The sequence below is a fragment of the Staurois parvus genome, unplaced genomic scaffold, assembly GCF_062004578.1.
Source record: "Staurois parvus isolate SC_StPar_1 unplaced genomic scaffold, SC_StPar_1.0 ptg001432l, whole genome shotgun sequence".
NCBI lineage: Eukaryota > Metazoa > Chordata > Amphibia > Anura > Ranidae > Staurois > Staurois parvus.
In genome coordinates, this window is record NW_028319228.1 from 7,257,189 (window position 1) to 7,545,546 (window position 288,358).

At 42.2% G+C, this 288,358-nt stretch overlaps 1 protein-coding gene across 1 annotated transcript; it reads right to left on the minus strand.

Moving 5' to 3' along the window:
• Nucleotides 1–68,622: 68,622 nt before the first annotated feature.
• On the minus strand, nt 68,623–190,543 carry LOC149436040 (protein FAM240B-like). The gene is made up of 3 exons (XM_089662153.1): nt 190,406–190,543; nt 102,530–102,702; nt 68,623–69,992 (listed from the first exon to the last, which is right to left on the minus strand). The coding sequence occupies exons 2-3, from the start codon at nt 102,667–102,669 to the stop codon at nt 69,905–69,907; spliced, it is 228 nt and encodes a 75-aa protein (XP_089518279.1). The 5' UTR covers nt 102,670–102,702; nt 190,406–190,543; the 3' UTR covers nt 68,623–69,904.
• Nucleotides 190,544–288,358: the final 97,815 nt, after the last annotated feature.

The following is a 288,358-nucleotide window of genomic DNA, read 5'->3' on the forward strand; positions in this document are numbered from 1 at the left end:
TCTATGTTGCACACCATGTGTGCCGTCTGCTAGTTGCTCTACCTCTGCAGACCCTGTTCACATTCCTGCTGCTTCACACTTCACACCAGATGTGTTGTTTGCACCAGACACTTCCAGAATATATACATGAATCAAAGGTGACTGTTGATGATGTCTTTTTGGTTCTCTTGTTGGTCTCCCAGTGCATCCAGGGATATCTCATATCTGTAAGACCTCCAAAACAAAGAAAAACTAGAGCTGAATAAAAGCCTCTCGAAAGCTGCAGGTGCTTTAAGTGAGCTTTGTCATAGACTTTTATAGCGGCTTTGAAGATGCATTAAAACACTATGAAAGGGACATGGGATATAATTTTTTAAGCAAAGCATACACAATGTGTGAACAGGACTGTAAGCTAACCATTTTATTTAGTGACAGGGGTTTTTATTGGCTTTCAGAATGCTTTAAAAAAGGGTGTCCAATGCCACATTTTGAAGCAAGTGTAAATGAGCCCTAAGTGTCTAGTTCTAAAACAAAAGGTAGATGCATATTGGGTGAAAATGGATTATGGCAGACACATACTGAATCTTCTAAATGTTTAATATAGTACTTATTTTTGAAGGTGCATAGTTTATAAGGTAAAAAAAAAAGGCACAGGTTTATCCAGTTTACCCTGTGTGTGTGTGTATGCCTGTGTGATTTTTATTCTCTAGCAATTCCCCTAGCCCTGTATATTCTGGTTCCTGAGGAAGACATCTAAAAGTTTTTTTAAGTTTTATAGGGCTGTCAGCTTTATTATTGCTTCATAATTTATTGCTGGCTGAACGAAAAAAAACTGAGCCATGTATGGCCAGCTTAACTGTCTTGTTCTGGTGGCAACAGTGGGATCTGAAAGTGTACACTGGTGACCAAAATGTCATCCTCTGGATGAATCATAAGTTCCACCTGAAGATGCTATCTGTCTATCTCAGTGTCCCTCACTGAGGAGAATTGCCCTCTTTATTTGTCCTGTTGACCATTGAAACAGAAAGCGAAGGGAAATCAAAATGTTACTGAACAAGAGGTGAGGGGAAGTATTCCAACATGGACTCTGCTACTGCTGACAACTGAGAAGTTATCCACTCGTAGAGATTTTCTCTCTCCAAGATAGGAAGTGAAGGGAATCTCCCTAACAGAACACAAACCATACTCCATCAAAAACAAAAAAGTTACATACTGTACATTTCAAGATCAACCCTAAAACCGGATTTAACACTTAAACCTCTAAATCCTGACATAACCCTAAACTTACACATAATATAACCCTTTTTATTAGGATAACAGCTGCAGATCTGCACTTAAAATGTCTTGTGCTAAAAGACAAGATAACACTGAAAGCTCTTGGTCCTACACCCAAAACTACCTGCTCTGAGCTATTTTATTTCACTGCTACATTAAGCACAAAACATACCCTAGATCATGGGTAGACATTCTTTCAGAGGTTGAGATCTACCTGGACAACATGGAGGAAATCAAAGATTTTTAAAGGTCCCCAGGGGAAGGGGGACCTTTAAAAACATAACTATCAAGCTTCCAATAAAAACACAACTTAGTTACTTGTGCCCCCCCCACTCTCACTAGTGTCTTCTACTCCCCTTTACATCATCCCCCTCACAGTAGTGTCCTTTGCCCCACCCCCCACAGTAGTCCCCCACTCCCCCACAGTAGTGACCTCTGCCAAAGCAGTCTCCTTCCCCACTTCATATCACCCCCCACTATAGTGTCATCTACTCTTCATAGCAGTGTCCTCTGCCCCCTCTCCACCCCACAGTAGGGTTCTCTGCTCCTCTATAGCAGTATCCTGTGCCCCCCCCAATGCAGTGTCTTCTGTCCCCCTTCACATCACCCCCTCAACTGTAGTGTCCTCTGGTCCCAAAATAGCAGTGTCCTTTGTCCCTTTCACATCACCCTCCCCCAATGTAGTGTCCTCTGCACCCCCATAGCAGTGTTCTCTGCCCCCTCATAGCAGTGTCCTTTGTCCCCTTCACACACCCCCACTGTGGTGTCCTCTGAACTCCCCAATGCAGTGTCCTCTGTCCCCTACATCCCCTCCTCCACTGCAGTGTCCTATGTCGCCTTCACACAAGTGTGTAGGTAGCACTCTCCTACCTTACACTGGTGTATAGTAGAGCAAACAGCAGGAAGTATGATACTACTGGATAGAAAGCAGAGGCAGGAGCTGCCAGAGTTAACTTTTTACATTAACAAGCTGGTGATTGGTTGCTAGGACAACCCGACAACCAATTACCTGCTGGTTAATGTGAAAAGTTAACTCCAGCAGCTCATGTTCCTTGCCCTCTATCCAGTACTGTTACTCTTCCCTCTCTCCACTTTGCAGTGAACAGTAGTGCAGCAGAGGCTGGAGGAAGGACTGTCGGCTGCCCGCGGTCAATGGGTCAATTGCAATCGATGACTTGCCAACCCCAGCCTTAAATATATTAAATTCAAAACTTTTTTAGCTTTGAATGAAATGTGGAAGGGTTAGAACATCTTTCAAGTTTTATTGCTGAAGAGAAAGACAAAATGATAAAGATACCACCATGGGGGTGGCTTCTTCAAGACAAAGGGATTCCAAAGCTATTCAAGGCAGAAGAGAAAGAGTGGACTTAGAAGTTCCTTGGCTTGTAGGAGCCACCTACCTAGAGTTTTACACCTATAGGTGAAACATTCAGTGCTTTGGTGTTCTTGCACATCTGTCTTCTGTGAGCAAGTTTTTTTGTTTTGCTGTCAGTTTTCCTGTTGGAGAGTTACCCTCTCTCTTTGTTTTGGTGACCATCACCTCTGGTAAAGAAAATAAAGGGAAGGCCAAAATACACAGGGACCAAAGCTGAGTCGAATACTTCCAAAGGGGAAACCCGTTTTGATGGTAGCTGGCTAAGAAAGAATATCTCCTAGCTTTAATGAGCTTACTTCTTGCTATATTGTTAGTTCAGGAGGTAAAAGGGAAATGTCGCTAATAGGATACAACAAAAAATATTCCCTACTCTATTCAAGACTAAGAAAAAATATATACATACACTTTACAATTTTGTGTTAATATTACAATAGCTGAGAAAACCTATGTGCTCTTCAAATATCTACCGAGATTAGGAGAGATTTCATTTTTTAACTTTCTCTTCTTCATGGGTATTTGCAACAAGCATACATTTGTTGTTCTGTTAAAATGTCAAGTGCCTAATTTAAAGATGTAACTGGCATGTTTGTATTCCCCTGATTTATTTTGAACATAACCAATCTGTTTATAAGCTCACCAATCAAAGGGTATTGGTCAACAACGCCAATGGAGTTCAATCTATATTCATTCTCTGCTATCAGCATGAAGTCTACAGAGGAATTTCTTCCACTTGGATAAGGTCAGAAAGGGCATATTATCCCAGAAAAGGTTGTTTTGATTTGAGTAAGGTCATGGCAACTTTATTTAAAGAGACAACTGTGTAACAAATCTTTTTCTCTCAATTTATATCAATTGTATATGCTTAATCCGATTTACAGCATGCTGTGCTATTTATAGTAAATCAAATTTACACTATTGAATGTTTTATATCTATCATCATCATTAACATGACCTTTTTATATGTGTTGGTTGAACTTATGATATTATATTTGTTATAGGATACTTGGACTTGTCTGTGGATTGATATTTTGTTTCCCTAACCATTTGCCACTGAAACAATTTTTTTCATTTTTCACACACGTTAAAATCTTAATTTTAAATAAAAAAATTACTTAAACCTACAAACAATTATAATTACATTTTATTATAATAAAAAATGTTAGTTACAAATGTTTCACACAATACTTGTGCAATTGCATAGATTATCAAATCTATATTATTAGGAAAAAATACACTAAATTCATTTTATTGCAATGAACACAATTCAATCCCCATTTGTTGCACAAAATAAAAGATGAAGTTTTGTTGAGTAAATAGATACAAATGTCAGGCTTCAAAACTGTGTGTGCCCACAAAACAGCAAACATTATTAATAGGTGACACCTTTAAAGCCTTTATTGCCCATCAGTTTAGAGTTAACCATAAATCAGGGACCTCTTTTCTCTTACTTTAGCTTTCACAGCAATACCAAATATGTGTTGCACAATTCTCATTCAATTATCTGGGCAATTATGTACACGTTTTTATCTGGGTATATATGCAATGCGTCAGAAGTGCTATTATGTTTTTAAATTATTTATTTTAAAAATGTATTATAGTTTCAATTTTTAAACACTTTTTTTCAACTTAACTTTATTGCTATTAAAAGAGGGCTATCATTGGGTAGGTGGAAGGTACACTTTATGGATCAGGGATCTATTAGACCCCTAAAGTCTCCCCTGTCAGCTGCTCTAACCATACTAGTACAGACTACAGACTGTGCTTGATCCCCTGTTGACCGGACCTTGCAGGTGGGATTTTGATGACTCTGAACACAGAAATGCTCAGAGCTGAGAGCTACTGGGTTCACATTCAGGAACAGACACCAGGAACAGATGTTTCTCAGTGTTCTCCCACTCACCATCTAGATGCTCTTTTTTGCTGTCCAAGGCTCCCTGGAGGAGTTTTGTGAGGGAAAATGGAACAGCCATTTTATATATCAAACATTTAGTTTTGATTAGGTGAATATATATTGAATGTATATTCTGTTATTAGAAGTCTTATTGTTTAACAGCTGTATTTCTTGTGTTAGAATGTGATTTACACCTCCAGCTGGAAAGATTGCTATCTAAAGGGACTAGTGGAAGTAATATGCTTGTGTGAATCTCCACCAGAAACCAGAATGTAACTTCAAAGCAGCCAGATAGCTAGTTTCCCACCCATCTTAGAACATATAAATTGTATTATCTTTTCAAGGCATTTTTACAGCATTACTTTGAATCCACACTATGTATTTGTTTTGCTCTCCCTGTATGTAGCACTAGCTACATGCTTGTATAATAAACATCTACTTTTCAATCTGGCTTTAACAGTCAAAATGTTACTGAAACCCATGAGTTTTGGGTTTCCCCGTCAGTTTGAAACCCTGGAACTATAAAGAGGGCATGAGCGCAGATAAGGGGAAGAGATGTGGACGTCACTATGAGATGCCTAGGTCACCTACACAAAGAGGCCCAAAGTTTGCTGAACTAAACAGAAACAAGCTCATGACTGCTATCGCTAGTAGCTTGTTTTAAATCCTTCAAATTATGGGCATATGAGATACACTCAAAGAGCTCAAAGGGTTAAGAGACCATTAGTCTGATTGGATACAACAAACTGGATGAATTTATGGATTTTACAAATTGTTACCCTGTACCATACCTGAATGTAACTTACCAATTTATATATTGTAGACTGATTACCTACCCAATACTCTTCATGTTGAATGTACTTTAACAAAACACAGAGTTGCTGCTCATTGAGTCTCTGCCCACCTTTGCCAAATTTGGGATCAATATTAGAAAAATATGTATCTGTTATATTACTTACCATAAGATACTTGTAGAACAGTTCTGTAGAGACTTGGATGCTTTGTTTTGTTGAGATTCTGTTGGTATATATGAGTTGTGGAAACTTGACTCTATGGCATATGCTTTAGATTTTGCTAGAGTGGTGATTGGTTTTAAACTCTGTTAGGTTTTTATTTCTGTTTGTATCCTCACCAGGGAGATTCAGCCTTTCGATTTGTCCTGGTGACCACTGTCACTAGAACTGAAAGTAAGACAAAATCCAAAATTTTAATCTTTTACCAGAACAAGTATAGAGGGGAAAATTTCCAATGGAGACATGTGTTTTAGTTAAAACTGCATGGCAGGGCATTTCCCTCTCTTTGGAAATATTTCCTCTGACTTCATGTTTTGTCTACAGGGCAGGAAGTGAAGGTAATTCTCCTCAAGAGGACACAGATGGCTAAAAACTGACCTGGTTTTACATGTTTTATCAAAAGTATACAGATTATAGAAAATATCCTTTAGGGATCACAAAAAGCACATTCCCAGACCTTGTTCCCCTAAAATGAAAACCAAAATCTCATATGTTTTAGTAACAACAGTTACAGTCATATACAACTCTAGTGAGTTTACTGTTGACTATTATAATTTATCATATGGGGTTAATTTACTAAAACTGGAGTGAAAAATCTGGTGCAGCTCTGCATAGAAACCAATCAGCTTTCAGGTTATATTGTTAAAGCTTAATTAAACAAGCTGAAGTTAGAAGCTGATTGGCTACCATGCACAGCTGCACCAGATTCTTAGTTAGTTTTAGTAAATCTCTTCCTATGTGTTTTTTCTGCTTGTTTATAATCATTTCTAGTAAAGAAGACAGTTTTCCTGGATGCTTACAGTTCTGTTGCCTTTTAAATTTTACAGCTTCTAAAGTATTCTGAATGATGTATTCTGAATTAATTATGTTACCATATAAAGGTGTGTTTGTGAGAAGTATTCTTCCTTCATCAATTTGCTTTCGTTTTTGAAACTAATCGTAAAGGGTCACTAGTCATGAATTACAAAAAGGTTTTAGCATTTATCAAAAGTATAAATAATTAACAAAGCAAATGCATACTCATTTCTATGAAAATCTCCCACATTCTTCACATTTCTCAGTGTAGTGACAACATTTGATAATATCAAAATACAAAACATTTCTTTCATCTTGTATAGAGCAGGGAATGGTTATGTAGCCCCTTCAGAGACATTTACTATGCTGCATGTTGTTTTGATGTTCAGTCAGACCTGCTTTATTTAGAAAAGCTAATGTTTTCACCTACTATGTAGCAAAGATTTGTATCATTTCACACAAAGTGTCTTTCTGCCAATACAAGCCAATTTTTTCCTAAGCATCTTGCCAGCAATTGATCCTAAAGCAGGCCTTGCGATAAAATGCAAGGTATGCTCAATATTGTTGGACCACTTCCTCCATACTAAATAGCAATGACAAAAAAACTGTAGGGGAAAAGTATAAAATATGCTTACCTCTGCCTTCTGCCCATGGAGCCAAAGCGTGAATGATGTCATCATCTTTCCAGCATGATATTCCAGGGAATATGGAGTATCTCAGATCTTGTCAGAAGATACTTCTGCACTGTGCTGGAGCATAATCTGGTAATTTGTAGTATTCATCATTTCCTGGTTTCTCACTAGAAGGTTTGTGATATCACCTCCAGATATTTAGAAGAATATTCATTATATTCTTTGCTTCTCTATCAGCTAATGCTCTCTTTTGCTCTTGGTATATAGGGGTGCCCTAGACATCCTCATGTATAGTGCAGGATTGCTAGGATGGGGGATGCACAACTTATCAATTTTTTTTTATTGCTGAGTGATTTCAGATTTAGGTAGGCGTTGGTTATTACTGCAAGGTTCTCTTTGTTGGCGTTTAGACAATGTCAAAATGTCCATCGTGATTCAGAAATATGAGATAGTGGCATACTTTGGCACAGTGGCTAAATGGTTAGCACTTCCACCTGGCAGTACTAGGGTTGTTGGATTGAATCCCAACCACGGCACCACCTGCCTGGAGTTTGCATGTCCTCCCTGTGCCTGAGTGGGTTTCTTCTGGGTACTCTGGTTTCCTCCCACACTCCAAAGACATACTGGTAGGTTAATTGGATCCTGTCTAAATTGGCCCTAGTATGTGTATGTATGAATGTGAGTTAAGGACCTTAGATTGTACGTCCTTTGAGGGTTATGGACTGATGTGAATGTACAATATATATGTAAAGGCGCTGCATAAATTGATGGCTCTATATAAGTACCTGAAATAAATAAATAAATGAGATTGATACTGAAAAAAACTGACGTGTGCCAGTCTGCATGGAGAATGACATCAGAGGGTGGAGAGTTCTGCAGGGGCAGTCTAGGAAGAAGAATGACAGAGGAGACATATTCGAGAGCTGTAAGTTCGGAGTCTGTCACTTTGCCCAGAGATGATGGCAGAGCTGCAGCTGAGCAGAGTAGAAAAACATGTAGAAAAATCTGCAGTAAGACAAGAAGCAGATTTTACCAAGGCTGTAGATTGTGCATCCCTGTCCAATACGTTCAATACATCTACTGTATGGGATTCTTTAAATCAGTCATCTCTGATGCCTGTTGGATTGGAGGAGAATTACATTTCTAGCGATTTTAAGGGGCAACGTTTAGATCAGTTGCTCTGTGCTAAGTGGCACCAGAACAGGAGGGAAGTTAGATTCTGAGACAAGTGTATCTTTAAAGCAGAATTAGAGTGGAAGACTTTCCTGCCATCGCTCCAATTCTCCATTGATATGAGCTGTCCTTTGCCATTCCACTGCTTCTTCCAAGTTCCAGGCTCTACTCTTTGACAATTGGTCGCCCACTTCTAGTGTAACTCCTGTGCACATGTATTACATCATAGATTACATCGTGCTAATCACCCAAATGCTGCCAAACTGACATCTAGGATTAGTCTATTTTGTTTTTCTGCTTGTTAGGGCAAACAAATTTAATTCTGTCTTGCAGGAGTAAAGTCTTGCAGTCAAGAGAATCTGTTTTTGGATCTGCCCAGGGTTCTGCTACATCACATTTAAATTCACAGTTATAGGGGGCCTCTGCCAAGATACACCAATTTTCAACTGGTAGAGTGTTGCGAATTTAGAAGTGAGAACCTGGGGTTTAAAAGGGTCTCATTATGGACTTTATTTACCAAGTTATTAGTAAGCACTATTACTTTTTAGTTAGCTTGCTAAACAGAATTACTAACCATTCTTTCAAAGTTATTTACTTATATGAATGCAGCATGTTTTATGCTAATTTGATGCCTTATTTATTAATCTTCTTACAATTTCTGCTGGCAAAATAAAGCCAGGGTATGCCTGTTGCACTGCCCTTCTTGTGTGTTCTACTGGAAGTTCTAGGTTATAAGATTGCATGGAGAGAACTCAGTATATTCACAAACAGCACCTACAGGTGCCCTAAAGTCAAAGCCTCATCAGATTTGTTTTTCCCATCTGTGCCTAATTCAGGATACGCTATTTATCTTCACTTCCTGCCCGGTAGACATAACAGGAGGTCAGGGGATATCTTAAAGTGAGGTACATTTTTCCACTCTATTTCTGTTCTGCTGACATCTCAAAATGTAGTTCACTGTGTGACAATGGTGACAATAAAAATCTTACAGGGGTTCTAGCTTCTTACCACTTTATTTAAATAAATAAACAAACAAACAAACAAACAAAAAAACTGTTGGGTTTGATTACACTGTAAAGCAGACCTTCCAGTGAAAAGCAAGATCCAATTTTTCTGTCTGGTCCTCCTTGTGCTTCATAAATTACCTACCATTAGTAGGTGTAAAATGTATTTGTAAAAAAAAGTTAGATTCCTAGTTACCACACCACTTCTTCTGCCTGTAGCACCTAGGTGAGCATAACATGATTCCTTCAGGTAGGTCCAGGGGAATACAGAGCAGCCAAAATCTTGCGAGAAGATGCTCTTGCATTCAACTGGAGTGTCTTCTCATGAGCATTTGACTGCTTTTCTTTCCCCAGAAATCTTCTTTGACAGTGGTATATTTAGGGGGTGTGGTCTGCACCCAGGAGTGTATGTACTAGGGGAGGAGTCTGTACTGAAGGGGTGTCCACACTTATCTGTACTGGGGGTGTCTGTACTTTGGGAACTGTAGTGAAGAGGGTCTGTACTGTACACTCTCTGTACTGGGGGAGTCTGTACTACCAGGTCTGTACTGGGGGTGCTGTATTAGGGGGTCTGTACTGGAGGTGTTTCTACTGGGGGTGTGTACTTAGAGGCATTTGTACTGGGTTATCTGTACAGGGTCTGTATTTGGAGGGTCTGTACAGGGGGGTCTTTATTGGGTTTGTTCATACTTGGGAGTGTGTATACTGGGGGGTATCAGTACCAGAAGTGTCTGTACTGGGGGGGGAGGGTGTCTGCACTTAGGAGGTCTGTACTGGGGGCTGTCTGTACTGAGGGTTTTGTAGTGAGGGGGCCTGTACTGGGGGAGCCTTTATTAGAAGGTTTGAATTGGGAGTCTGAATTGGGTTGTCTGTACTGGGTTGTGCAAATTCTGGGTGGCTCTACTGGGGGCTGAACTGAGGGGACCTGTACTAAGGGGGTCTGTACTAAAGGAGTCTGTAGTGAGGGTGTGTACTGGTTGGTGACTGTACCAGGGGATCTGAAAGGGGAGTCTGTTTTCGGGGTCTGTACTGGTGGCTGTCTGTATTGGGGGGCTCTACTAGGTTGTCTGGACTGGGGGGTCTGTATTGGGGTGTCTGTACTGGGGTGTTTGTACTGAGGGGTGACTGTACTCGGGGGTTTGTACCAGAGGGTCTGTACTGGGGGGTGTCTGCATTAGGGGTGTCAATACTGGAGCATGTCAGTAGTGAGGAGGCTGTACTGAGGGGGTATGTACTGGGGACTGTCTGTACTGTGGGGTCTGTACAGGGGGAGTCTGTATTAAGAGGGTCTGTACTATGAGGGTCTGTACTGAGGGTTGACTGTACTGTGAGGTATGTACTGGGGGGGGGGGGGGTGTTTGTATTGGCAGGGTCTGTATTGGGGGGATAGTTCTGGGGCAGCTCTACTGGGTGGTGTCTGTACTGAAGGGGGCTGTAATGGAGTGCCTGTGCTGTCTGGGTCTGGATAGGGTGTCTGTACTAGAAGATGAATACTTAGGGGGTCTGTATGGGGGATTGCACTGGGGCTGTCTGTACTGAGGGTGTCTGTACTGAGGGGTGATTTTACTGGGAACATCTGTAAAAGGGGTGTCTACTAGGGTGTCTGTATTTGAGATGTCTGTACTGGGGGGGTGTCTGTTCTAAGGGGGGTGTCTGAATGGAGGAGTCTATACTGGAAGTGTTTTTACTGTTAGTATCTGTATTGGGTGTCTTACTGATGGGGATCTATACCGTGGGGTTTGTACTGAGGAAGTTTGTACTGGGAGGTCTGTACTGGGGGGTGTCTGTACTTGGGCTCTCTGAGAGGTGTCTGTATTGAGAAGGACTGTACTGGGAGATGTTTGTACCAGGGGTACCTGTACTGAGGGGTGACTGTACTGGAGGATCTCTCAGGCTGCGATGGAGGTTTTCTATTGGGGAGGGTTTGTATTGGGGGGGGTGTCTGTTAGGCTCGAAAGGGTAGGTAGTCTGTTAGGCTGGAAGGATGTCTGGAGAGGACTGGGGGGTACACAGGGGCTAAGGGGGGAGTCTGTACTGGGGAAAGTCTATACTGAGGGGGTCTGCACTGCATTGAGGGGTTAGGCTGGGAAGTGGGATGTGTACTGAGGTGATGGGCTAGAATGGGGGTATTCAGGGCTGGGGGGGGAAGATCAGTACTGGGAGGAGATTGAAGTTGTTGATATAAGATTTGTACTGTGGGAGATATGGGCTGGGGGCGGTCGAATTTGTACTGTCAGGAGGTAATTTTTGGTTGTACTTTGTGCATTGGTCTGTTCATTCCACACTCTTGAACCCCTCAATCTATACATTATGAACTCCTGATAGTTTAGATGCCAATACTGAGGCATATGTGAATGAATTAGGCTCACCTTTCATTTAAATGCACGCCATCCATTCTTATAGCTCTTTCATTGATGGAAGCTATAGTACAGCTTCTATAAATGGAGGAGGCAGTGGAAAGGGCAGTCATAGTTGGCACTCTTGGTGAGTGTTTGTGACAGGTCCCTCAGTTCTAATTAACCCCCACAGCACCAGAAGATTACCTCTGCAAGAGTGGTAGGAAGGTGTCAGAGGACTTCGGATTTGAACAATTCATAGCCATCAGCAAAAGGAACACTTTGCATTAACTGTAAGTACAGTCTCTTGGACTAATTCAAAAAAATGTTTTGACTAAATTTAGGCTTTAAAGAAAGGAAACCATCCTTCCAGCCACGTCCTCTGGGTTGTCACTGAGCTGCTGTAAGCCAAAAATGAATGGGTGGATGCAAAGCGTGACAATGCTAGGTAATCGCCTTGTCATCAATTAGAGGAAGTGGGTCAAAAAGTCTTCAGCTCCAGGAGTGACAGGTATATTTCTTACCATGCTTGCCATCTGTTGAACAAGAAAAATACATATTTCATATTGGACAGAGGTTTATTGTGTGCTAGATTTAAGTTTAATTCTACTTTAATTATGTGTCAAAATATTGTGATGCTATTTGAACCTCAGTGGTGCACAGTTATGTGAAAGCAAATTATATGATTTTATTAATCGTTATTGAAATTACCACTGTATATTCTACAGCAGGAAAAACAGTAAAAAAGGTAGAGTGACTTATTTTGAATTTGAGACTCTTTCCCTTGTTACAGAAAAAGTTAATGAGAATTTCTGACCTAATGAGGCTAGAATGATAGCTTGTTATAGCAAGTCCATTAGCAAGGTATTGCAAATCACAGACATTTTAGCATAATATCTTCAATAAATGTTTTTTCTTTTTAATAATTGGCTAAACATATACTAGGTGTCTGCTCATTTATTGCTATATCTGTTTAGATATTTCTAGGCCAGAATAATTTGACTAAATTGTTATGTAAATGTTCATACCTTGGTCACAGTAAACTAGTAGATAGACCTTATGAAGAACTTATTCGCAGGATTTGCAGTTTTGTTTATTTTTAAATTTCTTTGTGAATTTCTGAATTACTCCATTCAAACAATTTTTATTTAAAATCCTGCCTTCCCCCTGAAAAAGCCGTATTAATGGTTTATACACACATGCAATTATTTGTTTCTTAGCGCCTATGTGTAGCTACTCCTCCTCTATACATCAAAGCTGAACATAGTAGAGTGGGCTCTTCCATAGTTCTGCTTTATGTATTATGTGCTGAAGTGCAGAGGGACAATGTATTAATACCATATCTCAGGGTGTTAAATCAGGGATGGCATACTAGCTATTTCAGCAAAGTACGGAAGCTACAAACTCGAAAAAAGTAAACCAAAGAATAGTCCAGTGAAGTGAATTGGAAGTGGGTTAATCAATAAGACATTATTACAAATGCACAGGCACTGCCAGCTCTGCTATACAGTATATATTTGTCAATGTCATTGTAAAGGACCATGCAGGTGTATATGCTTAGAGTATATATATATATATATATATATATATATATATATATATAAGCGAGGAGTTCTTTGGACTGTGCTTTAATTATAAAACAAAAAACAAAACTATGTATATATGGTGTTAGTCAACCGGTTGGCAATTGTGAGTGGAAGAGCAACATTGTGATATAGCAAAACATGTTTGTGCTATGGTAAAAAGAAAAAAATTGTTTCTTTACTGGATAGCAATAATAAAATATATCTGTCAGTTCCTAAATAGTGCTGACTATATGTAAAAACTGCAAGGCAAGCTCCAAATCACACCTACATGCAGATTTACATGCATTCTTCTGAAGCCTAGGTGGCCATCCTACTTGTCTGCTGTTACTGGCAAACCTCATTGCTTCCTGGCAATGTTAAATGCTGACCCTGCCCACTCCCACCTTTTTCACATTCCTATTGGCCCAAAACCATAGCGGATGGCCTTAATGGCCAATAGGAAAATGCAGAAAATTGACTTAACAATATTTTTTATTCGTTGTGGGATATTTGAAAGCGACAGGCCTTTGGAAAATGTTACACATATTGAGATCTAGAAGATTTTTATTAACTTCTTATTTACCACAAAGATATATTTCAGACTGCGCATCACATTAACAAATATTGGTTGTAAATGCTGAATATTAAGCCAAGTGCTTTCAAAAGTATGAAACCCAAAATATTATTATGTTATTAGTAGTGCTTTAGTTGCACACAAAAACCTGAATGCTTGTTTGTTTGTTTTTTCACATGGTGGCAGTTGTTATTTTGTGAAGAACGTATACAGACTACTGAGATTCCTTGAGCAGTTGAGAATTGTCTGGACCATACCTTTGGTTTACTTTGGTAGTTAGAAACTCCAGCTCAAAATCTTATAATATAAACCTAATTTCAGCTATGATATAGCTGATGGTTTCTTAAAATTGGACAATAATAAATATCTTCCTTGTACTGTAGGGTTCAAAATGGATGATTATTAGCGCTTTCAACAACTCCTCAATTTCACAAAATCTAATCAAACTAGCTCAGTAAAGTGGAATGAATAACATAATAAGAATGCGTTTTGCATATTGAAAGTGTGAAACACACAATGCATTCAGCTGCAAACACATACTATAGCTCCTAATGTAATGCAAGCTAGAACCAGCCTGGTGGTTTGATTTTCATTCAACTGTCTTGAGATTATCTTTAATTAAACTCACAGTGTTTGCTTATTAAGCACTTTTAATTCCAGGGGCATTGGGTACAGGGGCGGACTGACAACTCATGGGGCCCCTGGGCAATAGGGGTTCATGGGGCCCCTGTGTCCTTGCCCAAACTCAAAAAAGCCTATAAAAAAGGTACCAGGGGCATCTCATGGGGCCCCCTACTGACCCCGGGCCCTCGGGTAGTGCCCGAGTTTCCAAATGGATTTATTTAATCATCGAAGGACACAAATTTGAATAATTTTGCACAGACTTTTATTTTTATATATATATATATTTTTTTTTATCACCAATTTGGATATATATTTTTTCAATTCATTTATTCAATATTATCAACACATGTTTGGGTATTGATTGGCATTACAATCATGTATGGTTACACATAAGAGATCATGCAGCTATTAGAGATTTAATGCAAATACAGTTTTTATACTATATATAGGTAATAGGTCTTGATAGAGAGCAGCATCTATATTTTCTTCATTTATAGAAACAGTTCAACACTTTCAGAAAGGAAGATTTATTACTAAAAGGGTCAAACAGGTGCAATAAAAATATTTACAGAGAAGATGTAACTAACTTATATATATATATATATATATATATATATATATATATATATATATATACACAAAGAACCCTAGCACAGCAAAGAGATATCAGAGAGAAAGGGAAGAGTTAAAGTACTTGCCCAAAGTCCTGGGTCAGCAGATCCAAGTTGCAGAGCAGAAGCAGGATTTGATCTGCATATGTCACGATGGAAAGATAGGAGATGTCTTCAACTTACTTACTGAGGCCTGCTAGCCTGTTTTTAAAATGTCCCAGCAGGGGGGTGGCTCTGAGTAACTGACCAATACTCTGTTTAGGGAGGGATTGTCGGGAGGAACCCTAAATTAGAACCAACATCTTTTATAATTCATATTCTGGTCTATAACTTCTCAGCTGCACGAGCGATAGTCCCCTCGCGGGTATATTATTACACAGACAAGTCTGAGGATTATTTAGATATGAATTATGAAATTATATGCTGCATGGTTCATGAGATCTATGTTTCTGCTTCCCTGAGCGTGTGAGACAAGTTGAGTGACGTATTAAACGATTCGCCTGCTCATCGTCCATCCGATGATGTCCGGCTTTTATGTATGTCTCTCATATTCCAAGATATGAGACATAGGATAAAAATTGATTTGAGGAATGTTCATTTAATTCTGCCACCTACGCTGCTAGGTTTTATGAGGTTAAAACCTCTTTCAATTCCTGGGAAAGCTGCCTTATCTCTGTTACGAGGTGAGAAATTACACAGGTTCTTGGGCAGAGAGGCTCTGTCTCTCTTGGGAACGCTAGCCTTATCCTGGCCTAGGTGAGAAAGGCTACACTTTTGCAGACTGCTCGGCACCGAACTAGGGATGCCTTGCCCTGCCATTGACCCATAACCAGCACACACACATCTGTCACTGTGCCTCTCAGGAAAGGAGGGGGGGAAGGAGAAGGATAAGGAGGAAGATGGAGATGCCTACAAAATGGTTGCACTGCGTCAATCTCTGATGCGCAAGTTTGCAACACTTGCCTGTCTTTTGCTTGCTGGACCTTTGACTAAGTGGACATTTGATAAGTGGAGTTCAAAAACCGGAGTTGGAAACAGGAGATTATAACAGGAGTTTAACAGGAGTCTACTAACCTGTAAGTGACAACTGATATTTCCTGTTAATATTGTAACTGGGATATGAGTGCTAGCAGGGTTGAAGGTTTTGTGCCATGCACAGTGTGCCACATGTATGCAGCAATAGAGCAACAGCTCCAGGATGTATAGTGCTGCGACAGATGTGAGCGGGTTGCCCTTCTGGAAACTAGCGTTAGAGATCTGGAGGAGCAAGTTGTAACACTGGGCAGAACCGACAACCTTGAAAGGGGTCTTCTGCTCTCGGAAAAGGTAGCTAATGGGATTGATGTGGAGGGCGGAGGAACTAATCGGGATTATCAGGTAGGAAGATGGGTTACTGTAATGAGAGGGAGTGGTAGGGACTCACAGAACAGGAAGGCTGGCCCTGGGTTTGTGCACCCAAACAGATTTGCCAAGTTAGGTTAAGATGTGGGGGTGGCAAGCTCAGGGGTGGCAGCCCTGGATGTCACTCCTATCCCTAACAGCCGGGAGGGCAGACCATCTATGAGGGGTGTTGAGGGTAGTACAGGAAGGCCTAGATAGCTGGTGGTAGTAAAGGATTCTATAATCAGAAGGACTCATAGAATAATTTGTTGCCAGGATCGCCTCAACCGAATGGTTTGCTGTCTCCCTGGTGCCAGGGTTCAGCATGTGGTGGACCGGGTTGATAAATGACTGTCTTGGTTTAAGTTGGAACCAATAACAGAATACATGGAAGGTGGAGGCTCCTTAAGAATCAATTTAAAGAACTAGGCTGCAAGTTGAAGGAAAGGACCTCCAAGGTGATATTCTCAGAAATATTACCTGTGCCATGCGCAACTCAGGAAAGACAGGAGGAGATTAGAGAACTCAATGCATGGCTGAAGACCTGGTGTAAGAGTGAAGGATTTGGGTTTCTAGAGCACTGGGCTGACTTTTCATTGGGGTGCAACTTATATGGGTGTCTGCTGTGCAAGGGAAGAGGTTTATGGGAAGGCTGGAGGAGTATTTAACCCCTTCACGCCTAAGGGTAAAACAAATCTAAATGCCTAAGCACAACTTTGCAAAGTTGACATGTGTTAGTAAAACCATACATATCATCACAACTACTTTGTACATCCAGGTGAATTATACCTTGCTTTTTTCAGGACAAATTGGGCTTTCATTTGGTTGTAAATGGTAATGAATATCTCCTGATTTTTTTTTATTGTCAAAGGAAAACTAGCCCAAAATAGTAAAAAAAAAATCTTTTTTTTTTATTTAGCAGTGTGTTTCTTGTTACTACCATAACCTACCACCAAAGAACAACCCAAAATAACTTTTACAGCTCTTGACGATTGCAGCAATACCATATATGTGCATGTTATTTGTTGTTTGTACCCATAGTACAGCCCAGAAACAATAGTGCGCATTTTGTTTTTTGTTTTTTTACCGAAAACACACTGACACCAATTTTTTTTTATCCTGACCTTTGACCCTGACCTTTTGACGTTTGACCCTGACCTTGACCCAAACACTTACCCTGGCACTGAACTAGATCAAACCTTGATCTAGGTATTTTTTCTTTTATTTTTTAATATTTATTTATTTATCTTTTTTTTTTTACAAACATTTTTTTCCCCTCTATGCCAGGAGTTAGAGAGACACAATATATCTCTCTCCTCCATTCATAGAGATAAAAAAACAAGGGGGTCGGGCTGTACAGAGGCTGATCACTGTGATAGCCAATTAGAGGCTATCACAGTGATCATGTGACCCGGAATCGGGAGCCCCGGGTCCCAATCGTTAGAACGAGACCCAGTGCTCTCAGTGACACAGTGTGACATAGTGGTCATTGTGCTTGGAGCACACGTGCGGCGTGCTCCCAGCACAAAGACAGGTACGCAAGTATACGGCCCCATGGAAAAAAGCCCAGTTCTGTGAGGACGCATATTTGTGTTACGTCGGCATCAAAGGGTTAAACTAGGATCGAGGGGGTTGGAGAATTAGATTATAACGGGGTAGACAGATCAGACAGGACTCAGTACTTATTGGTGGGTGGAATGGGGAAAGATAGGGGGAAGGCTATGGCAGATAAGAAGGTTACAAAACAACCAGTGGTACCATTTGTATGAAAATAAAAAATATTGAAAATACGTGTGAACAAGGTGTCAATGCATTAAAGTGTTTGTTCACCAATGCCAGAAGTCTGCCAAGCAAAATAGATGAGTTGGAAGCTTTGGAATATGAAGCGAATTATGATTATGGTATTGCTGAATCTTGGCTTCATTCTTCACATGACTGGGCCATTAATATTCCTGGCTATGTTCTCTTTCGGAGAGACGAGGTAAATAGGAAAGGTGGTGGTGTCTGTCTATACGTGAGAAGTGATCTCAGAGCGAGTGTGAAAGGGGACCTAGTTGATGGAGAGTGTGATGAGGCTGAAGTGTTATGGGTGGAACTGCAAATGAGGGTGCATACTACAAAGGTAATCATTGCAGTTTGTTATAGGCCTCCCAGTGTTAACCTCCCTGGCGGTATTCCGGAGCGTAGCTCGGGGTTAGCTTTCAGTACCAGAAGCGGTAACCCCAAGCTAAACTCGGGATTACCCTGCAGCATTGCTCAGGGATCCCTCTTGCACTTACCTTGTCCTGCGCTCCCGCGATGTCCCCCCTGCAGCATCCCCGGCCATCTCCTCTAGCTGATGCCGGCATCTGTCTTCCGGGTTCTGGTCCCTGTGAGCGTCGGGACGTACGGGACATACGGGGGATGGAACCGGAGTGAAACTTAAAAATGTTAAAAAGTGACATTCACTAAATACACTAAAATCACATATTAAAACATTACTGTATCAAACCATTTCACATACATTTTGTCCCTAGTGCTTTGTCCTGTGCTCTGCCTGCATTTTCACTGTTCTTTCTGCCCTGAAACTGAGAAACGCCTATGGCGTCCAAAAAGCGTCCCTTTAGGTCAAAAGCGGTTTTAGACCAGATAGAAAACAGCGATAGTAAATTAGAAGCACTTGCAGAATTGAGTGATAATGATTTGTGGGGAAATTCGTCATCAGACACTGAAAACGATTTTGCGACTGAGCTCAGTGATGTGCAAACTTGGCGCTCTATTTCAAATTTCAGTGTTTTTGGTTTGATTATATTATTGAATTAAATTTATTATTATTATATTATTATTTTTTTATGATTATTTATTATACTATAATTTATGTTTTCGTGTTTCAAATTTTATCATTTTACTAGACTCTTGTTCAGACAGATTTCAGTGAGTTATTCCTAAAAATTACAGACCTACAATAAAAAACGAAATATTTCCATGCAAAAAAAGTACCGCTTTGAGTACAGAAATACTGACATAATCAGACCGCTAGGGAGGTTAATGAAGAGGTGGAGAATCAGCTCCTTGCACAGATTGAAAGGGCTGCAAGGGCTAGGACAGTGATAATAATGGGGAATTTTAACTACCCGGAAATTGACTGCAGTAATGGTACTGCAGGAACAGTTAAAGGACAAAAATTTTGAAACCTACTACAGGACAATTTTATGGTACAGTTCATAGAGGCCCCTACTAGGAATGATGATCTGCTGGACCTGGTAATCTCAAACAATGCAGAGCTTATTACAAATGTCCATATAAAAGAACATCTGGGTAGCAGTGACTATAACATGATTTCATTTATTGCTAGCTATAAACAGCGAACACATACGAGAAAAAAAAAAACTAAATTTTAAGAGAGCTAATTTTCCAAGGCTGAGAGCTGCTCTCCAAGACTTAGACTGGGAGGGAATATTGGCATCAATGAACACAACACAGAAATGGGAGTTCTTCAAAAAGACTGTATGTGAACACAGTGTGAAATATATTCCCATGGGCAACAAGTTTAAAAGGCTAAAAATCAAACCTATGTGGCTTACGGCCAAAGTTAAAAAAGCTATAGATAATAGGAAAAGAGCTTTTATGAAATATAAAAATGAAGGAACGCTATCATCGTTTAAACATTACAAAGAATGTAACAGAATATGCAAAAAGGAAATAAAGGCTGCAAAAATTGAAAACAAACGACAGATTGCAAAAGATATCAGGACCAACCCCCAAAAATTCTTCAAATATGTTATTAGTAAAAAGGTTCGGTCCGAGCGTGTAGGTCCTTTACAAAATAATCTAGAGTGGGTGACTGGGTACAAAGAGAAGGCAAATTTGTTAAATACCTTCTTCAGCTCTGTGTATACAAAGGAGCATGGGGGAGCTCTTGTCCTCAATGGGCTCAGTATTGACACAGCTCCAGATGATCCACATTGACTCACAATTGATATTATCCAATAATATTTAGACAGAATAAAGGTGAATAAAGCACCTGGACTGGATGGCATACACCCATGGGTCTTTAAAGAATTGAGTTCTGTCATTTCAAAGCCATCGTTTCTAATTTTTATAGACTCTTTAATGATTGGCATAGTACCACTGGATTGGAATAAGGCCAATATGGTGCCAATATTTAAAAAGGGGTCAAAATTATGGACCTGTTAGTTTAACTTCTATAGTTGGGAAGATACTGGAGAGTTTAATAAAAGACTACATAGATGAGTTCTTGCTGGAAAATTTTAAGTAACAGACAGCATGGATTCATGAAAGACAGAAGTTGTCAAACAAATCTGATTTCTTTTTATGAGGAGGTGAGCAAAACCTTGGACAGAGGGGTTGCGGTGGACTTGGTATACTTGGATTTTACAAAAGCGTTTGACACAGTTCCCCACACAGGCTATTGTGTAAGGTAAAGTCTACGGGCTTGGAAAAATCTGTATGTAAATGGATAGAAAACTGGTTAAAAGATCGTATTCAGAGAGTAGTGGTTAATGATTCATACTCTGAATGGTCTAGGGTTGTCAGTGGTGTACCCCAAGGTTCAGTGTTGGGACCCTTACTTTATAGTATATTTATAAACGATATAGGGTCTGGGATTAAAAATACCATTTCAGTCTTTGCAGATGACACCAAGCTGTGCAGTGGAATAATGTCCTTACAGGATGTCTTCAACTTACAAGCTGACCTCAATGCACTGTCTAATTGGGCAACTATGTGGCAAATGAGGTTTAATGTTGATAAATGTAAGGTTATGCACTTGGGGGCTAAGAATATGCATGCATCATACATAGTAGGGGGAATACAACTGGGGGAATCAATGGTGGAGAAGGATCTGGGGGTTCTGGCAGATCACAAGCTTAATAATGGCATGCAATGCCAAGCTGCAGTTTCTAAAGCGAGCAAAATCCTCTCTTGCATTAAAGTATAGACTCCAGAGAGAGAGATATAATTTTACCCCTGTACAAATAATTAGTAAGACCTTATCTGGAATATGCATTTCAGTTTTGAGCACCAATTCACAAAAAGAACATTGGGGAACTGGAGAAAGTACAGAGAAGGGCAACCAAACCTATAAGAGACAGCTCAGCTATGAGGAAAGATTAGAGGAGCTGAATTTATTCTCTCATGAGGTCATCACAGAGGACAAGGGGGCACGCTTTACATCTGGAGGAAAAGAAATTTAATCTCCAAACTCGGAAAGGTTTCTTCAAAGTGAGAGATGTGAAAATGTGGAATAGACTCCCTCAAGAGTTGGTTCTGGCCAGCTTAGTGGATTGCTTTAATAAAGGCCTAGATTCTTTCTTAGATACACAGAATTTAATGGAATACTAACATTTATAGGTAAAGTTGATCCAGGGAATATCCGATTGCCTCTCGGGGATCAGGAAGAATTTTTTTCCCCTGCAGGAGGAAACTGCATCATTGTTTGCTGGGGTTTTTTTTGCCTTCCTCTGGATCAACTGTGGGTATAGTATTCTAACTTTTTTTTTTAATGGTTGAACTGGATAGACTTTTGTCTTTTTTCAGCCAGACTAACTATGTAACTATGATTATTGCTAGCGACAATAGCCGCTGGCAATATTCGCATTAAAAATCCAACAGGTTGGTTGTACCCAGGTCATACAACAAGTGAATTGGGTACAATCAGCCTGCCCGTAGATAGCTCGAATCTCGACCGGTCCCTGCTGAACAGTCCAAGATTCGAGCCATCTATGGCTGGTTTAATTGTCCAGTTAGCTGATATATAATTTAATTAACTGAACAAAGCTTGTTTGTGTTGTGGCAAGATGTTACCTTCATATTACAGGTATTTACAGGCCTGAAAAGACTGTTAGGGAAAGGTGAAAACTGCTGCACTGGCCATTATATATTTGAACTATAAAACAAATGCTTCATCAAACTCCATGTGAGTTCAAAATCTTATAATAAAATATACATATAACTCCCTATGGTAGATTAGTGTGTAATGTGTAATTTAGAAAATGCTAAATGGTAGGTCATAGTTAAATGTATCAGTTGCCTACAAATTCTTGCCCGATACTAAGTTGGGATGGATTTCCCTTGTCTTAAATTGGAGTCTTGATGTTTTTAGTTATACTTCTACTACACACAGAAAATAAATGAATTGGTGTTAAGAAGTGGCTGATAGAACAGATTTATGTCACTCCATATTCTGTGTTTTACTGGTTGCTCGAAATGAATATGGAATCCAATGTCTGAAACATTTTCAGTTGTAAATTATTTCTGCAAAAGAAACTCATTCTTACAAAGATTTAAACAAAGTTGACAAATTGGAACTTCTTGGTCATTCCTAATGCACAGCAATGTTGCCCTGAATTGCTGTTGACTAATGTGACAGTGAGCAGAGTGGATCCTGTCCACTTAATACCACTACAGCTGTCCACATCTAGATTAACTAGCATCAATTGATGACAAGTACATTTTTCTAACACATTACCAAAGTGTGTTAGCTTAAATCTTTTAGGTGAGGCAGTAAGAGAAAGTAGCAGGCAATCTTTGAAATTTATGGACAGCTAGAGAAAAGGTCAGACAGGTTAGGGTGTAAATCAGGTTTACTGCAGAAAAGATGGTAATAGGGCACTTAGTCAATAAAGGCATGGTTTAGGTCTAAATCTGTCCAAGGCATTTTATTAGCAAATGGTCTCCAGAGTTTAATAAATAGATACAAGATTACAAAACGGTGAATACATAGTGCACATACCGGCATATAGTGAGGCTTTAACCAGCAATTGCTTTCCATTTGAATGCCGGTAATGTGAAGGTGAAATGTTCAAGCCTTTTAGTTTTTTGAAAATATATATTTATATCATCAACTACATTTTTGCACTTTGTGATATGACCTAAACATTTCAAAATACATGTGACTAATCTGAAGATATGTGAGCTTTTTTAATTATGTAAAACCTTTTATTTACCCCTAAGACAACCATCTCTAAAATGTAGCCCATTAAATGGCTTTAAAAAAAAAAGATCCAGTGAAGGTTTACTGTATAACTCTAAAAGGCACTTTCAACATTAAAAAAATCTCTTTACTGTGAAAGTTATTCTCTGTAGTGTGAATTACTCCAAGACTAAATTCCCATTAGCTTCCTGCATTTGGTTTTTTTAAAGGCAGGAGACATTATCTTGGAAGCATACAATAATTACATTCAAAGTACTATTCCCATGCTATGTGAAAAATACTGTGACTGATGTACATACAATAAATCAACCTGTGTTTGTCTACAATATAAGAGACCTAGAGCTGCTGCTGTCTGAAAAGGGTGGACCCTTCATATACCATAACACATACAGTTTAACAGTGCTGCTTTTATATTACATAAAACACAACTCCTATCCACATGCTTAAAAGTTCAATAAAGTGAAATCAGTGCAGTCCATAGATGGCCAAAGTTCAGTCCAACAACAAAAGTGCAACCGTGCAAATGACTTTTGGTTGGTGCAGGGATTGTGCTGCACTCCCCTCCTTTGTATCCCCACTCACTGACTGGTGTGGACGCTTATTGCCAAGAGTCAATACCGCTTGGATAAAGAACGTTTCTAAATGTGGATTCTCCTTTCTTCCATTTCTCCAGTACTTACATGAATTTGACCAGTTGACCAACACCTGGGAATTCGGTGGAGTACTGGAGAAATTAAAGAAAGGAGAATTCAGATTTAGCAAAGTTCTTTATCCAAGCAGTATTGACTCTTGGCAGTAAGAGTCCACACCAGTTGGTGAGTGGGGATACAAAGGAGGGGAGCACAGCACAATCCCTGCACCAACCAAAAGTCCTTTGCACGGTTGCACTTTTGTTATTGGACTGAACTTTGGCCATCTATGGACTGCACTGATTTCACCTTATTGAACTTTTAAGCATGTGGATAGGAGTTGTGGTTTATGTAATATAAGAGCAGCACTGTTAAACTGTATGCATACATAAATTACATGCTTCCCAGATCAAGTTCTACAGAGTTTAAATGTACGTACGTTTACACCTTTTCTGACATGTACAGAGTACCTCATCTGCCCCTGGATTCATAGAATTCTATTTTTTTTATACGTAGCTAAGCTAAATTCAACTAAATGCAAAGTGTGAATTATATAATTAAAAAGCAATATTGGCAATTATGTGTTTTAGAAATGTCCTATAAAAAACATATAAAAGGATGCATGCCATCATCAGTGTGAATGAGGCCTTAGACTTCCAATGATCTTTGCAGTCACCTCTAAGGTAGCTGGGGGACATGGCACTGCTTGCCTTTATTTTTTTGGATGCAAAGACTTACTTAACAAAATCTTGTGGATCACAAAGAGGTCTGTTTATACAAAATTTGCATAGCTATTAGTACAGCAAGACTGCATATACATTTGTTCTGTGCTGGTTAACCAGCTGTTTTGAGAACGGGGCAAAATTGAATATTCTTCTGCTGTTGTTCTCTTCCTTTGTTGTGATTTCCAATCCTGAGTTTGCAATGGTTTGAAAAAAATTAGCACAACTTGCAAACACAAAATTATGCTAATTCATTATCCAAAGGCAAAATATGTGTCCATATAACATCTTTGATTATGATACAACATTAAGCTATTCCTAATTAAAAAGCAGTTTCACATCAACAAAGAAAAATAGAATATATTTAAGTTGAAAGAAAGTACCATTTGTGAGTTCTGATAGGCTCTGAGATTTATAGATAACTATTATGTAAAATCTATTTTTCAAAACTCATCTTGCTCAATCTATCATTTCCTTCATAAATGCACATTTTTCTGATGATATGGACAGCTAAAATGAGGGCACTTTGCTTTTATTGCTAAATAACTGTTTAGACAGAGTGAACTGTAGACAAAGAAATATAGCAAACCGTGGTAAGGCCACGAGTCTGTAAAATTTTTCTTTTTGGTTTAATAATGTCAGAACGGTCTTTTCTTTCAATAGTTCATTTACCACCTAATGATGCCAATTCATCCTTTGTCAGAAAAAAAATGATCTATCCTTGCAATTTTCCTTTCATACGCTCTAACAGTTCCCTGACAAAAGTTTTTGTGCTGGCTGAATATACGGCTAGCACTTCTCTTCAGGGAAGCACCCAGACCAAATGTCTTCGACAGCTGGACAAAATCTCCAAAGCTTTTAAATATTGCTCTTTGACATTAAGAACTCAGGAGCAGGATTACCAAGAGGCAAAGATGTAAGTAGTTATTAAGAATATGAGAAATGTCACTGGTGTAGAAAATCTGGAAAACCCCTTCTTTTTATGGTTGTTTCACACTTTGTTGAAACTCAGTGGTGGAATCTCTTTGAAGATCTGCTTTTCTTTTAAATGCCAATAGAAGATTTATAAGTTGCTTACTGTATTAAGTTAAAGCTGAACTCCAGACAAACAGATAAATAAAGCAGATGAAATACATATAAAAGACTTGTCTTACCAGTCTACGAATTTGTATTTCTTTTCATCTAGTCTTGAGATTTACACTGTTTTGCCCCACAGCACATCCCTGTTTGGTAGGAGAAGACACCTGATCTTTCTTTGCTGCAGTTTTCCCTTTACTTACAGACCTCCTTCCCACCCTGTGATGGGACAGTAAATGGAGAAGCAGCAAACTGATGAGTTTATGTCTCTCTCATTCTGCTCTCTCCTCCTGTAAGCATACTATTTGTACTACAGCACACTTGATTGTTTCCTTGTGCTGTGTGTCCCCCACTTTGTACAGGGATGGCAAGAAGCTGATTCCAAGTTAAAGTGGTTCTAAAGGCAGAAGAGGCAGCATCCCCTAGCTCTCCTTTATACTTACCGGAGCCCCATCTTGATCCAGTGATGTGCATGAGAGCTTGGTCTCTCTCAGATCTCTCTTCTCATTGGCTCACTCAGAAGCAAGCCTGCTCGAGTACCCCCATAGCAAGAGGCTTGCTGTAGGAGGCACTCAGCTGGGGGGCCAGGACCACCAGCGGGGGACCCCAAAAGAAGAGGATTAGGGCTGCTCTGTGCAAAACCATTGCACAGAGCAAGTATGTATAACATGCTTGTTATAAAAAAAAAATCAATCTTTATAATTACTTTATATTCAGGTACCTACACTGTCTGCAATTAAAGAAAATACATAATTTGTACATTGAGTCCAGTTTTAACTTTTCTTTTAACCTATTTGTGCTTAAAGTGTTACTAAACCCACAACAGTAAAATCAGTCTGCATATGCAGTAAAGCATGCTTGTTATGCTGTGGAACCTTTTGGGGTTAATCCTCTGCATTGTGCAAAAAGGCAGTTTGATCCTGTCTTCTCTGCTCCTCCTCTTGTTTAAATGTCCATGTCTTATCTTCTGACAGACTGACTGACGATGCTCCATATATGGTGGACCTGTCCGGTAACCCATCGTCTATGGACCAGAGTCTATAACCTTATTTACTCTGTCATGCATATCAACCTCAAGAAAGACCCCACTGAAGCATTGCTTTTTAAATCCCTTACCTTGTAAAACTCGAACACTGATTTGTTTTTTTTTTTCATGGCTACTAAACAAACTATAGCGCATTCTTGGAAATCCCCTAAAAAAACTAAAAAAACAAACAGTGGTGTTGGAAGATAACCATGACAAGTTTCTTTCTGTCTGGCAACCCTGGGTGGACTATCATCCAGTCTCCTGTTTCACCGCGAGATTGACCAATCTCTAACATACAGGGTAATGCTCCCCCTGCTCCCCTTTGTGGGGGAAAAGTGCTTTTACGCTCTTCATTGGTGAATTCCTTTTCTTTCCCTAGTCTGTATCCCCCTACCCTTTCCCCCCCTTCTTCTCCATTTCATTTTTATGTTTCCTTCCGAGTTGTTGGGATCTCCCTCTTCCCATCTTCCTCCGCTTTTCTTTCGCTATACTTTACTCACTTCTTCTCTCTTTTCTTGACTAGTTTAACTGCTAAGGCCCCTGAGGCCACTTTTCGATGTCATTGTACGTCACACCTCCCTATCCTTCTTAATTTTTTCTAAAGATTACGGAATTGACCCTCACCCACCCCCCCTTTCCCTTTTTTTTTTTCTTCCTCCTCTGGGGTGAATCACTGATGGGTTCTTGATGGGAGACATCTTGGCACTCATGTTCTATGACTCTACAGTGGTTACTTATTGTAGACTATCAGGTTTTGCTATACTTCTGGCTGTATGCTAGGTGTATCTTAAAGTTTTTACTCTGAATGACCGTATATCAAGCTTCTTTCTGTTACATGGACCCCTGCATGGGTCATATTTGTTCTTATGAAACTGTGCGTAGACTTCTTTTCTTTTCAATGATTGTTCTATTATGTATCACATACATTCCTATAATCTGTTGATTTATTCAATACATTTTTTTGGTGCTAGAAAGAAAACTCCTACAAACTTTGACCAGTGCTCTGCTGAACACTGATAGAAGTCACAAGACTGCTCTAACTGCTGATGAGAAAAGGTATTTAGCAGTTTATATTTGCTGAAATAATTGCACTTCCATGTTCTGTGTACTGTGGGAGACCAGATATAGTGAATGCAGGGTCCTGGGTTAATAACACTTTAAAGAGCATGTGCCCTTATATTACTTGATGTAAAGTTGAACTCTATGCAGATATTAAGAAACACTACTAAATACAGTTATGAGAACATATTTATGGTTGACATTTAGAATCATATATTAATTTCCACATTGTATTAAATTGTTTTAGCCTACTTCTATTAATATAAATGATTTTGAAGTTTGTAAACTTCTGTGAAGATTCCAAACATTTATGTCCTTGAATTCAGTGATACATATTAGCTGTGCTCTGTTGATAGGCATTGCTGTGTCACATATTGCACAGAGGCTGCCTTCTGTGCCACAGAGGTGCTGAGAGGAGGAGTTTCATGGGCGGAGTCAGTACAGGAATCACAACTTGCAGACAGAAAAGTACCATGGGATATGTACTCCTTAGAAATTGAAAGTGAACAGCAGTGGAAAAGCTGCAAAGCAGCAGACAGCCATCACTCACGATCTGAAAGGAAATTCTTTATGTAGACTTGGATTGGATTGTCAAAAATAACTATTGCTTGTACTGTTATTACACTGTGGATGTTATAAAATGAAAGTGCATGCTGTGGCCACGGATCTTCTTTAAAATAATTAAATGGGTTTTAAATGCAATGAGTATAAATACTTGCATTTATCTTGATTTCAGCTACATACAATTTGCCCTACAGCTGAAGACTGTCAGAGGAAGGGGCAATAGTTGTGGCCACATGGATGTTGTGCATTCACATGTGCTGAGAAGGAATGTGCTAACAGATGGAGAGCAGGGACATGACCTCATCTGTCTTGTTGCTCATTTATTGTTAAATTACAGGTTGGGAGGTGACCTAACATCCACATGATGGACTTTCTGTTCAATAATCCCTACAGCACAACAGGCAGCCTCTGATAGGCCCCCTTTAGCATAACATGACACAATATAACACATTAAAGTGGAACTTTAACTGTAAGTAAACCCTGCCTCTGCAGCTTCCCCTCCTGGTATTTAAAAAGAAAAGAAATCCCTTTTCTGTAGTCTTCTTGTTAGTCTGGTGATGTCATGACAATTTCCTCTTCTTCTTCCAGTAGCATGCAAAGAGAGGGGAAGGCATTCCTCCAAGATTGCGTTGTGTTCACTTAATGGACATCACTTTGTCTTGTACTATAAGCGAACTGTGCAGAATGTTCCTTTTCTTCCATACAGGAGGAGGAGATAATTAAATATTAAAAAAAGAATAATAATAAAAGTGTGATTCTACTTTAGGGCTAACTTCTTATGGATCTCAATCTCTGTAACTAACATTAAAGTGGTTGTAAAGACAGAAGGTTCTTTTTTAGCTTTATGCATTCTGTGCATTAAGGTAAAAAACCTTCTGTGTTCAGCCCCCATTATACTTGCCTGAGCCCCATCTTGATCCAGCAATGAGCACAAGAGCAGCAGCTTTCTCAGCTCCCTCTCTCTCCTCACTGGACAGGGAGGCAGCAGTGGCTGCCATTGGCTCCTGCTTCTATCACAGTCAGTGAGGAAGGGGGGGGGCAGAGCCAGCCCTGTGTGTCAATAGACACGCAGAGCCTGCTCGGGAGCAAGCATGAAAGTGTGCCCCCATTACTAGTGGCTTGCTAAGGGGGCACTTGACATGGGGGAGGGGCCAGAAGCCCTGGCAGGGGACCTGAGAAGAAGAGGATCAGGGCTGCTCTGTGCAAAACCATTGCTCAGAGAAGGTAAGTATAACATGTTTGTTATTTTAAAAAAAACTTGAACATTTACAATCACTTTTACAAATAACAGTAGCCACCAACACCTTTGATTGTTTTTTTTTAAATTGTGTCCATGGTTCCAGAAAGCCAGTGGACCTGGGTAAACCTCAACTTTACCATGAATGTGATGCTCCAACAGTTATTGCATCTTTTTATCAACTTGTTCAAAATGTGTTTTTAATTTTGTCCTTGTCTTTATTAGGTCTATTTCCCTTCACAGAGGTGACAGAGGCTCTAACCCTTCCCAACTCAATTAAAATTACAATAAGAAAAAATATTAATCCAGAGGTAGATTTTTATGTCAGTTACACATGTTAGCAGACAAGAAAGCTTTGTTTAAAGGAACACAGAGTTTGAAGATTAGAGAGACATAGGGTGATTGTCATTACATCCAGTCAATTTCTGCTGAATTGGGGAATAACTGACCAATATTGGAAAAAGCATTGGAAACCTTCAGCTGACAAGAAATATCAAATGGCTGGGATGATTCAGTTTTTTTGGCTGTCCTCATTTGGCTGGCAATGAGGTGTCACCCCACAACCTCCAGAAACATATTAACATGATGTGAATGGAATGATTTGCTATGCAATCATATATTTGCCATTCAGAGCACTTGATCGCCATCATCATACAGCATTAAGCTGGTATTAGATGTGCTTGCTGCAATGTAATGTTACCTAAGTATACCCAGAATTATTTTATAACTGTGTGTGGAAGAGGAAGTTGATTTGGGGCTCATTCACAATACACAGCACCTACCACATAATGCATACTTTCCAACTTTAGAACTTAAGAATGAGAGACACATTAGAGAGGCCCCAACCCGTGGTGCACACTGTGCATCACACCAAAAAATGGGTGTGGTTAAATTACATTTTTGTGGTTTAATTACATTTAACTACCCCAGTACTGGGCACTTTTACCCCCTTCCTGCCCAGGTCAATTTTCTGGTTTCAGCGCTATCACATTTTTGAATTACAATTGTGCGGTCATTGCGCTGTCATTTAGCTTTGGGGTTTCACACAAATAGAGCTTTCTTTTGGTGGCATTTATCACTACTGAATTGTTTATTTTTTGCACTATAGATGAAAAAAGACCAAAAATTTTGAAAAAAAAATGCACTTTTCTTTTTTTATGTTATAACATTTTGCAAATAAATAATCTTTCTTCAAAAATTTAGGCCAAAATATATTCTGCTACATTTCTTTGGTGAAAATAACCCAAATCTGTGTTTATTATTTAGTTGGTAGGAAAGTTATAGAGTCCACAAAATGGTATACATCTGAAAATTGATCTATTCTGATGTACTTTTTTATTTTTTTTACTCCTTTGACCAGAGCAATACAATGTTATGAGAGTAACATTGTACTACTCTGGGCAAGTGATCAGGATTTTTTTTGGTACACATTATGATTGCGTATACCAGTGAATTTCACTGGTATAAACTATTATTTTTACTGAATGAAACTGATTCATTCAGTAGTTATTGTTGTGATTAGCTGTGATTGGTCACAGCTGGTCACATGGTACAGATGGGCTGTGATTGGCTCTTTCTGTATCATGTGATAACTGTGATCACAGCTAGAAACACATTTATAAGCAATGAAAGACATGAAAGGAAGCCATTCATTGTTTACAACTGTCATGATTGGTCACAGGAGTCACATGGTGCCAGCAGCAGGTCAGTATCGTGTGTCCAGTGGACACAGCCGGTGACAGATTGTGTCGGTGTATGATCTTGGGAGGGCATCATATGACGTCCACCCAGGATAATAGGTATCCCGCTTGGTTGTCATATTACAATAGGCCGGGCAGGAAGGTGTTAATATTGGCCACAGTTTAAACAATTCAGATTCATCACAATAAAGAAGTTTGGATAATAAATTAATCAACAGTAGACACTGCCCCCTTTTTCTCTGTATACACTGCACCCTTTGTAAATATTACCTGTGTTTTCCACTGCAATACTGTCCCTCCCAGCATACTGCCCCCCTTTCCCTCTGTACACTTTTACCTCTGCACACACCCCCATGCCCATTGCCCCCTGCATACGTTGGGGATTAAAGTGGAAGAAAAGCTTAACTATAACTATTCTTAAAATTTTCCCTCCCCTTCTCCTATCTATCCTGCATAAGATGTGTGTACTATTTTTACCTATTTTCTATTAGCTCCAGTCATGTGATTCTGTGTAATGGTTCAACGGCTGTTAATTCCAGGAAATGTGACATCACCCAAAGACTTCGGTGACCCAGCTATTGTTGGTGCTCCCTCCTTTTCCCTGCAGTAGCTCACATTTTTTTATACAGGTTAGGTCAGATAGGTAGGAAGAGGAAGGGAATATTGTAGTTTTAAGAGTAGTTATATTCAGGGCTGCTGTTAGAAACCATGGGGCCCCATACAGCCAACCTGACAGCCCCCCCCACAAAAAAAAAAACAAAAGCAAAAACAAAAACACAGTCATGAATGCACACAGTGAGTGATCTGTACTGATCACTTATTTTGTTCATTCAGGAAAGGAAGGGGTTGGTAAATTACATAGTTATATACAGTAGCTACATAGTCTGGCTGAAAAAAGACAAAAGTCCACCCAGTTCATATGACATATTTACTGAACCCCACTCTCCATCCTGAAGGATCCTATTGTGTGCTTGCAGCTGTCAGTGGGAAGGAGAGGAGGGAAGCCAGCAGCACTGTGGCAGGGGCACACAGGGGTTCTGGGCAGCAGAGAGAAACATATGGTGCACAGAAGGGGTGATTGGGTGCAGCGGGAGGCAATTACTGGAACCAATCCCCTGTATGGCTCTCTCTGCAGCAGCTGAAAGCCAGAAGAGGAGAAGAAGCCAGCTTTCTGCTGCTGCAGGGAGAGATATACAGGGGATTGGTTGCAGTAATTGCCCCCCCTGCCATGCCAATAACCCTCCCTGCCCACATCCGATTCACCCAGCTGCCTGGGTCCCCCTTCTGGCTTGGACCCCATACAGGAGGACTGTTGGTACCCCCTTATCCCGGTTATGTTTAGTTTTTTTTTTCCAATTTAAGGTTAATAGGAGGGGGCATTGTGACCTTTCACCCCTTTTCCATTCCTGAAGAACATTACTCCTGTCACCCCTTTCCCATCCCTGCAGAACATCGCTGGTAAAGCATAGAAGTTGTGGCTCTATCCTGCACTTCGGCAGCTGGACTATGCATAGCCAGGAGATGCTCCCTCATCGATGTGCCCTCCGCAACAAGTGGCCTTAAGTGGGAGTGTGGGACAATAGGATTTTGTTGAAATCCCAGGACAGTGCTGCAGAATCCAGGATGGTTGGGAGGTACAGTACTGTGAAAATGTATTTGCCCACTTCCTGATATTTTGTATTTTTTTGCATATTTGTTGCACCTTAATGATTCAGATCATCAAACACATTTTAATATTACACAAAGATAACCTGAATAAATACAAAATGCAGTCTTGAAATTATTACTTTATTTCTTAAGGGGAAAATGCTGTCCAAACCTGCCTGGCCCTATGTGAAAAAGTGATTGCCCCCCCCCCCTCATTCTAAATCATGCATGAACTGTGATTAACCACATTTTTTGGAATTCTGGATTACACTTGCCACATCCAGGCTTGATTACTACCAGACCTGTTGAATAAAAAAATCACTTACATAGAAGCTGTCTGACAAAGTGAAGCATGGTAAAAAACTCAAAAATCAACACATCATGCCACAATCTAAAGAAGTTCAAGAACAGATGAGAAACAAAGTAATTGACATCAGTCTGGAAAGGATTACAAAGCCATTTCTAAGGCTTTGGGACTCCAGTGAAACACCGTGAGAGCCATTATGCATGAATGGAGAAAATTTAGAACAGTGGTGAACCAGTGGCAACTCATCCAGGAGGTTATAAAAGAACCAAGAACAACATCTAAAGATCTGCAAGCCTCGCTTGCCTCGGTTAAAGTCAGTGTTCATGATTCACCAATAAGAAAGAGACTGGGCAAAAATAGCATCCATGGGAGAGTTCCAAGGCAAAAGCCACGACTAACCAAAAAGAACACATAGGCTCATCTCACATTTGTCAAAAACATCTTGATTATCCCCAAGACATTTGGGAAAAAATTCTGTGGACTGATGAGACAAAAGTTGAACTTTTTGGAAGATGTACGTCCTGTTACATCTGGCGTAAAACTGAGAGTGACAAATGAGGCTTACAGCACCACTCAAAGCCAGGGATGGAAAATAATCCTGCCAGAATGCAGATGGTGGAAGCCAGCGTCCTGACATTGATTCAGGGGAATGAAGATTGAGGAGACAGATGCCGCATCAACCTCCCCAGTGTGTTGTTGGCCTCAGCTACCACTCCAGCCATGCCCCCTGACACGTTTCACCCCATTTACCAGGGCTTGGTTGGTTTCTCCCAGTCTACCAGGGCTTGGTCACAGTAAAACTAACACAGCATTTCATAAAAAGAACAACATACCAACAGGCAAACGTGGTGGTAGTGTGATGGTCTGGGGCTGCTTTGCAGATTCATAATGCCATAATTGATGGAACCATGAATTCTGCACTAATATTAACATTTTAAGTGTGACAAATATGCAAACAAATTAGGAAGGGGCAAAAATGTTTTCACAGTACCATGTGCATATGTGTGTGTGCTGATGTGCTGCAACTTTTATGGTAATTCTTTGTGCTGCAGTGTGTTGGATGTGTCGTAATGCACTATACAAGAATAGAACATGTCCTATTTTTCTTCAGTGCACACCAATTCAATGTGCTGGAGTGAACTGAAGCCATTATACATAACGCAAATTACATTGTTTTTATACTGGGACTGCGCTGGACATTGATGACAGAGAAAATAGAAAAAAAAGAACCTGTCAAGAGCCCAGCTTGCCTTTTCCAGGAATTGGCAGTTCCATTCAATGACCATAGTGACATCCTGTGTACCTCAGTAGTCCCGGCAGGAGGCTATCAGATAGTTAGGCACAGTCCCAATTTATATTTTGTAGGAAGCAGCGGTACCCTACCTTTAAATAATTAGAATGAACAACTGAACTATTGACCTTACAAGGAAAGGAAAGTAATATAGAAATGTGAATAATTATCAAGGAAAATATAAAAATGTATTCTTTTTAACATTGTGCACATAGCTGAATAGGTGAGTCATTTTGTATCAATACTGCCATTTGCCCTATAGATCCTTTTCTCAATTTTCCCAGATAAAGGAAAGTACTTTTTTTTTCCCTGATATACGTATAGGCTAGATTTTCACCTTACCATGTGCATTCACATGCATTTTTACATACAATATTAACAATTATGCATTTCATGTGCTACCATTTGTCATCAAAAGCCCTTAAAATGCAAGCAATTGTGAAAATTGACAATGTGCATCTATGACATTGCAGAGAGTTGATAAATAACCCATCCCACTATCATCCAAGCATCTCGTGTTGGATTTATCTGGCCAACATGCTGAAAGCTTAAGGCCTTGTTCACATGGGCATACTTAAGAGAATACCTGTCTATGTTCAGGGGCATGCACACACCCACACCCACAGATGTCAAAATGGGGCAGTGGCTGTGTCCATGCAGTCAGTGTCCTAATTGACATGAATGGGAATGCTTGCACAGGGATGCACGTGAATGAGGCCTAAAAAGAAGGTAGCAATTCAAACCAGTATTTCTATCAATTATCCAGCAAAATTAGGGGGATTCTCTATTTTAATTTTTTTTCTTAGGGCTTGTTCACATGTGCATCAACACTCAGTGTTTAAGTGGCATTCATGAAGGATTTTTAAAGTCTCAAAAACACCCTTCAATGTCTGCCATGAATAATACAAGGGGCCCCACATAGTGCAGTAAACACAGGAGCAATAGCATTGTGTTGTGGTGAAAATTAAGCAGCATGTCGCTTTCATGGGGTATCAACACTTATCAACCACCTATAGCATTTACAGAGTGTTAGTGAAGCATTTATAAAGTGTTAGCTGGCTGCTGGGGAAGAGGCAGTGGAAGTTTGTGTATCCAAGAATGCACTGGGAAATAGAGAACTAGAACAGAGCAGCTGCAGCCACTTCCTGTTTGTACAGAACAGCTGTATGGTAACACCAATTGCTTCTGTGTGCAGGCAAAGGCATCAAGTCAGCCAGCAATACTGACAGTGGATGCAAATGGAGAAACAGAAAAAGGGCGCACCGACCTAGTGCATTATCGTTTAAAATATTTATTGAAGAAATAAAGTAAGTATCATACTCACAATAGACATAAAAACACAGGCATGTCAAACTGAACAAGATGTATGATCCAAACAACATCTGAGTCCATAAGATGGAACCCTGGATGACCAACTGGCTAACGCGTTTCGAGGACACAACCTCTTTCTCAGAGCCAACACTACAGGAGTCTGCACTTCTCTTTATATAAGTTACAACATGTGTGATCCACTGCCTTGTAGCTGAATGATAGACTGTGGGTTGAGATGAGATGATGGTGGGATGAGATGTTCATAGTGGTATATAACATGTGGGGCTGAAGCGCACGCCAACATGCGCAACCCACTACCACATTGCAGGACTCTGACAAACAAACCGAGGTCAGCTGGACATGGAGAGGCTCTCATGTGTCCTGGCTGTCAGATTCAGTAAGGGCCTTAAACGAATATTTTAAACGATAATGCACTAGGTCGGTGTGCCCTTTTTCTGTTTCTCCATTTGCATCCAGTGTATTTGGACCACCCCGGTCTGAGGGCAGCAAGCAGTGCATGATCCAGAAAATTCCAGAACACTCCTATTGGGTCTACTGAGTCTTTTCCTAGCGCAGGAGAAAAGTGTTTGTTGTGTTGGATTAGCAATACTGACAGTGCCAGGCAGGAGCAGAGGGATTGAGAATTACGGTCAGTGGCAAAGCTTTCATGTCAAGCCAAGTGTTAACCACTTCCTGTCTGGACACTTTCACCCCCTTCCTGTCCAGGCCAATTTTCAGCTTTCAGCGATATCACACTTTGAATGACAATTGCGCGGTCATGCAACACTGTACCCATATGAAATTTTTTGCATTTTTTGAGACAGATAAAGCTTTATTTTGGTGGTATTTATTCACCACTGGAATTTTTATTTTTTTTTGCTATATAAATGAAAAAGTACAAAAATGTTGAAAAAAAGTGTTTTTCTTATAAAATTTTGCACATAAATAAAATTTAATCATAAATATTAGCCAAACTTTATTCAGTTATCTTTTTAGTAAAAAAAAAATAACCCAAATTAGTTTATAACCAAAAATTATAATTGAAAAAAATTTTTTTTAACATTTTTATTTTATTATATTATTATTTATGTTTTTTTCTTTTTTTTTTACATACTGTCACCCTAGCAGTACAGTGTCACTGATTGCTTTTACACCCATAAAGGATGTAAAAGCAATAATTTCTCCTTCTCACTGGCTGCATTCTTGCAGCCATTGAGAAATGCTGTGTGAGCTGTGATTGGTCACAGCTTGTCACATGGTACTAGGCTGTTGTGAATAGCCTTGTACCATGTGACCTCTGTGATCATTCACAGATTTCAAATGTAGTAAGTAGAGATGAGCGAAGAAATGAAAAATTCGATTCGACTGATTCGGCGAATTCGTGGACAATATTCGATTCGAGTCGAATAAATTCGCTGTGAATTTAACTTAAAAAAGGGTGTTTCTAGGCTTCAGAGAGACTTAATATTAGTGCAGAACACTGTACCTTTAATTTAAATGCCCTTGGAGTCTGCTGGGGAAGAGAAATAATACTGTCAGTCAGTATGACATGCAGATGAGTGCCGTCGATCTTAGAATCACCGCACACTTCACTCATTTGGGCAGTCACGGGGCCAAAACCAGAGTGTGGAGCCACAGTGTGGCGGTGGAGGCAGCAGCAATGGGAGGCCATACAGCACCCTATGACAAAAATGGAAACCACCAGCAGTGTGAGGAGACCTGAAAGTGGCACATGGCAGAGTGTGGCGATAGAGACAGCAGCAATGGGAGGCCGTACAGGGACCCATGACACACTCTGGACCTGGCAGCAGCATGAGGAGGCGGTACAGGGGCCCATGACAGATTACGGGCCTGGCAGCAGCATGAGGAGTCGGTACAGGGGCCCATGGCAGATTACGGGCCTGGCAGCAGCAATGGGAGGCCGTACAGGGACCCATGACACACTCTGGACCTGGCAGCAGCATGGGGAGGCGGTACAGGGGCCCATGACAGATTACGGGCCTGGCAGCAGCATGAGGAGTCGGTACGGGGGCCCATGACACACTCTGGACCTGGCAGCAGCATGAGGAGGCGGTACAGGGGCGCATGACAGATTACGAGCCTGGCAGCAGCAACTTGGACAGGAGGACGTTCAGCTTCTGCACCGTCGGGTGCGTGCTCGCAAACTGTTGTCTCTTGGAAACGGATTCCAAGAAAGACTGCTGACGGAATCCGTGAAGAGGAGTAGCAGGAGAAGGAGCATCTGAACGAGCGGAATATGCCAACAAGCGACAACAGTGGCCCATGACAGATTACGGGCCTGGCAGCAGCATGAGGAGTCGGTACGGGGGCCCATGGCAGATTACGGGCCTGGCAGCAGCTATGGGAGGCCCGTAATCTGCCAGCACCCTATGACAAAAAATGGAACCCACCAGCAGTGTGAGGAGACCTGAAAGTGGCACATGGCAGAGTGTGGCGATGGAGACAGCAGCAATGGGAGGCCGTACAGGGACCCATGAGAGACTCTGGACCTGGCAGCAGCATGAGGAGGCGGTATAGGGGCCCATGGCAGATTAGGGGCCTGGCAGCAGCTATGGGAGGCCCGTAATCTGCCAGCACCCTATGACAAAAAATGGAACACACCAGCAGTGTGAGGAGACCTGAAAGTGGCACATGGCAGAGTGTGGCGATGGAGGCAGCAGCAATGGGAGGCCGTACAGGGACCCATGAGAGACTCTGGACTTGGCAGCAGCATGAGGAGGCGGTATAGGGGCCCATGGCAGATTAGGGGCCTGGCAGCAGCTATGGGAGGCCCGTAATCTGCCAGCACCCTATGACAAAAAATGGAACACACCAGCAGTGTGAGGAGACCTGAAAGTGGCACATGTTTGGGGCATGATTCATGGCGGATTTAGTCAGTTGTGTCAGGAACTGGTGGTTTGAAATCCAGACTAATCCACGCCTGATTCATTTTCACAAACGTGAGTCTCTCCACACTTTGGGTGGACAGTCGTGTCCTCCGCGGAGTTGCAATACCTCCTGCCGCACTAAACACGCGCTCCGATGCCACGCTACTGGCCGGGCATGACAGCCTTTCAAGGGCAAATTCAGCTAGTTGGGGCCAAAGGTCAAGTTTCGTTGCCCAGTAGTCAAGGGGATTGTCTACCTCGGTTGGCAGGGTGCTGTCCAAGTAGGCCTAAGCCTGTTGTTTGAGGTCCTGCTCCAGGTCCACCTGATGCTGCTGCTGCTGCTGCGGCTGGTTAGTAGTTTCCTCACTGCGCTGGTGAAGAAAGCTACTCATCATCGACTGCAGACTGAGGCAGCCGCTGCTGGTGGAGCTGCCACTGCTCCTACCACCCCACCCCTCCCCTGCTGCCATGGCAGCGGAACACGAGCGCACAGGGCCCACAGTGTCTGAGGATGGACGTTGGCGCAGACAGGCAGAGACCAGCTGACTACATAGGTGTTTTTTATAGTACGTTATTTTGGCCTCCCTCTCAGCAGGTGTGAAAAAGGCCACCATTTTTGAACGGTAGCGAGGGTCCAACAAGGTGGACAGCCAAAAGTCATCCCTCTGTCTGATGGTTATTATTCGGCTGTCGCTACGCAAGCAAGCGAGCATGCTATGGGCCATTTGTGCCAAGGAATGCGAGGGACTCCCTGCCTCCATCTCCACAGCATACTGCCACGGTGCGTCTGGGTCCTCTGTCTCCTCTTCCTCCTCCTCTACCAGATGCTCCTGCTCCTCCACTCCTGTCCGCTGAGTGGAAAAACCACCCATTTCACTCAATAATTCCTGAGCACCAATGTCCTCCTCTACCTCCTCCTCTTCTTCCAGTCCTGCCCCCACAGGGGCCATGTGGCGTTGAGATCTGTGCGCCACGTCTACCGCACCCTGACCAGCCATTGTTAACAGCATTTGTTCCAGGACGTGCAACAGAGGAATGACGTCGTTCATCCCATAGTCCTGCCGACTCACGAATAGCGTGGCCTCCTCAAAGGGCCTGAGCAAGCGCAGGTGTCACGCATGAGCTGCCAATGGCTGACATCTAAGTTACACAGGGAGTACCTTTATCTGCTTTTAACATCAGGAAATCTGTGATGGCCTTTTGCTGTTCGTAAAGGCGGTCTAACATATGTAGGGTTGAATTCCACGTTGTTGCAACGTCACAGCATGAGGAGTCGGTATAGGGGCCCATGGCAGATTAGGGGCCTGGCAGCAGTTATGGGAGGCCCATAATCTGCCAGCACCCTATGACAAAAAATGGAACACACCAGCAGTGTGAGGAGACCTGAAAGTGGCACATGGCAGAGTGTGGCGATGGAGACAGCAGCAATGGGAGGCCGTACAGGGACCCATGAGAGACTCTGGACCTGGCAGCAGCATGAGGAGGCGGTATATAGGGGCCTACGGCAGATTAGGGGCCTGGCAGCAGCTATAGGAGGCCCGTAATCTGCCAGCACCCTATGTCAAAAAATTCAACACACCAGCAGTGTGTGAGGAGACCTGAAAGTGGCACATGGCAGAGTGTGGCGATGGAGACAGCAGCAATGGGAGGCCGTACAGGGACCCATGACAGACTCTGGACTTGGCAGCAGCATGAGGAGGCGGTATATAGGGGCTTATGGCAGATTAGGGGCCTGGCAGCAGCTATAGGAGGCCCGTAATCTGCCAGCACCCTATGTCAAAAAATTCAACACACCAGCAGTGTGAGGAGACCTGAAAGTGGCACATGGCAGAGTGTGGCGATGGAGACAGCAGCAATGGGAGGCCGTACAGGGACCCATGACAGACTCTGAACTTGGCAGCAGCATGAGGAGGCGGTATATAGGGGCCCATGGCAGATTAGGGGCCTGGCAGCAGCTATAGGAGGCCCGTAATCTGCCAGCACCCTATGTCAAAAAATTTAACACACCAGCAGTGTGAAGAGACCTGAAAGTGGCACATGGCAGCAGAGTGTGGCGATGGAGACAGCAGCAATGGGAGGCCGTACAGGGACCCATGAGAGACTCTAGACTTGGCAGCAGCATGAGGAGGCGGTATATAGGGGCCCATGGCAGATTAGGGGCCTGGCAGCAGCTATGTGAGGCCCGTAATCTGCCTGCACCCTATGTCAAAAAATTAAACACACCAGCAGTGTGAAGAGACCTGAAAGTGGCACATGGCATGAGAGACTCTGGACCTGGCAGCAGCAGGAGGAGGCGGTATAGGGGCCCATGGCTGATTAGGGGCCTGGCAGCAGCTATGTGAGGCCCGTTATCTTGCAGCACCCTATGTCAAAAAATTTAACACACCAGCAGTGTGAAGAGACCTGAAAGTGGCACATGGCAGCAGAGTGTGGCGATGGAGACAGCAGCAATGGGAGGCCGTACAGGGACCCATGAGAGACTCTAGACTTGGCAGCAGCATGAGGAGGCGGTATATAGGGGCCCATGGCAGATTAGGGGCCTGGCAGCAGCTATGTGAGGCCCGTAATCTGCCTGCACCCTATGTCAAAAAATTTAACACACCAGCAGTGTGAAGAGACCTGAAAGTGGCACATGGCAGCAGAGTGTGGCGATGGAGACAGCAGCAATGGGAGGCCGTACAGGGACCCATGAGAGACTCTAGACTTGGCAGCAGCATGAGGAGGCGGTATATAGGGGCCCATGGCAGATTAGGGGCCTGGCAGCAGCTATGTGAGGCCCGTAATCTGCCTGCACCCTATGTCAAAAAATTTAACACACCAGCAGTGTGAAGAGACCTGAAAGTGGCACATGGCAGCAGAGTGTGGCGATGGAGACAGCAGCAATGGGAGGCCGTACAGGGACCCATGAGAGACTCTAGACTTGGCAGCAGCATGAGGAGGCGGTATATAGGGGCCCATGGCAGATTAGGGGCCTGGCAGCAGCTATGTGAGGCCCGTAATCTGCCTGCACCCTATGTCAAAAAATTTAACACACCAGCAGTGTGAAGAGACCTGAAAGTGGCACATGGCAGCAGAGTGTGGCGATGGAGACAGCAGCAATGGGAGGCCGTACAGGGACCCATGAGAGACTCTAGACTTGGCAGCAGCATGAGGAGGCGGTATATAGGGGCCCATGGCAGATTAGGGGCCTGGCAGCAGCTATGTGAGGCCCGTAATCTGCCTGCACCCTATGTCAAAAAATTTAACACACCAGCAGTGTGAAGAGACCTGAAAGTGGCACATGGCAGCAGAGTGTGGCGATGGAGACAGCAGCAATGGGAGGCCGTACAGGGACCCATGAGAGACTCTAGACTTGGCAGCAGCATGAGGAGGCGGTATATAGGGGCCCATGGCAGATTAGGGGCCTGGCAGCAGCTATGTGAGGCCCGTAATCTGCCTGCACCCTATGTCAAAAAATTTAACACACCAGCAGTGTGAAGAGACCTGAAAGTGGCACATGGCAGCAGAGTGTGGCGATGGAGACAGCAGCAATGGGAGGCCGTACAGGGACCATGACAGACTCTGGACTTGGCAGCAGCATGAGGAGGCGGTATATAGGGGCCCATGGCAGATTAGGGGCCTGGCAGCAGCTATGTGAGGCCCGTAATCTGCCTGCACCCTATGTCAAAAAATTCAACACACCAGCAGTGTGAGGAGACCTGAAAGTGGCACATGGCAGAGTGTGGCGATGGAGACAGCAGCAATGGGAGGCCGTACAGGGACCCATGACAGACTCTGAACTTGGCAGCAGCATGAGGAGGCGGTATATAGGGGCCCATGGCAGATTAGGGGCCTGGCAGCAGCTATAGGAGGCCCGTAATCTGCCAGCACCCTATGTCAAAAAATTTAACACACCAGCAGTGTGAAGAGACCTGAAAGTGGCACATGGCAGCAGAGTGTGGCGATGGAGACAGCAGCAATGGGAGGCCGTACAGGGACCCATGAGAGACTCTAGACTTGGCAGCAGCATGAGGAGGCGGTATATAGGGGCCCATGGCAGATTAGGGGCCTGGCAGCAGCTATGTGAGGCCCGTAATCTGCCTGCACCCTATGTCAAAAAATTTAACACACCAGCAGTGTGAAGAGACCTGAAAGTGGCACATGGCAGCAGAGTGTGGCGATGGAGACAGCAGCAATGGGAGGCCGTACAGGGACCATGACAGACTCTGGACTTGGCAGCAGCATGAGGAGGCGGTATATAGGGGCCCATGGCAGATTAGGGGCCTGGCAGCAGCTATGTGAGGCCCGTTATCTTGCAGCACCCTATGTCAAAAAATTTAACACACCAGCAGTGTGAAGAGACCTGAAAGTGGCACATGGCAGCAGAGTGTGGCGATGGAGACAGCAGCAATGGGAGGCCGTACAGGGACCCATGAGAGACTCTGGACCTGGCAGCAGCAGGAGGAGGCGGTATATAGGGGCCCATGGCAGATTAGGGGCCTGGCAGCAGCTATGTGAGGCCCGTAATCTGCCTGCACCCTATGTCAAAAAATTTAACACACCAGCAGTGTGAAGAGACCTGAAAGTGGCACATGGCAGCAGAGTGTGGCGATGGAGACAGCAGCAATGGGAGGCCGTACAGGGACCCATGACAGACTCTGAACTTGGCAGCAGCATGAGGAGGCGGTATATAGGGGCCCATGGCAGATTAGGGGCCTGGCAGCAGCTATGTGAGGCCCGTTATCTTGCAGCACCCTATGTCAAAAAATTTAACACACCAGCAGTGTGAAGAGACCTGAAAGTGGCACATGGCAGCAGAGTGTGGCGATGGAGACAGCAGCAATGGGAGGCCGTACAGGGACCATGACAGACTCTGGACTTGGCAGCAGCATGAGGAGGCGGTATATAGGGGCCCATGGCAGATTAGGGGCCTGGCAGCAGCTATGTGAGGCCCGTTATCTTGCAGCACCCTATGTCAAAAAATTTAACACACCAGCAGTGTGAAGAGACCTGAAAGTGGCACATGGCAGCAGAGTGTGGCGATGGAGACAGCAGCAATGGGAGGCCGTACAGGGACCCATGAGAGACTCTGGACCTGGCAGCAGCAGGAGGAGGCGGTATATAGGGGCCCATGGCAGATTAGGGGCCTGGCAGCAGCTATGTGAGGCCCGTAATCTGCCTGCACCCTATGTCAAAAAATTTAACACACCAGCAGTGTGAAGAGACCTGAAAGTGGCACATGGCAGCAGAGTGTGGCGATGGAGACAGCAGCAATGGGAGGCCGTACAGGGACCCATGACAGACTCTGAACTTGGCAGCAGCATGAGGAGGCGGTATATAGGGGCCCATGGCAGATTAGGGGCCTGGCAGCAGCTATAGGAGGCCCGTAATCTGCCAGCACCCTATGTCAAAAAATTTAACACACCAGCAGTGTGAAGAGACCTGAAAGTGGCACATGGCAGCAGAGTGTGGCGATGGAGACAGCAGCAATGGGAGGCCGTACAGGGACCATGACAGACTCTGGACTTGGCAGCAGCATGAGGAGGCGGTATATAGGGGCCCATGGCAGATTAGGGGCCTGGCAGCAGCTATGTGAGGCCCGTTATCTTGCAGCACCCTATGTCAAAAAATTTTACACACCAGCAGTGTGAAGAGACCTGAAAGTGGCACATGGCAGCAGAGTGTGGCGATGGAGACAGCAGCAATGGGAGGCCGTACAGGGACCCATGAGAGACTCTGGACCTGGCAGCAGCAGGAGGAGGCGGTATATAGGGGCCCATGGCAGATTAGGGGCCTGGCAGCAGCTATGTGAGGCCCGTTATCTTGCAGCACCCTATGTCAAAAAATTTTACACACCAGCAGTGTGAAGAGACCTGAAAGTGGCACATGGCAGCAGAGTGTGGCGATGGAGACAGCAGCAATGGGAGGCCGTACAGGGACCCATGAGAGACTCTGGACCTGGCAGCAGCAGGAGGAGGCGGTATATAGGGGCCCATGGCAGATTAGGGGCCTGGCAGCAGCTATGTGAGGCCCGTAATCTGCCTGCACCCTATGTCAAAAAATTTAACACACCAGCAGTGTGAAGAGACCTGAAAGTGGCACATGGCAGCAGAGTGTGGCGATGGAGACAGCAGCAATGGGAGGCCGTACAGGGACCCATGAGAGACTCTGGACCTGGCAGCAGCAGGAGGAGGCGGTATATAGGGGCCCATGGCAGATTAGGGGCCTGGCAGCAGCTATGTGAGGCCCGTAATCTGCCTGCACCCTATGTCAAAAAATTTAACACACCAGCAGTGTGAAGAGACCTGAAAGTGGCACATGGCAGCAGAGTGTGGCGATGGAGACAGCAGCAATGGGAGGCCGTACAGGGACCATGACAGACTCTGGACTTGGCAGCAGCATGAGGAGGCGGTATATAGGGGCCCATGGCAGATTAGGGGCCTGGCAGCAGCTATGTGAGGCCCGTTATCTTGCAGCACCCTATGTCAAAAAATTTAACACACCAGCAGTGTGAAGAGACCTGAAAGTGGCACATGGCAGCAGAGTGTGGCGATGGAGACAGCAGCAATGGGAGGCCGTACAGGGACCCATGAGAGACTCTGGACCTGGCAGCAGCAGGAGGAGGCGGTATATAGGGGCCCATGGCAGATTAGGGGCCTGGCAGCAGCTATGTGAGGCCCGTAATCTGCCTGCACCCTATGTCAAAAAATTTAACACACCAGCAGTGTGAAGAGACCTGAAAGTGGCACATGGCAGCAGAGTGTGGCGATGGAGACAGCAGCAATGGGAGGCCGTACAGGGACCCATGACAGACTCTGAACTTGGCAGCAGCATGAGGAGGCGGTATATAGGGGCCCATGGCAGATTAGGGGCCTGGCAGCAGCTATGTGAGGCCCGTTATCTTGCAGCACCCTATGTCAAAAAATTTAACACACCAGCAGTGTGAAGAGACCTGAAAGTGGCACATGGCAGCAGAGTGTGGCGATGGAGACAGCAGCAATGGGAGGCCGTACAGGGACCATGACAGACTCTGGACTTGGCAGCAGCATGAGGAGGCGGTATATAGGGGCCCATGGCAGATTAGGGGCCTGGCAGCAGCTATGTGAGGCCCGTTATCTTGCAGCACCCTATGTCAAAAAATTTAACACACCAGCAGTGTGAAGAGACCTGAAAGTGGCACATGGCAGCAGAGTGTGGCGATGGAGACAGCAGCAATGGGAGGCCGTACAGGGACCCATGAGAGACTCTGGACCTGGCAGCAGCAGGAGGAGGCGGTATATAGGGGCCCATGGCAGATTAGGGGCCTGGCAGCAGCTATGTGAGGCCCGTAATCTGCCTGCACCCTATGTCAAAAAATTTAACACACCAGCAGTGTGAAGAGACCTGAAAGTGGCACATGGCAGCAGAGTGTGGCGATGGAGACAGCAGCAATGGGAGGCCGTACAGGGACCCATGACAGACTCTGAACTTGGCAGCAGCATGAGGAGGCGGTATATAGGGGCCCATGGCAGATTAGGGGCCTGGCAGCAGCTATAGGAGGCCCGTAATCTGCCAGCACCCTATGTCAAAAAATTTAACACACCAGCAGTGTGAAGAGACCTGAAAGTGGCACATGGCAGCAGAGTGTGGCGATGGAGACAGCAGCAATGGGAGGCCGTACAGGGACCATGACAGACTCTGGACTTGGCAGCAGCATGAGGAGGCGGTATATAGGGGCCCATGGCAGATTAGGGGCCTGGCAGCAGCTATGTGAGGCCCGTTATCTTGCAGCACCCTATGTCAAAAAATTTTACACACCAGCAGTGTGAAGAGACCTGAAAGTGGCACATGGCAGCAGAGTGTGGCGATGGAGACAGCAGCAATGGGAGGCCGTACAGGGACCCATGAGAGACTCTGGACCTGGCAGCAGCAGGAGGAGGCGGTATATAGGGGCCCATGGCAGATTAGGGGCCTGGCAGCAGCTATGTGAGGCCCGTAATCTGCCTGCACCCTATGTCAAAAAATTTAACACACCAGCAGTGTGAAGAGACCTGAAAGTGGCACATGGCAGCAGAGTGTGGCGATGGAGACAGCAGCAATGGGAGGCCGTACAGGGACCCATGAGAGACTCTGGACCTGGCAGCAGCAGGAGGAGGCGGTATATAGGGGCCCATGGCAGATTAGGGGCCTGGCAGCAGCTATGTGAGGCCCGTAATCTGCCTGCACCCTATGTCAAAAAATTTAACACACCAGCAGTGTGAAGAGACCTGAAAGTGGCACATGGCAGCAGAGTGTGGCGATGGAGACAGCAGCAATGGGAGGCCGTACAGGGACCATGACAGACTCTGGACTTGGCAGCAGCATGAGGAGGCGGTATATAGGGGCCCATGGCAGATTAGGGGCCTGGCAGCAGCTATGTGAGGCCCGTTATCTTGCAGCACCCTATGTCAAAAAATTTAACACACCAGCAGTGTGAAGAGACCTGAAAGTGGCACATGGCAGCAGAGTGTGGCGATGGAGACAGCAGCAATGGGAGGCCGTACAGGGACCCATGAGAGACTCTGGACCTGGCAGCAGCAGGAGGAGGCGGTATATAGGGGCCCATGGCAGATTAGGGGCCTGGCAGCAGCTATGTGAGGCCCGTAATCTGCCTGCACCCTATGTCAAAAAATTAAACACACCAGCAGTGTGAAGAGACCTGAAAGTGGCACATGGCAGCAGAGTGTGGCGATGGAGACAGCAGCAATGGGAGGCCGTACAGGGACCCATGACAGACTCTGAACTTGGCAGCAGCATGAGGAGGCGGTATATAGGGGCCCATGGCAGATTAGGGGCCTGGCAGCAGCTATAGGAGGCCCGTAATCTGCCAGCACCCTATGTCAAAAAATTTAACACACCAGCAGTGTGAAGAGACCTGAAAGTGGCACATGGCAGCAGAGTGTGGCGATGGAGACAGCAGCAATGGGAGGCCGTACAGGGACCATGACAGACTCTGGACTTGGCAGCAGCATGAGGAGGCGGTATATAGGGGCCCATGGCAGATTAGGGGCCTGGCAGCAGCTATGTGAGGCCCGTTATCTTGCAGCACCCTATGTCAAAAAATTTTACACACCAGCAGTGTGAAGAGACCTGAAAGTGGCACATGGCAGCAGAGTGTGGCGATGGAGACAGCAGCAATGGGAGGCCGTACAGGGACCCATGAGAGACTCTGGACCTGGCAGCAGCAGGAGGAGGTGGTATATAGGGGCCCATGGCAGATTAGGGGCCTGGCAGCAGCTATGTGAGGCCCGTTATCTTGCAGCACCCTATGTCAAAAAATTTAACACACCAGCAGTGTGAAGAGACCTGAAAGTGGCACATGGCAGCAGAGTGTGGCGATGGAGACAGCAGCAATGGGAGGCCGTACAGGGACCCATGAGAGACTCTGGACCTGGCAGCAGCATGAGGAGGCGGTATATTGGGGCCCATGGCAGATTAGGGGCCTGGCAGCAGCTATGTGAGGCCCGTTATCTTGCAGCACCCTATGTCAAAAAATTTTACACACCAGCAGTGTGAAGAGACCTGAAAGTGGCACATGGCAGCAGAGTGTGGCGATGGAGACAGCAGCAATGGGAGGCCGTACAGGGACCCATGAGAGACTCTGGACCTGGCAGCAGCAGGAGGAGGTGGTATATAGGGGCCCATGGCAGATTAGGGGCCTGGCAGCAGCTATGTGAGGCCCGTAATCTGCCTGCACCCTATGTCAAAAAATTTAACACACCAGCAGTGTGAAGAGACCTGAAAGTGGCACATGGCAGCAGAGTGTGGCGATGGAGACAGCAGCAATGGGAGGCCGTACAGGGACCCATGAGAGACTCTGGACCTGGCAGCAGCAGGAGGAGGCGGTATATAGGGGCCTATGGCAGATTAGGGGCCTGGCAGCAGCTATAGGAGGCCCGTAATCTGCCAGCACCCTATGTCAAAAAATTCAACACACCAGCAGTGTGAGGAGACCTGAAAGTGGCACATGTTTGAGGCATGATTCATGGCGGATTTAGTCAGTTGTGTCAGGAACTGGTGGTTTGAAATCCAGACTAATCCACGCCTGATTCATTTTCACAAACGTCAGTCTCTCCACACTTTGGGTGGACAGTCGTGTCCTCCGCGGAGTTACAATACCTCCTGCCGCACTAAACACGCGCTCCGATGCCACGCTACTGGCCGGGCATGACAGCCTTTCAAGGGCAAATTCAGCTAGTTGGGGCCAAAGGTCAAGTTTCGTTGCCCAGTAGTCAAGGGGATTGTCTACCTCGGTTGGCAGGGTGCTGTCCAAGTAGGCCCAAGCCTGTTGTTTGAGCTCCTGCTCCAGGTCCACCTGATGCTGCTGCTGCTGCTGCGGCTGGTTAGTAGTTTCCTCACTGCGCTGGTGAAGAAAGCTACTCATCATCGACTGCAGACTGAGGCAGCCGCTGCTGGTGGAGCTGCCACTGCTCCTACCACCCCACCCCTCCCCTGCTGCCATGCCAGCGGAACGCGAGCGCACAGGGCCCACAGTGTCTGAGGATGGACGTTGGCGCACAAAGGCAGAGACCAACTGACTACATAGGTGGTTTTTATAGTACGTAATTTTGGCCTCCCTCTCAGCAGGTGTGAAAAAGGCCACCATTTTGGACCGGTAGCGAGGGTCCAACAAGGTGGACAGCCAAAAGTCATCCCTCTGTCTGATGGTTATTATTCGGCTGTCGCTACGCAAGCAACCGAGCATGCTATGGGCCATTTGTGCCAAGGAATGCGAGGGACTCCCTGCCTCCATCTCCACAGCATACTGCCACGGTGCGTCTGGGTCCTCTGTCTCCTCCTCCTCCTCCTCTACCAGATGCTCCTGCTCCTCCACTCCTGTCCGCTGAGTGGAAAAACCACCCATTTCACTCAATAATTCCTGAGCACAAATGTCCTCCTCTACCTCCTCCTCTTCTTCCTGTCCTGCCCCCACAGGGGTCATGTGGCGTTGAGATCTGTGCGCCACGTCTACCGCACCCTGACCAGCCATTGTTAACAGCATTTGTTCCAGGACGTGCAACAGAGGAATGACGTCGTTCATCCCATAGTCCTGCCGACTCACGAATAGCGTGGCCTCCTCAAAGGGCCTGAGCAAGCGGCAGGTGTCACGCATGAGCTGCCAATGGCTGACATCTAAGTTACACAGGGGAGTACCTTTATCCGCTTGTAACATCAGGAAATCGGTGATGGCCTTTCGCTGCTCGTAAAGGCGGTCTAACATGTGTAGGGTTGAATTCCACCTTGTTGCAACGTCGCAGATCAGGCGATGCTGTGGAATTCCGTTCTGCCGCTGCAGCTCAATGAGGGTGTTCTTTGCGGTGTAGGAATGGCTGAAATGCATGCACAGTTTACGTGACATTTTAAGGATGTCTTGCAGTGGGATGGTGGATTTTAGGAACCGCTTGACAACCAGATTGAACACGTGAGCCATGCATGGCGCATGGCACAACCTTCCTTGACGCAGAGCAGACACCATGTTCTTTCCGTTGTCAGTCAACATGGTTCCGATTTTTAGTTTGCGCGGAGACAGCCATCTGTCGATTTCTCTGTTCATTACACTCAGCAGTTCCTCCCCTGTGTGACTACGTTCGCCAAGGCATACCAGGTGCAGCACAGCGTGACACCGTTGCGCCCTGCACATGTGATATGCCGGTCGGGTAATGGGACTTGGCACGGGGGTGGCGGCTGAGGACACGGCGGAAAAAGAGGTGGTAGAGGCGGACATGCTTGCTGGACCAAGGACGTGCAAACGTGGAGGCAAAAGCGTCGTGACCTGTCCAAGTTGCTGGTGCGGCTGTGCCGGCACCACGTTCACCCAGTGGGCCGTAAATGACATGTACTGTCCCTGACCGTAGTTACAGCTCCACACGTCGGCGCTGCCGTGCACTTTGGCAGAGACCGACATGCTCAAAGACTGGCCCACCATCTCTTCTACATGTGAATGCAGGGCTGGCACTGCCTTTTGGGCAAAGAAATGACGGCTTGGCACTCTCCACCGCGGCGCGGCACAAGCCATCATTTCTCGGAAAGGTGCTGAGTCCACCAGTTGGAAAGGGAGGGACTGCAGCACCAGCAACTTGGACAGGAGGACGTTCAGCTTTTGCACCGTCGGGTGCGTGCTCGCAAACTGTTGTCTCTTGGATACGGATTCCAAGAAAGACTGTTGACGGAATCCGAGAAGAGGAGTAGCAGGAGAAGGAGCATCTGAACGAGCGGAAGATGCCAATGAGCGACAACTCCCCTCAGCAGAGGTGTTGGAGCCTTGACTGGCTGATAGAGGGCGATTGACGACGTCGGGTGACGGAGCAAGTAACGGAGCGGGTGATGGAGCGGGGGCTGGGGCAGGCAGAACCGCCGTATGTTTATCACGGTTTTCCCAGGCCACCGAATGGTGACGCTGCATATGCTGACGCAACGCTGTAGTCCCAACATGGGCCCCCTGGCCACGCTTGCATTTCTGGCCACATAGTCGACATACGGCTACGTTTACTTCCTCGGGCGGCTTGAGGAAAAATTGCCACACCACCGAGTAGGAAACTTTGCCCCCGCTACTCTTCACTGGCTGACTGCTACTTCCTCCGTGCGCACCGGCACCACTACTGGCCGTGGTGGTAGGCTGCAGTGGAGCTGGTGCTCTACTCCGTGGACGTTTGGCTCCACTGACACTGATGCGACCCTGCTGCTGTCTCCTGGGCAACCCACCGACTGTTTTGCTCGCTGCCAAGCTGCCACCCTCTTCTCCTGATGATGCGGAAGAAATTGCCTGATGACGACGAGGCTGCCAAGTGCGATCAACCTCCTCATCATCAAGTAGGGTCTCCGCCTCACTACTAGCCCCCTCGGCTGCGTCTGGGTCAGGAGACAGACCTGTCTCTAGACCGGCTACCGAGCCACTCTCCTCGCCAGTACTTGTTCGCTTGGCTGCTGAAAAGGCCGATGTCTCCCCCCGTTCCTGACCGCCCTCTGTTAGCTCTTCCTCACTGTACAGTGGGGCTGAGCCCACAGCATGCGATACTTCGCTTGGTGAGGGAACAGCAAAGGACAGGGGCAGGTAGAGGACACGTGATTTCAGTGGGCTTGGTCCCGGGCCATGCCAACTAACGGTTGTGTCTGACGTACCCACCGACCGTTGGCTGTAGGTGTCAGAGGTGACCTGGGAAGAGGAAGACGACCGAGCCAACCAATCAATGACGGCAGGGTTGTCGGTGGAGACACGACCGCTGGATGACACCGGGAGCACTGGCCTCTGGCTGCGAATACTGCTGCCTCGACCCCTTCCTCTGCTGCCACGTCTGCTCGCTCCTAAAACATTGCCTCCTCTGCCACTCCTCTGCATGTTGTCTGACATACTATTTAATTCAACGATTAGGTGTCCCTGAGTAACAATTCTCTGGCACTCAGTAACAATTCTGTCTGTCCCTGAGTATGAATTCTGTGGCCCTGAGTAACAATTGTGTGTCTGTGCAAGTAACAATTCTGTGTCTGTGCAAGTAACAATTTTGTGTCTGTGAGAGTAACAATTCTCTGGCACTCAGTAACAATTCTGTCTGTCCCTGAGTAACAATTCTCTGGCACTCAGTAACAATTCTGTCTGTCCCTGAGTAACAATTCTGTCTGTCCCTGAGTATGAATTCTGTGGCCCTGAGTAAGAATTCTCTGGCACTCAGTAACAATTCTGTCTGTCCCTGAGTATGAATTCTGTGGCCCTGAGTAACAATTGTGTGTCTGTGCAAGTAACAATTCTGTGTCTGTGCAAGTAACAATTTTGTGTCTGTGAGAGTAACAATTCTCTGGCACTCAGTAACAATTCTGTCTGTCCCTGAGTAACAATTCTCTGGCACTCAGTAACAATTCTGTCTGTCCCTGAGTATGAATTCTGTGGCCCTGAGTAACAATTCTGTCTCTGTGCGAGTAACAATTCTGTGTCTGTGCAAGTAACAATTTTGTGTCTGTGAGAGTAACAATTCTCTGGCACTCAGTAACAATTCTGTCTGTCCCTGAGTAACAATTCTCTGGCACTCAGTAACAATTCTGTCTGTCCCTGAGTAACAATTCTCTGGCACTCAGTAACAATTCTGTCTGTCCCTGAGTAACAATTCTCTGGCACTCAGTAACAATTGTGTGTCTGTGCAAGTAACAATTCTGTGTCTGTGCAAGTAACAATTTTGTGTCTGTGAGAGTAACAATTCTCTGGCACTCAGTAACAATTCTGTCTGTCCCTGAGTAACAATTCTCTGGCACTCAGTAACAATTCTGTCTGTCCCTGAGTATGAATTCTGTGGCCCTGAGTAACAATTCTGTCTCTGTGCGAGTAACAATTCTGTGTCTGTGCAAGTAACAATTTTGTGTCTGTGAGAGTAACAATTCTCTGGCACTCAGTAACAATTCTGTCTGTCCCTGAGTAACAATTCTCTGGCACTCAGTAACAATTCTGTCTGTCCCTGAGTAACAATTCTCTGGCACTCAGTAACAATTCTGTCTGTCCCTGAGTAACAATTCTCTGGCACTCAGTAACAATTGTGTGTCTGTGCAAGTAACAATTCTGTGTCTGTGCAAGTAACAATTTTGTGTCTGTGAGAGTAACAATTCTCTGGCACTCAGTAACAATTCTGTCTGTCCCTGAGTAACAATTCTCTGGCACTCAGTAACAATTCTGTCTGTCCCTGAGTATGAATTCTGTGGCCCTGAGTAACAATTCTGTCTCTGTGCGAGTAACAATTCTGTGTCTGTGCAAGTAACAATTTTGTGTCTGTGAGAGTAACAATTCTCTGGCACTCAGTAACAATTCTGTCTGTCCCTGAGTAACAATTCTCTGGCACTCAGTAACAATTCTGTCTGTCCCTGAGTAACAATTCTCTGGCACTCAGTAACAATTCTGTCTGTCCCTGAGTAACAATTCTCTGGCACTCAGTAACAATTGTGTGTCTGTGCAAGTAACAATTCTGTGTCTGTGCAAGTAACAATTTTGTGTCTGTGAGAGTAACAATTCTCTGGCACTCAGTAACAATTCTGTCTGTCCCTGAGTAACAATTCTCTGGCACTCAGTAACAATTCTGTCTGTCCCTGAGTATGAATTCTGTGGCCCTGAGTAACAATTCTGTCTCTGTGCGAGTAACAATTCTGTGTCTGTGCAAGTAACAATTTTGTGTCTGTGAGAGTAACAATTCTCTGGCACTCAGTAACAATTCTGTCTGTCCCTGAGTAACAATTCTATGGCACTCAGTAACAATTCTGTCTTCCCTGAGTAACAATTCTCTGGCACTCAGTAACAATTCTGTCTGTCCCTGAGTATGAATTCTGTGGCCCTGAGTAACAATTCTGTCTCTGTGCGAGTAACAATTCTGTGTCTGTGCAAGTAACAATTTTGTGTCTGTGAGAGTAACAATTCTCTGGCACTCAGTAACAATTCTGTCTGTCCCTGAGTAACAATTCTCTGGCACTCAGTAACAATTCTGTCTGTCCCTGAGTAACAATTCTCTGGCACTCAGTAACAATTGTGTGTCTGTGCAAGTAACAATTCTGTGTCTGTGCAAGTAACAATTTTGTGTCTGTGAGAGTAACAATTCTCTGGCACTCAGTAACAATTCTGTCTGTCCCTGAGTAACAATTCTCTGGCACTCAGTAACAATTCTGTCTGTCCCTGAGTATGAATTCTGTGGCCCTGAGTAACAATTCTGTCTCTGTGCGAGTAACAATTCTGTGTCTGTGCAAGTAACAATTTTGTGTCTGTGAGAGTAACAATTCTCTGGCACTCAGTAACAATTCTGTCTGTCCCTGAGTAACAATTCTCTGGCACTCAGTAACAATTCTGTCTGTCCCTGAGTAACAATTCTCTGGCACTCAGTAACAATTCTGTCTGTCCCTGAGTAACAATTCTCTGGCACTCAGTAACAATTGTGTGTCTGTGCAAGTAACAATTCTGTGTCTGTGCAAGTAACAATTTTGTGTCTGTGAGAGTAACAATTCTCTGGCACTCAGTAACAATTCTGTCTGTCCCTGAGTAACAATTCTCTGGCACTCAGTAACAATTCTGTCTGTCCCTGAGTATGAATTCTGTGGCCCTGAGTAACAATTGTGTGTCTGTGCAAGTAACAATTCTGTGTCTGTGCAAGTAACAATTTTGTGTCTGTGAGAGTAACAATTCTCTGGCACTCAGTAACAATTCTGTCTGTCCCTGAGTAACAATTCTCTGGCACTCAGTAACAATTCTGTCTGTCCCTGAGTAACAATTCTGTCTGTCCCTGAGTATGAATTCTGTGGACCTGAGTAAGAATTCTCTGGCACTCAGTAACAATTCTGTCTGTCCCTGAGTATGAATTCTGTGGCCCTGAGTAACAATTGTGTGTCTGTGCAAGTAACAATTCTGTGTCTGTGCAAGTAACAATTTTGTGTCTGTGAGAGTAACAATTCTCTGGCACTCAGTAACAATTCTGTCTGTCCCTGAGTAACAATTCTCTGGCACTCAGTAACAATTCTGTCTGTCCCTGAGTAACAATTCTCTGGCACTCAGTAACAATTCTGTCTGTCCCTGAGTAACAATTCTGTCTGTCCCTGAGAATGAATTCTGTGGCCCTGAGTAAGAATTCTCTGGCACTCAGTAACAATTCTGTCTGTCCCTGAGTAACAATTCTCTGGCACTCAGTAACAATTCTGTCTGTCCCTGAGTAAAAATTCTGTGGCCCTAATAACGTTTCTGTGGCCCTAAGTAACAATTCTCTGGCACTGAGTAACAATTCTGTCTGTCCCTGAGTATGAATTCTGTGGCCCTAACTAGCGTTTCTTTGTCCCTAAAGAACGATTCTGTGGCCCTCATTAACAAGTCTGTGTCCCTGAGTAATGGTTCTCTGTCCCTAAGTAACTTCTCTCTGTCCCCAAGTATTGTTTCTGTGGCCCTAACTCTGTCCCTGTCCCTAGTACAGAGCGGTCTGCCTCTGTTCAATGACTGCAGGCAAATGAAGATTTCCAAAATGGCCGCTATATATACCTCGACCATTACACAGTGCTGGCTGGCTGGCTGCTGATTGGCTGATGCGATCACATGTCGTTGAGGAATGCATTATGGGGCAGCGCGCCTTGTCTGCGCGCCTTCCCCGACATCCCCGCTCCGTCGCCGCACATGTCAGCCGCCATTTTCGGAAAAATTTCGATTCGCGCGTCCGAATTAGGCTGTTTTTCGGATTCGGCACGAATCGAAATTTTTCCGAAATTCGACTCGAATTCCACTTCGGATACTTCGATTCGCTCATCTCTAGTAGTAAGCAATGATGTCAGAAGTGACATCTTGCTTACTACTCTGCATGTGATCACTGATTCGCCAATCAGTTATCACATGATCGGGACCTCGCACAGAGGTCCCGTACGATGATCGGTGTTCCACTGTGTCCGGAGGACACAGCAGGCACCGGATCGCGGTGCTCCGCACTCCCAGGGAGTGCGCACAGCTTGAAAATGCGGGTGCCGTTTATGAATGGCAACCCGCCCTTGGACTGCCACCGTCCTGCCCTTTATAAACAGCGACCGGATGGGAAGTGGTTAAAGAGAACAAAGTATACAAATCCATGATACAGAGACATTACAAAAATGCCTGCTATCTTACAACAACCACACCTCAAAGTGGATCATTTCCCCTGCATCACTTCCCCTTTAAGCGCTTCTCCCTAGAAAAGCAACACTTTTTATAACGCATTTTTTATGCTTTCTCAACGCTTCAAAAAAAACAACCAAAAAAAGCATCAAAAACATGTCATAAATGCTATGAGCATTGCTTCATTGGCGAGACACTCATGGAATGTTGTTCACATTAGTGCTTAATTTTATGCGGCTCACTTTGTATTTGCCACTATTGTCAATTTATTTATTGATGCACTAGTGCCTTTGTTTTATCATATTTTAGTGCTGCATTTCACAGTATTTTATATTTGAGGATATAGGGGTTCATCCTTTCATGTCAGCTGCTTTGTGTTCCACCGTGCGCTCGCTTGTTCTGTTTTTTACGACATACCAGGAAGTGCTCTGGTATATTTTAGGAGGAATGTAGGATAAAAAGTAAATTTTTTTAGGGTACTGCTTAAGCACAACTGACAGCTAGGAAAATAATTAACTAGACCACATGTTCTAATATAGGAAGGGTACCTTGCCAAGAGAGACTCCCCCTGGCAAAGTAACTTGTCTCCATATTGATGAGGAAAAAGGCCTCTTCCCCACAACGCTGACTTGGTGGTAAAAAATAAAGGGCCCCAATGTCAGGGAAGTGGTTTAAAAATGAAGATGCGCGTTTAAGGGATATAGTAAATAAGGGGGAGTTGCACACGTTTCAAGATTTAAAAAAGAAAAAAGACTTATTTGTTGTATTAGATGTATTAGATGTAATGAAATATTATCAATTAGGGCATTTTGTTTCAAAGCTTCCCCAGCCTTTGAGGATGCTGGAGGATATGCTCCCATTTGATAAAATGCTGAGCTCTGACAGAGCTCCAAAGCATATTACTTCTAAGGTAATATAAGATCCTTATGGAATTGATGGGTGCGGCCCCCCCAGCTGTTCTTAGAGAAATGGAAAATGGAGCAGGGAATGAAAATAAGTGAACAGCAGAAAAATAAAATGTATAAATTGACACACAGGGCAATGAGCACTGTTGAAATGAATTATAAATGTTTAACCAGATGGTGTTTTACACCGAGTGTGGCACATAGACAGCGAAGAGATGTATCACCGTTGTATTGGAAGGGATGCGGATTAAAGGGAACTATGGCACATATATGGTGGGATTGTCCTAAAATACAGCTGTTTTGGCAGGATAGTCATACAAGAGATTTTGGAGATCACTATGCAGAAACAGCCATTGGGATGTCTGTTCTATGGGTCAGAAATACCATTGAAACAATACAAAAACAGTATATTATATAATTTAATTGGTGCGGCCAAGGGACTTATCCCCAAATTCTGGCAGGTACAGGAGCCTCCAGCATTGAGGGACTGGATTGAGAGAGATGACTATATAAATAAGATGAAAGTCCTATGTCATATAGATGAAGATGAAATGGAAAAGTTTAGAAAGGAATGGGTTAACTGATATGATTTTAAGACATCTAAAAAATATCTGTATGCGGTGGGAGCTCCAATCAGATTGATGTAGGAGAACTGAACTGAAGATCAAGAAATGTATAGGAAGAGAGGATTAAAGTAAAGCGATATAGTTATGCACAGGAAAGGATGGAAAGAGTTGGACAGAATTACATGGAGCCGGGAAAATTGGGGGGGTGTGGTGGGATTTGGGGGGTGGGAGGGAGGGTGGTTACGGTGGGGAAATGTGGGAGAATGGTTCATATTTCTTATGTGACAATGATGAAAGTGTATTGTTTTAAGTATTGGAAAAGAATAAAATATTCAATAAAAGATATAATAAAAAAAAATAAAAATACAAAAAAAATAAGGGGCCCTAGATACCACCCCCATAGAACCCTTACTTATTCACAGAAAAATTTGTAACACACATACTTTTTGAAGTTCTTTAAAAATTGGAAAAGGCCTTAAAAAAGTCACATTATATAAATAATGTGCCATGATGTCAACCACATTACCCAGTGATGCAGATATTTGTCACACCTATCAACCTGCTGAAAAAAAGAACCCGCTGACGCTTCCAATACTGTTGCTTATTTTAAATAGGCCCCACCACTAAATATAAACATAGCGGTGGGGTCTCCTGGGTAATGTAATTGACCAAATATGGCCATAATATTTGGTCAATAACATCATGAGGGCTGGTATCTAGGAGTCTGCTTATTTTTTTATGGCGTTTCCAGAGTCCAATAATCCCCATCCACAGATCCTCGCAATCACTGGATCAGGGTTGTGAGAAGAAGGCAGGAGCGGAGTTGGCCTGGCATGGCTGCTTAGATAATTGTCTGGTATGAATTTTGGGGGAACCCTGGGCTTCTTTCTTGTTTTTTGTGCGGGGTGTAATGATTGTGCGCAATAGAGACATGAAACCTGTACGTGACCGCCATTTTTGTTTTTCATGAGCAATGATCTTCCTCCCCTCCTCCTCCTGAAAACTTGAATTTGTAGCTGTAATTTTTAATCAACGTCAAAAGAACCTCTTATCTTAATTAAAAAACAGAGCTGTCTAGGCTGTAAACAGATAATTAGTCTTGGCAGGATGTCTGTTTCCACGAACCATGGAAAACTTTTCTCTGCCCTATTGTAAAACAATAATAACTCAGTTAAGCAGTCACACATGACCTGTAAGACCATTAAAGCTCTAGGAGTGCAGAGCGTGTCATAAAACATCTATTCCACATGTAACAATTCCATATACAATTCATAGAATTCAACAAGAACAGGGCATATTAATATTAGGCATATATTTGAATGGGGAATATCATACCGAACAAATCAAGGTCATACATGACTATGTTAGCACATAGGAAAGGGGAGAAAGCAGACTCCTCCCCAGGGGCTTCCCTAGGGTAGGTATCACCTGGTGCGATAACACTTGGTGACACCCCCTCCAATGATCCCCGCAGAATGGATCAGATCTGCGGATTGAGCATAATGGATCGGACTCCAATCCATTATGCTCCCCAATCCGCAGAACCGATCCATCCTCCGGGGATCGTTGACTTGCTTTACAATTTACCATTTTGTGGAGCGGGTCCGGTGTCACCCCGTATAGGTTGCATGCTGACGATCCCCGCAGAATGGATTGGATCTGCGGATTGAGCATAATGGATTGGACTCCAATCCATTATGCTCCCCAATCCGCAGAACCGATCTATTCTGTGGGGATTGTCAGCATGCAACCTATACGGGGTGGTCCTTTGTCAAGAGTTGGTGAGAAGGGGTCTGGCACCGTGTTTGTCACACGGGGTTCACCCTTAAAATGCATGTCAGGCCAGAAAGGTCTGATACAGAATTTATGAGGACCCCACACTATGCATATATATTTTTGCATGGCATCCCTGCTAAAATCCATGCTAGACCGATGGGGGGGCCCCACATGTCTTTTTTCCCACTCACATGTGGGAAAAAAGACATTCACCTAATATTCACCTGTCAGCAGGTCCCCTTTAACAAGGTGACTACACTTACACATTGGGTAACATCAGAATAAATACAACATATATGTAACAACCAACTAGCTCTAGGAGCCCACCAGCCACTCTGCAGCGCTCCACCACTACCCAGATTAAAAACATGTAGACAATATGGCCAAAGCAAAAAGAAAATGCATGGTAGGTATTTTCATAAACATTATACCCAAGTAGTCCTGTGACTTTGAAAGGTGGAACTGCAGGGCTATGAAACAGAACACCTCAAAGCACTTTGTCCACATGCTGATGAGGACAAGGGCCTCTTTCCCACAACCCTGGCCCTGTGGTTGTGGGGGTGTGGGGGGGGGGTAACTTCTCAAAATCTTGAAGCCCCCTTTGACAAGGGGGCCCCCAGATCCTGGCCTCCCTTTGTTAATGACAATCTATTTATTTAAAAATGTCCAATGTACTGTAGATCTATTGTCAATCATGATGAGTGTTGGCCACTAACAGAAAAATAAACACCGCCCACCACTTGCCAAATGACAGAGCTGCTTCCCCTGCTCTGCTAAGTAAACAAAGAGGTCGGCTACCAGGTGATGTCATGGCATAAGGTCCCTCTGAGAGCTTGCCCTATGTTGTCATGGGAGCCAGTCATCTAGTGATGTCACTGATGGCCCCCATTATTTAAAAACAGACTTTTTAAAGACTGCCTTTTATTTTTTTTTTCTTTTGCCATTTTTTACTTAATAGCATGGGCTTCAAGATTCTGATAAGTTATCCTCTGTTGTGGGGAAAAGGCCATTATCCTCATCAACACATCAACATGTGGACAATGTGCTTTTGGGGGACTCGCTCAAAGCTATCCCACCCTCCAAGCTAAGGCTTCTGGCCTGGTATAGTTCAGGGGGTGGGGGTACTCACTTGTCTCCCCCCTTTCCTAACCTGGTAAGGATTTGGGGGGGTGGCACATAGTTTTTTTTTTTGAAAGGTCCCTTTCAAAATGCATATCAGACCCAAAGGACCTGGTACAGATTGGGGTGACCCTCACACTGTTTTTTGTTAATGGCTGCTATTTTATTTACATGCTTCTGTCAGCTGACAGCAGGGTTGACTCATCGTTATTAGGAAGCTGGCGAGTGCTGGCTCCTAACAACCAAAACCCAGGAAACTTTCACAAAAAAACCCATGGTTGTTAGGACTCAGACGGGTGCCAGCGTCTAACAATCAAAACCCAGGAAAAATAGGGGGAAAAATACACTGGAACACATTCAATACACCTCAAAAACCCATAAGAACATTGCATGCAGAAACATGAACCAGCCCTTAGGATTAAACATTAAAATAACATTTTATTTATTAAACATAAAAAACACATTACAGCATACTACTAAAACCACATATCCAGCAACCTGATTGCCCCATATTGTGCAAACAATATTTAAGCTGTTGTCCAGTGGACCTTTATAAGTAGTGCAACTGCTTGTAAAAAGCCAGTTTGGCAGTAAAAGAGGGGTACTTTCAAACACACACAGTATGAGTTTTGAAAAATGCATTAGGGAAAGTGATTGAAGTGGAAACAAAAATCTGGTTATATCAAGAAGCAGATTGCTCTACAGAATTTATTAATTGGGGTGTCTCATAGGAATGACTGTTAGACCCCTAAGGAAAAAGATTTGTGAGCATCAATATGATGTTGTATTGGGTCATTTGTGTTCAGTTATTGGCTGACATTTTAATTCACAGTAGAGGTGCACCAAGATAAATGTTTTTGGAACTGATGTCTTTGAAACTGTATGGCGTCGTAAAGGTACAAAAAAACAAACGGTGCCTACAGTGAAACATGGTGGTGGCAATGTTCTTTTGTGGGTCTGCATGAATGATTATGGTGTCGGGGAGCTGCATTTTATTGATGATATCATGAATTCACAGATGCTCTGCTCCTATATTAAAAGAGAAGATGCTACCATCACTCTGTGCCCTTGGTTGTTGTGCACTTTTCCAACATGACAATGATCCAAAACACACATCTAAGGCCACTGTTGCATTTCTGAAGAACAGTGTGAAAGTGATTCAGTGGCCAAGTATGTCTCCTGATCTGAACCTAATCAAGCACCTATGGGGAATTCTGAAGAGACAAGTTGAGCGTCACTCTCTATCCAGCATCCAGGCTCTAAGAAGTAGTTCTTCAAGAATGGAAAAAAATGGATGTTGCAATATGTCACCAACTTGTTCATTCCATGCCTAGAAGACTTGGTGCTGTCCTTACAAATCATGGAGGTCATACAAAATACTAGATGTAGTGTTTTTGTTGTGGGGTGCATTAAAACTGAAGATTTTTAATCTGTTATTAACCTTACTTTCATGTAATGAGCTAAACAAATGTTCTATCAAACTCTGTTTTGTCAGAATTTTGGAAATTGTTCTTGTGTTCATTGAGATATTGATTAACCACTAGCCTACAGGGCACTTATACCCCCTTCCTGCCCAGGCCAATTTCCAGCTTTCAGCGCTGTCACACTTTGAATTACAATTGCGCGGTCATGCAACACTATACCCATATGAAATTTTTATCATTTTTTTGAGACAGATAGAGCTTTCTTTTGGTGGTATTTAATCACCTCTGGGATTTTTATTTTTTCTTAAACAAACCAAAAACCGCTGAAATTTAAAAAAAAAAACGTTTTTTCTTAGTTTTTGTTATACAATTTTGTAAATAAGTGATTTTTCTCCTTCACTGATGAGCGCTAATGAGTCTGCAGTGATGGGCACTGATAGGCTGCACTGATGGACACTGATAGGTGGCGCTGATGGGCACTGATGAGGAGGCACTGGTAGGTTGCACTGATGGGCATTGACAGGAATCACTGATGGGCACTGAAAGGCAGCACTGACTGGCACTGATAGGCGGCACTGGCTGGCACTGATAGGCGACACTGACTGGTATGCACTGATATGTGGCATTGATGTGGCACTGATGGGCACTGGCACGTGGCACTGACTGCTGGCACTGATGGACACTGACAGGTGGCACTTCTGGGGCCACACTGATCATCAGGGCACACTGATCATCAGTGCCCTGATGATCAGTGTACATGTCCCCTCCGCAGAAAGCCGATAAACTGCATTTCCGTGTTTACATGTGATCAGCTGTGATTGGACACAGCTGATCACATGACCGAGCAGACATCTTCAGCTCTTTCCGTGATCTGCTGTGTCCGAGGGACACAGTGCGCGCTGAGAATGGAAGGACGTCATATGATGTCCTATCAGAACGAGAGAACCACCTTGAGCCCATCATTGTACTATATGGCAGGCGGAAGGTGGTTAAAATCTTACTTTTCAAAAGGGTGTACTCATTTATGCTGAGCTCTGTATATAGCCTATTACCTAAAATTAACTATAGTTTTAATTGCTGTACTTTGTTACCTAGGAGCTGGCTGGACAATATTTTCCACACTAGTGTACCAGAGGCCTTATTCACTTATTTCATATATGTTTTTCCACCTTCAGAACAGAAACTTAATAATCTATTCAGTGTACAGTGCCAGCAACAATGTTAAAAAACAATGTTAAAATATTCCGTATGCAGAGAATGAGTGGTTTTCAGTGTGTTTGCTTTTCTGACAGATCCATTTCTCAAAGCTGTCAGCTGCTTCTCACAAACTAGAAGGGTCATTAGTCCAAGTAAAATATTACTTTGGTTTATTTGCTGCAAACATCATCTAGCACAAAACGCTACTTATGTATATAAATGTCACCTTTCATAACTTTTTTTAAGGAGTTATATCTTTATAAAAGTATAAATTACTTTGTTTGTACTGAGTTAATGTGTGTGTTCATTAATAAAGCTGACAGTACACTATGGTACTATGGTAGTTATAGCAATGTAACTATGAAAGCAGATCAGCAGGTCCGTAGAAAAGTTTAAAGCTTCTGGATATTAAATTCACATTTTAGAATTTTAGAATGTCTGTATATTATGGTGACTATATATATATATATATATATATATATATACAGAGAGAGAGAGAGAGAGATAGATAGATAGATAGATAGATAGATAGATATCTATATATATAGAGATATATATATAGATATTTATTTATATTTTTTTTTTCTTAAAGGGGGTTTGTAGTCTTTTTAATGTATTCTAGAAAGATGTGTTTACGTGTAACTGCACTTTTTGTGCATTCACAGTTATTGTTTGAACCCCCGCACCTTCAGATCTATCTGCCAGTCTTATATTCACTTGTCCCAAATTCAGATGCTTGTCAAATTTCTTGTGTTAACAAGTAGAGGTAATACCAAAAATTAGCACTGCTGAGAAATAATGATTGACAGGTTTAGAGGGTTTTGTTTAGAGGGTTACATTTAGAGTTTTAAGGCTTGAGGGTTACGTTTAGAGTGAGGAAAAATGATGCTGTGATTATTACGAGTTAGAGTACGGTTACGTTAAGGGCTAGTTTTCAAAAATAGAATGAGGAAAAACAATGTAATAAACCTTAAATAAAATAAAGACATCTTATTTCTTCAGTATCCATTTTTTTATTCTGTTTCTTATCTTCTGGATCTAGGGTGACAATGCTCTGTGAGTGGCTGCCTAAACAGAAACAGCATCATTACCCTAGAATTCATTCTCCATGTGGATGCAAAGTTGACATACTAATGCACAGCATGCCACATTGCAGTCCACAGTGAGCATAAAGGCTCATAAGTAGTACACATCATTGGAGAGATGTATACCATTGCTTATGGTTCAAGTGCACAAACCAGAAGTGAAGAAGAGGAGTGAAATTTATGAGCATACATAGTAAGCATGGATTCCTAATGCTAAAGCAAGGTAGTTATTGTGAAAAAGTAATGAAAAATAATAGGAAGAATGTCTAGTAGATAAGAGAGTGTATATCGGGGTAGCAAATTATACACATTAGGGGGAAATAAGTATTACATTAAAAGGTTAAATCAACTTTAGAGCTTAGATAAGAAAAGTTAAGTTTAAGGGGTAGTCTCATTGGTAGGTTAAGGTTAGTACATGTGGAAAACTAAATATGTTTAACTTTCTCAAGCCTATTTTCCTGTACCGACCACTTCCAGTATTAAATTCTCAATGCTGAAAGCAAATGAACATATTTCAGCATAGCAGTGACTGCTTCTCATGTTGGCCAGAGACATTTGAATAAGCTGAAAATCAAGCGGTGTCTTATGAGATTCCAACAATTCATCAATAAGTACTGACACTCATATCCACCATACAAAGTAGTGATCTCTGTGGTAGCTTTTTTTTATTTTGTTTATTCATTTATTTGATGCTGACAGTTGTTTCCACAGTACTTTTACAGAAAGCATCAAACCATTTACTATGCTCTTGAAGGAGCTTACAATCTAATGCCCTACGACAATCATACTCATGCAGACAGTAGTGCCAGTTTGGGAAGAAAACAATTGACCTACAAGTTATTTGTGGGTAGAAATACAAACAAAAAAACACATTTCCTACATGTAGTAACCTTGGTGGGAATCAAAACCAGAATAAGGTGTTGCAAGGCAAAAACGCTAAAATGTAAGCATTGTGCCATGTCAACATGCCTTCGTAATGTATTTAACCACTTGTCTAGTGGGCACTTTTACCCCCTTCATGTCCAGGCCAATTTTCAGTTTTCAGTGCTGTTGCACTTTGAATGACAATTGCGCAGTCATGCAACACTGTACCGATATAAAATTGTTATCATTTCTTTGACACAAATAGAGCTTTATTTTGGTGGTATTTAATCACCGCTGGGTGTTTTATACACTATATACAAAAAAAAACAAAAAAATGTAAAAAATAAAGTTTTTCTTTGTTTATATTATAAAATTTAGCAAATAGGTAATTTTTTTCCTTCACTGATGTGCGTTGATGAGGCTGTACTGATAAATGGCTCTGATGGGCACTGATGGGCAGCATGGATGAGGTGGCACGGATAGGCAGCACTGATAGGTGGCACTGATGAGTTGGCACTGATGATGCTGCACTGATATGCAGCAATGATGGGCACTGATAAGCGGCACTGATGGGCACTGATATGCAGCACTAATGGGCACTGTGGGGTAGTGATCTGTAGGACACTGCGATCACAGAGATTGCTGGGGGGCATGCGGGAGGGCTCGTTCTGGGAGGGCGTCATATGAACTAGACAACCGCTTTGTAGCCGTCATTCGGCTATAGCGCAGTTGGCAAGAGGTTAGGAACTTTATAAATTATTGTATTCCATCATCCAATCATGTGTAAAAAAAAATCCTGCTTTTTATCTTTGCATGTGATTGGATATTCTTTGCAAATTTAATTTTCACCACATTCACAAAGCTAAGGGAAAATTTCCTTGCAAAGTGAACTGTCTATTTGCCTTTAGAAACTGAACCTCAATATTTGTGGTTGGCTGTACATACACATTACATATGTATAACTCCACAATTTTACAATTTTATTTTTTTAAAGAATAGTCCTGCAGTTATGCATTATAGTTTAAACAGTTGCCTGTGTTTAAAGCCTAATTGAACCATTTTTTATTATAATACAGTCAGGCTGCATAAACAGTAAAGAATGTGTCTGTGTTTTTTATTTATTTATTTTTTAAAACTAGCTTGCTGCAGGCTTTGTTAAAATTGCATGTCGGCCGTATTCTGAAGAACTGCACAGTACACTGGAGATCTGGACCACTGCTTCTCAACACGCCCCCTGCACTCTCCTTGAACAGCTTTATTGATTGGAGTACTGTACTTGGGGTGTGTCGGAATGCTGACACTGCTCTCTGTTGAGCAGTGGTACATTAGTTGTGTTTAGTCAGCTGGTATATGTCATTTCAAATCTGTAGCACATTAAAAAAATAAAAAATAAAACAGATACATTCTATACTGCTAATACAGCCTAAATGCATTACAGTAATATTGAACAAATAGTTCAGTTGGGCTTTAAAGGATTAGTTCACTTAAAAAAAAAATGCACATTTTTTTGCAGGTAAACAAAATATGCATTTACTGATTAGTTTTTTTAGGAGCCTGGAAAGCCTTGCAGCAGTGGTCAGCAGATCACTGGTGTCATGCAGGACTCCTGCAGATTGTCAGCTTGAGCTGTAAGCCCATACATTGGAATGGTAGGCATTTTCACACCGACAGAATCAGTGGTCTAGCACAGTACTCAACAGTGCTGTGGTAGTTCATTGAGAACTACAAGCTGACAGCCACAAAGGCTGTCAAGACATATAATTTCTCATTCAGGGAACTCTTTTTTTAAAATTGTGACAGCTAGCGGGGGGAGAAGATCCCCCTGCTTTTTGTCACAACAGGGGATCGGGGGATATGGGGGCCCAGTATTACAGTAACATGTTACATGTTACACCCTGAATATGGGTGTAACATGTTATGAAAGTTGAATTTATCCTTTAATTAATTTAATAAAAAAGGTACAAAGATTGCTGATATGCAGTAACTCACACTGCTCAAAAAAAAATTAAAGGAACACTTTTTAATCAGAGTATAACATCAAGTCAATTAAACTCCTGGGATATCGATCTGATGAGCTAAGTAGAATAGGGGGTTGTTAATCAGTTTCAGCTACTTTGGTGTTAATGAAATTAAGAACAGGTGCACTAGATGGGCAACAATGAGACGACCCCCAAAACAGGAATGGTTTTACAGGTGGAGGCCACTGACATTTTTTTCCCTACTCATCTTTTCTGTTTTTCACTATTTTGCATTTGGCTAGGGTCAGCATCACTACTGGTAACATGAGGCTATACCTGGACCCTACAGAGCTTGCACAGGCAGTCCAACTCCTCCAGGATGGCACATCAATACGTGCCTTTTGCCAGAATGTTTGCTGTGTCTCCCAGCACAGTCTCAAGAGCATGGAGGAGATTCCAGGGGACAGGCAGTTACTTTAGGAGAGCTGGACAGGAACCGTAGAAGGTCCTTAACCCATCAGCAGGACCGGTATCTGCTTCTTTGTGCAAGGAGGAACAGGATGAGCACTGCCAGAGCCCTACAAAATTACCTCCTGCAGGCCACTGGTGTCAATGTCTCTGACCAAACAATCAGAAACAGACTTCATGAGGGTGGCCTGAGGGCCCGACGTCCTCTAGTGGGCCCTGTGCTCACTACCCGGTACCATAGAGCTTGATTGGCATTTGCCATTGAACACCAGAATTGGCAGATCCACCACTGGCACCCTGTGTTTTTCACAGATGAAAGCAGGTTCACCCTGAGAACACGTGACAGACGTGAAAGGGTCTGCGAAAGCTGTGGAGAATGTTATGCTGCCTGTAACATTGTTCAGCATGACCGTTTTGGTGGTGGGTCAGCGATGGTCTGGGGAGGTATATCCATGGAGGGATGCACAGACCTCTACAGGCTAGACAATGGCACCCTGACTGCCATTATGTATCAGGATAAATTCCTTGGACCCATTGTCAGACCCTACGCTGGTGCAGTGGGTCCTGAGTTCCTCCTGGTGTACGACAATGCCCGGTCTCATGTGGCAAGAGTATGCAGGCAGTTCCTGGAGGATGAAGGAATTGATACCATTGAATGGCCCCCATGCTTGCGTGACCTAAATCCAATAGAACACCTCTGGGATATCATGTTTCGGTCCATCCAACACCGCCAGGTTGCAGCTCAGACTGTCCAGGAGTTCAGTGATGCCCTGTCCAGATCAGGGAGGAAATACCCCAGGACACCATCCATCGTCTCATTAGGAGCATGCCCCGACATTGTCAGGCATGCATACAAGCACGTGGGGGCCATACAAGCTACTGAGTACCATTTTGAGTTGCTACAATGAAATTTAAGCAAAATGGACTAGCCTGCTGCATAATGTTTTCACAATTGCATGATTTTCGGGGTGTCTATGAATTCAGTCCTCTCTCTTATGTTCCTAACACATTACCCAGTCCATACCAGTATAGATATCCAGCATGATATTTCTGTATTTCTTCCCATTGAGATCTGATGTGTTTCAAAGTGTTCCTTTGATTTTTTTTTAGCAATGTATTTGAAAAACTTGTATCTATCAACCCAAATGTTAAAACTATTTTAATATTCATAATTTATAATTTGTTATGCCAACAGTTCCTTTGGATATGGTTTCCAGAGTTTATGTGCTAATCACTAATTAGTGACAGCCTAAACTGTACGTTAGCAATACATTTGTCCTTGGTGGAGGTACTTTGGCTCAAGATCTTTACAGGAATCCGTACATCTGTCCTTTTAATTTAATTAAGTCCAGTTTGGTGGTCTCCTATTTATAATTTCAGAAGATTTAATAATCCAGTTCAGAGCTGGTTTATCTCACATTATTATTATCTGACACTATTTATGTAGCATTAATTTCTGTCCATTAAGCTCATTAGGATGTGTGCAATAAATATACTGCTTGCACAGTGTTTTATGTGTTACAAGGGTTGTTGGTTGACCTCCTTGCATGCAAGCCATGCCCTGACTCAGTCGACCTGCACAATTCCCACTGCTGTTCTAGCAGCAAATAATATGCTGTCTTGAGCCTTATTATACATGATTTATGAAGGGAAAAATCAAGGGGGAGACATATAAAGCAAAATGCTATTTTTTCAAAATACCACGCAAGGAAATTGTGAGAGCTCTGTGTACACAAGCAGTGAATTTTAGCATTCTGCCCAGAAAACAATACAATAACCTTTGTAATAAAAGAGCATACTATGATTTTAGACACATCAAATGTTTGTTATTTATCATCCAAGCACATAACGGCTTTTAAACAGACCCCATTTGGGGCACACAATTTTTAAATTACCCAGTCGTTTAGTAATAAGGATAGTGATGGTGGCTGTTTAACCAATTCAATAAATTTTACCATCTTCATACGACTGTACTGCATTTTGTATCATAAATCATATTGAATTCTTCCCATGGAACACATTTGTTAAAAAAAATAGCCATTCTTCGAAAACATTCATAGTAAAGAAAAAGTGCCAGGAAACTGGTAAAATATATACTGACTTTCAAACATTTTCAATAGCAAATTAGTAGACAAACCTCTTCTATATATTGTTTCTGATACGTTAGCTCAAGTTGAGTTGCAGTGCTATAAAAAAAGGTAAACTTTAATTGCCTGTATACTGGCCTTTAGCTAATGATCCCATTTGCAAGAAGCTACTAAGTACGCATGTTGTAATTATTCAGTATTTATGCTGCAAAAGCTGTTATAATTGCAAGACAAGTAAACAAAGGACGATGGTTTCACACATTTGCCTTATTGCTTTGATTCTGGCTTCTCATCATTTCAATTCTTCTTTTCTCCAGCCTTTCTGCCCATTCATTTCGGAGCCTACAAATAAATAATAATTAAATAACTTGTAAGGAACCTGGGATTATATATGTACAACATGCATACATATATACAATGAGCCCAATGGATACAATATGCAAGACATGGAAAACGAAATGCTACCCAAAGAAACTAATAAGCTTTTATTAACACATATTATACAATTATTATGAAATCAACCAGCTGGTTGGTTGGTTGGTTGGTTGCTTTTTAATAGATGTTTACCTTCTTTTTCCTTTACTTCCTTTTCTTTGAAGTATGCAGTCTCTATTGTCTTAAAGAGGAACTCAAGGCAGGTATTAAATAGCACTAGTATATTTAACTGTGAAAATATATTTTTACATACGACTATTATAGGTACATTGATCTTTATTGGATTAGGCCTCTGCCAGCTGTTCCACAGCATCGTTCGATGTAGAATTGGGAGCAGAGGCTATGACTCATCGTCCTATTACTGTTCTTTTATCCAAGCAGCAGGCTGTAGGCAGGGATGTGACACCACTGTATTACCTAATGATCAGCATTATATGAATCAAAGAATTAGATGGACAGAGTTTCAAATCCTTTGGCAGGTAAGACTGTGCTCATATGTATATTTCAGCTGTGTATTTAGCAGTTTGCCTTGAATGCAGTTTTAAATAATGCAGTGAAGGGTTCTAGTCCTCAGACTGCTAATACGTAGGATAGAGCTGTATAGAATAAACATTTCATAACCACAGTTTGCTTAGCCATAGATTTTACATCTCTCCAGAGGTTACCTTCAGTGTAAAATGTCAAAACATTTTATTAGACCTGTAGCTCTACCCCTTTAAGGGTTGCTTAGTAATTATTTTGGGATCCCTGTCAATCTGAACCTCTTGTTGCAAGCCCAGCCTCTGCTAATACCACTGTGCTCCCAGGACCAAAGTAAATCAAAACTGTAAAATGGACTCACACACAAGTTAATGTAAACCAATATGAAGTTTATATTGGAATCAAAGGTAACCTGGTCAAAAAGAAAAAAATTACATTGATATATGCAGCAAATATAACCATTCTTGGTAATTGTGAGCAAAAGTAATGACATTCACCTTCAAGGAACAATAATGTTAGCAGGCCTGCATTCAGAAGTAAACCACTGTCTCTGATCTGAGGGAACTATTGAATCCCCAGTGAGCAGAGAACAACAAACAAGAAACAGGTAAGCTTGTGACGATTGTGGCGTCAGACCCCAGCCCTCCTCACCAAACTCGTGACCAAAGAACTAGCCAATCTAAAATCGCGCTGTCACATGCGTAATAATGCCATGCCCAGCTGCACCCTGCACAAAGATTTTCCAGCTAATGGACCACAATCTGTGTACCTGCAGCCTGGAAGCAATTGTTACTGAGTCAGGTTAATTACGCAATTAACCCTTCACACTGCCACCACCTCCTTTTTGTACAGAGAAAGACGAAACTCGGCAATATCAGCAATAACACTATGATGTTTGAATAATCGTTTGTATACACAATGTCACTGCAGACAGATGTATGCAGACGTTTTAAAACACACAGTAGCGCTCTTCAGAGGCAGGGATTCTTAGTTTGCATTAAAGAGCTTTAGAAACACTTTCAGAAAGTAAGATTTATTACTAAAAGGTCAAAAGGGTGCAATAAAAATATTTACAGAAAAAGATGTAGCCAATATATATATATATAAATATACAGAGAGCAATAACACAGCAAAGAGATAACAGAAAGAAGTTTAGAGAGATAAAGTACTTGCCGTCAGCCTTGGTTTAGCAGATCAAGTTTCATGAACAAAAGGGCCTTTATCTCCCAAAGTTGGTTCCGATGTTAAAAGGGAGAATTCTTCAACTTAGCTCAATGCAGCTTAGCTTTCTGCTCCAAGCATAACAGCTTTTCTAGGCACTCAGCAGGGTGTCTCCTTGGAGCAGAGAACCAATCGCCTCATTTGGGGAGGGTGTTGCGGGCAGAGCCCCCAGCTAGAACCAAAATCCCTCCCCATTTATATCATGATCCATAACTTACCCCCCGTGCATGTAGCCGCATAGCCACTAGTAGATTAATATGCAGAATGATCTGCTGAAGTCTAGATATTAAATATAGCATACCTGCGTGGGATGGTTAAGGAGATATCATTTTCTGCTCTCCCGTAGATGTCAGCTAGGGGGTGTAATATATCAGACGACTTGTATTAAAGTGACCGATCTGAATATATGTCTGGACTCCTTGTAAGTCTTTCATATTCCACGATATGAAATCATAAGGGAAAGGGGATTTTGAATGTGATGTCTGTTTTATGGCTTATCTGGAATGTCTTTGAAGCTCAGTGAAGGGCTTTACGATATCTTTACGATATCGAAGATTGAGAAGCTAACAGACACCTGAGCACAGCTAATGTGGGATTTATAACCCTGGAGCTCTCCCGTTGAGCCTGATTGCCTGTGATCTCTGCATCATACAGACCACATGTCACTCAACAGAGAGGGAGGGGATCAAAGACAAAAGTTAACAGTAATGGGAATCCTGCTTTGTTGAAGAAGGGTAACTTGTTGTTGCAGTTGGCACTGCGTTATCCTGGCCTGCAACCATATGTCCTGTGGTCAGCTTGTACAATCAACTGCAATGTAAATGTATCCTCTAACAACACGAAGCATCAGGCCCCGACCATTACAACCTTGGCAGACTGACGACACCAGAAATCCTAAACGACATAGTCGTGCGCTGGAGCGATTGTGGCGTAAAACCAAATCTCACCAAGCATTCACCCTATATAAATCTGCTTTCTTAACATACAATTCCTCCCTCCATGCTGCCAAACAAGCCTACTTTGTCACTCTCATCAATAACTTATCATCCAGTCCTCATCGTCTCTTCTCTACTTTAACTCTCTACTTTCTCCACCTCAACCTCCACCAAGCACCTCACTCACTGCTCACGAGATTGCAAATCATTTCAAAAGCAAGATTGATGCAATTCGTAGGGGAATCGCCACTGCACAGACATCCATCCCTCTTAGCATACCTTATACTAAACCTCCCTCGACACTTTCCTCTTTTGACCTTGCTACTAACGAAGAGGTCACTAAAGTTTTCTCAGAAGCCCGTCTCACTACCTGCCCCCTGGATCCTGTCCCCTCACAACTACTATGGTCACCCTCTTCTTCCGTCCTATGCTCCCTCACTCACATCTTCAATCTCTCCCTCTCTAACGGTGCCTTCCCCTCCCCTCTAAAGCATGCGCACAGCTCTCCCATACTTAAAAAGCACTCCCTGGACCCCACCAACCTGAACAACTTAGGACCCATCTCCCTGCTCCCATTTACCTCTAAACTCTTAGAACGCCTAGTCTACAATCGCCTGAGCTCCTACCTCACTGGCAACAACCTTCTTGACCCTTTACAGGCTGGCTTTCGCTCACTACACTCCACTGAAACTGCCCTATTAAAACTCACTAATGATCTACTAACTGCTAAAACCAATGGCCACTACTCCGTACTCCTACTACTCGACCTATCAGGTGCTTTTGACACGGATGACCATCCCCTCCTCCTCAAAAAACTACAATCTCTTGGCCTCTGAGACTATTCTCTCTCCTGGTTCTCCTCCTACCTATCGCAGCGCTCCTTCAGCGTTACTTATAACTCTGGCTCCTCCTCTTTACTCCCTCTTTCTGTAGGGGTCCCTCAAGGTTCCGTCCTTGGGCCCCTGCTCTTCTCCATCTACTCTTCTTCCCTTGGTCACTTGATAAACTCCCATGGCTTTAAGTACCATCTCTATGCTGATGACACAAATCTATCTTTCTACCCCTCACCTCACCCCTTCAGTCTCCTCTTGCATTACTAACCTACTAAGCTATATATCGGCATGGATGTCACTCCACTTCCTCAAACTCAATCTTTCCAAAACTGAGCTCTTAGTATTCCCCCCAGCCCGTGTCCCCTCCCCTAACTTCTCCATCAAAATCAATAACACAATCATCATTCCCTCCCCTCATGCCAGGGTGCTAGGTGTAACCCTAGACTCCCATCTGTGCTTTCAGCCCCAAATCCAATCGCTGTCCAAATCTTGTTGACTTCACCTCCGCAACATCTCCAAGATACGGCCGTTCTTAACCTCGGAAACCACTAAGCAACTTATTCACTCCCTGGTTATCTCTCGCCTTGACTATTGTAACTCCCTCCTCATTGGCCTAACTAATCGCAGGCTATCCCCCTCTTCAGTCTGTCATGAATGCTGCTGCCAGACTCACCCACCTTATTAACCGTTCTGTATCAGCCACCCCTCTCTGCCAATCCCTCCACTGGCTTCCTATTGCCCAATGGATAAAATTCAAAACATGAACAATAACATATAAAGCCATTTATAACTCTGCCCCAAATTACATCAGCAATCTTTTCTCCAATGTCCATACTCTCCGCTCCTCACAAGACCTTCTGCTCTCTAGCTCCCTTGTCTCCTCCTCCCATGCTCATCTCCAGGACTTCTCCAGAGCTTCCCCCATCCTCTGGAACTCTCTACCCCAATTTATCAGACTATCGCCTACTCTTCTAACTTTTAGGCGATCTCTGAAAACCTATCTCTTCACGGAAGCCTATCCTGCCCTCAGCTAATAATGGAATCTTCTACTCTTCCTACCAGTCCATCCCCCACAGTTATTACCTTTTGTACCACTAACCCCTCCCTCCTAGATTGTAAGCTCCAAGGAGCAGGGCCCTCCTATCCCCCTCTTGTATTGAACTGTATTGTTGCTGTATTGTCTCCAATTATATTGTAAAGCGCTGAGAAAACTGTTGGCGCTATATAAATCATATATAATAATAATGTATCTCAGTTGCGAGAACTAGGCCAAAAACAGAGCCAACTATATGTAATATTTACAACTATGTGTAGGTAAATAGCTGAGGTGGCAAACTGTCAGTATTCACTTGGTTATTGGGTGTATGGGTCTCTCTCACCTGGTTAAAGTAATCTGGCAGATCGTAGCGGTCGGTCTTCCTCTGCATCCCGCCTGCTGTCAGGCTGGCCTGCTGGGCAACGTGGCAGACTGAGTGGTCAGTAGGCTTTTTTCGCTCTCTCTCTCCTTTCTCCAATTCTGGCTCCATGGCCTAGTTCAGCACTTCAGCCGTCATCACACTTCCTTCTCCTTCAGTCTCTCCCTGCACTCTCCTGGCCAATCTCCTGGGCTTTTATATTTATATGCTACTGCCCAAATATTTCAATGGGTTACAGACCCATAAAAACAGCTGAAATTAATGAATCTTAACGTTTTCAGCCCTGCCCTTTTACTTCATGAGCATCCCTGTTGGTTTATATTTGGAAGGTGGGAGAGGAAAGGCCAATATAGAGAACTGCATAGGATTTCAGTGTCCTGTATTTCTGTATCTACCGAGTAGTTTAAAATGTAGGTTTCACTGCAGGTAATCCTTGCTTAGTGCCAGATTTCTTGATCCTGTAGGCCAGTATTTTTCAAACCTTTTCCAGTCAAAGCACACTTTAAAGTTCTGAAAAATCTTGAGGCACCCTTTAAAATTATGGACAGTGTCAAGGCCCCCCATTCTAAAATCTATTCTAATAGTTTTACCTAATGCAGGAACACCCACACATGTAGGACACCCAATGTCAAAGATGATTTACTCTTCCAAAGCTAATAAACGTGTGCACACTGATATTGAATAGTATTCCATTGTTTCTCTTCTCCCTCAGTTTGTCTCTTATCACTCAGCTAATTTGACCCCATTACTGACAGACATGGGCATGAGAGGTGTTAAACAAGGTCGTCGTGCAGGCGACCAACATCCTCCATATCAACTGATGGCATCATTGGTTGTTAGGACGTTGGTGGCTAGCAGGTTGTAATGGTGCACAAAGAAAACCTATGGCTTTGTGTAACTAAAAGGCAGGCTTGATCCACTTCTAGCTTGTACACAATTTTTGGACAATTTTTAGGCATTTTGCCAGGGCACCCTTGAAGAAACTTCAAGGCATCTCAGTGTCCTGGTTTAAAAAGGCTGCTGTAGGCACATAAAAATCCCCTTTACATATTTTTCATATTTTACTGGTTCAAACCTGGCTAAGCATATTATATACAGCATTTAGTATGTAAACAAGTTTAAATAAGATGACTATTTCTACTTATGGTGGGAAAAATTTGTGGTTCAGCTATGCCCTGGCTTATGCAGTTTTTCATCATATACTCAGTTTTTATTGCCAAGGTTTGTGATGGGTTTATTTATTTAATCACTAGTTACTCAGTAGCGGATGTTTTTTTCTGTTAACATACTCCTTATGTAATGCTGTTTTGCTGATTTGTGACTTATACCATTGATAACTATTTTGCAGTCTAGGACCACCCTTTTAGACAGCAATAGGGATAGGCAAAGTTCAGCGGAAGTCCATGAACTATAAACATAGTACCAAACTTTATTGAAGATACACCAAACAAGATCTGAATCTTGCTATTTTTGCTAGTCTTTTTCAGAACTAATTTATTTGATTAAAGCTATTGGGACAATGCAAAAAAAAAAATAAAAAATGAAGAAACACCATCCTGTGTAGTGCGAGTACTTTATTATTGGCTTAAAGCCCATTATTAAAAATGTGTAAAATCCTTTAAAATGTTTCTAAAGATATTTTTATAACATACAGTATATTTATATTTATTAATATTTATATTTTACAAAAATAACAAACATGTCTTATTTACTTGCTCTGTGCAATGGTTTTGTACATAGCATCCCCAATGCTCCTTTTCATGGGCCACCCGATGGCTCTTCTGGCTCCTCCTCTTCAACCAGTGACCCCATAGGAAGGCGCTTCCTATGAAGGCACTTGTGTGGGCTTGCTTCTGAGCCCTGCTGCCTGCGGCCATAGACACAAGCATGGCCCTGCCCCCTGCTCCCCTGTCAGAGGAAAAGATGAGGAAGCCCAGGCAAATGCGCCAATGCGCAATATGGCCACGCCAATTCGTGCAAAGACGTGTGCATGTGCATAGGCAGGTGGCACGTAATAAAGCATTCCTGTGCACGAAAACACACCAGCACACGCAGGGTGCACTAATTTCTGACACTCAGTGGCCTTTATAAGGACTGCAGCTCTGCTCAGTGATTGCTGGATTATCGTCAGCCTCTCCCGTTCCTGTGTTTCTGAGTTTAATGCTGATTACCCATTACTGACCCGGCTTGATCCTGACCTTGTTCCTGTCTGCTGCTCTGTGTATGATCCCGGCTTGCTCCTGACCTTGTTCCTGTCTGCTGCTCTGTGTATGATCCCGGTTTGCTCCTGACCTTGTTCCTGTCTGCTGCTCTGTGTATGACTCCGGCTTGATCCTAACGTTGCTCTTGTCTGCTGTTCCATATTGATCCTGGCTCTGGCTACTGACTACTCTACCCATCCTCCGGGATCCACGTGTTCTCTGGAGAAATGCATCCTGCAACTAGAGCACCCACGGGTTCCATCTCATCAGGCATTTCCAAACAGCAACACCACTGGCAACCCGTGCTTTTTTGGGCACTGCACCTCCTGTTTCCACCTCCAGGGGTGCACAGCACTTAGCTGTAAGGGGAGCCCTCTCTCTATTGCAGCGTCCGGTAAGGTTTGTGACATCCCCCGTCCCAGAGTTTGATCGACAGCAGCAGGAGCCAATGGCTCCTTCTGCTATGTATCTGTCCTGTGAGAACCATAGCTTCATTGTTTACATTATTCCCCAAGAGGATGTAGGGGATTTTGCTGGGGTATTCAGTATCCCTTGTTACTCATTCCAAAAAAAGCAAATAGTAAATAAAAAAACCCACACTATGAGAATCTTTTAATTACATTACAATAAAAAAGTAAATAATGTTCTATAAAGTAAATTGTTTGTCAATCACATTTTTCAGCGTTTTAGATCCAGCATCAATTATGATGAGCCACTTCCATGATGACTTGCCACACTACTGCCACAAAATGATAGATCACTGTCTGACTTCTGTTTGTAAACAAACCAGCTGAGGATGCTGGATGATGTCACTACTAAATACTACCACTGCAAAATGACAGGCATCTGGCCTGTTTGTGTACAAACCAAATATGTCTAGTGTGTTTGGTAGTTTGATAAACTTAGAACAGGCTGGGTTCAGGTTGACGTTTGACCTAAACCTCATTCCTACATAGCAACCAGTCATTTGTCTGACTGGTTGGAATGAGCAGTACACACTATTAGAAACAAAACTTGCCTGTAGGTAAAGCTAGATTCCTGCATAGGCAATGTGGGCAGCAGGGCATAGATAACTTATGTTATTGAAAGTTTATTATATATTTTCAAATACAATAAAATAGTATTTTTGTACATAGTATACAACCTGCTCCTTGGAGTTCATTAGGTAACACAGGATTAATGGACAATTGGGTTATACTCCTATCTGCAGACTTTGGGCACTGGCAACAAAAAAGACCAGTCTGCCTCAGTTTGTACAGAAATATTAATATGAGTAAGATCACAAAACACAGAGAGGTGGGATGTTTGTCTCTCAATGAACTCTAAGAAATTATTTTACATTAAGTACAAAATCCTATTTTCTTTTTTGTTCATCAAGGGACACAGGATTCATAGACAATTGGGATGTCCAAAATAAGTCCAACTGAGGGGTAGGCAACAGTAACAGAACATTAAGAAGCCCCCATAACAAAACAATGAAACTGGGGACCACTAGAGATTCCACTGCTTGTGCCAGAGGATCTCTGCACCTGGTAAAAATTTGTACAGTTTCCTGTTGAACCTGAAGGCCACAAAGTCCCAGTGCATCATCCCTCAAGTGTAACAAAGGTCCTGAAACACTTCCATATGTAGGGCCCATTCCCACAGGTACTAACACTGTCAAGTGAGGAAGTTTGCTCGTCAATTTTCCATGTCTGGGATGTCAATGACTGACAGGTTCTGGCCAGGACAGGATTATTTCTACCTTTCATGCCATGGTATGGATTCTGGTTTCTTTTTCATATACACCACGGCTGTGTCATTGTCTGACTGAATCTGATTTGGATGATCCAACATTGGGGAGGTTCAGTGTTGGAGGGACAACCAGGCCCATTGAGTAGATTGGTAGACATGATTCTTTGAGCAAGTCCACTACACTGATAAGCTGTCTAGGACTCCTTTGCCCCTCAGGCCTGCATCCTTTGTAAGAATCCTCCAAGCCACTGGGCACCAAAAGTGGCTAAGCACCTTTGGGGTTGTTGGTTTGAATACCAACCACTGCACTATCTGCCTGGAGTTTGCATGTTCTCCCTATGCCTGTGTGGGTTTCCTCTGGGTACTTTGGTTTCCTCCCACTCTCCACAGACATGCTGGTAGGTTAATTGATTCCTGTCTAAATTGGCTCTAGTATGTGTATGTATGAATGTGAGTTTGGGACCTTAGATTGTACACTCCTTGAGGGCAGGGACTGATGTGAATGTACAATATATATGTATGTAAATTGACAGCGCTATATAAGTACCTGTAATAAATAAATAAATAAATAAATAAGACATCAAAAGGAAGCCTGAAGCACCAGATTCTTTAGCCACCAGGCCAAGGATAACCTGGTTCTCAGTGTCAAGCGATTTTGTTTGTCAAGAGGTTGAACAGATGACAACATAATGTTGAGTTGAAGAGCTGTGGCATGGAACGAGAAAGTGGAACTGCCTAAAAGGAGCTCCTATACTGCAGAGTCCAAATGTGGGAGTGGAAAGTCAGAAATTTTTGCTGGGAAAGAATAATCTGACTTGAGTCAGATCCAGGATGAAACCTAGACACAGTATTTCAAGCAATGTGTTGATCCACTTATTTCTAAAGGTTCAGGATCCAACTGAAACTTTTTAAGGTCTTGACTGTCCACAGGACATTATTGATTAGAATCTTTGGTTTTGGTGACTGTTCCCTAATAGGAGGATGTTCATATAGTCCCACAAAGGGAATACACATGTAAAGTGCTTAGTATCAAGGACCAACTTCATATACTATATATACTGTATATATATATATATATATATATATATACATATATATATATATATATACAGTTGTGTCCAAAATTATTCAACCCCCACTGAAATTGAGTGTTTTGGCCAGTTTGACATTGCTTTTGATCATTCAGTCATCTTGCTTACATTTACATTAAAGAGGCACTTGTAGGTCAGACAAATATAACATAACAGTTATAATGAAATAACCACAAATGTCTTTTCTGTGCTCACAGCATTATCAGTTTTATTCAACCCCCAAGTGACATTCAATCTTAGTACTTAGTACAGCATCCTTTTACAGTTATAACAGCTTTTAAACGTGAAGCATAGCTTGACACAAGTGTCTTGCAGCGATCTACGGGTATCTTCGCCCATTCTTCATGGGCAAAGGCCTCCAGTTCAGTCACATTCTTAGGCTTGCGCACTGCAACTGCTTTCTTTAAGTCCCACCAGAGGTTCTCAATCGGATTTAAGTCTGGTGACTGCGATGGCCACTCCAAAATGTTCCAGCCTTTCCTCTGCAACCATGCTCTAGTGGACTTGGAGGTATGCTTGGGATCATTGTCCTGTTGAAAGGTCCAACGTCTCCCAAGCCTCAGGTGTGTGACGGACTGCATCACGTTTCCATCCAATATCTCCTGGTACTGAAGAGAATTCATGGTACCTTGCACACGCTGAAGCTTCCCTGTACCTGCAGAAGCAAAACAGCCCCAAAGCATGATTGACCCTCCACCATGCTTCACAGTAGGCAAGGTGTTCTTTTCATCATAGGCCTTGTTCTTCCTCCTCCAAACATAGCGTTGATCCATGGGCCCAAACAGTTCTAATTTTGTTTCATCAGTCCACAGAACACTATCCCACAACTTTTGTGGTTTGTCCACATGGCTTTTGGCATACTGCAGTCGACTCTTCTTATTCTTTGGAGACAGCAAGGGGGTACGCCTGGGAGTTCTGGCACGGAGGCCTTCATTACGCAGTGTGCGTCTTATTGTCTGGGCTGAAACTTCTGTACCCACATCTGACAAATCTTTTCTCAGTTCCTCAGCAGTCACACGGGGACTTCTCTCCACTCTACGCTTCAGGTAGCGCACAGCAGTCGAAGTCAGCATCTTCTTTCTGCCACGACCAGGTAGCGTTTCAACAGTGCCCTTTGCCTTGAATTTGCGAATGATGCTTCCTAAGGTGTCTCTTGGTATGTTTAACATCTTTGCAATCTTCTTATAGCCATTGCCCTTCCTGTGAAGAGAAATCACCTCTTCTCTTGTCTTCCTGGACCATTCTCTTGCCTTCACCATGTTTGTAACCACACCAGTAAATGTCTAGAAGGAGCTGAGTATCACAGTCATTTTAAAGCTGCCTAATTGGTGCTTATTATGCTTGATTGCTGCTCGGTGACATCCACAGGTGTTTTCAATACCTGATGGAAAGCACCTGTATGAACCTCTGTTCTTCAGAGTGGTAGTCTTTAAGGGGTTGAATAATTGTGGCAATGAAGAAACCACATAAGAACCATTTACTACTGTATTACATAAACAATTGATGTCATTTTAGTTGCATTTGGGTAGTTACAACGTCCTTGTAGGATTTGATTCTGAATACAATTCCAAATGTACACTATAGTCCCTAAACCCCTTTACAGCATTGGGGGTTGAATAATTTTGGACACAACTGTATATATATACAAAGTGCAATTAATAATTAATAAAAATGTGTTATATGCAATCACAAATTCATGTATATACAGCCCTTACATTCATATACATATAAAGTGCCTAGGATAAACAATTAAATCCGATTTCTGTCCCAAAATAAAAATAAAAAAATAAAAGATGTTCTGTGGTTTACAAAATGTGTCCAGTTTATTAACTGCAATTCGCATTAAACACCAGTATTTGTGCTTTGAATTCTTATAAACTTGTCTTCATCTGATTGTCACATGAGTGCTGTCCCCCAGAACCTGGATTTTGACACGTATTGTTTGGTGCTGGCTCCACCACTTAGCCTGGTATGAGCTTGGTCCATGTGCAGGATGACATCACATAACTCTGCCCCAATGCATTTCGTCTATACGACTGCTACAAGGACAACAGGGCATCCAGGGGACAGCACAGGCAGTGTGGGTGCAACTAGTTTTTTGTATTTTTATTAAGAAAATCTTCTGTGGGATGCTGGAAGTGGAAAAAATTATTTCAGATGTTATATTTTTTGCATCCTCTTGACCATTACCCAATTTAATTTTCACTAATTCTTCAGCATTTTTTGAGTCCTGATGTTAGGAGAACTTCAAAATCTCCAAAACATGTTGGGTTTTTACTGAATAACTACCTTAGTTCTTTCATTCCTACACATTAAGCTCATCAGTGCCATCTTTTCCTAAACAAGGTCAAACATGTGTGTCTGCCCACCTAGAAACTAGCTTTCATTCTCTCTGAGGATTTTTATTTTCTTCATCATTATGATGCTGACCCTTTCTCTGAAAATGTGTTTTTGGTTGTGTTAGCTTGGTTCTTATCCTGTATACTGTCTTGAACTGCTAGCCTGATTTTTTCATGTGACGTGACAAAGCAATCCAAAGAAACTCTTACCAGTTCACTCCAGGCTTGCAGTGTGTATAGCAAGCCCCCTCAAGCAGGAAGCCCATCCTTTATATAGGACTTCCTTACTGGAGTGATGATAGCACCTAAAAGATAGAATACCACTCTCTTTTTAGGTTGCTGATTTCACAGCAGGCAGACATTTTTTATACATAAGCTACAGTGGCCTTAAAAAGCAGCATTCTTTATCTAGTCCTGCTGGGTGACCAGATGATAGCCGATAGGCTGGGAGCATGGGCTTCCTGTTGATGATCGAGGTGATGCCACTCTTCTCTATAGCAAATTGATAGGTTGTCATTTGGAATTTTTTTTTCATCAGTGCACTATTGCATGGGCCAAATATTTGCTTTGGAAAGTAGACATGGACGCCAGCTTCATCACCAATTTCTTGATTTTACACAGAACGCCTAGAATAAAGAGTGCTGCCATAAAAATAAAATCTCCACCAAAATGATTATTTTATTCTTTCACACTATGACAGTTATTTCCGTCATCACAAGAAGTCCTTCTACATCAAAGGTATAGCTGTGGATCAGTATGGTATTTTATTGTTTCTGTAACCACCCTTGTGGTTTCTATAATAAGAAGACCTACTGGATTTTGACATATGCATGGTAGTTTGAAATAATTAGAGCTTTAATTAACAGTGACATTCCAGTGTTGAATAAGTTTAGTCTGGTCATGGGTTTTTGAAATAGTAGTCTACATATTGTATGCTGTCAAATCTGCTGTGGAGGCTGGCTTGAGTTAAACTGGAAAAGCAACGCTTACATTTCCGCACAGTAAACCTGTTGTCGCAAGTATATCAACACATTTAATGTGACTTGAGATTTAGATCAGAATAAAAATACCTGGAGCAGCATGTGATGTAAGACTTGAAAACTTCAGATGGGCCAGTTTGTTTGTCATTAAATATTTGTGTTTGCTCTGTCCTGGTTATAGCAACAACTGCTATTCTATATTTAGAAGACTATTTTTGTCTTCCTAACTAAAATCAATGTCATATAGGACAAATTATGTGTTCTTCCTCTAATAGAGTTAACCAGTGATGTAATTAATATCACTGTTTAGCTAATTTATTTTGAATAATTGCACTTGCTTACTAAAACCTTTTTTTTATTCTCTTTGAAGCACAGGTAATGATACCCATTTAGGAAAACTAAAAAATGTAAGATGTGGGACCTAAGGAAAAGACCCTATTCTTAATGAGCATATTGCACACTAAAGAGTCCTTCATCCTGGGCCTAACCAGAGCTAGATTTACACTTTCTGAATCCTTTCACACCCACCTTGTTTAAGAATCCAGGCCAAAATGTGATCTCTCATAATCCTCCTGGATTATTTTGTAAATCTAGGTACACAAGGGATGAAAATTGGTTGAAAAAGGTCAATTCGGCAGGAACCAGCCAGCTTTCGAACCTTGTGTACAGCTGTCTGTTTTTCAGAAGCCAATCTTACAACTGTATTCTGTTGAACGGGCATACTGGAAAACTGGCAAACAACCAGCATCAGCAGCCAATGGAGGGGGGGGGGGTCCCATTTTTAGAACACAATAGCAAGGCAGGGAGAGATTGCCGCACTAACATCGCTTGTGTACAAACTCTCTTTATTTTGTAAAACTCTGCAGAAACTATTGGTGCTATAAAAATTCTGTATATTAATGCTAATAATAGTAAGTGTAATTGTATCTCAGCTAGAGGTGGTAATGTTAAAAGACACAGTCCACTCACTCTGCACCTTTAAAGCTGAAGTTTAGCTAAAAGAATAAAAAAAATCTACAGCTTTAGTCACATCACTTACCTGTAATGAAGGATGTCCCATGTTGTGCAGGCAGGGCTGGGACACAGGGTGGGCAGGAGGGGCAGCTGCCCCAGGCGCATGTGAGCAGGGGGGCAATGTATAGACACAGATTGCTATACCCATTCCAAGGCATGTATTAACAGTAAGGGAGGGGGGTGCAATTTTGGATCCTTGCCCTGGGTGCTGGACAACCCTGTCTTGGTACTGTGTGCAGGCAGCTGGTTCCTGGAGAAATATTCACTGCAGGAATGCCTGTCTTTTTCCTGAATTTTGAACTTCTGACACTGCAATAGTTATCAGATTTTCAGCCAAAATAGCAGCACAGATAGTCTGACAGGAAGATGGCCCCTCCTTCCTCCTCATTTGAGTAATCTGTCATTGATTACACTGCTTGTAACATGATTTGTGAATGGGGGGCAGAATAAACAATACATGTTATATAGCTGACACCTTCTGGCTATGAACAGCTCTCTCCGTATTTTCCTCTGTGATCTCGCTCCGGCATGGGTCAGCTGACCGCGAGTGTCGTAATGCCACCAAGCCCCTCCCCTATGTGTTACGCCACAGGGTCATGCGTTGGCTTCCCTATGCATTGACTTCAGAGGGATGTCACATCCCGGAGGGGAATACAGAGAAAGCTTTTCACAGCCAGAAGGTGTCAGCTATATAACATTTATTGTGTATGTTACTGGGTGCAATGGGGCACCTGAATCATGTGAGCTGCTCATTTATATTTTAATAAAATAAAAGTTTTTAAATGGTAAAGCACTATTGGTCTGCCTATGTATTTCCTACATGTATGCTAAGTGGAGGAGAGGAGTCATAAGACGGAGCTTAAACAACATGGAAGGAGGATCTTGGTAGAGGTCACACCATCACCATATGTCCACCTAGAGGACGCAAGCTATTTTTGACCAAACTTAGTTGTGAGGTCAAAAATTTCAGGTGAGGGCATATCTTGTGTTATTGATGGTGGAGGTGCACTGTATATGAAAAAAGAAGATATTTGATGGCAAGGACTATGACCAAGTGATTGACTGAATCAGTTAATTAGAGTTTGGCATATTGTTTGCAGTATTTGTTTATTTATTTCCTATTGGGATTATCATTTCTTCTCACGTCTGAGCATGAGAAAAGTGTGACACTGTTATTATTATTATTATTATACAGGATTTATATAGCGCCAACAGTTTGCACAGCACTTTACAATATAACGGAGACAATACAGCAACAATACAGTTCAATACAAGAGGGATAGGAGGGCCCTGCTCCTTGGAGCTTACAATCTGTTATTGTGTAATTTAGATATTTAGCACATTTATATGTGAGTTATTTGAGTATATATAGCTGTGGGTAGCTTTTCATTTTATTTTTTGATTATATGTTTTTTATTTTTTATTTTATTTTGTTTCTGGTTTGTTATAGTATTTCTATATTGAGGTAGTATTTATATTTATTTAACCTCTCGTGGTTTCATACTCATATATTTTATCCTTGCAGTGAAGATTTCTCTAGGATCAAGCTAGTAAGGGATGTGACTAAAGCTGTAGGGATTTTTTCTAGCTAAACTACAGCTTTAGCTGCGTCCCAGAGAAATAGGACAAACTGCATCCTCTCTGTAATGCAGTTCAAGTTGTACAAATCCAGAGTGAGCAAACTGTAAGTGAAACAGCAACAATGAGGACACAGTGGGATGCCAGTGACAGGGACAGCAACAGACTACAAACTTCTACTGCAAAGAAGAATGTGCCACTGACTATCCACAGTATGATATGTGGGTGGCTTAGGGCCATCCTGACAGCCCTGCCATCCTAGACTGTGTGTGCTTAAAGTAGAATTCTGGGATATACCTAATCCTAAAATGCTCCCTCCTAGCACCTATGCTGACTAACCTGTGTAAGAAAGAACTGTATACTTACCTATTTTTGGGCCACTCTGCTTCAGTCACATGATCTGGCTTCCCTGTATCAACTAGCAGTGTCTGCAGGGGAGAGGCGGGATCACTGACAATGGATGAACCATAGAAAGCATATGGGTGATGTCACTGCTCCCAGACATTGCCAGCCATTGTCGAGCACTCTCTTCTCTCTCCTGCAGGAGTAAGGAGATGGTTTAATTAGGTTAATCATGGAATTGTACTTTACATTTGACCCTAAGTATAAGAACACTTTTGTCAGCTCTGTAAACAGTATGTGTGAGTTTATACTGTAGTTAATACTAAAGAACACTTAGATAATTTTTGTTTAAGTAGGCTATTACAGAATAATTTTCAGCAGAATTTCTGCAAAAATACAACCTATGCAATATCTTTTTTTTGGCATAGATACAGGTGAAACTCGAAAAATTAGAATATTGTGCAAAAGTTCATTTATTTCAGTAATGCAACTTAAAAGGTGAAACTAATATATGTGATAGACTCATTACATGCAAAGCAAGATAGTTCAAGCCGTGATTTGTCATAATTGTGATGATTATGGCTTACAGCTCATGAAAACCCCAAATCCACAATCTCAGAAAATTAGAATATTGTGAAAAGGTGCAATATTCTAGGTTCAAAGGGTCCCACTCTAATCAGCTAATTAAGCCATAACACCTGCAAAGGGTTCCTGAGCCTTTAAATGGTCTCTCAGTCTGCTTCAGTAGGAATCACAATCATGGGAAAGACTGCTGACCTGACAGTTGTGCAGAAAATCATCATTGTTCCCAACATCCCAAACATGTCCTTGAAGTTTCATGGATTTCAGCCTTCCACAAAGAAAATGGGGGACATTAAGCTTGTTTTTTGGGGAGCTTAATGTGGCTTAACGTACAAAAAAGAGCTTAGATGTTGACCAATCTCCCCCAAACTTCACACAAAAGAAGATTCTATCTATGTCAATATATTCTGAAACTTTCAGATCATTTGGTAAATCACACCAAAAGTTATTCACATTAAGCTATATTTTACAGTGCTAAAACGTTTAATGTGAACAGCTTAATGTAAAAAGAGCTTAACGTACCATAATGTGCCTAAACCTCAATCAATTGACTTGAAACTTTGCACACAGCAAGTTCCCAACATCCCAAACATGTCCTAGAAGTTTCATAGATTTCGGCCTTCCACAAAGATAATGGGGGACATTAAACTTTTTTTGGGGGAGCTTAATGTGGCTTAACGTACATAACAGATCTTAGATGTTCACCAATTTCCCCCAAACTTCACACACTACACATGTAGAAGACTCTACATCACGGGTACTGAATTAAAATTCACAAAAGTCCGGTTTTTAATACTTTCTTTCTGCAGAGGTCTGAATTTCATTTTTCTTCTATGACTCAGATCTTTAAATTCACAATTAATGTCCTCAGTTCCCCTTTTCCAATCACACCCCTCTTTACATCACAAACCCCTTTCACATCGGAGCCCCCAAACATTACAGCCCCACTTACATCACACCCCCCTTGAAATCATAGACCCTTCTCTCACATCACAGTCGCCCTTGCAATCACAACCCCCCACATCACAGCTCACCCCCTCTTGACATCACAGCCCTCCTCCTCACATCACAAACCCTTCATATCCCAGCCCCCCTCTCACATTACAGCCCCCCACATCATAGCTCCCCCCTCACATCACAGCCCTCATTTTACATCACTGCCACCCATATCACATCACAGCCCGGCCATATCACAGCTCCCCCATCTTACATCACAGCCCGCCTTATCACAGCTCCCCATCTCGCATCACAGCCCGGCTTATCACAGCTCCCCCTCCTGCATCAGAGCTCCCCCTTCTCAAATCACGGCCCCCCATACCACAGCTTCTCCCTCTCATATTATTTACCCCCCTCACAAACCTTCATATTACAGAGCCCCCCCCCATTCTCATCACAGCCCCTTATATCACAGCTCCCCATTCTCACATCACAGCCCCCTATATCACATCACAGCCCCCCCCATATCACAGATTCTCCCTATCATATTACAGCTCCCCAAGTATTACAATTTCCTTCTCTCACAGCCACTCATATCACAGCTCACCCCACACAGCTCCCCCCTCTCAGTTTCCAGCCCCCCATATCACAGCTCCCTCTCTGACATCACAGCCCCCCATAATCTCCCCCTAGCTTAACTCAGTGTTGTGGAGGGCGGGGAGAGTGGCAGGGTAAATTCCTCTTCTGGGTGCGCACAACTACATGTGTAGTGTGTGAAGTTTGGGGGAAATTGGTCAACATCTAAGCTCTTTTTTGTACGTTAAGCCACATTAAGCTCCCCAAAAAACAAGCTTAATGTCCCCCATTTTCTTTGTGGAAGGCTGAAATCTATGAAACTTCTAGGACATGTTTGGAACGTTGAGAACTTGGGCTGTGCAAAGTTTCAAGTCAATTGATTGAGGTTTAGGCACATTATGGTACGTTAAGCTCTTTTTACATTAAGCTGTTCACATTAAACGTTTTAGCACTGTAAAATATAGCTTAATGTGAATAACTTTTGGTGTGATTTACTAAATGATCTGAAATTTTGAGAATATGTTGCTATAGATAGAGTCTTCTATTGTGTGAAGTTTGGGGGAGATTGGTCAACATCTAAGCTTTTTTTTGTACGTTAAGCCACATTAAGCTCCCCAAAAAACAAGCTTAATGTCCCCCATTTTCTTTGTGGAAATCTGAAATCTATGAAACTTCTAGGACATGTTTGGGAGGTTGAGAATTTGGGTTGTGCAAAGTTTCAAGTCAATAGATTGAGGTTTAGGCAGTTTATTACACGTTAAGCTACATTAAGCCATTTTCACATTAAATGTTTTAGTCTGTCCCGTAAAAATCTGTTTTTTTTTAGGTAAACTTACAATTTTTATTAATGTATTTCTCCCTTTCTGAAAGCACTGGTGATGCATCCCTGTCCTCGCAACTGCCTCCTGGAAAGGCTGTGTCCCAGGCTCTGTCCTAGAATTTAAAAAAGTACAATTTTTGTTAATGTACTTCTGCCTCTCCCAAAACACTAGTGATGTAACCCCGACCCCACGACTGCATGCTACGTTACCAGTGCCTTCAAGAAGCTGTCGCAGCTAAATAGCAACATCTTGTGAGATTTCATGAAAAACAAAAAATAATTTATACATTGTTGTACTGGACACTTTTACCCCCTTCATGCCCAGGCCAATTTTCAGCTTTCAGTGCTTTGGCATTTGAATGACAATTGCACAGTCATGCAACACTGTACCCATATGAGATTTTTATAATTTTTTTCACACAAACAGAGCTTTCTTTTGGTGGTATTTAATCACCACTGGGTTTTTAATTTTTTGCACTAGAAACGAAAAAAAAGAACAAAAAATTTGAAAGAAAAAAAAGGTTTTCTTGATTTCTATTATAACATTTTGCAAGCAGGTAAATTTTCTCATTCACTGATGTGCGTTGATGAGGCTGCATGGATAGACAGCACTGATGGGTGCTGATAGGCAGCACTGGGGAGCACTGATAGACAGCACTGATGGGCACTGTTAGGCTGCACTGATGAGGCGACACTGGTGGGAATTGATGAGGAGGTACTGATGATGATGCACTGATATGCAGCACTGATGGGCACTGATAGGCGGCACTGATGGGCACTGACTGGCGGCACTGACTGACAGCACTGGCTGGCAACACTGCTGGCACTGATGGTTGGCACTGCTGGGCACTGATGGGTGGAACTTCTGGACACTGCTGGACACAGATGGGTGGCACTGCTGGGCACTGATGGGTGGCACTGATGGGCCCTGATGGGTGGCACTGCTGGGCTCTGATGGGTGGCACTGATGGGCACTGCTGGACACAGATGGGTGGCACTGCTGGGCCCTGGTGGGTAGCACTGTTGGGAACATTTGGGGCTGCACTGATGTCCTCTGTGGCACTTTCTGGTTATTGGCAGTAGTTTCCTCATGCTGTTACAGCATGAGGAATGTGCTGCCGATAACCGGCAACTGTATTCACTTTGTGATCAGCTGTGTCATCAGACACAGCTGATCACGTGGTAAAAGGCCGCTGTGGTTGGCCTTTTACCTTGTCATGTGATCAGCTTTGTCCGTAGGACACAGAGATCACCGACTGTGCCAAGTAAGCATCGCTGGGGGCGCGTTCTGGAGGACGTCATATGATGCCATCCCAGAACTGGACAACTGTGCTGTAGCCATCATTCAGCTATAGCCTGTTTGTCTAGTGGTTAAACAATGGCAAGGGTTAAACAATACAAACTATGCCAAATCCCCAAGGCTGGGGTTTGACAAGCAGCTAAATTGTCGCACCTCTGAAATTCAATCTACAGTATGTTCAGATCGCTTTTCAGGAGCATTTGACAGGCAGAAAGGTGGTAATATGATGCCTCCTCCCCTCCTGTTTTAACCCCACAAAAGGTGCACCAATGTGCCACAACTGCTTGCATTGTTTGCAATTGCGGGGCAGTTACAGTCATGGCCGAAATTGTTGGCACCCTTGATATTTCTCCAGGAAATCATGTATTTCTCACGAAACGTATTGCATTAACACATGTTTTGCTATACACATGTTTATTCCCTTTGTGTGTATTGGGACAAAACAAAAAAAGGGAGGAAAGAAAGCAAATTCGACATAATGTCACACAAACCTCCAAAAATGGGCTGGACAAAAGTATTGGCACCCTTTCACAACTGCGGATAAATAAGAATGTTACAAGCATGTGATGCTCCTGTAAACTCACCTGGGGCAAGTAACAGGTGTGGGCAATATAGAAATCACACCTGAAAGCAGATAAAAAGGAGAGACGTTCACTTAACCTTTGCATTGCGTGTCTGTCTGTGCCACACTAAGCATGGACAACAGAAAGAGGAGACGAGAACTGTCTGAGGACCTGAGAACCAAAATTGTGGCAAAATATCAACAATCTCAAGGTTACAAGTCCATCTCCAGAGAACTAGATTTGCCTTTGTCCACAGTGCGCAACATTATCAAGAAGTTTGCAACCCATGGCACTGTAGCTAATCTCCCTGGTCGTGGACGGATGAGGAAAATTGATGAAAGATTGCAACGCAGAATAGTCCGGATGGTGGATAAGCAGCCCCAAACATGTTCCAAAGACATTCAAGCTGTCCTGCAGGCTCAGGGAGCATCAGTGTCAGCGCGAACTATCCGTCGACATTTAAATGAAATGAAACGCTATGGCAGGAGACCCAGGAGGACCCCACTGCTGACACAGAGACATAAAAAAGCAAGACTACAGTTTGCCAAAATGTACTTGAGTAAGCCAAAAGCCTTCTGGGAAAACGTCTTGTGGACAGATGAGACCAAGATAGAGCTTTTCGGTAAAGCACATCATTCTACTGTTTACCGAAAACGGAATGAGGCCTACAAAGAACAAAACACAGTACCTACGGTAAAATATGGTGGAGGTTCAATGATGTTTTGGGGTTGTTTTGCTGCCTCTGGCACTGGGTGCCTTGACTGTGTGCAAGGCATCATGAAATCTGAGGATTACCAAAGGATTTTGGGTCGCACTGTAGGGCCCAGTGTCAGAAAGCTGGGTTTGCGTCCAAGATCCTGGGTCTTCCAGCAGGACAATGACCCCAAACATACGTCAAAAAGCACTCAGAAATGGATGGCAAAGAAGCGCTGGAGAGTTCTGAAGTGGCCAGCAATGAGCCCAGATCTAAATCCCATTGAACACCTGTGGAGAGATCTTAAAATTGCTGTTGGGAAAAGGTGTCCTTCCAATAAGAGAGACCTGGAGCTGTTTGCAAAGGAAGAGTGGTCCAAAATTCCGGGTGAGAGGTGTCAGAAGCTTATTGATGGTTATAGGAAGCGACTGATTTCAGTTATGTTTTCCAAAGGGTGTGCAACCAAATATTAAGTTAAGGGTGCCAATACTTTTGTCCAGCCCATTTTTGGGGTTTTGTGTGACATTATGTCATATTTGCTTTTCTGCCTCTGTTTTATATTTGTTCCAATACATACAAAGGGAATAAACATGTGTATAGCAAAACATGTGTTAATGCAATACCTTTTTTGTGTGAAATACTTGATTTTCAGGAAAAATATCAAGGGTGCCAACAATTTCGGCCATGACTGTATATCATTTCCCCATTCACTTTAATGAGGCCTGTGTACACCCATGCCCACTGCCTTTGCTGGGGAGGTTGTCAGCCATCTGGTTTTACCTCCCCCCCCAACCGCAAGTCTAAATAAGCTCTTAAACTTCACACACACAAGAGATCTGCCATGGACATCACTGGTGGGTCAGCCCAGATAAAAAGAAAGAATAGCCTGACAGAGCAGATTTCTAATGAAGGGGTGGACGAACGGCAGGAATTGAGTAAAAACAGGACTGAATAGATAAAAAGTGAAAGTGAGTTTAATTAAAAAGGAAAGTGAGTATAATTGTGTTAAGGTGTATAATCATTAAAAGCTGGCAGTTTATTCAGGATGAGGGGGGTCCATTTTAATGTAACTAAATGGAAAAAAAAAGGAAAAACAAAAATGGAAAAATGAAAAACAAAAAAACTCATTTGTCTGTCATAAGCAGTTGCAGTTTGGGCACTTTTCTTATATAAACCTAATTGAAATTTTAGAGAAATATCAGCTAAATTACACACATTTCTATGATTTAACACCACAGGACATATTCCTTATTATCTAGAACAAGGGTCTCCAAAATTTCTAAAGAAAGGGCTAGTTTACTGTCCTGCAGTCTTTAGGGGGGCTGGACAGTGCCCAGTGGGAGTAAACAATGGCTGATATTTGGTATTAGGGGGACAAATAGTTGGTGTCAGTGAGAGGAACTGTGCCCCATTGTTGGTATCAGTGGCAGGAGTTGTGCCCCATTGTTGATGTCAATGGCAAGAATTGTGCCCCATTGTTGGAGTCAGTGGCAAGAATTATGCTCCATTGTTGGTGTCAGTGGCAAGAATTGTGCCCCATTGTTGGAGTCAGTGGCAAGAATTATGCTCCATTGTTGGTGTCAGTGGCAAGAATTGTGCCCCATTGTTGGAGTCAGTGGCAAGAATTGTGCCCCATTGTTGGAGTCAGTGGCAAGAATTGTGCCCCATTGTTGGAGTCAGTGGCAAGAATTATGCTTCATTGTTGGTGTCAGTGGCAAGAAATATGCTCCATTGTTGATGTCAGTGGCAGGAATAATGCTATAAGAGCCAGATAAAGGCAAGCAAAGGGCAGCAGTTTGGAGACCATTGCTCTAGGGGCTACTAACTCTGTTGTGCCTAGAACAATGCATTGCATTTATTTAAAGAGAAACTTGAATGGTTTGGGTAAATTGTGTTTGAACTTTGCCTTTATAGCTTGTAATTTTATACACCAATCATTTTGTCTTTTGTATGACTTTTTTATTTCACAGATACATATTTATTTATGCTTCAATGACACTAAGGGGCAGAATTATTCAAGGAGGAAATATTTTTTTCTGATGGTCAGAGAGTGATGTTCAATGAGCAACAAATGATCATCAAATGTCAAAGAAGTTGTTAAAGTGGTTGTAGAGGTTAGAAGCTTTTAACATTAATGCATTCCATGCATTAAGGTAAAAACCCTTTAATGTGCAGCTCCCCTCTAAACACCTTCAAATATTTAGCTCAACATACCTTCAAATACCTGAGCCCAACATCGATCTAGCACTGTGCAGCATCTCTGCTCTCTCAATCTCCTTCCTCACTGTCTCAGACACAACAGTGGGAGACTTTGTCTACTGCTGCCGTCAATTACAGCCAGTGAAGAGGGAGCCAGGGATGGGGCAGGGCCACACTATGGACACAGAGGTAGCTCAGGAGTGAGCCCACATGAGTGCCCCCATAGCAAGCAGCTTGCTATGGGAGTACTCGGGGAGCGGGGGGGAGGGAGACAGGAGCTCCAGGGAAGAGGAGGATCAGGGCTGCTCTGTGCAAAATCATTGCACATAACATGTAAGTATGACATGTTTGTTATTTTAATTACAAAAAAAAGAAACTGCACCTTTACAATCCCTTTACGTGAGCATTTAACAGAAATTGGTGACAGACCATGGGAAAGGGGTTCTGTTGAAGAGGGTTTAGGTCTATTTTAGGTGCAGCAAAAGTAAAACTGGGGTTCCTTGCACCAGAATTAAGCTCTGTTCACACCAATGTGGTTTTTTAGTGTTCTTTGCAGAAACACACTACAGTCTATTTAACATGGTTTCCTATGGAACATGTTCACATCTATGCTTTTTTTTTTTGAGCTGCTGCGTTTTTGGAAACAGTCAGGCTAGGTTCTCACCTATGTAGTTTGCGTTTGATCCATTTCTGCAGTGCTTTTTGCAGTGCATTTTGCATTTTTGCACGTGTTTTTGACTCGTTTTTTGATATTCTTTTTGCAACTTGTTGCTGGGCAGATTAAACGCAAAAAGCATAAAAAACGCATAAAAAAGCACTACATGCATTTCAACAGCATCTCGATTGAAGTCTATTGAACCAAAAAGCAACATTTTGTGTTTACAAAAGTCCCTGACCCTTTCCAAAAAACGCACTGGGTGAAAACACGGAGATGGGAATGTCCCAATGGAAATCATGTTAAATGCACTGCTGTGCATTTCTGTAAAATGCAGAACGCACTGCAAAACGCTTATGTGTGAACCTAGAATTTTTTAAAAGCAAAAAACAGTGTTTTTGCTACAATAGAGTTCAATGGAGAAGCTGCTCAAATGAATGGTTGTGCGTTTTTGCGCATGTTGCATTTTTATTCTGCCCAGCAACAAAAAAAATTCCACTTTAACAAAAAAAAGAGCTGGACAACTGCAAAATGCTGTAAAAACGCTGTAAAAACGCAAAACAACCTGCGAAAAGAACTGCAAAATGGACAAAAAGCAAACTGCATAATTGTGAATGGAGACTTACACAGCAATGACATAAGGATTGTCGGATTGGAACCACAGCGTGTTCAGGAAACTAAAAAGTAATTGCTCCTAGAAATGTCAGATTCATAATTCTTCTACTGCCGGCTTCTCTGCAATGTAGCAGGGCAGTTCAAAAAATGGTTGTTTGTGTTTAATGGTGAACCACATGAGATAAAACTGTCATAATTATGTGATCAAATATTACTTTTTTTTTTAAATTTAAATATTTATTAATTTTTCAAAGCAATAACAAAACACTTTCATCACATTCATAAAAAATATACATAACTATTTCTTATTACTTTTCTTTTTCCCTCTTAAAACATTACCCCCTTCACCCCCCCCCCCTCCCCCCCTTCACCCCTCACTCTGCATTCTTTCACTACCTCTTATCTAAAGCAAGGATATCCTACCCATCTACCCACTTTATATCCTCCTACATTTCACTTTTTCACGTTTACTCCAGAGTTTTCCCATTTTTCACATTTTGCATAGTATATTTCCATCTTATCTTCCTGCATATAGTAGAGCTTCTCCATCCTACTAATCCAGTTCACTCTTTCTATCCAATCCTCCTCTTTCGGTACTTCTGTTTTCCTCCAATACTTAGGGATCAGACTTTTTGCAGCATTCAAATAATACCCTAAACCTAATTTCTTATATTTGCCAACTGATAGCTCTGAACTATGCAGCAAACACATCTCTGGGTCTAACCCAATATTTATCTCAGTTATGATCTCAATTAAATGTACTATTGTTTTCCAGAATACTTGAATTTTTGGACATTCCCACCAAATGTGATACACTGTCCCTACTTCTCCACACCCTTATTTCTACATCCCTCAAACTTACATTTTCGTGGACTAATCTATTTATTTTTATTCTGTTTTTCCTCATCCAATACCACCCCCATATCTCTTTCCCATTTCACTATGTGCATTGGTTTGGTGTTTGTGTCTAATTCTGTGAAAATTCTATATATTTTAGCTGTTCCGTGTTTCCCATCCCCCCGTGTATCCAACAACCTTTCAAACAAATTCCAATCCTTTTTCATTCTCAGAGGTTTTGGGAGATTTCCCCAAAAACATTTTAATTGGTGATAACGCCACTCATCTAACCTAGTAAAAATCTTTCCCTTTTCCTTTGCCAAATCTTTAAAAGACTTCAATTTCCCCTCCCCCATTATATCTCTCAGTTGGACATCTTCCTTTTTAAACCATCTACCTGTTATCTCCTCTCTACCTGGGGGAAAAAATTCTGTATTTCTTAGTGGCATTAATATAGAATTAAATTCCCACTTCATATATTTGTGTACTTTATCCCATTCCCTTAATACATTTACAGTGTATAAACTTAAATCCTCCTTCAATCCTCTATATTGTGCCGGTAACCATATAATTCTATTCAAACTAGTTCCACAAAGTGTATTTTCAATTTTTACCCAACTTTTCCTCTCTAAATTAAACGTCCAATAAAAAATTCTCCCTAATATTACTGCTTTGTAATATCTCTTAATACTCCCAGACCACCCTTCCCTTTGTCTCTACTTAATATTTCATAGGACACCCTCGGTTTTTTATTCCTCCAGATGTATCTTGTTATCATTATTTTTATTACCTTGAAAAAAGCTTCTGGGAGTTTAATTGGGATCATTTGAAATCTATATAAGATTTTCGGTACAATTATCATTTTTACCAGGTTTATACGTCCTATCCATGATGTAATTCCTCTTTCTAAAGTTTTTAATTCCTCCTTCACTTCATGATCATATATTACTTAATCCAATATTTGTAGTGGACCACGGACCAATCTGTCACTGTATCCATTACATAAATGTAAGAGCTACAGTGGTTTGTTTTTCTTCCAGGGAAAGTGATAATCTCACTTTAGTAATAATAACTTTGTGCCTTTAATCATATGTTCCTATGTCTGCATGCTTGGGATGACGTGCATTGATTGAAATGTATAACCAGTGATCTCACTGGGTCTTTTGTCAAATTAATGTTCTCTGTTGAGTGCCCATCCCTCTGAAACATAAAGGATTAGCAGCATGGCATTCAATTTGCATCATGACATTCACAGAACGTGCAAAGTGGGGTCTGTGGTTTAGCCTAATTATTGTGATTGTAATGTTTATTTTAAGCAGGTTGGCATTACACTGCACCAACTGTGATATTATTACTAGAGCAAGAAGGTCAGTATGCATTTTATATGAACACATTAGTTCAGTCTGACTTTGATGAATAAACTAAGGGCTCTCTCATTAATTTTCTATGTAAGTGCTTTTCAACCCTTTTTGTTTGCCCATGCCCTTGTGCTGTTGACTTCTTTAAGCGGATGTCTCGGAATGCATTATATAGCTATTTTGTTAGGTTTTGATTCTTAAAGTATGTATACCATTAGGGAATCGCTACACTTTTGATCTGGAGGTTAATTGCTGAAATACAAAGGTGCACTCCTCATCAACCTCTGTAAACTGTAGAAAACGTACTTAAACACACAAGAAGAAGATTTTTTTGCAGCCAATTACTTACTAATTCAGCATATCTCAGTTCTTTTTGAGTAATATAAAAGAAAAAAATAAACCTTTATTAAGTATACCTTTGTTATACATGTAATACTGTGGCATGGTTTTAAAATAATACAATGTGTAAGCATTATCTGTTGCTATTATTTTCATTCATTCTATAACTGATTTTAAAAGCAGCAGTTGTGCTTTACTAGAAATGGTTAAATATTGTTTAATGGCATGGAGATCCACCTATTACTATCAACTCCTAACTTTGGAATCCTCACACAAAATTACATTTTTCACTACCCCCGCAGGGGTCGCTTGATAATGCTTGTCCCCAGTGATTGCCCTGACCTTGCAAGCCTCCTGACACTTCTGACATTCTGGGGTCAGACATATTTTAACGGTATAGGATAATAATGCAAGAGACACAGTTCTTTAGTAACACCTCTATATTAAACTTGTTCCAAAGAGTAGACCACAAGAATAATGAGTTTAGGATATACTACCCCAGTACATAAAAATAGAACACTGGTAAAGTAGGAATAATCAATTAGCAACATTTAACAAATTATACAGTCTTGAGTAGTAAGCTTCAACTATTAAACTGCAACACCAGCAGTAAGAGGGGAAAGAAAATGCTTGTTGACTTATCCTCTCCTTCTTAATGTATACTCCGACATAGATAGATATAAGTATCCTAAATGTAAAAATAATTGCCTTATAAAAGAAGAGGTACCTTTCACCACTTGACCTCCAGAGAATTCCCGACCAGACCATTTTTCATGATACGGCACTGCGTTATTTTAACTGACAATTGCGCAGTCATGCAACGCTGTACATAAATGGAATTTTAAAAATTTTTTTCCCACAAACAGAGCTTTCTTTCAGTGGTATTTGATCACCGCTGCATTTTTAATTTTTTTCCCCTATAAACAAAAAAAGGCCCACAATTTGGAAAAAAACCTATATTTTTGACTTTTTGCTATAAAACATATCCAATAAAACATTTAAAAAATCTAATTTCTTCAGAAATTTAGGCCAAAATATATGCTGCTACATGTCTTTGCTAAAAAAAAAATGCCAATACATGTAAATTAATTGGTTTACGTGAAAGTTATAGTGGCTACAAATGGCGGTATATACTGTATACTGGACTGCAGCGGGCATTCTGACACTGGGGGGAACTGCCAGTGACATCCCCAGTGACACTAATACAGTGATCAATGCTAATAAAAAGCACTGACACTGTACTAATGACACTGGGCAGGAAGAGGTTAACATCTGGGGTGATCAAAGGGTTAACTGTGTGCTGTGTGTGTTTTACTGTGAGCTGTGTTTTACTAGGGAGACATGTTGTAATGTGGTGCAGAGAGATACAAACAGCATGCCCATGCTGACAGGAGAGAGACCTGTGTTGTTTACACACAGGTCTCTTCCCTGTCAGCTTTCCCCGATGATCACCGAGTGCCGACCAGTAATCGCTGGCCGGGACCCGCTGCTTGACATTCCTAGCTGCTAATAGCAGAGCAATTAGGGTGGCGCGCATGCGCACACGCGCGCCCCCTGCCCAGGTATGAAAATCACTTATATGTGATTTTGTACAGCCCTGCCACCCTGTAGCAGTACTTCTGCTATAGGGCGGCGGGAAAATGGTTAACTAGAGATCGCAACTTGAGTCCTCCGATGTTTAAAGTTCCTGATATGGTGGTGTTCGTTGTCTTCTGCTAGCAATGGTTGAGCCCATAAACAGAAGTGAATACTGGTAATTCAATTAAGTTTAAACAGACTGTAGTTCTGCTCAAAGCAAAGCTTTCCTGATACTGGGGTGTAAAGGTGTCTGCATGCAGTGTCTCTAGAATGATGACAGAAAGAGGTTGGGCATTCACCCTCTCACCAATCCCAATTCTTGGCTATTTTCAGGGATGTGCAGAGTTGCCATCTGATGGCCAGCCAGCACAGCATGCAGAGATGTCTGCCTGAAGATCGGATAGTGACAGTCCTGATGCAGAGAAGCTGATGCAATCCCAGTGTGGCGATCAGTGTCACTGCTGTGCTGAACTGATATGCAGAGTGCCGCAACAGTAGGCAATCTGTCTCTGTAGGAGAATGGTAGTCCCACTGTGTTCAGCTCTGAATCCCACACCAAGAGAGCAAGCCTGTCCCTTGCTGTGAAATATATTTTCATTCTGAGCAACCTTCTCCTTCCCCAGATCTCTAGTAGTTGTAGTTCAATCAGCACACAGGAACAAAGGATGTATTGGCTATAGGACTACAAGTCCCAAGTTTCTCTGCTGCAGAAAAAAAACTGAATCAACTCTGCTAACAGGAAGTGATGTATCGGTCCCAGTTCTGGGCACTAGGGGGAAAAAGGATAAACCATAGTCTCATCTGTAAATGACTCTGAATGACATAATTATATAGCTGGCACCTGGCTACATACTGTTTACACATGACATGAAAGTCAATTTTAACCTTATTTAGATGAACAAAAACCCAGTGGTGGTTAAATACCACCAGAAAAAGCTATATTTGTCTCAAACCATGCTAAAAATGTAATTTGGGCACAGTGTTGCATGAATGAGTAATTTAAAGTGTGGCATTGCTAAAGATTGAAAACTGGCCTGGACTGGAAGGGGGTGAAAGTGTCACTAAAAAAATTACTAACTAATTCAATAAATAATGACTCTATCGAAATGACATTGACAATAACACTGCCACTGACTGACATAAAAGCCTGGTACACACCACTAGTTTTTTTTTCACTCAACCCAACGGGCTGAACAAAAAAAAAACCTGACAGCTCAGGAGCAGCCCCTTCGACAGAAGCCAGCTTCTGTTGGACTGGCTGCTGTACACAATGGCCGAATGTCGGCTGGTTTCTATGGAACCAGCCGATGCCTCCCCACATTCGGCCCGTGTGTACTAGGCTTAACACTGACACTCAGTAGACTAGACCAAGTCCTAATCGGATTAATCTTTATTTTTTTCAACAGACCTTTACATGTGTACACATCTTTCTAGATCCTTTCTGTCCTCAATTGCTATGTGCACCAAAAGAGAGTTGGTCTTAATTAGCTCCAGTTTTGCAAGAGACAAACTGTCGTTATTTCATTTTGAATTTGAATCAATGCAACAAAATGAAAAAGTGTCTTCAATAATAACTACCTGAATTTGGACCACGACTCGTAGATATGAGGAATAGTAGTGCAAATGCTTATTGAATTTGGTGCAATGCATTAACAATGGCTATTAACAACCTAAAACTGGTGCAGGACCTTTATTAAATTCCCCGTTAGTGTTCTGGGAATACTTTGTCATGAGTTAAATGTTTATTTGTAAAAAAAAAAGAGATTGTATATACTGTGATAAATAGCACAATAAAATGACAAGAGTCTACATTCCTGTGGTTTGAGGACTCTGTTGTTTGATCAGGGAAGTGGGTGGGTTCCCTGTTCACCACCCGACACCATCTCTTTCAGGTTTTTATCATGGACCAAGGCACAGGTGGATTTGATAAAAAAGCAGTGATCTCCTGTTTGTAAATGGTAGCCAACTGGGAAGGGTGTCAACATATGGAGTACAGAGCTGGCAAGACACCCTTTATTATCCTGGTGGAGTTTTGCAGGAGCTACAAGAAACTTGTTTTCTTATCTTTCTGGACAAATTAAAGTGGGCCAAACCACCTTAAATGAACAATTAGTGAATGGACTGTCTTTTATTTGCTCACTGTTTGACGATGAAACCCCACTATAAATGGATTCTGATTGCTTTGGTTTACTACAGTTTGCACTGACCTTCTGCAAATGTTAGCTGTGGCTTTCATACTGATTATCTTGCTTCAATACTGTGAGATACTAACCTGGAACAAGTATGTACTGTAAATAGGAATTTTAGACTTAAAGCAGAGTTCCAGTGAAACTGAAAAAAAATAAAAGTCAGCAGCTACAAAAACTGTAGCTGCTGACTTTTAAAAAACAGCCACTTACCTGTGCCTCGATCCCGCAGTGTCCTCCCCACAGCCCATTTCACGGGCCATCCTGTGTTCGTGGCACCAGCACTTTCAGTGTGGGCACCCACCTGTGACAGTTTGGCGCTTTGACAGCTGGGTGCTCACTGCACATATGTGAGACGCACTGCGCTTTCTGAATGGTCCTGTTGTCTTCTGGGACCTGTCATGTGTCCCAGAAGACTATGGGGAGGAAGGGGGGAGGACAACTTATTCTTCCAATCACTTAGGCGATCACAGCAGAAGTAGGAGCGGGTACCTGCCAATTTTGGGTACCTGCTACCCCCTGCTCCCCAAAGGTGCCAATCCTTAATGAGGATCGGGGGAGCAGTCATTAAAGCGGAACTTCCCCTTTTTGGTGGAGTTCTGCTACTTTGTTTTGGATTAGTGACTCAGAAAGTATTTTTTAAGTCAATGATGCACCATAGAGCATTGTGTTACAAATTTTGTGGTATGCCTGATTTTCAGGATGGTTCGGTGCTTTGGCAGCCCATTGCATTCACTGGGCTGTCTTAAAACAACACGCATTAATGCATGACATAACGTGCATTAATGCATCACAAAAATGTAAATGGACATAAACATTTATGTTAAATAGTGTTATATGTATTTTAATGTCATTGCATTCATCAATGTGATATTCAACAAATAAAAAATATGCACCATCTGTTTGGCCAGTGCATTAGTCTTTATTTTACATACCAGTTTTTAGCTAAATGACTACTGAAAGTTGTTCTGAGTTGAAATGTTTTTGGCTTCTATAGAACACAGCTGTTATTACACCTTAGCATAGAAGCCACAATATCTTACCTTTTTAAGGCACTCTTTTGTTGTCTAGCTGCTTCGATTTGCCGTGCTTCATTTTGTTTTTGAATTCTCTGTTCCCAAGCATTTTTAAGTTCGCAAGTTTCCAAAGCAAAGATTTCCACACGTATGTACTGGTTGTTCATGATCTCTGGACAGATAAAATTATTGATGGCAAGCTGCAAATATATGAACACATTATATATGTCACTTTCACTTGTGTAGTATCTTTATGCTGTCTTTTTATTTATATTTATATTTAAATTTACATTAATATTTAAATAAAAGATTTGAAAAAGGAATTGAAAATGTTTTTTGTGGTTTTTTTTTAAGAAGACAGCTGTCACAAGTTCAACCAAATACATGACATTTTGTTTTGTTCTTTTCTCAGCACACCAAAATTATGGTATTGCATGGAACAAAAGGTGCAGGACTGACATTATCTTTGCACAATTTCATCCTAATGCGTTCAAAAAGTCTTGCATCATTAATTGTACAGGTGGTTCCTAACTAAGTGCACCAATGTTTTTTGTATTATGCACTTTTAGAGGAAAGGTTGTTTTGCATATAAATGTGTTGTTTTCCATCTAGGTGAAAATGATCTATTTAAGCCAAAAATAACAAGATAATAAAGAATAGCCATTTGAAATTTAAAATAACAATACCAGCTTTTGCTCCAATAATAACCTTCAATTGATTTCCCCTGCAGTACCTTTTTATCTGTCACTAAATGTCCTCTAGTCAAATCTGATGGACAGTATCATTCAACCTACTTCTAAGTCCAGGTTTTCCTGAACCTGCCTCAGCCTGTAACTAGGGTAAAAAAAAGACAAGGCCCCAAAATGGAACCACTGTGTGGTCAGCAGAGGCACCCATTCAATTAAAATGTGCTTCAAAGTAGATTCTTCAGTAAGGTTGCTATTTCTTGATCATAAAAAGGTTGAAATACCATCAATGCATTTTATGGCTCTTTAGTGGACACTTGTCAAAAACAGTATACTCTGGGCTAAAGGAATGTACTAGCTCCTAATGTGTTTCTATTACAGCCAGCCCCACTCTCTCCTGGCATTATTCATCCTCTGAAATGCAAAGTCAATGCTGTGAGCTGTGCCTCTTTACCTACAAGATGTGTAGACACACATTTTTGGTTTCCTATTGCCTGTTAGTCCTGGGATTCTGAGCCACCTCCAGTCCGTGCACTATGCTGGTCAGAGCTCTGCCCCCATGCTGTGCCTGGGCCGTGTGTAACTCTGTACACCATACATACTGTATATAAACCAAGCCCAGCCTGCACTGGATATCTTCAGAGTCTTCCGTCCCATCTCAACTCCCTTCAATCACCAAGAATGGTTGGACTATGACAGACTAGCTAAAAACCTAACCAAACACTCCAGCTCACATAGAGTACCTCTACCCCCACTAAGCACCAATGTACCCTACTTACTTAGCACTAATGTACCCACACTTAGCTCAATGTCCCTAATCTCCCCCCATTGACCACCAATGTCCCCCCTCTCCCTGCACTGAGATCAGTCTCCTCCCCTCCCCCCACCTAGCACCAATGCCCACCTTTACCCCCACTTAGCATCATTGCCTCTCCCCTCTTAGCATATCCCAGTCTTAGCCCACTCCCCCAGCACCAATGTTCCCAATCTGTGCGCTGTATATTTTCTATTCTACATTGGCTCTTTCTGTACAATGTAAGTTGTCTCAGGCTCTGATTAAAAACACCCCTTTAAGCCATTCTCAATATTAAAAACTACACCGAAATGCACTGCATGCTTTTCTCAGCCAAGGGGACCCAACTTGCACACAAGCCCACTGCATTCAGAAAACACGATGGCAGCAAAAGGTGGCACGCAAAGGCACAGGGAGTACCGACCTTTATAAGTCAGTGTGCCAAAAGACATCTTCCTGTGTACATCGGGAGCAATTTGTGCTATTTTGACCACATGCGTTACTATGTCTGCTATTTCATCATGGACAGCAAGTTAGAACAAAGAACAAATGTAAAATTCTGCGTGAAACAGAGTGAATATGCCACAGAGACGTTTGACATGATTCAACAAGTTTACGGCGATGCCGCAATGAGTTGTTTGAGGTATTTTGAGTGGCTCGTGTGCTTCAAGAGCAGAAGAACATCACTGTAAGACGATGAGAGATCAAGAAGACCTTCAATGAGCACAACTCTCAAAAATGCCCTCATCCTGAAGATGAAAATCCAGCTTAAAGGTTGCCGTTTTGATAACATTGCGGAGATCCAGTGATTTGCCCAGTGTCACACAGAATTTCATGTTTTCTCTTTGTTTTAACATGATGAAATAGCAGGCGTGGTAACGCATGTGGTCAGAATAGCACCAGTTGCACAGCTCCCAAAGTACTCAGGACAATGTCTTTTGGCACACTGACTTATGAAGTCAGTCACACCTGTGACTGTACATGCAGCCTTGTGCTGCTATCTGAAGATGTGTTAAAAAATTAGTCTCAAACCTTTTCAATACCACCTTATATTATCATCTGCAGCTCTTTTAGAGAGATTATCCCTCACTTCTTGTCCTGATGACAATATTTTACCATACAGAGAGTAAGGTAAACTCTCTAACAAAGACAGAAATACTTATGTAACCCATTGATATGTTACTACTTGCAATACATTAAAATGTACATTAGATGGGGGTAGTCTGTCATTCAGGGTCACTCACATGGACAGAACAGCCCTCTGGAACTTGTATGCTGTATAGCAAGACTCAGCTGGTGAGCAGGGCAGTCAGGGACTACAATTCCTAAGAGAGGTAGCGTGTGGGTGGGGGCATATAAATATCAAAGCCCGGGAGATTGGCTAGGAGAGTGTGGGGAGAGATTGAAACAGAAGGAGGTGTGCTGACGGCTGAAGTGCTGAACTAGGCCATGGAGCCGAAGTTGGAGAGAGAGGAAGAGCAGAAAGAGCCTACTGTCCACTCAGCCTGCCACACTGTCCAGCAGACCAATCTGAGAGCAGGAGACCAAATGGGATGGCAAGTTTGAGCCGGAGAGTCCGTGGTTTGACCCCGTTTGCAGAGAGACAGACAGCTACAATCTGCTGGACTACTTTATCGTGTGAGAGAGACCCATGCATCCACTAACCAACTGAATACTGACATTTTGCCACCTCAGCTATCTGCCTATATGTAGTTGTCAACATTGCATGTAGTTGCTTGTTTTGTGGCCTAGTTTCTCGCAGTTGCCATTGTTGAGATACATTGCAGTTTCTTGTACAAGCTGACCGCAGGACATAGAGTTGCAGGCCAGGTGTAATGGACCGCCTGACGGTACCACTAGCACTCCACTGATTAGTCGCACCCAGGGCACGGAGTCTAAGCCCCAGAGTACTTGTTCACCAGAGCCCCTGATGGTGGGGATGGACTTGGAGTACCCTGAGACCAGGTCGTGGCCCCTGAGTGCGCCTGTCAGTGGGAGGGGTATTCGCCAGAGGCTCCCACGGGGAAGAGCCTGATGTGAGGAGGTTGGAAGACCCCGGTGGGATGGATGGATGGATGGATGAGCAGGTGCAAGGTCAGACAAGCCGGGTCGGTAACAGTGGGGACGGTGCGGTACAAAGCAGCGGGCAGAGAATAGTCGGGTCACACGCCAGGTCAGCAACAGGAGGTCAGATCTAGTAAGGGGCATCCAGGAGAGAGGTCAGGCAAGCCAGGGGTCAGGGTAGGAGAATGCAGCAAGGGTCAGGTCCAATCCGGGTCAGCAACTTACAGGAAACAGGATCACAGGTACAGGTATGCAGAAGAGACCAGAAGGCACTGAATGACAGCTCAGGGCCGTTTAAATATCGCGCCCTGCGCTGTCATTGGTGCCCGGCGCGCGACCGCGGTTCCTACTGCGCATGCGCAAGCCCGAATGCCGCGGTCGGCCAGGAACTGATGCCCGCGTCCCTGCCGAGAGCGGAGCACTGCACCTGCGCCGGGACCAGCGCCGCGAGGATCCCTGACATTGCCCCCCCCCCTACGGGCAACCTCCGGGTGCCCACTTGATCTCTCCACCACGGGTGATCACGAAGAAACTCCCGGACAAGCCTAGGTGCATGGACATGTTGGATAGGTTCCCAGGAGTTGTCCTCCGGACCATAACCTTTCCATTTAATTAGGAACTGAGTCTGACCCCCCCTCCTTTGGCACTTCAGAATTGCTTCTACCTCGAATTCCTCTTGCTCTTCGATAGTTATGGCCTCCGGAGGTCTGGACTCTCAATCTGGAAAAGGGTCAGGGACAACTGGTTTCAGCAGGGATACGTGGAACACCGGATGGATCTTGAATGTCTCAGGGAGGATGAGCTCATATGCCACTCTGTTGATCATTCGCTTCACACAAAAAGGGCCTACAAACTTCGGTCCCAATTTTCTTGACGGACACAACATTTTCAAATTTGTCGTTGCCAACCAGACCTTATCCCCAGGCTGCAGCACCAGGTCCCCCCTTCGTTTCTTATCAAACGCCTTCTTGTTATCCTCCTGGGCCCTCGCGATGGCCTCCTGCAGTAGTTTGTTGTTGGAGGAGAAAAATGCAAGTGCGTCTTGTGTTGCTGGAACTGGGCATTCCGAGACCAGATCAGGGAGAAAGATAGGATGAAATCCGTAGTTCGAAAAAAACGGGGATTGCCCCGTTGCCGAATGGTTAGTGTTATTATAGGCAAATTCTGCCAGGGGTAAGAGCGATAGCCAGTCATCCTGTAGGAAGGAAGTGTAACAACGCAGGTATTGCTCCAGGGTCTGGTTCGTCCGCTCTGTTTGTCCGTTGGTCTGCGGGTGGAATGCGGAGGAGAGGGATAACTTGATATCCAATGCCTTGCATAGGGCTCTCCAAAACTTAGACGTAAATTGAACCCCTCGGTCGGATACAATGTCTTCTGGGACTCCATGTAGTCTTACAATTTCCTGAATAAAAACTCGTGCAGTTTCGGATGCTGACGGGGTATTCTTCAATGGCAAGAAGTGGGCCATCTTAGATAGTCGTTCGATGACCACGAGGATGGCGGTGTGGCCTTGGGATGGAGGGAGCTCGACTATAAAGTCCATTGCGATCTTCTGCCATGGTCGTTCGGGGATCGGCAGAGGTCGCAGCAGTCCCCAAGCCTTGCTCCTTGAAGGTTTGTTCCTTTGGCAGAGAGTGCAGGAATTCACATAACGTTTGCAGTCCTTTGCCATGTTTGGCCACCAAAAAGAACGTTCAAGAAGCTCCAGGGTCTTTGCTGGGCCAAAGTGTCCCGCCATCGGGTGGTCGTGACAATGTCCCAAAACCTGGGTTCGGACCTCTTCCGGCACCACGATCAACCCCTCCTTCCATAGGAGTCCCCCCTTGTTCTGGAGGGACACCCCAGGAAGGGTTGACATAGCCGTGGATGCGTCCATCAGCTTTGACCGTAGATCTGTCTGGAGGGCCAAGAAGTTCCCTGAGGATAGAATGGTATCGGGAGTTGGTTCTTCCTTGGGGTCCTCGAACATGCGTGACAGCGCGTCGGGTTTCGTGTTCTTGGACCCCGGTCTGTAGGTAATATGAAATGTGAACCTGGAGAAAAACAGTGCCCATCTTGCCTGGCGTGGGCGTAACCGCTTGGCAGTTCTCAGATACTCGAGGTTCTTATGGTCGGTGAAGATCAAGATAGGGTGTGTGGCACCTTCCAGAAAGTACCTCCATTCTTCTAGTGCCGTCTTGATGGCCAACAATTCACAATCGCCAATATCATAATTCTTCTCGGCTGGAGTAAGCTTCCTGGAAAAGAACGCTACGGGATGTAGAAGTTCTTTGGGGCCTCTCCACAGGGACAGGTTGGAGCCCACTGCGTTCTTGGACGCATCTACTTCCAAGATGTATGGCAGGGAAGCATCTGGATGGCCCAGAATGGGTGCCGTAGTAAACAGCTTCTTCAGGGCTTCAAAAGCTCCCTGGGCCTCCGGCGTCCATTGGAAACGGGTTCCAAGCTTGGTTAACTGAGTTATGGGGGAGACCAGACCCGAGAAGTTCCTAATGAATTTCCGATAGAAATTTGCGAACCCAACACAACGCTGGAAGCCCTTTTTATCCGTGGGCGCAGGCCAATCCAAAATTGCAGAGACCTTCTGAGGGTCCATCGCGACCCCCGTGGTGGAGATAATCAGACCCAAAAACGTGATGCTAGACTGCTCAAAGCTGCACTTGTCAGCCTTGGCATACAACCCATGCTGGCGCAACCTCCTTAATACTTTTGCCACGTGTATCCTATGATCCTTCAATGAGGGTGAAAAGATCAGTATGTCATCTAGGTATACGATTACAAAAATGTCGAGGTAATCCCTGAACACATCGTTCACGAAATGCTGAAATGTGGCTGGGGCATTGCACAGCCCAAATGGCATGACCAGGTATTCAAAGTGCCCAAACCGGGTACGGAATGCCGTCTTCCACTCGTCCCCCTCTCTTATGCGGACCAGGTTATAGGCCCCCCTCAGATCCAATTTAGTAAATATGGCCGCAGACTTCAGGCTCTGAAATAGCTCTGGAACCAGGGGCAAAGGGTAACGATTTTTAATCGTGACTTTGTTTAACTCACGATAATCGATGCAGGGTCTTAGTGATTTGTCTTTTTTCTCCACAAAGAAGATTCCCGCCCCTGTTGGTGATGTGGAGGGGCGGATGAATCCCTTTTGGAGACTATCCTCAATATATTCCTTCAGGGTCCCCAATTCACGTTCAGATAGGGGGAAAATCCGCCCAAAAGGAATCTCGGCCCCAGGCAACAGGTCGATGGGACAGTCATAGGGGCGGTGGGGGGGCAGGGTGTCTGCCCCTCGCTTACTGAAAACGTCCAAGAAATCATGATAAACTGCGGGAATAACCTGTTTAAGGTCTGAGTCCCCTTCAGAGCATAGCAGGACCTGGGGGGTTGCTGGGCCCGATGTGCGACAGTGTCCCTGACAGTATGGAGAAGGGAACTGTATAGAGCCAGTTTCCCAGTCAATCTGGGGGTTATGAGCCCGCAACCAAGGGAGCCCCAGAATGACTGGGAAAAGGGGTGACGCAATGGCATCTAGGCGGAGGAACTCCTGGTGCTGATTGGCAATTGTGGTGGCGATAAGGGGGGTCTCCTGATTAACCATTCCAGATTTAATCTGGGAGCCATCTGCCAAAAATATGTTAAAACCCCTCTTTCTGGGCTGAAGGGGAATCCCCTGCCGGTGGGCGAAGTCTAAATCCAGAAAACAACTGCACGCCCCCGAGTCGACTATGGCTGTCACCTCCACAATCCTTTCTGGGAGCTGAAAGGAGAGGGGGACAACCAAGTACTGGGAGGGACTGATATTGCCAATAGAAAGGGAAGAAAAGGAGGTTGACTTACTCATTTTCAGAGGGCAGGATCGCATCATATGACCGGCTTCGCCACAGTAAAGGCAGAGGTTCAGGGATCTTCTCCGCTGGTGTTCCTCGGGTGATAATTTAGGCCGAGCCAGACCCAGCTGCATAGGTTCCTGAGTGTCTCCGGAAGGTGGGCTCTGAGTATTCCGTCTGGCTAGTGGATCGGGCCCTTGGACCGGAGCCCATGCATTTCCGCGACCCTGACCGGACCTCTCACATCTGCGTTCCCGCAGTCTCCGGTCGATTTGAATTGTCAGCGTAATAAGGTCTTCTAAGGACTCGGGTACCCCTACTCGGGCCAGCTCGTCTTTCAGAGATTCCGAAAGACCCATACGGAACTGGTGTCGCAGAGCGACCTCGTTCCAGCGTGTGTCCCCCATCCAACGTCTAAATTCTGAGGCATACTCCTCCGCCGCCCTGTGGCCCTGTCTAAGCGTGTATAGCGTTGCTTCGGCGGAGGCTGCCCGCTGTGGGTCATCGTACAAGGTGGCCATTGCCCCAAAAAAGTCATTTACCGTCCCTAGGTGCTTAACCGATGGGCCCAGTCCTGGGGTTCGTCCTGCAATAGGGAGATGATAAATCCCACCTTAACCGATTCAGTCACGAAGGTGCGGGGTTGTAACTCAAAAAATAGGAGGCATGAATCACGAAAAGACCGGAAGCGAGTGCGGTCTCCGCGAAAACGCTCCGGCAAGGGTACTCGGGGTTCTGCCATAGTAGGTGAAGCAGACACCCCCGTGGCCGGCTCAGCAGCCTCTCCAGCTGAAGGCGCAGAGTCAGATGCCTGTGGGGTAGGATCAGATACCGGGAGGGTCTGGAAGCGGTTTTCCAGATGCATGTACCTGTCCTGCAGGGCCGCTACACCCTGTGTCAGGGCCGACAGGTGCCTGCAAATCTCTTCCAGCGGGGCGGCCCCTCCTCCAGGCTCAGTCATGGCCTTCTGGTACTGTAATGGACCGCCTGACGGTACCACTAGCACTCCACTGATTAGTCGCACCCAGGGCACGGGGTCTAAGCCCCAGAGTACTTGTTCACCAGAGCCCCTGATGGTGGGGATGGACTTGGAGTACCCTGAGACCAGGTCGTGGCCCCTGAGTGCGCCTGTCAGTGGGAGGGGTATTCGCCAGAGGCTCCCACGGGGAAGAGCCTGATGTGAGGAGGTCGAAAGACCCCGGTGGGATCGATGGATGAGCAGGTGCAAGGTCAGACAAGCCGGGTCGGTAACAGTGGGGACGGTGCGGTACAAAGCAGCGGGCAGAGAATAGTCGGGTCACACGCCAGGTCAGCAACAGGAGGTCAGATCTAGTAAGGGACATCCAGGAGAGAGGTCAGGCAAGCCAGGGGTCAGGGTAGGAGAATGCAGCAAGGGTCAGGTCCAATCCGGGTCAGCAACTTACAGGAAACAGGATCACAGGTACAGGTATGCAGAAGAGACCAGAAGGCACTGAATGACAGCTCAGGGCCATTTAAATATCGCGCCCTGCGCTGTCATTGGTGCCCGGCGCGCGACCGCGGTTCCTACTGCGCATGCGCAAGCCCAAATGCCGCGGCCGGCCAGGAACTGATGCCCGCGTCCCTGCCGAGAGCGGAGCACTGCGCCTGCACCGGGACCAGCGCCGCGAGGATCCCTGACGCCAAGTTTGAGCCGGAGAGTCCGTGGTTTGACCCCGTTTGCAGAGAGACAGACAGCTACGATCTGCTGGACTACTTTATCGTGTGAGAGAGACCCATGCATCTACTAACCAACTGAATACTGACATTTTGCCACCTCAGCTATCTGCCTATATGTAGTTGTCAACATTGCATGTAGTTGCTTGTTTTGTGGCCTAGTTTCTCGCAGTTGCCATTGTTGAGATACATTGCAGTTTCTTGTACAAGCTGACCGCAGGGCATAGAGTTGCAGGCCAGGATACAGCAGTGCCAATTTAAACAACAAGCTTCCCTTCCTCAGCAAAGAAGGATTGCCATTACTGTTAACTTTTGCCTTTGATGTACAAAGGGAGCTTTCTTTGCCTATAGACATTTATGCCACTTGTTGATATTCATTACTTCAAGCCTGCTCCGTGTTTTAAAGGGGGCCCTGCCTTAATTCGCTACCACCAAGAAGAAAAGTGTTAATTCTCCCCTTGTTCCTTCACTATCTCTGTGTCACCATCCAAAGGATTACACACTTCAACTCAACTTCATACCAACTGCGCCCCAACGAGCTTGCAGAAGACATTGTAGTGTTTTTAAAGGGACAATGTTCAATTTGAGAATTCTCTTTCCTTCACATCTAATCTTTGTCATCTAGTTCTGAGGATCCACAGTGAGCTTACCTGTTTTTTGAGCTTACCTGTTTCTTTTCTGCTCACTGGGGATTCAGCAGTCCCCTCAGATTGGAGGCAGTGGATTGTTCCTGAAAGCAGGCTTGCTAACAGTTATTGTTGCTTTATGGTGAATGTTGTTACTTTTGGTCACAATTACCAAGAGTAGTTATATTTGCTGCATATATCAATGTCACTTTTTGACCAAGTTACCTTTAATTCCAATATAAACGTCATATTGGTTTACACTAATTTGTGTGTGAGTCTATTTTACATTTGAGATTTACTTTAGTCATGAGAGCACAGTGGTGTCAACAGAGGTTGGGTTTGCCACCAGAGGGTCAGATTGACAGGGATACCAAAATAGCTACTAAGCCACCCTTAAGGGGGTAGTGCTACACTTACTTTTAGTAGTGTAGGAGAAGGAAAGAAGGAAAGAAAATTGCTTGATTCCCCCATCAAAACAGTGTTGTGTCTTCTGAGGGTAGCAAAGTCTTCCCTTTGTCATATGACAATGATGCAGTGGAGAGAATCCCCCCATCCACCTTGAATGTGTGGGAATCACATTAGTTTTTTTCATTCCACTTGCTTGTTGAATGAAAAAAAATTACTAATATATGGGTAACCTACCTGTAGTCAGTCTTTAAGCAGTCAATGGTCTACACCAGGGATGTCAAACTGGCGGCCCTCCAGCTATTGCAAAAATACAAGCCCATCATGCCTCTGCCTTTGGGAGTCATGCTTGTAACTGTCAATCTTGCAATGCCTCATGGGACTTGTAGTTTGGCAACAGCTGGAGGGCCGCCAGTTTGACACCCGTGGTCTACACGTTGTTGGCTCAGAGCCTTTTTTACAGGGATGTGCTGAAATGGAGACATACGTCTTCCAATTGTTCTTATTTCAAGAGAGAGATAGAAAATTAATAAATGTATCTTAGTCATTTATGCAATTTGAAACTTTTATTTTGGACAGCTTTGCACTTTAACTGAATTACTGGAGAAAAATGTTGGTGATCTAAATATGGGTAAAAGAATCAACAAAAATATCCTTTAAATAATTATCCATTGCTGGAAAAGCTGACACTTAGGAGTATGATTTATAACTTCTGCAACTGTCTTCAGGGATTGCATTGCAACTCATCACACATAGTCTCCAATTAACACCTTGTTATTTCAATATATCAGTGTCACTACGTTGTAATATTGGAATATAATCGTTGACAAGAGTGAATTTGTATAGGTGTAGAGACACATACTGGAGCTTCCCAGACAAGAGAGATTATAAGCATTAGCACAGAATTTTGATGTGTGTAAAGCACTAACATATCAAATGGCACATCCCATGGGCCATCATTTTCAGTTTAGAGGGACACACCATTTGGAATTGAAAATGAAACCTTTAGATCAGTCGTTCCCAGCCTTTTTTTTACCCTTGAGAAACCCTTCAAATAGTTTTGTGATCTCAGGGAAGCCCTGCTAAAGATAATTACACCTACAGCTCACTGCACATTAGCTTGATAAATAAATTGTACAAAAGTTTTAAATAAAATAACACAAAATGTGGCTTATCCTGAGTATTTGACACCTAGGCCAGATCATTTTAACACCTGCATTCTGTAGATGGCAACATTGTTTAAAGTAATAAACTTGAATAACAACAATAATAATAATATTAATAATAATATTTAGATAATAAACATTGTGGTGTGTTCTAACATTAGTGATCAGTGTAGATGTATCCCCTTATGTTTATGGTCAGTGAAAAATTGTCCACTAGCATTCATGGTTAGTTTAGATAGGGATCAATACCCCAATGCTCACTACTCAAGGAACTACTATCAAGCTCAGGAAGAACACTAGCGTTCTACAGAATCATGGTTGAGAAACATTGCTTTAGATCAGAGGTCTCCAAACTTTCTAAACAAAGGGCCATTTTATTGCCCTTCAAAGTTTAGGGGGGCCAGACTGTGGAAAATTTCCTGGCATCAATGGGAATAAAAATGGTATTAGAGGGAGGAATAGTACCCCATCATTGGTATCATTGGGAGGAATAGTGCCTCATTGTTGGTGTCAGCGGGAGAAATGGTTCCCCATTGCTGGTGTCAGTTGGCAAAAGAGTGTCTCGTATCAGTGAGAGGAATAGTGTCCTATGCAGGGCCATCTTAATAGCATCATGGGCCCCTTGCACTGGGACCCCTTCAAGCCTGCCATCTTATCCTTTGATACTGTACATTGCAACATGGCAACTTCAGTCACAAAGGCACCAGCTAAGCAGGCACCAACAATTTGCCATCTTGGAAGCGCAATAAACTCTTACATGACTCCGTATTACTAGCAGCACATGCAGTGAATGACGAAAGTGAGGCTTCCCAACTGTTAGCTAGGTGTCTCATCATGCAAAGAAAGCAAAAGAATATTACATCACTTCCGCTTTCAATGCGAAACATGTCATCACTTTCACACCTGCAAATCATGTATTGTTTCTTTTTTTTGTCCAACCCCCGAATGTCCAGTTCACACTACTGTGCTCACAGCAATGTGGCCAATTGAACTTTATGAAATGTTGGTGTGACATTTCAATAAAGTTTGTTTAAAAAAATAAGCACAGCATGTTGTAACACAGCAGCTGGGGTGAATAAACCCTTAGCTGACAAGGCAGCAGCTAGGGGTGTACACATGCTGTAGCCACGATGCTTTGCTTCTTGACTGTAGCAAGAAATATATCCCCAGTTGCATCTGGCAGGCACTGCCGCTCAACGAATGCAACCCAATCAAATAAAAGGGTCTGTGCTACAACTTCCCCACAACTGTGTACAATGCACATGATTGTGGTGGGGGTGATGCAGCATTTAGGGGGTTAAAACAGGTTGTGATAAGGCAACATATCACCTCCTCACCGCTGACACAGGGAAGTATCCAGTCCACAATGCCATTTGTTTGACAATCCCTTTCCTATTAGTCTAGAAAATTGATGACACATTTCTAAGATTTGTCTCCCATTGACTTCATGGGGTTCAGATTCAGCACCTGAACTTCAGTAAAGTGCAGCGAACCTGCCTTGAACTGAACCCATGTATATTCAGTTCATCCCTACTGCCATGCAAGGGTTTACAGGAGGCTTATACCAAAACTGATTCAAACATTTATGCTAAATCTAATGGAAAAATATATTTAATTTTTTGAGTGGTAGTTTTACTTTATAGTTTTTAGCTTTTGTACATCAGTTCTTCAACTTTATTTCAATGAGTTGTTCATAGGATGTTAAGCTGGTATTCAAGAATATTATACTTCAAAAATATTGTACAATAAGTTATTGAAGTATAGTGTTTAATGTTCTGATTTTGTATGTAAATCCTGCCTTAAAACATCATAAGGAAAGAAAAATGTGATTTGCATCCCTGAAGCGTGACAATATTTGTTCTGCCATTTTGGTTTATCAGGATGTAACACGTGGCAATACATTTCAAAATCACTTTGTTTTGTGAAATATCTTAATGATCAAAGTGAATTTATGTAGGAAAACCTTTTGATATGAGCTCAAACATAAGCATATATTTTGAGTTAAAGGCACCTTATATGTTATTTATAGCCTATCATCTCTAATATGTAAATTTTAAAGCAAAGCTTCTTATACCTAATTAAAAAGGTACTTTGTAGCTATTTCGATTAGCTTTATGTTATTTGTACAAATCTTATCCTTTCTAAGTTTAGCAGTCTGGTAAAGAAAGCTCAGAAAATGTAAGGTTTATGTCAAGAGCACTGAGGATAAAATACTGAGTCCTAGAGCAACCATTGAGAAACAGTACACTAAATTCAATGCACTTTGCCCAGCATGAAGTGGGGGTAATTAATATCAAAGCAAGATTTAACTTTTCCACTATGGAAAAAATATTGCAATGTTAATATATCTAAAATCAATTTTTTGCTTTGCCAGTCAAGGTAGTATGGGAATAAACTAAAGTTAAATAAATGGATCTTTCTCAATATCAAATATAGCACAAATGATTTCAAAGGGGCTTGTTTGGAGCACAAATGTGGAAATATTGTTTTATAAAGGGATTGTTTTAGCAGTGATCTCTAGCAGTCTCAAGTAATGCTTCTCTAGTCTGTAATGGAGATAGACTTCACACTTTGCAAGTGCAGTTGCATCCCTTTTCCCAAGCTTAGTGAATGTAATGAAGCTTTGCTGATTTCCATCATCCAATCATGTGCTAGCAAAATGCTGGGTTTTATTTATTTTTCTTTCACCTGATTGGATATTCCTTACAAAGTGAATCTTCGCCACATTCACTAAGCTCTGTGGAAAATGAGTGCAACTGCACTTAAAAAGTACAAAGTCTATTTGCCGTTAGTAAATCAATCTCTATGTCCACGCTCTCTACTAACTCATATAGCTTATCACCGGTTTCTGACTACTTTCTGTAGAATCACATCCATTTAATAATATGTGTGGCCCTTTGGTGATGTCAGGGGCCACACTTAATACTTTAACACTTTCTTTTGTGGCTGTTTTTGTTTACTTACACAAAAGCATTGTGCCACTAGTTTATTATTGTGTCTTATTTTTTTATTTTTTTTTGCCCAGTGCCCCATTTTCTGTAAAACCACCCTGAGAATGGGAGAGGCATGTTGTCAATACATCTAATATTTGTCAGAAAAAATGCAGTACTCCTGCAAAATGCAGGAATGATAAACTGAATCCTCTTAATATGCTATGCACTTACTTTTAGGATCCAAACAAAGGCCACATCTACAAAGTATTATAACAGCTATATATAGACTGCCAAGAAATGAGAGTCATTTTACAGCATTGTGGTGTGTTAGTGCACATGAATTAACGTGCGCTCTATTAATGCAACCCAGTCATTTGAATGGGCTGCCTAAAAAATCAAAATGCATCAAAAAAGGTGCTTGTACCATTTTTGTTATTACACTGCATCGCAACACATATTTATTGACATTTGGGTTCCATTAGAATGAATTAGCACTGCATTGTACAAGCGCATATAAAGTAATGTAATGTAATGGTGTGATTGGGCCCATAAAGTATGTTTCCACATTACACTCAAATTTGAGAAAACCCCACTATATATTTGTTACAGTATGTGTTCCCATTCACACAGCATACCTACATTTTTTTTAAATCAATATTTCTTACCTTTTAGATATTTCTTTGGAGAAAGCCTTTTGGCAGACTGCAAGCTGCTATGAACAATTTCAAAGTGAGTCTGTCTCCAGACAAAGACTGGGGCCAGACTGGGTTTCCTCTCATTAATATACAATGCAGAAGCCAAGCTTCTAGATATTTAGCACTTTGTTAAGACAAACTGGTATAAATTTACTAAAACTAGAGCAGGCAGAATCTGAAGCAGCTGTTCATAGAAACCAATCAGCATCTATCTTCAGCTTGTTCAGTTAAGCTTTAAAAATAAAAACCAAAAGCTGCTTGGTTTCCATGCACAGATTCTCCAGATTCTCTCTGCTCCAGTGTTAAAACCTAGTTTACAACTGATAATGAGGCTTGCCAGCACAGTACAGAAAGGGTTAACCATTGACTCCTCAGCACCTTATTGACATTGCACAGCAGAGGAAAATTTCAGTTTTGGAGTTTGCAGAAAAAAAGTTTATAAAATGTGAACAGCAAGTTTTAAATATGTTTTTACATTATGCTATGTGAATGAGAACATGCAAAAAATAAAAAATGTAAAAATGAAGTTGCTGTTATCCCAATTTGGCCGAAAAACTGGAAATACGCTTTAAAGTTATTTCTATACTTACAAACAAAAAATTTGTAAGGGCATCTAAACCTTTGACTCATGCTGTACTCATGTTTACCACTAAAATGGTATTTAAAAATGAACTATTCTATACATTTTACATTTGCAGTGGAAAAATAATCATCATGTGGTTTCAAAAAATAGATTTATTAAGGAAGAGCTTATGTTTTTAAAGTTCCTTAATCATAGCACATGTAGAAGTATGCAAAAAATCAGAGTCTGTGCATGGCCAGTACTTCAAGTCTGGTGGTAGAAATGAGAACAGATTCAGCAGGGTTCCCCTTTATTACCACTGATATTTAAACAGAATAGCATTTATTTCAGATGTTTACAAAATTAGCAAACAGTGTGGCCAGGAAGTGGGGGAAGCAAAAATTATAGAATTCTGGGATGTATCACAAGAGGGATCACCAGCAGGACAAATAATGTCCTAATTCCACTATATAGACCTTTAGTTAGACCTTATTTAGGCTGTGACAGGTTCTGGAGACCTCAAGTATGAAAAGAAATTGATAAGATAGTACAAGTCCAGAGATAAGCAACAAAAAAATGGTTAAAGGATAAAGTTCTCCAAAAAACGTTAGAAGACTGTACAGTTCCTGCAGTCTCACCTGATATGTTTGATCCCTTAGACATGTAAGAACCTTATAATGGGATTTTCAAGGAGGACTAGTCAGTATTTCCACAGACATCACATATATTAGAACCACAACATTTTATTGTTACATCATTACAAAAGAATCTATCATACAAGAATAATGGCATAGTAACAGAATTGTTAAAAATATATAAGACAAGGTAGTTAATTGTGACTTGATGCATATATGCATTTCACGGAGAACACTTCTTCAGGACTTAATTTCAAATGTGGCACATGCTACACATATACATATAACATAACATAGATACATAGCAAAGTTAGCGATATATTCTCATCATAGAGTGTATCTATTCAGGGAGGATAGAAAGGGGGGGGGGGTATATATATAATATTATGAAAAAAATAAAATAGAAAAAGAAAAGACCAACACATACTCACATCCTCATAGACACAGCCAGAAAAACATCCACACTGTCAAGGCTCTATTCAACCCTTCATATCCTAATCATGGCCCTTCCCAGTTTACCACCTCCTCAAATAGTCCCTGGGCCTCTCGAAGACACCCCTCGGGGGCCGGGAGTCCCCCTCTCTATTTGCAATGACCAAACTACCCAGACGTCAAGGTACACCATAAGACATTTACCAAATATGGAAAACGCCATCGTTCTGGCTGAGGCTGCATAGCCAGAGATCCCACAGTCCACTTGAATACAGCCTTGACAGTGTAGACATTTTTATGGCTGTACGAAGTAAGGACTTGACACTTTAGCACTCAAATGGTTGGGGCCTCATCTTAAACTGTAGAGATAAGCCAAGGTCAAACAACCCAAACTGGAAGGGTAGGCGGTGCAGCTCTCCTCGAATTGAGGAATTCCAGTACTACAACAACAAGAACAGAAAGGGAGCAAACACCTGGTGCATTATCTTTGGGTGATTTATTGGTGAAATAGATAAAAACACACTCACAAGCCCAGTGAGCTAGAGGCATTAGAATACACAGACACAAAGTGCAGTCATCCACTGTCTAGTCCAACTAGCAGATGGATGACACAGTCAACTGATGCATTTCAAGGACTCTGGCCCTTTCCTCAAAGCTATGGCCCTAACCAAAGTTCCTGAAACGCTTCAGCTGGCTGTGTCACCCATCTGCTAGCTGGGCTGGACAGTTTACGAATGCACTTCGTGCCTGTGTACTCTAATGCCTCTAGCTGACTGGGCTTTTATGTGTTTATCTATTTCACCAATAAAGCACCCAAAGACAATGCACTAGGCATTTGCGTACTTTCTGTTTTTGTTATTTTTCTGGCTGTGCAAACTGTTGGTGCTATATAAATCCTGTATAATAATAAATAATAATAATATAATATGTTCTTTGTGTTCTTAATTTTTCTAGTGAACCAGTCCAGCTTGGATTTGATGGCATCTATATGTGATTATTACCCATGGTCTTTTTGAGTTCTTTCTGTGTTGTGGATTTATTTGTTTTGTTCTGATATGTGGATTTATGAGGGTTAGTATATATTTTTGGCATATATGTTTGTTACACAATTTTGGGAGCATCTAAAGTACCATTGCATGACACACTCATGGTTGGTCTTTGTGGCCTACAGATGGTGCTATCAAGGATTGGCCCCTTACAGAGATTTTCAAACTGCCCAGAGTTTTCTTGTTCATCCGTAGTGCATGTAGTTCCTTTTAGGTGAGTTATTATCCTGCTAGGAGGGAAGTAAGGGTTGGCCTGTTTAAGGGGTAGACATTATGTCTTTTAGTCTTTTATGTTAATATGAGTATGTTTTTGGTATATATAGCTGTCTACTTGAAGATATGCTGGCCTAACTTCTAGGATTTATTCTTGGTCCCCTCGTCGGCTGTCCAGTGTTTTCTTCCCCACAGCCTAGGTAGATGTTATCACGTTTCCCTTTTGACAGTGTATGCCATTTTGTGACTATGCATTGTTTTTTTATTTTTCTATTTTCTTTTTTTCTCATAATATATAAATGCCGCCCCCCTCTTTCTCTCCTCCCTGTATAGATACACTCTATGATGACAATATGTTGTTAACTTTGCTATGTACCCATCTTATGTTATTCACAGGTGTTTTTTTAATTCGTAGATTAAAGATGTATATGTGTAGCACTTGTCACATTTGAAATTAAGTCCTGAAGAAGCGGTGTTCACTGCGAAACGGTGACATTACCTACAGGTGAAACTCGAAAAATTAGAATATCGTGCAAAAGTTCATTTATTTCAGTAATGCAACTTAAAAGGTGAAACTAATATATGAGATAGACTCATTACATGCAAAGCAAGATAGTTCAAGTCATGATTTGTCATAATTGTGATGATTATGGCTTACAGCTCATGAAAACCCCAAATCCACAATCTCAGAAAATTAAAATATTGTGAAAAAGTGCAATATTCTAGGCTCAAAGTGTCCCACTCTAATCAGCTAATTAAGCCATAACACCTGCAAGGGGTTCCTGAGCCTTTAAATGATCTCTCAGTCTGGTTCAGTAGGAATGACAATCATGGGAAAGACTGCTGACCTGACAGTTGTGCAGAAAACCATCATTGACACTCTCCATAAGGAGGGAAAGCCTCAAAAGGTAATTGCAAAAGAAGTTGGATGTTCCCAAAGTGCTGTATCAAAGCACATTAATAGAAAGTTATGTGGAAAGGAAAAGTGTGGCTGCAGCCACTGGATTGTGTATAAATCCCCCTGCTGTCGGCATACAGACCTGGCAGCGAAAGGGTTAAGTATTAACAAAGAGCATAAATCAATGACAAAAACACTGTATTAGTATTGTTGAAATATTTTTCTTACTTTTTTTAAATGTGTGCATATCCCCAGTCCATCCCTGTAGCTGTATTTGCTGTTTTTTAGCTCTTCATAATAGCCAGCAGGGGGAGTGATGCATGAACCTGCTGCTGATTGCAAAAGTGAAAGAACACATCCCTGGGCCCCTTTTAGATGTATATGATCCGGGAAGGTAGCTGGACACTGCACAGTCTGTCCATCAGTTTCTTGATTACATTTGCAGAGCTGCTTCTGGAATAGTAATCAAGCAGCTAATCAGCACAAATAAAGTCTGCACCATCCAGTGGCCAACAGGAAGGAACATGCTCGTCTAAAGTGTTACCAGAGATGTGCTCTTTTACTCTGGCTTCATCACTGCTCATTATTTACACTTTATGCTCTCAGTGCATCTCAAAATGAGATATTGAGAGAGCAGAATGAATTGTAGACAAAGACACAATGGAAATGAATGGAATGATTCTAAGTTTTTTGTGGGGACTAAATATACACAGAATATAAAAAACAGGATGAAACAAGTGAGTTTTGAAGCTTGGAGCATATATGTAATTTTGGGTTTTGACTGTTGCTATTTAATTTTTAAAGCATTTCCTGCAAAGATAAGGGTTAACACTTACCCTTTCAACCACCTCCGCTGCCAGTCTCTGCTGCCCTGATGTATTGATTGCTGGCTGCAAATTCTTCAGTATCCAGAAGTATTGGATACCCAGTGCCTTTCTGTACACTGTAGTTTCATCCGCTTGTCCCAACATCACTACAGGACAGAGAAGTGTCATACGGATAGGCACAGGACTACAGGACAGGGCATTTAGCAGATCTGGAAGAGTGTTGGATGAAGATGATTTTCAGTCACTGCAATGCTTGAAGACAGCTGAATGAGTAGTGGTGGTGATGGTGGACGTGGTGGGGAAGGGGGAATTAACCATTTCCTTTGCAGGGAGTGCTTTTTATGAACACCTTATTTTCTAATAACATTGAACATTTACTACTGCTAGTAAATCAACTCAATTACAAACCCTTTCACAAAATAAAGTCCTGAGGATGACACCATTATTCAGTATGCAGCTCTGCAGCTTTATGTCTCACATATTCTCTTCCAACCTGCTCACTACAGTATAAAAAAGGATAATCAGATCATAAAGGTCTTCTCTGTGCTATCCTCCAATAAACAGCGGGAAAAAAAAAACCTTCCATTGCTGCCAGACAACAAGACAGATTGAAAGCAATGTACAGTACAAGGCAATGCTGCCTGATTGGCTCATAGTCCAGGCACTCACATTTCTAGGCTGAATTCTGAAAATGGAATTTAAAAATGTGAGATGCAGCCTCACATTTCTTCTAAGAATTCTAAATAATAAAGATTGGATTCAGTCATTGCCTTTTATACGTATGAGATTCAGTAGAACAGAATGCCCTATTTTCCTTTGATTGTCTAATTTTTATAATTTGTGTGATACCATAAAACTCCTTGTTAGAACAAACCAGTGGTCTTTCAACTGCAGCCCAGAGGCTGGATGTAGCCCTTTACCTGTATTTATCCAGCCCTTGGGGCACTATTCCTTCCACACACACAAATGATGCAGCGCCATTTCTTCCACTGCCACCAACAATGGGACACTATTCCCCCATTTGATACCAACAATGGGGCACTGTTTCTCCCACTAAAACCAATAATGGGGCATTTTACTCTCACTAACATTGGGGCATTTTCTACTCCCACTGTCCACAGTGCTACCCCCCTAAAAGCATAAAGGACAATAAACTGGCCCTTCGTTTGGAAAGTTTGGAGATCCCTAGAATAAACTATTATTTTGAAGTTCAGTATAAAAAAAGTTTACATAAGTCATTAAGTGTCTTAATCTTTAGCAACAGTAAACCTTCTTATAAAATGTAAAATTAATGGTTAAATATACTTTAAATAGTAGCAATAAAGATTTGCACCTCTTGTTTATTGTTAAAGTTCACTGAACAGCTTCATTCTTATCAAATATCGCAGTATAGCTTCCTGATCAATTGAATTAGGTATCATAACAAAGATATCAATATTATGTTATTATGTTGAAAGCACTTTTTAACATACATAAATCATTATATGGAAGTCTCAGGAGCTTATCTGAAGTAAAGATTCCTGAAATAAAAGACATATTGTAGAAGATTTTTTCAAATAAAAGACCACATTGTAGAAGGTAGATATGTTTCTGCACACAACTGGGTTGTGTCAAGATCATAGACTCCCTAAAATTGGAGAACATTTCTCTCACTTCCTGTTATGTCTCCCAGGAGGAGCCAGACAGCAAAAAAAAAAAATGGTTTTACATTAAATACTCTATCCAATATTACATTTTAGATATATTTTTCATTTAGTTAGTAATTGTTTTAAAACTGATATTTTCTATCCACTAAAGAGTACAGTTAATGCTACAACAAACAAAGTAATTTTAGACAATTGTGATCTTCCAACCTTGTGCCAACAGGCTTAAAGCCAGGACTATAAAGAGTTTGGTCTACAGGAGCTTGAGTGACTTGGTCAGGCCCTGACCTGAACACTTTTGGGATGAACTGGAACGCCAGTCAGGGATTTTTGTGCAGCACCAGTCTCTGACCTCACAAATGTTCTTTGGCTCACAAGGCACAAATTCCCACAGACACTCCAAAATCTTGTGAAAAACTTTCACAGAGAAGTGGAGAATCTTGTTTCTGGAATTGCATGTCCTACAAGCTCAAAAAGGTGTGATGGTCAAATATCAAATGTCTATACTTCATAAACAGTATATGGGGTAATCCAGTATGGTATTATTTAAGGTCCCAAATTACATAAATATTTAATGTATAACATTTTTATTTATATGATTAACTTATTGGTAGTTTAGTAAAAGTAATTTGGCTGAGATCTGATTATGAGTGTGCAATCCAATGTTCCTGTCAGTATTCTTTCACAAAGAAATTCAAAGAAATTACAAAAGGGCAAGTAAGGTATTATATCAGTATACATCAACTGTCACAAAATGTTAGTGGATCCATTTAAGGGATGCTGCTACCCTCCTGCAGGGAGTCTTTAATAACAACTGGTCTTTTTGTTTACTGATAGGGGAATAATTTGTGCTCCAGTCAGGCGGAAGAGTGGTTTAAGTGGGAGAGATGATAGCTGGGATTCTGACTGTTGGCGCCAGACTAAGGAGAAGAAAAGAGCCATCTAATTCTGCTCTCTAGGTAATAAGAACTGCACAATAATGAATTGGGATTTTGGGCATCTTCTGCCCTGGGGGAGCACAATGCTGGCACATCCCTGCCTTCTTCTGGCTGTATAGCACAACTAATCTTGGATTTTCTGAGCCCCCTCTAGCTACAGGAACTTTCTACTTTGCAGAAAAGTTAGCAAGCACACTTGTTAGATTTTTCCTTCACTAAACATGGGGGATCATAGGCACAGGGGGAACAGGTCAGTCGGCCTTTCCTCCAACTCACAAGTGCTTGGGGAGAGGTGAGTGCAGCATCCCACTTAATGGTCTAGATTCTGATATTCCTGACCACTGCCCAAGCAGTCTAAGTCACTACCCTCTTCAGAGGTTTCCCTAGTACATTCTAGCTCACCTTTAGCCTTCTGTTTTTCCAGAGCAGAATTATTTTTCTATAACAATAACTGGAAAATTGTTGGTTTTAGAATGTATTAGAATGTAATTAGTATCAGTGTTCAGTGAAGAGTTGGCTTGTTTGTAGCAAACCATCAGAGGTGCTTTTTGTCAAGCTGATTCTGATAAACAAAAATTCAAAATGCTGTTGGAAAGGCAGGCTAGTGAGACATTTGGCACAACAGTAAATTAAGGTTAAAAATGCTAACCCCCAGTACTGTAAATTAGAATTTTCCTGCGGCAACTGAAAAAGCTGTGGGATTAGACAACTCCAGGGACTGGTGAATTACAAAACCTGATTCTGTCTTGACTGCAACTGTAAATTGTTTTTTGCTATCGTGTATAGTAGACGATTCCAAGCAAATCACATCAGAGGCAGCCAGGGCCCAGAAGGCAAGAAAACTGCTGACCACCCAAGTATAAGGCACAGTGAAATGGATTAACATGCAGAAAAGCCATGGCTTCATTATTATGACTGATAGTCATGATGAGGTGCGGTTGCCATATTTGGACATCATCAATGACCAAATTTGCCCATATGGTCATATTAGGTCATCAGCATCCCTGACCCTTTGTTACATGTGGACACGGAGTGGGGAATCAGGCCAAGGGTTTGCTATCAAGGCCCAATACTCTTTCACTCACTGCTCTTACATTCATTTATAAACTAATTGTCACTGACGCGTCAAAGTCCCCACTTAGGTTCCTTGACAAATGGGAACGTGAACTCCAATTCTCTTTAACCAGTTGCCTGAAATGCTGCTGCAGGGTGGCAGGGCTACTTAACTCACATATATATACATGATTTGTATTTGGGGTAGGGGGTGCATGTGAAAGTGTGCCACCATTGGCGGCTACAGATGTCAATCACCAGGTCCCGGCTGGAGATTCTCTGCTGGCACCCAGCAATCGTCGAGTGACACTGACAAGGGAGAGACCTTTGTGTAAACAACACAGGTCTGTCTCCTGCCAGCAACAACATGCTGCTGTGTATTTCTCTGCACAGCAGAGAAATACACAGCAGCATGTTTCCCAAATAAAACACACACAGCACATGTTGTAAAACACAGCACAGCACTGTGTTAACCCTTTGGTCGCCCCAGATGTTAACCCCTTCCTGCCCAATGTCATTAGCACAGTGTCAGTGCTTTTTATTAGCACTGGTCACTGTATCAGTGTCATTGGGATGTCAGTGACAGTTAGTCAGTTGCCTCCCAGTGTCAGAATGCCCACAATAAGTCGCTGATTGTTGCCATTAGTAGTATAAAAAAAAAATTCCAGTATATGTACCGCCATTTGTAGATGCTATAACTTTCAGGTAAACAAATTAATTTACATGTATTGGGATTTTTTTTAGCAAAGACATTTTGGCCTATATTTATGAAGAAATTAGATTTTTTAAATTTTTTTACTGGATATGTTTTAAAGCAAAAAGTCAAAAATATATATTTTTTTTCAAAATTGTCGGTCTTTTTTTGTTTTTAGTGCAAAAAATTAGAAACGCATAGGTGATCATATACCACCAAAAAAAAGCTCTATTTGTTGGAAAAAAATTACATAAATTTCATATGGGTGCAGCATTGCATGATTGCGCAATTGTCAGTTAAAATAACGCAGCTCTGTATCACAAAAAATGGCCTGGTCAGGAAGGGGGTAAATCCTCTGAAGAACAAGTGGTTAATGCCCCAAGCACAAGCTAAAATTTTGATGCTGTCATATAGACCTTTATTTGGTAAAAAGTATTAAGAAATGGGCTGCATAATAGTCACACAATTGTACTACACCCTGTTGATTTTACATGAAATTCACCCTTCGGTGTCTGAGCTATTCTGGAGATGTGAAAGAGACCAAGAGGATATGATACACACCTTTTGGCCATGCCCAGTTCTCCAGACCATTTGGTCCCAAGTCCATACTATAGTACAGAAATTAACTGACTGGCAGGTACCCAAAACACCTGCTTTTTTCCCTCCTTCATCACAACAAAGTGCCACTGAAAGTTTACAAGAAATTGGTACTGTGACACTTAGTGAATGCTGCCCATTCTTGCATCCATGCCCTCTGGCATTTTGTAACTCGGCCATCTATAAAGCAATGGATTTGCAGAATAGAGGACATTGAACATATGGAGAATTTAACAAGTTCTCTTAAAGGTACTCAAGATAGATTCACCAAGATGTTGTGGAAGGTTCCATTAGATAGCATATTTTTTCTTTACAGAGAAATTAAGCAAATCTTAGCAAATGAATGCCCCAAACTTTTGGTGTAACCTCCCTCCCCCCCAGACAATTTTTTCCTTACAGACGTCCTGACCGCTGATTCTGCATGTTGCAGTAACAAAGAGGAATTAAGGTCCTCCATCCTCCTACTTTGGTGCTTTGTTGATACTTTATTCTTTTTCTGTATATCTTCTCTTTTTCCTATTTCCTTTAATACAGGTTTCCTTTTTTTATGCTATATTATATATGTCAGGAGTGTTCCTTTTCCATGACAGCTGCTGTTCTCATTCCAGCATCCTGGTTTTGGATGTGATGCATTCTCCCTGTCTGTCTTTCCACCTGCAAGGTGACTGATGTAGCCAATTTCTGGGTGGAGACCAAACCTGATTTAAGCCAGCCAAGCCTGCCGTCTCCATGCTTTTGATAGTGTGTGTACCATGTGCTTAAAGCTCCCTATTTTTCTGCCCTGTTTCTGTGCCTGCTTGTTTGGATTTCCTTGTTGACACCTCAGATTGGATATTGACTATGCTCAGAACTCAGCCTGCCCTGAACCCGGTCTGTCACTGACCACTCTGCCTGTCTGCCCACCGCAAGTTCCTGTTCACTGTGCTCAGTTCAAGTACCTGTTTGTTGTGCTCAATTTGCACCTGCCCCAGCGTGTTAGCCATGCACTATAGCATTGTGTATAAGACCAGGGGCCACTGAGTACCAGTAGGGCTGCTTGCCTTATGAGAAAGCGGTTGCTATTGGCGAAGAACACAGAAGCCGGCTATAGTGCCTGACCACCTATGCTAGGGGTTGGTGTGACAATATAGCTAGGTTCCTCCTTAATGTACCCCTCAGCTTTTCTGGAACCCCCTTGCTATACTTCATAAATCGACAGTCTAACATTAGGGGCTAGACTGCACACAACTTTAATCAGACAGTTGTCATATGCATGGTATGGCACACATGTGTTGGCACACACATAATAAATGCAATCTGTTCATCAAAGGGTTTCAACTACCACACACTTTCTTGTATATGTACTAATGCTGTACCACACTTAATCATATCAATGTTGGAACACTACAGGGGTTAGACAAAAAAATGGAAACACTACGATTTGCAGGCGTGAAAGTGATTACATGTTTCATGTTGAAAGTGGAAGTGATGTAACATGCTTCTGCTTCCACTGTGTGGTGAGACACCTGGCTAATAGATGGGAAGCATCTTTTTCATCATTCACTGCCTGCACTGCTATTAATATGGAGTCATGTCAGAGCTTACTGAGCTTCAAAGAGGGCCAATTGTTGGTGCCTGCTTGGCTGGTGCTTCTGTGACTGAAGTCACCAATTTATTTGCCTTGTCTTGAGGTACATTATCAAAGGTTATGACGGCTCATACAGTTTCTCATAAATAGTCATCTGATAAGCTTAAGCGCAGTTGACATGGTCAACTGACTGAAAGAGACAAAGGGACATTACGTACAGGGGCAGACTGACTATTCAGGCATTCGGGCATAGCCCGAGGGCCCGGGGTCAATAGGGGGCCCTGTGAGAGGCTCACTGTCCGGTGACAGCATGGGGAGCAGTGGAGGAGGCAGTCTCAGAACCCAGAAGTACCTCACCTTTCACTTCACGTGGTGGCAGAGTGAGTTGGGGTCCCGGGCAGTGGTAGTGCCTTGTACAAACTGTTGGTGATAGAGTCGGTGGGCAGTGGGAAGCTGAAAGGCAGTGGTGTATCATCCATGGGTGCAGGGTGTTCATTGAACACACCCTGCACCCATGGATGACATGTACTAGGACTCAGGAGCAATGTCAGGGATGATTGGTGCAGCAGTGGGTACAGTAACAAGCATTGATCGTCCTGTATATCTTTCAATGAAGCAGCTGCAAGCTGCGGGAGGGAGAGGAGGAGAACGGCTTCCAGCTGCTTCATTGAAGCTATACAGGGAGATCGCTGCTTGTTGCTGTCTCTCTGCTGCACTGATATCCCTTACTGTGCATCGGATTTTCCTTTTGGCCCCCCCCCCGTGTGATCCTCAGGCCCCCTCCCCCGTAGGTCTCTGATGCCTCGTCTTCTCTGACAGTGCCCAGCCCCTCCCCCCATCCTCCACAACAATGGCAGAGCCCAGGAGAGGGCCCGGATCTGCTCCGCCTCACCATGTCCCCATCCACACTCCAGTCCATTCAGCTTCTAAGAAGAATGTGTGGGGAAATTGTGTCCAGATCAGCCAGCAGCTCTGTGGTGCTTCTGAATGTGCCAGTAAGCCAGGAACCATCCACGTGAGTCTTTTCCTTTCCCTTTTCTTTCCATTTCCTCCATCCATTCCCTCCCTCCCTATGCTTCCTTCCCTTCCATCCATCCCCTCCCTTCCTTCTTTCCTCCCTCCCTTCCTTCCTCCATCCATTCATTCCCTCCCTATTCTTCCTTCCTTCCGATATAAGGGAGTACAGGTTCTGTTTATTCATCCCAATCTGAGGACAGCCCAACATATACTAGTGCTCCCTGTTCACGCCCTACTGACACTGTCCACTGTCCCCACAAAATCAGTGAAAAAAAAATACAAAAATTAATTTTAAAAAATAATTAAAAGTTTAAATAATAAAAATAAAAAAAATCTGACACACCATTGCTCTACTGACATCGCCACCAAAACAAAATCAGAGCACTTTTTTTTTATTCTATAGGTCATGTGCTTTCAGAAATTATATGGTTTGGGGGGATCTTTTACAAACTGAAAGCTGTAAGTGAAAAATTATAACCTTCAGGTTTTAAGAGTAAATTGCTTTTATTTACAGTTTTCGCACCTTCAGTTTTCACCATTTCCTCAAAATGCACAATTTAAAATGTAAAAATATTTGTTATTTATCAACTCAATACAGTTTTAGCTTTTATATTTAGTAGGATTTTTTAAAATTTTGCCCTGTATCCACTATTGTTTTGATAAACATTTGTGCAAATCTCACAGGGCCTAAAATAATCAGTAGCACCCTTTTTTATTCTACAGATCCTAAGCTTTCAGAAAATGTATGGTTTGGGGGGTCTTGCACAAACTCTAAAAGCTGTAAGAGAAAAAAGCAATGGAAAAATTTCAAAAATGGTCTGGTCACATGAGTTTAAAAGTGGAGCACAGGGCCTGGCAGCAAAAGTGTTAAGGGCAAGAATTGTGGATTCCATTAGGTGGGATTCCTGTTAACTGAATAAATGTGGTCTTAGAATATCAAGGAGCGCTTGATTTTCAAATTCAGACATTTGCTATTTTATTAAATTATTCTTATGTTATTATACATGTATGGCATATAACGCAATGGACAGCAAAATAATAACAACTTAGGACATAGTTCAGTAATGAAAGCTAATGACAAGCAATAACCTATATTAAAGAAAGTAAACAGATCCTTCTCTTCCTGCTCACCAAGTCTAAAAGTGGTACACATAAATCCAATAACTATAGCCAAGTCTAACAACTCCAAAGTCATCACAGGGAAGAGGCAGATGTCAACATGGAAACGGGCCAAGAGTCACCAACATGACTCACTGGTGCAGGAAAAAATTTTAACATGCCTTATAAATATAGTGAACAGTGAGGAATGAGCACTGGGAGCTAAGGGGCCAGCTTCATCAGTACCCAAGTGAAATAAAAGAAAATCTAGGAACAGACAAGAAAAACATCTTAGGGGTTAGTGAAGCCTGTCATTCAGCTCAACCAATGCAGTAAGTCCCTGGCTGAGGGCTGACAGGCTATAGTGTCACCAAAGCTTAGCTTAACTGGTATAGTAAGGGGAAAAGATAGCTTTTATGATGCATAGTGTTACGTTAGTCCAGCTGATATACCATTAAAAGGGTAAGTAAGCAGGAGGGGTTACCTAAGTGATCTTTGTTGTTGCAGTCCCATATTTCTGTGGATCCAGTCTATAGCATTAGATGGGGAAGAAAAGAACATCACCTCTCCCCCCCTGACACGATTTGGAGCTTTGACAGATACAACATACATCACAGTATAAAGCACAACCCTATCACAGAGTTAACTTTGTTGGATGAGGCTTGTTGTTTCTGAACTTCAGCAGACATTTGGAGACTATGGAGGTTTTTGCACTGAGATGTTTCAACGCACTAGCAAGAACTGCAGCTCAGAGGATAGCCTCCTTGTCTTTGTAGTATAATATCTTTGCAATCAATGGCTGTGTGTAAGCACCCAGTGGAAGTGATCTTGCTGGTGTCATGTAGACCCTCTACGTAGGGATTTTTGTGACAGGGTTAGGTCTGGTAAGGTGTCTGTAGTTCTACTCTCATAAGGGCTGATATGTTGTAGGTACCCCTAAGTTTCCCCCTCCACACAGCCAGGCAACAGGCATTTCTCATTCAAACTTCCATCCAAAGACAATGACCAGTCCATGGGCTTGGTTTTGTTGTTTTACTAGGGGAATTTAACTTGGATAGGGAAATAGGGATTATGGGATGCTCAGATTGACTTCAATCAATGAAAGGGGGGACACTTCCTTCCTATGTACAAAAGCAGATCCTGGACTGTTCTTTTCCTAAAAGCCATCAGATCAGTAGCAGCTGCCCTTTATAGGTGAGGAACTAGCAGCCCCTCAAAAATCACTTCACTTCTTGTAGCTACATGTAGAGACATGTTTTCTCCTCTTTATAGGGCTGCTCCTGGCTCCAAAGCCTGCAAGCACTACCAGCCCTCCTGGCCTCTTGGAAGATCTCCTGGGACAGGGATAAAGGATTGAGCCCATTGCTGTCCTTTGAAAGCTTGCTACATTTGGCAATCTTTCCCCTTGTATAGCTCAAAGTATGTTGCTGTACCCTTTGCTCCCTGATGCTCCAGGCCTCGATACCATCCACGCTTCTCTGCAGAATGTATCATCCTCAGCCAGCCCAAGCCCAACCTAGAGGCTGGCCCACCCAGACCTAGGGCACCCCTCCTAGGCACCGACAATCTCCTCAGCACTCCATCTTCCTCCTGACTCCCCTATCAGCCTGACTCCCCCATATTTTTAGGCCAGTCTATCACTCTACCAGGGCCTCCAAACCTGGGATTGGCCAGACCCCCATGAATATGCAGATTAGGCCTCCACCCCTTCCTTCTTACCAACTTCTGGAAGGTTCTATGGTCCCCCCAGAAGCAGGAGGAGACGATAGAGCCATAACCTGTTGAGTCATCCAGCTAACCTGCAATAACACGACCTTAATCACATGACTCACATAACTATCATGAGTCATCCACAATGATTTTGCCTATAATACTCTACACTATTCTAGTAGCACACTAGAGGGTTCTACATGTCTTTGATCCAAGTTTTTGGGAATGGTCCTGGAGAAGTCCCTGTCACCTTTTTACGGAAGTCCACAACATGCAAATTATTACACCTTGAATGGTTTTCTAAATCAACTAAATTTGAAATAAGAATAACAGAAGATTTTTAAAGCTCCCACATGCCAGTAGAGAGTTTAAAAGCAGTGTCTTTCAGTGTATTAATTATGTTTTCTGTAACTGCAGTGCATTCTTGTATATTTTGTAAATCCTGTTTAAGTAGGAAGAGATCAATATGCATGATGTCAATATGTGAAGTAAATGCTGCTTTACAGTACTCGCTTGACAGCATGATTTGGGACAAAGTAGGTTCAAAGTCGTTATGATGGAGGATTTCTGGTCTGCAGAGGGCTCTGTGTCTGCTGAGGAACTGGTTAGAGATGGGCGAATTATTCAAAAATTTGGTTCGGCTGATTCGCCGAATTCGCCGATTAAATTCGCTTCGTGCCGAATATATTCGCTGCGAATTTAACTTATAAAAAGAGTGTTTCTAGACTTCAGAGAGCCTTTATATTAGTGCAGAACACTGTACCTTTAATTTAAATGCCCTTGGAGTCTGCTGGGGAAGAGAAATAATACTGTCAGTCAGTATGACATGCAGATGAGTGCCGTCGATCTTAGAATCACCGCACACTTCACTCATTTGGGCAGTCACGGGGCCAAAACCAGAGTGTGGAGCCACAGTGTGGCGGTGGAGGCAACAGCAATGGGAGGCCATACAGCACCCTATGACAAAATGGAACCCACCAGCAGTGTGAGGAGACCTGAAAGTGGCACATGGCAGAGTGTGGCGATGGAGACAGCAGCAATGGGAGGCCGTACAGGGACCCATGACACACTCTGGACCTGGCAGCAGCATGAGGAGGCGGTACAGGGGCCTATGACAGATTAGGGGCCTGGCAGCAGCATGAGGAGTCTGTACGGGGGCCCATGGCAGATTACGGGCCTGGCAGCAGCATGAGGAGGCGGTACAGGGGCCCATGGCAGAGTGGCGGAGCGTAAGCAGCTAAAATTGAAGGCCATACAGAGGCCTATGTTAAAAAGTTCCCCCAGCAGCAGCGTGGGGAGACGACTATCAAGAGTCCAATGGCAGAGTGGCGGAGCAGAAGCAGCTTCAATTGAAGGCCATACACAGGCCTCGGTTAAAAAGCGGAAGCCGTCAGCAGCGTGAGCAGATGACAGAGGCACATGGCGCTGGGTGGCGGTGGAGGCAGCAGCAATGGAAGGCCATACAGCACCCTATCACAAAATGGAACCCACCAACAGTGTAAGGAGACCTGAAAGTGGCACATGGCGCAGGGTGGTGGTGGAGGCAGCAGTATTCAGAAGACATACACAGGACTAGTTTAAAAAGCGGAAGCCGTCAGCAGCGTGAGCAGACGACAGAGGCACATGGCGCAGGGTGGCGGTGGAGGCAGCAGTATTCGGAAGCCATACACAGGCCTAGGTTAAAAAGCGGAAGCCGTCAGCAGCGTGAGCAGACGACAGAGACACATGGCACAGGGTGGCGGTGGATGCAGCAGTATTCGGAAGCCAAACTCAGGCCTCGGTTAAAAAGCGGAAGCCGTCAGCAGCGTGAGCAGACGACAGAGGCACATGGCGCAGGGTGGCGGTGGAGGCAGCAGCAATGGAAGGCCATACAGCACCCTATCACAAAATGGAACCCACCAACAGTGTAAGGAGACCTGAAAGTGGCACATGGCGCAGGGTGGCGGTGGAGGCAGCAGTATTCGGAAGACATACACAGGACTAGTTTAAAAAGCGGAAGCCGTCAGCAGCGTGAGCAGACAACAGAGGCACATGGCGCAGGGTGGCGGTGGAGGCAGCAGTATTCGGAAGCCAAACACAGGCCTAGGTTAAAAAGCGGAAGCCGTCAGCAGCGTGAGCAGACGACAGAGACACATGGCGCAGGGTGGCGGTGGATGCAGCAGTATTCGAAAGCCAAACACAGGCCTCGGTTAAAAAGCGGAAGCCGTCAGCAGCGTGAGCAGACGACAGAGACACATGGCGCAGGGTGGCGGTGGATGCAGCAGTATTCGGAAGCCAAACACAGGCCTCGGTTAAAAAGCGGAAGCCGTCAGCAGCGTGAGCAGACGACAGAGGCACATGGCGCAGGGTGGCGGTGGAGGCAGCAGTATTCGGAAGCCATACACAGGCCTAGGTTAAAAAGCGGAAGCCGTCAGCAGCGTGAGCAGACGACAGAGACACATGGCGCAGGGTGGCGGTGGATGCAGCAGTATTCGAAAGCCAAACACAGGCCTCGGTTAAAAAGCGGAAGCCGTCAGCAGCGTGAGCAGACGACAGAGACACATGGCGCAGGGTGGCGGTGGAGGCAGCAGCAATGGAAGGCCATACAGCACCCTATCACAAAATGGAACCCACCAACAGTGTAAGGAGACCTGAAAGTGGCACATGGCGCAGGGTGGCGGTGGAGGGAGCAGTATTCGGAAGCCATACACAGGCCTAGGTTAAAAAGCGGAAGCCGTCAGCAGCGTGAGCAGACGACAGAGACACATGGCGCAGGATGGCGGTGGATGCAGCAGTATTCGGAAGCCAAACACAGGCCTCGGTTAAAAAGCGGAAGCCGTCAGCAGCGTGAGCAGACGACAGAGGCACATGGCGCAGGGTGGCGGTGGAGGCAGCAGCAATGGAAGGCCATACAGCACCCTATCACAAAATGGAACCCACCAACAGTGTAAGGAGACCTGAAAGTGGCACATGGCGCAGGGTGGCGGTGGAGGCAGCAGTATTCGGAAGACATACACAGGCCTAGGTTAAAAAGCGGAAGCCGTCAGCAGCGTGAGCAGACGACAGAGGCACATGGTGTAGGGTGGCGGTGGAGGCAGCAGTATTCGGAAGCCATACACAGGCCTAGGTTAAAAAGCGGAAGCCGTCAGTAGCGTGAGCAGACGACAGAGACACAGGGCGCAGGGTGGCGGTGGATGCAGCAGTATTCGGAAGCCAAACACAGGCCTCGGTTAAAAAGCGGAAGCCGTCAGCAGCGTGAGCAGACGACAGAGGCACATGGCGCAGGGTGGCGGTGGAGGCAGCAGCAATGGAAGGCCATACAGCACCCTATCACAAAATGGAACCCACCAACAGTGTAAGGAGACCTGAAAGTGGCACATGGCGCAGGGTGGCGGTGGAGGCAGCAGTATTCAGAAGCCATACACAGGCCTAGGTTAAAAGCGGAAGCCACCAGCAGCGTGAGCAGACGACAGAGGCACATGGTGCAGGGTGGCGGTAGAGGCAGCAGTATTCGGAAGCCATACACAGGCCTAGGTTAAAAAGCGGAAGCCGTCAGCAGCGTGAGCAGACGACAGAGACACATGGCGCAGGGTGGCGGTGGATGCAGCAGTATTCGAAAGCCAAACACAGGCCTCGGTTAAAAAGCGGAAGCCGTCAGCAGCGTGAGCAGATGACAGAGGCACATGGCGCAGGGTGGCGGTGGATGCAGCAGCAATGGAAGGCCATACAGCACCCTATCACAAAATGGAACCCACCAACAGTGTAAGGAGACCTGAAAGTGGCACATGGCGCAGGGTGGCGGTGGAGGCAGCAGTATTCGGAAGCCATACACAGGCCTAGGTTAAAAAGCGGAAGCCGTCAGCAGCGTGAGCAGACGACAGAGACACATGGCGCAGGGTGGCGGTGGATGCAGCAGTATTCGGAAGCCAAACACAGGCCTCGGTTAAAAAGCGGAAGCCGTCAGCAGCGTGAGCAGACGACAGAGACACATGGCGCAGGGTGGCGGTGGATGCAGCAGTATTCGGAAGCCAAACACAGGCCTCGGTTAAAAAGCGGAAGCCGTCAGCAGCGTGAGCAGACGACAGAGGCACATGGCGCAGGGTGGCGGTGGAGGCAGCAGTATTCGGAAGCCATACACAGGCCTAGGTTAAAATGCGGAAGCCGTCAGCAGCGTGAGCAGACGACAGAGACACATGGCGCAGGGTGGCGGTGGATGCAGCAGTATTCGGAAGCCAAACACAGGCCTCGGTTAAAAAGCGGAAGCCGTCAGCAGCGTGAGCAGACGACTGAGGCACATGGCGCAGGGTGGCGGTGGAGGCAGCAGTATTCGGAAGCCATACACAGGCCTAGGTTTAAAACTGGAACCCAGCAGCGTGAGCAGACGACAAAGACACACATGGCAGAGGATGGATCTGGCAGCAGTATGAGAAGGCGGTACAGGGGCCCGTGGCACAGTGTGGTGATGGGGGCTACAGCAACTGGATGCCAGAAAGTGGCCGATAGGGCTATATACTGCATGGAATTATAAAGTTGTAAAGACAGCGGCCTATAAGGCTATACACACTATAACAATCATGACTTGATTGACCATTGGCCTATAAGGCTATACACAGCATGAATATCATGACTTATTCTGAGAGTGGTTTGGAAGGCTATATACAAAAAATAATTCATGAGCTGTCCGGACAGCGGACAATAAGTACATATATACAAATCAATTCATCAGCTGTCCAGCCAGCGGCCTCAAAGGCGACACATATAGAAAGCAATTCCCGAGGTGTTCAGGGAGCGGCCTGAACGGCTAGGTTATTAGGTCAGTTGTGTCAGGAACTGGTGGTTTGAAATCCAGACTAATCCACGCCTGATTCATTTTTACAAACGTGAGTCTCTCCACACTTTGGGTGGACAGTCGTGTCCTCCGCGGAGTTACAATACCTCCTGCCGCACTAAACACGCGCTCCGATGCCACGCTACTGGCCGGGCATGACAGCCTTTCAGGGGCAAATTCAGCTAGTTGGGGCCAAAGGTCAAGTTTCGTTGCCCAGTAGTCAAGGGGATTGTCTACCTCGGTTGGCAGGGTGCTGTCCAAGTAGGCCCAAGCCTGTTGTTTGAGGTTCTGCTCCAGGTCCACCTGATGCTGCTGCTGCTGCGGCTGGTTAGTAGTTTCCTCACTGCGCTGGTGAAGAAAGCTACTCATCATCGACTGCAGACTGAGGCAGCCACTGCTGGTGGAGCTGCCACTGCTCCTACCACCCCACCCCTCCCCTGCTGCCATGGCAGCGGAACGCGAGCGCACAGGGCCCACAGTGTCTGAGGATGGACGTTGGCGCAGAAAGGCAGAGACCAACTGACTACATAGGTGGTTTTTATAGTACTTTATTTTGGCCTCCCTCTCAGCAGGTGTGAAAAAGGCCACCATTTTTGAACGGTAGCGAGGGTCCAACAAGGTGGACAGCCAAAAGTCATCCCTCTGTCTGATGGTTATTATTCGGCTGTCGCTACGCAAGCAACCGAGCATGCTATGGGCCATTTGTGCCAAGGAATGCGAGGGACTCCCTGCCTCCATCTCCACAGCATACTGCCACGGTGCGTCTGGGTCCTCTGTCTCCTCCTCCTCCTCTACCAGATGCTCCTGCTCCTCCACTCCTGTCCGCTGAGTGGAAAAACCACCCATTTCACTCAATAATTCCTGAGCACCAATGTCCTCCTCTACCTCCTCCTCTTCTTCCTGCCCTGCCCCCACAGGGGTCATGTGGCGTTGAGATCTGTGCGCCACGTCTACCGCACCCTGACCAGCCATTGTTAACAGCATTTGTTCCAGGATGTGCAACAGAGGAATGACGTCGTTCATCCCATAGTCCTGCCAACTCACGAATAGCGTGGCCTCCTCAAAGGGCCTGAGCAAGCGGCAGGTGTCACGCATGAGCTGCCAATGGCTGACATCTAAGTTACACAGGGGAGTACCTTTATCCGCTTGTAACATCAGGAAATCGGTGATGGCCCTTCGCTGTTCGTAAAGGTGGTCTAACATATGTAGGGTTGAATTCCACCTTGTTGCAACGTCGCAGATCAGGCGATGCTGTGGAATTCCGTTCTGCCTCTGCAGCTCAAGGAGGGTGTGCTTTGCGGTGTAGGAATGGCTGAAATGCATGCAAAGTTTACGTGACATTTTAAGGATGTCTTGCAGTGGGATGGTGGATTTTAGGAACCGCTTGACAACCAGATTGAACACGTGAGCCATGCATGGCGCATGGCACAACCTTCCTTGACGCAGAGCAGACACCATGTTCTTTCCGTTGTCGGTCAACATGGTTCCGATTTTCAGTTTGCGCGGAGACAGCCATCTGTCGATTTCTCTGTTCATTACACTCAGAAGTTCCTCCCCTGTGTGACTACGTTCGCCAAGGCATACCAGGTGCAGCACAGCGTGACACCGTTTCGCCCTGCACATGTGATATGCCGGTCGGGTAATGGGACTTGGCACGGGGGTGGCGGCTGAGGACACGGCGGAAGAAGAGGTGGTAGAGGCGGACATCTTTGCCGGACCAAGGATGTGCAAACGTGGAGGCAAAAGCGGCGTGACCTGTCCAAGTTGCTGGTGCGGCTGTGACGGCACCACGTTCACCCAGTGGGCCGTAAATGACATGTACTGTCCCTGACCGTAGTTACAGCTCCACACGTCGGCGCTGCCGTGCACTTTGGCAGAGACCGACATGCTCAAAGACTGGCCCACCATCTCTTCTACATGTGAATGCAGGGCTGGCACTGCCTTTTTGGCGAAGAAATGCCGGCTTGGCACTCTCCACCGCGGCTCGGCACAAGCCATCATTTCTCGGAAAGGTGCTGAGTCCACCACTTGGAAAGGGAGGGACTGCAGCACCAGCAACTTGGACAGCAGGACGTTCAGCTTCTGCACCGTCGGGTGCGTGCTCGCAAACTGTTGTCTCTTGGAAACGGATTCCAAGAAAGACTGCTGACGGAATCCGTGAAGAGGAGTAGCAGGAGAAGGAGCATCTGAACGAGCGGAAGATGCCAACGAGCGACAACTCCCCTCAGCAGAGGTGTTGGAGCCTTGACTGGCTGATAGAGGGCGATTGACGTCGGGTGACGGAGCAAGTAACGGAGCGGGTGATGGAGCGGGGGCTGGGGCAGGCAGAACCGCCGTATCTTTATCACGGTTTTCCCAGGCCAACGAATGGCGACGCTGCATATGCTGACGCAACGCTGTAGTCCCAACATTGGCCCCCTGGCCACGCTTGACTTTCTGGCCACATAGTCGACATACGGCTACGTTTACTTCCTCGGGCGGCTTGACGAAAAATTGCCACACCGCCGAGTAGGATACTTTGCCCCCGCTACTCCTCACTGGCTGACTGCTACTTCCTCCGTGCACACCAGCACCACTACTGGCCGTGGTGGTAGGCTGCAGTGGAGCTGGTGCTCTACTCCATGGCCGTTTGCCTCCACTGACACTGCTGCGACCCTGCTGCCTCCTGGGCAACCCACCGACTGTTTTGCTCGCTGGCAAGCTGGCACCCTCTTCTCCCGATGATGCGGAAGCAATAGCCTGATGACGACGAGGCTGCCAAGTGCGATCAGCCTCATCATCATCAATTAGGGTCTCCGCGTCACTACTAGCCCCCTCGGCTGCGTGTGGGTCAGGAGACAGACCTGTCTCTAGACCGGCTACCGAGCCACTCTCCTCGCCAGTACTTCTTCGCCTGGCTGCTGAAGAGGCGGATGTCTCCCCACGTTCCTGACCGCCCTCTGTTAGCTCTTCCTCACTGTACAGTGGGGCTGAGCCCACAGCATGCGATACTTCGCTTGGTGAGGGAACACCAAAGGACAGGGGCAGGTCGAGGACACGTGATTTCAGTGGGCTTGCTCCCGGGCCATGCCAATTAACGGTTGTGTCTGACGTACCCACCGACCGTTGGCTGTAGGTGTCAGAGGTGACCTGGGAAGAGGAAGACGACCGAGTCAACCAATCGATGACGGCAGGGTTGTCGGTGGAGACACGACCGCTGGATGACACCGGGAGCACTGGCCTCTGGCTGCGACTAGTGCTGCCTCGACCCCTTCCTCTGCTGCCACGTCTGCTCGCTCCTGAAACATTGCCTCCTCTGCCACTCCTCTGCGTGTTGTCTGACATACTCTTTAATTCAATAAGCACCCCAAAAATAAAACCGGATTTAACTCTTTGAACGTACAATAGTGGTTGTGAAGCAGAAAGTCAGTTTATTTAGCACAATCGGTCAATTGCAGCTTGCCGTTGGCTGGAAACTGTACGTTTATGTCACTGGAATGCACTAATCACCCAAAAAATATTACCGCCACCCGGCGTGTAAATGGATCTAACTCTTTGAACGTACAATAGTGGTTGTGAAGCAGAAAGTCAGTTTATTTAGCACAATCGGTCAATTGCAGCTTGCCGTTGGCTGGAAACTGTACGTTTCTGTCACTGGAATGCACTAATCACCCAAAAAATATTACCGCCACCCGGCGTGTATATGGATTTAACTCTTTGAACGTACAATAGTGGTTGTGAAGCAGAAAGTCAGTTTATTTAGCACAATCGGTCAATTGCAGCTTGCCGTTGGCTGGAAACTGTACGTTTATGTCACTGGAATGCACTAATCACCCAAAAAATATTACCGCCACCCGGCGTGTAAATGGATCTAACTCTTTGAATGTACAATAGTGGTTGTGAAGCAGAAAGTCAGTTTATTGTACACAATCGGTCAATTGCAGCTTGCCGTTGGCTGGAAACTGTACGTTTCTGTCACTGGAATGCACTAATCACCCAAAAAATATTACCGCCACCCGGAGTGTATATGGATTTAACTCTTTGAACGTACAATAGTGGTTGTGAAGCAGAAAGTCAGTTTATTTAGCACAATCGGTCAATTGCAGCTTGCCGTTGGCTGGAAACTGTACGTTTATGTCACTGGAATGCACTAATCACCCAAAAAATATTACCGCCACCCGGCGTGTAAATGGATCTAACTCTTTGAACGTACAATAGTGGTTGTGAAGCAGAAAGTCAGTTTATTGTACACAATCGGTCAATTGCAGCTTGCCGTTGGCTGGAAACTGTACGTTTCTGTCACTGGAATGCACTAATCACCCAAAAAATATTACCGCCACCCGGCGTGTATATGGATTTAACTCTTTGAACGTACAATAGTGGTTGTGAAGCAGAAAGTCAGTTTATTTAGCACAATCGGTCAATTGCAGCTTGCCGTTGGCTGGAAACTGTACGTTTATGTCACTGGAATGCACTAATCACCCAAAAAATATTACCGCCACCCGGCGTGTAAATGGATCTAACTCTTTGAACGTACAATAGTGGTTGTGAAGCAGAAAGTCAGTTTATTTAGCACAATCGGTCAATTGCAGCTTGCCGTTGGCTGGAAACTGTACGTTTCTGTCACTGGAATGCACTAATCACCCAAAAAATATTACCGCCACCCGGCGTGTATATGGATTTAACTCTTTGAACGTACAATAGTGGTTGTGAAGCAGAAAGTCAGTTTATTTAGCACAATCGGTCAATTGCAGCTTGCCGTTGGCTGGAAACTGTACGTTTATGTCACTGGAATGCACTAATCACCCAAAAAATATTACCGCCACCCGGCGTGTAAATGGATCTAACTCTTTGAACGTACAATAGTGGTTGTGAAGCAGAAAGTCAGTTTATTGTACACAATCGGTCAATTGCAGCTTGCCGTTGGCTGGAAACTGTACGTTTCTGTCACTGGAATGCACTAATCACCCAAAAAATATTACCGCCACCCGGCGTGTATATGGATTTAACTCTTTGAACGTACAATAGTGGTTGTGAAGCAGAAAGTCAGTTTATTTAGCACAATCGGTCAATTGCAGCTTGCCGTTGGCTGGAAACTGTACGTTTATGTCACTGGAATGCACTAATCACCCAAAAAATATTACCGCCACCCGGCGTGTAAATGGATCTAACTCTTTGAACGTACAATAGTGGTTGTGAAGCAGAAAGTCAGTTTATTTAGCACAATCGGTCAATTGCAGCTTGCCGTTGGCTGGAAACTGTACGTTTCTGTCACTGGAATGCACTAATCACCCAAAAAATATTACCGCCAGCCGGCGTGTATATGGATTTAACTCTTTGAACGTACAATAGTGGTTGTGAAGCAGAAAGTCAGTTTATTTAGCACAATCGGTCAATTGCAGCTTGCCGTTGGCTGGAAACTGTACGTTTCTGTCACTGGAATGCACTAATCACCCAAAAAATATTACCGCCAGCCGGCGTGTAAATGGATCTAACTCTTTGAACGTACAATAGTGGTTGTGAAGCAGAAAGTCAGTTTATTTAGCACAATCGGTCAATTGCAGCTTGCCGTTGGCTGGAAACTGTACGTTTCTGTCACTGGAATGCACTAATCACCCAAAAAATATTACCGCCACCCGGTGTGTATATGGATTTAACTCTTTGAACGTACAATAGTGGTTGTGAAGCAGAAAGTCAGTTTATTTAGCACAATCGGTCAATTGCAGCTTGCCGTTGGCTGGAAACTGTACGTTTATGTCACTGGAATGCACTAATCACCCAAAAAATATTACCGCCACCCGGCGTGTAAATGGATCTAACTCTTTGAACGTACAATAGTGGTTGTGAAGCAGAAAGTCAGTTTATTTAGCACAATCGGTCAATTGCAGCTTGCCGTTGGCTGGAAACTGTACGTTTCTGTCACTGGAATGCACTAATCACCCAAAAAATATTACCGCCAGCCGGCGTGTATATGGATTTAACTCTTTGAACGTACAATAGTGGTTGTGAAGCAGAAAGTCAGTTTATTTAGCACAATCGGTCAATTGCAGCTTGCCGTTGGCTGGAAACTGTACGTTTATGTCACTGGAATGCACTAATCACCCAAAAAATATTACCGTCACCCGGCGTGTATATGGATTTAACTCTTTGAACGTACAATAGTGGTTGTGAAGCAGAAAGTCAGTTTATTTAGCACAATCGGTCAATTGCAGCTTGCCGTTGGCTGGAAACTGTACGTTTATGTCACTGGAATGCACTAATCACCCAAAAAATATTACCGCCACCCGGCGTGTAAATGGATCTAACTCTTTGAACGTACAATAGTGGTTGTGAAGCAGAAAGTCAGTTTATTGTACACAATCGGTCAATTGCAGCTTGCCGTTGGCTGGAAACTGTACGTTTATGTCACTGGAATGCACTAATCACCCAAAAAATATTACCGCCACCCGGCGTGTATATGGATTTAACTCTTTGAACGTACAATAGTGGTTGTGAAGCAGAAAGTCAGTTTATTTAGCACAATCGGTCAATTGCAGCTTGCCGTTGGCTGGAAACTGTACGTTTATGTCACTGGAATGCACTAATCACCCAAAAAATATTACCGCCACCCGGCGTGTAAATGGATCTAACTCTTTGAACGTACAATAGTGGTTGTGAAGCAGAAAGTCAGTTTATTGTACACAATCGGTCAATTGCAGCTTGCCGTTGGCTGGAAACTGTACGTTTCTGTCACTGGAATGCACTAATCACCCAAAAAATATTACCGCCACCCGGCGTGTATATGGATTTAACTCTTTGAACGTACAATAGTGGTTGTGAAGCAGAAAGTCAGTTTATTTAGCACAATCGGTCAATTGCAGCTTGCCGTTGGCTGGAAACTGTACGTTTATGTCACTGGAATGCACTAATCACCCAAAAAATATTACCGCCACCCGGCGTGTAAATGGATCTAACTCTTTGAACGTACAATAGTGGTTGTGAAGCAGAAAGTCAGTTTATTTAGCACAATCGGTCAATTGCAGCTTGCCGTTGGCTGGAAACTGTACGTTTCTGTCACTGGAATGCACTAATCACCCAAAAAATATTACCGCCACCCGGCGTGTATATGGATTTAACTCTTTGAACGTACAATAGTGGTTGTGAAGCAGAAAGTCAGTTTATTTAGCACAATCGGTCAATTGCAGCTTGCCGTTGGCTGGAAACTGTACGTTTGTGTCACTGGAATGCACTAATCACCCAAAAAATATTACCGCCAGCCGGCGTGTAAATGGATTTAACTCTTTGAACGTACAATAGTGGTTGTGAAGCAGAAAGTCAGTTTATTTTGCACAATCGGCAAACTGCAGCACCAACTTTGCACGACAGCCACCAAAAAAAAAAATGGTGTATGTCACTTTAAATTTTCGATTCTTTGATAGCTGTGGCCCTGAGTAACGATTCTGTGTCCCTGAGTAACGATTCTGTGTCCCTGAGTAACGATTCTGTGTCCCTGAGTAACGATTCTGTGGCCCTAAAGTCTCTGTGGCCCTAACTCTGTCCCTCAATACACAGAGGTCTGTCTCTCTTGAATGACCGGAGGCTAATGGAGAATTCTAAGATGGCCGCGATTTATAGCTCCACCATTACACAGGGCTGGCTGCTGATTGGCTAATGCGATCACATGTCATGATTCATGACTCATGAATGCATTATGGGTCAGCGCGCCTTGTCTGCGCGCCTTCCCAGAGATCCCCGCCCCATCTTCTCTGTCCATTTTCTCCTGTCGCCACACATGTCGCCGCCATTTTTGGGAAAATTCGATTCGTGCATCCGAAGTTTGCTAATCTTCGGATTCGTCGCGAATAGAATTTTTCCAAATCTTCGGAACGAATTCCACTTCGTCATGTTCAATTCGCTCATCTCTAGAACTGGTATCCACTGAGGAGTAAGGGAGGTCCCTGACACAGCTGGCATTGGAGGCTTTTGGGGAAGGAGATGCCTCCTCACACTGACTACTCATGGTGGGGTTGTCGGCACCACTTGGGTATGCTGGAATTTAGTTTGTCAGCAACTCTCTGTGTTTTACCTTTACAATCTTCACCATTGCAGTCTGCAGGTGTGGAGAGAGGTAAACAAAGTGTCTTGATGAATGAATTGCATGATGAAGTGAGTCTACTGGAGAGAGGTAAACAAAGTGTCTTGATGAACGAATTGCATGATGAAGTGAGTCTAGTGGAGCTGATGGGTTCATTGTTCCAACAACAAAACAGCAAGGCATTGCCCCCAACACATTTACTTTTATGTGTAAATTTCACCTTTAGCTATTAATCTCTAACATAGATGTAGCACCCTGATAGTTCAGAGTAGAATGCTAGGGAAATTTAGTTAGTTACTCTGTAAACAATAGAGCAGAAATTTGTTTCTTAGAGCTGTTCAGTGTCCTACAGGCTGCTGTTCTGCTACTTCCTCCTGTCTTCCAGAGACTTCTAGAGTATAATGGGAAGGAGAGCAGAACAAGCAGACTGAATATTTGTAGGACTCCAGCCAATCTCTGGGGAGGTGTGCCCAGAAGGTGGGAAAAGAGCCTATAAATATTCTGTGGCCTGCCAGCAGAGAGCATAGATTCAGAGTCCAGCCTTCTGGAGCAGGCTCCTGTGCTGTGGGCTCTGCCCCTGTGACAGACAGAGAGAGGCAGAAGGGAAATCAGAGACACCATTTTTTAAAGGCATCGGGGTCCCAGCAAAACATAGCTGGGGGGCCTATCAAAGAGAGCCTGGATCAGAGTCTGAGTAGAGCCAGGAGAATTGGTGTTGGAGTTGGTGTTAGTTGTCTGTCACCCTAATACTGAATGAGTACTTGACCCTGCTATACAGAACAAGTGACTGTGGGGTAATTTATCTAACAAGCAAGTGCAGTGCAGCCAAGAGTTGTGCAAGACATCCAGGAGTGTGCAATACTGCTAAAGTTTGCTTAGTGCAGCCAGGAGTTGTACAAGACAGCTAGGAGTTGTGCAAATCAGCCAGGAGAAAGCAGAATGCAGCATGAGATTGTGTAATACAGTCTGCATTTTGAGCAGCCAAAAGCCTAGCAGTCCTCTAGTTCTACATTTTTACAGTTTTGGGTATACAATGCACTCCATTCCTATAAATGTTCTTGTTTAAAAAAAGAACTCTAAAAAAAACCCTAGACAGATTCCTGATCCAGGGGAGGAATGCTGAAAATGCTGTGAGTTTGGCTGTGCATGCTGTAAAATGGGGAAATAGGCCCAAACTACCAGCAGCTCTTGCGGGGGTGACACTACACAAGGATTTTTATAACACATGGCACAGTGACATTGGAAAACCTGTGAGAAGGAGCCAAAAACTGGTGTGCTATTTCATAGTTACCTGACTAGTAAAAAAAAGAACAATTTTTAAAAGTTTATTTTAGTCTGGACTATAATAAATATAGAAAATACTGTATGCACAAAACCACAGTACATTCTCTGTAATGCGTATTGATTACTTGTCTTTTATACAAATGCTACAAGGTCTTCTTTTTATAAGTTTATTCTTTTTATTGTACTTTCATTGTTCAAGGGTTCGGGGAGGGATATTATACAGAGACAGGATACTTTTGCCACAGAAAATACTGTTGAATAAGAGGTTTTCACATTTGGATAATCAGCACTATATTCACAGACAGAAAGAAGGCAGTAATAAGTTTTGACAGTCAAGTTTTAGACAGTTTCCCTGTGCTTGAAGGATGATTTCCATAGGCAGATCAGCATGAATAAAACTTAACATGATTATGTTGGTAGGTCATCAAGCATGATTACTGTGCGATGTGACATCTCTCTGTTCCTCTGTATCTGACAGCAATCACACTCCTGCTGAGTAATACTAAAAGAATCAGAAATGAAGAGCCATTCTGATGGTTTAATTTGTTCGGAGGCAGTTTCGCTCATTTCATGATTTCTCATTTTATATGTCCTTATTGACTGGGTGTTTAAAGACTTCTCCTAACAAAGGTGTTTTTTGAGAAATAAGAATATGTCAGAAATGTTTCTTATATAGTGGAAATATTCTACTTAAAAGTAATAATAAAAACATACTGTAGTGTTAAATTACTATGGATTCTGCAATACGAAATGTTGACATTTTAGATAAAAAAAATCAATATAAACATTTGTTTATAGGGTACTGATTTAGTTCTCTTTTTTCTGCAGCCAACATGGAAAAGAAAGACGGAAGATATAATGTCTGGTACATTCACCTTAATCCACTATAAATGATAGGATACTGAAGTGGCTATAGTTATCACTGGTAGCTTGGCCACTATGAAAATGTAGCTTGTTTACTGTATTAACCAGGAACCTTTGTGATAAATACATGCACAAAAAAGTGTCAGCACCTGTGGTAGTGAGCCCTTGTAGATACTCAACTTGGGGTTCCCCAGGGCGTGGAGTCTAAGCCCCAGCCTGCTTCTTCACCAGAGCCCCTGATGGTGGGGATGGACTTGCAGCAAGCTGGGACCAGGTCACGACCCCCAGGTATGCCCAGCTGAGGATGAGGAGACTGCTCGTGGGAGCAGAATACAATGTGAGGAGACAAACGGAAAACCGATTGTCAGGGCTCCCAGGTGTGACCAGAGGTGTGTGACTGACGCAGGGAAACGCAGACTTCAGATATGTGATAAACAATATAATTTATTAACACTAACAATACAAACATAAACGCAGTGCAATACAAACATAATACAGTGCAACCAAACCAAACCAACCACCCACAGATAACAGTACATACAAACAAGCGTCGTCAGGCAGGCCGGGTCAATATCAATTGGGCAGGTAGGTACAGGGGGAGCAAGCGGAGAATGGTCGGGGTCACAGGCCAGGTTCAGCAGGTAGCTAGCAGTGTAGTACAGAGGGTCAGGCAGAGGGATGGTCAGGGTCACAAGCCAGGGATCAGAACAGGTAGCAAGCAGCGTGGTACAGAGGGTCAGGCAGAGGGATGGTCAGACAAGCCAGGGATCAGAGCAGGGTCAGCAGAGAATCAGACAGGAACAGAGAGCAGGAACAGGATACAGGGCCCAAGAGAAACACAACACCAAGGCAGAGTCTGTGGGTCTGGCCATCCCTTAAATACCCCAGCATAATCAGTTCCAGGTGTTAGCTGGCTGCAAAGTTGAGTCTCTGATTGCTGGGAGCATCCGCTGGCCAGCCCTGGTACTGCAGATCAAAAGGCAGGTGAGTCCCACCATTGCTGGCCAGTCCATTCCTGACACCGATTGTCAAGGTCCTACCTTTTCCCAGAGACAGTGCGGCTTCATGTACTGGCGTCCATCTTGGGTTTCTGCAGAGCATGGTGGGAGTCTTTCATGCCTTCAGGTCTCTGAGGTCCATCCCCCAGAGGGGTGTGGCTGAGTACATATAAGCCTGTGATCCGCACATGCACTTTGCACTTGTGTCTTGTGTCTTTGTGTAGCTACAGCTCTGTGTATACTCTTGTGACTCTTCTGGTATCTGACTCGGCTTGTGACTAGACCATTCCCTGTGTTGTCCTTTGATCTGACCTTCCGTTGCTGAACCCGGCCCGTGACCTGTGATTCTCTGTCTACTGTTCGACCCGGCCTGCCTGACTACGCTATTGTCATTCTTACCAGCTACACGCCATTGGCGGCGGCCATTACCGCAGCCGGGGTGTCTCAGGGGCCGCGACCTGGTTCCTGGCTGCGTCAAGTCCATCCCCACCATCAGGGACCCTGGTGAAGGGCAGCCTGGGACTTAGACTCCGCGCCCTGAGGGACTTCGGTCTGTTTGTGGTGGTTGTCGTCAGTCAGTGCGTTACCCTGCCACTAGGCCTACCTGTCCGTTCCACAGCCCTGCGCTGACACCGATAAACTAGCTGAGGTCAGGACAGGCATAAAACAAGCACAGTCAGAGAACGAAGATGGGGTCGGTACACAAGTAGTCAATGCAGGATACAGGCAATAGCAACTCACAGGAGCTCAGACAACTAGGAAGTTGCTCAGACAAAGTGGCCTAGACTGAGCATTTCCTATATGGGCAGGCAAACAAGGAGGCGGGCCAGGAAGTGATGGAAGGGAAGAAAATAAAACACAGAGAACAGCAGACGACGCCCATAGGTGAGCACAGACAAACACACATGTGAAAGGGATCAGGAACAACATTGCAGCAAGGAGGTAAGAATACACAAACAAGAAACTGCAGGCTAACTTGTGACAGAAAAGCATTTTGGTCTGGTTGAAGGCAGTATTGCTTCTAAAAAGCCACATGGGGGAAAGTTAGAAACAAAAGAAAAATGCTGCATAACTGTAAATGGGTACACATAGCTATAAGTGCATTAAAAATACAACCCAACTCTATTCACAACTTATCAAAACCCCCAAAAATGTTAAAACCTTTGTCTATTATTGCTGTTTGTGATCTTGTTTGGGGGATATATCCTTTCATCTACAATAAATCTTCAAATATCTTGCAATAGTAAGTTAGCAACTGGAGCAGGAGTGGTAGGAAACCCCCATTAGATATACAATTACAGAAAGCAATGAAAACTAGACAAAGGTTCTAACGTTTCTACATTCCGCTAAAAACAAAAAGGTGCTTAATCTAAAGTGTTATCAATTAAAAATGTCAATTTCCATTTGTTAATCCCACTTTGACCGGCAGTGTTTCTCCATTTGGAACAGATCAGCTGTTTATAAAGGTAAAAAAGAAGGGAAGCTGCTGGCGCAGTTTTCATCTGCTGAGCCTTTTCAAGGCTTAACAGATGAAATGAGAAAGTTTTAACTTAGGAACTTATTAACCATTTTGTTAGTAGTCCCTGTTCTCCATTTTTAACCTCAGGTGGCCAGACAATTTTTGCAGCTTTTTTGAATAATTTTTCACTTAGAACTTTCAGAGTTTGTAAAAGACCTCCCAAACCATACATTTTTCAAAAGCACAAGGCCGGGGCCATTCACAGCGGAATACGGGTCCTGGTAATCAGGATCACAATGTCAACAACTGAATTTCATTCATAACAGCTTTGCTTCTGATACTAGTGTGCTGTGATTGGTTCACATGGTATCATATGGTACCTTGGCCAATCACAGCACCCTGTACTATGTGAATAGCTTTATCCAATCACAGATCATTAGTATTTTGAACAGTCACAAACTTAACTCATTCATCACAGTTCAAAGCATTGCTGATGCAATGTACACTGCTCAAAAACATTAAAGGAACACTTTGAAAACATATCAGATCTCAAAGGGGACAAATATCATGCTGGATATGTATACTGATATGGACTGGGTAATGTGTTAGGACCATAAGGATGCCCCATCGTTTTATGGAAATGAAAACGATCAACCTACAGAAGACTGAATTCAAAGATACCCCGAAAATCAAAGTGAAAAAACAATGTAGCAGGCTAGTCCATTTTGCTTAAATTTCATTGTAGGAACTCAAAATGGTGCTCAGCAGTTTGTATGGCCCCCATGTGCTTGTGTGCATGCCTGACAATGTTGGGGCATTCTTCTAATGAAATTATGGATGGTGTCCTGGGATATTTCCTTCCAGATCTGGACAGGGCATCACTGAGCTCCTGGACAGTCTGAGGTGCAACCTGGCAGAATCAGATGGACCAAAACATGATATCCCTGAGGTGTTCTATTAGATTTAGGTCAGGCAAGCATGAGGGCCATTCAATGGTATCAAATCCTCCAGGAACTGCCTGCATACTCTCACCACATGAGACCGGACGTTGTCATGCACCAGAAGGAACCTAGGACCCACTGCACCAGGGTAGAGTCTGACAATGGGTCCAATGATTTCATCCTGATACATGGCAGTCAGGGTGTCATTGTCTAGCCTGCTCTCATCTGAGAAAAGCACAGGGCACCAGTGGCGGACATGCCAATTCTCGTGTTCAATGGCAAATGCCAATCTAGCTCTATGGTGCCAGTCAGTGAGCACAGGGCCCACTAGAGGACGTCAGGCCCTCAGGCCACCCTCATGAAGTCTGTTTTTGATTCTAATAACAGAACGAGTAAGCGAGCACTAAAATAATTCCAAATGTATAAGCAGCTGTACACCAAAAAAGGTACCCATAAACCTTCCAAAACACATATGCAAAGAGGGGGTGCAGCGCTACTAGACTCAACAATGACAAGAATGCATATATAAAGTGACAAGGTGCAAATACAGAGGCCACTAGATAGTGGTCAAAGGTGCTAAAGGGTGTTGACTCAGTTATAAAGTCCAAAGAGAAGAAGTGTTAATGAGATTTCAGATGATCTCAGGGTGTCCAGTGATGCGGACTGTGGATCTGGTGAGAAATAATGAGATTGCGCACTCACCAGATACGCAATTCAAATGCGCATAAACAATAGTAAGCCTCTGGTCATCCAGATGTCATCCAAATAGGTCTGGTCAGATCAGGTCAGATTGATCCTCATTCCCTGGCGGTGTTATCACCTAAGGATCTTCACTTCCTTCTACAGCCCTAGAAGCTTACTTAGGACGGAAGACAGGTCCTGATACATGGCAGTCAGGGTATCATTGTCTAGCCTGCTCTCATCTGAGAAAAGCACAGGGCACCAGTGGCGGACATGCCAATTCTCGTGTTCAATGGCAAATGCCAATCTAGCTCTATGGTGCCAGTTAGTGAGCACAGGGCCCACTAGAGGACGTCAGGCCCTCAGGCCACCCTCATGAAGTCTGTTTTTGATTGTTTGGTCAGAGACATTCACACCAGTGGCCTGCTGGAGGTAATTTTGTAGGGCTCTGGCAGTGCTCATCCTGTTCCTCCTTGCACAAAGGAGCAGATAACGGTCCTGCTGATGGGTTAAGGACCTTCTACAGCCCTGTCCAGCTCTCCTAGAGTAACTGCCTGTCTCCTGGAATCTGCTCCATGCTCTTGAGACTGTGCTGGGAGACACAGCAAACCTTCTGGCAATGGCACATATTGATGTGCCTTCCTGGAGGAGTTGGACTGCCTGTGCAACCTCTGTAGGGTTTAGCTATCGCCTCATGCTACCAGTAGTGACACTGACCCTAACCAAATACAAAACTAGTGAAACAGTCAGCAAAGACAAGTAGGGAAAAAATGTCAGTGGCCCCCACCTGTAAAACCATTCCTGTTTTGGAGGTCATCTCATTGTTGCCCATCTAGTACACCTGTTGTCAATTTCATTAACACCAAAGCAGCTGAAACTGATTAACAATCCCCTCTGCTACTTAACGGACCAAATCAATATCCCAGGAGTTTAATTGAATTGATGCTATACTCTGATTAAAAAGTGTTCCTTTAATTTTTTTGAGCAGTGTACTTCATGGAACGAGCAAACAAAAAAACAAAATGTCTGATCATCCCGCCCAATGTTACTGAACTACTCTGATGAAAGTATTTAGAAAAAAAATAGTAAACAATAAGAGATAATGTAAAATATTGAATTAAAAAAAGTTTCTTTCAGTTTTTTTTTTTAAACATCCTGTCACCAGTCAGCCTCCCTGATCACTGCCATACCTGTTATATCATGACGCTGTACTGCGCTGGTGACAATATGTAAAAAAAAGTGAGAAAAATATGCTTTTTATTTAACTACTTGCCGGAGGCAGTGTACCTGTACGTCACAAACTATTTCTGGGTGTGAGCGTGCATGCCCTCCATCCCCCGCTGACCCCCTTGTCATTCACTGCAGGACCATCATTGGGTCCTGGCCAATGATTTTTACCCAGAACTCTGCTGATCTCCTGCAGTGAATTGAAAAGCTGGTTCTTCTCTTCCTGTATTCATTTCAGTCCAGGAAGAGAAGAAAGAACACCATACTGTAAGTAAAAGCACCACATATTACACACACACACACGCTAGATTAGCACATTTACCCTTTGATCACCTCTGTTAACTCTTTCATCACCGCTGTCACACAGTCAGTGCCATTAGTACAGTGTCAGAATATAGCATTTTTCACTGATCACTGTATTACTGCAACTAGCAGCATCAGATAGCATCAGGGTCAGTTAGCGCCCCTTCCAGCCAGGGTCAGCTAGCATTAGATTGCCCGCACATTGTCGCACTCGTGCTATAGGTCACTGATCACTGCCATTACTAGTATAGTGTGTGTATGGATCAATTTATTGATTACAAACAGAACTATACTAGTGCCCCTTAGTATAGTGTCCCCAAAAATGCAGTGTTGGGCACAATGAACAAGAAGTGCAGTGTCAGTGTCATTTCTGATCACTGTCCACTGTGATACATTGTACACAAAACCGCAGCATTGACAGAATCAGGCCTGATCTCTGCTAGCACTAGCAGGTGACTTTTATTTCTAGCAGTTTAAGCAGTCCCTGAGCTCTTTTTCCTGTGTTTTGCACTAGGTAACTGTAAATTTAGTGGTCAAAATATCCAAAGAAAGGTGCACTAGTGAAGAGGCCTACAGGATTCTGAGCATGTCAGATGAGAATGAAGAGGATTTCTCAATGACAGAATCTGCCTCAGAATATGAACCTGTAAAGAGCAGTGGCACTCTGACAGGTGTGATAATTGTACGCACAGATATGGACGCGGATAACCATTTTGCTAAGATCCACCATCTTGTATCATACTCTGCAAATATCATTCTCTCTCCCTCCAGCCCCCTCCCCTTGCAAGGAATGTGGTCTGCGTGTGTGCTGAGTCCAGGAGTGCACAGGGCACAGCTGGATACACTTCATGGTTGTAAACCTAATTAGCTGGTCCCATGATGTCTGTCAGACTCTTACCTTGGCCTGGTCGTAAAGCTATATATCAGTCAGTCACTGGACATGAAAGCATTCCAAAGTGGCAGTAAAACGTACATCCCACTTGAAACCACTTTTTCATACAAATTCATAAATCCCGACAGGAACAAGGTACAATAAAACAAAGCATATATTCAGATATGTCAGTTTAATATGAGTCAACTGACACCTTACACCCCTATGTGGCACTTACACGAGAGTAGAAAGCAATATGTCTTTATCTGGAATGGTAAGATTTGTCATATTTGATGTCTGGACATTCAGGATATGGTACCTAGTGAAGTTTATTGGCCATGGTATAAACACGGGAGGGATTTGGTCATAGCCTGAGTCCCCCGCCTAAACACCTCTCCCCAAATGAGGTGATTGGTTCTCTGCTTTAAGGAGACACCCTGCTGGGTTCCTAGAAAAAAGGCTGTCATGCCTGGAGAGATGATGAAGAGATTCTCCCTTTTAACATCAGGAACCAACTTTGGGAGAAAAGGCACCCTTTTGTTCAGGACACTTGAACGCTGCTTAAACCAAGGACTTCTGTAGGTATCTTTCCTTCTTAAACTTCTTTCTTTATCTCTCTGTTGTGTTATTGCTCTCTCTATTTATATATATATATTGGTTACATCTTTTCTGTAAATATTTTTATTGTACCATTTTGACCTTTTTAGTAATAAATCCTATTTTTTGAGAAGTGTTGAACTGTTTCTAAAGCTCTTTAATGCAAACTAAGAATCCCTGTTTCTGAAGAGTGCTACTGTGTGTTTTAAACTTCTGTACACATCTGCCTGCGGTGACAGTGTGTATACAGACGCTTATTCAACATCATAGTGTTACTGTTAAGATTTGTGAGTTTCCTCCTTCTTTGTAAAAAGGTGGTGGTTGCAGTGTGAAGGGTTAATTGCATAATTAACTTGACCCAGTAACAATCGCTCTCAGGCTGCTGCCATATAGATTGTGGTCTAGTGAGCTGGAAAATCTCTGTGCAGGGTGCAGCTGAGAGTGGCATTGTTACGCAAGTGGCAGCGCGGTTTAAGATTAGCTAGTCCTTTGGTCACAAGTTGGTAAGAAGGGCTGGGGTCTGACGCCGCGCCCGTCACAACGGGTAGCTCAGATGAAGAAGAAGAGGTCCCTGCTAAGATCAGGTTTACCCAATCCCATGTAGCTAAAGTGCTAGGAACGCATGATTTGTCTCATATGCGGCAGGGTCCAAGTACTAATGCCGCACTACCATTTGGTGAACTGGTCGAGCACCAGCGGATTAATACATCCTGGCAATTTACATACCAGCGCTGCAGTATCACTTGGTCATGTGGTGAGTCCCATAAGTGCTGTCCAAGCTGGCGTGGTGGCTAGCCTTCCATGACTTTCTTGGGTTCTCCCTTCCCCATGGGGAATCCGAGAATGCAGCTGGTGATTCTGCCTGCTGACCATAGAGCTGATCTCTGACCGGTAAAGATCCAAGTATTTCTATGTTCTAAGAATCCGAAAGCAACAAGCATTTCATCACTTTGGTTTCACCAGATATAAACAGCGCCATTTTTAAATTGGGAAAGCATCTGATGACACGGATCTCAGATGCTTTAAGGGCAGAGGAGAGATCTAGATTATAATAGATCACAGACTTCTCAGAAAAGAGTACCTGTCACTGCCTATTGCTATCACAGGGGATATTTACATTCCCTGTAATAACAATAAAAGTTATTAAAAAGATTAAAAGGATAGTCTAAAATAAAAAAAGCAAAATAAATAATTTAAAAAAAGTTGAAGTACCCCCATCCTCCCCGTGCTCACGCACAAAGGGGAATGCACACATCAGTCAGATGGTGGTAAGTAAACAGTAAAGTTAACCCCTTCCTGCCCAGTGTCATTAGTACAGTGTCAGCGCTTTTTATTAGCACTGATCACTGTATTAGCATTACTGAAGATGTCAGTGGCCATTAGTCAGTCGCCACCATGTCAGAATGCCTGCTGCAGTCCCGCTATAAGGTGCTGATTGCCGTCACTACTAGTATAAAAAAAAACAAAAAGAAACAAAATTCCTGTATATATACTGCCATTTCTACATGCTATAATTTTCAGGTAAACCAATTAATTTACATGCATTGGGATTTTTTTTTAGCAAAGACGTATAGCAGAATACATTTTGGACTAAATTTATGATGAAATTTGATTTCTTTTATTTTTTATTGGATATGTTTTATAGCAAAAATTTAAAAATATTGTGTTTTCTTTCAAAATTGTCAGACTTTTTTTGTTTATAGTGCAAAAAATTAAAAAGGCAGAAGTGATCAAGTACCCCCGAAAGAAAGCTCTATTTGTGAGAAAAAAAGGACATTCATTTCATTTATGTACAGTGTTGCATGACTGCACAATTGACAGTTAAAATAATGCAGTGCCGTAGCACAAAAAAATGGCCACGGGCGTGCACAATTATATAGCATGTCATTTTTGGTATCTATTTATTCGGTGTAACATCATCTTTTATATTTTACCAAACAATTGGGTAATATAGTGTGTTTTTGTGCATTAAGTATATATTTTTTTTAATAATTGCATTTAAAAAATTTCTGCACAAATACTGTATGACATAAAAAATTGCAACATCCACCATTGTATTCTAGAGGGCCTTTGCTTTAAAAAATATTTATAATGTTTGGGGGGTTCAAAGTAATTTTCTAGCAATAATTACTGATTTTTCATGTAAATAAAAAGTGTCAGAAAAGGTTTGATCTTCAAGTGTGGCAGATGATCAGTTCAAACACTCCCCAATTGACACCCCAAGCTATTTGCTGAAACACATGGTGAGTATTTTTCAGATCTCATTTGTTGCCAGAGGTTTTGGAAAATGAAGAAAGAAAACAAAAATATGTTATATAATGTATTCTTTTCTTTTCTTTTTTTTATTTTTCAAAACCATGTGACAAAAAATGATATCTACAAAATAATCACCATGCTTCTTATCAAATTCCTTTGGGTGTCTACTCTCCAAAAAAGGGGGCTATTTTATGGGTGGGGGGGTTTGGACTATCCTTGCATTTCAGGACCTCCAAAACTGTGATAGGCAGTGAGGAAGTGACATGAGGAAATATGCCCTGTGAAATCCCAAAGGTGGACATTGGATTTTGGGAGCCTGTATGTTGCTAGGCTGCCAAAAAGTCTCTCACATGTGGTATCCCCATACTCAAGAGAAGTAGCAGAATGTGTTTTGGGGTGTAATTCCACATATACCCATGGCATGTGTAAGCAAAATTTCATTTAAATGACAACTTTGTGTAGAAAAAATGTTTTTTTATTGTCATTTTCCAAAAACTGGGGGGGGGGGGGTGCTATCCTGGCATTTCAGGGCCTCTGAAACAGTGAGGGGCAGCATACTCAGGGGAAGCAGCAAAATGTTTTTTGGGGTGTAATTCTACATATCCATGGCATATGAGAGTATATATATATTGTGGCAGTACAGTATCCTGCCACGGTGGAAATCACGGTGGTGACCCAGGATTCTCAACCATGCAGGTTGAGGGGCTCCAGGCAGTTCTCATAATGCAGAGGAAACTGGTTTATTGGTTTCTTCTTTGGTTTGTAAAGCCTGTTTTGGGACCTGTAGCCTGGAGATTTCTAAGAGATTTGGGAGGGATGAAATCTCCAATCCTGGGCCCATGTTTTGAGAGCAGCCAGGGCGCTGATTGCACAGGTGTCTGCAGGCCTTTTTGTGGAGGACTCTTCCATGGACTCAACATGCCTCTCAACTAGGGCGTCTACTTTACAAAAAGGCATCAATGGGGGGGGTTGTACTGCCCTGGCATTTTAACACCTCAAGAAATGAGATAGGCAGTGAGAAAGTAAAAGCTGTGTAAATTCCAATATATACCACATTTTGTAGACTCCCAGCCTATAGTAAAATGACGGTCCAGACGGGCCTCTCGTCAATCCGGGAGGTTGTCATATGGCGTCTCTCCTGGATCGCACCTTGAGGTGCCCGCAAGGCTACGCAGTGGCTAGATCTGTCACCGGTTGTGTACCTTGGACACAGCCGAAGACAGATCTGTGTACTCGCCCCGTTGCCAGTACCATATGACCTGCTGTGACCAATCACAGCAGGTCACATGACAGTTGTAAACAATGGATGGCTTCCTTTCATGCCATCCATTGTATACAAGTGTGTCTAGCTGTGAATGGTCAAAGTGATCACATGTACAGTCTGGGCCAATCAGAGCCCATCTGTGTCATGTGATTAGCCATGGCCAATCACAGCTAATCACAATAAAAAAACCTGAATGAATCACTTTCATTCAGTTAAATGCTTGTTTATAGCAAAGAAATTCTGATCACTTCCCCAAAGTAGTACAATGTTACTATGGTAACATTATACTACTTTGGTCATAGTGTAATATAAAAAAAAAAATCTTAAAATAAGAGAAAAATGTAAATAAAAAAATAATAAACAAATAAATTAAAAATTGAAAAAAATTATACATTTTTTTTTCGTACTGTCACCAGTCAGTGTCCCTGATCACCGCCACACCAGTTATATGATGATGCTGTACTGCACTGTTGACAGTATGTAAAAAAAAAATTGTGAAAATAATTATTTTAATTTCTTCATTTTCCAAAAAAATTATGACAAAAAAATTTCTAAAATCTCGCCAAGCCTCTTATGAAATACGTTGGGCTGTCTACTTTGCAAAAAGAGGTAATTTGGGGGATATCTGTACTGTTCTTACATTTTTGGGCCTCAAGAAATTAGATTGGCCGTCAGTACTTCAGGATTAATCATTTTTCAGATATATCCCATAGTTTGTGAACTCTATAACTTTCCTACAGACTAAATAATAAATACTGATTTGGCTTATTTTCACCAAAGAAATGTAGCAGAATACATATTGGTCTAAATTTATGAAGAACAATGATTTATTTGCAAACTTTTATAACAGAAACAAAGAAAAAATTTTTTTTATTTTTTTTTTAAATTTCAGCCGTTTTTGTTAATTTAGCAAACAATAAAAACCCCAGTGGTGATTAAATAACACCAAAAGAAAGCTCTAGTTGTGTGAATAAAATGATAAAAAGTTTGGTTACTGTGTTGCATGACTGCGCAATTGCCATTTAAAGTGTGAGAGCGCTGAAACCTGAAAATTGGCATGGGCAGGAAGGAGGTAAAAGTGCCCAGTATTGAAGTGGATAAATAGCAAATATTTGTAAATTGTGACTTTTGTTTTGAAGCCATGAAAATCACATAACTTGGGGGGGTAGTTTTTATTGAATATTTGACTGTTTTCCTTATAGCTTTCAGGTCCTCTTTGGAAAAGAGGACCCTTTGTAATAGAGAAAGAAATAGAGGATACAGACTTGTCAAACCCTTCTCTCTGCTGTCCTGCACTTACTAATGAACACAGAATTGTATCCCTCTGGGCAGATTAACCCCTGTATTTGATCTTGCAACCAAGTAAGGGGAAATCCTAAATTTGGAAATTGGAATAAGAGGAAAATAAGATGGAAATTTCCCTCCCTTTGGGAAGATTGTTTCTCATTCCCTGCTGTTTCCGAAGCTAGATGTAAAAGGAAATCTCCCCAGCAGAAAAAAATAGTCTCCAAGAAAAAAAAAAAATTCTTGCTGAAGAGGTGCTTATAAACTTTAAATTTGGCAGTAGTACACAGTGCTTCATGTGATCTATATAACAAGCTTCTAGGGTAATATTAAATTGGTTGAAATCCCTCACATACACCCAGTGAAGTGACTTGCTTCAGGTGATACAGAGATTATGCAAATACTCCTACATAAATTGTACATGTTTATCTGGAGCCGTCTCTTCTCTACATCAATTCATAGTTCAGAATTTACACAGGATCTCTCAGCTCTGAAAAGCAGGGGGCTGTGGATCTGAAGGCTCACAGTGTAGATCTGAGTAGGACAGCTCTGAGCCCTGATTGGAAGGAAGGGACACAACCTCATCCTCACAGCACATGGAGAATATGCAGAGCTAAGGATGTCAGTCACAGGCTGTGTGCTGGAACTCTTCTTCCAATAACCTTTTTATCTCTTGTATCAGGAAAAGCTGTTGAAAGTGACTTTAAGGCTTTAAAAAGTATAGAAGGAATTGCGCAACCTGGTATGATATAGTATAATTAAATCTCTAAAAGAGATTTTTTGGGGTACACCACAGGATGAGGCCCATGCACCTACATAGGTGCCACTTTGCCTGCTATGTACGTACCATAGCAAACTGATATATGGACCATTAGCATGACACACTCCTAAAAATGAATAATTTGAAATCTGTGCCACTCTAGTATAATATCTCTATAAAGTCTATACAGTAGACTAATTTATTTCTTGGCAGTCTTAACTAGGAAAGTATCTTTGTTTTATACAATCATATTTGAAGATATTTTTGAATTAACAGAAAGCCTTAACAGCTAGCAGCTCTGAACATCTAACTACACAGTTCAAATAGATATATGTAAATTGCTTTAGCAGCTAATTCATTTGTATTTCTATTCAGCCACTCTTATATTCAATATAAAGCCACTCTTTATATTCAATGCAAAGCCTGTATGTTGACACCACTATTGCCTATCCCTTCATTCAATATATTTGTGCTATTTATCAGATCCTTGGACTGTAAAAAAAGCATTATTGGATAGTACATTGAACAAAATGTACTAAATGATCGGTTTGTCACGACCATGGGTCAGGCTTGAAGACCAGTTGTTATAGCAGTAGCGGGGCTTCCACCAACCAGCATGATAGATATAAAAGCAGGTCACCCTGGCCAATGACGTGGGCTCCCCTGAGGTGCAGAGTCGAAGTACTAACCAGTGTTCACCAGAGCTCCTGATGGTGAAGATGGGTTTGGCTACGTGTTAGTACCATGTCATGGTCCTCAGGATCACCCCACCAGAAGGTGAATGAGCCGGGGCCCAGTAGGGGATGTAGCAGGTAAGGATCAATCAGAAGCATAGTCGAGGAACAAGCCAAAGGTCTATAACAAGTGGTTTCAGGTTGGAATCATGCAGAAGCGTAGTCAAGGAACAAGCCAAAGGTTGGTAACAAGTGGTTTCAGGTTGGAGTCACGCAGAAGCGTAGTCGAGTAACAAGCCAAAGGTCTATAACAAGTGGTTTCAGGTTGGAGTCATGCAGAAACGTAGTCGAGGAACAAGCCAAAGGTTGGTAACAAGTGGTTTCAGGTTGGAGTCATGCAGAAGCGTAGTCGAGGAACAAGCCAAAAATTGGTAACAAGTGGTTTCAGATTGGAGTCATACAGAAGTGTAGTCGAGAAACAAGCCAGTGACTGGCCAAAAGGGTGTGGAGGGGATGGGGGTGATAGGGAACAGGCAAGTTATGACATCAAGAAGAGCAGTAACATCCTCAATTTAGAATAATCAGCATTTGGCCATAGCAGAGGTGAACAAGTGCAGCTGCTAGTATTCATAGGTATTTCTAGGTGACTGCAATACAAGGCCAGGGGCATATCTGAATCTAAAACCCTCCTTTAAAATTAAGAGGGATCCAGATACTGGAACCCTACATGAGAATAGTACCCTTAGTTACTCATTCACAAAAAAATAGTAAAGTAAATAAAGACATCACATATTTTAGACAATTCCACTATTAAAAAACCCCAACATGTCCTACTTTGTAAATCCATTGTCAATCATGTCGATGTAGTTCGACATGATGCTTACCAACCTATCAAACAAAAACTCACCGATCTGTAAACACATCAGCTCTGCAAACATTTGCCTAGCTGAAAGTTTAATGTAAGCAAAGGGGCAGGGTATCCCAGGTGACAAGGGTAACCCCTTTTTATTCATGTGGTGGTGGGGTCAATGTCCTTCCAGGCATGGAGCAGCACAGATATAACTGTAGCAGGTGGCGTGTGAGGTGAATAGGAAAATGCCCTTTCAATTTTTTTCCAGGTACAGTATGTTGGTAAATCTATATAAAGTGTTGCACGGTTTGAATTATTACCTAACGGTGCTGAGATTCTGAGTTTGGTTCCAAAATCTGTAAGCATGTTATTTTTTTCCATGTTATTCTGTTAGTTTCTTCCAAATGCTCCAACGTCAATATGGAGTTAAAAATAAAGAGAGATTAACATGTTTTTACGTTTTAATCACCTAGATTAACAAGCCTGCATCACTTCATCAGATATATCTTGGGAAATATGCCTGCTGGTTTTTATGGCTAGCAGCAGTGACTGGCATACAGCATTTTGCTCATTTAAGGAGAGATCATTCTATATATTACTGTACAAGGTCATTTTGATATCTAGAGCTTCATATCATAAATGCTGATGTGTTTGTTTTAGGTTGCTGTGTTAGTCTTACTGTATACTTTGGCCTCCTGTGTTAAAGGTTTAAAGTGTTATTGTTGAAGGGTGATATTTTGTGATATTTTTTAATATGTTGGGTACAGTAAAGTTTTTTTGTTTTACCAAAAACCACTTTAGCCCTAAATGCTTGTTTTCTGGTTTTGTTGTTTCTTTGTATCAAAATGGTCAAATTATTTGTCTGTGTTAAGTCATCTGCATCTGTATCTTCCCACATGGAAGAAAAATATACTTCAAATATATTTTTTAAATATTCTTCCCAAATATATTGAAATATATTTGCAATACTACAATTTTGGCCGTTATCAATACATTTCAATATATATATATATATATATATATATATGCTGTATGTTTAAATATATATTACAAATATATGGAAACATTTTTTTAAATATATTTTTTTGTAACATATTAAAAAAAGTCAGTTTAACATGTTTTTACATATATTTGTAAATGCATTCCAAAAATGTAGATTAAAGGTATTTTTGAAGACATACAGTATATTTGGAAATGTATTTTAAAAAATATTTTCCATATATTTTGTAATATATAAAAAAAGCATTTCAACATTATATATACAGTATATATATATATATATACAGTCATGGCCGAAATTGTTGGCACCCTTGATATTTCTCCAGGAAATCATGTATTTCTCACGAAACGTATTGCATTAACACATGTTTTGCTATACACATGTTTATTCCCTTTGTGTGTATTGGGACAAAACAAAAAAAGGGAGGAAAGAAAGCAAATTCGACATAATGTCACACAAACCTCCAAAAATGGGCTGGACAAAAGTATTGGCACCCTTTCACAACTGCGGATAAATAAGAATGTTACAAGCATGTGATGCTCCTGTAAACTCACCTGGGGCAAGTAACAGGTGTGGGCAATATAGAAATCACACCTGAAAGCAGATAAAAAGGAGAGACGTTCACTTAACCTTTGCATTGTGTGTCTGTCTGTGCCACACTAAGCATGGACAACAGAAAGAGGAGACGAGAACTGTCTGAGGACCTGAGAACCAAAATTGTGGCAAAATATCAACAATCTCAAGGTTACAAGTCCATCTCCAGAGAACTAGATTTGCCTTTGTCCACAGTGCGCAACATTATCAAGAAGTTTGCAACCCATGGCACTGTAGCTAATCTCCCTGGTCGTGGACGGATGAGGAAAATTGATGAAAGATTGCAACGCAGAATAGTCCGGATGGTGGATAAGCAGCCCCAAACATGTTCCAAAGACATTCAAGCTGTCCTGCAGGCTCAGGGAGCATCAGTGTCAGCGCGAACTATCCGTCGACATTTAAATGAAATGAAACGCTATGGCAGGAGACCCAGGAGGACCCCACTGCTGACACAGAGACATAAAAAAGCAAGACTACAGTTTGCCAAAATGTACTTGAGTAAGCCAAAAGCCTTCTGGGAAAACGTCTTGTGGACAGATGAGACCAAGATAGAGCTTTTCGGTAAAGCACATCATTCTACTGTTTACCGAAAACGGAATGAGGCCTACAAAGAACAAAACACAGTACCTACGGTAAAATATGGTGGAGGTTCAATGATGTTTTGGGGTTGTTTTGCTGCCTCTGGCACTGGGTGCCTTGACTGTGTGCAAGGCATCATGAAATCTGAGGATTACCAAAGGATTTTGGGTCGCACTGTAGGGCCCAGTGTCAGAAAGCTGGGTTTGCGTCCAAGATCCTGGGTCTTCCAGCAGGACAATGACCCCAAACATACGTCAAAAAGCACTCAGAAATGGATGGCAAAGAAGCGCTGGAGAGTTCTGAAGTGGCCAGCAATGAGCCCAGATCTAAATCCCATTGAACACCTGTGGAGAGATCTTAAAATTGCTGTTGGGAAAAGGTGTCCTTCCAATAAGAGAGACCTGGAGCTGTTTGCAAAGGAAGAGTGGTCCAAAATTCCGGGTGAGAGGTGTCAGAAGCTTATTGATGGTTATAGGAAGCGACTGATTTCAGTTATGTTTTCCAAAGGGTGTGCAACCAAATATTAAGTTAAGGGTGCCAATACTTTTGTCCAGCCCATTTTTGGGGTTTTGTGTGACATTATGTCATATTTGCTTTTCTGCCTCTGTTTTATATTTGTTCCAATACATACAAAGGGAATAAACATGTGTATAGCAAAACATGTGTTAATGCAATACCTTTTTTGTGTGAAATACTTGATTTTCAGGAAAAATATCAAGGGTGCCAACAATTTCGGCCATGACTGTATATACCGTATTTTCCGGCGTATAAGACGACTGAGCGTATAAGATGACACCCTACTTTTCCTGTTACAATGTAGTGTTTGGGCTATACTCGCCGTATAAGACTACCCCTCTTCTAATGCACACCAGTGGGAAGATTCGTGCCCCATCATCGGTGTCAGTGGGAGGAATAGTGCCCCTTCATTGGTATTAGTGGCAGGAATAGTGCCCCATCATTGGTATTAGTGAGAGGAATAGTGCCCCATCATTGGTATTAGTGGGAGGAATAGTGCCCCATCATTGGTGTCAGAGTGACGAATCGTGCCCCATCATTGGTGTCAGTGGGAGGAATAGCACCCCATCATTGGTGTCAGTGGGAGGAATAGTGCCCCATCATTGGTATCAGTGGCAGGAATAGTGCCCCATCATTAGTATCAGTGGGGGGAATAGTGCCCCATCTTTGGTGTCAGTGGGAGGAATCGTGCCCCATCATTGGTGTCAGTGGGAGGAATAGTATCCCAACATTGGTGTCAGTGGGAGGAATAGTGCCCCATCATTGGTGTCAGTGGGGGGGGGAGGAATAGTGCCCCATCATTGGTGTCAGTGGGGGGGAGGAAAAGTGCCCCATCGTTGGTGTCAGTGGGAGGAATAATGCCCCAATGATGGGGCACTATTCCTCCCACTGACACCAATGACACTTGCTGACCCCTGTTCTAGTATGGTGCTGCTGCAGCCAGCATATGTGGTTGCAGCTGCACCTCTGTACGGCACACTTACCGGCCGCTCCTTCACTCGATTTTCGTGGGGCCGCTCGGCTCCGCCTCCTCGCCGGTGATTGGCCGCCTGTGTGCCTGGCGGCCAATCACCGGTGAGGAGGCGGAGCCGAGCAGCCACGCGAACATCCAGCAGCCGAACCGAATGAAGGAGCAGCCGTGCTTCCTGGACCGGATCGTCGTGGGACCGGAGCCAGGTAAGAAACAGCAGCCCCTGCCCACCCCTGTACTTAGTGTCCCTTGGAAGGGGGGGGCGGGGGCGGCACGGCGCCACCGCGCCGCCCCCCTAAAAAGTGTCAGCATGCCGTATACCGGCGTGTAAGGAGACCCCCGACTTTTGAGAAGATTTTCTAGGGGTAAAAAGTCGTCTTATACGCCGGAAAATACGGTATATATATATATAATATATTGAATACGGCCAAAATTGTAGTATTTCAAATATATGCCAATATATTTGTGATGAATATTTTAAAATATATTTAAAATATATTTTTCTTCCATGTGGGTTTGCAGTAACATGCATACAAATATGCAGATGCTATAGAAATATATTACAATACACTTTACAGTTCCACCAGTTCCAATTCTTGCATGTTCTTGTTATGTATTTCTTTGTGTTATACTGCAACTATACATGGGGCTGATTTCTGTCCTGAAAACTGACCTGTACATACTCACTGTGCTGTCACTTATCTCTCCTTGACTTTGGTTGACAGGACTGTCACTCACCTGATGCACAGAGTCTATGAAAAACTTACTAAACTTACTGCAAGATTCATACACAAGCTTTCTAAATTACTCTTTTGAAATTGTTCTGGAAAGTTATATGTTTTTGCTCTGGTTGTGACACCGTGATTTCTCTTAGGAACAAGTGCAGAGCAGTGTACAGTTCATCATTAGTCAAACTGATGGTGTCCTTGGTGCATTCATTGGGAAATACATCACGACACACACAGGGACCAGATCATATGCTTGCATCAGCCAATAAATATTGCAGCAGCAGGAGGGCCTACAACTCATTACAGTAAACAGTGACATAATTAAAGTAAATTGACTGTAAAATTTATACTGAAAAACATAACCACACAGAGTAAATCTAAAAGCAGATTGAGAACAGTGGCCATGAATTCATTAGGAGTCACCTCATTACCTGCCATATGTTAGTCTAAAATATATTTAAGAGCCTTTTCACCGAGATGAAGATGGGTATTTGTTTATTGCATCCCTATATACACCAACAGTTTGTTTTTATGGATTTTATATCAACATATAAAATTGATAGCTGTGGAAACATAAAAATTGCAGTGGCTATAATGATGGCCATTTCAGTTTACCATGTCAAAGTCTTGACCTTACCTGATCAGAATTGACATAATATTTTGCTTTCCATAGGAAATTAAGCAACAGGCTAATAGAGTGTTAAGTTGTGAGCAAGATAGCATTTTCCCTGGATAGAAATACAATAGCACTATGCTGTAAATGCATGGTACAGTAACTTCATAGCACATTTGATTCTGCCCTTGATGTCAGTTGTAATTTTTTCATTAATGCATAGAGTAACTGAAGGCCAAGCCAATCAGGAACTTCGGCACATTGCAGAGTAATAAAGATCTCTGGATGTAATCAGATTTTGAAATGCACACTAAAAATCTGCCTTTTTTGGCAGATTCGAGTGGATATACAGTACATCGATAGCTTTAGTGACTAGCATTAATTTAAATAATTATACTTCGGAACCTTTCCATTTCCTATGCATGTATGAATAGGAGTGCCTTCAAAAATCCACCCCTTCTAAAGCATACACTGTATTGTTACTGAAATGCCAATTCTGACAGTTTGCCAAAAGTCCCCATCTCTAACTCTCACAGCTTCCCTTAACACTGATATATGTATCCTGTTGACTGTCACAGCAAGGGTGGAGGTGTCTTTGATGTGCAATCCGTGACTGATGGCTAGACTACTTCTCTGTACTTGTGAGTGGTAAGATGCCGGCATCTAATGCTGGGAAAAATTGGAAGAGTTTTTGTCTCTGGATAAGGCATCAGTGAATAGTTTATAACCTAAATAGCTGACATTTGTCAAATGTTTATGTTCATACTGTATTCTCAAACAAAGGGTTCCTTTAAAATCAAATAGACACAGTTTAAGAGCAGTGAGCTTGTTTCTAGGCAAAATTGGATTAAAGGAAGTGCAAACAAATTTAATTCATGTTGTAACGTTTATATGACATTAACTGGTGCCATAAATTCCAGTGACGGAAACCAAGCACTGGTAGGGCTTTTGGCACTGAGAAGTTAAGTCACAAAGTTTCCCTGTGTGATACTCAACTAAATAGCATCCCTAACTATAAACACCCAAAACATCTAATTAACCCAGATCTGAATCTTTAACCTAACCCCTAAAAATATGCTTTAATTAATAATTATCACTCCAAAACCTATCTAGTCATTAAACACCTAACTTTAACACATTCTCACTTGTGACAGTCAAATGAAGGCAAACATTTGACACTCTTCCCTAAATCTAATCCAAACACTTATACTTATGTGTATGTGTGTATCAATATAACATAAAAATGAATTGATGTGATGTCTGCTATCTTGTACTTGTGCATAGCAGAGGTGGTCAGTGCACAAAAGGTCCAGCCATTTACTTTACTGGCTGAACTTGATTGAATGTTCAGGAAATGTCTCATATATCCATATGATGCAGGAATCATTATCAGTGGTCATATGAATCTTGCAAACCTGCAACAGTATAGTCATTATATGACCCTATTTTGCCTTCCAGCCAATCAGTTTTAAAGAAGACTATTGTTGGTCTCAAAAGTCAGGTAGGTTCCATTTATTGTATGCACCATTAAAGTTTAAGTGTATGTGTAGCCAAAGCTTTCTTTTTTTTTTTCTTAATGATGGTTAGTGTAAGAAAGGAGAAAGGATTAGAACAGTTGTCGAGTTTGTATTGATGTTTTTGGCTCCACTAAGTAGATTTACCCTCTAAAATTGCACTGGTGACCACTGTCACTGAAATAGAAAGTGATAAAATTTGTTACTAGAATTGTCTCCCGAATAAGAGGTGAGGGTAAATCTTCCAATGAGGACAGCAACAACTGTCTAGGTGGGGAATTATTTTCACTTTGTACAGATTTCCTCTCACTGCCTGTTGCATCTCTAGGACAGAGATTTTGACCCTTCCCTACTCTACTCAATTGAAATAAAATGTTCTTGTTATACATATACTTTTAAACAGCCTTTATTGAGGAACCTCTAAAAAGTCAACTCAAATGTTTTTGTTTTATTTTATGCTTCTACAAAGACAAATTCACAAGCAGTCATCAATGTTATCATTAAACCTTGGCTTTCTGGTGGTACAGCAAAAGTTGCACCTTATCTTTGAGGTTCTATACTGCAGTACTGCAATAATAGGTAGTTCATCTTATTGTTGTATTATTTTGGTTTCTGTTTTCTCCATGTACTACTTGGTCATCTTGCCTATATTAACAGCCCTGTTTTGTCCCCTACTGTTTGAATTCCATTTTCTAAATGATCATGTAGGAATGTAAGGCAGATTCTGCAACATAGCCATTTTAAATATGTTATTATTCATATTTTATTCACCAAAGATTTATCATAACTGATGCAAACATATTTTCGTGGGAATGGCAGAAAAACCTCCTTTTAGCATTATTCAAATGACATCATTATCAGAATATAATCTTTCTAATTGTAAAATTTTTCAATCATCTTCAAACCACATGATTTATGAAATAATTAATACTAAAATAAGCTCTATCCACATATCATACAATGCAACCAAACAACAAAAAAATAGATTGTTTGGTACCAGACCAGGTGTCTCAAGCCAATCCAACTACATATTCCTATTTTTATTTAAAACCCTGTATGCTGAAAGGTCAGCTGGTCTAATTTCAAATTAACATTAACTGTTGATATTCCCCCACTGTTGGTAAATGTGGCAAGCACTTATGAGCCTTTCTTTCTGGCAGACATGTTTTGGCAGTTACTCTGTAACCCCTTCCCCGCTGCCCTATAGTAGAACTACTGCTAAAGGGCGGCAGGATTGCGCCATAATCATATATGTATATATGTGTGATTCGCTACCTGCGCCACCATTGGCGGCTAGGCATGTCAATCACCGGGTCTCGGCTGGAGATTTCCTGCCGGCTCCCGGCGATAACCGAGTAACACTGGAAGGGGAGAAACCTGTGTGTAAAGAATACAGGGCTCTCTCCTGCCAGCAAGCACATGCTGCTGTGTATTTCTCTGCACAGCAGAGAAGTACACAGCAGTGTGTTTCTCTAGTAAAACACACACAGCACATGATGCTAAACAAAGCACAGCACACAGTTAACCCTTTGATCACCCCAGATGTTTACCCCTTCCTGCCCAGTGTTATTAGTACAGTGGCAGTGATTTTTATTAGCACTGATCACTGTACTAGTGTCATTAGCATGTCATTGGCAGTTCGTCAGTTCCCCCCAGTGTCAGAATACCCACTGCAGTTCCACAGTTCCACTAAATGTCGCTGATCACTGCCATTACTAGTATTAAAAAAATAAAATTCCAGTATATACAGTATACTGCCATTTGTAGACTCTAGAACTTTAACGTAAACCAATTAATTTACATGTATTGGGATTTTTTTTTAGCAAAGACATGTAGCATGAATACATTGTGGCCTAAATTTATGTAAAAATGTGATTTTTAAATTTGTTTTCATGGATTTGTTTTTATAGCAAAAAGTCAAAAATATTGTTTTTTTTTTCAAAATTGTCAGTCTATTTTTTTGTTTATAACGGAAAGAATAAAAACTGCACAGGTGATCAAGTACACCAAAAGAAACCTCTATTTGTGGGAAAAAATGACATAAACTTCATTTATGTATAGCGTTGCATGACCTTGCAATTGTCAGTTAAAGTAATGCAGCACCGTATCGCAAAAAATGACCTCGTCAGGCAGGGGGGGTATATCCTCTGGAGGGCAAGTGATTAAAGCAGAGCTCCACCCAAAATGAAAATGGGAAGTTCTGTTTTAAGGTTCGCTCCCCGCACCCCATTAAGGATCAACACCTGACAGGTACCCGCTATCACTTCTACTGCGATTGCCTAGGTGATCGGAAGCGGATGTTGTCCTCCCCCCTCCCCGTAGTCTTCCGGGACAAATGACAGGTCACAGAAGACTATGGGACCATTCACAAGGAGCAGCTCTACTCGCGCATGCGCAGTGGGCACCTGGCTGTGAAGCTGCAAGCTGTTACAGCCAGGTGCCGACGCTTAAGATGCTGGGGGAGAGAGGATGGCAGATAATACGGGCTTTGGTGAGGACACTGCTGGATAGAGGGACAGATGAGTGTTTGTTTTTTAGCTGCTGGTTTTTATTTTTTAACATTTTGACTGGAGCTCTGCTTTAACAGCTAAACTTTGCTTCACAAAGAGCTCTCCAATATATGTCTTTTGGCCATCCAAAATTATCAAAGAAGAAGATGTGGAATTATTCCACATTAAAAAAATAACAGTAAATAGAGGGGGATGCAGGATCCAAAAGGAATTTCATTTTTAATTACATTATCATTGGAGAATGATCAGATATTCCCCAGCCATATAACCAATCCTGTGAATCAATAGAATAATATTAGAAAAACTAAATTATTATTATACAGGATTTATATAGCGCCGACAGTTTGCTCAGCTCTTTACATTATGATGGGAGACAATACACGAGACAGTACAGTAACAATACAATTCAATACAAGAGGGGTTTGAGGGCCCTGCTCCTTGGAGCTTACAATCTAGGAGGGAGGGGATAGTGGTACAAGAGGTAATAACTGTGGGGGATGGAGTGGTTGGAAGAGTAGAGGATTTCAGTATTAGCTGAGGGCGGGGTAGGCTTCCCTGAAGAGATAGGTTTTCAGAGTGCGCCTAAAAGTGAGCAGAGTGGGCGATAGTCTGATGGATTGGGGTAGGGAGTTCCAGAGGATGGGGGAAGCCCTGGAGAAGTCCTGGAGACGAGCATGGGAGGAGGAGACAAGGGAGCTAGAGAGTAGGAGGTCTTGTGAGGAGCGCAGAGTACGGTTTGGGTGATATTTGGAGACAAGATCAGTGATGTAATTTGGGGCAGTGTTATGAACGACTTTATACGTCAGTGTTAGCGTTTTGAATTTTATCTGTTGGGCAATTGGAAGCCAGTGGAGGGATTAGCAGAGAGGGGTGGTGGATACGGGACGATTAGTAAGGTGGATGAGTCTGGCCGCAGCATTCATGATAGACTGAAGTGGGGATAGCCTGTGGTGAGGTAGGCCAATGAGGAGGGAGTTACAATAGTCAAGGCATGATATAATAAGGGAGTGAATGAGTTGCTTAGTGGTTTTCGAGGTTAGGAACGGTCGTATCTTGGACATGTTGCGGAGGTGAAGTCTACATGAGTTTGTCAGCGACTGGACCTGGGGCTGAAAGGACAGATTGGAGTCTATGATGACACCTAGTACTCTTGCTTGAGGGGTGGGACTGATGATAGTTTTGTTGGTCTTGATGGAGAAGTCGGGGGGGGGGGGGCGCGTGCTGGGGGGAATGCTAGGAGCTCAGTTTTGGAAAGATTGAGTTTGAGGAAGTGGAGTGACATCCAATCCGATATGTTACTTAGTAGGCTTGTGATACGAACGGAGACTGAAGGGGTGAGGTGAGGGGTAGAGAGATATATTTGCGTGTCGTCAGCATAGAGATGGTAATTGAAGCTGTGGGAATTTATCAATTGGCCAAGGGAGGAGGTGTAGATGGAGAAGAGAAGTGGTCCAAGGACAGAACCTTGAGGGACCCCAACAGAGAGAGGGAGTGAAGAGGAGGTGGCAGCGTTATAGGTAACACTGAAGGAGCACTGTGATAGATAGGAGGAGAGCTAGGAGAGAGGGGAGTCTCTGAGGCCAAGAGAGTGTAGTTTTTTGAGGAGGAGGGGGTGGTCAAATGTGTCAAAAGCCGCAGAGAGGTAGAGGAGTAGGAGTACTGTATAGTGGCCATTGGTTTTGGGGGTTAGTAGGTCGTTGGTGAGTTTGAGTAGGGCAGTTTCGGTGGAGTGTAGGGGCGGAAGCCAGACTGTAGAGGATCAAGGAGGTTGTTGTCGGTGAGGTGGGAGCTCAGGCGATTATAGACTAAGTGCTCTAGGAGATTAGATGTACATGGTAGCAGGGAGATGGGTCTTAAGTTGTTCAAGTCGGTGGGGTCCAGGGAGGATCTTTTAAGTATGGGAGTGATGTGCTCGTGCTTTAGAGGGGACGGGAAGGTGCCAGTAGAGAGGGAAAGATTAAAGATGTGAGTGAGGGACCGTAGGATGGAAGAAGAGGGGGACCGTAGGAGTTGTGAGGGGACAGGGTCCAGGGAGCAGGTGGTGAGGCGGGCTTCTGAGATCTTAGTGACCTCTTCAGTAGTAGTGAGGTCGAAGGAGTGGAGTGTTGAGGGGGTTTTAGTGTGAGGAATGCTAGGTGGGGTGGAAGTCTGAATAGTGGCGATCTCCCTACGAATTGCGTCAATCTTGTTTTTGAAGTGGTTAGCAATCTTGTGGGCGGTGAGTGAGGTACTGGGTGGAGGTGGGGGCGGAGAAAGTAGAGAGTTAAAAGTAGAGAAGAGCCTACGAGGACTGGAGGAGAAGGTGTTAATGAGGGTAACAAAGTAGGCTTGTTTGGCAGCTTGTTAATAAACAAGCCAAAGTATGCTTGTTTGGCTATTAAGATTTAAATAGCTAAATCTCGCCTTGTTATAGCTAACTGTGACTTAGAATGGGTTATAGTGTATGCCAAATGTCTATTACACAAGATCCTGCTAAAGTTGACCAAACAAAAAAGAGATCACTTAAAGCAATTCCACAGTAGATGGCAATCTATCCATTTCTGGCATTATAGTGGTGGTAAAATCTCCTATTGCAATAGGAAACTCATATTGCTTATCCAACACAAATATGGCTAGAAGTTTCATCACTTCACCTAAATATGGATTAGTAATATAAATATTGGTAATCAAAGTGGCTCCTAAAGTTTTTTTTTTTTTTTACCTTAATGCATTCTCTGCATTAAGGTAAAAACCTGTGTCCATTATTCCCCCCTACCTCCCTTATACTTACCTGAGCCCAATCTCAATCCAGCACTGTGGCCATGAGAAGGGGCTCTCTCCACTGTCTCCATCCCCACAGTGCAGATTGATAGCAACCTGCTTCTGTCAATCATATTCTGTGATGAGGGAGTGGGGGGTAGGGTCAAGTCGAGCTGTATGTGTCTATAGATGCAGGCAACCTGGCTCAGGATCTAGCCAGCAGAAGTGACCTCATAGGAAATAGACAGAAGAGGAGGAGCCAGGAGCACTGGTGGGGGGCACCAGAAGAGGTGGATCAGGGCTACTCTGTGCAAAACCATTTTACAGAGCAGGTAAGTTTAACAGGCTTATTTTTTTTTTTTTTAAACTACAAAGGTTTACAATCACTAAAAGTATTTGCTGTCACACGGTATTCTATACAAAAAAAATCTGATAAAAAAAGAGCAACATATTGAACTGCAGTCCTTTGTCTTTATTCACTAAATGCAGTACAGGGGTAAAAAATCCAGGAAAAAACATTGATGTGTTTCAGCCTCAATAGGCCTTACTCATAAAACAAAAGACTTACCTTTAGAGTACACCTTTTTGACTGCAAGTAAACTGTACCAACTTGTGTATAAGTATGCTAACACCACAAGAATATGAAGAGCTACAAGAATGTACAGCCTGAGAAAGATTTACCCTTTGTAGATCCTTCTTCAATAGCATGTGCTTCCTGCAAACAAAGTATGGCAGGCTGGCATTGTTTCAACAGATAGAAATTAGCACTTACATAACCATTCCCAAAAGTAAAAAAAATATTATTATTTTGCAATAATATAAGTTTATATGCAATATGGTGCAGAAAAAGCTCTACTATAAAATCAATAGCTTCCATATCAAATAATGCCAAACATAAAGTAATCCCATACAATCAAGAATAAAATGTAACATCATTCCATTTTCATAATAATAGGTATTCAAACTCAATATTAAATGCAAGAATTAAAAACAGCAAAACGCAAAAACAAAAAAAAACACATTCCAACAAATAAATCTTTCCTCAGGAAAAAAAAAATATTTATTTGATGTGTTATAATCACATCAAGAGACAATTTGTCCCCACTCTACACACTAATGTCTCATGCTCATATATTTGTAGACATTAAAAAAAATATAAAGATAAAGACTGGTGTCTCATAGCGGTGCCAAACATACTATTACCCCTGCAAAAACCATCATAAAAGTTATTCACGTCTGTCAATCCAAGAAGTTACATCAGCTGGTGTACCAAAAATAGGTTTCTCCCCTGGGAACAATTCTCAACTATGCCTAGTAAAACATGACATATAGAATATTCAACTTTTGCAACCATTTTTTAATTTCCTGCAACTTGGCCCTTTGTCTCTCAACCTCCATAGAAAAATCCACACACAGTGATACCAAAAGAAGATAGACCACTAGAAGACAACACCACAGGAGATGAATATCTATCCATTTATGACAATATAACATTGGTAAAATCTTCTACTTCAATAAGAAACTTATATTGCTTCACCAATACAATATGAATAGATGTTTCATCACTTCATCTGAATATTGAGCAGAGATATAAATATTAGCCTTTATGCCTTTAAAGCCACACAACATCCCATACAAATAAAATATCTACCTTTAAGAATCCTGTTTCTGAATGAAAAAAATGTTCCAGCCTATGCACGTCTACTTTCACTATGAGAATATGAAGAGTAACAAGAGAGTACAAAAAGAGTATATTTATCCTTTTTTAGATATGTCACTATACCTGGCATAGCATGTGTGTCCTGCAAAAGCAATATGGCAGGCTGACATTGTTTTAACAAGTAAAAATAGCACCATGTTTCATAGCCTCCCCCATTCCTTGCACATTCCAAGAAACCACACACATACGATAATTCAAATTCTAAATAACCATTCTAAATAGTGAAAAAAATAGTTACATATGCAATAATATAAATTACATAGATGATATTGTAAAGTTTATACAAAATATAGTGCAAAATAGCTCTACCCTAAAATCAATAGCACCTCTCCATCCGCAATCAAATTACATCACACTTTATACAGTGGCCCCTTATAAAAAAAGGAAAAAAATAATTTCATTCTACTTTCATAAAAATAGATATTCAAACTATATAAGAGGGCCAAAAGGTAAAAAAAAAAAAACTACCTTCTGACACTTAAACCTTCCCTTGGGCACAAGAGGGAAAAACCATTATTTTGTGTTGTAATCACACTAATAGACAACTTGTCTCCACTCTACAAACTACTGTCTTATATTCATAAGTAGACATAAAAAAAATAAAAAATGTGTGTCTCTTAGCATCACCAAACATACTATTATCCCTGCAAAAAAACATCATAAGTGTTTTTTATTTATTTCTATCAACCAAGTTGCATCAACCAGCGTATCAAAAATGGGTTTCTCTCTTAGTAGCAGTTCTCAACCCTGCCGAAAAAAAACAAGCATATAGCAAATTCATCTTTTGCAGCTGTTTTTTTAATTACCTGGAACTTGGCCTTTTTTGTTTGACAGAAGAAAAATCTGTATCCATTAAGATCTTTTATTGAAATATTCACAAGACCACATGCTTTTTGTAAGATAATGCTTCTATCCTTATAGTTAAAAAGCCAAACAAAAATCAATCCTGGCAATCCTCCAGGTGAAGAGAGGTGACCCAGGACCCAATGCACCCTCTCAAGCTACGAAACAGAAGTAAAGGTATATTTTTCCTAATACAATGAGATTTTTTTCATTATATTCCATTATTTTATCCCCTTTAGTTTGTTCTAGAGTTCCAGTAACTGTTTTTCAATGTCATTCAGTGTATGCATATTAGCATTTCATTTTAACATAAGTAGCTTCTATGTCACTTATTCTACCTGTCAAGGCCAAAATTCCTTCAAAAACTTTTTACAGTTTATGTCTGATAAAAGTACTTGTTTTCCATGATTGCCTCAATTGGAGTCTTTAACAGTATATTTGAGAAGCCACACTCTTGTACGGCAATCAAAAAGTTTTTTTCAATGTAGCTTCATTCTACCCTTGAAACTGATCAGTAGTTGAGAAGGTACAGTAGATATACTAACAGTACCCTGAGAATCAGCAACCCTAGCATAACCCATGTCTAAAATACCAGTTCAATCTTTCAACTTGTGAGAAGAGGTAGGGGTTCCACATTGGGTTACAGCAGTATCTAATTTTTTGGATGCCTCCATAGTCAGCATGCATGCAGACTCAAGCCTGGCTGTGACTTCTTTTACACTTACAGATTTCTTTTTATTCAGTGTGTTAGTGTGTGTCCCTTATTTGGCATCCCAGCCAGCATAGATGGAGCCACCCAAAAGCAAGGAGCGAATGGGGAATAATGGGGAACAAACAGGACTCAGGAGAGAGGCAAGAGATCCAAGGCTATCATCAGGCCATCAGGCAGATTCAGAATACAACCAGGCCCAATACAGGATGTGCTACGGGATCCCAGACATTGCATGTATGCTCACATATAGCCCTGAAATGTGCTATTAATTATTATGTTAAAACCATAAACAGGAAACAGTTGTTCACAGGTGTAGAAAGTTAAAAACAAAAAAAGTAACCTGCTGGAGTTCCAACAATTCTCTGTATTTTCTTGGAGTTTCCCCCTCTGAGCCCCTTATCATCCATAGTCATCAACACAATACACAAACTCAGTTAAAAGACCAATCTGCAAAGATCTTCCTACAGGCTACTGGGATGTCTTGGGGGTGATACTGTCAGGAGAATTGTGTGCACATTAGTGTGGATGACCATACACATTGGGAACTGATGTTTTGGCACCTAATGGCCTATTTAAAGGTGTACAGGAGTTCAGAGGGTCACTGAGTGGTCATTAGCTTCTGTGACCAGACCCTGTGCTTGCATCTGTGATATGACCCAGCTTTGTCTTGACTCTGATTGTTCCTGGTTCTGTTGTTGACCCCGGCTTGTGACCCAACCTTGTCTTCTTTCTGCTGATCCAGTATCTTCTCTGCTCATCTGATACTGACTTTGGCCTGGCCCAACTCTGCTTCTGCTTCCTGATGCTGTCCCTATGCTACTTGGTTGTTGCTGACTCCTGCCTGCCTGACTAAGCTTTAGGATCCTGCATCTGCAAGTTCCTACATTGCCTTCTGCATGAAATTCAGTCCTGCACTTACTGCATCTCCTGCACTACCCAGAGCATCTTTCGGCCAAGATCTCCTACAGGCCCCATGCCACTCTGTGCCCTGTTATACCCTGTTATCAACTCTGGGGGAAATGGGACTGGAGGTGTAAGGGAAACCCTCTCATCAACCTAGCCTCTGTGTAACAGATACAATAACTAGCTGTTGTGATACGTGTTAAATGCAGCCAAAGCCTGTATACAAAGCACTTGGACAACTAACCACTCTGACAATTGGACAATGGTTGACTAGAGTGAATGGCATCATGCAAATAGAGGACCTAACTGCATCCCTCTGTATCAATCTGAATGCTTCTGGTAAACATGTTTCTACTGGATACAGTTCTGACAAACTGCAGAATATTTATCTGCAGTTGAAAATTCCTTAGACCCAGATGGCACTCCCCCTTCTGAACTCTACCCTCTCCCTCATCCTTTCCTTTCTTTAACACCCTCTGATCCCAGTGCCAACCCCAACTACTCCTTCCATGTACCTTCTCCCATTTCCTCTAATAATAAATGTTCTAATTTGGATATTTATCCGATAATATATTTCTTTATCATACAATCCGGGACACAGAGCAGGCTATTCATGACTATGTGGGTTATAGGCCACCTATAGGTGAATGGATACTGGCCAACCAATCAGAGAGGAGGTCCTCCCCTATATAAGCCCTCTTATACATGAAGTACTTCAGTTTTTTCACCAGTGTCTGTAAGGTGGATGGTCACTGAAAGTGTTTCTATGCTCTTGGAGCATACTTGGAAGTCCAGAACGGTTCCATTAGAAAATCAGGGACTTTAATCAGATCCATTCAGAAAGCTGTGAGCCAAAATGGATGGTACCTAAGCCTCTCTGGATAAGGAGAAGAATCCTCAAGCCCCTGACCAAGGTGCTTCCAGCGGGTTGCTATACAGGTCCAAGACAGTGGCCCCTCAGCATGGGGAGTCCTTGAAGGTCTGTATGACAATGCCCACCGTGATGGGTGAAGGTCGGTGTCTGACAGAAATCAGGGACCTGTGGCAGGAATGGTTAGATATCTAATTTTTTTCTCTCTGTAAAGAGAAACAAACAAAGCTCTAAATTGGAGAAGGAGAGGTGTTGTGACTGTGAGTTTTCACCAGGGGGAGTGCTCGCAATTGTTTCCGAGATGTGATTGCTCTTCTGTTTTCAGCCACTAGAGGGAGTACAGCCGGCGCGTGCATGCATGCTTAGTAGCAGATGGAAATGGAAGTCGGCCATATTTGTTCAACTGGAGGCCAGGACACATGTGGGCTGCTGCTGCTGGGGAAACTCCAGCGACCAGGACATAGAGCTGGCTATTCTGTAGGGGCACGTGAGTACTCCCCTGAGGGGGAAGCATGGACCAGTCAGTCAGGATCTGCTCTAGGTGCCTCATTTAAGGCACCATTTGCATTGAGTGTTTTTACTTCAGTACACTACTTGCATAGCTGCATCTTGAGATCTGTGTTTACTAGTGGAGGTGCACAGGTTTGCACTATCTGAAGTAATGTCTTCCAGAAAGTGTAGTGGGGGAGGTGCAGCAGGAAAGGGCACTAATGTACCACCACCAAGTCATGAGGAACCTAGCTGAAGGTCCACTGTAATATCCTGTCCAGACAGGCCAGTAGCGACTGGGCAGTCTGAGTCACTGCGTCTATCTGGCATTGTGGCTGCCTCAGCATATGTAACCAAGGATGATCTTGCTTCAGCCTTAGCAGGTTTAGAAGATAAGATCGCTTGGATGATTGCATCGGTTTCTCAGGGGACTAGGAAGCAGGATAGAACCACCAATCTTGGAGCAGGAATCGGTGGAGCCTGAGGATGTGGAAGAGCTGGAGAAAGGTCAGGCAGTAGAATTTCTGTCTGAGGAGTCACAGCCTGAGGAGAAGAAGGCGGTCTCTGCCTCCTAGTCTCAGAGATTTTTAGTCTAGGACCTCACTGATATGGTGAGGTGTGGATTCGGGCTGCTTCTGATCGAAACCTCTGAGGTTACGTATTCTTCCCTGGGCTCTTTGAAGCCTTCACAGAGTCCTTAGGCATTTCTGATGCATCCTCTTCTGGAGCAAATTATGTATGCCGATTGGGATCACCCAGACAGGGTTTTTGTTCCACCAAAGAGGTTTTATTTCTTGTACACCATGGAATAAAAGTTTGTTAAAAAATGGGGGTTGCCTGTAGTGGATGCAGTGGTTTCATCCCTGAATAAATCCTTAGCATGTCCTGTGGATAATGTACAGGTTTTTAAGAACCCAGAGGATAAGAAGCTGGAATTTCTCCTTAAGGTCTCCTTCTCCCTGGCAGGTTCTGCCTCACAGCCAGCTGTGGCATCTATTGGCATTTGCCAGAGTCATTCTGACCATGTCAAGCAGCGGATTGGAGGACCATCAGTGCAGGGAGAAGCTTGGCCAAGGATTTAGAGGATGTTCTGCGTGCTTTGTGTTTTGCGGTTGATGCTCTTAACCTCCCTAGCGGTATGATTATTTCATATTTTTGGTGCTGAAAGCGGTACCATTATTTTGCATGGAAATATGTAGTTTTTTTATTGTAGGCTGTAATTTTTAGGAATAACTCACTGAAATCTGTGTGAACAAGATTCTAAATCATACATTTAATTCAATAATATAATCAAACCAAAAACACTGAAATTTGAAATATAGCGCCAAGTTCGCACATCGCTGAGCAAAGTCGCAGAATCATTTTCAGTGTCTGATGACAAATTTCTCCACGAATCATTATCACTCAATTCTGCAAGTGGTTCTGATTTACTATCACTGTTCTCTAGCTGATCTAAACCCGCTTTTGACCTAAAGGGACGCTTTTTGGATGCCATGGACGTTTCTCAGTTTCCAGGCAGAAAGAACAATCAAAATGCAGACAGGGGACAGGACAAAGCACTAGGGACAAAATGTATGTGAAATGGGTTGAAACAGCAATGTTTTACTATGTAAAATCGTTTTGAAAAAAATGTCATTTTTTTAAAATTTTCAAATTTCCCGCCACCGGTGGCACCCGTACGTCCCGATGTCACAGGGACCGGAACACAGGAGGCGGATGCCGGCATCTGCCGGAGGAGATGGCCGGGGACACTGCAGGGGACACATCGTGGGAGCCAAGGACAAGGTAAGTGCTGTAGGGACTCCCTATGCAGCGCCGCATGGTAAGCCCGAGTGTAGCTCGGGGTTACCGCTTTTGGTATAGACATTTTACCCCGAGCTACACTCGGGAATACCGTTAGGGAGGTTAAGGAGTCAATTCAGCAAATTTTTCACTTGGCCCTCTTATCAATGCACATGCGCAAGGCTTTGTGGCTGAAGAGTTGGTAGGCAGAACTACCATGCAAAACATTGTTGGTAGGCTTTCCCTTTCATAGGGAATGGCTGTTTGGGGAAGATTTGGACAAATATATCCAAAAGATTTCAGGAAGTAAGAGTGATCTTCTACCCTCTAAGAGGAAATCCAAATGCCCTTCTTTTAAGGTGTCAGGGTCTTTGGTTGCTGGGCCCTCATCTAGCAGGCAGTCGTTTCACCACACACAGGTCGTAGCCTCCAGAGGTAGATCTCAGGATCAAAACCCAAGGAGGTCCTGGGTGCAAAAGTCATCGAAGACAGATCCAAGGTCTTCCTTCTTATGAAGGGGTGCCCCCACTTATTAGGGTGGGGGGAAGGTTTTTGAATTTTGTGGCCACATGGAGGGCTCTAATCCAAGACAAATGGGTCATCCTCATGATTTCTCTGGGATACAGGCTAGAATTTCCCTTTCCCTGGTTTCTAAGATCAAAAGTAAATACAGAGAAAAGAAGAGCTTTATTTCAGGCACTCGATTGCCTATTGTCTCAGGGAGTGACCATGGAGGTTCCAGTGGACAAACGATTTCAAGGGTTTTATTCAAACCTTTTTTTCAGTCCCAAAACCAAATTGGGATTGTAAGGCCCATTTTGGATCTCAAGGGGCTAAATCAGTTTCTAAATGTTTGATTATTTTCAATTGGTTCGATCAGTACTGGCCTCCCTACAAGAGGGAGATTTTTTGTCGTCCATAGACATCAAGGATGCATACCTGCATATACCAATATTCATTCCTCACTAAAGATTTGTTTTCAGTAGGGGCTCAGCATTTCCAGTTCATAGCTCTACCACTTGGGCTGGCCAGGACTTCCAGAGTTTTCACAAACATTCTTGTTCAGGTGCTGGGGCTACTCAGTACTCCAGGAGTATCAGTCACAAGTTATCTAGACAATCTCTTGCTCAGAAATCAGTTGGTGCCAGATCTGAAGCAGGATGTGGTCCTCACGATGCTGATTCTGGAACAGCTGGGCTGGGTGCTCAATCTTAAGAAGTCGGCCCTGGAACCTATGCAGAGCCTGGAGTATTTGGGGATGGTCCTAGACACAGTTCAAGCAAAGGTATTAGTGCCTCCAGGGAAACTTTGCGCCCTAAGGAACAAGGTTTGAAGTTTGGAGAGGTATTTTTCAATTCTCCTATGTATGAGGTTGCTGGGGAAGATGGTGTCCTCATTTGAGGCTATTCTCTATGCTCAATTCCACTCCAGACCGCTGTAAATGTACATTCTGTCTGTTTGGAAGACTCTGGCCCTGGATTACTGCATATCTCTATCTCCAGAGGTGCAGCAGAGCCTGAATTGGTGGTTGATAACTCACAATTTGGAGAACGAAAGATCCTTTCGGCCAGTGGTATGGAAGTTGGTAACCACCGATGCCAGCCTTTTAGGTTGGGGGGCTGTTCTGGAGGAGGCCACAGTTCAGGGAACATGGCTTTCACGGAAAGGGTTCTTCCCATCAATGTTCTGGAACTTCAAGAAGTGAGACTGGCCCTGAGGTATTGGACATCCAGGCTTCAGGGTTGGCCTGTAAGGATTCAGTCCAACAATGCCACAGCAGTTGCATACATCAACCACCAGGATGGTACCAGCAGTCGTGGTGCTCAGAAGGAGGTGAAATAAATTCTGACATGGGCAGAGAGATATGTTCCAAATCTGTCAGCAGTTTTCATTCCATGTGTGGAAATTTGGCAGGAGGATTATCTCAGTCGCAGGCAGTTGATTCCAGGGGAATGGGCTTTGCATCCTGATCTGCCAGCAATGGGGTTGTCCAGAGGTAGATTTATTGGCATTCAGGTTGTGACGGGAGTGACTTTGGGTGGGGGGCCCATGGAACACAGCCCCCTTTGGAGGGGTGGGGGGACCCCTGTCTCAGTTCCCCATATCCCTATTATGTGTAAGTCACCCTGTGCCTGTTAGGGGACATGGTGGAATGTTATAATATTGGTGTGGGGGTTGTTCATTGTTCAATGCCACGTGGTGCATCCCATTGTTCTATTGTGTGTCTTGCTTGGGAGCAAACTATTATGGGATATAATGTTTTTTTACTGGTGTGGGGGTGGTCCATTGTTCACTGCCACGTGGTGCATCCCACTGTTCTATTGTGTGTCTTGCTTGGGAGCAAACTATTATGGGATGTAATGTTTCCTGCAGCCCTTCCCCTTGATGGGACGGCCAGCTGAGAGGAGAGCCTAGAGTTATGCATTCCAAACATGTAGATTTGTCTGGGTGTGTATTTCCCCACCCTGTGTATATATCTTGTGTCTGTGTTAAAATAAAACAGTCTATTTCCTGTTTTTCATACAAGTCTGGTACTGTCCTCTCTTGTATGGTCAGCGGTGGTGTCCGTGGATCTGTGTTCGGGGTCCGGTTCCGTTACACAGGTTTAACAACAAGGTCGGTCTTTTTGTGTCCAGGGCAAGGGAACCTCGCGTGGCAGGGGTAGACGCCTTAGTGATTCCTTGGAACCAGTTCTCACTGATTTATGCCTTTCCCCCAATCCAGCTGCTGTCGTGTCTCTTATGCAGGATTCGGGAGGAGTCTTTTCTGGTGATACTGATTGCTCTGACCTTGCCCAGGAGGGCCTGGGTTGTGAACATAGTGAAGATGGCAGTAGACAGGCTGTGGGCCCTGCCTTTTGTCCAGACCTGTTATCTCAAGGTCCTCAATTGCACCCAGCTTTACGATCACTACATTTGACAGCATGACTATTGAAACCCAGATCCTGAAGGCTAGGGGAGTGTTGGATTCTGTCATCCCCATCATTTTGGGTGCTAGAAAGGAAGTTTCTAGGAACATTTATTACAGAACCTGGAAGGCTTACATTGCCTTGCGTGAGGTTCACAAATAGCACCCATGAAAGTATGTGATTGGCAGGATTCTGTCGTTTCTTCAAATAGGGTTGCAGAAGAATTTGGGTGTTTGGTCCGCACTTTTTTAAAAGGAGTGATGTGTATGGCTCTTTAGCAATCGTACATACAGATATGGACGTGGACATCCATTTTGCTCAAGATCCACCATCTTGTGTAATTTTCACTCCAAATCAGTCCCCCTCCCTTTTTGTTGAATGGCATGTGGTCTGTGTGTGTGTGCTGAGTTCAGGAGTGCAGAGGGCACAGCTGGATACACTTCATGGTTGTAAACCTAATTAGCTGGTTCCAGGGTGTCTGACAGACTCTTGCTCTGGCCGAATTGTAAACCTATAAACCTGTCAGTCACTGGACTTGAAAGGCATTCCAAAATAGCAGTAAAACATACATCCCATTTGAAACCACTTTTTCATACAATTTCATAACTCCTGGCAGGAAATAGGTACAATAGAACAAAGCATATATTCAGATAGGTCAGTTTAATGCGAGTCACCTAATACCTTACATTCCTAGATTACGTCTACCCAAGAGCAGGAAGCGATATCTCTTTAACCGTCACAGGCAGATATGTCATATCTGGTGTCTGGACGTTCAGAATATGATTCTGCACATTATTCTACCAGTGGATAGGATGCTACATGTACCCTTTAGAAGGTTATTGACCATGGTGTGGACTTGTGAGGGATTTGGATCTCAGCCGGGGTCTCCGCCTAAACCCCCTCCCCAAATGAGGCGATTGGCTCTTGGCTTCAGTAGACACCCCCTGCTGGGGGACTAGAAAACAGGCTGTCAGGCCTGAGAGAGGTAAGATGAAGAGATCTCCTTTTTAACATCAGGAACCAACTATGGGAGAAACAGTGCCCTTTTGTTCAGGACACTTGAATCTGCTTAAACCAAGGACTCTGGCAAGTATTCTACCTCTCTAAACTTCTTTCTGTTATCTCTCTGTTGTGTTATTGCTTTCTCTATTTATATATAAATATATTGGCTACATCTTTTTCTGTAAATATTTTTATTGCACCATTTTGACCTTTTTAGTAATAAATCCTATTTTCTGAAAAGTGTTGAACTGTTTCTAAAGCTCTTTAATGCAAACTAAGAATCCCTGTCTCTGTTTTAAACCTCTGTATACATCTGCCTGCGGTGACAGTGTGTATACAAACGCTTATTCAAACATCATAGTGTTACTGCTTTGTGAGTTTCCTCCTTCTCTGTACAAAAAGGTGGTGGTGGCAGTGTGAAGGGTTAATTGTGTAATTAACCTGACCCAGTAACAATTGCTCTCAGGCTGCACATAGATTGTGGTCCAGTGAGCTGGAAAATCTTTGTGCAGGGTGCAGCTGAGCGTGGCATTGTTACGCAAGTGGCAGTGCGGTTTTAGATTGGCTAGTCCTTCGGTCACAAGTCGCTGAGAAGGGCTGGGGGTCTGACGCCACTCTCGTCACAGACTCCTCTTGTCAGGCTGTCTTTGTGTCCTTGGGACCTGAACTTGGTTTTGGAGGTTTTTCAAAAACTACCATTTGAACCTATTGAACAGATTCTGTTGGTTCTGTTAACTCGTAAGGTATTGTTCCTAGTGGCAATCACTCCTGCGAGAAGGGTGTGAAAGCTGGCAGCTCTATCTTGCAGAGAACCATTTCTGGTTTTGCATCATGAAAAGATGGTGTTGTCACCTCATCCATGCTTTTTTACCAAAGGTGGTTCTAGCTTTCATCTCAATCAATAAATAGTTCTGCCTTCATTCTTTCCTAGGCCTCAGTCAGCAAGAGAAAGATCTCTGCATACCTTGGATGTGGTACGTGCTGTAAGGGTCTTCTTGAAGGTGACAGCATAAGTCAAGAGGTCAGATGCTCTATTTGTGCTGTGAGAGGGGCCTGGGAAGGGACAGGCAGCACACAAACCAAATATTTCTCACTGGATCCACAAATTGATCATTCAGGCATATGGTTGGAAAGGTAAAATCCCACCCTTTCAGGTGAATGCACACTCTTCCAGGAGTGTGGGGGCATCTTTGGCAATCCACCACCAGGCGTCAGTGACTAAGGTTTGCAAAGCTGCTACATGGTCTTTGGTTCACGCATTCATAAGGTTCAACCAGGTGGATGTCAGAGCTGCAGAGGATTCTGCCTTTGGCTGCAGTGAGGTCCTGAAGGATTATGGACGGTGGTTATTATGGTGTCTCCCTCCTATCAAATTTCTTATTGCTTTGGGACATTCCACATGGTCACGTATAGCCTGCTCTGTGTCCCATGATGTACGATAAACAAAATTAGATTTTTTTTTCTACATACTATCCTGTAAAATCCATTGCTTGGATAATATCATGGGAAACAGAGGTCCCACTCCTCTTTTTGGAATTTTCATTGCTTGCTACAAAAACAGAAGTATTTCATAGATAGGAGGGGTTATATAGGGGAGGACCTCCTCTCTGATTGGTCAGCCAGTGTCCATTCACCTATAGGTGGCCTATAACCCACATAATCATGAATAGTCTGCTCTGTGTCCTGTGATGTACTCCAAGAAATGGATTGTACAGGTAAGTATGTAGAAAAAATCCAATTATTGCACTGTCAGTTTATCTTACCTACCCGTCACAACATTTTTTATAGGCTTCAATAAATAAAAAACTGAAAAAAAAACACAAAAAAGCAAATAAAATAAATAATTTTTGCATTTTGTGGAAATACTGAACATGCAACAACTATGTATTTTCTTTTTTTTAGCACAACTAAACATTCAAAAGAATTCTGCATTGAGAGAAATGTGGGGGATGCCATTGATGCCCTCATCTGTTGAAAATGCCAGTTAGTTGGCTGTCATGTTGATTTTCTTTTTTGAATGCTTTGAATCAATGACCTGGGCAAACATGCAAATATGGACTTTGCACTTTTCTTGGGCCAGTGTGTCAGCATAACAAGCAGACAATTAGCATTTCCAGAAGTAGATCAACAATGGCAAACTATCTATTACTTTCAAGACTGTTTAACTTTAAAAATAGCAGTGCTAGGAAAGGTGTGTAAAAAAAGAGCCAGGGTGTCATAATGCAGGGTGCCACCCTTTACAGTATGCTGGCAAGGCACATCAGGAGGATCCCACTTGGCTACAGCCACTGGTCTACTACAGCTGTCCCCATTCCTCTAGTGCAGGGGTGTCAAACTGGAGGCCCTCTAGCTGTTGCAAAACTACAAGTCCCATCATGCCTCTACCTTTGGAAGCCATGCTTGTAACTGTCAGTCTTGCAATGCCTCATGGGACTTGTAGTTTGACAACAGCTGGAGGGCCGCCAGTTTGACACCTGTGCTCTATTGAATGGATTTGTGCTGTATAGCCCCTCCCTATGAGTGGGAAACCAGCCAATGAGAGGACAGATATATTTACCCATGCAGATTACAAATACCTTCACCAAAAGGTTGAGCACTCCATTGTTGAGTTTAAAAGGCCCCACCACTGGACCGTGGGAGAGATTTACTAAAGTTGGTGCACACAGAATCTGGTGCAGCTGAACATAGCAATCAACTTCTAGGTTTTATTGAACAAGCTGAAGTTAGAAGCTTATTGGTTACTATGCACAGCTGCACCAGATTCTGAGTGCACCAGTTTTAGTAAATCTCCCTCATTGCAGTAGATTTACTCCCTGGCTGGAGGGTAGTCAGGATTCAAAGATGTAGTTAGGCCCCAATAGTTTGCCTTATTTATCTGACTCTGTATTGATTATATGTCCTGCTGTTATATTTGCTGTAATGTTGTTCTACACTTGCCACATGCATTTAAGGCAAGGCCTCTCACAAGTGCTAAGGAGAATGAGCTCTGGCCTTGTCCCCTTCCCTTTGTTGTTGTCCTGTAGCTGCAGTGGATATATATGTTTGGGGTTAATTGCTGTTGGGTTGTTGAATATGTGCTGGGGTGGGGAAAGGGTATATATATTGCTTGGGAGGCAGGGGAGCTGGGCTATGTGTTAAAATTTAAAAAGATAATGAATGCACAGTGTACAATAAGAAAATGTGCTGTTTCCCATTGTAACCAACTCTTAGTTATAATTTCTGCAGTACAGGACTAAAAGAAAAGCAAGTGTTTTGATTATTTGTTATGGTCAATGATATTTTCTTTTGCATTCATTTTTTACCTCAGTCCTGATAGACCAGCACTGCTACAAAAAATTATAGTGTGTAATTAAAACTTTTGTTCTATTTCCCAATGTTCATGGCATGATTCAGAAACAATGGAGAGCTCACCTGGCAAGTGTTGAACAGCATATGTGCATAATAGCTGGAAAGAAGGTCTTTGCCATTCTAAAACAAATTTTCATAATTCTTTGCTTTGGCATTATTTGGAAGTAATCGAAGCCACAGCTGTACACCTGTGTTTTGTAGAATTTCTTAAGAGCAAAGAATGCGGCATATAAAAGTGCTTTCAGGGATCAAAGGGTGAGCTGTTTCTGCAATACTTTAATGTTCTGGATCAACAGTTAAGGGCACTCTGAAAACAAGTAAGTGCTTTGCAAGGTTTTACATTCAATCAATCCATCTGGTGACCATAAACAAATGGCAGACTATTTTCTGTGACTTAGGCTTACAGAAAATGCTGGATATGTCCTAGTACATTGCATTATCTTAGTAGCTGGCTGCTGAGAGAATACATAAAAAATTGTTCCAGAAATATCTTCTATGGAGCATTTGATTAATAAAAGTATGTCATGCTGTGAGACCTGAAGATGAAAAAAATTAAGTATGTACTTCCAATATGGCATTGGAATTTAAACATCTATTTTGCATTTACAGTAGATCAACTCATTACATGATTAGAGAAAGATGTAAATGTAAATTATATAACTATTTCAGTTATTCATAAAGAGATAAAGATACTGTAGGTCTAGATGTCTTGAAAAAAAATAATTTGATGACCATTTAACAACTAAATAACTGGCAGTGTATGAAAGACAGCATCCTTTTAAAACAAATAGCTAGTGACAGCACCATGTCATGTCATAATGTCACCTCCTGAACAAAGTTTCATTAACACCCAAAGTCACAGCAGAGCTCAGCTCTTAGTCAGTAATCCAATACTAACTGCTCAATATTTTCTTGATGAATTCTCACTTTCTGTATGCTTGAAATCAAAAGCCAGCTCTCTGGCAATTGATTACATTCAAAGAATTATGCTTTAAGCATTGAAGCTAATTACAATTTTTGATTAAAACATAAATGCAAACAGCGCAGTCTTGAGATGTAAGTGAGATGCACTAATTCTTAAATCTGTATGCCATCAACAAAGAGACGCAGGACTACAACTGTTCAACAGTAAAACTATTACAATTTAATAGGAAAATGAAAGTGATAGACGCAAGATTATGCTATTATAAATATAAGTGATGGCTTTTTCAAGAGGGTTTATTTCACCACATTCTGGTGATAGCATATTATATTTTTTTGACCTAATTTGCCGAAAATTGTATGGGGTATAAGGTAGCAATGGCCCCATTGACAATCAGTATCTGTTCAGCAGCTACTGAATATCAAATGGACAATATGAAAAAATTAAAAAAACATAAAATCATTAACCAGTTTTGTCAGTGAACAAACTGTCCATCTCATTCCAATATTCCTAGCATGGCCCAAAGTTTGGGTTGAGTAAGGATCTTTTTATGAAAAACCAACTCATTAAAAAAGACAAATATGCCCTAAGGAGAAGAAATGGAGGACCATCCATAGGGTGGATTGATACAGTCAATGGCCCCATTGATAATCAGTATCTGTTCAGCAGCTACTGAATATCAAATGGGCAATATGAAAAAATTAAAAAAACATAAAATCATTAACCAGTTTTGTCAGTAAGCAAACTGTCCATCTCATTCCAATATTCCTAGTGTGGCCCAAAGTTTGGGTTGAGTAAGGATCTTTTTATGAAAAACCAACTCATTGAAAAAGACAAATATGCCCTAAGGAGAAGAAATGGAGGACCATCAATAGGGTGGATTGATACAGTCACACAAATTATGAACATGGTATCGTGAAGACTTAAGACCCAGACAGAAGACAGATCATTCTGGAGAAACAACTTCCATGTGTTTTTTTAAACTAGCCATAAAAGAAAAGGGTTCATAAAAATAGGACATACGTGTACAATTCTTGATGTGAGGAAAGTGATTTTTTTTTAATACAACTCAACCTAGATTTCTGATAAGGATACAGAATGGTTGAGGTTGTATACAGTAGAGGTTTTATAAAACCACTCAGTCAAGGTAAAGCGGCACAGTCATATATACGCCAATTGTTGAATCACATAAAATATGCATAATAAAATGCTTGTTTGTGGTGCTGTTTTAAGATATGCATCAGTGCACAAATACAGGTTGTCTAAAATTAATTTAATTGACTAAGTACCTGTTTAGCCTAACAAATTCTATTTCCTGTTCATGTTTATAACACTTTTTTGAATGGATGATGGTGTGGAACAAGTTGTTCAGTTTATTTCGACTGCACAGTGTTTTTAGGCACTTGAAATAAATTGCTTGCATGCATAAAAACATTTTTTAGCGTCGAAATTTAATGGTCCTTTGATAATTTTTCATTTGTAGTCATGCAAATAAAGTATTTGCGTGCTAAAAGAAATGCTGTTAATAGCAGTAAGCTAGATGGGAAAAACACAGCTAGAAAAAATATTTGTCAGCATTCTATTTCCTGCTTTTCTTATAATAATTCAGCAGCTATGTGGAGACAGAGCAGAATCTAGTCTTACCTTTAGAAGCTGTGCACACACACAGGGTGGACAAGACACCTGAGCTACCAAGCTTTACGCTAGTTATCAGTTCTGCCTCTGAAGCAGGTTCAGTCCCTTGGTGTTATTGGAAGTTATATAGCAATGAACATATCAATGGCAGGACTTGGAGTCACATAACAAATACCTGCATGATCTTTTTATTCCATGTCCGTTAAGGTTTTTCCCTTACTGAACCAAGCTGGTTGACAACCTTACAGCAAATGCATTGGATTTTCTCTAAAGCATGCCCTGTGTAAACACAGTTGTAGTATGCTATAATGAGACATATTTAGCAGCACTTAATTATAAGCCCATGAGTATACTTTTAAACACTGTATAGGCACTTTACTCCATTTTGTATTGTACATTAAATCTTTTGCAATATGATACAGCACTGAGAAGAAAGGCTGGAATGTGGTGCGATCACAGTTGGCTATTGTATTACATGTGACACTAAGAAATATGTTCTTCTTTAGAACTGTTAATCTAGAGATGCACTCTTCATTATCACACAACAAACTGTCCTGTCCACAGGAAACAGGAGTGTTAATGACCTCTGTCAAAATAAATTTGCTTGATAGAGATTGACAATGATTAAATTAACAGAAGCGTTGTTCTCTGGAATGTTTAATAAGGGTAGACGTTGTATGCCTACGCTAAACAAAAGACACTAAAATACAAGCCTAGGGTTTAGTTTTCTTTTTAGTTGTATCAATTACATAGTTAATAAATTCTAGGGAAGGGGTCATTAGTTTTGTTTTTCAAATAGCTGACTAATTCTAAAGTCATCAAAAAGATTGCTGTTTTTTTATTTTGATTACAAGTAATTATAGTAATTTCATTAATCAAACAGATAAACATTAGACTTTTCTGTAATTGAACATGCAGAATTCTAGTTCTTTGACAAAAGATGATAAACATGAATGCCTTACACGTAACAAATAATTAAGACTATTTATATTATGGCATTTTTATTGTCAAATGTGGCCTACAGAAAATTGCTATGTCATCATATTAAACCAGTAGCTTGCTTGTGATCAAGATCTCTCCACTGTAATTGTCATCTTTAACTCTAAGCTGGGAATTCTGGAGGGTGTCACATTTTTATAATATGCATGAATTATGACATACCTGGCCCTTAGATAAATCAGTAATGGCCTTTGCGAAAATTGTAATGTCAGGTAACCTATTCCACCTTATTAATGTATGACTTTTTAGAAGTTGGGAGAAGATTTAGTAGTAGCTGTAGAAAAAATATAATTTGAAAAATCACTTTAGGAGCAGCTTCTATTTTGTTTAATTTTGCTTAACTTGCATGAGTTTGTAAAACATAACATGTACTTCTTCAACAAGCCTTCCACAAATGGTTGTTTGTGCACATAATAAGCTTAAGGCAGTATAAAATTTAAAACCAAACATTTTATATATTGCAGATTACCAATACTTAAATATGATGGCTGCATTAGTATTCTTTGTTTAGGCTTTTTACCTTTTTTTTTCTCCTGATGATTCTGCCAGTAAGTCTTTTATTTTTTTACTTTTTTAACAGACCAAGCCGTCCAGCAAAAGTGACAGTTAAAGGGTTGAGACAAACCATTTAACACTGACAGGGAGCTTATAATGATCTGCTTTTATTCAATTATGTAAACCTTTATCCCCCTCCCAAAAAAACCCTGTAACTGCCTGAAACGTGTTAGCTGGAGTTCAGCTTTAATTTGTTAGTCAAGTCCATCTAAATCTGCTAATATGGACACATATGGAGCAAACTTCTTTCCTGCAACCAGGAAAGAAAGTTGCTTGATTCCCCCACCAACACAGACAGTGTTGATAGGGGAATCCCTCCCATTAAGCCATTGTATTCTTCCAGTGGGGGGAGCCATCCCTTCTAGGAAATGACAATGATTATATATGCCAGCAGCTAGCGATAATTGTATGTCAAATCCAGCAGGGTGGTTGTACTCAAGTTGACCAATCTTGGCCAATTCGAATCGTCTATGGCCGGCATAACTCTTCCCAGACTAATAATGCTGTTGTACAAGGTTGCTCCTTTATCTAGAGTAGAAACATCCCAATGCAGAAAGTGTGTTACAGGCTAGATCACCAGGTGCAAATAAAGGACAAAAAATGCCTATAAAGAAAAACGAACGCAGCCAGTACATTTAAGGATAGGTAAGCTACAATATATTACATTTTTGGGGTTAATTCAACTTTATAATCCCTGTTTACAGAAAAATGAGTTGGCAACTTTTAGATAAAAAATATAATGGCTGTTATAATAGGCAGTTGAGCTGTGTTTTTGCCACTCCCCTTACGCTGTAAAGGCAGCCTGACAGGGTTGTACATATGCCTTGGCAAATTATACTGCTTGTTGCAATCAGTGAGCAGTACCGTCTCCAAATCCTAATAAATTACTATTACTAAACTAAATTATTGCTGAAAAATTGACTGCTGACTCCCCATAATTAAATGTGGTGTTCTCAGGACCTAAATATATCTAACCAAAATAAATAATGCAAGTGAAGAGCTCACACTAAAAGAGGTCCCATAGAGAACCAAACCGCGGCTTAGAAAAAAAATGCCAATTTATTAATTCAAAAATTATTTAATTGGCATAAGCCAAAGAACCAAGAACCTCCACCAAACACAATTAAAAACAATTAACAACATTGTCATAGGCAGCCCGAGCTCACAGGCATACAAAAGCACACACTCATGGGTACTAGCAACACTGCAGGTTAAGCAGTAGTCAAACTTAAATGGAGACCAGCAGCAGCTGAATATGGAAATAATCCAACAGTAAATCAATATGAATAATCAGCCTTAATTCCTGTATAAGTATCTACACTATATTGCCAAAAGTATTAGGACACCCCTCCAAATTATTGGATTCTGGTGTTCCAATCACCTCCATGGCCACAGGTGTATAAAATCAAGCACCTGGCCATGTAGACTGCTTCTATAAACATATGTGAAAGAATGGGTTGCTCTCAGGAGCTCAGTGAATTCAAGCGTGGTACCGTGATAGGTTGCCACCTGTGCAATAAGTCCATCCATGAAATTTCCTTGCTACTAAATATTCCACCGTAAACTGTTAGTGGTATTATAACAAAGTGGAAGCAACTGGGAACAACAGCAACTCAGCCACCAAGTGGTAGGCCATGTAAAATGAAAGAGCGGGGTCAGCGCATGCTGAAGTGCACAGTGCGTAGAAGTCACCAACTGTCTACAGAGTCAATAGCTAAATACCTCCAAAGTTCATGTGGCCTTCAGATTAGCACAACACCAGTGCATAGAGTGCTTCATGGCCGAGCAGCTGCATCCAAGCCTAACATCACCAAATGTAATGCAAAGCATTGGATGCAGTGGTGTAAAGCACACTGCCACTGGACTGTAGAGCAGTGAAAACATGTTCTCTGGAGTGAAGAATCACACTTCCGTTTGACAATCCGATGGATGTGTCTGGGCTTTGCGGTTGCCAGGAGAACAGTACCTGTCTGAATGCATTGTGCCAAGTGTAAAGTTTGGCAGAGGGGGGATTATGGTGTGTGGTTGTTTGTCAGGGGTTGGGCTTGGCCCCTTAGTTCCAGTGAAGGGAAATCTTAAGGCGTCAGTATATAAAGAAAGACATTTTGGACAATTTCATGCTCCCAACTTTGTGGGAACAGTTTGGGGATAGCCCCCTCCTGTTCCAACATGGCTGCGCACCAGTGAACAAGGCAAGGTCCATAGAGACATGGATAAGCGAGTTTGGGGTGGGGGAACTAGACTGGCCTGCACAGAGTCTGGGACTCAACCCACTAGAACAGCTTTCGGATGAATTAGAGTGGAGACTGTGAGCCAGGCCTTCATGGCCGACATCAGTGCCTGATTGAACAAATGCACTTCTGGGAGAATGCTCCGACATTCTCATAGACACATTCCTAAACCTTGTGGACAGCCTTCGCAGAAAAGTTGAAGCTGTTCTAGCTGCAAAGGGTGGGTCAACTCAATATTGAACATACGGACTAAGACTGGGATGCCATTAAAGTTCATGTGCATGTAAAAGGCAGGCGTACCAATACTTTTGGCAATTTAGTGTATGACTAGCTGTGAGAGCTAGAACCTCATACAGGGATGGCAGCACTATGATATGGACGTGGGACACATCTAGATTGTATAATTCCAAAGTCCATAGCCCACAGCTCTCAATAATCTAGAGTCCAAAGCCAGCTAGGCATGTTGGAAATTCAAAATGATAGTAGATCAGCCGTAGAAGGAGGACCAGCAATCAAGATGTCATGTCAGTCAATAGATCTATAATGCTGCTCCGGTAACCATGATCGCAACACCGTATTGGAAGCCACTGATAGCAAGATGAATAGGTTGAAAATAGCAAAAGCAGCAAGCTGAAGAGTTGTAAACCAAAAACTATAAGGAGCTGCATACATAAGACTTGCACACATGGGGTGAACTATGCCACAGCACTAAGCTCCTCAGAGCAATCACAGTCCTGGGAACAGCTCCCAATGTAGGCACCACATCTGTGAGCTTTGTTTTTGCCACTCCCCTTAAGTTGCAAAGGCCGCCTGACGGGGTTGTACATATGCCATTTTGCAAATTATACTTCTTGTTCCGATCATTGATCCATTCCGTCTATGAATACCACTCATTTGTGGGGGCTTAAAACAAGCAGTGAGGAGGTGACATACCTCCTCCTCGCCACATGTCAAACCCCTCTGAAAAGTGTCCCAGTGTGGATTGTTTATCAAAGGTATGGCAAGGTCTTTCACAAGTGTAAACTTAGCCTTAGGAAAAAAGATACTTAAAGGAAAAACCCAGCCTGCTTTTCCTAGCTCCATTACCTAATTTAAGATAGAAACTCCCCACTCTTACTTACATCTCCATGATGGCAGCAGCCTCCTACCATTTACATCCTCTGTGCAGAACTCTTGCCTGCACAATAACTCTTTGTAGACATGAATGGAGTGACAGTAGAGATGCTAGGAGTATGACATTGTCAAGCCTATAGAGAGTTAAAGTGCAGGTAGCTTTCTGCAAAGAAGATGTAAAATGTAGGAGGCTGCTGTCATCATGGAGATGTAAGTAAGCAGCTGGGCTGGGGATACTAGTATATATTAGTTTGGGGGACTAGGAATGGTAGGCTGAGGTTTTTTTTTATTAAGTGGTGTTTCAAGAAGCAAGATTCATTTTTTCTTCTTGGCTGGGTACATTTAGGTGCAAAGAGGTGGTGTTTAAATTGGGTAGTATCACACTGAGCTTTGAAATACATAATGGGAAAAACCCTTTAAGTACTGAGTACTACAAAAAAGTCCTATTTATAAGGCTGGTAAAAAAACAGGGTTGCTTTTACTAAATGAGTGAGGAATGTTCAGGTGAATAAGGTTTCTTAGAACAAAGTGTACACTGTATCTGTTTCTGTACTATTCTATAGGTAGAGCATTACCTTCTTAGAAGATATGTACATGATTTCATTTCCAGCATAAAACACAAAAACAAGGAGCTCAGTTCCAGCTTATGGGTAAGTGGATGAAGCCATGCAAACCATTCTTTTTTTGCCAATTGTAGTCATCTGTGCATTGTGAACCACTAGTGTATAGCACAAACATAGTTATCATTTTAAGGAGTCAGTATTAACATGAGCACGCTGCCTCTACCCCAGTCTTCCAATAGCCCAGGCCCACGGGTCATGGCCTCTTCCTTTTGATCCAGATTGTCCTCAGCTGGGAGCCTGTACAGTTTCTTGCCTGCAGCCTCTGTTAACTGGGCTAACCCCTCTACTAGGTCGGGGATTTGGAGAGAAAGAGCTCTATGCAGAGAAGAATGCAGATTTGGAGGGGATATCTGTATAGGAGGTATTTGGGGGGCAAGTTTTGTAGTGGAGGGATTTGGATTTGTGCAAGTATGGCAAATTTATACAATGAAAACTGACTTTAGTTTAGAATAGGGTGGAAAACTATGCTTTTGCACATATCAAGTGGTATACATCAATGTGATTCTATGTTAAAAAGCAAACATCAGCTGCACAATGCAGACTAGGTCTGGTGCCTTTTAGTAGTTCACAGTTGTGCTATACTACTTCTTGACCCTCATCAAGGCCCTCTCCTCCAATCCTCGCGGACTCTTCTCTGCCTTCAACTCTCTACTCTCTCCACCCCCACCTCCACCCAGCACCTCACTCACTGCCCTTGAGATTGCCAATCACTTCAAAAACAAGATTGACACAATTCGCAAGGACATTGCCGCAACTCACACGCCCTCTCAACCCGTCCCCTCTCACACAGCTACCCCCTTATCCCCTCTCCCCCTCGACATAACCCGCAGGGACTTCGTCGCTGCTCAAACTCTCTCCAACCCCCTTCACCCTCACTCAGCTACCCCCTCATCACCCCTCTCCCACGGCCCCACCACTGCTCTGACCTCCTCTTCCACCCCACCCTACATTCCTCATACTGAAGCTCCCCCCACACTCCGCACCTTTGACCTTACTACCATCGAGGAAGTCTCCAAGATCCTCTCTGATGCCCGCCTCACCACCTGCCCCCTCGACCCTATCCCCTCACAACTCCTACGACCTTCCTCCTCCTCCATCCTACGCTCCCTCACCCACATCTTCAATCTCTCCCTCTCCTCAGGCACTTTCCCCTCCCCTCTGAAACATGCACACATCACCCCCATACTTAAAAAGCCCTCCCTGGACCCCAATGACCCGAACAACCTCAGACCCATCTCCCTGCTCCCATTTACATCTAAACTCCTCGAGCGCCTAGTCTACACCCGCCTATGCTCTCACCTCAACGACAACAACCTCCTCAATCCCCTACAGTCCGGTTTCCGTCCCCTACACTCCACCGAAACTGCCTTACTCAAACTCTCCAACGACCTGCTAACCGCCAAAGCTAATGGCCACTATTCAGTGCTCCTACTCCTTGACCTCTCTGCGGCCTTCGACACAGTCGACCACCCCCTCCTCCTCAAAAAACTACACTCCCTCGGCCTCAGAGACTCTGCTCTCTCCTGGCTCTCATCCTACCTGTCACAACGCTCCTTCAGCGTTACCTATAATGCTACCACCTCCCGCTCACTCCCCCTCTCTGTTGGGGTCCCTCAAGGCTCTGTCCTCGGGCCCCTTCTCTTCTCCATCTATACCTCCTCCCTTGGCCAACTCATACACTCTCACGGCTTCAACTACCACCTCTATGCCGACGACACACAAATCTATCTCTCAACCCCCCACCTCACCCCCTTGGTCTCAGCTCAAATCACACACATACTGAGCGACATATCAGACTGGATGTCGCTCCACTTCCTTAAATTGAACCTCTCCAAAACCGAATTTCTTGTCTTCCCCCCAGCCCGGACACCACCCCCCATTGATTTCTCCATCACATCCAACAACGCTACCATCAAACCCGCCCTGCAGGCCAGAGTACTGGGTGTCATTCTGGACTCCAACCTATCCTTCCAGCCCCAAGTCCAATCTTTAACAAACTCGTGCAGACTCCACCTCCGCAACATCGCCAAAATCCGCACGTTCCTAACCCCAGAAACCACTAAACAGCTCATCCACTCCCTCATCATATCACGACTCGACTACTGCAACTCCCTCCTCACTGGCCTGCCTCGCCGCTGGCTATCCCCGCTTCAGTCCATCCTGAATACGGCTGCCAGACTCATTCACCTTTCCAACCGCTCTGTCTCCGCCGCCCCCCTCTGCCAATCCCTCCACTGGCTTCCGATTGCGCAACGGATCAAATTCAAAATCCTAACGCTGATGTACAAAGCTGTCCACCATACTGCCCCGAACTACATCACTGACCTAATATCCAAGTACCGCCCAGCACGCACACTCCGCTCCTCACAAGACCTCCTTCTCTCTAGTTCCCTGGTCTCCTCCTCCCATGCCCGCCTCCAGGACTTCTCCAGGGTGTCACCCATCCTCTGGAACTCCCTGCCCCAACCCATCAGATTATCACCTACTCTCCTCTCCTTTAGGCGCACCCTGAAAACCCATCTCTTCAGGGAAGCCTACCCCACCCCCTGCTAACTTGCCGACCTCCTCCACTCTTCCTACCACTCCATCCCCCACAGCTATCTCCTCCTGTGCCACCACCCCCTCCCTCCTAGATTGTAAGCTCGAAAGAGCAGGGCCCTCGATCCCCTCATGTTTTGCATTGTATTGGTATTGTTCTGTCACATGTTCTGTCCCCCTTTGTAATGTACAGCGCTGAGCGAACTATTGGCGCTTTATAAATACTGTATAATAATAATAATAATAATAATTCTTTGCTTGCTGTTTAGAAAACTTAAACATTTTCTACTTTCTGTTCAATGTTTAGAAGTATTCTCCAATTTCCAAGGTTTGGAGAATATCTACTTTCTGTTTGAATTGTCCAAAATATGCTTAATTTAAGCTTATATTTTTATGAATGGAGCAAGCAGTACAATCATTAAGGTTGTGGTGAGGTGGTACAAAAGGAACAAAAAGCCTCTATAGTACAGTGGGTAAAGGTGGACTGTGTCACTGAGCATCTGGAGCAAGTACAGCCTATCTTTTGTCCTTGCTGGAGCTGCTAATTGACCTATACGATGCTTAACTGCTTCACATACAGGACCAGTGTTGGAGGTGCTGGTGCCAGTATTGGAGGTGTTGGTACTGAGTACCAGTACATTCTAGCCACAAAAAGTCCTGTATAAAAGCATTTAAAAATTAAAGCAAAAACATGAATTTACCATATACTGTACATGACTGAATGCACACAGCTTAAACTTTCTAAATTAATATTCTCCACTCCTTTAGTAAATCAACCATAATGAAGTACTTTACGTGCAAGTTTTAGATTAGTTTGTTTAAATTTGTTTTGGTTATTTTTGCTCTATGGGAAAGATGTTGGTTAGATGATATGCCCAGGTTGACTGAGAAATCCTGGAAAGAAAACTGTCTAAGATTGATAAAGTTGAAACTTTATTCCCTATTGCAATGCAAAATAAACGAGATATAAAATGAAACTGGGAGAAATGAAAAAAAAAAATCTGAACAGTGACTAATTCAGAATTTTAAACAGAAGGTTGAACACTTTTCCTGAATTTAGATACTTAGGAATACAATCAGAATATGGATACATTAGCTAACAATATAGCAATACTGTGCAAACTTTGACTCTTAAAGTCCTCTTCATACAGAGTACATTACAGTAACAGCAAACCACAGAAATGAAGGGCAGAGAGAGTCTGGCATTGTGTATAGTTCTGTATAGTTATAATGGCTTTGGAAGTCCCACAGGAACAAATGAGTTACAATATTCACTTTGATATAGAGACACAGCACTCACAGGACTTTTGCAATCAATACATGGGCTTAATTTGTTCACATTAAACCTATGTATTGATTTCAAAAGTCCTGTGAGTGTTGTGTATCTATCAAAGTGTGTCTATTAATTTCTTCCAGTAGTAACCAGCCATGCAGAGTTTTCATTCTCATTATATCTCCTTTACAAAAAGGATAGGTAGTAACTCCAGACTGTGTTAATTCCCTTTAAGCCAATAATTCACAGTAACATGTACCTGAATCTCTAGATCCAGCAGATACACATATACAGTAACACACACAGATATTGTAAGAGTACTTCACTCTGTTGCTCAGGGATATGGCAGCTGGTCAAGGATGACTTGTGGTTTCAAAGAACATTCCTGATGCATTGAAATGTGTCCTTGTAGTAATGCTTCTGCTACTACTTCAGCTGCCAATACTGCTAAAAATGACAATAATAAATCAAACAGCACTTTACTATATCTCCGACTCCTCATGTAACAATATGGAAAACCATACTTGACCTTGGTCACCTGAATTTTTATTCTGACAAATAAACAAGGAAATGCCAAAGTGGTAGATATAGTAAAAGTGCAATTAATTGAAAAAACCCCATCCCATATTTCAATAGGGTTTTATCATAAAATGCTGCTAATCTGTCTTTGATATCCAAATATGACAAATGGATGTTCTATGCATGTTAATCTGGTAAAGGTGATATTTAGCTTTAGCTAGTGGACAAGGTTTGCCCTCAAATCGTTTTGCATGAACAGTAGCCAGTTGTCTTGTTAGCATAGGTTGAAATAAAAGAGAATCGGACAGTAAAGGGAGACAAACATGAACAAGGTAGGGGGAAAATGGTATTTTTAACAAAAAAAAATTGCAATCCTATTTTACTTACTGTGCTCTACTAAATCAAACAATCTTTTGTAAGCTTTTAGTTCTACATTAAAGTGTATCTCTAGGCAAAAAAAACTTTTTTAATCTAGATAGGGTGGGGAAAGGTTAGACACCCTGTCAAGTTTTTATTTCTAACAGTAGAAACAGTCTCCTGCACTCAAGTGTGGTGTCCATCCAGTGTATCAGATAACTCTGTTTCTTTTTCAATTTCAGTTGGTACGTGACCATCACTCCTTGCTGTCCTCTTAGGACTGGGGTAGTGCACGAAGGTTTTATTTCTTCCAGCATTGGGGAGATTAACCCCTATATTTGTCCTGCTGACAATTGTCAATAAAAAAGAAAGTAAGGGGAAAGCCAAACTTTTAGAGTTATACCCAGAACAAGAGGTAAGGGGAAATCTTTCAACTGTTTGTTTTGCATCTCTTGCAGGGGTAAAGGGAAATTTTCTTCAGATAATACATAGACATAAAAAAATTAACTGATAGGGCTTTAACAACGTCCGCACCACCCGATAGCAGAAATACTGCTACAGGGCGGCACGGGTGCGCAAAATTAAGTATATATATGTGATTTTGCAGTTCCGGGTAGGGGGTACGTGTGGCCTCGACTGTCAAACACCGGCTCTCGGCCGGTGATTCCCGCCGGCATCCGGTGATCTCCGAGGATTTCTGACGGGGGTGAGACCTGTATATAAACCATACAGATCTCTCCCCTGTCAGCTCCTGCACACTCCTTTGTATGGCTCTGTATAGCAGAGCCACTTCATTTTCCAGCTGGTCAGTTATCTATGCGCATATCTTATGCAATTTTTATTGTGGCATTTTCATTCATTACTGCAGTTTTGTACGTTCTTTCAACCCATTTTTAAAGTATCATTAATAAAGCAATTTCTAAACACTACACTATGGAATATCCCTAATTTTTGCTCTGCACTGAGCACCTTAAATCCCCTAGCACCATCTCCAGTGAATGTCCCAGCATCCTGAAGAGGTGGAGCTATCAGTACGGGCCATCACAACCCAGCACCCAAAGGGAGACCATCTACCCCCAGGCTACATCCATGACTACACCTGAGGGACCCGTGAATGACCAGGAGTACATGATACAACGTGCTTTTTATTAGCGCATCTGGTGAGTGCGCATTCTGTATGTGGATTAGTACACCCACCTAAGGAGAAAAAGCCTTCTGGGACTTTACTGAAGTCATTTGGAGATCACACCAGATTTAAAGAATTTTTGAACATTATACAATCACTACGCATGTCACGATTATGTGTTTCCTGAAGACACCTACATCTTTATTTATTCATTCATTTTTAGACCACAATTGCTGTTTTATTACATGTCACAAGCAGGGGCGGACTAACAACTCATGGGGCCCCCGAGCAATAGGGGATCATGGGGCCCCTGTGTCCTTGTCCACATTCAAAAAACACCCAAAAAAGCCTATGAAAAAGGTACCAAGGGCATTTCATGGGGCCCCCTACTGACCCCGGGCCCTCGGGGTCAGTCCGCCCCTGGTCACAAGCAAAATGCATTCATCACATACATGCGTTTATGTGACTAAAATTGGTTATTTTTATAAATTTCTAGAGCTGCACCAATATTTATTTTATTGATATGCTGAAAGTTGATTAATATTTTGTCTTTTTAAATACATTGTTTTGACTGATTTTTGTTAAATAAAACTATGCATTTTTACATGTAAATGTGTTGTTAAACTTGTAAGGCATTGTTAAAGTCCCGTTTATTTATATATTCAGTTTGTCTTACATTTTATGGGATGTGGTGCCTGTGGTCCTCCCATTATCCACTTCTATATGTATAGAAACACCATCATTATCAATAGTGTTTTTTGTATGAAGTGTGGTGAACATGTTCTGAGTACATATAACTGCAAGACTAATGAAGGACACTAAAAAAAATATACTGTGTGTATACTGCCCTGTTTCTTTGGCTAATGTAGCTGTATTCTCTCTGGCATGAAAGAGGAGAAAACTCTCATATGGACAAGCCCTAAATGTCAATGTGATATATTAGAACTTTGAGATTAGAGAGAACCTGAAAATAAGCCGCTATATTAAACCAACAGTGAATATTAGAACAGGTCGTAAATATACTTGGCCACCACAAACTATAAACGTGTCATAATTTTCCCAAGATTTATATCAAACATTTTTTTTTTGCTTGTACAGAATATATGTTTTATCATAAATTGTAAAAATCACAGATCACGATCTACAATATATTTGACACAATGATATACATTTATTTGCAATTAATTGTTATTTAAATACTGTGGTTAGGGTGAAATTGTCAAAAATTGAAAGTTCTCTTTTAGTTCTGGGGTGAACATGTTATTTAATTTCATAGCTTTAAAGAATTAAGGGTAGTATGAGAAAAGTGTGCAGGGTGCTAAGAATGCTTCCCTATGTAAAAATACAAGCACAAAAGCAATTTTCTTCTCAGTTATATGTCCTATACTATTATTGGAACAGGGAACTGTAATGCCACAAAGATTTGTAACCAGAAGAGGAGCACCATAAACTGTATTAATTGTAATGGAGGTGTATAATTGATATTTAGCCTTAGGTACACATGTTCTTTAGTCTTCTTGCTTTAAGCCCTTGCATGAAAAGTATCTTTCTACTGACTACTCTATCCAGTGCCAGATATGAACCCACAGAAAAACCGTGCTATATATAAAATATAACATAAAACATAGAATATTATATTAATGCCCATCTCCAGGCTGCCTCCTTCCCCAGGAAACCCCTATTGCCTCTTTTTCATTTGTTCTTTCTTCCCTGGTCTGTTACCTGGCATCACAAGTCCTCCAGTAGTAGGTGTGTCCTGAATACCGTAGAGTACAGAAGCATGTAGGGGGCGCATGCGCGACCAGGGATGATGTCGGACGCGGATTGCTGAGCTCCGCTCATCCCTGGCCAGTAGTGACTCACCCGCTCCGCTCCACGGCATATTCTCTGCTACGGGTGAGTCACACAGTACAAGCACCCGGCCCAGCATAAGGGAGAGGCTTCCATGGGGAAGATAGGGCGCTGGAAGCCCCCCTCCCCGCAGCCGCAGGATCCGCGGCCCTCGCCACTCCGACGCTTTTTGACTAGGCCGCAATCCCCGGCCTCAAGTAGTGTCAGGAGTCCGAGGAACGATCCCGGACCCCCAGTGGCCGCGGAGGGTACTGCACCCTGCACTCTAACAGAGCAGCTGACAGCCTCTGCTCTGATCCATCCACAAATGGAGGCTCCCGGACCCCCGGTGGCCGCGGAGGGTACTGCACCCTGCATTATAACAGAGCAGGTGACAGCCTCTGCTCTGATCCATCCCCAAAGGGAGGATTCTGATTCCCAAGCCACAGCAGGAGGGGTTATGGACCACCCTACACCAGGGTATCTTCCTCCCCCTAGCCAAAACCCTCAGCAGGCTATATTGTCCTCTACGCTTACAATTTCTGCGTTGGACGATAAGTTGCAAATCTTTTTACGTAATATCACCGCCTCCATAACCGCTGAAGTTGGTAAATTGGCTATAGATCTCAGAGGGGAAATAGCCCAGATTGGAGACCGCACGGATAAACTGGAAAACAAGTTTGATGATTTGGTGCAATACGTTCATGTCTTGGAGGAAGATAACGCATATCTGAAACACTCCATGTCCCAAATGCAGCTCCAACAAGAAGACCTGGAAAACAGGGAACGGCGCCAAAATATCCGTATTCGCGGTATGGCCGAATCTATTGCTGATGCACAACTACACCGCCACCTACTGTCCTTCTTCATCGCAACTGCTCCCATGATCCCAGAGGCAGACTGGCGAATGGACAGGGCTCATCGCTCTCTGGGCCCTAAACCTGTTGAGGGCTCCAGGCCACGCGACGTTATAGTCCGTTTCCACTACTTTCAAAGCAAAGAAGCCTTACTATCATCGGTTCGCCACAAATCCTCTTTGGAATTTAAAGGTGACAGACTCCAACTCTTCTGCGATCTTTCTCCGATTACTCTTGCAAAACGGCGTGCTCTGAAGCCGATCACCACACACCTTCAGCAACATCGTGTCCTGTATCGTTGGGGGTTTCCCTTCAAGCTGGTCGTTTCTAGGGACAATACTCAAGTTGTTCTCCGGGATCTTCATGAAGCGGACTCTTTCCTAAAACAGTTGGGACTTCCACCTTTATCGGATGATGTGTCCTCTTTGCCGCCTACCCCATCCCGTCCTTCCGCCACCCACAACAAGATCTGGACACCAGTCCGCGGAGGTCGGAAGAGACTCTCACGCACCCCGCAACGTCCGCGTTCTTCTTGATCAAGTGATCCACCTGCCTGATGATTCTCAGGGGTGACCTTCTGTGGCTAATCTGGTGCTGTTCTCTCTCTCCTGTTTCATACATGGTTTTTATACCATGTATGAAATTTTTGTCATTTTGGCCGGCCAAACCCTTGTTGGGTGCATTTTTTGCTTCTGTTTCTCCTGGCCGGGTTTGACGACCTCCCGGTTGTGTCGGATGTCGTGCTACCCCCGATCTTGTCTAGCCATTGGCCTAGACGACTTGGACTTAGTTGACGTTCCCAAGTTTATATCCTTGCGGATACCTGTTTTTCACTGTATATTCTTTTCTTTTGTGTTATTTGCTTGTTTTATGTTTTTTGTTTTCTATTCTACTACATCAATGGTATTTCACTCATTTGTCATGGTAATACATGTAGTTCAGTTGTTGTTATTTCATAATGGCTTTGAGGTTTCTGTCGTATAATGTTAAGGGCCTCAACTCCATTCAAAAACGGTGGATGGCTTTGAAGGAATTTCGATCCTCAGGAGCAGACATTATTTTTGTCCAAGAGACCCATTTCAAATCATCTGGTTCCTTTCGTTTTGCCTCAAGATTTTTTTCCCAAGCCTATTCGGCCTTTGATCCTTCCGGGAAGGCCGGGGTGGCAATTTTGATTAGGTCACACTGCTCCCTTCGGGTTGTTTCCTCCAAGGTTGACCAACAGGGTCGCTTTATTATTTTGGAATGTATGCTTGGTGACACCCCCCTTGTTCTGTTGAATTTATACGCCCCAAATATGGGTCAATTGCAGTTCCTTTCCCAAACACTCGCTGACCTAGATTCCATTTCCACTTCGCAGGTGATTGTTGGGGGTGATTTTAATTTGATTTTTTCTCCTCATAAAGACAGGAAGGTTCTTTTTGAGTCCACCCCCTCGAGGCGGCAATGCTCCTCTTCAAAATCTTTTCGTAGACTGATAAGGGAGCATCGTCTCTTCGACGCCTGGCGGATTAAACACCCCCTTCATAAACAATTCACTTTCTACTCCACCCCTCACCGTAGTTACTCTCGTCTAGATCATTTTTTCATCTCTGCCCCACTGCTTTCACTTCTGGTTTATTCTGAAATCAACCCCATCACTTGGTCTGACCATGCCTCTTTGACTTTAAACCTTTTTTTTCCTCCTGTTATACCCAAACCATGTCATTGGCGCCTTAATGAGACCTTTCTTTCCACAGACCATTTTAGAGATGAACTGTCGCAGGGACTTGATACCTACTTTACACACAATGTTGGCTCCGTTGCCTCTTCCTCAACTCTGTGGGAGGCCCATAAGGCGGTCTTTCGAGGACTCTGTATTTCTATGGGTTCTCGTTTAAAAAAGTCCTCGGCGAGTGCTAGGGCCTCTCTTATACATCAGCTATCTTTTGCGGAACGACGGTTACTGGCCAAGCCGTCCATTTCTGGGCTCCAGAGGGTAACATCTCTACGGGACCGAATTAAAGTTCTCGACTCCAGTAAGACTGCACAATCCCTCCTCTGGGTTAAGCAGAAATTTTATGAATTTTCCAACAAACCCCATCGTATGTTAGTCAATCGACTCAAAGCTCAGTCCCCTTCTACGATGCCTGACCTTTTAATACAGCCAAATGGAAGCCCTACCTATGACCCTCGGGATATGGCAACCCTTTTTGGCTCATTCTATGGGAAACTGTATAACTGTTTGACCCCAGACCTTCACCCGCCCCTCACACAGTCATCGTTTGATAATTTTTTTGACCCTTTGTCACTTCCGAGAATATCACCTTCAGACATTGCCACCCTTAATGCTGACATTACGCTAGAGGAATTACTGGACACAATTAAACATCTCCCTTCTCGTAAAGCCCCGGGACCGGATGGATTGCACTACTCCTATTATAAATCTTTTATTGATATTCTGGCACCTCATCTCCTCTCTTTTTTTTGAGATCTTTTCAAGGGGGTGAATTCTCCCGTGCATATATCTCGGTTATCCCTAAACCCGATAAGGATCACTCTATTGTAGACAACTACCGCCCCATTGCCCTACTTAATTCTGATTATAAGATTTTCACTAAAATTTTGGCCAACCGACTGTCCAGAATTATTTCCATACTCATACATAGGGACCAAGTGGGCTTTGTACCTGCCAGACATGCTGCAGATAATACCAGGAGATCTATTGACCTGGTTGACTTGGTTAACCGATCCTCTACCCCTGCTGTGTTATTGAGCTTAGATGCTCAAAAAGCTTTCGACCGTTTAAGTTGGCCTTATATGTTCATGGTCTTGGAGAGATTTGGTTTTAGAGGCCCATTTGTAGCAGCCTTGAAGGCCCTTTATTCATCCCCCTTCTCGCAGGTCAGATTAGCTTCTTTTCTTTCACTTCCCTTTCAGATGTCAAATGGCACACGTCAGGGTTGCCCACTCTCTCCCTTGCTGTTCATTCTTTGTCTGGAACCATTAGCCATCGCCATCAGGTCGAATCCGGATATTCGTGGGATACAATCCCATTCCCATGAGTACAAGTTATCGTTATTTGCAGATGACATCCTCCTCACACTTACGAGCCCCCACACCTCCTTACCGATTTTGCATGAGACTCTGAAACAATTTGGGGCTATATCAGGCTACAAAGTCAACACGTCCAAAACTGAGGCACTCCCAATACATGTTCCACCTGCTGTTCTAACCTCGCTTCAGCAAGCCTTTCCCTACCGGTGGTGCACCCACTCTTTAAAATATTTAGGTACTAATCTTACTTCCTCTTACCAATCCATATACGAGGCCAATTTCCCCCCACTATTTATAGCAATTTCTCGCTCTCTGAAACATTGGGATACCTTGCCCATCTCTTTCCTCGGACGCATCAACGTCTTAAAAATGACCGTGTTACCCAAACTTTTATACCTGTTTGCAACTCTCCCCGTCCCCGTTCCTATGTCCAAACTTCACTCCCTTCAGAAATCTTTCCTACATTTTATTTGGCACAATAAGCGGCACAGGATTGCACGTTGTGTTCTGCTCTCCCCGCGTTCTAGGGGGGGATTGGGGGCGCCGGATATAATAACATACTACTATGCAACTCACCTTCGTTTTCTCATGTCATGGTCCACCCACCATCCTCCCAACACATGGACTGAGATCGAATCATTGCAACTGTCCCCAGCTCATCCATGTTCCCTCCTTTGGTCGACCTCAGCAGTGGATGTCTCTTCCTTCCGCCACCTATTCCTTGGTCCCATGCATTTTTCACTGACTGTTTGGCAGAAATGTAAGGCTAAATTTACACTGGCCTCTGATTGCTCCCCACTGACAAATATCCTCTATAACCCTAATCTTCCAGATAATATGGCCGTGTCCCGGATGTCTCTTTGGGTAGTAGCTAACCTTTTTCAATTGCGTCACTTGGTACACCCGGTGACTCGTAAGTTACACTCATTCCCGGATCTTCAGAAAAAGGCTCCTCTACCTCCTCATCACCTATATATATACCTTCAAATACGCCATTTTTTTTCTACCTTATCACCCTCATTGATCCTGGGGAAGCCTACTCCCTTCGAACGTTTATGTATGCAGGGTCCCCACCAAAGGGGTATTATCTCTAATACTTATAAACTCCTTATGGATGCCCCCCCTTTATCCAATGACACTCACCTTTACATGCGTAGGTGGTCTCAATTTGTACAACGTGATATTGATTTATTAACGTGGAAGAAAATCTGGGAAAATGCATCTAGATCTTCTGTCTGTGTGGTTTTTAGGGAAAATATATACAAGATCATGATGTTATGGTACAAAACACCTGAAGTTCTTCATGCTTATAATCCGAATGCTTCTCCTGCCTGCTGGCGCTGTAGTAGAGATCTTGGTTCTCTCTACCATATCTTTTGGACATGCAGCTCCATTGCCCCTTTTTGGGAAGAGGTCCGCTCCTTGTTGCAATCGTTGTTGCATATCTCTCTCCCATTTGACCCACTGCATTTTTTGCTGGGCTTGCCATTCCCGGGTCTACCTAAACCAGCTAGAAAACTTGCTGTACATGTTCTGACCGCGGCCAGGAGAAGCATTCCTATGTGTTGGTTATCTTCTACTCCCCCTTCATTGCCGATTTTGTACAAACTTGTTGCTGATGTAAGACAGATGGAATATTTGACTGCATTACATAATTGTTCGTTTGCTGTGTTTGAGATGATTTGGCTCCCGTGGGATACCTTCATTTCCTCTATGCCGGCCCAAAATGTAAGACCCTGATTACTTTCGCACTGTTATTATATGATTCCACTGGTCCTGATCATATGTAGTTTTACCATCGATGCACCTTTTTGATATGCTTTTTTTTTTTTTTCCTTATCTTTTTTAAAAATATACTGTTTGTACTCACATGAAAACCAATAAAAATTGTTAATACAAAAAAAAAAAAAAGCATGTAATAACAGCCTTTTCCCTTAGGAAAACATGCAAAAGCACTGCATTTTTTTCAACACAGGTGTTAAAATGCATATTTTTAACTTGAAAATTACTCTATAAACACAAAATATTATATATTTTTTGAAAGCAGTGAACATGTAGCATGAAAACATGGTAGTTTTGAATTCTGTCACAGGATATTTGCACAGCTTTTTGCAAAGATTAATGGTGAGACTAAAATAATAGACACTAATTATGTAAAACCTTAATATTGCATGCGCTCACAAAAAGGTCAGAAATTTATAATACTCAAAATTGTCTCTTGACAACCCATAAAAACCTTTACAGTGGGACATGGTCTCACAATGATGTAGTGAGGATGCGTTCTCTGTGAGTGCCAATCCTACTCATCTCCTAGGCTGGTCAGACAGTAACCCAAGGCTCTCTACTAGCCCAAAAGTCAGCAAGAAAACCCCTGGACAGGGCTCCAGAACCCTTTGCTTCTGTAAGCTGACTTATTTACCCCTGTGCCTGCTCTGTTCCCATGAGACACAGGATTCCGACATGGTGCCTGAGACAATGCTCAACTCCCATAAGGCCCAGGATTCCAACATAGCAGGAGCTCGCAAGCAGGAGCCCGCTACAGTTGAGGCAGTTGCTCTGGGACACTCCTGCACAGTCTCTCCTCTCAGGGATCCCTTTCCATCCCTTATAGGTGAGGGTCCCTGGGATTTGCTGCATCAAAGATCAGGGAGTGTGCAGTCTGATTCCTCCGTGAGCAAGTTGCTGAAAACCCCTGAAAGGCCAAAGTTCTTGAATGTAGACTGGTCATCACAAATGCTATCTGATCTTGACTCTAAGGCATTTTTTGCTGCCCTTACTACCAAACGGGACTTGCATTCTTTTGCAACTGTGATGCAACATGTGATCCGAGAGGAATACCAAGTTATGAAAGAGGGCATACAACAGCTTAGCACCCAGATGGATGTGCTGGAGATTGAAAATTCCTATTTTGAAACCCACTTAACACAGCTGGAACCCAAGTCTGCAAATCAAGAACAACAGCTGCTCTCCCTGCTTCTTCACCAGAGAAATTGAGGGGGGATCCCAGAGGCGACCTCTAATAGAGACATCCACAATACAGTATCAGCAATACTGAAAATGGTTCTGGGCAGGGAACCTGATGCAAAATTCAAACTAGACAGAGTCCATAGAGTCCATAGGCAGACGCCTGCTGCTGACCAACCTAGAAGCACCCTTTGCTGGGTCCATTTCTACAACATTAACAAGAAAATCCTTTATAAAGCCTGGTGGCTGGGCCCCATTGACTTCGATGGTACCTCTATCCAGATTCTGTTTGACCTCTTTTGGTGGACACTACAGATGAGATACTTTTTCAGACCTTTCCTAGAGAAAAGCAATAGGGCTGGAGATACCTATTGCTGCAGTTACCCCTTTCACATAAACGTCCACAGGCTTTATCGATCCTTCTTGCTACAAGTATCTTCTCAACTATGGGACCTTTTGCATTCCTGGAGAAGGGTTCCTTCTGTGTCAATACCCGACTGGACCTCCTTGGAGTTCCCCCAAGCCCAGCAACTATCACTGAGACCTCAAATGGCTGGATCACAGTCTGTGCTGTGCAAAACTCAGCAGAGGAGACAGCCAGATCCCTCATCAAGTGAACAGAGACCATTATGCCAGACCCACTATGGCACAGGTGTCAAATTGGCGGCCCTCCAGCTGTTGCCAAATTGCAAGTCCCATGAGGTACTGCAAGATTGACAGTTACAAGCATGACTCCCAAGGGCAGAGATATGGAGGGACTTGTAGTTTTGCAACAGCTGAAGGGTCCCCAGTTTGATACCCCTGCACTATAGGCATGTGTCTTGCCTATTATGCTATTTTGTTCTGGACTACTCCCAGACTGCAATTATCTGTCCATGCAATGGAGGACTGTTCTTTGCACTATACAATACTGAAAAAAACCTCAGCACAGTCACTCTAAAACAATGCAAACTAGTGAAAGAAAAAAAATTATCTAAAAACTGTATATAACTAATGTTAGTACTGCTGCTCACACTCTTTGGGTTCCCACAAAAAAACAAAAAATAAGTAAGTGATTCAGTGTCGCGCAATGCCAAATTTTCCTAGTGGTAAATGCTCATGTGCAGTGGAATATCAAAAAAACATATAATAAAGTGAATTAGGTGGACATGCGTATATCCTATGCGTTTTTATGTCACAATATATCTATAAGAATAACTAAATCGAATCTTATAAGAAGGTATGTTTAGTGGACATGCATGTATCATATGCGTATATGTCAAAACACAGAATCATGCATAAAATATATGCATTTAACTCATCACCATATATCTGAAACAATCCACACCCATAACTGCAAAACATAAAAATCCATAAAACTAGGTCTTATAATAAATTATGTTCAGTGGACATGCGTGTATCATATCCGTATATATAAAAACATAAAATCATGCATAAGACATATGCGTTTAACTCATAATGATATGTATAAAACAATCCACACCCATAACTACAACACATAAAATAATGGTAAATTCTAAGTGTCCATATATTTTCGTAAAAATCCTCTATGTTCAAAAAATCCAACCGTGCAACCAAGCAAATATGTACTACAATTTGTGCTCTTCGTTTCTAAGATCTTCTTCGTTTATATGATCACCACTTGCAGATACCCATCCACCGACAGTAGTATACTTTCACCTTTTTGATAGACCTCCCAACAAGGTCTCATGTGCCTGCCCCTTGTAGTGGGGTCACCTATATCACAAGAGTAATGGTTTCCTCCAGGTCACTGGGGCTTCTCAATTAATCTCCATCCTCAACAATCCTTGGTGTAATGTTTTCAATAAACTCAGAACAAAGAAGGAAATATAGTACTCTCCGTTTAAAACTCACAACTTATTGAAAAAATGTACTACATTCAGCATTTTTGGTGCACAGATCCAGTGCACATGGAATACAGGCTTGTGTAGTTAAAACCAACCAAGAAAATAGCTGACCGTGTACTTCCTGTTTGTGTAGCGTGATGTCACCAGCTCCTCCCAGGAGGACATTATACTGTGACAAAAAAATTGCAACACCACCATTTTATTCTCCAGGGTCTCTGCTTAGAAAATATATAATGTTTGGGGGATCTAAGTAACTTTCTAGTAAAGAAATGCTGTTTATGTATGTGAGAAATGTTAGAATAGGCCTGAAGTCAAGTGGTTAAATTCCTCACTACTCTTTCCAAAGCTTAAAAAAAAAAGATTTGGCTTTAACTACTGTTTCCAAGGATCTGAGAACTCCAAAAAATGTGTGATTGTACACCTAAGATCTGGAACAAAAAGTTAATCATGCCCATATACAGTGCTCAGCATAACTGAGTACACTCCTTTTGAAAAGTAATATTGTAATCAATATCTCCATGAACACAAGAACAATTTCCATAACTGACAAAACTGAGTTTTATAGAACTTTTGTTTAGCTCATTACATGAAAGTATGGTTACCAATATAACTTAGATTACAAAATCTTAAATTTTACTCAGATGACATGATGCAAAAATGAATACATCCTACAACAAAATCTACTACATCTAGTATTTTGTATGACCTCCATGATTTGTAAGGACATCACCAAGTCTTCTAGGCATAGAATGAAAAAGTTGGCAACATATTTCAACATATATCTTTTTCTATTCTTTAAGATCAACCTCTTTTGGAGCCTGGAGCCTGGATGCTGGATGGAGAATGATGCTCAGCTTGCCTCTTCAGAATTCCCCATAGGTTTGTGATTGGTTTCAGATCAGGAGATATGCTTGGCCACTGAATCACTTTCACCCTGTTCTTCAGAAATGCAACAGTGGTCTTAGATGTGTGTTTTGGATCATTGTCATGTTGGAAAAGTGCACGACGACCAAGGGCGCGGAGTGATTGTAGCACATCTGTGAATTCATGATACCATCAATGAAATGCAGCTCCCTGACACCAGCAGCACTCATGCAGCCCCACAGAAGTACACTCTCAACACCATGTTTCACTGTAGGCACAATTTTTCTTTGAATTCCTCACCTTTGCGACACCATACAGTTTTGAAGCCATCAGTTCCAAAAACATTTTTCTTGGTGTCATCACTCAAGAGTACAGTGTCCCAGTAGTCTTCTTTTTCAGCATGGGCCCTGACAAATTCTATGCAGGCTTTTTTGTTCATGGCCTTTAGGAGAGGCTTCCTTTGTGGATGACTCCTATGCATGCCATTCCTCTGCAGTGCATGCAATATTGTGTCACAGGAAACAATCACCCCAGTTTGGCCTTCTAACTCTTTAACTGTAACAAACTTGCATGGCAATTTTCTTCAACCCTTCTCATCAGAAGATGCTCCTGTCGAGGTGTTAACTTCTGTGGACGGCCTGGCCAACTCCGTAAGATGGTTGCATCTGGGCACATTTCCATCTTTTTTAAGTTTTTGTATCACTTTTTCTACAGTATTCTGACTGATAAGTAAAGCTTTTCTGATCTTCTTGTAGCCTTCACCTTTCTTGTGTAAAGAAACAATTTTCTTTCTCAGGCCTTGTGACATTTCTTTTCCATGTGTGCCATTGCTGACAGCATGAAATGGGAAGGGGCTTACTTTGTTAAGTAACACCCTTTTATAATCAACTGTCTGCTGGACACCTGTTTAATGAATAATTAGACTCACCAGTAGTTGAATTCTTGTTAATTGGGATTTTGTTGTCTAAAATGTAGCTTTGCTCCTAAGACATTCATTGGGGTATATTCATTTTTGCAACATGGTCTTGAATTAATTTGTTAGGAAAAATAAATTGTGTGTGTGCAAATGCACAAGTCTTGTCTGAAATCAATGGCCCGCATTTGTAGTATAGTATGGGAGTATTTTGTAGTATAGTGTCCCATAGAAAATGTTGATTCTGAAAGGATACGTTTTTTGACAAATCTGTTGGGGTGTACTCATTTATGCTGATATATATATATATATATATATATATATATATATTACATTCACATCAGTCCCTAACCCTCAAGGGACAATCTAAGGTCCCTAACTTACATTCATACATACACACACTAGGGCCAATTAGGACAGGAGATTCAATTACCCTACCAACATGTCTTGCTAACCATTTAGCCACTGTGCAACCAACTGCTTGGTACACATATTTTATTTTATATAAATAAATCTTAAAGGAACAAAATACAAACTAAAGACAAAGTTATACCTACTAAAAAGAAGTTCTACCCAAAACAATCCTTGTATAAATAATGTATAAATAAATCCTAACACATAAATATATACTGTTTATAAACTCACTTATAATTAACATATATATATATATATATATATATATTTATTGGGTAGAGGTTGTCTTTAGTTTTTTAGCTTGTGTTTTGTGTTTTTAAGATTGTTTTATATATAATAAAATATACTTGTAAAACAGTTGGCTGCATTTATATATATATTTCTTTTTTCCTTCTATATTTAAACTTTGGTGGTAGCCCTGCAAAGTAGTTTCTATAGTAGTGGCTTCCTGTGGATTTACAATATGCCTTCCTGTAGATTTATTTTTCTGAATATCAGTGGACTCAGTGTTCCTGAGAAGCGGTCCACAGTCCTTTGGGGGCTTTTGTACATGAACCGAAGCAGCCTTTGTGTATGAGCTCATTTTCTGTCAGATACAATATGTTCCCAAACGTTTTTCAATTACCAACGTACTTATCCTCAATCCCAACTGAGAGGGGTGAGAATCCTATTTTCCAGGTTGGTTTGCTGGAAGCTTCTTGAGCAGAAGAGCTTAGTAATGTCATCACACTACCAAAAAGGAGCTGGCCAGATACAAGGGTAAATGCTGTAGCCTTACCCTAAAGCTAAGTTTTTGGTTCTACAGACTTCAATGGAAATGCTTCAGAAAAGCATGCAGTGCATTTTTTATGCGTTTTTGATGCATTATGCCTTTTGCTTTTTATTCTGCCCAGCAACAGGTTGAAAACAAAATGCAAAAGGCATAGAAAATGCGTCAAAAACGCACGTGCAAAAATGCAAAACGCAAAGCCTTAAGGAGGACATATACCTGTGAATACCTAAAACTGCATTTAAGGTGGTGCACTACTGTGGGTGAGTGCACCAACACTGTGAGTGCGTTTTAGATTGTTTTAATAAATGGTTTATGATTTTTAAAACACTATGTAGAGTTTTCAATTTCTTTTGAGTGGTTTTGGTTGGTGAAGTGTTTCCTTGACTGATTCCATATTTGCAACCATATTGGAGGAGACATCTTGAGGAGGAAGGAAGAGACTTCTGAGTGGTTTATGAGATCCCTTAAAGGGGAAAATGAGCAGTGACCTATTGCAGATCTGGATGCTAAAGTGAGCACAAAGAGTGTTTGGTTGTGGGATCCACTGAAGAAGTGACCACATTGGTTAAAAATGTATCAAGATATATTTAGAATATATATGTTACGCATCAGACTTTGTAACATTGTAGTGGTGGTAGAACCCCTTCTCGTACAGTACACAGCGTACTTTATATTTAATGTTTTAGTGCATGTTGCACATATATATGCATATTGTGAATATTTTTTTTTGATTGATTTATAGATAGATATCATTTTACTAAATTTGGATATAATAGTTTAGATATATGTAGTGCAGAACTTTATAACAATATTAATTCACATCCATAGATGATGCTATTTTCTTTCCTGCAACCCATGAAAATTGCTTGATTCTCCATGAACACAGTGTTGGCTTCTGTGGTCTTGGCTCCTAGATTCATTACAGCCTACAATTTGCTCCTGCAAGACCATGTTCTACCATTGGCTTCCTTGAGTGTGCATATCTCTGTGATCCCAAAAACTGGCAAAGATCCTTCCTTTTGTGCAAATTATCGTCTGATTTCACTTCTGAATATCGAATTAAAGTTCTTTATGAAAATCTTGTCATCTTGTCTTTTGCTGCTTCACCATTCCATCATACACCCAGCACATATGGTTCTACCGGATGCTGTTCAAATACTCTTGTGAATATGAAAATCTGAAAAAACTGCTCCTGGAAAAGACTATTGCTTTTAGATTTTACTTTATTTACTATATTGTATTGGAGAGTGACGCTCCCTTCCTTCTTTCTATCAGACCTCCCCATTCCTCTCCCCCCCCCCTTATTTTCCTTCTTCCTCCATTTTCCATTTTCAGTTTCCTGTTTCTGATATTTCTACTTTTGCTTTAACAGTATTTCTCCAGTTGTAATAGAAATTTTAGGGAACCATACCACCAACTGATCATTTAACTCATGCCATCCATATTTTATTTATTACAGGTACTTATATAGTGCCGTTAATTTACACATTGCCTTACATATATATTGTACATTCACATCAGTCCCTAGCCCTCATGGGGTGTACAATCTAAGGTCCCTAATTTACATTCATACATACACTTGCTAAGGACAATTTACACAGGATCTAAGTAACACAGGCTGAGTATTTCAAAAACTGCTGATATACTGGGATTTTCACACACAACCATCTCCAGGGTTTACAGAGAATGGTCCGAAAAAGACAAAACATCCAATGAGTGACAGTTGTGTGGACAAAAATGCCTTGTTGATGTCAGAGGTCTGAGGAGAATGGGCAGACTGATTGCTGCAACATTCAGATGGTAGGGTCAGAATTTGGCGTAAAAAACATGAAGGCATGGATCCATCTTGCCTTGTTTCAACGGTTCAGGCTGGTGGTGGTGTAATGGTGTGGGGGATATTTTCTTGGCACTAGCAAGGTGTACCTAATAAATTGGCCAGTGAGTGTATATTTGTGCAGACCTCCAGTATACAGTAATATGTGTATGCAAAGCAAATATAAAGTTGAATTATAGTATCCCATGAAAAAATATATTATTTAATTATAAGTGCTAATTGAAAATGCTGCCTCCTGCCATCATACTCTAGTGCTCTGAACAGGCAGAGCTGAGTAACAGCCACACTTCTGCACACAAGTGCCTTCACACAGAAAAGAAAAAAGAGAAAGGGGCATGTCTGACAAGGTCTGTGTGAAATACTGGGAGCCATTTATGGAGTCTATTTGACTGTTCAGCCACATTTAGACACATTTTCAACTGTTGTAACAGGAAAGTGGAGGCAAGACTATGAAAATGAAGTTTCTTTGTACAATGTTTTGATTTGGTGAAATACTGTATACATTTCTGAGAGTTAGGCTTGTATTGAAGGGCTTCTTATGTTCCATAAGAAAGAATTAAAGTGGTTGTAATGGCTGAAGGTTTTTTACCTTCATGCATTCTATGGCTGTCCTGGACCTTTGCCTCCTCATTGGCTGAGACAGCAATCTGGAGCCATTGGTTCCCGCTGCTGTCAATCATAGCCAGTGAGCCAATGAGGAGAGAGAGGGGATGGGGCCAAACTGAAGCTCCATGTGTGAATGGACACACAGAACAGCCAGTGCCCCCCTAGCAAGCTGTGAGGGCACCCGACAGACAGGAGAGCCTGCGAGGGACCCGAGAAGAGGAGGATCCAGGCTGCTCTGTGCAAAACCAGTGCACACAGTAGGTAAGTATAGACATGTTTGTTATTTTACAAAAAAAAAATGAACCTTTAGAATCACTTTAAGCTTTGAGAGATTTATCTTTCACTGACTTGCATATTCCTAAAACATCAGGGATGCAGAAGCGGTTTCAAATTTCCAAGCTATCCAATGTGTTGCAATCACTGTGACTTTATATGGTCGTATAATCACATTTCTGCCTTTGGTACTGATCATTTCAGTTGATCTTTACAAAAAGACAAACTCTGTATTGATCTTTTTGTCCAATTAAGTAAAATCACAGATCACAAAGTATAACCCTTTTTTGTTCTGTTTCACAAAAGAATCCTGCTTATCTTACAGATATAGTGTACATTTCTTTACTTCCTAAAGTGGTACTAAAATCGAAATGTTTTTTATATCTTAAAGCATCCTCTGCTTTAAGGTAAAATATGCCCCATTACCTGTCCTGCTCCCCATCCCTAAACACTTACCTGCTGGCTCCATGTCACTGCTCCTGCTCTGTCTCCTGCACAGATCCTCTCACTTTCTGCTTTCACAGGTGAAACTGAGGGCGATAGAGCCATATATTCCTGCTTCCATCGGTCAAACTCCGGAGATGAGGGAGCAGGGGCATGCCTTACCAACCCTCTGCGCTTCTAGGGACATACACAGCGTGGCTCTGGAGAGCACAAGCATAGGTACCTCCTTAGTCCCCAGCTTGCGGCAGGAGGAAACCAGAAGAGGGAGAAGCTGACAACACTGGTGGGGGATTGCCAGAAGACCCATATGGAAGAAAAATATATACTACAATTTTGGCCATATTCAATATATTTCAAAATATATTTCAATAAATATAAAAAAAATCTGAATAATATATTTTAAATATGTATATTTTTAAAAATATTTTTAAAATATATTCTTCAGATTTTTTTTAACATATAAAAAAGTCATTTTAACATATATTTTTACATATATTTGTAAATGCAATCCAAATATGTAGATTTGTATTTTTAAAGACATACAGTATATTTGAAATTTATTTTTAAAAATATTTTTCATATATTTTGCAATAAAAACGCATTTCAACATGCAGTATATATATATATATATATATATTTATTGAAATATATTGAATATGGCCGAAATTGTAGTATTTCAAATATATGGCAATATATTTGGGAAGAATGTTTTTAAAATATATTTCAAATATATTTTTCTTCCTTGTGGGGAGGAGGAAAGGGACCTTTTTGTACAATGTATTTGCCCAGAGAAGGTAAGTATTATCTATTTTTTTAAAAATGTAAGCCTTTAGTATCACTTTGTCACAGTCAGGGATCAGGCTCGAGGGCCAGTAGCTATAGCAGTGGAAAGGCTTACACCAGCAGGATAAATGCACAAGCAGGTCCCCTTGGTGGTTGATGCATGCTCACCCGAGTCGTGAGGCCAAACACTAACCGGTCTTCATCAGAGCTCCTAATGGTGAAGATGGGTATTGCAGTATGCTAGTGCCAAGTCATGGCCCTTAGGTTCACCCCACAGGAGGTGAGCAAGCCGACCTCCAGTATCAGATGTAGATGTAGGGATTAAGCCAGCAATGGGCAAACTATGGCCCGCGGGCCGTTCACGGCCCGGCGGACCTTTTAATCCGGCCCGCGGAGCGTGATACATTGACTGTCAGGATGTAGGCAGGGCAGCGTGACGAACATGAAGGGAGCTAGGCTCCTCTCACAGTCCGCCCTGAAGACCAGAACGGCGCGGGAACATGGCGAGAGGAACGCGCGGAGCAAAGGTAAGTGAATTGACACAGGGGGGACTTGGCTTACTACTTGGGGGGGAATAGTACTGTGGGGGATGAAATACTATATGAGGGATAAATTAATATGGGGGATGAATTAATATGGGGAATGAATTACTATAGGGGTATGAATTACTATATGGGGGATGAATTACTATGGGGGATGAATTACTATATGGGGGATGAATTACTATATGGGGGATGAATTACTATGGGGGATGAATTACTATATGGGGGATGAATTACTATGGGGGATGAATTACTATATGGGGGATGAATTACTATATGGGGGATGAATTACTATGGGGGATGAATTACTATGGGGGATGAATTACTATATGGGGATGAATTACTATGGGGGATGAATTACTATATGGGGGATGAATTACTATATGGGGGATGAATTACTATGGGGGATGAATTACTATATGGGGGATGAATTACTATGGGGGATGAATTACTATATGGGGGATGAATTACTATATGGGGGATGAATTACTATGGGGGATGAATTACTATGCTTACTATGGGGGAATATTACTATACTTACTATGGATGACACATACACATCATTCATCTACTCTTGGTCCGGCCCCCGGGTCCAATATATGAACCCATTGCGGCCCGCAAGTCAAAAAGTTTGCCCACCCCTGGATTAAGCAGAAGTCTAGTTGGTAAACATGCCAAAGGCCGGTATCACAGGACCTCCTTCTATCTTGCTCCCTTCTATCTTGCTCCCTGGTCTCCTCCTCCCACGCACGTCTGCAAGACTCCTCCAGGTCCTCCCCCATCCTCTGGAACTCACTACCCCAATCCATCAGACTGTCACCTTCCCTCCTCACCTTCAGGCGCTCCCTGAAAACCCACCTCTTCAGGGAAGCCTACCCCACCCTCACCTAACAGCCGTTCTCCTTCATTCCCCCTACCACTCCATCCCCCACAGGCACTTCCTCCTGTACCACTACCCCCTCCCTCCTAGATTGTAAGCTCGATAGAGTAGGGCCCTCTAACCCCTCGTGTGCTGTTTGTAGTTGCTGTACTGTTTCATGTATTGTTCCCCCCCTCTATTGTACAGCACTGAGCAAACCCTTTGGCTCGATGTAATGTAATGTATCAAGTGGTTGCAAGTTGGGAACAAGCCAAAGATTTGTGAAGAGTAGTAGTGAAGATACAGATGGCAGGAGGGTAAGGAGCAAGATGTTGGCTGGAGAAGAACAAAATATGGGAACAGGAAGTGACTCAAATAGAAAGTTTGTGAGAAAAGCAAGGAGTTCAAGGTTTACCAGAAAGTAAGGTTGTCCAAGGGATCAGGCAAGCAGCTGTTGAGCATCTCAGGTAGAACAGGAAGACAAGCTATTTCCAGATGGAACAGAGGTCCTGGGTTCAGATCAGGATCCTGACACATTTCCTTCTATACTACTGACCTCTGTGAGTTAGCCCTTATTGGGTGAAATTTGTGAGTAAAAACAGGGATCTCCGGTAGGAATGACTATAGACTATCCTAGTAAATAATATAGATATTAAGCTGATTTCTGTTGGTGGTGTTTTGCTCTTTTTGTGCAGTGAACTGAGAATGAATACAAGCTCAAGAGCTGTACTTGCACCTATGGTGGGAAGCAAGCTTGAAGCTGTCTTGTATCTATTCTAGAACAGGGACCTGTTGTAGCTGCATTTTATGCCATCCTAATACTTTAGACATTTAACAGTGGGATTATATTGACCATCTACAATTTCAGAATTCTGGATATCTTCTTTATGTGTTATAAATATACCCTGCCAAAATCAAAATGGCAAGCACTTCGCCTTAGCACACGCAGTCACATGCTGGTCACAGTACACTATGGTAAATATGAGCAGTGCATGGAAGGGGATTTTCAGAATGATCTTTTTGAAACTCAAGATTCTGGATTATGTTATTAGAAAACTGAACCATGTTTATGTGTACTCCCTGAATTACATGCAAGCTATTTAAAGCATTGCTAGAAAAACAAATGAAGACTAGCACCAAATCGGCTTGTATCAATGACAATTCAGGAATATTGTCTGAGAAAACACAGTTTCTATGGGAAGTACATGAGATGCAGTTAGAAAGATGTCAGATGAAGATTGGTCTTCGCATCTCCTCCTTGAATATAAATGAAAACCCTTTTACTATCACAAGGCAAATTGGAAGCTGTTTATAAAATACACATATGAATAATATATACATACAACCTTTAAGTCAGTCTGCATGATGGCTTATTAATATTTCTAAGGGTGTTTTATCAGTTGACAACATGTCAATCAAAGTTGAAGAAAAAAAAAAAATACTACGATTGAGGATATATCTGGCTAGTATTTGGGATAACAAGGAACAATGTATCAAATGTTAATTTTATTCTAATTTTTCAAGATTTAGCCAAAAACAACAAAGTCAAAGCAGAATGTGTTGACCTTATCTGGGGTTTACTGAAAAAGGCAAAAAAAAAAAAAGTTGAAAACCATATTCATTACTTTATTTTTTTGCACTGACAGTTTATTTTTTAAGCTACGCTTTCAGGAGATATACTCTTTTCATCAGGTTATAGTAGTATAGTAGAACTCACTAAAGAGAGTGCATCTCTCTAAAGCTTTTCCAGAAAAATAAACTGTTAGGGAAAATAAATAATCCTGTACAGTGACAGTGATTGTAACTTGGCAACAGTCACCTCACATTTTTTAATAGCAATATATATTAACCTGTCGGAAGTAGGACTGCTGAAAATGTAATTCTGATTGGTTACTTCAAGTTAATATCGTTTATAAATGATTAGCTTTTTGCTTTACTTTATTAAAGAAACCCAACTATGAAACAGTCATTTTGTAGCTTCAGCTAGTATGTTTCATTTACTTCAACACCAGCTATCACTTACCATGACATGTATTTTTGAAATACTAGACAAGCGCCTGATATCTGAAGGCATTTTCAGACTATGCTTTATCAGAACATCCAATACATTTTCTGTTAATTTCATTGGGTATTGATTAGAAGTGGAGCTTTTTTTTTACAACTCGCTGTATCTGACTAAATGTACTCATAAACTCCTCTTGGTCTTGACACCATAAAGCTATTTTATGCATTCAGCCAATAAACACTTTTTTCTTAAAGTGTTACTAATCCCACAACAGTAAAATCAGTCTGTATATGCAAAAAAGCATGCTTGTTATACTCACTGTGGAACCTAAGAGATTAAACTTCTGCATTGTGTAAAAAAAGATGTTTGATTCTGTCTTATCTGATCTTCCCCTTCTTCCACAGTCCCCAATCCAACTGCTGATAGTATTTAAAGCAAATACTATATGGCAGGAAAAGAGGAGGGTTGAGGATATTAGGGTTGTTGGTAGGGAAGGTGAGCATTGTGGTAATATTGGGAATGTGGTGGTGGTGCATAGGTACTGGGCTGGGTGTGTCTTTTGAGGAGCATCGGGATAGTAGGATTTAATTAAGTTCAGCATATTATGCCGCAAGGCTATTATTTTGTCATCTGGCACTTTATCCAGAAGTGGGATAAAATACATGACCAGGTAGTAATTTAAGGTGCTTTGGTCTTCAATGTGCCCTTTTCTACATCAATGAGCCTTTTGTCACCTTTGAGTCGAGGGATACATGGGTGGATGCCTTTCCATGGATCAGCTAGCTGGTGACTGTTCAGAGGTGGATGTACCCTGAGTCTCTGCCAGAGTATCCTTGTTGCCCTAAGGTACCATTGGGGGTTCATGAAACAGTGGACTCATACTATCAAAGAATGCTCATCAAAATAGGGGTTCCTTGAAAAAATATCCAAAAGGCATTCATAGCTATTTCTGCTTTCTGGCAAAACCCAATAAAAGGTCACAGGAGGTCAAGGAGGTGAAATTGGTGACAGGTGTGTAAAAGCTCCTGTCCCACTTCTTTGTTCCTGCTTCTTTGTCTCCTTCCCATCTTTAACTACAGACTGTGCCATACCCACAAAATGATAGAGTGCACATTTGGTAGCCTGGCAAACAAATGTAGTGCATTCAACTATCCAAATTACTCTAAGGTCATTGATGGTATTTTCCATAACTATGTAATGGAGAAGGTTGAATTTGAGCACCCATTCCACCGAAACCTTAAACAAGCTCTATGGAGTGGTGCTAAGGGGACCCCGTGCACCCTTACCACCAGGGAGAAAACTGTAAAGTATTTTATGTCCCTTGCAGACAAGGTTTATTGGCAGGAATGGTTTGTCTAATTTGTGATTATTATGGAACAGTTTTTTTTCCAGAATTGCCTAATGTTTCTGCTGCTGTCTTTGCTGGCATCTCTTTTCTAGATAATATACATTTTGTTTTTTTGTTTTTTGTAATATCCTTTGATAATGCTAAATATTTGCAGTGTTTAATAAGATACATTTTACACTGTATATGCTTTTAGTCCCTTTTATAACTATAGTAGTAATTTATTGCCAACAGTTAAATACAAATAATGAAACTGGGGGGGGGGGGCTATTTACTAAAACTGGAGAGTGCAAAATCTGGCGCAACTCTGCAAAGAAACCAATCAGCTTCCAGTTTTTATTGCCAAAGCTTAATTGAACAAGCTGAAGTTAAAAGCTGATTGGCTACCATGCACAGCTACACCAGATTCTGAGTGCTCTAGTTTTGGTAAATCTACCCCAAGGTGCCTTGTAAGGGGGACCCAGGGGAGGGGGGAGGCTTTGTATCCCCACTTTGAAAGGAACCCTCTAAAATATTGAAGGGCATGTGACCTGGTCTAGTACAGGAGGTGAGAGCACATGCATCCCTCCCTTTTCTGGCCCCCCAGGCTGCATAAATTGAAGTTATAGGATTAGTAGGTGACCTAGAGGAAGCCAACACCAGTTTTTTGTACAACAAAATGGAATAAATAATAGTGGGGTGCTCATGCAATATGTAATTATAGGGAAAGATTCACCTCCTACAGACTTTAGTGTTGTTCCTTGCAAATTTGTGGTTTCACAGACTGCAAATAAAACAGGATAGATACACTTTACTGAATATAACAATTAATTTTATTACTCACCAGTGTCTGTGTGCTGTGATTTTGACATTTGTTTCCAATTTGGGTAAATTCTGGATCAAATGTCATATCTGGGTCTTTCTTTTGTCCCCTTTATACAGCCTATGGGCTTGGTCATAGATCACAGGGTGGTCTTGCACCATGGTGGCATCAATGCCCACCCTTCCTAGGTCTCGTCACTCCTAAATACTATACAGAAAAAGATTGTGGACTACAGGTCACCAGAGGTTAAAAATAAAAATGCTGCTTTTTTTAATTTAGACACATTTATGCACATTGTGCTATGTTGGCAAAACCCAATGTGCATTTCATACAAATATAGCATTGATCTTTCCCTTTTTCAACACATATTTTTTTTTGGTACTTATACTTACACCATCAATTTATGCAGCACTTTACACATATATATGTTGTACATTCACATCATTCCCTAACCCTCAAGGGGTATACAATCTAAAGTCTCTAGCTCACATTCATACATATACATACTAGGGCCTAATTAGACAGGAGTCAATTAACCTACCAGCATGTCTTTAGAGTATGGGAGGAAACCCACACAGGCACAGGGAGAACATGCAAACTCCAGGCAGGTGGTGCTGTGGCTGGGATTCAAACCAACAACCCTAGTACTGCCAGCTGGAAGTGCTAACCATTTAGCCACTGTGCTGCCCATATCAATGTAATGTGTTAGTGTGAATTGGACTTACTGACATGCAATAAATTTGGGCCGTGTATGCATTAGGAATACACTGAGCAATGCATTTCAAAGCACAAATCACATGGTGTAAATGGGCCTTACAGGTAAGCCATCCTAAGAGAAATATAGAGACAACTGACTTCTCATTCTCCAAATGCCTAATGTTTGTCTGTCATGTGGACTTGCTTGCTTCAATAAATTGAGTCACTCACCTGGACAAGTATCCAGATAAAAATACAGCCAGAGGGTCAGCATAATGGACAGGGAAGAACGATTTCAGAAAATCAGGAATGGCAGCCCCTGACTTTCTTTCAGGGAAGGTTTACTGCAAAGGCTAATTTACAACAGAACACGTTATTGTCATTGAGGTGCGTTGCGACATGCAGCATTAGGCAACCTGTTCAAAATGAATGAGCTGCATTCCTGCTGTATTTTTTTGAAACACAGAACACTGAAACACAATGCATATAAGGCTCGATTCACAAAGCTAACATACCTTGATAAGTGTACTTATGTTTTAAAAAAAAAGCAACAGTTGTTTCAGCTGAGCCCAGTGAGAAGTTAAAATGACAGCCATACGGCTAAATTAGAGAGTCTTATCCTTGTGTTAAAAATGGAAGAGAGAGAACACAGCGGCACCACTCTAAGTGTACACTGCAAAAGCAGGCAGATTTAATGATTAAAAACACACTCACAAGTGTAGGATAAAAGCAGGCATGTCAGGTAAAATAGGTCCGATGATGCTAGTAGCCCTGTGCTGTCCTCATCATTGTCCCCGCCACTCCGGTGGTTTCCAGGGCTTGGGGGGTGGCAAAGAGGTGCTGGGAGGCTCTGGATGATGGCAACATTTGGGGCCAGAACTCCAAATATGGCACGCATTCGGAGCATGCGTGCTCCTTCGTCAGGTCGATCTACAGACTGGCGCCACTGTGTTCTCTCTCTTACATTTGTGTATTTCAAGCTCTGACAGCTGGCTGCCTCCATCTTCAAGACCAATATTCACCCTAAGACAGGGGCGGACTGACCATTTGGAAACTCGGGCACAGCCCGAGGGCCTGGGGTCAGTAGGGGGCCCCATGAGATGCCCCTGGTACCTTTTTCATAGGCCTTTTTGAGTTTGGGCAAGGACACAGGGGCCCCATGATCCCCTATTGCCCGAGGGCCTCATGAGTTGTCAGTCCGCCCCTGCCCTAAGACTAACCCATCTTTGAGCTCTCTATTCCGGACAGTGCTGGACCACATACCTGTAAGCCCCAACTCATATGTATGGACTTTTTTGCATATATATCCACTCATGGTCCATCCGTCATCCACATATTAGTTTGGGTTAATGTTCTAGCACTCCCAATCTCCCTCTGCCCTTATCCTTGTGTTAAAGCTTTGTGAATAATGCCTACATTGCGTTGCGTTGTGATGTATGGCAGCTGCATGCTGGATGTGTGTTGAGGTGACATTTAAAATAAATGAACAGTTAACACTTGTGTTCAGGTCTTTCAGGTCCAGTGTGGTCCACTAGTGTGGCATTTTGGCAAAGGCTTACTTGTATTAGTGCTGAGTATAGTTGCTTTGAAAGTGTGGAAAAAAGTGTTTCTGGTTTTCCAAATCCATGCTTCCACATTCCATAATGTATAAAAACTGTATAAACAGACCAGGTTGTAGAGAGCACATGTTGACAATTGTGATACACCTTCAAGTATGCTTAATTAACCACCAGATAACAAATATCTGTAGAGTGTTCCTGCTTATTTCTGCTCAGCATGACTTTTCCCTTTGCCTTCTCTGCACAGACACGTATGTCTGCAAAACTATTGATTATCTCATATTCATGTCAACTGTGTAATCATCATCTGTCTCAGCATAAAAGCTGAATAAACTGAGTTCCTCATGGATTCTCTCCTAACTTACAACAAAGGTTTTACATGAATAATTATATATCATTATATCTTGATCATTTATTTAAGAATCAATCAGTTCTTATCTCTTACACACAAAAATCTAAATTTACCTGCCATAAATATCATTTTTTTAGCAATAGCATTTAGCGGATATTATTATTATTATTACTACAGGTACTTACAGTATATAGCGCTGTCAATTTACGCAGTGCTTTACATAGAGTATGTACATTCACATCAGTCCCTAATCCTCAAGGAGCGTAAAAGCTAAGGTAAGGAGATCTTCAATTTGCTGATATAAAACAAATCTGTCATATGTGACACAATAATACAGTCATGCAAAGCAAGTAATAAAAACGTGCTTTACTTTATGTCAGAATATAAGTATGGGTTCCGTGGCAGTCTGTAAGGCTGGCCATACACACATACTGTAGTTTTTTTGTTAAACATATAGACTGGAAGAAAAAAATCTAACTGATACCTCCATCTACACTACACAGGGTGAATGGATGAATCTCCAGCTGCAGCTATTGTACTTAGAATACCCGAACAGCAGCTGCATCTGATTGGATGCAGCTGCTGTTGTGCCGGCAGTTTTCCACCTGGCTCCTTTTCAGTCAAAGGATGTCAAGTGGAAATGTGTCAACAGGGCAACTCATGAATCGACTTTCATCTTGCTCTGAAATGCAATCAGTGTATGATCAGCTCCAGGCGATTTTAACCACAAGCCTACCGAGCACTTATACCCCCTTCCTGCCCAGGCCAATTTCCAGCTTTCAGCGCTGTCGCACTTTGAATGACAATTGCGCGGTCATGCAACACTGTACCCATATGACATTTTTATCATTTTTGTGTGACAGATAGAGATTTATTTTGGTTGTATTTAATCACCTCTGGGTTTTTTATTTTTTCTTAAACAAGCCAAAAGCCACTGAAAATTTTGAAAAAAAACACTTTTTCTTCGTTTTTGTTATAAAATTTTGTAAATAAGTGATTTTTCTCCTTCACTGATGTGCGCTAATGAGGCTGCAGTGATGGGCACTGATAGGCTGCACTGATGGACACTGATAGGTGGCACTGATGGGCACTCATGAGGAGGCACTGGTAGGTGGCACTGATGGGCATTGACAGGCATCACTGATGGGCACTGAAAGGCAGCACTGAAACATGGCACTGGTATAAGGCACTGATAGGTGGCACTGATAGGCGGCACTGACTGGCACTGATAGGCGGCACTGACTGGCACTGTTAGGCGGCACTGACTGGCACTGATAGGTGGCACTGACAGGCACTGATGGGCGGCACTGATGCACACTGATAGGCGGCACTGGCTGGCACTAATAGGCGGCACTGACTGGAACTGACAGGTGGCACTGATTGGCAGCACTGATTGGCGGGAATTAATTGGCATTGATAGGTGGCACTGACTGGCACTGATGGGTGACACTGAAAGGCAGCTCAGATGGGCACTGATATGTGGCATTTATGTTCACTGGTAGGCACTGATCTGTGGCATTGATGTGGCACTGATGGGCACTGGCATGAGGCATTGATGAGCACTGACACAAGGCACTGATGGACACTGACAGGTGGCACTGCTGGGGCTACACAGAACATCAGGGCACACTGATCATCAGTGCTCTGATGATCAGTGTACATATCCCCTCCACGGAAAGCCGATTACCGGCTCTCCTCTCGAGCTGTCAGCGTGACAGCTCGAGAGGATAGACATGCCGATAACCGGCATTTCCCTGTTTACATGTGATCATCTGTGATTGGACATAGCTGATCACATGACCGAGGAGACATCTTCGGCTCTTTCCGAGATCGGTGATCCGCTGTGTCCGAGGTACACAGCGCACCACCGATTGCCACGCTGCACGCTCCCTGAGCCGCGCATGCGCGGTGAGAATTAGAGGACGTCATATGACGTCCTCCCAGAACAAGAGAACCACCTTGCGTCCGTCATATTACTATATGGTGGGTGGGAGGTGGTTAAACCTCAAACCAAAATTATAATATATTGTAGTTTACATATTACTAGATGTGGTGGTTGCATCAGTTTTTTTTAGACTTTATTCTCTTCATTTTAAACTGGTGATCTGGCCAGTAACACACCTCCTGTATTAGAGTGCCCACACTCTGGATGAAGGAGCACAGGGGACACAGCAGTTTTGTCAGTCGGGGGGGGGGGTGGTAAATGGACAGATTTAAATACTCTAACAAATCGAAGCCAAACTTCAGCTCACACTTTATAATACATTACAGAAAACCAATTTTTTTCTTTAAGGATATTTGCCCGGTCATACCGGTGCTATTTTAGGTGCAATTTGTGAATTGAAATCGCACCTGAAATCGCATCTAATGAATGTGAATGTTAGAGTCTTAACATGTACGATTTGCTGCAGTGTGATTTCTAAAGTAGTTCTTGCATTACCTTTTCTGCAGTTTTGCTGCAATTTCACATACATAGAATATAATGGAAATCGCACTGCAAATTGCAAGAAATCATTGAAAGTAGCAATGAAGTCTTCAGAAATCGCACTGAAATTGCACACAAATCGCATGGATTTAAATTGCAGCGGTGTGACCGGTGAATAAAGGTTAGAAAGAAAGAAAGAAAGAAAGAAAGGAAAGAAAGAGAAAGAGGAAAGAAAGAGAAAGAAGAAAGAAAGAAAGAAAGAAAGAAAGAAAGAAAGAAAGAAAGAAAGAAAGGAAAGAAAGAGAAAGAGGAAAGAAAGAGAAAGAAGAAAGAAAGAGAAAGAAAGAAAGAAAGAAAGAAAGAAAGAAAGAAAGAAAGAAAGAAAGAAAGAAAGAAAGAAAAAGAAAGAAAGAGAAATTGTGTTAAACTTTATTAACTAAAAAAAAACTCCATTGCCCAGTAAAGGCTTTTAAAGTGTCACCTATGGAGATTTTTGGGTACCATCGTTTTTCACGAGGCACACAAAATTTTAAGACTTGATATATTGGGTATCTACTCAACTCAACCCCATAGTTTATCCACAAGGTCCACAAGGTGACTTGCACCTCACTGGACTTAATCGATAGTAATTCTGCACATATTAGAAAGTGGCTGAATGCCTGCAGTTCGCCTTTAAAGGACAGCATTGAAAATACAAAATTAATTTAACCACTTTGGCTCTAGAGCAATTTTTTTCATTTTTTTTTTGCACACTTGTAAAAATCTGCATTTTTAGCCAAAGAATTACTTAAAACCCCTAGAACATTACATATTTTCCCGAAAACAGAGGCCCTATACGTGGACATTATTGCCAGGATGGGAAGTGGCTTCCTGAGCATGTGACTGTGATTGGCTCTCACATCAGTCACATGATCAAGAGCTCACCTTGTTGGCTCCCAATCAGAATCTGTGGCCAAAAGATGTTGAATGGTCAGTGTGCTGGTAATGTGCAGTGAGCAGGCCTTCTATACACAAATACAGATTAATATGTGCCAGGTCTGGGCATTAAAGCCCACTTTTCCTGTCACCGCATATATACATTACATACAATGCAGGAGGCCAGCGTCTAAATGTTCAATGTTCAATGGCCAGTATTCAAATTTAGTTTACAACTGAAAATGTACTCTTCCAGCACAAGACAAACAGGAGTATTTACAGCAAACTCATCTCCCTGATCTCCTCAAAAACAAAAATAATTAAATAGGATTTTTTCAGTGCTGAAAAGAGCATCTAAAAGCAGCAATTTTTTATATATTTTGAAATGTATGTACAGATATAAAGAAGGTTTTATCCCAATTTGGCTGCAAAAGTAGAAGTTTCTGTATTATGAAAAACAATCATCAGGCCTGTGGATGAGGGGCTTATAACAGAGGGGTCACCATCTGCCATAGGTATAAACCTTTATATATATATATATATATATATATATATATATATATATAAAACTATATTGACAAAAGCATTGGGACACCCCTCTAAATCATTGGATTCAGGTGTTCCAATCACCTCCATGGCCACAGGTGTATAAAATCAAGCAACTAGGCATGCAGACTGCTTCTACAAATATTTGTGAAAGAATGGGTCGCTCTCAGGAGCTCAGTGAATTCAAGCGTGGTACTGTGATAGGTTGCCACCTGTGCAATAAGTCCATCCATTAAATTTCCAAGCTATTAAATATTCCACGGTCAACTGTTAGTAATATTATAACAAAGTGGAAGCAACTGGGAACAACAGAAACTCAGCCATGAAGTGGTAGGCCATGTAAAATGACAGAGCGGGGTTAGTGCATGCTGCAGTGCACAGTGCGCAGAAGTTGCTAACTGTCTGCAGAGTCAATAGCTAAAGACCTTTAAACTTCATGTGGCCTTCAGATTAGCACAACCGTGCGTAGAGAGCTTCATGGAATGTGTTTCCATGGCCAAGCAGCTACATCCAAGCCTTACATTAAGTGCCATGCAATATGCAGTGGTGTAAAGCATGCCACCACTGGACTCTAGAGCAGTAGAGACGTGTTCTCTGGAGTGATGAATTATGTCTGGGTTTGGCGGTTGCCAGAACGGTATTTGCCTGACTGCATTGTGTCAAGTATAAAGTTTGGTGGAGGGAGGATTATGGTGTTGGGTTGTTTTTCAGGGGTTGGGCTTGGCCCCTTAGTCCCAGTGAAGGGAACTCTTAAAGCATCAGCATACCAAGACATTTTGGACAATTTCATCCTCACAACTTTGTGGGAACAGTTTGGGGGTATTCCCTTCCTTTTCCAACATGAATGCGCACCAGTGAACAAAGCAAGGTTCGCAAAGACATGGATGAGCGAGTTTGGCGTGGAGGAACTTGACTGGTCTGCACACTCAATCTGATAGAACACCTTTGGAATGAATTATACTGTGAGCCAGACCTTCTCGTCCGACATCAGTGCCTGACCTCACAAATGCACTTCTGGAAGAATGGTCAAACATTCCCATAGACACACTCCTAAACCTTGTGGACAGTCTTCCCAGAAGAGTTGAAGCTGTTATAGCTGCAAAGGGAGGGCTGACTCAATATTGAACCCTATGGACTAAGACTGGGATACCATTAAAGTTAATGTGTGTGTAAAGGCAGGCGTCCCAATACTTTTGGCAATATATATATATATAATATATATATATATATATATATATATGAATTTCCCACTAATATTTTTTATGGCCTATTATAAAAGTTGCCTAAATCTTTGGTACATCAGCTGAAAATCCCGCAACGTATGACCAATAGTATGAGGTATTTCAATTAGCCAGTGAACTTAAGTAAACCATGTAGTTGCAGAAATGTAGTAGTAGTGTTTAATTAACCAACCACTGGGGAAAATCAAACAGTCTGCACTATCCATGTCCTTAAATATTTAGCAACTGCTTATTGAACTTTTCTTGAACTGTCAACTCAGAGATAATTTTGTAATATTTTCTTTCATGCTGTACACACGACAACTGCAGATCCAAACCTTGCATTAATTCAATTATTCATGCTTTTTTATGACAAGGTTTTTCAGCGCCTTAAAAGTCAATTTGACGGGTCTTTTAATAAGCAGCCTTTGGAGATAATAAACCTAAATTAACAAATTTGTAACTTGAATAGATGGCAGACAGTGGAGTGTTATATGGTTTCCTTTCAAAAGGAACAATGTGTGTTTGACTTATCCCAGTTGCTAGGCAGCAGAGATACACAGAGGAAGCACTGGGTACACATTTGTTTACTCACTTGCTGATATAACATCCCAAATGATCATTGCATTTTTCAGCACTTGTACATCATGGGATAAATGCATGAACAATAATATTGTGCTCTTTTGTAGTGCTTACAATATGTAAAATGGTTTATAACGTAAGATTATAAAAACACTCCATCGCTTTCAAATATACCTGAATGTCAGATGTCGTTATAACATTTTGCTTGTTGGCACTGGATGGTAGTTTGCCAACTGAGCCTTTTGTTTGTATTCAAAATTCATAGATCCTCATTAGTATTTTGGTACATGGCCACATAGCTGGCCAGAGCCTTCTGCATTAGTATGAATCTCGGACAAAGCCCTGACGGATAATAATGGATAATAATAAATAGCATATAATAGGCCACTGAACAAGCCAAGATCCGGTATTGTTTGAAGCAGAATTGGGCAGCAGTTGAATTACATGAAATGATTCGGATTCATTGCTCTAGCTTTACAGAAATAAATAGTCCAGAGGACAGGAATCTGAGATAAGCAGTGGTTGAGCCGTAGGGACTTTTTGCCACCTTAATAAAGGGTCACTGAAGCTCAAATACAAACTGATCCAGTATGAAAAGGCACCTTGTAACAACGACAGAGACATATATACACTAATATCCCCTTGACATAGTACTACAAAAAGCTAAATATGTACATAGTATAACTTGCTTAATTAAAGTTTAATTTAAACTTTGAGTACATTTTCACTGGTATATGAAGTAAACTTTGTATAGGTTTCTCTATTCCAGTATAAACATTTTCATATTTTTCATCCCTCTCAATCCTCTTTCTTCTCTACCCTTGTTTGACTTTTAAAGAGAACCAGTCATGCCAGAGTTTAGGAAATACTCAAAATATTTTATTTAAAATTATTTACAATGTGGAGACTTACCTATAAAAAATGATACCTAACCCATTATTTAGCCCTCATCTTACTCTCATATTACTCTACACTCTGAAAGACTGGAAGATGGAGGAGAGAGATTAGCTGAATTCCAACAGTTGCTGGAGTGCCAAGTGCGTGACCTCGGATAGCACAGGCTGTTTCCAGAGTGTGAACAATAGTAAGGCTTGGTACACGCTTTTCATTCGACCCAGCCTACTGAATGGAAAAAAACTAAGAGATCACCTAACTAACATACGCAGTGTGACAATCTACCCTTTTGTGCCTTTGTGTTCTGACAGGGGGAGGGGACTGGCGCCAACCCCCAACCCCTTATCACACTGATTGGATGCTGGTAGGATATTGGTTTGACAGCATGCCCATTTGACAGAAGCTGGTTGTAAGACCAGCTTCTGTAGAAAAGACAGCCATACATGCAGGCCAAATGTTGCCCGGTTCCTGACATTTTCAGATTATTTTTAGCCTGTGTGTACCCACATAACACATAATTCCTTGATTACATTGGGGTTGTAAAGGAAAATAGGCTCTTTAATTTCCAGGGGGAAGCTGCACTTTGATTCTGATTTTCCCCAGAGCTTAGTAAATCTGGATGATGGGAGTGAGCAAAGCTTCACTTCTTTTATTGAGCTCTGGGAAAACATCTTTTGCAAAGTGCAACTTCACTTGTAGCAATTTACCAGCATATTTGCCTTTAGTAATCAATCCCATTGCATCTTTTATGCACTGAAGCTGGATTGTATTTTTAGTTGATAAGTGCACAGTTGTAATAAAAAAGAACTGTTAGTTGTATACCTCCCAAATAGGAATGCACTTGGGTTTTGGGTCAAACATGGGTTCATGGTGAACCCAACCTGACGAGCTGTTCTTATGGGGTGCTTGGGCTGCACCATTGAGAGGCAGGGCATGTTAGCCTTTCTTTCTAAGAGTGGTCGTTAACTACACCCAGACTGCATGCAGGAGGTAGTTGAGTGGATAACAAAGACTTAATGTTTTTTTCTTCTTAGGCGCAGAACAACCAGTTGTCTGCTACTGCTGCCCCTCCTCCTCTTCTGCTACTCGCACTGTAGCTTTTCAAAGTCGCATGAAAGAGTCAACAGAATGCTGCATGAGAAAGTGGAATAATTCCTCATATCAGATGTTGAGGATGAGAATGAAGAACCAGAAACCTAGAAGGAGCTGACACCAGGCAGTAAGCAGCAAGAGGCTGTGAAGTTCTTGCAGTTTACTGCCAAGTGTGCTCCAGCAATAAGAAAGGTGGGGATGACATGTTTGCAGACCATACATGAATGAGATTGGAGAGGAGGAAAGTGAGGGAGGGGAAAATAAACTTGTGAACCATTGGTTCTCCGCAAGCAACCTAGTTTCATGTAATGGCCCAGGATAAATGCTGCAATACTGTGCAGCAGCTGGAATGTCTTGGGCAAAGGAATGACAATAGGCCAGAGATTTTTACAGTGATTCCTGCACTGATTAGTGGGTGGCTGATCTCATGCCATTGTGTGCCAGCAAGGTCTTGTGTGCCAATGGCATTATCCTGCTGGCTACCCTTCAACAGGAAATGTTCACCCAAGTACCTTGCTTGGCAAAACTCTTGAACATGGTGATGTAACAGTTCCTGGTTAGGTACTGTGGTTTTCATGATATCGTGGGGCAGACCAGAAGTATGTATGTTCATTTTAGGTGGTCATAAGCTGCAAGTGCCATCCTGATAACTGCCTGATATGCAATACTCACATGTGTTGGAAGTTGACATTTGGTAAGGGCTGGTAAAATGTGAAACATGTTAGCCCCTTGCCCAGCTACCACTACTTGATGCCTGTGTTGGTGTTTTATCATATTTAAGAATAAAGGTGATTCTCAGGATGTGTGGCTGCTGAATCTTCTTTTATTGACCAGCAACAGCAGGTCATCAACAAATATCTATGTGAGTATGAGGTAAGGACAGACTTTGAGGAGCTGGGGTTCTCCCCTTCCCCAAAAGATCTAGTAAACATTGGTGATCAGTGGAGTCTTCCCATCACCCATTTTTTCCAGTACTTACCTGTGCCAGATACCCTTGTCCCACACCTCTGCTTGTGTGGTCACCTTAACTCTAGTGATGTTATGGAAATCTAGAGCTGAGGGCACTTGTCTCCCATGGAATCCTAGGATTATGCTGAATTCTCAAAACAGTCCTGTGGGATACAAGAAGTTTGGTGGGTATGTAGTTGTTATTTACACCAAATTTCTTCAAAGTCTTTAAAGTACATCCATTACCAGTCTATGAACATTCAGATAATGCAGTAAATAAGTTTTAAAACAAGCTCTCACTGATCTTTGTAGTTTTAGACATGGTGGAGCAATTCCTGCAGCGGAGATAAGTCAAAGCAGCAGCATTTTATTGTGAACATTTCGACAGAGCTCAGTCTGTTTTTCTCAGTCCTTATTTTTATATAGCACACATCTCCCAAGATGTGTATAGAAGCATAAACAAAATGTACTAGAAAGAAGTAAGCTGTAGCATAAAGGATGCTGATATAATGCAGTATGCAGAGTACCCTGTGTTTGGGGACAACTTTAGTAGGAAATATTATTATTATTATTATTATTATTATACAGGATTTATATAGCGCCAACAGTTTGCTCAGCACTTTACAATATAAAGGGAGACAATACAGCAACAATACAGTTCAATACAAGAGGGATAGGAGGGAATAGACAATGATTTGAACTTTCAGGTCCCTAGAAAGTGCCAGTAAATTGTCAGAGCACTGCATGAAAAATGAAACCATGTAAGGTTATGTTCGCAAATTTGAATCATATGCTTAGCTATATTTAGTAAGCTAAGGTGTTTGTTATAAAAATATATGCTCTGTATTTTATACCAGCAACTGGTGAGATAACTTTTTTGACTAAATTTGACTAGATTTTTGCAAAGGATGGCCTGCTTCGTGATTTTTTTTCACCAATGTTTATTATAAAGAGGCAAAATATTTAGTGGGAGATAATACTTTGTATAAAGCAATAAATGTGATTTTCATTAAAACTGTCTAAAATGGCAACTTGGGAGTTCCAGATATAAGGGATATGTACAGGGAAGATGCTGGCTGTACAGCAACATTACAGTTAAATATAATGCTTTTATCAGAAACAAAGTTATTTTAGCCTTTACCAGCGTATCAACTGATGATATTTTTTCATTATTTGTATAAAATCTTTAAAAAATACTTTGTTTAAAATAGGTTGCTTCCAGGAGATTGTGTTTATAAGGAATGCAGGCTTCTGTCAACTGTTTCTGTATCTAGAAATTTCAGACAGTCATGTAGAGATTGATTTACTAAAGGAATATAGGCATTTTACTTTGCAAAGGGAATCTTCAGTTTGCATAGTAAAGTTTAGTAAATAAAGTGAAACTGTGTTTACTTTGAATACCTGGTCATGTACAAGGAAGATTTAAAAATCAGCATTTTTACTTGCACATGATTAATAATTGAAGTAAAAAGCTTCATCTTTAACTAAGGTTAAGCCCAGTACTACTGATGGGCCAAACACCCCCTCTGTTTGGTTTGCAGTCAAAACATTCGAACTTAACAAAAGTTCGACTGCAAACTTTGGACTTAATGCAAGTCTATGGGACTCGAACTTGTAAATTCAAAAGTGCCCATTTTGAAGGCTTATATGCAAGTTATTGGCCATAAAAAGGCTATGGGGACTCAGGTACTGCCCTGAGGGACATGAATCAGTGAAAAAAAAAATCACCGTTTTTATTTCATTGATTAAAAGAAAAGAAAAAAAAATGCACATCTGTACAGTGTATAGAACCTGCTGCAGCAGGAATGACATTTTTACTGAACCCCCCCCCAAAAAAAAAAAAAACATAACAAAATGGGCCCCCCCAAGACATACCAGACCCTTTTTTTCTAGTTTATGGGGACCCCCTAAAAGCCAAACCAGGCCCTTTAGGCCTGGTAGAATGTTTCAGGGGAATCCCACCTCCAAAAAATGGGGCGGAAAGCATGGGGTTACCCCTAAATTCCTACCAGACACTTGATCTGAGCACAGGCCTGGCAGGCCAGGAAAGGAGGGGACGAATGAGCGCTCCCCCCTGCAGCTGATGGGGACAAGGGCCCCTTCCCCACAACCCTGGGCTGAGGTTGGGGGGGGTCTGCAGGGGATGAATTATTGGAATATGGAAGCCCCCTTTGAGGTGTGGCGGTGGACGTGGTATACTTGGATTTTGCAAAAGCATTTGACACAGTTCCCCACACTAAGCTAATGTGTAAGTTACAGTCTACAGGCTTGGAAAAATCTGTATGTAAATGGATAGAAAACTGGCTAAAAGATCGTATTCAAAGAGTAGTGGTAATGATTCATACTCTGAATGGTCTAGGGTTGTCAGTGGTGTACCCCAAGGTTCAGTGTTGGGACCCTTACTTTTTAATATATTTATAAACAATATAGGCTCTGGGATTAAAAATCCCATTCAGTCTTTGCAAATGACACCAAGCTGTGCAGTGAAATAATGTCCTTACAGGATGTCTCCAACTTACAAGCTGACCTCAATGCACTGTTTAATTGGGCAACTATGTGACAAATGAGGTTTAATGTTGATAAATGTAAGGTTATGCACTTGGGGGCTAAGAATATGCATGTATCATACATACTAGGGGGGGTACAACTGGGGGAATCAATGGTGGAGAAGGATTTGGGAGTTCTGGTAGATCACAAGCTTAATAATGGCATGCAATGCCAAGCTGCGGTTTCTAAAACGATTACAATCCTTTCTTGTATTAAAAGAGGTATAGACTCCAGAGAGAGAGATATCATATTACCTCTGTACAAATCATTAGTAATACCTCATCTGGAATATGCAGTTCAGTTTTGGGCACCAATTCACAAAAAGAACATTGGGGAACTGGAGAAAGTACAGAGAAGGGCACCAAACTGATAAGAGGCATGGAGGAAATCAGCTATGAGGAAAGATTAGAGGAACTGAATTTATTCTCTCTTGAGAAGAGGAGATTAAGGGGGGATATCATTAACATGTGTAAATACATCAGTGGTTCATATAGTGAACTCGGTGTAGAGTTATTCACCCTGAGGTCATCACAGAGGACAAGGGGGCACTCTTTACGTGTGGAGGAAAATAAATTTAATCTCCAAACACAGAAAGGTTTCTTCACAGTGAGAGCTGTGAAAATGTGGAATAGAATCCCTCAAGAGTTGGTTCTGGCCAGCTCAGTAGATTGCTTTAAAAAAGGCCTGGATTGTTTCTTACATACACAGAATATAACCGGTTACTAACATTTATAGGTAAAGTTGATCCACGGAATATCCAATTGCCTCTCGAGGGATCAGGAAGGCATTTTTTTCCCTGCAGGAGCAAATTGGATCATGCTTTGCTGGTTTTTTTTTGCCTTCTTTTGGATCAACTGTGGGTATAGGAGTATAACTTTTTTTTTTTTTTTAATGGTTGAACTGGATGGACTTTTGCCTTTTTTCAACCTGGCTAACTGTGTAACTATTTACAGCTGAAACTTTATTTCAGTAATGCAACTAAAAAGGTGAAACTAATATATGAGATAGACTCATTACATGCAAAGCAAGATAGTTCAAGCCATGATTTGTCATAATTGTGATGATTATGGCTTACAGCTCATAAAAACCCCAAATCCACAATCTCAAAAAATTAGAATATTGTGAAAAGGTGCAATATTCTAGGCTCAAAGTGTCCCACTCTAATCAGCTAATTAAAGCCATAACACCTGCAAAGGGTTCCTGAGCCTTTAAATGGTCTCTCAGTCTAGTTCAGTAGGAATCACAATCATGGGAAAGACTGCTGACCTGACAGTTGTGCAGAAAACCTTCATTGACACCCTCCATTAGGAGGGAAAGCCTCAAAAGGTAATTGCAAAAGAAGTTGGATGTTCCCAAAGTGCTGTATCAAAGCACATTAATAGAAAGTTATGTGGAAGGGAAAAGTGTGGAAGAAAAAGGTGCAAAAGCAGCAGGGATGACCGCAGCCTGGAGAGGATTGTCAGGAAAAGGCCATTCAAAAGTGTTGGGGACTTTCACAAGGAGTGGACTGAGGCTGGAGTCAGTGCATCAAGAGCCACCACACACAGACGGATCCTGGACATGGGCTTCAAATGTCGTATTCCTCTTGTCAAGCTGCTCCTGAACAACAAACAATGTCAGAAGCGTCTTACCTGGGCTAAAGAAAAACAGTGCAAAGCGAAATAAAAACGAGAAGCGCACAAACCTTGCGCATTACCTCAGTAAACAGAAATTTATTAAAAAGAAAGGTACTCACAAACAGCGAATAAAATCAGGCATGTAAGTCCTCACAGTGGTCCAAAGTCCTCTTTTTTGATGAGAGCAACTTTTCCATCTCCTTTGGAAAGCAAGGACCCAGAGTATGGAGGAAGAATGGAGGGGCACACACTGCAAGATGTTTGAAGTCCAGTGTGAAGTTTCCACAGTTTGTGTTAATTTGGGGAGCCATGTCATCTGCTAGTGTTGGTCCACTGTGCTTCATTAAGTCCAGGGTCAACGCAGCCGTCTACCAGGAGATTTTGGAGCACTTCATGCTTCCTTCCACAGACAAGCTTTATGGGGATGCTGACTTCATTTTCCAGCAGGACTTGGCACCTGCCCACACTGCCAAAAGCACCAACACCTGGTTCAATGACCGTGGGATTACTGTGCTTGATTGGCCAGCAAACTCGCCTGACCTGAACCCCATAGAGAATCTATGGGGCATTGCCAAGAGAAAGATGAGAGACATGAGACCGAACAATGAAGAAGAGCTGAAGGCCGCTATTGAAGCATCCTGGTCTTCCATAACACCTCAGCAGTGCCACAGGCTGATAGCTTCCATGTCATGCCGCATTGAGGCAGTAATTGCTGTAAAAGGGGCCCAAACCAAGTACTGAGTACATATGAATGCTTTTACTTTTCAGAGGTCCGATATTGTTCTATGTACAATCCTTGTTTTATTGATTGCATGTAATATTCTAATTATCTGAGATTGTGGATTTGGGGTTTTCATGAGCTGTAAGCCATAATCATCACAATTATGACAAATCACGGCTTGAACTATCTTGCTTTGCATGTAATGAGTCTATCTCATATATTAGTTTCACCTTTTAAGTTGCATTACTGAAATAAATGAACTTTTGCACAATATTCTAATTTTTCGAGTTTCACCTGTATTTCTTTATTTTACAAAAGTAAACAGACAGTAAAAAGTAAAGTCTGTTTACACATACCCACATACACACACAAAGAGAATTCTTATTTTATAGTGCTTTCTTTTTACCTCCTGCCAGAATTTTGGGACAGGAAGTGTATGTCAAAACTCCCCAACTTGAGAGAAAAAAATATACTGACAAAGTTTTGGCTATATGCAGTGGCAAAGCTAAACATTCTTTCACTCGAGGGGAAAGACTTAGTTCGGCCCCTCGGAAGAGGACGATGTCAGTAGGGCAGAGGTTGGTGTCAGCAGGGCAGTGGACGGTGTCAGTAGTTTTTTATTTCATTATTTTTTAAAATCATTTTCCACAATATTTAGGAGCCCTTTAGGGGGGCTTTGGAGAAATATCCCTGATGTCTCACATTTGAGACAGAGAAAGGGACAGTGGACAGATTCCCCAGCCCCTTTCTCTGCAGTCTCAGCTGCACTGGACAGTGAATGAATGGGATGTTTTCTGTGCTGAGTGGCTTCCCCTTCATTCACAAAACTGAAGCATAATAAACACAGTTTACTATGCTTTAGCTGTGAATGCACACAGTGTGTGATCAGGTGGGCACTGGAGTTCATTTGGGTGAGATGTGGACACTGGTGCTCAGTGGCGGTCAGGAGGGGCAGTGGTGCTCATGAGGGGACAAGGGGGACACTGGTGCTCAGTGGGAGGATAAAGTGAGTACTGGTGCTTGGGGGGATAAATGTGGTACAGCTGCTCAGCAGGGAGACAAGGGGGACACTGGTACTCAGTAGGGGAACAAACAGTGCATTGGTGCTCAGTGGGGGAACAAGGGGAGCACTGTGCTCAGAGGGGAGACAAAGAGGGCACTGGTGCTCAGTGGGGAGACAAGGGGGCACTGTTGTTTAGTGGGGGGAGATAGGGGCACTGATGTTCAGTGGGGGAACAAGGGTGGTCCTGGTGCTCATTGGGGAGACAAGGTGGCACTGTTGCTCAGTGGGGGAACACAGGGTGGCACTGGTGCTCAGTGGGTGGAGGGTGGGTACTGGTCTTCAGTGGGGAGACAAAAGGGGACACTGGTCCTCAGACAGGGTAGATGAGGGTTCCTGGTGCTCAGTGGGGGGACAAGGGGGACACTTTTTCTCAGTCAGGGCAGATGGGGGGGTCCTGGTGCTTTGCGCGGGTAAATGGGGGTTATAGTCTTTATGGGGGGAGGGTTGAGGGTCCTGGTGCTTAGTGGGGGTATGGAGGTTTTTGGTGCTTAGCAGGGGAGATGGGGGGTCCTGGTGCTTAGTGGGGGAGATGGGACAGGGGTGCACTGGTGCTCATTGGGGACCAAGGTGGGCACTGGTGCTCAGTGGGGGGAAATAAAGAGCACTGGTGCTCAGTGGGGAGACAAGGGGTGTGCTGGTGCTCAGTGGGGACACAAGGGGCACTGGTGCTCAGTGGGGAGACAAGGGGGCACTGGTGCTCAGTGGAGGAGAGGGAGGTACAGCTGCTCTGTGGGGGCAGATTGGAGGGACTGTCAGTCATTTGAGGAGGGGATCACTGGTGCTCAGTGGGGGGACATGGGTGGGTCCTGGCACTCAGTGGGGGCACATTGGAGGCACTACCAGTCAGTGGGAGAGGGGGCACTAGTACTCAGTAGGGGAACAAGGGGGGCACTGGTGCTCAGTGGGGGGGACAAAAAGGAAGCACTGATGTTCAGTTGAAGAAGATGGGGGTCCTGGTGCTACATGGAGGGACAAAGAGGCACTGTTGCTCAGTCGGGGAAAATCCTGCTGGGTCCTGATATTTAGAGGGGGGAGATAGGGGTCCAGGTTCTTAATAGGGTGAGATCGAGTCCTGGTGCTTAGCGGAGTGAGGTGGGGGATCCTGGTGCTTAGCAAGGGAGATGAGGGGCACCGGTCAAGGGGGTTCTGACTGATGACTCATCTAATGCAGAGCCCATTTACTTGGCTGAGCTGTCACCACATTGGCATCCCCAGCATCCCTCCAGAGGTACCAGCCACAGGAGTTCTGAGACCACTGTCACTACTGTCAGCGGTGCCCCACTCAATGTGGCATCCGGGATAGATGCCCACCCCTAGTTTTGGCCCTGGCCATGCATACAAACGCTATATGCCACTTTCATTACTATTTATTGTTTAGATTGCGCTTGCCAAGAAAGGGATTGGACTGGGGTGGGGTACTACCCCGGCAACACTGAATGATCCTCTGCATTCACCTCCAGTGTGACTCCAGCATTAGTGTTATAGCTGAGGGTTGGAGACACTCAAGGCAGAGAGTTGCACTATACTGTAGACCATATACAAATTCAGTACACAATTAATACAAGTTCATATGTTTTCATACATGCAGATATGATGTTATAAAAACATCAAAGTAAAACATCTGAACCTTTGGGGTCCTTTTATGATCACCTCAAGTTAGAAGATAACTTACAAATTCTTTCCCTAATCTAGGTGCATTCCATATGGATTATACAATATGCATGTAGTGGTACCATTCCCATGTATTGAATACACTAGATTATACATCTTGCAGTTCCAGAAGGGTGTACTTGAAGTTTACACATCCCCTGTGAAATAAATAATCTCAGATTCTATGGAGTGAGGAAATACATTTAAGATTGAATGCCACTGTCCTAACAGAGGAAAAGAGAACTATAAAAAATAAATAAGATTTGACATACTGCAGGTAGAGAGATTCAGAGAAGGTGATGCTAAGAGATGATTGTCACTGTTGCATTATTATATATAGATTGCAAGGGAAATATGTCAAGCAGTGAAGCAATGCAGCAGAAGGCTAAAGCAATCAAAGAAGCATTAGATGAGTGCACTTATGAGAGAGACTGAGTATCTTATCTTATATTATGGAGGAACATGCGGTGTACAGAAATCTGGAAAAATGGTACCTAGGAAAACCAAAGTCAGTTTTAAGTTATAAAGACTATAAGGAATGCTGTGGAATTTGGAGACAAAATAGTGTTTGAATTCTACATGTTGCCATTGCCATTGTATTATCATTTATCAAAATATTAGATGATGGATGGAAAGAAATGAAATCCTATCTATATTATAAACTGAAATGTTTCCTTTTTACTTAGAGGTGAGTCATGTCCTACACGACTACAGCAGCGTTCTAGAGCACCTCTGCAAAAGATCGCCAGACTTGCTTCCAGTTTTATTGTTTCTGGCATATTGGTGGTAGTAGGGTCTACCAGAAAAGAAACAAAACTGGACTGGCACTGCAGCATTGATATATACTACTGCAATCTATGTTCTTATTTCAGCTTGTTTTATTATTTATCTATTTCAGGTACTTATATAGCACCATCAATTTATGCAGCGCTTTACATACATATGTGGTACATTCACATCAGTCCATAACCGTCAATGGGCTTACAATCTAAGGTTCCTAAGTCACATTGATACATACACATACTAGGGCCAATTTAGACAGGATCCATTTAACCTACCAGCACATCTTTGGAGTGTGGGAGAAAACTGGAGTACCCAGAGGAAACCCAAGCAGGCACAGGGAGAACATGCAAACTCCAGGCAGGTGGCACTGTGGTTGGGACTCGAACTGACAACACTAGTATTGCCAGGTGGAAGTGCTAACTATTTAGCCACTGTGCTGCCTGATTTTGAGTCAGCTGTTGACATTGCAATTCTTCCATTAACTTTGCAGCTATTTCTGAAAAACCAACCTTCTGTTTCTTCATTGTTCTTTGAGAGGTAATACTGTACATGTATTTATAAACATAAGAAACTTTAAGACATTGCTCTCACCCTATAGCTGCCATAAAGGGAATTTCTTTTTTACTTTTTTTGTAGATTTATAGCTGGGACTGATTCATGGCCAGGACCTGCTGATTAGCTCTGTCTAGTCACAGCCTAGAGCCCTGTGTTGACATTCAATGCATAGCTCTGTACAAAGAGATTAATCTCACTGTTTCTTATCAGAAACAAAGAGATCACTTCATAAAAGCAGCACATAATACACACATTACACATTGGTAGGCACAAATGTAACCCCATGATTGTCCTAGGTGTTAACCCCTTCCCAGCCAGTGTCATTTGTACAGTGATAGTGTATATTATTATCACTGTATTAGTGTCAATGGTGATGTCAATGGCAATTAGTTAGTTCACCCCCAGCATCAGTTACTGTCAGATTGCCCGCTGCACTTGCAATCGCAGTCCTGTTATAAGTCGCTGATCACCGCCATTACTAGTATAAAAGACAAGTAGCAGAATACATTTTTGGCCAAAATGTATAAAGAACATTTATTAAATATGTTTTAAAGCAGAAAGTAAACAAATTGTTTTTTTTTCAATACTTTCAGTCTTTTTTCATTTATCAGTGAAAAAAATTGATCTTCTTCTTAAAAAATACAATAGGTTGATGCGTTTCGGCTTCACCGGTGTAGCTGAAACAAGTCAATCTACAGTATTTTTTATGTAAATTTTTTTCATGGTCGATACAATAAAAGAAGATTTTAGCACAGTGGTGATAGTGTGGATCAATTTTTTCACTGAGACTTTCAACAGGTGAGCAACTGTGGATTATGCACCTGCCTAGTCATTGGTATGAATTTTTAATTGGGTGGTAGCACTCTTTTCTTTTTTGTTAGCCTTTTTTCATTTATATCGCAGAATGCAAAAAACTGAGTGGTGATCAAATATCACCAAAAGAAGGCTCTGTTTGTGTGAATAAAATTATATAAATTTAGTTTGGGTACAGCGTTGCATAACTGCACAATTACCAGTTAATGTAGTGCAATGTCATTTAGCAAAAAATGGTCTGGTCATGAAGTGGGTAAAATCTTCAGGAGAAAATGTTTTGGGTGGAGTTCCATTGGGACCTCTGATATCAACAAGGCATTTTCATCCACACAACTACCACTCACTGGATATTTTCTCTTTTTCAGGCCATTCTCTGTAAACCCTAGAGATGGCTGTGCGTGAAAATCCCAGTAGATCAGCAGTTTTTGAAATACTCAGACCAGCCCATCTGGCACCAACAACCTTGCCATGTTCAAAGTCACATAAATCCCCTTTCTTCCTCATTTTGATGCTTGTTTTGAGCTACAGCAAGTCGTCTTCACCACGTCAAAATGCCTAAATGCATTGAGTTGCTGCCATGTGATTGGCTAGTTAGAAATTTCTGTTACCAAGCAATTGAACAGGTGTACCTAATATAGAGACCGGTGAGTGTATGTGACAATCCTTAAATTGTGAAGGCACTAACATATTAAATGTTTTTCTTGCATATTTAGATTGTTAGCACCCCTGCCCTAGGCTGGCTAAATTTAGTTTCTGCCTCTGAAAGAAGCTTCCAGAAATAGAGTAGAGGGGTTAGCCACTAAGTTCTGAATATTTATCTGATCTTAGCCAATTCCTGAGGATGCGAGGCCCAGAAGGTCCCTCTTATGGTGTCAGGGCAGGAGCCGAGGAACGGACAGGCAGGCCTAACAATGTAATGCACTGGCTGACGACAACCACCACCCACAGACCGAAGTCCCTCAGGGCGCGGAGTCTAAGTCCCAGGCTGCCCTTCACCAGGGCCCCTGATGGTGGGGATGGACTTGACGCAGCCAGGAACCAGGTCGCGGCCCCCGAGACACCTCAGCTGCGGTAATGGCCACCGCCAATGGCGTGTAGCTGGTGGAAGAAACTAAAGAGTAGTCAGACAAGCCGGGGTCAACAACAACAGGACAAAACAGTACAGGACAGCAGACGAGAATCACAGGTCACAAGCCGGGTTCAGCAACAGAGGGTCAGATCAAAGGAGAATACAAAGAATAGTCAAGTCACAAGCCGAATCAGAATACCAGGAGAGTCACAAGAGTCAGAACAGAGTAATAGTAACACAAAGACACAAGTGCAAAGAGCATGTGCGGGCCACAGGCTTATATGTCATCAGCCACGCCCCTCTGGGGGGTGGACCTCAGAGACCTGAAGGCATAAAAAGGATTCCCATCATGCACAGCAGAATCCAAGATGGACACCAGCACATGGAGTAACATAACCTCAGGGAAAAGGTAGGACCTTGACATATGGGGCCTCTCCCTAGGAGGCATCCTGTGCTACAGAAGAACCGTTGCTGGAGGATAGCACCTGTGGAAGCTGGGCTGGAGAGGGAATTCCTTCATTGGTAAATGTTGCAGGGGAGCTGGATAGGATTTGCCTCTGGACCTTGTGAGTGGGACCTTTTGTCTAGAGCTCTAGGTGTGCAAGTACCTTATGGGTTTGATACCAGAGGTTGCTACAAAGACTGTGACCTCTCTTCTTAGCTTCTAGGAATGGAGGGAGTGTAGAGCCCTTGTGATGATGGGAGGCGTGGCTGCAGAAGCTTGAACAGAGCACAGAGAGAGTCTGATGTAAAACGCAAATTCCGAAATACACTGTAAGGAGCTGGGCAGGGGAGTATGTGAGCAAGAGGCAGAGAAACAGCAGGAAACTCATCTTCCCAGTAAAGAGTTGTGCAGGGAGGTGTGTCAGCACAGGTCTGATCATTGGAGGACAGGTACTGTGCTCCCAAGTAGAATGCCAAGAACAAACCCATACCAGAGTGTAAGGTCAAATATATCAGGTAAAAGCTCAATTCAACTGGTGTATGGGAATAGTGCTGCACTAGTATTACATAAATCAAAGATGAAGACTGACCATGCTTGGACGGATGTGCTTCCATGCCTGGCATGGTCAGTTTGAAAGAGGAAAGCAGAGGGACTGGAAAGATCACCAGTTATGTTACACAAAAGAAGCAATGCAAAAATAGCAGGATACTTTTTAATAGACACTTGGCACTACAGACACATATCAGGAATATTGGGGTTACATACACTCTAACTGTGGTGACTATGGTAGAGTGCGTATGTATATATGTGTGTGTGTGTAAACCAATATCAAATAACAGTTTAAAAGGAAATAAAAGAACTTAAAAAAAAAACCCAAACCATTATAGTTTCCCTTTAATCCTCTTGCTGTAATACCAATGGTAGTGGCAGTCCTGGCATGTAAAGAAACTCATGGCTGCAGCTTACAGGCTTTTTTGTAGAAATGATATACTTCAGGAGAGTGCAGAGGTGACATTAGGGGCTAACAGAGCAGTGTAAAAATGGCCAACAGCAGGACAAGTTTATTTAGGGATTGTTTGCTTAACTGATGTATGTCTAAATTTATTTTACTTATGGGGAAAAGAGGGTGCAGTGAATGTGAGTCATATAATGTGAGGTGGTTTAGGCATACTCTGTTTTTACACTTAGATAGGCATACACTGTTCTTGCATTTAGTAAAACCTCCATTTTTTTTTTAAGAAAAGACTTGCAGAAAAAAAAAAGACAGCAGCTAAATGTGACTGCTGACCTCAAATTATCCACAAAATAAAATGAAATACAACAAAGCTTCCATAATAATGACAAAAATTAAATAAATAAATTAAATCCGGTTATTTTCCCAAAGTGCTAGCAATCAGAATAAAGGTACAGGTTTCTAACTGACCCTAATTTATCCATATGCAGAATGTCAGCTAAGCTTCCCAATGGCTGCTCTGTGCCCTCTCTTTGATAGGAAGGGGGCTGGTTTAACCAAAAGCTCTCATATTGGCCCTTTTAAGCCTTCTAGCTATACTTCAAAGACTAAAAAAAAAATATACTGGGCAAATCTGCACATGAATACACAAGGACTGTGAATCTCAAACCTGTAGGATTCACCTTGAACCCATGATACCCCATGAACCTCATCCCTATTCAGGAATTGCTATGTTTGCCTGTGTTTAACTTGAGCATAGCTTACTTCCTAAATTACATAGGCTAGTTGAAAAATGACACAAATCCATCCAGTTCAACCAAAAATTCACCTAGCTGAAAATTTATTTTGTAAATCAATAGGTAAATTGTTGCCCCTATATAAATACTTATATTAAAAAGATAAATGTTACCTTTATAACCTCTGAAAGACTGATGAAATTTCAAAAAGAAGACATGTGCACAGCAAGAGGCAGCATGTCCTGCATTACTTATCAGATGACCACAGTACCAGAGAATTTAGTAGTACTGGGTTGTCTTATCAGTTCAGTAATAATTGCTAAAATTTAGTTTTACATGGAAAATTAATTTTATAAAGTAGAGTTGAATGTAAAATAAATGGTGTATATTATGGAAAATTCTCAATGTAGTTAAAATAGCAAAATCAGTTACCTGAGCGACAGACATAAAACTTTTGATTCTGTGGTTTTAGGTTGCTTTTTCTAGTTCTGTAATTCTGATACTACTGTTCTATGTGTATGTATCTGATGTGGTGTGTGTTTCTCAATCATGTTTACTACAAACCACCACCTCACTGCATATGAGCAAGATTACCACTAGATGTCAGCATCATAGCTTTTATCATCTCCTGAACTGACCTTGAAGAAGATGGAAGATTTCAGGTAAATAGATCCAATTAGGTAGCGATAGAAAGGTTGCAGGCAACTTCATTTAATCTAACAATTGCATGTTTTAATCTGCCATTCCTAAACCTGTCCAGTTTCCAAGAAAAAAAAAAATAACTTTGCAGCGTGAGCCAAAAGTTAGACTCCTGGTATTTATACTATTTCTTATCCAAGACATGCACGGGTATACTGTGTTTGAAATTGTAAATATTTGCAGCACATATAGCAGATTGTATAAACAATATACACTATATTGCCAAAAGTATTGTTCCCCCCTGCAGATCATTGGATTCAGGTGTTCCAATCACCTCCATGGCCACAGATGTACAAAATCAAGCACCTAGGCATGCAGACTGCTTCTACAAGCATTTGTGAAAGAATGGGTCGCTCTCAGGAGCTCAGTGAATTCAAGCGTGGTACCGTGATATTTTACCACTTGTGCAGTAAGTCCATCTGTGAAATTTCCTTGCTACTAAATATTCCACAATCAACTGTCAGTGGTATTATAACAAAGTGGAAGCAACTGGGAACAACAGCAACTCAGCTACAAAGTGGTAGGCCACGTAAAATGACAGTGGGGTCAGCGCATGCTGAAGTGCACAGTGCGCAGAAGTTTCTGACCGTCTGCAGAGTCAATAGCTAAAGACCTCCAAACTTCATGTGGCCTTCAGATTAGCACAACAACAGTGTGCAGAGAGCTTCATGGAATGGGTTTCCATGGCCGAGCAGCTGCATCCAAGCCTTACATCACCAAGTGCAATGCAAAGCATCAGATGCAGTCTTGTAAAGCACACCGCCACTGGACTCTAGAGCAGTGGATACGTGTTCTCTGGAGTGATGAATCACTCTTCTCTGTCTGGCAATCCAATGGATGTGTCTGGTTTTGGCGATTGCCAGGATATCGGTACTTGCCTGACTGCATTGTGCCAAATGTTAAGTTTGGCGGAGGGGGGATTATGGTGTGGGGTTGTTTTTCAGGGGTTGGGCTTGGCCCCTTAGTTCCAGTGAAGGGAACTCTTAAGGTGTCAGCATACCAAGACATTCTGGACAATTTCATGGCCCCTTCCTTTTCCAATATGACTGTGCGCCAGAGCACAAAGCAAGGTCCATAAAGACATGGATGAGCGAGTTTGAGGTGGAGGAACTTGACTGGCCTGTACAGAGCCCTGACCTCTATCCGAGAGAACACCTTTGGGATGAATTAGAGCGGAGACTCTGAGCCAGGCCTCCTCGTCCGACATCAGTGCTTGACCTCACAAATGTGCTCCTGGAAGAATGGTCAAACATTCCCATAGACACACTCCTTATCCTTTTGGACAGCCTTCCCAGAAGAGTTGAAGCTGTTATAGTTGCAAAGGGTGGGCCAACTCAGCATTAAACCCTACAGACTAAGACTGGGATACCATTAAAATTCATGTGCGTGTAAAGGCAGGCATACCAATACTTTTGGCAATATAGTGTATGTGTTAATAGCTAAATGCTGTGCCAAATGAATGTGTGTGTGGCCATGATCAGGCACTCTGGTTCACCTTGAGAATGATGGAGATTTCCCCTTTATATGGGTTGTACTCTAGCCAGACCCATCACAATGTTCTTACTGGTCTGGCATAAGGCACTCATAGGTGGTTGGCATAGGGTACACAGAGCAATATAGCCTTGTTCTCTTTTTTTTTTCTTTGTAAAAGAGAACAATCATCTTTCGGCTAAAGTGCTGGAAAATCTGATTATATATATATATATATATATATATACAGTTGTGTTCAAAATAATAGCAGTTAGACATCATTAACCTGATCATTCACTGTTTTTGGTAGAAATTATATTTCTACATGGCAAATAATTTACTAGCAGGTGTAGTAGAGTAATAGAAATCCAACAGACCCAACAGTCATGACATGCATGCTGCTGATTCTGTGTAATTGAATCACTAATTGAAAGGGGCATGTTCAAAATAATAGCAGTGTGGAGTTCTATTAGTGTGGTCGTTCATTCTTTGAAAAACAGGTGGCAATTATTGCCCTTGTTTAAGGAAGGAAGGCAGCAAATGTTGTACATGCTGGTTACAGTGCATTTCTCTCTGAAATTCTGAGGAAAATGGGTCGTTCCAGACATTGTTCAGAAGAACAGCGTACCTTGATTAAAAGGTTGATTGGAGAGGGGAAAACATATAAAGAAGTGCAGAAAATGATAGGCTGCTCAGCTAAAATGATCGCAAATGCTTTAAAATGGCAACCAAAACCTGAAAGATGTGGAAGAAAGCAAAAAACTACCATTTGAATGGATAGAAGAATAGCCAAAATGGCAAGGACTCAGCCAACAATCAGCTCCAGGAAGATCAAAGAAGGTGTAAAGTTCCCTGTGAGTACTGTTACAATTAGAAGACGCCTATGTGAAGCCAAGCTATCTGCAAGAAGCCCCCGCAAAGTCCCACTGTTGAAAAAAAGACATGTGCTGAAGAGGTTACAATTTGCCAAAGAGCACATTAACTGGCCTAAAGAGAAATGGCGCAACATTTTGTGGACTGATGAAAGTAAGATTGTTCTTTTTGGGTCCAGTCTGACAGTTTGTCAGATGACCCCCCAAACACTGAATTCAAGCCACAGTACACTGTGAAGACAGTGAAGCATGGTTGCGCAAGCATCACGATATGGGGATGTTTCTCATACTACGGTGTTGGGCCTATTTATCGCATATCAGGGATCATGGATCAGTTTGAATACATCAGAATACTTGAAGAGGTCATGCTGCCTTATGCTGAAGAGGAAATGCCCTTGAAATGGGTGTTCCAACAACACAACGACCCCAAACACACCAGTAAACGTGCAACATCTTGGTTCCAGACCAACAAGATTGACGTTATGGAGTGGCCAGCCCAATCCCCGGATCTTAATCCAATAGAAAACTTGTGGGGTGACATCAAAAATGCAGTTTCTGAGGCAAAACCAAGAAATAGAGAAGAACCGTGGAATGTAGTCCAATCATCCTGGGCTGGAATACCTGTTCACAGGTGCCAGAAGTTGGTTGCCTCCATGCAACACAGATGTACAGCAGTTCTGAGAAACAGTGCTTATACAACTAAATATTAATTAAGCGATTCAAAGGAAAGCAAAATCTTCAAACATTTTTCAGTTTATATAGTGAATGTTTGAGTTTGTAAAGAAGAATACAAACACTGCTATTTTTTTGAACAATCTAATATTTTCTTCAATTTTTTTAGAGGAACAACACAAATTTGATATATTTTTCTTCATGTTTTGATTTGGAATAGAATGTGTAGTGTTCCCAATGCATTTGTGTGTATGGAAATAAAAGCTATTAGAAGGATTTTGAGCTTTATTCACTTTTTTCAACACACTGCTATTATTTTGAACACAACTCTATATATATATATCTTGCTTACTACACATTAGTGCCAGTAATGTAAGGCATGTATGATACAAAAGGAGCCAAATGAGAAAACAATATAGTATAGTGTGAGATTTACTGAAATAAATGTCCCTTTCTTGTGGGCAGAGTAAAACCTAGTACACGCAATCAGAAATTCGTACAAAAAATACTGATTTCAAAGCGACTGAATGATAATCTGATCGTTTGTACGCAGCTTTCGTCTGAAATTATTTGAAGTGACAAGCAGGACATTTTTTCTCGTATGACATCAGACCATATGATTTTCATTTAATCAGTAAAGTTTTTGTCCGAAAATACAATACATTACATCACTTCAAAAAAAATTTTCTGACATACAAGAATTATGGTAACTTTAGTAACCTCTTAAGTTTCAATATGAGACTAGAATGCAAAAAAAAAAAATGGATGATCATTCATCTGATATTCTCATCGTGGGGCTTAAAACTGCTCCCTGTTTATGATTAAGACAACATTTCCATACCCATACTATCACTCAGATTAAAGGAAAATAGGGCCCTAGGAAAGGTTGTAGCTTTGCCTCTGTCATCCCTGTGATTGACTCATATGATTTGTCAGGACTTGCACGGCTCTGCCATCATTCACCTGTTCCAACAAGGCCTTCAGGTCACTTTCAGGAATGAATACCCAGCAACCTTCACATGAACAACCCTGGCAGCTCCTCCCATTTGACCTTAACCACTTCCAGACCGGACACTTTTACCCCCTTCCTGACCAGGGCAATTTTCAGCTTTCAGCGCTATCACACTTTGAATGACAATTGCGCGGTCATGCAACACTGTGCCCAAATGAATTTTTTACCATTTTTTTGAGACAGATAAAGATTTATTTTGGTGGTATTTATTCACCACTGGGATTTTTATTTTTTTTGCTATGTAAATGAAAAACTTAAAAAATTTTGAAAAAAAAGTGTTTTGTTTATAAAATTTTGAAAATAAATAATATTTCATCATAAATCTTGGCCAAAATTTATTCTGTTATCTTTTTAGTAAAAAAAAAAAATCCAAATTAGTTTATAACCAAAAATTATAATTTTTAAACATTTTTTTTTACATTTTTATTTTATTTTTTTATATTATTTTTTATTTTATTTTTTTTTTTTTACATACTGTCACCGTAGCAGTACAGTGTCACCATGGTGACACTGTAACTACTTGTGGGGGGTGATGAAGATTTTTTTTTTTTTACACTGATTGCTTTTACACCCATGTAGGGTGTAAAAGCAATCATTTCTCTTTCTCTCTGTCTGCATTCTTGCACTCATTGAGAAGTACTGAGTGAGCTGTGATTGGTCACAGCTTGTCACATGGTACAAGGCTGTTGTGAATAGCCTTGTACCATGTGACCATCATTCACAGATTTCACACGTAGTAAGCAATGATGTCACAAGTGACATTTTGCTTACTGCTTTGCATGTGATTGGCCAATCAGTGATCACATGATTGGGACTTCGTACAGAGGTCCTGTCTGACGATCGGTGTTTCACTGTGTCCTGAGGACACAGCAAGCACCGGATCGCGGTGCTGTGCACTCCCAGGGAGCGCGCACAAGCAGGGTGCGGGGAGGCCGTTTATAAATGGCCACCCGACCCTGCAGTGCCACCGTCCGGCTGTTTATATGCAACGGCCGGTCGGGAAGTGGTTAAACTAACCTAAGCCCCTTGCACATTGAACTCCCTTTTTTTAACACTCTTTCTTGGCCTTTTCTTCCCCTTAGTCATGCAGACCTCTTCTATGGGTCTCACTTGAAGTTTGTAGCTGAATATCCATGGACTCTAGGCTCCAATCTAATTTGCCTTGTGGCTGATGCTTCACTGCTATCACTCTTGATCAGAGTGGTACAAAATTCAAGAAAATATTCTAATACTATATTGCAGTTGCATTCACACATGACATACACATTGTTCATTTTACACCTGTGTTTGTACATTTCTTCCGGAGACCCTTAACCACTTGCCCTCTTGAGGATTTACCCCTCCTTCCTGACCAGGCCATTTTTTGCTTTACGGCGCTGCGTTACTTTAACTGATAATTGCACGGTCATGCAATGCTGCACCCAAATTAAATTTACGTGTTTTTTTCCCCCACAAATTGAGTTTTCTTTCGGTAGTATTTGATCGCCTGTGTGTTTTTATTTTTTTGCGCTATAAAAAAAAGACCGACAATTTTGAGAAAAAAACTGTATTTTTTATTTTTTGCTATTAAACATGTCCAGTAAAAAAAAATTTAAAATCAAATTTCATCATAAATTTAGGTCAAAATGTATTCTGCTACATGTTTTTGCTAAAAAGAAAAATCCCAGTATGTGTAAATTAATTGGTTTACGTGAAAGTTAGAGCACTTACAAATGGCGGTATAGATACTGGAATTATTTTTTTCTACTAATAATGGAGGCAATCAGTGACTTATAGTGGGACTGCGGGACTGCGGCTGGCACTCTGACACTGGGGGGAACGGACTTGGTGTCACTGACATCCCTAGTGACACCAATACAGTGATCAGTGCTAAAAAAAGCACTGACACTGTACTAATGGCACTGGGCAGGAAGGGGTTACCATGAGGGGCGATCAAAGGGTTAACTGTGTGCTGGGAGTGTTTTACTAGGAGGCAGTGTGTTGGTGCACAGCCATCCAGAGCAGTGTGCCAGAGGTGAAAGGGAGTAGGACTGTTAGTAAACAAAGCAGTCTTCCTTCCCATCAGAGATGCTTGGTAATCACCGGGCACCGGCGGGTAATCACCGGGCGGGCCCTGGTGACTGACAGTGCGTGCCCCCTACCCGGAAATGCAAACTCACGTATATATACGTGATTTTGAGCACTCCTGGCAACCTGTATATATACTGCTATAGGGCAGCAGGGAAGTGGTTAATATAGGCTTACCTGTAGGTATATGTCAAGCAGGTAACTTTACTACTGCTTTAAGAAATTGATGCCAACTGCACGGTAGAAACCTGATGTTTCCCTCTCCACCCTCACCTAGCCATTCATTTGTTTTTGTTTATGTTTTTCCCTAACACACTGCGCCTCTTCTAGTGATAGAAAGCATTGATCAAAACATCATTGATATCACTTGTCTGCAGTGATATCATTTAATTGCAGATTGCTATAATTTGACTGTGGATTGCTATTGGTCAATCTCAATCTGCAGCAGCAACTGACATTGGATGTGCGCTATTAGGTCACAGTTTTTACAAATTTGTTCAAGTTAAATTCAATTTACACAATGTGTGTAGGAATATTCTAAAAAATGCATGTCACTGGAGGACTTGAGTACCCTACCCATTTAAGCTGACCACAGATTATTCAAATCTGTGTTCTCCCAGCTGAAACAGCTCCCTGTGCTCCACTTCCACCTGGGAACACAATATCTCCAGTGAAGGGGGTTTCCCCCATCAACACTGAGAGTGTGATTGGGGAATAGAGCAATTTTCTTTCCTGCACCCCATGGTTGCAAGAAAAAAATTGCATTATCTATAGCCTGTCCTACTATAAGGACTCTGTTAGGATCCTTGAATGAGCACTTCTGACAGCCAATGGGAAGCATCTATGTCATCAGGAAGGGACATGGGTACTGCCAAAGGACCCTCCCACACTACAGACCAGAAGAAAGAACAATTGGGACTCATAACTATGATTTAAGGTTAGAATTTGGAGCTTTCAGTTAAAATTTTCAAAATAAAAACTAAAGATTAGCTAGAGTTGGGTGAAGTGGAAAGAGATTTTTTTTAAGACCACATATCATTTTTAAAGGAAACTTTTCTGAATGAAACATGAAGGCTGATACTGATTTATTTTTTAATTGCAAATGCTAGTTGCTTGGCTTGCATGCTGAGCCCCTTGCTTCAATGCCTTGAGTCACCCACTAAGTACAGCTATGCAGATAAGCACTTTTGACTTTGCCTTTTATGATTTTCATAGCTGTTCTTACTCCATGACTAAAAAAACATTGAAGCCAGAGTGCCATTGTAACAACAAGACAAGTATCAATTTCAGATGGAGGCCAGCAAGGGCAAGAAAATCGAAATATTTATAGACATAATTAGACTCATTAAGGACCTACTTTCCTCCATTCTGTTTAATAACTTAATATATACAGAAGCAGAATGACAAGCCAGAAATACTGTAATTGCCCCTGTATTTGTATACTCTCTGTCTCCCTTTAAACATTTCACCCATGTAGTCCTAGCCTAACAAACCAATGTCAATAGGTTTGTTTCAATCCACTTATATCATCAGATTTTGTCCTAACCTCTAGAGCATAGGGTTTCTCAACTAGGGTTCCTCCAGAGGTTGCTAAGGGTTCCTTGAGCAATGAGCAATTTCACCCTCTTAGATAAGTTCCCACTGGCACCATTGATGTTTTTAGCTATCATTAAGGGGAGAACCACAAGTATAGGGAGCATTCTTCCCACTGATCATTACAATAATGCATTATGAGTTGTAGATATAGTCATTTTCAGCAGGGGTTCCCTGAGACTGGAAAGTTATATTAGGGGTTCCTCTGTCTTGAAAAGGTTGAGAAAGGCTACTCTAGAGAGTTCTTGATCAGTCTTACCCATCCCATCTGGGTGGTATTTACACTGTATTTTTCTTTATTTATGTAACCAGAAAAAACTTGGGCTCTGATGGTAAAGGAAATTTATGTTAATGCACTGTGTCCTGTATTTAAGGAAATGGATCACTTAACTGTAGAGCAGACACTTATCACCTAAATGGAAATGGTCAGTAGGATATCTCTAGTACTTCAGGAAGGGCTCTTTTTTGAGCTATTATCATGGCACTAATTTGTAGGGTCTCAGGGCTGCCTCATAATTAACAAGGTCCATGGCTATTAATTATAGCTGCCATGTAAAATCTTCCTGCTGAGAGGAGAATCCCAACAGTGAGCGATCTTCTGCTGGGATCCTGCTAATTACTGTAAACATTAAATATAGAAAGAAGCATAACTAAAGGTACATGCTATAAGATGTGGTTTTAATGATTTTTCCGTTCATATCTGATTTGTGACAAGTTCTACTTATTTTATTGCAATTTAAGGGCATGCATTATTGATCAGAAGAACTCCAGGCTAATTAAAAGCAGGATATTGTTTTAGAATGAGGAGCTGTTTAGATCACTAAATATATCAAATTAACACTTTGCTCTTTTGACTTGCAATAGGAAAGAAGCAAATTTGCTGCCCAGTACTTGACACTCAAGATGATATGGTGTCTGTCGGCTCCATGCCTTGCATCGTGGCAGGAAACATTCTTCATAGCAATCCACTGAAAGTCTGAATGATATCAAAGCAGTAAAGTATTTTTTTTCTCCTGGTTCAGCACTTCTCAGCAGTGACAATTGTCATGTGCAAGAACAAAAATATAGATGTCTCTTTTTCCTGACAGCAATAGTAATGGGGGCATCTTAAAGAGTACGATTTATGCAAAGACAGAGTTGTCACAGAGTTGTCACATGACAATATAGATTCAGTAAACAAATAAATGCTCATATGGTATGCAGCTGGCCATATAGAACACACTTCATTCATATGTACACAAGTCTCGCAAAGTAACTTGATGTGTAAGGATGAAAGAACTCAGCATAAATAAAAACATGTAAAAATCTATGATTCAAAGGGCTTTTACAATTTTTACTGGATTATTTTATATGCATTTTAAAGGGAGTCTATTATCATTTTATATTTTAAGACATGTATTTGAGTATGGTCAGCTTAAAGAAGATCTAATTCATACAGTTTATGCTAAACCGTTGTGTATAATAAGCAATTAGAGCCCACATGACAGGGTACAATATATGAGAGCAATATGGGATTTATGTGTGTTTATGGGTGTTATAAGAGAATTAGTGTTGATAGAAATGTAAAAGCTATAAATGTAAATTTGTTTTTCATGATGCAGACTCTGAGACAGTTGACTATAATACAAGCTTCACTGCGTAAAGAATCACAGACTAGGAACAACCATGCCCCAATTAAGTCTAAAAAGTCTAAATTCCAATCCTGAATATGTTTGAGACTTACAGCTGCAGTTACAGACCCAGAGTCAACGCCTGTAAAACAAATCAACAAATGCACCCTCTTAATATTATTCCCATAGGTTCTCCTAAACAAATCAAGTTGTAAAGCAAGGTATACATGGACCAAAAATTGGCTAGCTTACCAGAAACCTGCTTACGTTCGGTCTCTGTGTACTGCTGGAATACCAGCATTTGATAAGTGCATGTAGCCAATAGCTGCAAGCACTGATCTGTGTATTCTGGAAGTTGGAAGTCCCCTCTGTCAGCATAAAATAGTGCAGCAAAGGAGATCTCTGTATCTACTTTGCTTGAGTGGATGCAGGAATCTGCCAGTTTTTTTTTCCCTTCAACCAGCTGGTTGAAGGAAAAAAAAATGAATGTGTATACCCTTCTTAAGACAGGCTGCAATATAAATTACACATCAGACGTAGCATTGCTCTTCTTATAACCACCACCCACCAACAAAGAGGAAGAATTGAAAAACTGCCGAGGGGTTTAATCATAGTGAAAAATAAATGATGTTCAACAAGACATGGAACGTTTTCTTTATAACTATCAAGTTATTCAAAGGAGGGAGCCTGTTAAAGTCTGGTAATACTGTATACAGATTTATATATATATATATATATATATTCATATATACATTGCTCAAAAAAATTAAAGGAACACTTTGAGAACACATCAGATCTCAATGGGGAAGAATATCAAGCTGGATATCTATACTGATATAGACTGAGCAGTGTGTTATGAACGTAAGGATGCCCCATCGTTTGATGGAAATGAAAATCATTAACCTACAGAGGACTGAATTCAAAGACAACCCGAAAATCAGAGTGAAAAAATGATGCAGCAGGCCAGTCCAGTTTGCTGAAATTTCATTGTAGCAACTCAAAATGATACTCAGTAGTTTGTATGGCCCCCACGTGCTTGTATGCATGCCTGACAACGTTGGGGCATGCTCCTAATGAAACAACGGATGGTGTCCTGGTGTATTTCCTCCCAAATCTGGACCAGGGCATCACTGAGCTCCTGGACAGTCTGAGGTGCAACCTGGTGGCATCGGGCCCTCAGGCCACCCTAATGAAGTCTGTTTCTGATTGTTTGGTCAGAGACATTCACACCAGTGGCCTGCTGGAGGTAATTTTGTAGGGCTCTGGCAGTGCTCATCCGGTTCCTCCTTGCACAAAGGAGCAGATACCAGTCCTGTTGTTTGGTTAAGGACCTTCTACGGCCCTGTCCAGCTCTCTTAGAGTAACTGCCTGTCTCCTGGAATATCTTCCATGATCCTGAGACTGTGGTGGGAGACACAGCAAACCTTCTGGCAATGGCACTTATTGATGTGCCATCCTGAAAGAGTTGGACTGCCTGTGCAACCTCTGTAGGGTCCAGGTATCGCCTCAAGCTACTATCGCCTCAGTAATGACACTGACCCTAGTGAAATGTAAAACTAGTGAAAAACAGTCAGAAAGGATGAGTAGGGAAACAAATGTCAGTGGCCTCCACCTGTAAAACCATTCCTGTTTTGGGGGTCATCTCAATGTTGCCTATCTAGTGCACCTGATGTTAATTCCATTAACACCAAAGCAGCTGAAACTGATTAACAACCCCCTCAGCTACTTAACTGACCAGATCAATATCCCGGGACTTTAATTGACTTGATGCCATACTCTGATTAAAAAGTGTTCCTTTAATTTTCTTGAGCAATATATATATATATATATATATATATATATATATATATACACACAGTGAGGAACAGAAGTATTTGAACACCCTGCGATTCAGGAAATCCCATTGTATGATTTTTAAAGAATTTGTCTTGCACTTCTGAACATAAGTATTTGAACACCTAAGAAACAGCAAGAATTCTGGCTCTCAAATACCTATTACTGTGCCTTTAAAAAGTCCACCTCTACTCCACTCATTAATCTAACTTAGTAGCACCTGTCTGAGCTCTTTAAGGACACCTGTCCAACCCACAGTCAGTCAGACGCCAACTACTACCATGGGCAAGACGAAAGAGCTGTCAAAAGACACCAGAGACAAAATTGTGGACTTCCACGAGGCTGAAAAGGGCTACGAGCAATTGCCAAGCAGCTTGGTGAAAATAGATCAACTGTTGGAGCAATTGTTAGAAAATGGAAGAGGCTAAAGACGACTGTCAGTTTCCCTCGGACTGGGGCTCCATGCAAGATCTCACCTCATGGGGTATCACTGATGATAAGAAAGGTGAGGAATCAGCCCAGAACTACAAGGGAGGAGATGGTCAGTGACATGAAGAGAGCTGGGACCAGAGTTTCAAAGGTCACTGTCGGTAAAACACTATGCCGTCATGGTTTCAAATCATGCATTGCACGGAAGGTTCCCCTGCTCAAGTCATCACATGTCCAGGCCCGTCTGAAGTTTGCCAATGACCATCTGGATGATCTAGAGGAGGCATGGGAGAAAGTCATGTGGTCAGATGAGACCAAAGTAGAACTTTTAGGTCTAAACTTCACTCGTCGTGTTTGGAGGAAAAAGAAGGATGAGTTGCATCCCAAGAACACCATCCCTACTGTGAAGCATGGGGGTGGTAACATCATGCTTTGGGGGTGCTTTTCTGTGAAGGGGACAGGACGACTGCACTGTATTAAGGAGAGGATGAATGGGGCCATTTATTGTGAGATTTTGAGCAACAACCTCCTTCCCTCAGTCAGAGCATTGAAGATGGATCATGGCTGGGTCTTCCAACATGACAACAACCCCAATCACACAGCCAGGATAACCAAGGAGTGGCTCCATAAGAAGCATATCAAGGTTCTGGAGTGGCCTAGCCGGTCTCCAGACCTAAATCCAATAGAACATCTTTGGAGAGAGCTGAAACTCCATGTTGCTCAGTGACAGCCCCGAAATCTGACAGATCTAGAGGAGATCTGTGTGGAGGTGTGGGCCAAAATCCCTGTTGCAGTGTGTGCAAACCTGGTCAGGAACTACAGGAAACGTTTGACCTCTGTAATTGCAAACAAAGGCTTCTGTACCAAATATTAACACTGATTTTCTCAGTTGTTCAAATACTTTTGTTCAGCACTGCAAGACAAATACATTCTTTAAAAATCATACAATGTGATTTCCTGAATTTTTTTTTTATTCTGTCTCTCAGAGTGGGAATGCACCTACAATGTGAATTTCAGACCTCTCCATGATTTCTAAGTGGGAGAACTTGCAAAATCGCAGGGTGTTCAAATACTTCTGTTCCTCACTGTATATATATATATATATATATATATATATATATATATATACTTAATTACTTAATTGAACCTTCTCCATTTATTTTAAGTCATGCTGCATATACAGTAGTTAATATGTTGTATTATTAAAATATCACTTTAGAGCCAGACCACAGCTTTCACACACAATGCAGTGGATTGGACCTTCAGTGGTACAATATCCCCCCTGCACACTGCTCCAATTTGCAGTGCAGCACAAAAAGAAAAAAAATAAAACCACGCAGCCTGAGTGCATTATAGTAATAAATGATTCAATTGAACTTTAATAATAATATTAAAGAACAGTTTTATTTCACTATAAGCAGACATTTTCTGAGAGCAGCAATCATCAAACTGCAGTCAAGGCCTCATCTTTTGGGCATGATCCCCAATACCCATAGACTCATTACCTCTGAGAAGAGGAAGCAATAAACTGTATGTCCTAATGTGATCTGTCAGCTGCTGTACAATGAAACCGAGAGTCTTTTATTGTATTTTATGGAGCTGCAAAATAAGTTAGACATTTTACTTTAAACTTTTTATTGATGATGCTGGAAAGTGAACAATTGTAAAAATCGTTCTTGACTTTAATCTACGATGAGTGGGTAAGCGTTTTATTTTTGGAGGCGAACAAAGTAAAAACTGATACAGTGAGCACTTTAGAAATGTTGCCTATTTTTTTTTCTCATCATTGGACTAAGAAATTTTCATTTTTTGTGTCTCTAGTGTCAGTTTGTATTTTAGTCTTGTGCAAAATGATTCATTGCATTTGCTTCCATTTTCCTTTATGAGAAAGCTTTGCAACCAGTAAATCAAAGCTGAGAAACCAAACACAAAAAATCTACACATGCACTATTTTCAAATATTAAGACCTGAAATAAAATCACTAATATACAAAGGACAGAGACATTTCGCTATCTAAATCAGTGTTCACAAGAATGGAGCCTTATGTTTTTTAGGATGAGTTGATATAACAGTAAATTGCCGCTCATACTTCATGTACAAGCAGAGTAAGCAGCCCACATGAAGGCAGAAAATCACATATTTAAATGTTACAGGGAGTCTTGGAAGAGGAATACACATATCATGAATTCCAATTTATCAGCTGTATCCTTCTGTAGGATAGGCATGGCCGTTACTCTCGAAGCTGACTGCTTCTTCTGAGGCCTTTAGAAGGAGCAGTCAGCTTTGATCCTGTAGCCTATGTATTGAGCCTTCTCCCTTCTGTGATTTCACATCCTCCCACGTGTGTGCTCCAAGCTGATTCCAGGAATTTCCAGTTTTCAAAGCAAGCATCCTCGGGCTCTCCTCCTTACCTACAGCTGACAGACACACCAGCCTGAGGGTCCTGCAGGACGTGAATGAGTGACGGTGCACATCAGTTCCCCTCTTCATTGTGTTGTGATGGGCAATTCATTTTTACTGTGGCTGAATACATTTAATACTGCACTTAGAAGGCGCTTCCATTTTTCCTTTTTTCATGTTGTACAGAGTTTGGCCTGCTCTGGGATGACTGCTATTTAAAATTACATGGACATTTAAGGACTCCATACAAACTCATTGGCATTATCCATATTTATTTCAGAAGTTTTCATATACGCCTTCCGTGCGCCTACATTTGTTTTGTTGTATATTTATTTCAATTATAGATCTTAACGTAGTATAACATTCTAAATTGGAAACAGATTTGATGTCCTTTCTATACTCATTTTTTAATTGGCTTTCATGTAGAGATTTTGTTTTAATAAAGTATTCAGGGCTACTTACTGGCTGAGCAGCTGTACAGCTGAACAATCTCAAACAACATGAAAGAAGATGATGAGCCTCCCTCTCCATGTGCAGCCATGTTAGGCTCATTAACTGCATGAAGATGGTTATTATTACTAGACTAGAATGCCTACAGTCCGTGGAATATCTTGACAACATTACTCAAACATTAATTAGCATTCTCCAGTAAACTAATTTCTGTTTACTGAGATAAATTCAAATGACATCTCTTTTAATTAACAATTAAATCAAATCTAAGAGCAAGGGCAGATGAGTATTTTGGTGAACTTTAAAAGCCAAGGTCCTGCTATGCTGGAAACTGCTAGTTGAAACATTATTCCATCTCTCTGGCAAATAAGGAAGAAAGAAAAAAAATCTACTTTGTAAACAGTATTTTTGCTATTATTGTTCTCAGATATGTATATAAAAAGTAAGTAGTAGGAAGTGTTCAAACCTGGCTCTCCAGGCTTCTTTTTACTTGTTTACTACTTTTCTAAAAAAAAATGTTGTTAACAGAACTCGATAGCTGAAGATCAAAAGTAAACATAAATTTGGATCACTCAAAAGAGGAAATTATTCCCCTTCAGTCTCCCTACCTGCTGTGATCGTATAGTGCCAAATTGAAATTAAGTTAGAGAGTGAGGGGGAGAGAGATAAGTAGCGAGAGAGAATAAGATCTTAAAGTCTGAATAGCTACTGCTGTGCTCTTGTCATGGGTACACCTGAATTTAAAAGTAAATAAATTTCATTTATTTGTAGGAAAATAGTTAAAATAAGATATAAAACAATAATTTAAAAGTTATAAACTTAAAAAATAACAAAATAAAATTGACTCCAAACTATTATAGTTTTTTATTTAAACAGTTGTTATCACAGCAGTTCATGGACGTAAACATCAGAGGTGGAAATTTCTAACATCTGCCGAGATCTTCCCAAACTAGCCTGAAAGGGTGTATTGGACTGGATAAATAGCAAAGCACATTTAAGCACCACTTTGCCTAAATGATATAAGGGAGCTATGATATATTGGTTTGCATTACACCTTACATTTTTGGGGATTTTTAAGGCAACTTTGGAATATATACAAAACAACCAATTGTTTAAAAGATTAACATTTTATTTGACACATTGGTACGTATCGAATAAACAACACATATTTTACCAATAAAAAATACAACCATTTTTGACAATTTATCCACTTCACAACATTGTGGTTATTGCAATAGGTATCTAGTGGTATCCCTCAAAGCTGATTTCCACCTTGCAACCTCACATTTTGACTGCAGATACATTCAGCCTGGGATTCAACGCTTTTTGAATACATTAGTACAGATTCTTCCTCAGGGAAAGGATACCACTCTATAACAATAATTATCAGTGATTAATCCTTTATATTTCTATAGTTGAATATTAGTAAACCAACCATATAAGATACATGACTTACATAACCACTAAACTTAATCAGAAGAAGCATATAAATTCTTTTGAAAGATATATTCAGGAAAATATTAATTCGATTGGACTTAGAGTCCAAATCTGACCCACATTGGATAATGTGATTTTAGGTTTAAAAAAAATTGGGAAGAAAAACTCAATGAGTGCTCCAAAAATTTGATGTTACTATTAAGAGAAGAATTTCTTAAACAACAAAAAAAACTAGATAAAGATATCCCTGAGATAATGGGTAACAATTATCTATCTGATTCATCATCTGCTTCTTCCTCTTCTCTTCATTCACAAATGGGTCATTTCTTCCATAAGCGGAAGGACTCATTACACATTCAATAGCAGGTTGATGTGGATGTGAAACAAAGGACAAAAAAAAATATAGTTGACTCTCGAATCGGACAAATTTCACAACAAGAAAAAGGTGGTGGGCTAAAAAAATTACTCTTCAACTAATGTCATGTGAAATGATCCAACTGCTAAATTTACTAAAAAATATCAGGAACATGCACAAAAAAAATGATTCAGGTGCTGTCTCTAAGAAAAAAGATGCCTTTTTAGACAGACCAAATTTAAGCACCTCACCCAAGGCATGCAAAGGGATAGAGCTATAAACCATAAAGATAACACAGAAGGGAGACTGAATATTATCAATCTGTCATCTTACACACTATCAAGAGAAGAGGAATGAGTATCAACCCTGGGACTATCTTCTTGTCCCAATAAAAGAAAGGAAATTTGAAACAATAAAAGACATTCATCTTTTTGCATGAAAATTGTCTTTATGTTAAACACACTAATCAAACTGAAAATATTGAGATAAATCTTACAGTGGCAAATTTTAAAGCACTTAAAGATTTAACATTATTACTGGAGGAAAGTGAACCGAGTGATCAGGTTAATGGTTGGAACATTGAAGGTTTATTGGAACAAATTGGTGAGGATACGTAGGTGCAAGATATGAGCTTTCGTAAGAGGTCTCATGTCTTTCCATCGCTGAGCCAAAATCCAGCTGTCGCTCTATTTGTACGACAGCTTACTAAGGATATTGAATCACTTAAGTTTCATAATACTCATCACAATTTAAGTGCAGCTGAAAAAACTGCAGTTAGGTCATTATCGGCAAACACCTAAATTACTATTAAACCTTCCGATAAGGGAGGGAATATTGTCTGACAACTCATGGGGCCCCTGGGCAATAGGGGATCATGGTTTCATGTTGACATGCCCAGCATGGAAAGGGTCCTCAGTCTGGCATCATGGTGGGGGACCTTTTCTTGTGGCTCTGTAGAGCGGTGGGGCAGAATTCCCTTTTGCTTCTATGCGCTCTATGTGTAGTTTTGCATTATTCCGTATTGGAGGCGGTCTCCAACATGGCACCTGCCTGGTCTCCGGCAATGAGTCCGGGGCCGGACGTGAGGTTAATGAGCATGATGCGTTTGCGCCTGTGCAGTTGTGATGAACACCTGGAACCAAATGATGGGCACCATTTTTCTCTCCAGTGGATATTGTCCGCACTTGGGAGGAAATACACACATTACATTCACCTTGGAACCTATAAAAAGCTACAACTGGCATTATATGATTCAGCTTTCAGTGTTGGGTTTGATTCTGGGAGGAACCACATATACTGTGCCTGGTGCTGACCCCTTGGCGGATTATGGTCTGATTTATATTGTAAAGCGCTGGGCAAACTGTTGGCACTAAATAAATCCTGTATAATAATAATAATAACAGCAAGATTGAGCTTTTGATATCAAACTTACATAGCACTATATTCTCATGCAGTTCATGGTGAGTTATATAAGATGTAAGCAATTGTTAACGATATCTATGCTAAAAGAATCTTTAAACTACTATAGCTCATATATTCAATGTATTACATATTTTAACATAGTGTATAATGTGTAGGGGTCAAGGCATTTAAAATAAGACATAGTTATAGAGTTCTGAGGTCAGTAGTAAGTGACATACAGTGCAGTTTACAGGCTGCAGCCTGTGTTTAAAGTGTTACTAAACCCAGGACCCTGCATTCACTATATCTGGTCTCCCACAGTTCACAGAGCATGGAAATGCAATTATTTTAGTAAATATAAACTGCTAAATACCCTTTCTCATCAGCAGAGCAGTCTTATGACTTCTAACAGTGTCCAGCCGAGAACTGGTTAAAGCTTGTAGGAGGAGTTTTAATTTTCCTCTAGGAGGATGCAGAACCCCTGACCTCTGTCTGGGCAGTGCTGATTGGCCCTGTGCTGGTCACATGTACTCTCCCAAGAAAGAAAAAACTCTCTGGCAATACACACAAAACTGAGCATGTGCAGAGTGACTCCATGCCATATGTCTTATCGGGAGATCAGAGGCGGACACTGAAAGAAGGATAGGATCAGAGAAAATAGGATCTAACAGTGTTTTTACAAAGTGCAGAGGATAAACCCCTTAGGTTCCATAGTGTATATAACAAGCATGCTTTAGTACATATACAGACTGATTATAGTTTAGTAACACTTTAAGTTGCACTGAGATTTGGAAGGACCCCATTTAATTGACTACAGGATGCAATTTTCCCTACATAGTAAAACAGAACAAATTTCATGACAACATGAATGATTAGTGGGAATGAGCAAGCCTTTAAGGTTAATAAGGATGCATGTGGCAAATGACATAAAATTGACTTACGCCACGATTTTTGATTTTGCCCTGCAGCACCTATCTCTGTGGAATTTGTGTAACTTTTCTATGCAGGTCATTACTGTTAAGTGCAGATCTTGTGCATAATGTATTTCAGGACACAGAAATGTTGATTCTATACTGGCGGTGTTATTGGCATTGTATCAGCATGGTAGCATCCATCAGAGATGTGCACAATGGAAAAATGTGTTTTGTTCTGTTGTGTTTTCATTGAAGAATGGCTATATCCCTGTAAGTCCAACCCACAAAGAGAAATGGAATAAGCTAATTGGACGATATCAACTGGAGTCACATACATCCGAAAGTAATGAATGGAACAATATTAATTTTGAATTAATTTGTTATGTTATGATTTGATTTGAAGATTCTAATGGATCTACCTCCAACCAACCCAAGCACAATAAGTAGGAATCATCTTATTTCACGTTTATACCTTACTGTATTTATTGCAATATGTTTCCTTTTCACACATCGTGCATTTTTATATAATGAAAAATGTTATTGCAAAAAAGATATGGCTGATTAGCCAAGAATCAAGGACTACTGTGTCACTCTCATCTGAAAAAAATGTATGAATTTGAATTAATACATATTGATTTGTTGTGAATATGGACCTGACAGCGGGGGGGTTATATACAGTGGGGAAAATAGTTATTTGATACCCCTGCAGATTTTGTAAGTTGGCCAAGGTACAAAGAAATGAAGGGTCTATAATTTTTATCATAGGTATATTTTAAATGATAGAGACAGAATATTAACCAAAAATCTATCAAAAAAAAGGATACAAATGTTATAAATTGAATTGAAGCTCATTGAGTAAAATAAGTATTTCATCCCCAAGCAAAACATGACATAGTATTTGGTGGAGAAACCCTTGTTTGCCAGCACAGAGGTAAGACGTTTCTTGTAGTTGGTTGTCAGGTTTGCACAGATCTCAGGAGGGATTTTGGTCCACTCTGCTTTACAGATTTTCTCTAAATCCTTAAGGTTTGTTGGCTGTTGCTTGGCAACTCAAAGTTTTAGCTTCCACCATAAATTTTCTATAGGATTAAGGTCTGGAGACTGGCTCCATGAACTTAAAGTGTTTGCAAACCCAAAAAAATCAAAATTGAAATGACCAGTCTACCTTACACAGCATAACAGCAGAAGTCATTTGTCCATAGTCTGGCCAAGAATGGACCAGCCAGTCATCTGAAATTCTCTCTGCTTTCCTATGGTAAAAAGACCTGACACATGAAAACAAATTGTGTCACCACACCCCTTCTCCTGTGACTGACAGACTAATTAGGAGTCTCATGCATGCATATAAAACTCAGTTTTGTCAACATTTTGGAAATTGTTCTTGTGTTCCTTGAGATATTGATTAAAATCTTACTTTTCAAAAGGGGTGTACTCGTTTATGCTGAGCACTGTATAATTCTAGCATAAGACCTCCTCCATATTGCTAAACTGATGACCTATAGGGGCTTTTGAAACATCGCCCATAGACAATATAGGGTACTGAAGTTTGTTGCCATTCCATAGGCGCAAACAAATTTAAGGTTTGGCATGTTGGGTATCTATTTTCTCAGCTGAACCTCGTCTTTTATATTTTACCAAAAAGTTGGGTAATTTATTGCACTTTTTTGCCCTAAAATTGACTTTATTATTATTATACAGTATTTATATAGCGCCAGAAAGGTTTGCTCAGCGCTGTACATTATAGTGGGGGACAGAACATGAGACAATACAGTAATAAACCAAAACACGAGGGGGTCAAGGGCCCTGCTCTTTCGAGCTTAAAATCTAGGAGTTGTTTTTTACAAAAATGTTGCATTTCCTAGACCTTTGCGGTAATATGACATAAAAAACTGGAACTACCACTATTTTATTCTAGGCTGTCTGCTTTGAGAAATATATAATGTATTGAGGTTTTGTGTAATCCTTTTTTAAATATGTGTGCAACAAATGCAAAAACGCTGGCAGCGACAAGGTTAACATGTTTTGTTTTTTCATTTTGGATAGAGCAAGGGATGGTCTGTCCATACACCTCTGTCTGAAATTTTTTTCACCACAATGTCCCATTGCTGAGATTTCCCTTCACTTCCTGTCCTATAGCTAAACAGGAAGTGAAGGGAAATCCCTGCAAATTAAGGGAATTTTCTTGTGGGCCCCAAAGTCACCAGAACTAGTGTCCCAACTGGAAGATTTCCCCTTTATTACTTTTCAGGGGACAACCCAAAATTTGGGATTTTCTTTTATTTTCACTTTCAATGATAATGGTAAACAGGACACATAGAGAAAGAGAATCTCCTTAACGGGGACACAGACAGCAATAAAAACTGACAAATGTTCTAATCCATCTCCACTCTATCCAAAGCTAAAGAAAATAGTTTTGCCTTTTGTTGTACTTTAAGTTCAGCCCCAATACAAAACAAATCTTATTAGAATACTCACAGTATGCTCACTAAAAAAAAACCAGATGGATCTGTATCAATTCAGATCATTCGTATGGTGTTACATTATTTTGGATGCTCTAAATATTAACAAAAGGCCTGAACTCTTGCATCATGTCACCTGAATGAAAAAGCATAATATGAATTCATTTGTTGCTTTTGTTATAATCTATTTCTGATTAGTTGAAATTCACAACTTTTGTGATTCAGAGATTTGGATACGTCCGAATCTCTGAATCATAGAAATTGAATTTGAATTTTGATTTGTAATGAAACAAATTGCACATGTGTAGTATTCATTTCATAGCAGAATTAAATTTTTAGGGCTTAAGGTGAAAGGTATGCTTAATTATATCCAAAGGCAAAATTTTATTCTTAGTTTTGTATATAGAAGGAAAGTGTTAAAACCCCTGCCATATTTTTTGCTGTTTGTTTCTCATTGGGGAGAGTTCCTTTTTCCCTGTCCTGTAGACACAACAGAAAGTGAGAGGTAATCTTACTTAAAGTAAAGGAGATTCTCTCTTAGAGAGTTGTCACCACAAAGAGTGTCCACAATATAAGAGTTCCCTCTTTTTTTTCTGTTTTAATGACTATTCAAAATGTTGGATTTCACCTTCAGTTTCGGAGACAATGGTTAATCGGGAAAATAGAAAGGGGACAGTAAATTTCCCCCGTTGGGCCATAGACAGCAATACAAACTTAGGTTAGTCTTTCTTACTTCATTCAAAATTAAAAAAAAAATCTTCCTTTAGAGAAATTTTAAATATGAGCTAAGGATATTTTTGTTGCTTAAAGTATAGAATGCTGCACCTGCACTATTCCGGGGATTTAAAAAAAGTCCTAACACTTTACTGATGGTATGGCCCTTTAAAATGGCCAGATTCAAAAATCCTAGCAGCCTGTTGCGGTAAATTTACCCTGTTGCTAGCACTGACATTTATGATGTAAAGGCACGTCGGAATTCTAAAGAGTATCTTAAGAAACTTTTAAACAAATTCCCCTTATTGTTTCATAAGCCACTATGCCACTGTCACTGCAGTTAAAGCAAAAATTCTTAAACCTTTGTGCTTTCTGACTGGTAGGTCAGCAGCTACAGTTTATGAATAAATAATCATTACCAGTTCTTATAGGTTGCTACGGGCTACTTAACTTTGCACTTTGTTCTTTCTTTTATTAGATAAATATAGATGTTCAGTGCATTGGAGCCTATAATAATGCGGTCGCAATTAGGTAGAAAGTTATGATGGGGAATTTTATTCTCTCCACTGGACATTATTATAATGTATTACATTATAGTGGACAACATTATTACTGGTAATTTTATCCTAATAGGCATTATCATTAGTACTTTACATCGTGCTGAACATTTACACTACATGGTTCTCACCATGTCTAGGTGCATGACATTTCTGCAGGAACAAAGCTATTATTTACATTATAATTTCTCCTTCTTTTCTTCTTTTTAGCTTTACACATTAAACTGCAAAAGGTCAAGTGTACAAGTGCAGTTTCCATTGGTTGCAAAAGACCAGTTTGTTATCCATGTCATACAACCCCCCCCCCCCCCCCACACACACACACACACACCCAAACAGCTCAATGCAAGCTTCCTAATTCGCCTAGCCTCACATTATCTAAATGTACATTAACCTTGATGTTTGGACTAAGACAGATCATTGACTCTCTCCAAATCTCATTGCCAGAGGGTAGACTAGATCTGATAGACAATGGTTTACAGATCACATACAGTTAAAACCTGCCATGTTTCATTTTACTTAAAATAGTTTGTTTGGCTTAGTGGTTAGCACGTCTGCCTTGCAGTAAATGGGTCATGGGTTCGATTCCTGACCATGGCACCTCCTGCATGGAGTTTGCATGTTCTCCCTGTGCTTGCATGGGTTTCCTATGAGTGCTCCGGTTTCCTCCCACACTCCAAAGACATGCTGGTAGGTTAATTGGATCCTGTCTAAATTGGCCCTAATATGTGTATGTATGAATGTAAGTTTGTATACCCCTTGAGGGTTACGGACTGATGTGAATGTTCAATATATATGTGTAAAGTGCTGCGTAAATTGACGGCGCTATATAGGTACCTGAAATAAATAAATAAAAGTGAAATGAAACTTGGAGTTAGACTTTAAATGCACCCAAACATAGGTAGGTGTTAGTCTGCAGTCTATCTGCCTGCCTGAAGGAGCAATTTAATCAGACTGGCAGGAGACCATTAGGGACAAATTGGTCTACATTATAGGCTGCAGACAGCCATCTTGGGGAAGTAGGCCTTTTGGATACCAAAATACAGAGAGAATTGGGTGTCCACCTTGACACAGCAATGCTTAAATAGCAGGTTCTGCATCATCCAATGCACCATGGTGTGGAAATAGTTCAAGGACTAAGCCCCGATGGAGAGTCTAAGAGTAGCATTAAGAAGAGGTACCTAACAAGGAGGGAATAAGTAGGTTCCCCGTACAGTGTGTCTCTTCTGGCAGTTTCTTGAAACTGTTTCCTCATCGACAGACGGATAATTGCAATGATTTGGGGGATGAAAGGATAATCTAGAAATTTAATACCTCATCCAAAGGAAGTTCTCCTCAGGCATGGTCTGTAAGCTCATGCTACATATTAAAGTGGAGCTCCACCCAAAAGGGGAAAATTCACTTTAAGCCTTTGTCCCCCACTGCCCATTAAGGATTGGCACCTTTTGGGACCGGGGGTACCCGAATTTGACAGGTGACCGCTCCCACTTCTTCCGCTGTGATTGCCTAGGCAATCAGAAGCGGAAGTTGTCCTCCCCCCTCTCTCCCGTAGTCTTCTGGGGCACGTGACAGGTCCCAGTAGACTACGGGGCCATTCACAATCTGCAGCGCTTCTCGCACATGTGCAGTGGGCACTCGGCTGTGAAGCCTCAAGCTGTCACAGCCGGGTGTCCACATTAAAGATGCCGGCGCCAGGGAGAGAAGACAGCCAGTGAAACCAGCCTTGGTGAGGACACTGCTGGACCGAGGGAAAGGTAAGTGTCTGTATTTTACAAGTTAGCAGCTACAGTTTTTGTAGCTGCAGACTTTTATTTTTAGTTTTTTTTCAGCTGGAACTCAGCTTTAACCAAGTGCCTTGTTGTCAAACTTTTCCTTTTCTACTTGAAGAAGCTATAACCTGCAACATATGCACTGCCATTGCTTAAAATGACCTAATTTCTGTGATAATTAAAATATTCAATACAAATAACATTTATGTATCAAAGTGTGTTTCCTCTTTCCATTTCTGGGTATACTTGTTAAGTCTCAACCCCCATACACTGTCAGTTTTGAGTGGAGTAGCACAGGTGAATATATTTTAGGCATAACACTAATTTACAGAAACATATTAAATCTGAAGTCCAAGAATCTAAGATTAACCTGCTCAATAAATTATAATTCTGTTTTCCCAGTCTTGTTATCCGCACACCCCTGTGCAACACCATAGACCCGTCCTGGTCCTGTCTGGCATTCGAGTAATACAGCTTGGTCTACAACATTATTATAATTATTATTATTATACAGGATTTATATAGCACCAACAGTTTGCGCAGCGCTTTACAATATAAGGAAGACAGTACAATTACAATACATTTCAGTACAGAAGGAAAAGGAGGGCCCTGCTCATGGAGCTTACAACATACCCACTAGTACAGCTCCTTTCTCTCCTAGTCTTACTGGACAGGAAATATACAGTAAGGAAGCTGATCTAAGGACAAATTATGCCAGTAACAGTAAAAACACTAAATTTTCATTAAAAAAATAAATAAATACTCTAATCGCAAAACAAAACTGTCAGGGAGTTCTATCTTTCCATCACAAAACCTTTGCTCTGAATTTAAAGTGTTACTAAACCCATATCAGTAAAATCAGTCTGTATATGCAGTAAAGCATGCTTGTTCTACTCACTGGAATCTAAGGGATTAATCCTCTGCATTGTGTAAAGAGGCTGATTGATCCTGTCTTCTCTGATCCTTCACTTCTTCTGTCCCCAATCCATCTCCTGATAGTACAGAACTCTAATAGTCACTCTGCACATTCTCAGTTTAGTCTGTATTGCTGAAGAGTTTTTTGGGGTTTTTTTTTGGGGGGGGGGGTGCATGATGTGATCAGCACAGGGCCAATCAACACTACCCAGACAGAGGTCAGGGGTTATGCAGCCTCATATGACAGTCAGAGGAGAATGAAAAATCCTCCTACAAGCTTTAACCAGTGCTCAGCTGGACACTGATAGAAGTCATAAGACTGCTATTTACTGCTGATTAGAAAAGGTATTTAGCAGTTTATTTTTACTTCAAATAATTGCATTTCCATGTTCTGTGTACTGTGGGAGACCAGATATTTTATAGTAACACTTTAAGCAGTAGCCATCTGTGTTTAAGCCAGCTTTCTCTTTTCCAGTTGAGTGGTCCTGTCCATCTATAACATAAGTGGAATGATCCCCCTGTACATGATGCAAGAGAAGGCTGCTCAGGACATCTTGTAGGATTGTGTCTGAATGACGGATAATTTACTACAGCATGTGAAACTATTAAACCTTGGCATTCAGAACTGCTCTAGGCAGCATATCACAGATGTAAGGAATCAATTCAATGGGGTGCATGTGCATCACCAAGTATACCCAGTAGGCTCATTACAGCACTCAGTGGAGCTTTTGTTTCTGCAAAATGGTTTGATGTCTAAGTAACACAATCCAAATGGGAAATATATGCAATCATGTTATAAAGGTAAAGTTCTACTTTAAAATGTAACTCTAGCTTTCTTGACAAACAAAAATCCTTCTAGGTGAACTGTAGGCAGAACAAAGGTTTTATCAAGCCTTCTCTCAGAATTTACCATTGTCTGTTCTGAAGTTATTCATGTTCGCTTTAACATGCTCCTTCCTAATTCATTATTGGGAGGGTCTGTCCCCATTATTAGTAGTTGATCAGTTGTAGTGCAAGTCGTCATCAGACAAGCAAATGAGGGCAAATAGGCTACATACAAGCTGAAGTCAGTTTGTCGGCGTCCAGAAACCTGGATGCAAACTGTTAGGTTCTAGGGCAGAAAAATGCTCAATTTGCCTGTAATGGTTCAAATGAGTAGTAGCAGAGGTGCTGGCCTTTCATGTGTGCAGGTGACCACACTGCTGCTGTTCACACACACTGGGGTTGATTAATTAAAACTAGAGAGTGCAATATCTGGTGCAGCGGCTTGATAGCCAATCAACTTCCAACTTCAGCTTGTTCATTTAAACTTTGATAATAAAAATTGGAAGCTGATTGGTTTTTATGCAGAGCTGCACCAGCTGCGCCGACTTTAAAAAAAAAGTGAATATCTACTAAATGGTGCACATTTAGGAGATATTCATTTCACCTACAGGTAAAAATTAACAAAATGGCTTTGCTACCACTTTAATTCATAGTTTATTGTTATTTGTTAATAAAAAATATATAAACAATAAACTTTATAAAAAACTTTCCCTAATTAATGCTTAGTGAACCACAGGTTGTATTTACTCCCTCCTTTCTTCTTTCTTTTGTTCTTTTTTTTTTTTAAATCTATAAAAAGGACAAATCACAGAATAACATTTGTAGTTAATCCTTAGTTTTTAAACCTTAACATTTGTAGTTAAAATTTTATTTCACCCTAATTATTTTCCAATTTTTTATTAACTCCTTCACTCTTACCTTAGCTTTTTTAGCTTGTACAGTATATACATTTTTTACATTGTTTTGTTATTGTAATGACAAATTAAAAAGCTTGGGAGTTGGGTGCACTTTGGCATCCTCACTAGGGTGCCACAGGATCTTGTCTTAGCACTGATCTCTTCAAAAATTAATCTTTCCTGGGGATACATGTAATTTGACAGATTATGGGCAAACCAATGAGACAATCACACATGGGCACCAAGGCAAACATAAATGATTCTGGATCACAGAAATTGGCAGTCAACACAGTCACAGACCATTTCTGCATCTATGGACAAGAGAGTAATTGGAGAAGTGTTCAACCTGGTCAGATGAATTAGAATAACTCCTTGGCGCCAACGTTGCTCAAATATGTGGCCTCTTGGTGGCTGGGCATTGACTCTGAGAGGCCGTATATTTGCGAACCCGAAGTAAACAAACATGTTCTGAGAGCGTGTGCCCTGTGCACTCATGGCACAGTTACCAGCGCCTCACGGAAAGTTCCTGATTGCATGCAGCATGTAACAACCAATCACAGCAGTCACATGACCCTAAACTTCCCTGCCTCCCAGCATCAGAAACCCCTTAAAGGGCCAGAAGGTGCCGGCACCAAGGGGTTAAGCGTCTAGTGGTATTGTCTTATACCTCACGTTGAAGGATAAACTGTACTTGATCAGTGTGAATCTCTTGGGCAAGGTGAGGAAGAAATCTATTCGCAAGGATCTTGGAAAATTGTTTGAGGACCACATTGAGTAGGGTAATTGGTCTGACCTTGCTACATTTTGAGAGATTTTTGCACTGTTTAGGAAGCACAGTAATATGTGCTTTGAGGGAGTCGGTGGGTAGAGATGCTTCATCCAGAATGGAGTTAAAGACATGAATAAAATAAGGTGTAAGGCAGTCTCTAAAGGTATTTAAGTACAGCACCAACAGATGGTCTGGCCCAGGGACTCGGCCTGATGGAGCCAATGTAATAGCCATATGTAAAGCTGGCCATAGATGGAGCTATTTCTTTCCTGCAACTGCAGGTTGCAGGAAAGAAAATTGCTTGATTCCCCCATCAATACAGTTGGTGTTGATGGGGGAATCCCCCCTGCGGAGCCATTGTGTTCTCCCCGTGGGAGGGACCCGTCCCCACCAGGAGAACACAGTGATTACTGCTAGTGGCTAGAATAGCCTCTGGAAATAATCTCATGTAAAATCCAACAGGCTGATTGTACCCATGTTGATCCATAGATCAACTTGGGTACATTCTGCCTGCTCATATATGGTTTGAATCTTGACTGGTCCTTGCTGAACTGGCCAAGATTTGAACTGTCTATGGCTGGCTTAACTCCTCTTCTGAAATAGAAAAACCCTTTTTATGTAAAATGAACCTTTCTGATAATACTACATTGAAATGTTATACTGCTCCATATCTGTTTGATTCAATGTCCTCAATATCATTATCACTTATATTGCAATTAGAGATTAAGTGATTCTAAAGGCTTAATTTTTTAAAAAAATTTACAGACATGTCTATATTTACCTGATCTGTGCAGTGGTTTTGTACAGTGCAGCCTGAAACCTCCTCTTCTCATTTCCCATGGTGGTGCTCCTGGCACCTCCCACCTGTTGGGTTCCTCCACAGCAAGCAGCTTGCTATGGGGGAACCCGAGCATGTGCACTCCACAGCCGCTGCTCCATGCGTCCTTTCTCACATGGAGCCGTGGCTCTGCCCCGCCCCCTCTCTTTTCTCATTAGCTCACTGGCTGTGATTGACAGCCAATAAAGAGGGGGAGTCCTGGGATAGCCGAGAGACTCCAGCGCACATCGCTGGATCGAGAGGGTGCTTAGGTGAGTATTAGGAGGGTTGGGGGGATGCTGCACAGCGGTTGTTTACCTTCATGCATAGGATGCATGAAGGTAAAAAACCTTGAGCCTTTACAACCACTTTAGTGAATCTCAAGATATTTCCCACTTCATCAAATGTGGCAAGCAGATACCAAGAATGATTCTACTAAATGGAAATCTACATACCTCCCAGCAAGTGAACTAGAAGAGTTAATTTAGTACATTGCAAATCATACAGTATCACCAACCCACCTCCTTCAAACAGTTAACAGAGTGAGTGGGATTCTTACTTAGGACAGAGTCTAATGAGTTTAGTAGTTCCTTATCACGGGATTCAAGGCACTCTTGCTTTGCACTATGCAGTTTGAGAAGTGAATTGTTGTCCTTTTGTACAACATAGATAACATAGAATATTAGTTCACTCAGTCGAGCAAATCAGCCAGATTTACTGGACTGTCTCATCTCTAATGACAGATTCTATACTATACATGCTTTCTTAGACTGAAGACATAAAAATCACAGAGAAATAGATTGCTGTAGAAATAGCCAGAAAACACACTCAGTTCCCTTTAGTTGAGATGACCTTATTAGACCTTGACCAACCAACTATGAACAACCTTTTCTATTCAAGCACATTCAATGTGTTGTTGACAGACCCTAGATTGATTTAAACACTAGGTTCACCTTTTCCAGAAAATTGCCTACGCAGTCAAAGGCCCCCAGTAGATATAAAAGACTGTCCAACTTTTTAAAGTGTACATTCATTTCAATGACATACCTGTTGGGCCATTTGAACCCCTTGGAAATCTGGCTGAAAAATGATAATTTGGCAATCCCCACATCCTGCCTTTTTGTTAGGATGGTAAAACTCTTGGCGCTCACTTCCAGCATTACATGAGCAACATCAGAGCAGCTGCAGGGGAGAGGGGGTGATGGTCGCAGTGCTGGAGGGAGTCTTCTGGAGCAAAAAATAATAACTTTACACTTTAATCCTCTGCCCCTCTGTCCCTAAATTAATCAAGCAACTAACCCTTGCAGTGCAGAGGAGTGAGGGGGGTGGCTGCAAGGGTGAATTTTTAAATTTTTACCGTAGTTATTGACCCACTAATGACAGAATGAGAAAAAGAAAGGAAAAAAGTTAGAGAGGTGCTCTGGTCGGTTATAAAAAAAAAAAAAGGAAAAAAAAATTCAGTGGCTACAAACACTGTAGCTACAGACTTTTGATAGACGGACACTTACCATCACAGGAATCCAGCTCTGTCATCACTAGTTCTTCACCAGTCATCAGGTTCCTGGTGCTGCCATCTTGCTTGGGGAAGCCACTTGTGATTCCCTGTTTTTTTTAATTAAAGAATGATTGCATCACAGAAAGAAAGGTGCAACGTTTCGGAGACATGCAGGACCCCTTATTCAGGCATGTGATGTTTTCTCAATGGTCCTACAGTCTCCTGGGACATGTGATGTGTTCAAGGAGTTGAGGGTGGGGAGGAGAGGCTGAATTTCTGTTCTGCTCACCTAGGCGAACAGAGCAGAAGTGAGTGTGGGTACCAGTCAGAAATAGGTACCCATTCCCAAGAAAAAAAAGTGGACAGTTATGAGAGAGGAGGGGGAAGGAAGAGGATGAGCAGAACTTCCCTTTTCAGGTGAAGGTCCACTTTAAATTTGTTTCAACTTAATTTTCCTAGAAATATATACAGTATATTACATTTCACAGGGCTAATATGTGTTTTAAAGGAAAGCTGCAGTGAAAGAAATAAGTAGGCTGCCATTGTTGACAACTTTCTAAGAATGCTAGATACCTAAATGTCATACTTATCCTCTGGACCAGACAGTTACTGTAGTACTTTCAGGAGGAGTTTAGATCTAACCCCTTCCATGTTTCTCTTAAGAAAGATTTCTTTTCAGTCCTCCTATTACATTGTAAAAAGAGAGGCTTTCTGGCAAACAATTAAAAAAATAATCAGAATGACAAAAATGTATACATATATGCACAATATTTTAATATATAAAAGTAAATTGTTTATTGAAATAAGTGATATATTTAAACAAAAAAAATACATTGGAAAACCAGTTTACTCTTTGTCATGTGTTTATGGTGAAACATTGTAGCTTTCTAAAGGAATGTGCATGTGGGTTAATGTGATTAAATCGACTATATTCTTCACATTTATAATGTACTTTTTGTATTGAACATTTGAAAATGGTAAGCAGCAATCTGTATTCACTTCAAATCTCAGGTGCAGTGTAGTTAAAACACTTAAACTATAATCACCATCTTAAAAATATAAAAGAATAAATAACTGTTAATAATAGGATATTGAACAAAAACAAGTAACGATACTTGCTGGAAGCCTGAATTTGAAATCTAACATTTCTCTGATGTATGCTAATTGGATGAAAAAGATTCTATTCAGTAAAACAAAAAGCTTTGCTGTGATCGTGGTACTTCATGTAGCAAAAAAAAAAACTCAAGGTAGAACTCTAATGAAAACTTTTATTGCAGTCTTTATTCCTGATATCACCTGCTTTCCTGTCCCAGGGAACATACGAATGGAGAGGATATATGTTGGTTGGTCAGATATGTTGTTGTCAGTACAGGTGTCCTATCCTGTTCTGGTGTCAACTGTAAAATTTTGTGTCTTCTTAATAGGGAAGTACACAGCAATAAAAATGTGACGAATGTTCCAACCAGATCGAAGATTGGTGTTCTAATGTTCTTGTACATTTGGTACTTCACAGGCACTGAGGACAAAAATATGTATATTCCACTATATCTTTCAGGATCCTAAGAGCTTTAGTCTAAGGAAATGCTAAAGAACCAGTTTATAACTTATCTTCCTGCTGTTACATGCAGAGAAAAAGAGTATTGTTCCACTATGTTTTGTCTTTCAACAGCAGTCATGTATACTATTATATATGTAGATAGAACGTAGGGGGCCCGAAAAAGACACTCACTCCCAACACTGTTGGAGCCAACAGAATGTTTTACAATGTCTTTTTTGGATGTTAGACTTGCAGTGCCTGCCTTGTAGCTGTATTTTATGAGCTGCAGCGTCTTGCAGGTTTGTGCCATGTATCTTTCTTTGTGATATAACTATATGAGGATTGTGCAGATGTCTGTAGACATAGCTGGTACTATACAGTGAGGAACAGAAGTGTTTGAACACCCTGCAATTTTGCAAGTTCTCCCACTTAGAAATCATGGAGGGGTCTGAAATTCACATTGTAGGTGCATTCCCACTCTGAGAGACAGAATTACAGAAAAAAATTCAGGAAATCACATTGTATGATTTTTAAAGAATTTATTTGTCATGCACTGCTGAACATACGCCAACTACTACCATGGGCAAGACCAAAGACCAAAGGTCACTGTCGGTAGAACACTACTTTGAAACTGTGGTCCCAGCTCTCTTCATGTCATTGACCAGCTCCTCCCTTGTAGTTCTGGGCTGATTCCTCACCTTTCTTATCATCAGTGATACCCCACGAGGTGAGATCTTGCATGGAGCCCCAGTCCGAGGGAGACTGACAATCGTCTTTAGCCTCTTCCATTTTCTAACAATTGCTCCAACAGTTGATCTATTTTCACCAAGCTGCTTGGCAATTGCCCTGTAGCCCTTTCCAGCCTTGTGGAGGTCCACAATTTTGTATCTGGTGTCTTTTGACAGCTCTTTGGTCTTGCCCATGGTAGTAGTTGGCGTCTGACTGACTGTGGGGTGGACAGGTGTCTTTAAAGAGCTCAGACAGGTGCTACTAAGTTAGATTAATGAGTGGAGTAGAGGTGGACTTTTTAAAGGCACAGTAACAGGTCTTTGAGAGCCAGAATTCTTGCTGTTTCTTAGGTGTTCAAATACTTATGTTCAGCAGTGCAAGACAAATAAATTCTTTAAAAATCATACAATGTGATTTCCTGAATTTTTTTTTTAATTCTGTCTCTCAGGGTGGGAATGCACCTACAATGTGAATTTCAGACCCCTCCATGATTTCTTTTTTTTTGTTTACAAACGATTTTATTGTACAAGAGTAGACAGTAGAACAACAGCACACTTTAAAAGTGATATTGTCAGCAAAAACAAGGCACTTTTGAAAAGTACAATACATAAAGGTATATTAACATAACAAAGAAGATAAGAAAAAAAAGAGGAAGTTACAAGTGCATGAAGTACGTAAACGACAAAATAGGTTAGGTGATACACCTGTCAATAGTACATGCCAGCCAACTTTTACTGGGGATGTTATTAAGCATGTAATAAGTGTCTGCAATCTCTCCATGACTCCCATTTTTTATCGTATAAGTGCAGCTTATCCAGTAGGGTATAATGAATGCGTTCCATAAGCATTACAGTGTCAATTCTGTGTAAAACGGAGTCTAAGGGTACAACATTGGACCTCCAATGTAGGGCAATAGACCATAAAGTGGCAATACATAATGTGTGTATCAATCTCAGATTGGCATCAGAGACCCCTGGGATATGGGCCCCCAACAAACAGGTCTGCATGGACAATCGTATCGGGGCGCCCGACAATAAGGTAGCGACCTCAGAAATCCTACGCCAGATCAAAGATATGGTCGGGCAATCCCAAAATATATGAACCAAAGTACCCGTGCAGTCACAGCCCCGAAAACATAGAGGGGACGTTTGTGGAAACAGTACATGTAGTCTTGACGGGGTATAATACCATCTGGTTAGAACTTTAAGGGCCGTCTCACGAACCGAAAGAGATCTAGAGCTCTTGCATATATTATCCACCATGGAATCCCAATCCTCATCCGAAAAAGTGACGCCACAATCCTCCTCCCATTTTCGTCTGTACAAAGGGGGAGCATGAAAAAGACAGATCAAAAATTGGTGATAAAGATTTGAGATAAGACCCCTACCCCTGGGAGAGTCACGGCTGACACGTTCAAAAAAGAAAATCGGAGAGGATGGGGCAAGGCCAAAGTGCGCTTTAAAAAAGTGCCTAATCTGTCTATAACGAAGGTACTCGCGAAGAGGAACATCAAACAACACGCGCAGCATATCAAAGGTAATATAAGATCCTCCTCTTTGGAAATCAGACAATCTGATAAAAGATCGATCATACCACCAACGAAACATATGAGGGGAAGAAAAGGCTACAACAAAAGTAGGATCCCCAAAAAATGACACACCTGGGGGAATAGAAGAGACTAAACCCAATTTAGATTTGTGTTTGGACCAAAGCGTCAGTGAGTGAGTCACTATGGAGTTATGAAAAACAGTCGATCGGGGGGAGATGTTAGACCATAAAATTCCCGGTAAATAAAAAGGGCGTATCGACTGAGACTCAAACTTGATCCACGGGATTTGAGAGTTAATAGTAGCCCATTGTGACAATTGCGCAAAGCGAGCCGAGAGATAATATAGCCAAAAGTTAGGAAGACCGAGACCTCCCGACCGTTGTGAGCGATACAAAATGGATGAGGCAAAACGTGGATGCTTATTTCCCCAAATAAAATTATTAATAGTCCGCTGAAAATGATCCAAAAAGGTTTTTGAGACCGGAACTGGAAGTGCTCTAAAAAGATAAAGCAATTTGGGCAAAATATTCATTTTAACCGCCGTGACTCTACCCAGAAAGGAGATATGATAACCGTGCCAGATCTTCAGTAGAGTAGAGAGACGCGATACACATGGTGGATAATTAGCCGCAAATATATCCGAGTATCTGGGAGTGAGGTTAATCCCCAGATAGGATATCCTGTCCTTGACCCAGCGAAATGGGAAAGAACTACGGAGAGATGCACTTAGGGAGTCAGGAACATTAACAGGCATGACCACAGATTTGGTAAAATTAACGGTGAGACCTGACACTTTGGCAAAATCGTTCAATACAGCACACAAGTTAGGTAAAGAAGTCAACGGGTTAGTAATAAAAAGCATAACATCATCAGCATACATGCTCAATTTAAAATGTGAAACTAATAATGAATAGCCAGAAATATCCGAATGTGATTTAATCGCCAATGCCAAAGGTTCCAACACCAGCGCAAATAAAAGGGGTGAAAGAGGACAGCCCTGGCGGGTACCTCTACCCAATGTAAAGAAGTCAGAGTTACAGCCAGGAAGCCTAATTCTCGTTTTAGGAGAGTCATACAGGGCATGTATGCCTGCCAAAAACCCCTCACTAAAGCCCATTTTCTGTAGCAAGTAGAACAAGTAGGGCCAAAGAACACTATCAAAGGCCTTGTTTATATCCAAACTCATCAACAGAACCTCTTTGGAATGTAAATTGGCGTCTTGAATAACATTTAGAGTGAGACGAATGTTATCAGTAATAAATCTGTCGGGAATAAAACCCGACTGGTCTGGAGAGACCAAAGAGGAGATGATAGGGGCCAACCGGTCCGCCAAAATACGGCTAAATATCTTTAGATCATTATTCATGACTGAGATTGGTCTATAGTTTTGTGGCAAACAGTGGTCCTTCTGTGGCTTGGGTATTAGAGACATGTTAGCCAATAACATCTCCTCAGGGAACTTACCCCCCTGCAAAACATCATTAAATAAAGTTATCAAGTATGGAGCCAATGTAGAGGCAAAATGTTTATAATAGCTAGCGGTAAATCCGTCAGGACCCGGCGCAGTAGAGCGCTTGAGCGCGCCTATCGCACATGTTATTTCCTCTAAAGTACAGGGGGCAATAAGAGTGACAATCTGAGAGGGTGTAAGGGCAGGGAGGGGTATAGAGTCCAGCCAAGAGTCCGACAGAGGGACAGAATCCGACTGCGGAGGAGCTAGTAGTTTTGAATAAAAATGTTCGAAAATACCCAAGACTTCCTGAGGTAGAGATGAGATAGCACCCGAATTTGTGCGTAATTTATACACGTGTGGGGGGCGCAGAGAGTGGTTCAACTTCCTTGCGAACATGGTAGATGCCGAGTTACTATGTAATAGGAATGAGGCCTTCGACCAGCGAAGGGCCTTTTCAGTGTTTTGGGAAAGCAGGGCATTCAGTTCCAAGCGCTTTTGGGACAGTAGCTGTTTATTAAGCAGAGATGGATTAGCGACATGGCTTCTATAGTGTGCTTCTAATTCTTGGGTTAGAAGTAGTATTTGCTGCCAACGTTTTCTATTTCTGGATGAGGCCATGGAGATAAGTCGGCCTCGTAGGACCGCCTTGTGGGCTACCCAGAGTGTGGCTGGGGAAATATCAGGGGTTAAATTAGATTGAAAATATTCCTGAATAGATGTAACCACTTCCTGGCGAGAGTCGATATCGGTTAGCATAGAATCATTAAGTCTCCAAGAGAAAGGAGTAGGTGCCAATCCCACAAATGTGATAGATAAGGCCACAATACTGTGATCCGACCAGGGGCTCAAATGAATGCAAGCTACCTTAGAATTAGCTAGTAAAATTGGGGTACAATATATATAGTCTAATCTAGCATAAGAGTCATGTGGGTGGGAATAAAATGTGTAATCCCTGGCTCCGGTGTTGTGCGCTCTCCAGGCATCCACCAACTGGAGGGTATCTAATTTCTTAGTAAGGGATTTTGGGAAAGCCTGGGAAGAATGCGAGGGGGAACTACGGTCCAAAAGAGGATTTGCCACCAGATTAAAATCCCCACCCACCAAGAGATGAGGGGACAAAAACCTATCCAGAGTACCAAAAAATTTTGAAAAAAAGGTAGCTTGAGCTGAATTCGGTGCATATACATTAGCAATAGTAAGTTCTCGACCTGAAAGGGTGCCTTTAAGAATGATAAACCTACTGTCCGGATCACGATACACATGTTGAACCTCAAAGGGGAATGAATTATGTAGAAAGATGGCTACGCCCCTACTCTTGGAGGAATGCAGGGTATAATACCCCTGCCTATAAGATCTATGAAAATATGTCGGGTGTTTTGCAGCTGCAAAATGTGTTTCCTGTAATAAGATAATCTTGGCTCCCAGTCGTTTATATTGAAGAAAGGCCGTTTTGCACTTGTTTGGCGAATTGAAACCCTGGACATTATGCGAAATACATTGAATTACCATAGTAAACAGAGCTTATTACTATCATCATAAAAGTATACATTACAAAGATATCCCCTAAAATTAATTGGCTAGACATAGAGATCCGCAGGTCTATAGCAGACAGACGTACAGGTGGCAGAACCAGCCCATGGGACCCCCCGGCCCCAAGATGGGGGCCATGATGTCCATAGACCGACACAACACAATCCTCATGCACTAAAGTGTTGAAAAAAGAGAAGACAAAAAACAATAGAGAGGAGATTTGAAGAGCTCCTACAAATAAGGTAACTAAAGAACATGGATCAGGCTGAAAATTTGTCATACCTGATAAAACAAAAAGTTCAAATATTAAGGGGCCAAATGGGCCCAAACCCTGTCTCCCTAAAACATGGAAAACGGAACTGCCACCCCTCAATCGGGCGGCGACACTTCCGGCCATGTCAGGAGGCAGGGTGGGGTAACGTGTCAAAGAGTTGTGGAACCATAAACCAATGGGCGCAATTAAGAGGGACCAAAGACCCTTGTTATACCTTAACTCGTCCAGCTATCAATGCAAGGCACACACATATTACTCAGGATTATAAAATTAACATAGCAGTAACCATAGAAATACACATCCTGACAGCGTAAGATGTAAGAAACAAAATCCCTGTGTCTCAATTCTCGGTAAAGTCATAAAAGACAATAGGCAAGACCAAGGACTGTCAAACAATAGGTAATAGGCAAGTGAGAATGGACCTATCAACCCGGATCCTGTCTGACTCTCCTTCTATCTCTCCGTGGAGATGGGGTATGCCAAATGGGAGAGACACGAGGGGTGGAGGGTGGACGTTGAGGTGATGGGGCATCCGCTAGGCCCAGTTTGGCCAAGATTGCTCTACCTTCAGAAGGAGATGTAGCTATATATGTGCTCCCATTATGTGGAACAATCAACTTAAAGGGAAAGCCCCATTTGTAGCGAATACGAGCTGAGAACAGGACCGTTGTGACTTCTTTCATTTTTCTACGCTTCTCCAACGTGGCCGGGGAAACATCCGGAAAGATTTGTAAGACCGAGCCTTCAAAGGAGATCGTAGGGGTATTGCGAGCAGCTCTGAGTATTTCCTCTTTGGTCAAAAAGTCCCTCATGCACAGGACAATATCCCTAGGTGGCTTGTCAGTAGGAGGTTTAGGGCGCAGGGCTCTATGGATGCGGTCACAGGCAAAAGACCCAGGGTCACGATCCGGGAGGAGTGATTGAAATAATTTGGTCACGATTAAGGAGAGGTCAGACATAGACTCCGGGATTCCCCTGATTCACAGATTATTTCTGCGATTGCGATTATCAAGGTCCTCCACCTGCGCCTGTAGTTGAAAAAAGGCCGTTTGTAAATGATCATGCTCTCTGGAAAGTTCACCATAGGCCAGGCTAAGTTCATCGTGTTTGGTTTCTAAGCGGTCTGTCCTGGAGCCCAATGTGGCTATTTCCTGAGAGAGAACATTAGTGCTTTTATGCAATTCTGATTGAAATTTGGCGGCTAGTTTGGCGTACATAGATTCCAAGCAGGACTCCAAGTCTCCTTTTGTAAGTTGCTGTGTATTTTCACTGACCAAGGCCGATAAGGGAGCGGTGGTATCCTGTGTGGGATCGGACAGGGATGCTCGCTCTGTATTGACTGGAGACATGTTACAAAGCTCGTGTGCCTTAAGTAGGTATGTTGTGAGGGACTTCTGGGCTTGTCCCTTTTTTTTCTTTGTGGACGGCATACAGGGAGTCTCCTGGGGGTGATCAACTGAAAATAGGATAATGAATGGAGATTATAACCCCAGGGGACCTATAACGCCCAAAATAGGTTTAGGGTTGTAGTTACATGAATGCGGTTAGATTCATCTGCGAGAACATTATATTGTAAAGATAATTAGCAAGTCATGGAAGGGTAGAGAGGACATAGATCACAGTAACACGCAGATATAGCACACCGGAGCAGGATGATGGCACCAGATCCCAATCTAGGACACAAGAGGGACAAGTGGGAAGCAGAGGACCTCCAACACCAAGCACAGGGCCCTCCAGGGAGACACTCCACGGGGCAATATCAAGGCCCCAGTAGGCCTCTGAGCCCAACAGGGGCTGTGGTTACAGGAGATGGCAGGCTCCGGGGTCAGCAACGTGAGGCCCACTCCCAGGTCACTGCGGGGGGAGCTAATAATAAGAGGGCACCCGCATCCCCCACTCACTGTGACCAGATGGAGGCTCCAGACCGGTGATGTA

What these genes read in the sequence shown, in the direction of transcription:
- LOC149436040 (XM_089662153.1), bottom strand. Translation starts at nt 102,669, where the DNA reads ATGAACAACCAGTACATACGTGTGGAAATCTTTGCTTTGGAAACTTGC. An exon ending in CAAAAGAGTGCCTTAAAAAG is followed by an intron (nt 69,993 to 102,529) that starts GTAAGATATTGT and finishes ATTTATTTGTAG; the next exon opens with GCTCCGAAATGAATGGGCAG.